Source organism: Sminthopsis crassicaudata, chromosome 6 (assembly GCF_048593235.1).
Source record: "Sminthopsis crassicaudata isolate SCR6 chromosome 6, ASM4859323v1, whole genome shotgun sequence".
In the NCBI taxonomy this organism is placed as follows: domain Eukaryota; kingdom Metazoa; phylum Chordata; class Mammalia; order Dasyuromorphia; family Dasyuridae; genus Sminthopsis; species Sminthopsis crassicaudata.
Genome location: NC_133622.1, coordinates 28,071,732 through 28,360,089, shown reverse-complemented (window position 1 = coordinate 28,360,089; position 288,358 = coordinate 28,071,732). Strand labels below are relative to the sequence as shown.

At 37.2% G+C, this 288,358-nt stretch overlaps 3 protein-coding genes and 1 long non-coding RNA gene across 7 annotated transcripts in view; 2 read left to right on the top strand and 2 right to left on the bottom strand.

The window, feature by feature from the left end:
• The first annotated feature begins 55,939 nt into the window (after nucleotides 1-55,939).
• LOC141546736 (uncharacterized) lies at nucleotides 55,940-66,819 on the top strand. Its single transcript, XR_012483405.1, has 2 exons — nucleotides 55,940-56,066; nucleotides 65,670-66,819. It is a non-coding gene; the product is annotated as an uncharacterized LOC141546736 (long non-coding RNA).
• Nucleotides 66,820-89,569: 22,750 nt separating this feature from the next.
• RELL1 (RELT like 1) lies at nucleotides 89,570-145,403 on the top strand. Of its 2 annotated transcripts, none has more exons than XM_074274735.1 (7): nucleotides 89,570-89,807; nucleotides 114,518-114,715; nucleotides 118,353-118,424; nucleotides 124,484-124,541; nucleotides 126,075-126,311; nucleotides 130,245-130,383; nucleotides 143,457-145,403. In XM_074274735.1, exons 1-6 carry the CDS (start codon nucleotides 89,714-89,716, stop codon nucleotides 130,378-130,380), a joined length of 795 nt encoding a protein of 264 aa, XP_074130836.1. In that variant the 5' UTR covers nucleotides 89,570-89,713; the 3' UTR covers nucleotides 130,381-130,383; nucleotides 143,457-145,403. The 2 variants fall into 2 exon arrangements, with proteins under 2 accessions (XP_074130836.1, XP_074130837.1); XM_074274736.1 differs by lacking the exon at nucleotides 89,570-89,807 and adding an exon at nucleotides 114,278-114,332.
• A 10,002-nt stretch (nucleotides 145,404-155,405) lies between these two features.
• PGCKA1 (PDCD10 and GCKIII kinases associated 1) lies at nucleotides 155,406-242,970 on the bottom strand. 3 transcript variants are annotated; one of them, XM_074274731.1, is made up of 5 exons: nucleotides 242,880-242,970; nucleotides 242,099-242,276; nucleotides 171,740-171,789; nucleotides 157,973-158,026; nucleotides 155,406-156,891 (listed from the first exon to the last, which is right to left on the bottom strand). In XM_074274731.1, exons 4-5 carry the CDS (start codon nucleotides 158,002-158,004, stop codon nucleotides 156,045-156,047), a joined length of 879 nt encoding a protein of 292 aa, XP_074130832.1. In that variant the 5' UTR covers nucleotides 158,005-158,026; nucleotides 171,740-171,789; nucleotides 242,099-242,276; nucleotides 242,880-242,970; the 3' UTR covers nucleotides 155,406-156,044. The 3 variants fall into 3 exon arrangements, with proteins under 3 accessions (XP_074130832.1, XP_074130834.1, XP_074130835.1); XM_074274733.1 differs by lacking the exon at nucleotides 242,880-242,970 and adding an exon at nucleotides 242,508-242,776; XM_074274734.1 differs by lacking the exons at nucleotides 242,099-242,276; nucleotides 242,880-242,970 and adding an exon at nucleotides 200,147-200,566.
• Nucleotides 242,971-251,370: 8,400 nt separating this feature from the next.
• Nucleotides 251,371-288,358, bottom strand: part of NWD2 (NACHT and WD repeat domain containing 2) — a 166,444-nt gene continuing 129,456 nt past the window's right edge. Inside the window, 4 exon segments of the mRNA XM_074272508.1 lie at nucleotides 251,371-257,903; nucleotides 263,984-264,573; nucleotides 267,526-267,670; nucleotides 269,809-270,012. Of these exon segments, the coding sequence (XP_074128609.1) occupies nucleotides 253,974-257,903; nucleotides 263,984-264,573; nucleotides 267,526-267,670; nucleotides 269,809-270,012 (4,869 nt within the window). The 3' untranslated portion in view covers nucleotides 251,371-253,973.

Here is a 288,358-nt window from a genome sequence, read left to right as displayed (position 1 = left end):
TTGAGTGACTCTTTCAACCACATTGTATAAAGGCAGTTCAACTTCTCTTAAAGCCTCTTGCACTTCTTTTGTAAGCTGGCGTGGTGAGTTTAAAGCATTGTCTCCCCTTAAAATGTCATATAGAGGTTGCAATTGACAGGTAGTCAAGCCTAGCATGGGACGCACCCATTGGATATCTCCTATCAATTTATGAAAGTCATTTAAGGTGTTTAGCTTCTCTGTTCTTAAGGAGAGTTTTTGTACTGTAAGCACCTTAGGATATACTTCATATCCTAAATATTGAAAAGGAGCATGTCTTTGAATTTTTTCTGGAGCTATGTGCAATTTATAATTCCTTAGTATTTCCATGGTCTTTTGTAGACCTGCTTCTAACATTTGTTCCTCAGATGCACATCCCAATATATCATCCATGTAATGTAATACCATTACTTTTGGAAATGCTTTTCTTACTGGAGTAAGAGCAGCAGCAACATACATTTGGCACATAGTAGGGCTGTTTTTCATTCCCTGTGGCAAATCTGTCCATTCATATATTTTATAAGGCTCAGCTAGATTTCAATTAAGCTCTCTATTCTTAATTTACTGCTAAATCCTTTTTCATATCTTTGTTTCAATAGGCATTTTGTTGTGTTCTAGAGTAGAAAATGTAGCCCATTACTTCTCCCTCCATATGCTACACCTTGGCCCAATGTTTTTATGATTTCATGATTTTGGTCACTTTTGAACCTTGTAGGGGTGAGCTGACAATGGCTGGGCACTGAAAAGGCAAATCTTTTCATATCCTCCTTATCTAGAGGGATAGAATAGAAACAGTCCTTAATATCTATAACCCAAAGAGGCCATTCTCTAGGCAATTGAGTAGGAGATGGGAGTCCAGTTTGAAGAGTTCCCATAGTTTCCATCTGTTCATTTACCTTTCTTAAATCAGTCACCGTCCTCCATTTTCCAGATTTCTTTTTTACAATAAATACTGGGGAATTCCAAGGACTTTAAAGAGAAGGTTATAAGTGTCCTTGGTTAAGTTGTTCCTGTACTATGTCTAATAAGGCCTAATTTTTTCGCTAGCTAAGGGCCACTGTTCTATCCATGCTGGTGTATCAGTTTTCCATTGGATAGGAACAGGTGAAAGTGGTGGTAGGCCTTCAACAGCTGCCCTGCCTAAAAACTAAAGTACTCATTTTTAAACCTAATTGTTGTAAAATGTCTCTTCCCCACAGATTGATGGGGATTTTTTTCAACTATAAAAGGAGCAAAACCTCCTGTTTCACCTTCAAATGTCCATCTCAGTGGGGTAGCACTAACTTTAGTTGCTATTGATCCTCCTACACCAGACATGTAGGTATCTGCCTTAGTCTTTGGCCAGTGACTGAGCCAATTGGCATCTTGATCTGCACCAGTATCTACCAAGCCTTCTAATGATATGCCATTTATATAGGTAGTGAGCATAGGTCAGTCAGCTGTCACAGCTGCTGTCCAGTATATTCTTGGATTTTGCTGCTTGGAGTCAGAATGTGAGTGACTTATCACCAGGTTGCTTATTAGGAGTCTGTATCTGTAAACCTGATGCTACTACTTCTCCTGGTTGATATGTCACACATTGTCTACCTGTATTAGTGACTGGGATATTATCTACACCTTCCCTAGTTTCCCACATCAGTGTATGAATAGACACTGTTTTGTAAGTACTGTCAGGAGGTGAAATGGTAGGCACAGAATCATGGTTCTCTGACCTCAGAGAGGAGATCTCAAACCCAACCTCCAGGTTCTGAAATGCTGACATTGTTGCTCTAACCAAGGAAACAGGTTCTGGAAGTTAGCCGCTAGTATGGAGAAAAGGGTTGCAAGAGTGGGGATCTTGGATCAGGTCCCTTGTGCAGAATGGGGGACACAGCTCTGTTACTCGCCTTTAGGAGGGAGTTCCAAGCATAGACTGAACAAGACCTCATGACCATTAAAACCATTTGATACTGACTAAGAAATAGAGTAGTTGATTAATGAAATTCACAAGACACAATAGTCAATGATGATAGTAATCTAGTGTTTGATAGACCCAAAGACTCCAGCTTTTGGGATAAGAACTCAATGGGAAAACTGGAAAACAGTATGGTAGAAACTAGGCATTAACTAGCTTAAAATTACACACTCTGTGCCAAGATAAAGTCAAAATGGTTCATGATTTAGACATAAAGAGTGATACTATAAACAAATTAATAGAGCAAGGGGGGATAGTCTATCTGTTAGATCTTTGGAGAAAGGGGCACTTATGGCCAAAGAAGAACTAGAAAACATTATGAAATGCAAACTGGATAATTCTGATTACATTGAATTAAAAAGTTTTGCACAAACAAAACCAATGCAAGCAAAATTAGAAGGGAAGCGGAAAACTGGGAAACTTTGTATAGCCAGTGTTTCTGATAAAGGCTTCATTTGTAAAATCCATAGAGAACTGACTCAGATTTATAAGAATACAAGTCATTCCTTAATTGATAAATGGTCAAAGCATATGAACAGACAATTTTCAGATAAAGAAGTTAGTTTTGTAAAAATGCAAATTAAGACAACTTGTTTCATACCTCTCAGATTATCTAAGATGACAGGAAAAAATAATGATAATGTTGGAGGGGATATGGGAAAACTGGAATATTAAAGCATTATTGGTAGAGTTGTGAAATGATCCAACCGTTGTGGAGAACAATTTGGAACTCTGCCCAAAGGGCTATAAAACTGTATACCCTTCGATCCAACAGAGTCTCTACTGGGCTTATATCAAAATGCTATCTGCATCCAAGGAGAGAATTATAGAGACTGAATGTAGATCAAATCTCATTATTTTTACCTTTGTTTGCTTTTGCTTTCTCATATTTTTTTCTTTTGTTCTGATTTTTTCTTGCACAACATGGCAAATATGGAAATATGTTTTAAAAGATTGCACTATTTCACCAATATCAGATTGCTTGCTGTCAGGGAGAAGGGTGGGTAAGACAGAAAGGGAGAAAAATTTGGAACATAGCCTAATAAAAACGAATGTTGAAAACTATCTTTACATGTATCTAAAAAAATAAAATACTATTGAGGGAAAAAAATGAACAAGACCTCAGTACTTTCCCTTCTGTCCCAGATAAGGGACCATAAATTCAGTCTTGTGGAGAAGAATAGGGTGAGGCAGACAGATCTTTCAGTTAACAGATTGAAGCTGGCACCAGGAAACTGTCTATTAGAGCTCCACCTTGGATTATCCTGAAGCTGGATCTGGCGACTAGAAAACCCAGGCGAAAAACAAATAGCTCATTTTGATCAAGTAATACAGGTTTTGTAAAAATGTGTAGCTCCTGTGAATCTTGAAGATTACAGTATGAATGTGGTGACAAGACACATATGACAGACTGAGACCATACCAGGTCATAAAAAGTCTCGCCAGTAGCATGAAAAACCTGCACCAAACCCAGACTTCTTATTTGGAAAGGATGGCTTGAAGACTTAGTAAACAAACAAAAAATAGTTATTATGAACCCAGGAATTCTGAGAATACAAATCCGGAAGAGGAGAATAGCTCCAAAATACTTATAAACAAAGCCTCAAAGAAAAATTTCTAACAGAAATAAAGCAGGAGGTGAACAGCTAACCCAAAACACCTCAAAATTCCAAGGTGAACTCTCTACTATAATATAATACCTGTTACATAGTTTCCATTCTTTTTTTCTCTACTAAATATTGTTCAGATTTTTCCTTAAATTTAAAAATGAGTAATTCTATCTGTCTGTCTATCTTTCCTAAATTCACTCTGCAGATCTTTAAGTCTCTCTGAAATATAAAATTGTGTACTAACTAGTATGTAAATTTATTCTTATTCTTACTGGGGCTAAAGCATTTTATAAGTTAATGGGTTATAACCTATTCTCATAAAAAGTAAAAAAAAAATTAAATCAATCCCAAACCTTTGTTGATTTATTCATCAATAAACATTTAATTACTAGGTTAAGCCCTGCTAACACAAAGGGAGCAGTCTTTGCCCTCAAAGAGCTAATATTTTATGGGGGACTGAAGCATGTATATACATCAAGAAATATATAGTGGTACCAAGCAATTATATGAGGAAATGAATGCTAATCACTGGGGGGGAACCTGTGAAAGCTGAGGCACTCAGGATGATTCTGCTTCTTATTCAAAGGATAACCTTGCTTCTGAGTAATAATACCATCATGAAGATGTGACTGACTAGACCATAAACAAGACAAGGGAAGAAACGGAGAAATAATGGGATTCTTTGGAGCAGAAGTGAAGAAGGTCAGGACTTTCCTTTTACTCCACTTTTGCTCATAAGGGACCTAGAATGACCTTCCCTTTCTCTCCACTTCCAAATTTTAAATTCTCAAGACCCAATTCAAATCTCACTTCTTTTGCTACCAAATTCACTATGATTTTTTTATCCTTTGAATTTTAAACTATATAATTTGATTACAAGCAGGTTTATTTCTTTTTGGGGGCGGAGGGTTGTGATGTGTATGTAAATCTTGTAATCACTAAATTTTGAGCTTTGGTGGTGGTGGTTGTAGTTGTTCAGTTATTTTTAGAGTTGGGTCCAGTTCTTTCTATTCCAATTTGGTGTTTTGTTGGCAAAGATATTTCAGTGGTTTGCCATTTCCTTCCCCAGCTGATTTTACAGATGAGGAAACTGAGGCAAAGGGTGAAGTGAATTCAACTTAAGAAAAGGACTTTTCCTAACTCCAAGCCATGATATTAAGTGAAGTGAGCGAACCAAGAGAACACTGTACACACCCAGTAACAACAAGATTAGGTGATGATTATTTGATGGACTTGGCTCTTTTCAACAGTGAGGTGATTCAAGGCAATTCCGATAAACTTGAAATGGAAAATGCCATCCACATCCAGAGAGAGAGAGAGTTGTAGAGACTGAATATGGTTCAAAACATTTTTCATCTTTTTGTTACTGTTTGTTTCCTTGGTTTTTTCCCTCTTTTTTATGTCTTTTTCCAATTTTGATTCCATTTTTCTTTTCTTTTTCTTTTTTTTTTCATTTTTCTTGTACAGCATGATAAATCTGGAAATATGTTTGGAAGAACTGCATGTTTACCCTATTGATTGCTTGCAGTCTTAGGGAGGGGGAGAAAATTTTGGAACACAAGGTTTTGCAAAGGTGGATGTGGAAAACTCTCTTTGCATGTATTTGGAAAAATGAAATACTATTAAAAGAAAAAAAAAAGAAGAAGAGGTCTGTAAGAATGACCACACTGTCAGAGGAGTCCATGGCACACAAAAAGTTGATAATCTCTGACCTAAAGGGAGAAGCAAATGAATAGCTAAGGGGTACTTACATTTGTTTCAACATTTGATCAGGAACTCCATGAATAAGGAGATGATGAGTAAAAAATTGGAAAGATTATAGGTACTTTTCTAGAAATATAAATTCCCTAACTTGTCTGAACTTGATAGAGTGAAGTAAGGAGAACCAGAAGGAAAATACGCACCATGACTACCCTAATATATAAACAAAAATAAGACTAAAAATCAGAAGAACTGGAATTCATTGCAATGACCAATCATGATTGATCCCAGAGAACAGACCATGGATGATCTACAATCCCCTCCTTTCTGCAGGGAGGCCAGAAACTATAAAAGCAGAAGGTTGCAGATGATTGATCCATTTGATCAACACAACAACTCTATTAGGTAGGTGCTATTATTATTCCCACTTTATTGATGAAGAAGCTAAGGGACATAGAATCACACAGCTGGAAAAGTATCTGAGGCAAGATCTTTCCTGATAATCAGGTCCAGCGAGTTATTCATTATGTCATGTAGCTTTCCATCAAAAGAGTAAAAATTAAAAATAAAATAAACTAACCTAAAGCTTCTATAATCTATCTAATTGTCTCTTCAAAAAGTTACGCTGCTCCTATAATTTAGTCCAGCAAACATCAAGCATAAAATACTGTGGGATGTGGAGACTGGGGATGAATATCCTATCCTTGAGGAGTTGAGTGAGTTCCAAAGCCAATACAAAGCAATTCAGGTTGGAGAGAGCTCCCAGGGGTGAGGGAGGAAGATTCAGAAAAGGTATTGTGTTGGAAGTATTATTTTTTAGCTTGAGTTTAGGAGGAAGATAAAGGCTCAAAGAGAAGGGGAGAGTTGTACATTCTGGGTATGAGGAAAAACGTATGTGAAGGTAGGAATGGGGCAAGCTATGTGATGCATTTTGGGGTCATGAAGACAAGTTCAAATCCAGCCTCAGACACTAAATAGCTTTGTGACTCTGGGCTAGTCACTTAAACTCTGTTTGCCTCAATTTTCTCATCTGTAAAAAGGGGATAATAAAAGGGTTGTTGTGTGAAATGATCATTATAAAGCATTTAGCACAGTGCCTGGAGCATAGTAAATGCTATAAAAAGTTATTAGCTATTGTGAAAACAAAAAAATGGAATTTTTTATTTAAAAAAAATAGCTGTTAGATCTTTTGGCTAGAACAGAAAGTACCCAGAAAGGGAAGTTAGGGCCAGATGGTGGACCAATTTATATGCCACGTTGAAAAATGTTTTTGTTTTCTATCCTAGGAAGAATCAGGTGATGTTTTTCATCCAGGGAATGCTAGAATCAGAAAGATTATCTAGAAAGATTATTTTGGCAGTTGTGTGGAGAATGCTTTAGAGAAGGGCGAGAGAGGAAGCAATGAGAACAACTAGTGGTCTTTGGCAATAGTTCCGGACAAGATTTAGGGGGTAACTGATAGCATTTATGTTTATGAAGCTATTAAAGCTCAAAACTATAGAAAGACATTTGGAGCACCCTGTATAAACTTTGGAGTTATCTTCAAAGAAATAATAATAAAATCTGAGGGAACAAAGGATCATCGAGATAAGTTAGAGAGAAAAGTCCCTATGAAGGAGCCTTAGTACATTCACACTTAAGGGGGCAGGAACTATAGGGTGATCCAGCACAGGCTGGGTAGTCAGGCAGCTGGGGAAAAAGCCAGGAAAGAACAATATTCATAGAAGTCAAACTTTGTCTTGAGCGCAGGGAGAATGAACTCTAAGAAAAGGTCATGGGATTTAACAAGTAAGAGATTATGGTAACTTTAGGAGAGAGCAATTTTAGTAAAAGGTTGGAATTGGAAGCCAGATTACATGGGATTTAAAAATGCTTCAAAGGTGGGGGATGAGGATAGACTTTTTTTTCCTAGGAATTTGTGTAAGGTTAAAGAGATAGAGGATGGCAGGTTGAGGGATGACAAAGCCAACTGAAGACTTGTTTTAAGGATGAATGGGGACTCTCCTACAGATCATGGAGCTCCCATAATTCATTGTTCTTCCTGAATATCAAGCAAATGAAGGCATTGGCCATCCAAGCATAGCTCATGGTGCTTCACTGATAAAAGCAAATAACAGTATGGAAGATAAATATCATAAAGCTTTCCCCCATGGGCTGTCTCATAGATGATCTTAGGGGAAAGGGACCCATGCAAAGAACCCTTGTGACTAGAGAACATATATAGATGATGTGCCTGGGGTATTTGCCATTTTTATTTTTATTTTTAAATAATAAAATAAAATAATTTTAAATAATAAAAAATAAATATTTTTAAGTATTTCAAGGATTTGTCGATAGGCTCTGCTGGCAATCATAGTTAGCACTCCCTGGAGACATTTAAAACCCAGCCTACTATATTCTTGGCACATAGGCCCATGGCGTGCAAAAACCAAGGGGTCACAAGCAGCCTCCTCAAAAATCTTGCATAGAACGAGGCAGAATAGGTCAATTTTTACAGGACAAAAGGGAAGGTAAAGAAGTAGACGTCAAAAAAAGAATAGCAAAGGGGAAGATCTATATCAGGTAAAATAATGATTACATCAATAAGAGGAGATTTTATCTGGAATTTGTAGACAGACTGAGCAGGTACTAACCAGCTAGCAATAGATCTAAAGTTAGATATCGCAGCTAAAGTAAATAGCGATAATAAAGCCAGAAATTCTTCTATCATTAACCAGAACCAAATTTTGGGGATTTCAGTTAAATTCAAAAGGCTTCAGCTAATTAAATGGTGATACTGTGTAGTGCACTCTGAAAAATTCAAAAATCTCGTCACATTTGGAAAATTGTGACTCCTTCCAAGGCCATGATAGATAAGAGATTGGACTCACACCCAGGCCTCTGGATTCAAAATCCAGAGATTTTTCAACCATATTGGATTGCTGAGGTGTTTAGAGAGAAAATAAAACAAATCAGGGAATTTTTTGGGTCAAATAGCCTTTTGTTTTTCAACAGTGAGAAGAGACACTAAAAATATCAAGGAGCATTTATTGAGAACTTGTTACTTCTAGATGCTGTATTGGTCAGTAAGGATACAAAAGTAGTCCTTACTCTTAAAGGGAATGAATTTTACCAGGGAAGACAAACGTAAGTCTATGTAAAATAAACACATATAAAATGTACAAGAAAAAATCTTTGCATTTATTAATTGGGTCAATTTATTAAATTAATTATTAATAAATTAATTTATTAAATGGCTCTGGAATTAGGAAGATTCTGCTTCAGACACTTTGTTAGTTCAGGAACCCTAAGCATGTCACCTTGACTCAGTTTCCTCCTCTGTAAAATGAGCTGGAGAAGGAAATGGCTCACCACTCCAGTATCTTTGCCAAGAAAACCCCCAATGGGGTGGCGAAGAGTCGGACACGACCGAGCAACAACAAAACATCCAGAGGATTTATAGTCCAGATCAGCGATATAGTCCAGATCCCTTTTCACATTTGTCCAATAAAACGATAAGTTCTCTTTTTAGTAAAACCTTGCCATTTTATAAACATTCATTGGAGCACATCCAGCATTAGAAGTGACTTGCCATGTTTATATGTTTGGGAAACCAGTGAATTAATGGGACCAAAAGAATCTGTGGAAGCCACACATAATTTAGGTGTTTTTATTTCATTGCTTGTTTTTTTAGTGTTGGGTAGATGGATTGTGATTTTTAAAAATGGATTTGGGTGCCCTCTTCAGGCCATATAAATAATACCACATGAAAAGTGAGTGACTTAAAAATCACAATCACACAGATTTATCAACTATTCTGTTCGAGGTAAGATTGGAATTCAGACCATTTTTACTCCAAGTCTGGTCCTCTATCAGCTATGGTGCTCTATTTTTATTTACATCTTATGTTTATTTCTTTTAAACTTATTTTTAATTCATTTTACTTTGCTATGTAACGTTTCAATTTTTACTTTAGAACAATTTATAACTAAGTAGTGCAGAATAATTTACAACTAAGTAGTGCTGTAGATAGAGTACTGGGCCTGGAGTCAAGATTGAATTCAAATGTATTTTCAGATGCTTTCTGTGTGACCCTGACCAACTCACAATCTCTGTTTGCCTGGATTTCCAATTATAAAATGGGATTGATCACAGCCTGTGGCTCCGAGGGTTGTTATAAGGATCAAATGAGATAATATTTGTAAATGTGTTTGGCATTCAATAAATGCTCATTTCCCTCCATTTATGGAATTTTACCATTATTTTTAATTTTAACATTACTCTAAAATAATTTCAAAATGTTCCAGACAATTTGTTCTTTTGATTTCTTTTTATCGACCTTTTAAACTTTGGGTTCTTTTGGAAGAATGTTTCATTCATGAGAAGTTTCCTGTTTTGCAGCAACGTACTTTTGCTTGAGGCAAAAATGGTTTTTTAAAGTATTCTTTTAAAAATAATAAAATAAATCCGTGACCTTATTTTATAGAAAAGAAAAATAATAGTTTGTGGAACATTTTATTTTCAGATAATCCTAAATTCATGGGATGTTAGAGCTAGAAGAGTTCTCTGAGATCATTAGTCCTAGTCCTTTCACTTTGCAAAAAGGGAAACCAAGACTCAAATGACATAGAGATGATAAAGTCAGGACCAAAATTCACATTTTTTTGACTCCTACTACAGGACCTGAGCAACTAAGTGACTCATTAGATCCAGTGTTGGACCTGAAATAAGGAAGGCTTATTTTCCTGAATTCAAATCAGGCTTCAGACACTTATTAGCTGTATGACCCTGGGCATATCACTTAACTCTGCCTCAGTTTCCTCATTTATTGGTTAATTGGAGAAGGAAATGATAATTCATTTCAGTTTATTTATCAGGAAAACCCCAAATGGGGTCATGAAGAGTAGGATCCAACTGAAAAAGACTGAGTTACAACACTAAAACCACAACACTTTCCCCATTATGCTACAACTGTTTCTAATTAAAATACCTAAAAATAGATAGGATTTTGCTGCTTGTTGTGGCACTAATGTGGTTGGTGCATAAAGTTGGCAGGACAATGTTTAGGCTTGGTCCAGAGCTTTTCTATTCCTACTCAAAAATCTGGTCTCTCAGCTTTGTAGATCTGGGACCTTTATGATCAGTGTCTCCAGAGGTAATGTCTAATATGGCTTTGGGAAAGCTGACCCAAATTATCACCTGACTTATGGGATTATTCACCAGCTGTAATGAGCAATTCTTGTCTCTGGAGCAAGCACCATTACATATGTCTTTGGGTAAGCAGCAGGAAAGCACCCTTAATATAATTTAAAAAAAAATTCAGTTGAGGGGTAAAGGGAGAAATCTTGGCAGACATCTCAGAACCCAGGAAAATTTCCCGTATGTTGGGGCTACTCTTGGGGGAAGGAACAAGGCAGGGCTTGCCATCTGGTACTCATTTTAACTAATTATTCTTTCGAAGGGCTAAGCTTAGTTGTTTCTACCAGTTGAAGAAATCTCAGGACTATCAGGATATCTTAATTAGTGCGTCTTCAGTCAAGACACAATCCTTCCACCCTACTCTTCATACTTCCTACATGGAGAATTTAAGTGCTAGAAAAGACTTAAGTTTTAAAAGTCTAGTTTTTATCTACCCAGGTTACTTATACCTTCGGAATCTAATACTTAACGTGCAACAAGAAAATTGGATTTACACACATATATTGTATCTAGGTTATACTGTAACACATGTAAAATGTATGGGATTGCCTGCCATCGGGGGGAGGGAGTGGAGGGAGGGAGGGGATAATTTGGAAAAATGAATACAAGGGATAATGTTATAAAAAATTACTCATGCATATATAATGTCAAAAAATTTTATAAATAAAATTTAAAAAATCTTTAAAAAATAAAAATAAATAAAAATGGACTATTCTATTACATAAAATACAAAAAAAGTCTAGTTTTTAGGATAGGGAATGGATGTGTGATTTTGCTAGTAAAGGGAGCTCTTAAGGGGAGGTTGTCACTAAACTCATAATCTTGAAGAGTTATTTAGAGTATGGAAAGATCATATGACCAATGTCCATTGGGTAAGAGGTAGGACTTGAATCCAGCTCTTCCTATCTCAAGATTTAACCATTAAAACCAGACTGCCAGTCACTAAGGATGGTTTTGTATAAACAACACAAATGGCAAACGTCTCCAGCAGATGAGGTTTTACGCTTCTTAAGGGTAACTCATAAGATATAGGAGAGTCATGAGATTGACTTCTACCGGGTTTGTGGCATGAACTTCATTACAGTCATGTCCGCAGCCTGCAGGATTGTAGTTTTAAGAACTGGGAGGGAGTAGGGGGTCCCTTGTTTTATTTATGAGAAAACAGGACTAGAAGGATCAAGTGGCCAAGCTGGGATTCAGAATGAAGTCTCCTGGCCCCCATCCATTGTCCTGACCACTGCCCCAGGTGTTGTGTGCTCCATTGGTTCTGACACCAATGTAAAAAGAGCTCAAGGAAGGGGCCGCCCATTGGACGGACTCTCCGGGATGTACTTCAGGGAAGAGATGGATAGTCTCATGTGGGACAGGTAGGCATGCATGTATTTGTATCATTGGAAGGAATACCCAATTATAAAAGGGAAGAGATCGGTTTAAATAAAGGGCAGCTCATACTTTGCATTTTCAGATGTCCATCTGTTGAATGGTGATTGAAGCTAAAAGTCTTGCTACTGAGAAAGGATTTTTTCCTTTTTTGCTTCAAACTTCCTAAGTTGGCTACCTATATTATTAACTTTTCTCAATACAAAGAGAAATATTAGATTTAGAATTAGTTATAAGGAGGAATGGAGTTATTATCTAATTAATATCTCTAGGATGTTTGGATAGCAATATGAATTTGAAGCAACTTGAATTTATACTGTATACTTTTTAAGGTAATACATTCTAAATAAGTAAAAAACAAATGGAAAAATATGAATTTTCTAAAAAAGAGGAAAATGGAATCTGCTTGGAATTAATATGCTGGGAGCTAGCTGAAGATAAAATGAGATAGCTCCTTCTTTCAAGGAGTTTACATTTTTGTCAGAGAAAGCGTACACGTGTAAGTATATACAAAATAAAAACAAGGTGATTTTGTAGGAGAAGATCAGGGGAAAAAATCTAATGGTGTCATGTTTTGAAATAAAGTGGGAACGTTAAGAGGTAAAGGGGGGAAGATATTTCAGGGCTGTGTAAAAGACAAAATGTTGTGGGTAAGAAATAGTTATTGTAAGCAAAGTGGTTTCATCTTTTTTGGTTTTTATTTGTTTGCTTGGTTTTTTTTTCCTCGTATTTTTTCCTTTTTTTTTTGTTTAGCTTTACAAATATGGAAACATGTTTAAAAGAATTGCACATTTTAGCCCATATTAACTTGGGGAGAGGAGGAGAGAAGGAAAAAATTTGGAACAAAAGGTTTTGCAAAGGTGAATGCTGAAAACTGTCTCTGCATGTATTTGGAAAAATGAAATACTGTTTTAAAAAGAAAAAAAAAAGAAATAGTTGTTAGACATGTTCAACTCTAGGTGACCTCCTTTGGGGTTTTCTGGGCAAAGATACTGGAAGGGTTGCCATTGCCCTCTCTAGTCTGACAGAGGAGGAAACTGAGGCAGGCAGGGTTAAGTGACTTGCCCAAAGTCACCCAACCAGCAAATGGATGAGCTCTCCTCCAAGCTCCTGAAGGTGAGTCTTCCTGACTCCCAGCCTAGCACCCTGCACCATGGCGCCACCTAGTGTCCTGTTGTATAGTGGACCTTGTCAACATGATTTCATGATTTTTCCCCTGAATAGGAGTCAAGTTAGCAGATGGTGGGAGAGCTTCAAGGTGGGGGCTTCATGAACAATGATAGGGAAGGGGGGCAAAAAGGATAGCACAGAGCTGAGCTCGTTCCTAGGGACCTGGAGTAAGGTAGGGAGGAGAGTAGCCAATATGCTACAAAACTTAAAAATTCAAAAAAGTCGACAAGTGTCCAAATGCAGTGGGCTCCTACAGCTCCAGCCTCCATCCACCAGCCTTTTTGCCCAGAGAAGCCGCTTGTAAAAGTATTAAAAATGAGATGAAGATGCTATTATTGTTTGGAAATGTTTGTCTGGAATGATGTTAAGTGAAAAAAAAACACAATTACATATTTATATATATTTTACAAAAGTTTACTACATATTTATATATGGATAGTATAATACACATTTATAATATAATATATCATAACATAACATGCATGTATAAATATGTAATTCAATAAAACGACACATTCATAATGCATACATAAATCATAACACACGTGTACACATATGTACACAAACACACAAGATAACAAAGTATAGCATATTTATATATGTATATACACACCATATGTAATATATGTATATATAACATGAATGTATGTGTGTATGGTGTATGCATAATATATGTATAATACAATTAAATATTACGTGTTTATCTATATAATATGATAATGCATATTATGCACTATTTAATATTACTTATGAAAATGTAGGTATGCACCTTACCAAGAATTAGGTGAGAATTTAGAACAGTTTTAATATTTACTAAAATCTTTTTTGTTGTTGTCATTGGTATAAAGTTTTTCAAGTTCCTAATAAAATTGTTGGCTCTTAAATGATTGAAAATAATGAACTGTAATAGCACATATTAGATATAAGATGATTATTTTTTAAAAATGACTAAAATACATCTGTTTCATGTTTTGTAATGTACAGGAAAGACTTCACTGATACAGAAACAAACCGAAAGAATTTTTTCCACACAATTTTGACTACTTGAAGTTTATCAGAGAGTTAGGAAGTTTAGGCCTTGTTTCATTTTTTTTATCTCCAGGGCCTACATAGTAGGTTTTTAATAAATGTTGAATCAAAGTGAATTTGTAGTCAAGAGCTGAAGCCTGTGAAATTCCTTTGCTCACCAACTGTGTTCTAAGATGATTTATTCTGAAGTAGCAGCTGTGCTCAAGAATCCCTTCAAATGCAATATTTAAAAAAACAAAAAAACCCAAAAAAAACCAGGAATTTGTATTCTGGAATTTCTTATAACCAGACAAGAAGATATGTTGCATTGGATTGATTAAAGAAATCTTTCTCTCCTACATCTCGTATTTTTGGATAATGTGCCTTAATAAACATAAACATTTTTGCACATGCCCCAAAAGGTGTCCTATTTAGAGACACAACTTTTCATTATGTAGTCAACCACATGACTAGTTGACTTTTTTTTCTGGAGGCACATTTTCTACCATTGCTGTTAGAAAACTAAAAACATCTTCATTTATTCCCACAGAACATTGGACTGTTTTCATTTTGTAATTGAAAATTGAGTGTGAATGAGCTCATTGGAGCCACAGAGAGAAAAAAAAATGGCATTTTAGAAATTAAATTTACATTTATATTTGAAGAATAACACTTCTTTCCTTGATGAGAAAGACAAAGGACTTTTGGATACAGGATTCTAAAGTATGAGAAATTTCTACTTACAAGATATGAGTAGTAGACAAGTTGGTTGGAAAACCTCAAAAATTATATGAAATGAAATCTCCCTGCTAAAGTTTCAGTGAATTTTGAGATAGGCCAGAGTTGATTTTACAGATTGTTGACAAATGTGAAGGGAAAAGCAACATTTTGAAGGAGTGGGGAGATATGGGAGAAAGAATGTGCTTAGTTTTTCTGGTAGATTTTCTAGTTAAAGTTGGGAACAAGATGTTGGATTTGTGTTATGTTGTATATGTTAATGGTAATACTAAAAGTTCTCTAGGATTTGATATCATACTATATTACACTGAATGTAATATGATATACTATATCATTATATATATATATATATATATATATATATATATATATATATATATATATATATATATATATATATATGTATATATATATACACACATACTACACAGAACTGAATGGATATCATAAAATACTCCCAGATACTCTTTAGTACTTTGAATGCTGTTTTAATAAGTACTCTTTAGCATTCTTATAAATAGGCTTCTTGAGAAGCTTACTTATAATATCCATTACTGATCATTAAGACTGCTCGCCTTTTCTTCACTCAGAATACCACCGGAGGTCATGGATCAAGTTTCTGTTCTCTGCTGATACAGTCATGTGAAATTTGGCAAAGCTTATTGAAGAATTTATTCGGGGAAAGTTCCCCCAGAGACAAAACTCCTTCAACTCTCCATGGGCATGTGAGGATTCTATCTGACTCAGCAGAGAGATTATAAATAGTATCTCATAAAAATGTATGACGCACTTAAAAAAAAAAAACCAAGCATTTATTAAGTGTGTGAGTGCCAGGCACTGTGCCGAAATCTTTATCTCGTTTGATCCTCACAATAACCCTTAAAGGCTGGTGCTGTTATTAGCCCCATTTTACAGATGAGTAAACTGAGGCAGCAGTTAAGTGACTTGTTCAATGTCAGTTAGTTAAGGGTCTGAGGCCATAGTTGAACTTAAATCATCTTGACTTAAAATATAAAGCACTATCTACTATAACATCCTTCTTTTGTGTATACACACACACATATAAAATATATTAATATATAACATACTTTTATTTGGAAATTTTTAACTTATCCTATTTATAGCATTATTTTAAGTATTATGGAAGTTACAGAGGATACAAAGCCTGACCTTTAGTACTGGAGTATTTTTCATGTCAGTAATTAAGAGATCCATTGGTAATCGATCTCATAATTATTGACATGAAAAGTTATAGTAAATAATGTCACATAAAAATTATAAATGAGAAATGTCATAATGTAGTATATGATTTTGATCCAAAGGATTATTATAAAAAGTAAGAGCTATGACTTCTGAAGAGGAACATATTAATCTAAGAGAAATGGAGGAATTTTCTTGGAGGTAGAAAGATATCTTGGAAGAAAAGGAAATCTCATGAAAAAGGGTGTCAAAGGATGAATACACATAATACATACCAGTCTAGAGGAAAGCAGTTTCAAACTTCTAATTACAGTTATTAGATAATATGTAATATAATTAAAAATTGTAAAATATTTATATTATATAAACAAGTCTACCATATAATAATAGCTACTAAATGCAAGTAAAAAGAATAAGCATTTATATGGTACCTACAAAGTGCCAGGTACTATACTAAGTACTTTACAAATACTATCTTATTTGATCCTCACAATGCAAACAGTGGTTATGTGATTTTCCCAGGGTCGCACAGTAAGTTGGATTCCTAACTCCAGGCTCAGAGCTCTCTCTACTATGTCACCTGATTGTCCTTATGTTTCTAAAATATTATATAAAGTATATTATACAAATTTGTATAATAAAAATAATGTGATGAGACCAATATGCTAATATTAATCGATTTCGAGACTGAATTGTTTGTATTATATAAATACTTGTATAATCTAGCATGATTATATTTATCAGTAATGATAATAATTCTCTAAATAATGTTTATTTTAATCATCTTATGCAGATGCTTATGCAATAATAACAAAATTCAGTCTCTGACACAGACTGATATGTATTTTTAGTTAAGAGGCTAGATAAAGTCAATGCAATTTCACAATCATGAGCTCAAGAAATATATATATAATATGTATATATACATATATGTGTATATAATGTATGCATGTATACACACACACACACACACACACACACACACACACACACACACACACATATATATATATATATATATATATATATATATATATATATATATATATATATATATATATATATATATATATATATATATATATATATATATATATATATATATATATTGCTCCTGACTTTGGTCTTGGACAAATGTGGATATTTCAAAAGTGAATTCTGGTAGTATTCAAGAGACTTCATACACTGAGAGGAATGGAAGAAGAGAAAAAAAAAATAAATAAATAAAGGAAGGCATTTTAAAAGCCTGGAATCCAAGTGACAAATTCTCAGTTGTAACTGTAATAATGGAAAAGCTGGGATAGCCATCCCAAGCATGACACTGGATGTACTGGGCCATTGGAGCCAGAGCTTGGACATTGTTCCTTTCAAGTTGTCCGGTCTCTATGAGGGTAAACACTTTCTGAGTCCAGCTGGAAACAAACACACATTTTTTCCCATCGTCACCCTCTGACAGTCGATCAACTTCAGACGGAGGATTAAGTTCAGCCCGTTGAAGCAGATGGCCTTTTCTTGGTTCTAAAATATCTCTGCCCTTTTACCTCTACTTGCTGGACGCCATGTGCGTACTCAATAGAATTTATTGGGATACATGACCTTCACTGACTGTCTGGTGGGAGGGAAGCCAGATGATTGGGGTTTCCATATTGAATTAATCCTTTCAACTTTTCTCCTTTCCAATATTGTGAGTACCAGTCTCTTGTTAATTCCTTATAACATCAATTCTTCTATTATCAATCATTTTTGACAATTATCTGTTCCAAATTTAACCTACTATTATTAATTATTAAAATAATATTAGCAATATATAAAAGTTGATAGCTCTTTAAAATTTGCAGTGCTTTGAGAAGATGATGGTTAAATTTCAGAACAAATCTATGAAATAAAGGCCATAATCTCGTTTTACAGAGAAAGAAACTGAGGTTCTGTAGAGCTTCCCGTTTGTTTAGAATCACACTATTGGAGAATCTAGATAGCACAGTGGATAGAATACTGGCTCTGGAGTTAGGAGGACCTGAGTTCAAAAGCAGCCTTGGACCATAGCACTTGCAGGCTGTGTGATCTTGGGCAAGCCACTTAACTGCAATTGCCTAAAAAAAAAATAAAAAGGAATAAAAATCACTATTAATAAGTTAGGTTCTTAGCTTTAGAGATCCTCAAGTTCCTCCATGTGTAAATGAAGAAGTTAAATGACTTGCTTGGGATTACATAGCTAGAAAGTGAAGTGGGATTCTGGCTCCAAATCCAGTTCTCTACTTACTGTGCAAAATTACCTCTAATCATAACTGGCATTTATATAGCACTTTAACAGTCTGCAAAGCGTTTTAAGTCTATTTTCCCATTAAGTAAGATCACGGAGAGAGAGCTGGAAGAGATCTCAACTATTTCTACTCTTTTATTTTGTTGATAAGAAAACTGAGACCAGTCACTTATCCAAAGTCACATAAGTAGTGAGAACTATATCTACTTTTCTCCTTCCCTCCATTTCTTCCCTGACCTATTGAGAAGGCAAGTAATATGATAACCATTATTCATGTGAAGTTTGAGCATATTTCAAAGCAGATTTTAAAAGATTTTAGAGCAGAAAAGAAATCTTAGAAATTTTCTATTTTGGCTCTCATTTTATGCCTAAGAAAACTGTAGCCACAAGAAGCCCAATCAGTGTTTAGACACAGTAGCAAGAGGATTTGAACACAGGTCTGAATTTTGTTCCCTTTTCATCGTTGTATTGTAGTCATCACATATTGTTTTGGGCCTTCTTTCGTCAGTTTGCATCAATCATCTTCCTGTGCTTTTCTTCATATTCATTGTTCCTTACTAATCAAGACCATTTCTCTATTGGCACATCAGATAGATTTCCTGGCCTGTAGTCAGGAAAACCTAAGTTAAAATCTGATCTTAGACAGGTACTAGCTGTGTGACTTTGGGCAGGTCACTTTACCTCTGGGACCCTCAGTTTCTTCAACTGTAAAATTTCAACCCAAAAAACAGGCACTGGGGATAAAAAAAAGAGGTAGATTTTGCCCTCAAGGAGTTTATAATATAAGATTATAAAAATGGAGATAATCACAGCACCTACCTCCTAGGATTGTTGTGAGGATCAGGCAGCGAGGTACAGTGGATAGAGCGCCTGACTTAGAGGCAGGAAGACGTATTCAAATCTGATCTTGGGCACTTAACCTGTTTGCTCAGTGTTCCTGTCTGTAAAATGGGAGTCGTGATGGGACATACCCTCTGTGAGAATCAAATAAGATAATATTTGTCAAGCACAGTGCTTGACACATAGCAAGCAATGTATAAATATTAGTTATTAGTTATTATTATTATCATTGAAAACTTGACCCAAATGACAGAAGCTCTTTGAGAGTTGAGGCTGTTTTAATTGTTGTCTTCTTAATGCCAGTACCTGGTCAAATCCAGCCCTTTTCTACTTCTTAAAAATGTTCGGAAAGGGACAGCTAGATGGGGAAGTGGATAGAGCACTGGCCCTGGAGGACCTGGGTTCAAATCTGGCTTCAGACATTTAACACTTTCTAGTTGTGTGATCCTAGGCAAGTCACTTAACCCTGATTACTTCACAATAATAATAATAATTAATAATAATAATAGAGAAACTGTCAAGTGCAAAGTAAAAGAGTAATGATAAAAAGGGAAAAGTGAATTCTAGCAATGCAGTTATCCCAGGAAGTTAAAAGGAAAAAAACTTTCAAAACCTGCACTATCTGACCCACCCTCCATTTCTACTTGCCTATCCCCTGGCCCTGCTGCATCCCCTCCTGTAAGTCCCTGCCATAGCAGCTACTGAGTCAAAGAAATCTTGAAACTATCTGTAAGCAGGGAAGATAAACACCAGAATCCACCACTCATAGTCCTCATTGGCCAGTCCCAACTCAGGGCCTATGTGGATGGCTACTTGATTGTAATGGGGTCACTGTGACTGTTCTGTAAAAGAAAGCTTTAAATGAGCAGTAAATGAGGTAGAAGAATCACCAGTGGCCTTGGGCTATTGTAGAATCTAACCCACTCTCTAGCCTCTCCTTGGGCCTCAAATGAAAGGTGCCTTCATTATAATGGAGCCCTTACAGTTATTGGAACAAAGAAAACGTACAAGTAATTTAGGGGTAATGAACAATGAACACTTTCACAAGCCACTTCCAGCTCAGTCTGTCCTTTGAAAAGAGACTTTTACCCTTCAACGAGGAAGACATTCAAGCTAGGCCTCTAAGAGAGCAAAGCATCATCAGATAGAAGAAATCATCAAGCAAAAAAAAATTTCTTATATAATCAAGAAATATTATGGGGTAATATTTTTCAGCATAAAACTTCAGAAGAAAATACTCCTATAATAAACCTGGAAGAGAGTTTGAAATAGCTATAAAGACTCCAAGAATGGTTGGTTGTGAGGTATAATTTTGAAACTGAAGGAAGAGATGAGGAAAAAAAAGTGGAATAGACATTGTAGAACAGAATTTAGGAAACAGCATAACAGAATATACCCTGTAAAAAGTATATAGGAAATAGAACTCAAAATCAGCAAAATGAAAAGAGAAATTACAATAACATATGAAATAGCTATAATAGAAAATAAACGACCTATAACAGTTTATAGATACTCTTAAGTATCCTTGAGTTTCCATAAAAGCATAATAAAGCAAAACAAAACAAAAAATCCAAATACCATATTTAATTTAAATAAATCATAAAAGAAATATTGCCCAGAAATAATGGACCTATAAAATAAAAGATTGATACCATAGGTTATTATCTCAGAGAAATTCTGATATAATGTACAATCATGCTTATATTCAATTGTTAAGATGCAGGTCCTATTGATTTTAAAAAATTACAAGTAATTAAGTAGAGCTGGATAATTTAGCATGAGTCTCCAATAATAATTGTTGTACAAGAGGACTATGCATTAATCACAAGGAAGGAAAGAAGAGATTGGATTATGATATATGATTACATTCTAATGTGTTTCTATGATCTTTTGGGAATTCACAGTCTTCTGTCTCTTCAAGTATTGTTTCATTTGCTTTTATCTTGGAATATTTATTCATCAACTCTTAACTGACCTGGAAACCATAATACATTCTCTTATTATTGCTATCTTCCCCTTTGGTTAATTTGCTTGTGCTCACTATCTTTAAGTGACTTTCATAAATGACATAAATGACTTAAAATTTTTTCTTACTCTTGAGATCTTTAGCAATTTTGGACTTTCTGCTCTCTTTGAGATGACACGTTAGGTAATTCATGTTCTATAGACCCCAGCCTCTGCTCCAAGTTACTTCTGTGGGGACAGAACTGGTCCAAGCTTGATGATGGGCTCTATCCCTCAAGCATTTTGTGAAGTTCCACAAGGAGATACATATGTACTCTGTCCAGTTTCTGCCCTTAATTCTTGGGCAGAGCACTTTATGGCACAGAGCACTGTTGGTCTGTTGTACCAGTATGAGCAAGATTCTTCCTTTTGGTTTGTCAATACTGGGGGGGAGGGGAAGGTAAAGTTCTTTTGCAATTCTATGGATGACTTGTACAGTTCTTCTGTAAGGGCATAGTGGACAACTGGGAGAGGAGATGCTAAATGCATGAATCTGGGTTAAAGATTATCCTTTTCTGCTATTAGTTCATTCAATAGTTACCTAATAAAGTTTCTTAGTGACAGATTATTGAAATTATTTGCATAATTTAATTTCTATTTTGCAGACTTAAAAGTTATAAGGATAAGAAAAAATGCATGCTTCAACATTTTGTTGGTCATATGACCCATAAAGTATTTCATTTGATTCTTACAACAATCCTGTAAAGTAAATGCAATTATCATCTCCATAGGAGACTAAATAATTAAATTGAGGACTTGAGGTGTTGACAGTTCCTCAACCGATAAGAATCTAAGGCAAGAATGAAGTTTTGGTCCAAAATAAAAAAGAACTTTAGATTTATTCAACTCCATGACTAACTAACACTCCATTTACTAGGCCAAACTACTTCAGGCAAGGGGAACAAATGACAAACAGAAATTCTTGTAGGAATTCATAAAGGAAAGAAAAAAGGTTAAGTTTATGAAAACACTGAAAGGAAATGAATGAAATTAAATTTCTTTAGAAAGAAAAATAGATATTAGTTGGGCTAAAATGTAATTTGGAGTATGAATCAAGGTCCATGAGTCTCAGACGATATTCTGAAAAGTCAGTGAATTATACTGATTTATGCTCTAACAGACTCTTCATTACTTCGGCACCAAATGGATATTTACTTATCTTATTCCTTATTGTGGCTGGCAAATTTTCCCATTCTCTTTTCATTTATGTTCAGATAAAGGGGGAGGTCTCTCTCTCTCTCTCTCTCTCTCTCTCTCTCTCTCTCTCTCTCTCTCTCTCTCTCTCTCTGTCTCTCTCTCTGTCTCTCTCTCTCTCTCTCTCTCTCTCTCTCTCTCTCTGTCTCTCTCTCTGTCTCTGTCTCTGTCTCTGTCTCTCTCTCTCTCTCTCTCTCTCTCTCTCTTTCTCTCTCTCTCTGTCTCTCTCTCTCTTTCTCTCTCTCTCTCTGTCTCTCTCTTTCTCTCTCTCTCTTTCTCTCTCTCTTTTTCTCTCTCTTTCTCTCTCTCTTTCTCTCTTTCTCTCTCTCTTTCTCTCTCTCTCTCTCTCACACACTCTCTTTTTCTGTCTCTGTCTCTCTCTATTTTCTTCTCTCTGTGTCTCTTCTCTGTGTGTCTTTTGTGTGTATGCGTGTTTGTCTCTTTCTTTGTCTCTGTGTGTGTGTTTGCCTCTCTGTCTCTGTCTCTCTCATCCCGTATTCTCTCTCTATGTGTGTATTTTCTCTTTCTCTTTCTGTTTGTCTGTCTCTGTTTTTGTCTCTATCTCCATCTCTCTGTCTCCCTCTGACTCTCTGTCTCTCTCTTTCTGTTTCTCTATCTCTTCAAAAAGAGCTAAAGCACTAGATATAAGAGACTTACATTCTAATAGGGGAATAGAACCAGATACAAGGGAGATGAAAAACAGGTGTGTGAGGTTGGGGGCAGAAGGCAGAGCCCGGGGCAGATTGCAGAAGGAATTCTGGAAAGCCACAAGCAGAGTTCAAAAAGAAGTAAAGAAGTGAACAGGGTTGTACAGAGCCCTTTCCTTTTTCTTTCTTTTTTTGATGTTTCCTTTATTAGTCAGAAAATACCAGTAGCTCCAAGCAAAGGCATTAAATGGACAGGAATAGTAGGAAGAGGAAAAAGAAACCATTTCCCCCATAACCTGGGCCACAGATACACACACATCCAGAAGACTGGACACATGGAGAGATATGGATGGAGAGGGGCGTGCACAGGAGCCAGGGTGGGCTTGCTGTGGAGTCCTTTCTTAAACGAAGTTCCTGAGGGGAAGAGACTGAGGAAAGGAAGGAGTGTGGGAGTGAGGGAATGAGGGTGAGAAGCCATTGGTCCTGACAGGGCCCTTGGGACTCACACAGTGAGAGGCCCGAGGCCGGTTGTCACCATGCCTTTCACAGGTTGTGGTCCAGCCAGACAATGGCGGCCCAGGCCCAGTGTCAGGGCTTTGCAGCATCTGGAGCTATCAGTGCATCTTAAGTCCCAGAGGGTTGGATGGTCCAGCCCTTTGTTCAAGGCAGCCTTCCCTTTGTTCCTAAGCTTACAGATTCTTGATGTTAAAAAGCCGAGTAAACGAGCAGGAGATATTCATCTAGCGTGAGCTTTCGATGAATCATGCTTTGTGTTTGAGTTTGGAAAAAGGAGAGTGGACGGCTTTTCTCATGTTGTCTGTCATCTCACCAGAACATTATGTGGGTTTCTGTCATTCCTTTGAGGTGAGTGGTCTCTGGCTCAGGCCTGGAATGCATCTCAAAGTTCCAAAACCAGGAAGAACTTCCATAACCCATTGGGAAGCAAAGGGGAAAGAAGGGGTCACTTATTTCTCACTTCCTCCAGTTTTCCCCTTTCTCTTCCCTCATTCCCCTCGCTCCGAGGGCCATCTCCATCATCCCGATCCATATCTGGCCATTGGGCTGGATGGCTCTGGAGGGGAGTGTGAGGCAGGTGACCTTGCCCAGTCCTCCCTCACTTAAATCCAATTCATTTTCATGTCATGGAGCCATCTCCCTGATACCACGGTCTTCTTCCAGAATGAAGGACCAATAATTCACAGAATACGTAAATCTCTGTACAAGAAAAGGAATTATTACTAAATAACTCCCTGTGACAGTGGGGGAAACAGAAGAGCAATCCTCTTAGAAATCTGCTATGAAGTGGGGTAAGGTGAGATTGAAGTTACCTTTTCTCCTTTCAGAGACAAACCCAGGACTGTTGTGGACGTGAGGAAAGCCTGTGATGATGAAATGTTGCTGTGTACACACTAGAAGTCGGAACACTTCACATGTCATTATATTTGAGAACCAGGATTTTAATAAGAAAGTTGCTCAGTGGTTAGAGAGCCAGACTTGGGGGCAAGAAGGTCTTGGTTCAAAATCCTGCCTCTGATCCTCTAGGAGCAGTTTAAGCTTGCAAAAGTCACTATGAGCCTTAGGCAGTTCCCAGGAATTTATTGCTAAGTCCTAGACTCATTAACATGGGGAGTTCACCACACTGAGGAAATTACGAATTTTTTCCTCATTTCTTTACAACAAAATTGACCTTTTAGATTTTCTCCTACTGTTTGCACAGAGCAATCACTTTGTGATAGTCCTTAGACTTCCCTTTAACTGTTCCTGGAAAATGAAAGGACAAATAAGTTCACACTTAACCTGGTGAGATTATGGTTTTGTGTGTCTGATAACAAATGCTCTGAGAGTACAGACAAGAAGGTCATGAACACCAGTAGAGGACTCTGATATAGCTTAAGACACCACGTATGGATCACCTAGAAAAGAGCTGAGAATCTTCCCAGGGAGGTGTGTCTGTAAATGGGCCAGATTCAATGTTTTCCAATGTTTCCTGTTTAGCTCTAATTTTATATTGCTAACACAGTTGGCGGCAGTACTTGCTCGGTTCATCGTTCAAGCTCAGAAAGAATGAATGGCTTTCAGATATTAATGGATTACAAGCTTGATGTCATTGAAGAAGCCTCTGAATGGGAACGGAATCATGTTTCTCTCCAGAAGCGTAAATTTTCGTTATTATTCTGGAGTAATTTTTTTCACATTCAGGGATCATATCGTTTCTAGATGTGACCAACTTGATTATGTAAATTTTTGAGACTTCTGTCTTTGAGTCATCAGGGAGAATGAGGGTTTTTATATGTTTTTATATATTTTTTTACATATTCAAGATGCTATGCTAGAACCTGGGAAGGGTACATTGAAATTTAGAGCTCCTCAGGAAGCTTGAAGTCTATTTAGTGAGAGAAGAGATAGATCTGGATAATTAAAGTTATCAGTTACCCAAAGAGCCATGGAGAGAAATAAGAAGGTACGAGAAGGCTTCATAGAGGAGGTGGGATTTCAGTGCATAGGCAAAAGGCAGTGGAAAGAAGGGTAGGGCGTTATTAGCATGAACCAACGTGCGAAGGGGTAAAGCACAGAATTCACACAATGTGAATGGACCCATTTGACCAGAGAGGAAGGTGAGTGTGAAGGAGGAGTAGATTATTAGTGGCTTCAGAGAGTGCCGGGTCTTGGTTGCAAAGCTAAGGAGTTTTTACTGTATCATATAAGCTCCCCCCTGCCCTTCTAATTTTGAACATGAAAGTAAAAATATCAGAATCATGTTTTAAGAAGATTAATTTTGCAGAAGTTTATGCAGAATAGTTTGGAGTGAAGAAAAACCAATATTCAGAATATTGAAGCACTTATAATCTGTATCAAATTTCTTGCCTTCTCAATGAAGGAAATAGAATTTAGAATTAAAATTTTAAAAATATGAATGTTAAAATTTTGTTTTACATGTAATTGAGAAATACTTAATGAAATTAATCAAATGTATCAGAGGGTAAAGAATATTAGTAGTCTAGGCAAGAAGTAAAAAGGTTTTGAACCTAAGCAGTTTTGATCCCAATACTTAGGAGGAGGAGCTGGTTTGGTGGACATTAGAAATATGGAATATCACCCACATCCCAGTGTGTGATGTGTGAAAAGCTGGAGAGATGTAATTTCCAGATAATTAAGTCACTATTAATTATGGCTAGTGAATAATTAATAAGAGCATGGTCATTTGCTTTCTCTCCTAAGCCAAAGAGCTCTTATAGATGATGCTTATTTACCCTTGGACGAGTGAATATTCAGAAGGTATTATTCAGCTCTGACTGTTTAATAGTTAAGGAGAAAATGAATATTATAATGAATAGTGGGCCTATTATAATGGGCCAGGAGAGAGAGAGACTCATCTCAAACCTTCTATTCCAACAATCTATATAAAAGAATATACCTATTTTACCCAGTCAGTGAATAATCAACAATAGTTGTAAGCTATTGTAATATTGCTATTATCAGTAATAGCAGTAAGAATTCTATCTAGATTAGATTCACCTTGTATGGTCTTCTAGAGGAAACATTTTCCCAGAGGATCACCTCTCAGCGATGTCCTTCACAAGGACTGGCTATATAACCTGCAGGGGTTTATTTCTGAATGAGGAAATAGAAAGAGAAAAATCATAATCTCAATTAATAATTGATTATTAATATAAGAGAAATAATTATTTCTCTTAAGTGGACCATTGGAACTAGAAAAAGCTAATGAGATTTTATTAAGCATTTACTGAACTGAATTCCTGTTTGAAGAGATATATGGGGAGCATGGAGCAGTAGAACTGGGGAGTATGGTGATTTTGCCCAAACATTCCCCAAATTTCAGGCAAAGCCCTGGCACATAAAATATATTTCCCCTGACAAATGAGCTCTAGGGATGAGCAATGCCATGCATATGCTTATGTTCAGCAAATTTGGAAAATCTGGGAAGGGAATTGAAAGAATTATCTTTGTGTTTCAGTAATTCATAATGTACCAGTGTATCTTTTGTCATTGAAAGAGAGTTTTGGATGCTCAGAGGAGGAATCCAAACCTTTTATTTTATAGGTGAGTAAACTCTACCTCAGACTTCCATGTTTACATTGGTAGTAAGTGCCAAAATACAGTTGGTTCTGGCACATATTTTTAGGGGACTGATTTCTAATAGTTAATTTTTAAAAGAAACACAGGGGAATTATAAATATACATATTTCAGTTATTGGGATTTAAATATTCTATTCTTTAAAATATTACAATATAAGTTAAAAGAAAGGGGTAGAAGTTTCCTCACTTTATGTTCTCTATAAGAACTCTCCCTATCTCCCCCAATATACCCAAATACCAAACCCAAAACCCAAAATATGCTACTTTATGCAGAAATAACTATACTGAGGGGTAAAAGAGATATTTTTAAAAATTTTTAAATAGCGGAGATGCACTCTTGAATTTGGTGGTTTAGAAAGCCAAAACTAATACAACTATATTATTTTAATCTTGTTAGTTTAATTAATTAAACAGGAGGCAGAAGAAAGTAACTGGATTGCCTGTGGTGAATTGTGTAGTGTTTCATAATAGTCCAAGCTTAAAGCAAGGTACCATTTAAATCTGGGTTCAGATACTTAACTAGCTATGTGTGCTGAGACACTGTGTGCCTCAGTTTCCTCCTCTGTCAAAGGAGCTGGAGAAAGAAATGGTAAGCTACTCCAGTATCTTTGCCAAGAAAACTCCAATGGCACCATGAAGAGTTGGACACAATTGAAATGATTGAATAACAACAAAGAAACAAAATACCACCATTAACTTTCCCCCTGATCACCACCCCCCAAAAATTTTAACAAGAAAAAACAATACTAATTTCCTTCTGGTCCTGTGTGTGCCTGCAAGTAATCTCTGATGAATTAAAGTCACCAGTTACCCAATGGATATGTGGTGGGTATGAGTCAGCTGCAATATATTACCAATAAACTATTATACAGAAGTAGCACAAAGAACGTCATCGAAGAGCTATATATGATTGGAAAAGGAGATGGGTTGATCATGAAATGGACTCAAGGAATAACCAAGGAGTAGTTCATATGTTTCATTATAATCTATGCAATTCTCCATGCAGTGGCAGGAGATGTCCAACATGTTGGGGAGATTTCTGGTAGAGGGTTTACAGGAGGACATGGCCAAGCATAGAAAGCATTGAAAGCATCAAAGTATAAAATTCAAATATGTAGAGAAGGATCTCCCCCTGATGTGTATATAGCTTTAATAAACCTGAGGCTTGTTTGCTTACAAATTTGACCTTTTTTTGTTTCCAAGTTCATCTATCTCAACTTTCTAATTTGTGAAGGTGATCTAATCATCTAATCATTTAGTCATTTCCAGGAACTTAACTGCAGTTTTCAATGACCTTTCAAAATAACATTTCCTGTTAGTTTACTGAACAGAATGTGTCAATAACAAATTTGAAGGTTATTTTCATACAGTGGCTTTAGAAATATATCATATATAAGCAGCTTTTTGATGATTCACTTAAAATTGAATTTTATGCATGCATAATGGTGACATTTTTCAAGAGAGAACTGAATTAATATCAAAGTGTTTTGTTATGTGCTGATTATTTGCAAAATAAGACTGCATGTGATGAAGCTTAAGACATGAGCTCTGCCTTCAAGGAGCTCCCAATTTGGTTTGACAATAGAACATATATGAAGAGATAATGAATACTATGAGGAGTGCCCCATCAATGATCCAGTGATGGGATGATACAGGCAAGAAGTACAGGGAAGGATGAGAGTAGTTTGGAGTTTAAAGGGCAAGTGAAATTTAGTTCAGCATTAAGGAATGAGTTGGATTTTGTTGGGGGAAGTGCAGGGAGAAAGAAGACTTTTCTAGTGTTGGGGAAAGTGGGATAAATTATGGAGTGAGCAAAGGAAAGGATGGGAGCTCCTGGCTCCCTAGTGGTTAGCGGAGTGCCTGGCACATAGTGGCCATTTAATAAACGTTTATTGACTAGCTGATGTGAAACTTTTTAGAGGGAGGACTTCAGTGAATTGACTCAATTCTCTTGAATTGATTTTATTTGTAAGAAAGTAGTAAAGAATTAAGGTGGGGAAGTTAAGTTAGAGTCTGATCAGGGAAGGCCTTCTATTATATCTATTAAATTATATCTATTAAAATAAAATAAAATTAACACTTTACATTTCTTCTTTAAACAAATGGGAATTTATCAGATTATACTTTAAAAACTATTTCAGGAAGAAATAGAATCATAAAATTTTTGAGCTGGAAGGGACCTTGGCTGCCATTTAGTCTAACTGAATCCCATTTACAACGTACTTGACAAGCAGTCAACCATCCTTTGCTCGAAGGGGAGAAATCCATGACCTCCTGAGGCAGCCCAGTTCACTTTGGGGAAGTTTTTCTATATTATATCAAGCCAAAATTTGCTTCTATAACCTTTTTTTTTTTTTTTTAGTACATTGTTCCTAATTCTGTTTTCTTGGATCAATAAATAAATCGAATCTGTTTTACACATGACAGCCTCAGACAGTTGAAGATATGTGTCTTCTCCAGAGAACAGCCTCATTTCCTTTGATCAGTCTTCATGTCATGGCCTTGAGCCTTATCATGGTTATATTCCTCTGAATACTCTCTAGGTTGCCCATTATAATTATTCTTCTGTTTAACACTATGATTTCATTTGTGTGGCAATGTCCAGTAAGGAAAGTCCCTTTGCTTTTGCAAGCCAGGAATCTGTCTACAATTTATAATATCAGACAGTGCCCTGGGACACTGAGAGGGCAAGTGATTAGGAATGTGAGTGACCACACCCATACTTGGGCATTCTGATTGTCTTTCCCAGGATGCTCTCTGCCTTATCATTTCCTTCCTAAAATGTAGGGGCCTAAGCTGAACACAATACTTCACTTGTAGTCTGACTTGAGCAGAATATAGACTTTTTTTTCTTTCTTTTTTTTTTTTAAAGCTTTTTATTTTCAAAGTATATACAAAGATAGTTTTCAACATTCATCCTTGCAAAATCTTGTGCTCCCCAATTTTTTTCTCCCTCCCTTCCTCCACCCCTCCCTTAGAAAGCAAGTAATCCAAAACAGGTTAAACATATGCAATTTTTCCATATTTTTTTTTCACAATTATCACGCTACACAAGAAAAATTAGATCAAAAAGGAAAAAAATGAGAAAGAAAACAAAAACCTTATGATCCACATTCAGTTTCTACAGAGCTCTTTCTGAGTGCAAAAGCTCTCTCTGTCATAAGATCTTTGGAACTCGTCTGAATCATCTCATTGTTAAGAAGAGCCACGTCCATCACAATTGATCATTGTATAATTTTGCTGTTGCCATGTACCATGATCTCCTGGCTCTGCTCACTTCACTCAGCATCAGTTCCTGTAAGTCTCTCCAGGCCTCTCTGAAATCCTCCTGCTGATCGTTTCTTAAAGAACAATAATACCCCATAACATTCATAAACCATAACTTATTCAGCCATTCCCCCACTGAGGAACTTCCCCTCGGGTTCCAGTTTCTAGCCACTACAGAAAGGGCTGCGGCAAACATTTTTGCACCTGTGGATGCTTTTCCCTTTGTTATGATCTTTTTGGGATACAGGCCGAGTAGAGCCACCGGAATACTGAGTTTCTTACTCCAGAAAGCTATACTTCTTCTTCTTTTCTTTTTCTTCTTCTTTTTATTATTTATATATATATATATATTTTTTTTTTGGTTTGATGAGATCATCAGGATAAACTAAGTCGCCCAGGATCACACAGCTAGTTAGGCTGAATTTGAACTCAGGTCCCCTTAATTCCATGGTGCTCTGTCTCCTGTTCTACCTAGCTTCCCCTTGTGCTTACTCTTTAAAAAAAAATCAATAGTATTTTATTTTTCCAAGAACATGTAAAAATAATTTTCAACATTCATTTTGGGAAGATTTTGAGTTCCAAAGTTTTTTTTCCCCTCCTTCCTTTACCTCCCTCTCTCCAAGACAGCAAGCAAACAGATACAGGCTATACAGATAAAATCATTTTAAATATATTTTCATATAATCCGTTTCTGAAAGGAAAAACCACAAGAAAGAAAAAACAAATGAAAAAATCGTGAAACTAGTATGCTTTGATCCTCATTCAGTTTCCATAGTTCTCTCTCTGGTGCTGATGGCATTTTCCCATCAAGTCTATTGGGATTGTCTTAGCTTAAAACGGCTGAGGTCTCCCATTGCATCCAAGGCCATCTCTAGTCATCCGGATCTATGTCTGCTCACTGGACCCAGACGGCTCACTTGTATGTCACAGCATCAACTCCCTGAAATCACGGTCCATTTTGAGAACCAAGGACAAACAACAACAGCTAAAGACTGAATTAGCTTTTTAATTACCACATCAAACATGGATTCATATGGAACCTGAAGTCCATTTAGACCTACAGATCTCTTCTCAGACAAATTGGTGCTTCATTGTGCCTCCTCCATTTTGGACTTGTGAAATATACATTTTTTACATTCACATTTATTTCTGCAAATTTTCATCTTAAATCTTTCATCTTGACCCAGAGTTTCAGGAACTTTTCAGATTTAAAGTCTGTTATCCAATGTGTTGACTCCCCCACCTCTTCAAGTCATCAGAAAATTAAAAAAGATACTCTCTCTGCCTTTTTTTGAGTCATTAATAAGAATGTTAAAAGCAGAATCTTTCCCTCCCCTCCCCCTGAGGCAGCTGTGGAAATCCTCTTGTGCTTCCAATTTGATCATTCATTGAGTTCAGAATATATAGACATATAGGCTAGAGCTATTAGTACAGTTAAATATGGTGTCCCAAAAGTTTCAGTGCAAGTTTACATCTTACTAATATCTCTAGCCTATATGTCTCCAGGATTTACCAGAAAAATAAACATCAGTTTTTAGAGCTGAAAGGTATCTCAGAAATCAGTTTGTTTGAGAGAGTAGGAAAAGTACCTGCAAGTGGAGAAGAAATCTCTGATTTGTCTGTGATTTTATGTGAATCACACACACACACACACACACACTTTTATCTATGTATGTTCACACACACACACACATATATATATATATATATATATATATATATATATATATATATATATATATATATGAGCCAAACTTCTCAATGTATGGCTGAAGCTGATTTGGAAGACCAACTGAAGATGAAAACAATAATGGGAATCCAAGAACCATCATGTTAATGGCCCCCTTCTCTGCCCCGCAAAGTTATTTTATATTACTTGCTTCTTTGTAGATTCTTTACAGTTTTTTAAATTAGGGAAATAATTGAAACATTATTAATTTAATTTTAATTTAAAATTCTTAAAAATAAAAATTTAAAAATATTATTATACATATATATGAAATAGCTATTGAATTTTTAAAAATAATATTGAAATCGAATATCAAAAACTCAGTTTGCTAAAGGATAGTTCTTCTAAAAGTCATTAAGTGTCATTGGCTTTGTAATTTTGTTAAAATTGGGTAAATTTAAATAAATACATTTTGGGGGTTTATTCATTGATATGTACCCCATGATGATTGTCCCTGATGTATACTCTAGAATGACTTTTAACTTTTTAATGAAAAAAATAGGTTTGAATAAAAGGGAGGATAAAAAGTGGCTAAATGACTTTTTCTTTTTCTTTTTCTTTTTTTTGAGGCTGGGGTTAAATGACTTGCTCAGGGTCACACAGCCAGGAAGTGTTAAGTGTCTGAGACCAGATTTGAACTCCCGTCCTCCTGAATTCAAGGCTGGTGCTCTATCCACTGCGCCACCTACCTGCCCCTAAATGACTTTTTCTAGGAGACAGCAACTTAATGAAAGAATTCTATTTTTCAGAATCTCCTTTAATTCTCAATTTCTTTTGTTGTTGTTGTTGAGTCTGGTCAGTGACTCCATGGACACGACAAACCTTGGTATCTCACGATCTTTAGAAGTGTGTCCAAGTTCATGTTTACTGCCACGATATTATCCATCTTATTCTCTGCCATCCTCTTTCCCTTTTGCCTTCCATCTTTCCCAACATCAGGGTCTTTTCTAAAGAGTTCTATCTTCTCATTATATAGACAAAATGTTTAAGTTACAGCTTCAGAATTTGACTTTCCAATGAAGAGCCTGAATTAATTTCCTTTTACCTTCTTCTCCTTAATGGGCCATGGGAGTATTTTATTGCTAGTATTAAGTAATAAAAAGCTAGTATTTAATTTTGAAGGTGGATGAGTTGGGAATTTGTATTTAAAACAACACAGAACAAACAAGGAAACCTAAATTCTCTTGTTATACATGGGTGGTCCATGATTTTGTTCCAAAGCTCCATAGTTCTTTACAGGGGAAAAAAAAGTTTTTGCATCTCAGCTATAGAACATTTACTGAGTAGCAGGTGGAGTCTCCAAACAGTGAGATGCTGGAGCACCGCCAAACTTCAGGCACTTAAGGCAGGCTTTTTTTGAGCAAGACCCATCATGTGAAGAAAATGGATGGCTTGAATAGAGAGGCTGTATTTAGTAATAGCTGGAGCCATAGCCATAATTAGAATAACTGGAGTTCGTAGTTTATACTTTACAGTGCTTTATGGTTTCAAAGTACGTACATTGCTTCATCTGATCTTCACCCTTAAACAACCCTGTGTGGTTGATGTTTCAATTATTATTCTTTTTTTTTTTTACAGATGAAGAGGGGCTTTGAGATACTTTGTGACTTGCTAAGCTTGCATTTGGAGGGGCTGTATTGAGAAAAGGATGTTTTTATATAGTTTCATATATATTATTATTATTTATATTATAATTATATATAATATACTATATATATTTACTATATGTAATATACTATATATAGTTATGTGTAAATATCATCAAGGTTTTGAAAGTCATCAGCATGTTTAATCTATACTGGATTATTTGTTGTTTAGGAGAGGGAGATGGGAGGAAGGGAGAGAGAAAAAATTCAGAACACAAGGTTTTGCAGGGATGAACGTATGTATTTTGTATGTTTGTATGTATTTTGAAAATAAAAAGCTATTATTGAAAAATAAAAAAAATTTAAAAATCATCAGCAAAGAGTTAACAAGCAACTGTTTATTAACTAGATTTCAAAAGCATATTTTTCAATTCGAAATTCAGATTTTCTGACCCCAAAGATCTAGGTACTTTCCATAATGTCATACATTTCCGTAACAGCTGATGGTTTTATTGGAAAGAATATTGGCCTAGAGTTGAGATGCTGATTTTGACACTAAATTGTTCTATATCCTTGAGTCATTCCAAAATCATTTCAGTTAGAAAGCAAACTGTTGTGAAGTGCTCTCAGCAGGGGGCAGTTAGATGGCACAGTGGATACAGCACTGGCCCTAGAATCAGCAGGACCCCTCGTTCAAGTTTGTTTACAGACACTTAACATCCCACTAGCTGAGTGACTTCAGGCAAGCCACTTAACCCCGTTTACTTCACACTCCCCCAAAATGCTATCAGCAAAGGATTTAGAACTAAAAATTAGAGTTTCATGTTATAGGAAAGACACGATTTCAAGTATCAGTTCTGATGCTTATTGTGTATATTTTTGGGGTTCAGTCTTCTCATCTGTAAAATCAAAGAGGGCAATTGTGTGAACTCTCATAAATCTGTGTTTCCCAAAATATAGCTTTCTAATTAGGGCAGCATGAATTCTTCTTTTATTTGCAAGCAGTAGAATGACCGAATCTTTGAGTTGGAGGAGATTTTTTTTCCCCCCCCTGAGGCTGGGGTTAAGTGACTTGCCCAGGGTCACACAGCTAGGACGTGCTAAGTGTCTGAGACTAGATTTGAACTCAGGCCCTCCTGAATTCAGGGCTGATGCTCTATCCACTGTGCCACCTAGCTGCCCCCTGGAGGAGATTTTTTAAGGTCATTTAGTACAACCTCCCACTCACCCAGGAAATCGATGACATTTCTGACAATTGATCATTCTGCCTCTGCTCAAAGACTTCTCGTGATTGGAAGCTCATTACTTCAGGTCACAGACCTAAAGATTTAGAGCTGGACCAAACTTAAGGGTTAATTAATCTCTTTCATTTTACAGGTGAGGAAAAGAGGCTCCAGGAGGCTCTGATCTCCATAAGGTCAGACAGTAAAAAGCAAATCATTTCACAGTCTAACAGTTCTAATTCCTTTTTTAAAAAGTTCATAAATCAGTATTTACATCATATATGGGAAATAAGTTTCATCCCCACTGTTTTTTTTCCCTTCACTTAATCGTCTTTCATTTTCTCCAATTACATATAGTTCTCAACATTCACATTTATACAATTTTGAGTTCCAATTTTTTTCTCTCTTCCTTTCTTCCCTCCTCAAGACGGCAAGCAATCTGATAGAGGTTAAACATGTACATTCCTATTAAACATTTTTCCCATTGTTTCTGAAAGGATATTTTTGTGCAGTCTTTTGTGTGAGTAAATGAAGAACCTGGGAACCATTCTCTTTCTTATATCATTTGAAAAATTCTGCTTCTGTCTTATGCTCATTAACAAGTCATTTAATCTAGAAATCTCCCGTTTTTGTTTTCTTCAGTGTTTATATTTACAATACTTGCAAAAGGCTGAGAAATCCACTCGCTTTCAGAAGATCCCAATTTTATACAGAGACCTACTTTGGCAGGGCTCTACAACAGACCTCTTTCTGTTTGTGAGAGTGAGTGAGAGAATGTGCATGTGGTAGAAGATGACTGAGAGGAAAATTTCAACAACAAATAGTTGTGATTGTTTATTGTTATTAGTTTAGGGAGCAGCTGACAACATGAACTTGCCACAGAGAATTCAAGTTAGTTAAATAGTTTAGTTTCAATTCAATATAAATGTGTAAGACTTTACATTTTTAAATACTACATTTCCTTTGATTAAGATATAATCTTATGATATTTTCTATTGTTGAGATTAGAGGAAGGAGGAATCTTCATTTGATCATCTATATTTGCCAGTCTTTCCAAGTGTTTTTTGTTTTATTTTTTTGACCACCTGCAATTTTGACCAACATACCATGTATATATTTATCCAATTCATAAATAACATAGGACCAGCTGTGTGACGCTGGGTAAGTCACTTAACCCCAGCCTCAGAGAAAAACAAAAACAAAAACAAACAAACAAACAAACAAAAACATAGGACCCAAGATCCCATTAGGGTATTGATATTGATATGCTAATCTTTCCTTTTAAGGTATGATCATTAAGTTTTATCTTTTCCTTTGGACCTCAAGGATACTGTGAAAGACTTCACTAATTCATATTAACCTGTAACAGAAATATACTGAGTCTTTAAAAATTTTTTTTCAATAGTATTTTATTTTTCCAAATACATGTACAGATAGTTTAAAACATATATTTTTCTAAGACATTGTATTCCAAATTTTCCTCCCTCTCTCCCGTATTTCCCCCATTCCCAAGACAGCAATCTGATATAGGTTATACATGTATGATAATTTTAAACATAGGATGTCTCTGTGCAGACTGTCATGGAAATAAGTATGTTTTGTTTGCATAGTGAACATATATATATATTTTTTTAGAAACTTCTTTTCTATACTGTCTTTCATTTCTGTGTAATTGCTTCCTGATCCATTGTTCTCTCTTTTGTTTTCTTTGGCGAGGCTTGCCATTGAAGATTCTAGTTCTTCTATTCTGCCTATTTTTCTTGTAATGCAGCTTATAAATTCTGCTTTCATGATTCTCATTTCTCTTTTGAACCCCCGGGAAACAGTGTATTGTAGTTCTATGTTCTCCTCAAATTCTACAGGATCCTCCATCTCATCAAATGTTGGACTGTTTTCCAGTATTTATTCCTAGATGCATTAAATTTTTACTAGATCTGGAAACCGCATTTTGCTGTTGTTACCGTTTTTCCTTTTGATCGATCTGTTTATGTCCAAGGTCTTTGAGTTTTCTTTTCCCTGAAATAGTTGGTCATTTTAGCCTTTCCTCTCTCATCCCCTTTGTCTTCCTCTATTATTCACTTTCTGACTTCTTTCCTTTGGTGATGGTTTGCTTGGAGGTGAGATTGCAAAGAGCCTCAGCATCCTGCCACTTTAGGGAATTCATCACGCAGCAGCACAGGTGTCTTGGATGGTAAGAACCAGCTGGATGTTTTGCTCCCCTTCCTTCTGGTGGTAAGTTATTTGCCCCAGGACTGGCACTTCTGAGCTTTGCAGCACTGTTAGGTCAGGGTTGTTTGCCCTGGCACCAGAAGTTTGGAGCTTTGTGGCACTGGGGTTGTGGGGTTATAGCCCTCAGTAAGTGTTTGCTCCTTTGGGGCTATGACCACCTGGCTCTCCGTTTCCACCAAGGCAGCCTAGAACCAGTGTTTCCATGGCATTGGAAAGAGAGCGAGAAAGAATCAGGCCATGGAGGTGGGTTTTGTTGGAAGCCTGTTTCATGTCCTTAGACTTGCTAGTGCATCATTAATGGAGGGGGAAGGTGCTGAGTGATTTCAGGGCTAATGAATGGTTTTTTTTAAACCTTTTTTGGATCCTGGGCAAGCTAAACCATGGAGCCAGCTGAAGTTGCTTTTCTTTGGTGCATAATTTCTATTTAGGAGAAGTTTGAAAGTTCTTAGAGATCAGAGAAAATGTCTCTTCCTCCCTCTTGTTGTTCATGTGACATGGAAATGGTTCTAATGATTTCATCCCAGTAGTACGGGGAATTCCTAGTGTCAAAACCAAAGCAAGTCAGTAATTTCTTTGTAATTACATGTCAGAGAGAGGAATTAGGTCGTTCAGATTGTCTCCCAGACTCAAAGTCTCTTTCATCCTCTCTGCCTCCTGCTTCCCTGCCTTCCTTTAAGTCTCAGTTAAATATTCATTTTCTACAAGAAGCTTAATGCAAGAGCTGCTACTGTGGTCGGTGCGTTTTTTGTTTGCATTTAGCTGCTTGCATCTTGTCTCTCCTTTAAGCTGTGAGCTGCTTGAGACTGTGTACTGCTTTCCCCACCTTTCTTTGTAACTCCAGAGCTTACACAGAGTAGGCAGTTAAAAATTGCTGGCTGATGCTGTTGGATTCAGGTGTTCTCAATTCCAACATCTGCTCTCTAGTCATCATACCCTGATACTTCTCTTAGAAAAAAAAATTAAAGTTGAAAAAGACTTATTGAACGAGCAAAACTTCTCAGGCCCATGTAAGTTGAACAACAAATATGTCTTCAACTTCAGGAGATACACGACAAAATGACATGCAAATATTGTATAAACTTATATGTAAGTTTCTAAATTTCATGTCATTCTTTCCGATAAAGAAAATTCACTTAATCAGATGATTTAATTTGTATAATCTGATCCAGTTTGGCCATGTGAATCAGTAATAGGTAATATTGGAGAGAAGACCACTGGATTTGAAGTCAAAGCCTCTGGGTACAAATTCTGGCCTTACTCATTACTATCTGTGATTTTAAGCAGGTTTCTTAATTATTCTAAACCTCAGGTTCCTTATTTGTAAAACAGAGGAGACTAAATGACTTCTTGGATACTTTTTAGATCTAAATTTCTGATCCTGTGATCTAAAATTGGCAGGGATCACACTTTACTAATGAGAAAACTGATACCTGGGAAGTTGTGACTTCCAAGTAGTATCAAAGGTAGGATTTAAACTAAGGGCTTTTGACTTTTTTATTTTATTGTCCTGTTTTCTTTTCTCCTACACAAATGTACAAACCAGAATAAGTCTTTATAAGATCATAGGTTGTGACTTTTGGTTTGGATAATATGAGCATTGTCTTCACAGACCTTTTACTAGGGGGTACTTATCCCTAGTGTCTGGAAGATGAGTCACATCACATTCATTGATCCTTATAAAATCTCTTTAAATAATGCCTCTTGGGGACAACAGGAAGCAAGGAAGAAGCTGGTGGCCGGATCTAGTGAGTATCTGGCTGAACTAGTAGCTTGGATTTCAGGAACTGTGAGGAATGCCAGATGATATAACTTCCCTTTTTTATTCTCTAGAAATATAGAATATAAAAGAGAAGCTTTGGGGATGGAGGTAAACTGTAATTTAAAAAAATCCCCACTGAACTTCAAAAGACAAAAAGGACCAGAATTCCCCTTTGCAGTCCTAATATAATCTACCGAATCATTATCTGATGCAAAATCTGCTAATGTCAAATGTCTGCAGATCATTGGACCAAAGGAGGAATTTGCCCAGTATGCGCCAATGGCATTCTGAATTTGTGACAATCGCCAGTCCCCAAAGATATGGCAGGCAACATCTGGCATAATTGAATGGAGCAGAATTTTCGATCTCCTTAGGTTTAACAAACTTGAGATGTTTGCCAGATCCCACTTTCTTAACAATGAACAAAAAGAAAAGGACTTGACCTAGAAAATTTCCTGTATAGGATACTGGAAGGCATCCAATAACTTTATTTAAATAATGTAATTCCTGGGAAAAGGGCAGAAGGATTGGGGGAAAAGATTGGAATTTAACATCTATAAAGCTATTTATATATCCAAGGAATTCCTGGTGACTATTTCATGACATTATTTCAAAATGTCTTTCTGTCTCATTTCTGAAGCTATAGTCAAGTGTTTTCTGGTCAATTTTCTTCAGTATATTTTTTTTTTGATGCTTCTTTTAAAAATTATTAATTCTCTTTTTATACGTTCTTGCATCACTTATTTGTTTTCCCAATTTTTTCTCTACCATTTTTCTCTTTCTTTAACTCTTCCAAGAATTGTTGGACTTGGATCCAATTAACATGTTTCTTTGAGGCTTTGTTTATACTTGTTTTCTCCGTCTGAGTTTTGGCCTTGGTCTTTCCTGTCACCAGCTCTCTATGCTCAAGCTCATTTTGTTGTTGTTTGCTCACTTTTCCAGCTTTGAACTTTATGTCAAAGATGGGCTCTGCTCACCTGTGGGTGGGGAGGCTTTGTCCCAAGCTTTCGAATTTTTCATTCTGTTGTTTCCAGAGCCAGTTCTGAGGGTTTTCTGTTTCTGGGTGATCTGAGGAGAGGAATGGCCACCGTTCTCCTGTTTGTACTCTGGATTTTAGCCAGGAAGGGGCCCTGCTCTCTTGGGCCTGAAATTCTGAGCGGGGCCTGGGCTTCCTTGGGACTGACCACAAGTGCTCCTCTCTGCCTGGGAGCTGTGATTCAGAATTACTTATGGGCAATAGAGTTGCCAATCAATATCAACCATATGCCGTTCCCTGTCATCTCTTTTGGACCCTGGGTTTCTGGGTTGAGAGCTCCCAAAGCTGCTGCTGTAGCCACTGTTCCTTCTGCTCTTTGTACACTTTGGACAGGCCTTCAGGAGGGTATTACAGACCTCTCCTATAGACCACCTAAGTTTTCTTAGGCTAGAAAACCGTCTCACTCTGGCCTTCGGTTAGATTTCCCACTCTAAAATTTGACTTGAGGAATTATTTATAAGTTTTGGAGGGGCAAGTTCAGAGGGTTCAGCTGGTGGCTCCCAGAAAAAGTAAATCTTCCTAGATGACTCTGACCCATTAAAACATGAGAAAAAGGATTGTCTTTTGCCCCTTTTTGTCCTTAGTACTTCGTACACTTTTTAAAACACAAGTAGGAGCTTAATAAATAAATGCTGATTGACTGACTGATTTAATTTAGTCATGGAATCCTGCTTAGCTAATTTCTCCATGTATAAAATGATGGAATTGGACTAATTGGCTTCTAAGGTTCCCTTCAAGCTTTAAATCTATGATCATAACAATAAGGTTACTGATAATGAACTTTCATTACTCTCCCTTAGAACAAATGCAAATGTTATGAGAGGACCTTGTATTACCCCTATAAAATGGTGGTTGGCGAAGTTGAGTTTCATTTTAATTAAAAAAAAAATTACCAAAGTAACTATTGCACAAGAGGTGCTATACTATATACTAGAGTTATAAAGACAAAACTGAAATAGTCCATGCCCTCTAAAAGCTTGTATTCTGCTGGCAAAAAGACCTCAGTATGAAAATATTGGTTGTCTGTGTTGGAAAAACCATAACAAATGAAAGACTAAGTCTTGTTTGCCCTTTGGTTCTCAAATTGGACCATGACATCAGGGAGGTAATACCATGATATACAAATGACTTGGATTTGAGTGAGAGAGAACTGTGCAAAGTCACCAGCCTCAGGCTCCCCTCCAGAGCCATGTGTGTCCAGTGGCAAGATGTAGATCAGGATGCTGGAGATGGTCCCTGAGTGCAGTGGGAGACCTTGGCCTTTTTAATTTAAAGTCTTTCCCAGGTCTCAGGGACCTCTCCTAGGGACCACAAGACCCAATTAGTAATTATATAAGAAATGAAGCAGAGGATGGTCTCTTTTACCTAGTCCCCCCAAAATTATCTGGGAGGTGAAGGTCCTCAGGGTTTCCAAAACGGAAACAATTGTTGTTTACGTTTACTCTGAGCCAATCAGGGCCCAAATAATGGTCTACTGGGGCCAATCCATGAGAGCCAGAGAGATTCAAGGCTTGGTCCTTAAGAAATCTAGCCATTAAAATCAAGATATCTTACAAAAAAAAAAAAATTGAAACCTTTCTATTCAGCCATTCTAATGTCCATATGAGCCATTCCTGTTAACAGTCAGAACAATCATCCCATTGATCACTCAACTTGTTGGAACTCTGTGGCTCACTTTGTTTATATTTTACCTCAGTAATTCTATGATTTTCTGTTCTTCCTGTTTTGCCTTTTTTTTTTTTTTTTAATAAGGTTGTGCTGTGTTAGTCTAGTTAGTCACTAGACTATGACTAATCTAACTAGTCAAGTTAGTCATGACTTGAAAATTCTCCTTCTCTCTAAGGCTTATGTGACTATTTGTCTGATTCTGTAACATTTTGGCCATCACCAGATGTCAGGAATGTTTTTCTATCTCAGATAAATCATGCATTTTTCTTCAGTCAGCAAATATAGGACTGGCTATTGCCATCTGTTTATTACTTGCTGAGTTATATCTGGGGGCTTTGGGATAATCATCATCCTCATTTTGTAATGTGTCTGTAAGATTGACTTTCCATATCAAAAAATAGTCCAATTTTTTGCCTGTGAAGTTAAAATGTGTTTTTAAGCAATTTATTTTTGAAACATGCGAAGTCTACTTATGGTAAATCTACCTCTACTGAGAATTGAAATGATGTAGAAATCCATTTCAGTCCATTTACAGGGTAACACCTAGTTATTATCTCTACCAAGATTTTTAGATTTAAGATCTGTGAAATGTTAGCTAAAGCTTTGGCACTCTGCCTAGACTTAGCCCTCTTTTCTCAAACACACCCACAAGATAAAGATTCTCTGCTCCACAAATATCCCCCTGGGTATTTGTATAGTAGATAATTAGCAGAATTTTAAATTAACTAGAAACTTTTGGACTTGGGAACAGAAACTGGTAGAAAAATTTTTAAAAACCTTCAGTCAGTGAAGGTCTTTTAATTGACAGTGGTGGTGATTGTGATGAAATAAATATTTGCCGTGACATCTTAATGGAATGGTTAAATGTAGGGATTATATTATTTTTTTATTTCCAACAATACTATGAATAAAGTGCTTTTGGATCTTCAGATGAATTACCTATATTTTAGACAAGCATGAATCAGAAGGGGCTGGGCTTTGAAAGATTGTCAAAAATGATGTACCAGTAGAATATTCAGAAAGTATGAAAGATGATGAAATTTATGGTAGAAGGGAAGCAGATTAAACAATGGGAGGCTGGAGAGTAGAAGTGATACATACAGATGTATCTTTTCTCCCTCCTACCTGGATCTGCAAAATAAATCTAGGATGCTTGTAGCTCTTGCTAACTTAAACCTGAACTAGGAACTAGGGATACCCAGGGGTACCAAGTGGTTGAACTTGTTTCACTAGGGCTGGGTCAGAAACTAGAGTTGTAACTAAGATTGGTGGCAATGTGCCGGAGAGAATGACTTTCTTTCTGACTTCAGTCTAAGAGTTTATATTGTTTTCAGAACTGCCTATTGGAATAACTTTCTCTTGGATTAATTTAAAAAGTGAGACTTCCAAAAGTGATGTCTTTTAATTTGCCAAGGGAAAAGGGCAGCCATAAAAATACTAATTTTTCTTCCTTTAATTCTGGCTAGAGCTGGGTAGCTTTAAGTTTGAAAGTTTGTTGTGGTCTACAAATACCTAATAAAAGAGAGGAATTGGATCTTGGAGGTTGGATGCTAATGCCTCTTGCCTTCCCTTTTTACCACTTGAATGGCAAAAATTCTTAGGAGGAGGATGTTGAGTGACTCAAGTCAAACTAGCAAGATTTATCTAATATGACTTTTATGAGAACCATTATGTAAAGGCAGTAGAACAAAACTCTGCAGTGGCCTTCAGTGTGGAAGGTATGACTTGTCCCCCTGACCACGGACCTGACTTCTGCATGTTTACTTTGTGTGTGCCTCTTCATGAACATCATCCCTAGGTATGGCTACTCTTTCTACATTTGATCATGCATATTTGTAGGAGAATGTGCTCCAGAAAACATTCTACTGATTTTGTTTTAGTATATATCAAATTAAATGCCTTTGTTTTGAACAGATTGTTTACTATGACTGACTAGTAAAAGTAAATATATGGGTGGGAGCTAATAAACTGTAATTTTTTTAGTAGATGTGGAGAGATAGAATAATTTGAAACAAAGATAACTCCCCCCCCTCAGGAAATTGGGTTAAGTGACTTGCCCAGGGTCACACAGCTAGGAAGTATTAAGTGTCTGAGGTCAGATTTGAACTCAGGTCCTCAAGGATAACTTTCTAATAGGACTCTCCAGTGCTAGAGGGGAATAATAATAATCAGCAAGAATAAGGGAGGGAGGGGAATGGGTAATAAATAGAGCTGGAAAGAAGATTAAATCATATTGTGAAACCATCAGGTATTACACCTTTTAATGTGCTAATAAGCTCCATGATTTAAATGAACAGACTCCCAATCACCTTTTTGCTGTTGTTCAGTCCTTCTGTTCTTTGTGATTGCTTTTGGAGTTTTTTTGACAAAGACACCGGAGTGGTTTGCCATTTTCTTCTTTGGCTAGTTTTATAGATGGAGAAACTGAGGCAAACAGGATTAGGTGATTTGTCCAGGGTCATACAGCTAATAATAATAATAATATTGTCTGAGTCTGGATTTGAACTCAGGACAATGAGTCTTCTTGATTCTAGACCCAGTGCTCTATCCACTGCTTCTCCTTGCTGCAACCTCCTTAAACTGGGTTTATTTATAATACAAAAATTGATTTAATGGATATATTCATACAAGGATAGGAGAAATTTCTCTGTTCTCCTGAATTATCTTAGTTCTTCTGATTGGCTGGAAAAACTGAATCTTGTTGATGGGATAATAAAACAACAACAATAGTTAGCATTTATATGATGCTTACTATAAATACACCAAGCACTGTGCTAAACACTTTATCCCATTTGATGCTCAAAACAACCCTGGGATATAAGTACTATTATTATCCTCATTTTATACAGGGGGAAACTGAGGCAAACTCTGAGTCACAAAGCTAGTAGGTGTATCTGAAACTAATTTGAACCCGGGTTTTCCTGACTCTAGGTCCAGTTCTCTTATCTTCTGTACCACAGAGCTGCTACAAATGATATCAGGAAGAATGGATAAATCCTCTAACTTCTTAAACTGTGATTGCACCTCATGTGGGGTCTCATTGGTGAATGTGAGGATCAGGAAATTAAGGTGAATTATCAGGAAATGTTTGACTTACATGCCTATTTTATATACCTATATACCTGGGGTCATGTAAAAATTTCTCAGGCAAAAGTGGGTTGTCAGTGGCAACAGTTTAAGAAGTCTTGGACTAGGATACACTTGATGAAAAGCTCTCTCTCCCTCTTTCTCTTTTCTCTGTCTCTGTCTCTTTAGAGATCAAGTGGGTGCTGCTACAAAATGGAAATGTTGAGTGATTTCTTGACATACTCTCAAAAATCAATGTTTTAAGTGGTCCAAGTAAACATTTTGACATAAAACTGCACTGAAGTTCTGTATCCTTTATCCGGGTAATATGCTAAATTGTTGTGCAGTCATTTTCAGTTGTGTCCAAGTTTGGGGTTTCCTTGACAAAGATAACTGGAGAATCTTTATGGTTTGAAATTTTCTTTTTCAGCTAGATGAAGAACTGAGGCAGACGTAAGTGGCTTGCCCAGTGCCACAAAGTAAACGTTTGGGACCAGAAATGAACTCAGGAAGTTGAATTTTCTTGACCCCAAGCTTGGTGTCCTACCCACTGTGCTCCCTACCTGTCCTCAACACACTAAATGGTGATCTGTGAATCTGGAGAAGTTAGAGGACTTCCTCAAATTCCTCCTTTACTATTAGAGAATACAGTACAATAGGTGTCCTTAGCTGATGGCAGAATTGCCAAAGCTGGCAAGCAACCCAACTTGGAAAGTCACAACTGGAGCCAGCCCCAGACTAAAACCCTGAAGCATCCTGAGGGTGTCTGGCAGCCTGCCACATTGCACATGGGAGACCCCACCTGAGGTGCAACCACAGTTTAAGAAGCCAGAGCATTTATCCTTTCTTCTTGATCATTTGTAGCAGCTCTGTGGTACAGAAGACAAGAGAACTGGACCTGGAGTCAGGAAAACCCGGGTTCAAATTAGCTAGTTTTGTGACTCAAAGTTGCAGTTTCCCCTATAAAATTCATCTTCCTTCTATACCTCTCTTCCTTTTCCCAGAATGCTAATGTTTAGTCCATTTTTATCACTGGAAATTGTTAACCTCTTATTCCCTTTGAGGTATTAAAAATCTCTATAAATTGACAGCTGATAAAAAGTATGATTCCTCCCAATGATGACATATTTTTGATATAGGAAAGCCTCTGGTGAAATGGAAAGGCAGTTGGATTATCCTGTGACTGGGTTTATTGAAGGAGACCCTGTATGCAGATGATGAGGTACAATCTAAGCTATTGCCTCTCTTGAGGATTTCTATGTTCAGAGGTATTCTCCCATAGTTCTCTCCTGATAGTAGACTCAGACAGACTGCCTCATGCCTCAACAATTTCTCTAAGCAGGGTAGAAGGATGTGGGGGCAAGAAAAATCACTATGGAGCAGCCACTTCCATCAACCTTTGGGGGAGGGGAACAGTGATGGGAGGATCTACCACCTCTCTCCCTATTCCTAAGGGAATGAATAAATGAATAAAGTCTGCCATTCTCTGCAGGAGTTTATAAACATGATCGATGTTAAACATACATTGGATTACTTGCTGTCTAGAGAAGGAGAGTGAGGGGAAGGAAGGCAGAAAAATTGGGAACAAAGGGTGAATGTTGAAAACCATCTTTGCATGTATTTGGAAAACAAAACTCTATAATTTAAATAACTAACTAAATAAAGATAAACATGATTGAACAATATATGAAATTGAGATTTGAAAATCCGAGGCTTAAATCCCAGCCTATAATCTGAACATACCTGGTCTCTTCCCATGCTATATCATTACCTATCCTCATCTATACGTTTCTTTTCTCTGAAGCTCCATGTTGGCTCTCCATCTTTATTCACAGTCTCTCCTTGATTTCATGCCTCTGTTTGCCTTCCTCATTACTCACCCACAGCGTTCTCTGACTTGTAACCGTTACTTCTGTTTTTGTGGGTGTTTTGTCCCACTTCATGTCACAACAGTGTGGATTTGGATAGATTTGGGCCATGTGAATATTTTTTCTCCTACTAGAATCTGGTCTTCAGTGGAGTTGGGTTCACCATTTCTTAAAATTAAAATATCTTTCAGACACGTTCATCACTTTTGAAACAGTCAAAAGCATCATTCTAAGAAGGTAGATTCATACAAGGTTTTATTCAAAAATGCTTTGGAAAAAAAATACCTCATGGAGCCATTGAGAAAAAGTCCAGTGAGAAAAAAGCCAGGCAGAAAAAGTCAGCTGCAGCTATTTTCCTTGTTCTGCCACGGACTTTCGAGTTTCGGTGGCACTGTTACTATGATGTCCCACAAAACTTTCAAGATCAAATCATCTCTTGCTGCTAAGAGTGGTGACACAAATCCCTGCTACTGGGGAAGCTGAGGCTAAGGAATTGCTGAGTTCAGAGTTCTGAGCTGCTACTGCTGCTATTGTTGTTTGTCCTTCCCTTCTCAAAGAGGATCAAGAGAATTGGATAGAAGGGAGGGAGGACTGTGCAAGGTCACCTGCCTCACTTTCTTCTCTGAAGTCCTCTATATCCAGTGGTAAGATACAGAGCAGTGGGAGAGTTTGGTCTTTTTAAGCTAAGGCCTTTAACAGATTTGACTGAGGCAGTAGCTTATCAGGGGTTAAGCCTAGGTAAGAAATGAGGCAAGGTCTGGGTTCTTTTAAGTAGTAAAAAAAATCCAATCTCAGGTTTTTGGACAAAACTGAAACAATTGCTAATTATGTTCACTCTGAGGCAATCTGGGTTCAAAGGATGATCAAGTTGACTTGTCCGGGGACTTTCTATTAGTCAATCAATGAGAGCCAGAGTGATCTGTGTTTAAGGCATGGGCTTATCTCAAGATATCTTGGGAGATTTCAGCCATCAAAACTTACATTCTTATGGGCAAAGCATGGCAAGTGAGAGCTAATGTCAATAATGTGTCTCTAGTAAGTTTGACACCAATATGGTGGGCCTCTGGGCAAGGAGATGTCTCCAGACTGCCCAAACTAACCCAGGTCAAAGCTCCATCAGCAGTAGGATCAGCTTGGAAGTTAATATTGCACTTATAGCCTCATCGAGATAGGGAGACTCAGGCTCAAAAAAGAAAAGAAACAAAAAAAGAGATTCCTTGTCAAGAAGCAGAAGTACCTCCTCCTTGAGTGGATGCACATGAAAACTGGCAATAAAATCAAGTAAGCTCAAAGAGAAGACAATGGAGAATGGCTTGCTTACAGAAAGAATTGGCCATGTGCTACAGACATTGATCTGGTGCCAAGTCCAAACATCTCCCCATGGATCCCTGGATATAAAGTAAAGGTCAGTCCCTCTCATTTGGAAAGATGGTGACTAAGTTTAGAAATAAAGATCTTTGTCACTGAGGAGATTGATTCTGTCATCTTGTATCTGTATTGCGTTGACAGATTAGTTAATAAATATGCACATGATTTTTAAAAAGCTAATTATAATCAGATTTTTTTAGAAGGTCCTGAATATGAGTTAGGTAATGAAAGTTGTTAGGAAATCCCTGAAATTATTTAAAGTGTTTAGAAAGCACTGTAATGCCATGTTGATTAAACATGGATATTTCCAAATATTGGTCATACTCCTAAAATAAATCTCTATGAAAGGAAAAATATCTAGAGATATATACGCTGAAAAAAAATCAATAAAATTATTGTACTTAAAACATTTACTACAAAGGTTTAAAAACATTCATTTTTATTTATTCATATTCTATTCAATAAAAAAAGAATGCTTAACTCTTATAATAGCTTTCCAGTATTCTGAATGGATAGATTCAATTTCTTGAATGACTACACGAGGTAAAGGAAGGTAAAGAAGTGAATAACTAGATCATTGTATTGGACTCAGCTTGCTCAGGGTTGAAATTCAGTCTCAGACCCTTTTTGTCCCTCAGTTTTTTCATCTCGAAAATGAAGGGCTTGGATTTGGGCTCAAAGGTCTCTTCCAGCTCTAAAGCAATGATTCTGTGCTCCTATGATTTATTAAACCAATAGAATCTCTAATTAAAAGCTTTTCTGATGCATTTATTGTACTAATTATTCTTCTGCTGGCCTGAAAGAGTTAATGCAAGTTTCCTAGTGCCCACTTAATTGAGTTAGGGATCATGTATGGTCAAATTTAGATAAGGATGTGGGCAAGTGTATTGTGAATAGACAGATATGGATATCACTTTATTTTATAACTGCAGAGTGCCTCTCTGGCTGAGATGGTATCTTGCACATGCTCTGTCAGTCACAAGGGGGACCTGGAGAGAGGATGTACAATCCCGTCCGGCTGGCTAACACTGCTTCAGAGAAGTAACAGGGACACCTCCCAGAAGAGAACCCAATAAACAACCTTAGCTTTCTGCTCTGTGTCATCCAGTTTTGCCTGGATCTTGCTCCTTTGCCAATTTAAAATGATAATACTTTGAACCTTGTTTCTTTCCCTTGTGAATTTTATGACAATCCTATCCACCGGCGAATTTTCGCTTCTAGCGTTCTATTACACAACAATAATTGGGCTCCTTAACATTTCCCAGGACCAGTTTTATCCTGTACCTCTTTGGGTGTTTTCTCAGTTTGTTTTAAGTTACGTTGTATTTCTTCTACATACAATTTTCATTTGGCATCTCCTTCACACTTCAGTTCATCGGAACCTCTCTCTGCCTTCTCGGCCAGAATACCTTAAAGTCATTTGCACTAACTGTCCTAAGGGTGCCGTTTGGTATTCAAGACCTAGTTTCTTTCCTGGCCTTTATAAATCAGCTATGTGAGGGGCCGAGAGGAAAAATAATATTATTTTGTGACCCAAGAAAAGTTGAAAAAAATAACTCCCAATTTGCTGTAGGAATGGTTAACTTAATAACCTAGAATCCTTTTTTTTAAAGTTTATTTATTTATAATTTTTTGACAGTACATATGCATGAGTAATTTTTTTTAAACATTATCCCTTGTATTCATTTTTCCAAATTATCCCCTCCCTCCCTCCACTCCCTCCCCCCCATGACAGGCAATCCCATACATTTTACATGTGTTACAGTATAACCTAGATACAATATATGTGTGTAAATACCATTTTCTTGTTGCACAATAAGCATTAGATTCCGAAGGTACATGTAACCTGGGTAGATAGACAGTAGTGCTAACAGTTTACATTCACTTCCCAGTGTTCCTTCTCTGGGTGTAGCTACCTCTGTCCATCATGGATCAACTGGAAGTGAGTTGGATCTTCTTTATGTTGAAGATTTCCACTACCATCAGAATATATCTTCATACAGTATTGTTGTTGAAGTGTATAGTGATCTTCTGGTTCTGTTGGTTCACTCAGCATCAGTTGATGTAAGTCTCTCCAATACATGAAAAGATAGTTTTCCACATTAAACCTTTGCAAAGCCTTGTGTTGCATGTTTTTCTCCCACCCTCCTCCCTTCTTCCTCCCCTAGACAGCTAGCAATCCAATATAGTCAAAGTGGACTACAAAGTAAAACTCTCCCACTGAACTCTCTTCTCAACTGAGCAGTTTTTCCTGGAGACCTGGGCTCCGGCTGAGCCCAGACTGCCCCTCCCTCACCATGCCATTGACTAAGTCCTGTATTCCTCCTGCTGGTCATTTCTTACAGAGCAATAATATTCCATAACCTTCATATACCATAATATGACCTAGAATCCTGAGAGTGTTCGATTGATATTTAACAAAGATTATGATGATCATTTTGCAAAAGCAATTGTGGTTTGGGGAGAGGGGGGATCCTCAGAGTTAGGTAGATCAGGATTCAATACTGACTGTGTGACGCAAGACAAATCACTTGATGACTAGAGGGGATTGCCTCAATATCAATGAAAGGTCGGATTACTCCTTCTTTCCCTTAAAAAGTTCATTATAAAGCAAAGATGTGAATAGCGTGTGTGTATTTACTTGCCCTTGGTGTTTAAGGGACAGTAGGTTAGCCCGGGTTGCCATAGTGTTCCCCTGGTACTGTTTGCTGCCAACCTCTCCCTGCATCACTTCCCTTAATTACCTGGGCCCAGGGCCATGTGCTTTATTCCACCACTCAATCAAAACTCACTTGTGTGGAGTTCAAGCCAGGACTTAGTCAATGGCATGGTGAGGGAGGGGCAGTCTGGGCTCAGGCAGAGCCCAGGTCTCCAGGGAAAACTTTCATGTATTTGGGAAATATCTTTTCATGTATTTGGGAAAAAAAGATAAAACAAAATAAAACAAAAAACTTTGTCCTCCACATTTTTCTTCTTCCTTCTCTTCCCTCCCCTTCCCCCAAACAATAAGCAATCTGATATAGATTAAATATGTATAATTCTTTTAAGCATATTTCCATATTTATCATGTACATGTACATGTACATGTATCATGTACAAGAAAAATCAGACCAAAGGGGGGGAAATATGAGAAAGGAAAAAAAAAAGATGAAAATACTATGCTTTTGATCCACATTCAGTCTTTATAGTTCTCTCTTTGGATGAGGGTGACATATTCACCATTTCTTACAGAACAGCAATATTCCATTATATTCATGTACCATAATTTGTTTAGTCATCCCCCAATCAATGGGCATTTAGTTTGCTTCTAATTCTTTGCTATCACCAAAAGTGTTGCTACAAATATTTTGGAGTCTATGGGAATATTTTTCCTATGATCCTGCAGTAGAGGACTAGTTGCAGACTCTTTGGGTCAAAGTGTATAGATATTTTAATCACTTTATTTGTATCTTTCTGAATTGTTTTCCAAAACGCTTCACTAAGAATTCACTAGAACGTATATCATCCTACAATCTTTCCAGCATTGACTATTCCCATCTTTTGTCATCTTCACCAATTTGCGGGATATGAGGTAAAACTTCGGGGTTGTTTTGATTTGAATTTTCATATTATTAGTTATTTGGAACATTCATTTGTATAAAATATTGCAGTTACTATGTACAACGATCACCTGGTTCTGCTCATTTCACTTTAAATCAGTTCTCCCCATATTTTTCTGAGACTGTCCTCCTTATCATTTCTCGTAGTCCAATAGTATAACAATACTTTTTCTAAAAATAATTATTAATGGTATTATTTTTAATGCTCCTTTTTCTACATAAATGCCAATTTCCCCCATTGAGCTTTTATAATTGTGCACAATTCCATACTAATAACATCTTGTACTTCATAATATTTTTTTCTTAAAAGCATGTGTCATTGATTTAGACCCCATATTAATGCTGAGAAGCAGTATTTTTTCACAGTTCTAAATGCTTTACAAGATAAGAGGTGGAAAAGTTGGCAAGTTTTCATCTTATTTTTATTGATCTGGAAAAAGCTCCAAAGAGGCTTAGTCATTCACTGGAGCCACAGATTCTGGGATCAGAACTCAGCTCTCAGATGGTATATAGTTATTGAAATAAATATCAGATGAGCATGTAAATGTTACACGATGATTCCAAAGGATAGAAAAGTTGAACCCTGACTATATATTCTCAGGGTTGTGTATGTAGCAGTTTTATAATAATTTTTACAAATAAATTCCTGGAGGCAAAACACTAATGGATGGAGTTTCCCCAAAAGTACAAGGGGGATGTGTTGCAAAATCCTGTATAACAATTAATAATGATATTAATAATATTTTATTTTATTTATCATTTATAAAGCACTTAAAAGTTTGCAAAGTTCCTCACAAATATGATCTCAGTTTATCCACACAACAAGCAGGGGAGGTAGATGCTATTATTAGTCTCAATTTATAGATGATGAAACTAGGGCAGACACAGATTAAGTAACTTACTTCAGATCCCACAACTAATAAGTATGTGCAAGTATATGTGAGACATTATTTATTCAGTCCAAAGAAAGTACATTTGGCTGTTTATTATTGTGAATCCTTGAACTAGTCGTCAGAGGATGGTAGAATTTCAGAGCTGGGAGGGACCTGTGTAACACACATAGTTCATCTCCCTTTTTTGATAGTTAAGGATACTGAAACCTAGAGAGGCTGAATTGTGTGCTCCAAATCTTATATCTAGTCAGTGGAAATGATTACTAGAACCCACAGCTTCCAATTTCTTGTCTAATATTCTTAGAACACATTTCATGTGGCTTATAGCTAAAGTATTCTGCCTTCAAACTGGGAGGCTTCAAACTGGTTTTCTCCAAAATATGAAGTTTCTGTCCTAGTGAAAAGATGTTTTCAAAAGAAAAGGAGATGCTCACAGCAATTTGTTTTGGAAACTGGAGGGGGGGCTGTTAACAGAAGGAGGGAGGTCAGGCAGTATGCCATAGCAACAATCACTCTCTGGTTTCAGATTGAGTTAAAAAAGATATCAACTACTTTGCTACTAAGCCCAATTTTTAGTAAAGATTAAAAGAGGTAACAGAGCAGTCATTGTGCTCTGATAAAATGCTCTCAGACCTTTCCACCTCTTCCTGGGGATACTTTATGCTTTTCTAAAATTATGGGAAAAAAGATTCCTCCTTTGAATAGTTAACCCGCTCCTGCTCATGGGATTTCATGTATAGCCCTCATCTTTCTGGATGCTAGCATTTCTGAAATGAAATTCTTTCTCTTCTTCCTTTCCTGTGAAATCTTCTGCTTAAAAAAAAAAAAAAAAATCCAGAGGGATGTTCCTTCACTATTGATATTGAACAGCTACATTGTGAGATTTGCATTTTCCTCATTTCAAGAAAAAAGTAATCAGAGCCACACTCAGTTCCCAGGTCATCTTAAGTTGGGGTGGGGGGGAGACAGCAAATGTCTCCTATCCATATGGTTCCTTGCCCCAGATTTTCTGGAGAAGTTTTGACTTCCAGAAAACAAAAATATTTTAAGAAAACTTTGTAAAAGGCAAACTTTTTTCTTTTGCTTTTTTGCTGAGGCAATTGGGGTTAAGTGACTTGCCTAGGGTCATACAGCTAGGAAGTGTTAAGTGTCTGAGGCCGGATTTGAACTCAGGTCCTTCTGACTTCAGGGTTTTGAATATAGTTAGCACACCTATTTGTGAACTATTAATGGACTAGTCTTTCCCATGCTAGGATGGAAAGGGCATATTTTTCTGATATGGTAGCTTTAGCGTTATATTACAATCTCCTGCCTCATAGGGCCCTCCTTTCCAGTGGTGAATGACTTCTCCCCAAGTTTTAGTTAAGGAGTTTCAGACTATAAATATAGTCACTTATGCCTCCTGGGTCTTAAGATTGGCAACTTTACCCCAAACACCCACATTATAGATGGATAAAGCAAATTATTAGCAGGCTTTTTGTAAGGCCTTACTTCAAAGACTCCATGAACTTTTGCCAAAAGCTGGCTCACCATGCTTGGCAAAAGAAAGAGTTCATTACTGTCTGTTACCCTGAATAAGCAATAATAATTGCTCATATATTAAATATGTTTTTATGTAACCCTTATGTCAGAGTCTATCTCCCCACACAAAGGGATAAAGTACATTTGGAGAAACTCTCACTTCTCTGGCCCACTGTGCCCAGATAAGAGGAGCCACTTACACGTTCTCCCTTACAAGCACCTAATTTCACAAGGCTTCAAAACAAAATAGCTTTGTTTACATAGTAAGCCACTCACAAAGCTCTTCCCTCAGAGCCACATGAATAAAGAACTCTCCCTCCAGTGACTCAATCTCACCTCAGGATTTTTATAGCTCTCGTGCAATGGCTGACACTGTCCCAGATGGTGTTCCAGAAAGGGAGAGAGACAGGCGCATTCCTCATTGTCTGTGCTCTGTCCTGAGCTGATCTTTCCCTGCAAGCTTTCCTGTGGTTGATCATAGTGGCAGCTCTCAGAGAAGCCCTGGGGGCCAGCCTCACCCCTGCCACAGTCCACACCTATTTTGGGTACTCTGTGGAACCTCTTCCTAATTGGTCTCCTTGAATCAAGACTCTCACTATCCCAGTCCTTCCTACATCCATGCTGAAGCCAAAGTAATTCTCCTTAAGCATGGATCTGGATCTGGAACTCTCTTACTAAATACATTTACTTGGTTTCCTTTTGCTTCCTTGTCTTTTAAAAGCCCTACACAAACTGACTCCCACTAATTGTACCAGGTATACTGGACATTACTCCTCCCCTCACACATGGCAATCTAGCCCAACAGCTTTCTCATGCTTTCTCCTTGGTTCCACAAGCCCGGAATGCACTTCCTCCTCACTTCTTCCACCTCAATCCCTTCTTTTTTTCTTTTAAAATGCAGCTCAGGGTATCTTTTGTAGAAAGTCTTTCTGCATTCCCCAATAGTCAGGAACTTCTTTCCCAAACTACTTTGGATTTAACTACTTTGTCTACATTCATTTATTTATGCTGAATATATCAGCATGTGTTAGAATGTAAGTGGTTTTGAGTGGAACTGTTTCATTCTTTTTCACTATGTATCTCCAGGGTCTAGCACAGCATTCAGTTTAATATTGACCCACTCATTTGTCCTCCAGAAGGTGGTGCTAATTATTACCTCTTCTTCAGGGACCACAGTTGCTGGTCAGCAGCAGGGGGACTACTCTTTAAAAATACATGTCCAGGGGTCAGAGAAGAAATAGAAAGGCAGATCAGTGGAACAGAATAGATATTATTTACCCCAGCAAATGATGTAACCAATGGACTCAAATCAAAGGCTCTGGGTTTGTGCAGACTGAATTTATTCTTGAGATATTTTCAACAATCATATCCTTTGAAGTTTGGTCTTACTTAGGCTTTCCCCTGGGAATGTCAGCATTTGTTTTGTTTCTATGTGTTCACAAAACAAAATAAAAAACGGCCCTTACATTATTTTATACTCGTGTCCTCCAGAACTACTCTATGTGAAGTCTCCTTAAGTGATTGGGGAAAGGATTCCCAGCTCCTATGCAAGTACCCATATTAACAAAAACCAAAAATGATATGATATATTTAATTAAATAGAAAACATGATATACCAGGGGCCACATCTGAGGTTATGAAGAGTCCAACCAATCTTTTTCTCTAGCTAGTATGCTTTCATCTTTTCCTAAAGACTTAAGTGATTCTTCTAACTTACAGTACTATTCTGGTTGAAAATTGTAAAGAATCTTAGTGAAGAATCCTAGTTTGTTTCAAGCAGGCCTTTGTGTAAATTTGTTTGCTGAGAACATTGGAAATGTGTTCCCAGTTATCTGATAGAATCTCAGAAAGCACACAAGAAGGGTTGGCCACCCTTCTGGTGCTTTATTTAATGAGTATCCTTTATTGTAGGTCTGTGTTTACCCCTAAAAACCTGGCCAGTTCCTGGAGTAAACATAATCCTCCTAAAGCAATAAACAAATATTCTCCTTGGTGGGCCTCTTGTGATGGTACATCCTGTACCTGAGGGGGCTACTCTGTCTCAAGAGTCACGTGTCAAATGAGAATACTTAGCATAGTGCCTTCTTTGTTCTCAGCCTATAAAAACCCTTTAGTAGAAAGGGACTTTGAGGATTCATCTAGTAAGTTCTATACAGCTTGCCTAGCTTTCCAATCAAGACTCTGAATAGCTGGGACCATGCATCCTTCCAGACAAGGAATTCAGATGTTGGCGCTTCCTCGGAGGGGTGATGATGTATGTTATATGTTGTTTGTATCTTTATTATCATGGCAGCCACTGTCTTTGTTAATTGTGTATTGCTTTTATGATTTGAGTTTCCTCTTCCCTTATATCTCATTTAAATCAAGGTTCTGAGCATTAATAAACTTGTGCCCACCCCCTTTAAGACTATACCTATTGAATGTGAAGTGTGAACCTAGATTAAGCTTATAAGCATCCTCTGGGTAGAAGAAAGCACTTGTAAACAGTATTTTCCCCTGGTGAACCCCTTCTCCAAGAAGTCACTTTTTTTAAACCATAGTAATCTAGTGTTTAATAAAGGCAAAGATCCAAGTTTTGGGAATAAGGACTCACTACTTAACAAAAAACTTCTGTGAAAACTGAAAAGCAATTTGGGAGAAACTAGATGTAGAGCAATGTTTCACCCTATATACCAAGATAAGGTCAAAATTCTACATGATTTAGATAATAAAAGATAGGAGATCACAAAATAGTTTTCCCTGTCAAATCTATGGATAAGAGAAGAGTTTAGACCAAACAGAATATAAAATGGATAAATCTGATTATATTGAATGTAAAAGTTTTTGCACAACTAAAACTAATGTAGCCAAAATCAAGTATGTTGATATAACCAATGGACTAAAATTTTCCCTCAATCTTTTCAGGGAGAATAATTAGAGCAAGTATTCCAAATACAGGCTTTATTTCTCTCTTATAAAAGTTTTAATATTTTAATTTTAATTTTAATAATTTAATAATTTATAATAATTTAATATTTTACCCCAGGTACATTGAAACAATTTTTTACATTTATTTTTAAATTTTTTGAGCTCTAGATTCTCTTCCTTATCCCCACTGACAATTAAGAGACCACCTGTGAAGTCGGGCAAAACATTTTCATAAAAGTCAAGTTGTGGAAAAAAAAAACCCTAGATCTCCCACCCTAATGATGATAACCTTCAAGAAAAAAATAAGTTGAAAAAGAGATAGAGAGAGAATGCTCAAGAAGTCACTTTTAAAAAATATTTTTTCGTTAAATAGCATTTTTCCTCAATTACATGCCAAGAACATTTTTACAAGACTTTGAGTTCCAATTTTTTTCTCTCTTTCTCCCTCTCTCCCCTCCCCTCTACCAAAGATGATAGGCAGTTTGATCTAGTTTATATATGTGCTATCATGTAAATATATTCCCGTATCAGTCACAGTTGTGAAAGAAGAAATAGATCAAAAGGGGGAAAAAACTCACAACATTATAAAGAATAAGGTTTTCTTAATGACACATGGTAGGGAAAAGAATATTCAGAGGAACCAAATAATACTTGACTACAGAACTATTGAATATTTCCTATTTACCTTTCTAACTTTAAGGCTTTAGTGTCCTAGGAATTCCAACTAATAAACTCATAAACACTGAGAAATAAGAGAATTGTGATTTTTTTGGAGGGAATGTTAATGTAGCCAGGTGTTATTAATAGCATGTTGATATAACCAATGGACTAAATTTGGGTTTCTGCATATTGAGTTTATTCTTGGGATCTTTTCAACAATCATGTTTTTTGGCACTTGGCTCTACTTGGGTTTTCCCCTGAGAACGTCAGAATTTGGGGCTTTCCCCTGGGAACGTTAGAATTTGTTTTGTTTCTAGATGTTCACAAAACAAAAGACCTTCTGTTATTTTACACTCATGTCCTACAGAACCACCCACAAAAGGTCTCTTTGGGTGACAGGGAAAAGAATTCTCAGCTTCTATGCAAGCACCCAGGCTATCAAAATACCAAAAATGATACAGGATATATTTAATTAAATAGAAAACATGACATACAAAGGTCTCACGCAATGGAAGGCAGAGCAGGGAAGATTCATCGTGAAAGGTTACAAAGATAGTTTGGCCTTTGTATAGTTTATATGTTGGCCTAATCTAAATAGCTATAAACTTGGATGTTAGTTTTGTCATTTACTATTTGTATAACCCTGGATATACAATCAATCTTTCTGGACTTTACCTTTCTTAAATGATATGTTTCACTTCTAGTCTAGTATCTATTATAGTACTCAATAACATATACATACATCCACAATTATTATGTATTATAATTATATATGTATTACATTATATATAATTATATTATCTGTAATATAATATAATTAATTCAATAAATCTAGAAATAACAAATGAACGAATAATTTCAATTAGCAAATGAGAATGACACTGTTCATCTCATCACCTAGACAGCTTTGAGTCAAAAAGTCCTAAGAACTAAGATCTATCTGTTTGGAGGCATAAATGTGTTAGACTGATCTTGGTAATCATTTTCTGTAAAATGTAGCATTAAATGAAGCAAGCAATTAATTGGGAGCTGGAGGGGAGTGGAGAGTGGAAAGATTTCTCAACTTGGAGTCAGGAAGACAGAACCTCATATATGTCCTTACTAGTTGTGTAACCTTGTGAAGTCAATTCAGCTCTGATTCCTCATCTGTGAAATGAGAACACTAAGCAAAAATGTTTTGTGATGGCAAAGAATTGGAAAGTGAGTAGATGCCCATCAATTGGGAAATGGCTGAACAAGATGTGGTATAAGAAGGTAATAGAATATTATTGTTCTATTAAAAAATGACGAATAAACTGATTTTAGAAAAACCTGGAAAGATTTACAAGACGTGATGGGGAGCAAAACAATTATTTCCAAGAATGGACATATTAACAGTAAGACTGTGAGATGATCAACTATGAAAGACTTGTTCTCAGTGGTTCAGTGATTGAAGGTAATTCCAGTAAACTTTGGATAGAAACTGCCATCTGCATCCAAAGAGAGAATTATGGAGCATGAATGTAAATCAACACATGCAACTTTCACTTTTTCTGCTTTTTTCTTCTGTTTTTTTTTCTCTCCTATGGCTTTTCCCTTTTTTTCTCATTTTTCTCTTCCAACATGATTCATAAAGAAATATATATTTTAAAAAATGTAATGTACTTGTATAACCAGAAAACATAAAACAATTAAAAAAAAAAAAGAAATGGGAACACTATTAACATCTACCCACAGGTTGGTTATGGAGATGACAGAAGATAAAATGGAAAGTGCTATATAAATGATAATCAGTATTTTGCTCCTTTCTTCTACTCTGCCCCTCCTCCATGCTGGTAGTTACTGGATCACCCTGTACTTCACGGGGCATCTTATCTCATTTGGCTTGTGTTCTAAGGGAAGAGTGAGGGTAACGTTTGCAAGCTCCAGCAAAGGCTCGGGGGTCATCGGTTTTCCATCTGTCATTGTAGCTCTTTTCACTTCAAGCCCAGCACTAATGGAGTTGTTGAAACAAAGAACTCCACAGTTTCTGCCTGGTGTGGATTCTTCCTCAGGTATCCAGTGCTGACAGCTCACTTGGCAGTGAGTATATTTTGCCTGAGAGATTTAATAGATTTGGAGACAAAGGGGCTCTTTCCAATCATCTCCTTCCCCTGAGTCATTCATTCAATGATACACAAACTGGTGTCTGCCTGAAGGTTGCCAGTCCCAAAGACTGGAGTGTCTCCCATCTCAAAACCTTGGGGCTTCTAGAGCTTTAGAAACCCAAAGAATGCTTTATGTTCCACAGCTCTTTGCAGCTAATTTTCATTTTGGGTGCTTTGGTATACATCACTCCAATATCCTTCTACTCCTGCTTGACTTGTATCTCTAAGGTTATGCTGGAACTGAAGCAGTCATTCTAAAAGTAAGGCTACCATTTTCCTTCCACTTTTAAACAGAAGAGGGGCTTAAGGCCCATAACTGAGTGGCAATGGTTTCCAGTTTCCTGAACCTTCTGGAAAGAAGGAATAGAGAAAATGGAAGCCTGAAAGTCTGAAATCCAGTAAGATCTCCCAATCTCCATTTCCCCCCCCTTTTACTGGGAAAGAGTTTGGGGACTAGGAAATAGAATTGATCAGGAGGTAGAACATTTTTGTTTTGTTTTGGTCCCAATCTCTGCTTTTATTTGTGTTGAATACTTTACTGATACAGACTGGCTACTCATTAGCAACTTAAAGTATTTAAGTTTATTATGGTATTGAGGGAAGTATCATTCTCATGGTCATAGAGCTAACATATGTCAGAAGGAAGATTTGAATCCAAGTATTCCTAATTCTGAAGCTAGCTTACTCTTGTACATTGGCTATCTGGAGAAAATTTGTACATATAATTAACTGAGAAGGATGAGATGTTAGGGAGAAAGGGACTACTAGCTAAACTCCTGGGGCATAACCTTCTCTTCCCATATAATCTGGAAAATGTCATTCAGCTTGTATGAGCCATGGAAACCCACTCAGCAGGAATAGAATCAGTACCAGGTGCTTTGCCACACTGAATAGCTTCAAAACTTCTTCAGGTGGAACTTCAGCTAGGGAGTGATTGATTTCAACTTGAGGTAAAAGGTCAATAGCTTCAGCATTGATTGATGGTGGTCTGTCGAGAACACTGTGGAAGTATTCAGCCCATCTCTCTAGGATCATGTTCTTATTACTGATCAACTTGGTCCCATCAGCACTGAATAGTTGAGATGCACCATACATTTTTGGTCCATAAACAATCTTCAGTGCATCATAAAAAATGCTTTGGATTGTTATAATCATCATAAAACTGAATTTCACCTGCCTTCTTGCTGAGCTAAGAATTCTGCATCTTTAGGAAGATTCTGAAGCTCACCTGGCAGGATAAGATACAAGACTTCTCGAACTAAACTGCCAACTTTACTGCACAACTCCCTTGGGCTGGCCACATTGTTCCAATGCCAAATGTATGCTTGCCAAAAAGATTGTCTTATGGAGAATTCGCAGAGGGCAAGCACTCATAATGTGGTCAGAAAAAGTGATACGAGGACACTCTCAAGGTCTCTTAAGAACTTTAGAATCAATTGTATGGCATGGAGACACCGTCACAGGACTGATGGCGTCCCCTCATCAGAAAAGGGGCTGTGCTCTATGAGCAAAGCAGAAATGAATTACTTCAGAAGAAATGTGAGATGCACAAAATTAGAGAGTCTACCCCAACTGTTCATAAGGGAATATTTGTGTTCAACTGGTGGCAGAGCATCTGACGCAGTATTACTTAAGTCTTCCATAGTGATTCTTTGAGAACAAAGGACAATAACCAGTAACCATTTGAATTAGATTATGGAACATTTTGAAAGCTGACCTAGTTTTTGGAATTATTCCTTCCCTTTTCCAAACCAGAAGGTAATCTAAGTTGAATAATGGTGGCAAAGACATAGAAAAAGCTTCCAAGATCCTGTTGGGTCACATTGTCACATTGCTATTGTCAATATAGACAGAGCTGGAGATGGGAGGAGACGTACCATCAAGTATCATAGTGATTTATTTCCAGGACTGGAAGCAGCACACCGTATCATCTTGGCAAACCAATCAAGCTGGACAATGAAATAGTCCAATAGTTTGGGAAAGAAAATAACTTTAAATGTGGTTTTAATTCTAAAGACTGGCAAACTATTTCTTTTCTTCAATTTCAAGTGCTAGGACTGAAGTCAATATTGGGCCAGTTTCTTGTTGTTTGAACTACATCTAGATTATTGAATGAAGATTAACAGAACTCTGTGGTCGGGAGAAATTGCACATTATAACCACAAACACATTAAAGATAACAATAGGCTTAAAAAATGTTAACATTGGTTAGGATGTTGCTGCTTCCATTCTGCCAAAGCATCATTGTGGTAAATTGTAGAGGTTTTTTAAAAAGCAAAGTTTTGTTGATAAATTTTGCTTTTATATCACATTTCACAATCTCATCCTTTCTCCTACCCTCTCCAAGAAAGTCGTCCCTTTTAGTTTTTTTTTTTTTTTGAAAAGCAGAAAAAAGTTTCACAAAACTATGACTAGTAAAGTATGAGTAAAGTTTGATAATATTTGTATTATTCTATCCATATGGTTCTCATCTCCTTTTTTAAAAAATCAATTTTTTTAATATTAAAAGAAATCTATTTTTTTCTTCCTTTTATCTCATCCCACCCCAAAGAAGGAAAAAAAAAAAAAAAAAAAAAAAAAGAGAAAAAGAAAATCCTTGTAAGACACCCATAACAAAGCAAAACCAAGGAAATCATGCTAAGGTGAGAGAACTTTTGGTATTGGATTGATAATGAACTATTTACCTATTACTCAAGGAGTCTCCAAGCTAAGTCTAGGGAGGATCATTATTAAATTAGCTGTAGATTGATCAGTTTCTGAGTCATAATACCTCATTAAGAGAGCCTTGCAAAGGCCCAGATAGGAGATAATATGCATTAGTAGAGGGAGTAACCCTGCTTACAAAATCATGGATTTGAAGAATCAAGAAATAAAACAACTTATCTGAAGTCAATCTCTTAGCTAAGCAAGCTCAGAATAATCATGGACTCTTTCCTTTCCCTCACTGCCCTACCTAATCAATTGCCAAATCTTGCTGATTCTACCTCCATAATATTTCTTCCATGTGCTGCCTCTTCATTCACACAGCCCCCACCTTATTTCAGACCCTCATCGCTTCACGTATGGACTGTTGTAACAAACCCCTACCTTCATTTTCAGATTTTTCCCTATCCAATCCATTCTCTACACTAGTGATGTCAGATTCAGATAGAAATAGGAGCCATATGTAAAGATCCCCTTGGGTCTCATATCATTATCTGTTGTTGTTCAGTCATTTTTCGATTGTGTCAAACTCTTTGTGACCCCATTTGGAATTTTTTTTGGCAAACATAGTGGAATGGTTTGCTATTTCCTTCTCTAGCTCATTTTATAGAGGAGGAAACTAAGGCAAAGAAGATTAAATGACTTGTCCAGGGTCATATAAGTAGGAAGTATGTGAGGCCAGATTTAAACTCAGCAAGTTGAGTCTGTCTAATTCCAGGTGTGTCACTATCTACTACATTACCTAGTGGCTCGGACATTATTTATATTCTATTGTATTTTTATTTATTTTGTTAAATATTTCCCAATTATATTTTGACCTATTTTAGGTTGTGTGTTTAATAATTCTGCCCCACGTAGCTGCCAAAATAATTTTCCTAAGACAATGATATATCTATGTGATCCTATTTATCAAAAACCTTCAATGGCTCCATAGTGGTCTAAGATAAATTATAAACTCTTTGCCTGATATTCCAGACCCTTTTCAATGTATTTACAATCTGCTTTTCCAGCCTTATATCATATTATCCTGCTTCATGGACTCTAAATTTTGGTCAAACTTGGCCATTAGCTGACTCTTGAATTTGAAATTCCATCATTTCTATTTCATGAAATCACACAGATATTTCTCATGCCTGAAATGCACTTCTCATCTCCCCCTGTCAAAATCCTTAGTTTTTTTTTTTTTTTTAAGATTCCACTTTCGTACCACTTCCTCTAGGAAATCTTTCCCAGCCTCCCTTCTGTCTACAAGTATCTGCTCTTTCTCTCTCTGTCTCTGTCACTGTCTCTCTTCTCTTCTCTCTCTCTCTCTCTCTCTCTTTCTCTCTCTCTCTCTCTCTCTGAGAGAGGAAGCACACAGCATAGCAGAATGAGGATCTGATAATGAATTCTAGTTTTGCTAATTATTATTTGTGTGACTGCAGGTAAGTCATTTAGTCAATTTTTTATTTGTAAGAAATGTGGCTTCATGGCATTTAACATCCATAGGTAAACCCAAGATCCTATATTTTTATCTTATGCCTTGCACACAGTAGGTACTCAATAAATGTTGAATGTGTTACCTAATACATTAAATTCTCCTCCTAATAAATATTTAATTGTTAGAGAGGACACAGAGGTCAGTAAATCATTCTCGATCGATATCATTAAGAAGCAATGAGTATAAGATTGCTTCATACAAAAGCTTGAGAGGTGGATGAATATATGGCTGAGTGAATGTTTATAGCAGGTTGACTACATTGTTTAATTCTGTCAGCAGAAAAGACTGTCTAATTTATTCCTGTATCTACCCTGGAGCATACTACCTGACATAGCTGAGGATGTAAAGTAATTCCATTCCATTTCATTAAATTAACATATACACATTTATTAAGAGCCTAATGTGCATATTTGGAGAGTTGTTAAAGTTCCAACCATGCTGGAGAGCAATTTGGAACTAGGCCCAAAGGGCTATAAGCTGTGCATACTCTTTGATCCAGCAATACCATTACCAGGTCCACATCACAAAGAAAATTCTTAAAAAAGGACCTATTTTTGCAAGAGTATTTATAGCAGCTCTTTTTGGCTAAGAAGTGGAAATTGAGGACACATCCATCAATTGGAGAATGGCTGAACAACTTATGCTATATGATTGTAATGGAATACTATTTGTACCTTATGAAATGACAAAAGGATTATTTCAGAAAAACCAGAAAGACCTACATGAACTTATACAGAGTGAAATGAGCAGATCCAGGAGAACATTATACACAGTAACAGCAATATTTTATGATCAACTATGAATGATATTAGCTATTCTCAGCAATGTAATGATTGAAGACAATCCTAAAAGACTCATGATGAAAAATCCATCTATCTCCAGAGAAAGAACTAAGTGCAGACTAAAACCTATTTCCTTTCCTTTCTTCTCCCCTTTTCTTCTTTCCTTTTTCTTCTCCCCTCCACTCTCCCACCTTTTTCTCCCCTCCCTTTTCCTTCACTCTCCTCCTTTCTTATGTCTTCTTCTTTCCTCTTGTCTTTCCTTCCTTTTCCTTCCTTCCTTTTCCTTCCTTCCTTTTCCTTCCTTCCTTCCTTCCTTCCTTCCTTCCTTCCTTCCTTCCTTCCTTCCTTCCTTCCTTCCTTCCTTCCTTCCTTCCTTCCTTCCTTCCTTCCTTCCTTCCTTCCTTCCTTCCTTCCTTCCTTCCTTCCTTCCTTTTCCTTCCTTCCTTCCTTCCTTTTCTTTCCTTTTACTTCCTTCCTTCTTTTCTTCCTTTCTTATTTTCATTCCTTCCTTTTTAATCTAATGACTAATATGGGAATATATTTTATATGTATAATCATATAAAATTTCTTATCTCAGGAAGGGGAAAGAGAAAAAAGGGAGGAAGAGAATTTGGAACTCAAAGTTTAAAAAAAGAAGAATGTTAAAAATTGTTTTTACATGTAATTGAGAAAAAATATTCCTTTTAAAAATAGCCAATGTGCAGAGTGTACTGTGCTTTAAGTTTTTTGGGTGCTGGGAAAATAAATGAAAAAGTGATGCTCTACCTTGAAAGAACTTAAAAATAGATTTGAAGATAAGATGAATAATAGTAGGAAAATGATAAATTAACAGAGGAAGTCAGACAGAAAAGAATAAGGGGTTGGGAAAAGATAGCTTCTATCTTTGATTGTTCTATGTATTAAACTTGTTCTGTTTAATCCCCCAAAACAGAACTAGGATCTCTTGGTAGAAGTTATAAAAAAGACAATTTAGGTGTGAGGTAAGGAATTCCCAACAATGAGAGCTGACTGAAGGCTGCTTTAGGAAAAAGTGGGTTTCCTTTTAGTCGAGGTCTTCAAGGAAAGATTAAATGTCTAATGGTACCTTTGTTAGCCTACATGAAAGATGACTTTTTTCAACTCTGAAATTCTGATTTGAGACGGTTTTATGGTGAAGTTGTCACCTGAGTTTCTTTCTTTCTTTTTCTTTTTTTCTGCAGAGGCAATTGGGGTTAAGTGACTTGCCCAGGGTCACACGGCTGGGAAGTGTTAAGTCTAAGGTCACATTTGAACCCAGGTCCTCCTGACTTCAGGGCTGGTGCTCTATCCACTGCACCACCTAGCTGCCCCATCACCTGAGTTTTTTGAAGAAAGAGATGAGTTTCAACAAATAATGTGGAGGTGAGAATTTTGTATACATAGCAAACAATGAGAGATGACTTAAACCAATGCATGGAGTCAAAAGATGGCAGGGGGAATAGCCACAGAGGGTGGAAACTACCGCTACCACGGGCCACAAGAACAGCAGAAGACCGAGAGTCTCACTTTCACTAAATCCGAAGAGAAGGCTGAATCTTGCAATAAACTGCATAAAGTATTTACTGTGTATACATTTTGAACCAACCAATACGCATATGTTGTTTCCCCAATGAAATGTGAGTTCCTTGAGAGCAGAGACTATTTCACAGGATGGGAATCAGTGGCTAGTGGTCCACCCTGTACACCCAAAGAATCCCCATTACAACATACTCCAGTCATCCAGTCTCTTCTTGAAGACCTCCAAGGGGAGGAACCTTACCATATCGCAAGTGAGTCCATTTCCCTTTTGGATATCGCCAATTGTTGCTTCCTGACATCAAGCCTAAATTCTGCTCTTGGCCACTTTCACCCACTGCTTCTTGGTCTGGTGTGAGCAGAGCAAGACTGATCCCTTCTTCTCCTGACAGTCCCTCAAATAACTGAAAACAGCTCTCGTCTTCTCTTCTTCAGGCTACATATTACTAATTCCTTCAGAGCATCACTATAGCCCATGTACTCACATTTCTGTAGCATTCTGGTTGTCATTCTCTGGATATTCTCCAAGTTGCTAATGTCTTTCTTAATTTGTAGCGTCCAGAAGATGCTATTTGACCAGGGCAGAGTCCAGAGGATTTCCAACTCGCTTATTTCTCTGATTCTCTAAATAGGATATAAAAACAAAGGCACCAATAAAGCTTTATTTTTTTTTTTGAGACAGTAATAGTCAAAATTAGATTTAGATAATATTTAAATTTAGATAAAATCTAAAAAGCTTTAAAAATCTAACTCAAGTATAAAAATATAAAAATATTAATATTAAATTAATTTTAAGTGAATTTCAGCAAAACTAAATATAATGATTCCTCTTTACTTTTGGTCCTCAGATTCATTAATACTCTCCAGGGGGTAAAATCTCTCAGAGATGATCTTCCTCTGTTGAGATCCTTTTTATGCTAAAGAGAGAACACCCTAAAAACAGAGCCCCTTTGCAGTGTTTCTTTTTGTTGTTGTTGTTGTTGTTGTTGTTGTTGTTGTTGCTGAGGCAATTGGGATTAAGTGACTTGCCCAGGGTCACACAGCTAGGAAGTGTTAAGTGTCTGAGACCAAATTTGAACTCAGGTCCTCCTGAGTTCAGGGCTGGTGCTCTATCCACTTCGCCACTCCACTGCACCACTAGCTGCCCCCAACAGAGCCCCTTTTCAAAGAAAACTCGCTGCTATAAAAATAAAATAAAACAAATAAGCTAGGGGCAGCTAGATGTCATAGCATATAGAGCACCAGTCCTGAAGTCAGGAGGATGGCTTGAGTTGAAATTTGACCTCAGACACTTAACCCTCACTGTATGAAAAGGTATGATCCTAATCAAGTCACTTAATCCCAATCGCCTTGCAATCTCCCTTCTCAAACAAACCGATGGTATACTACTATTTTTTTTTGTATTTAATGGTATTTTTCCCAATTACCCTTAAAGATAGTTTTCAATATTCATTTTTGTAATATTTTGAATTTCAAAATTTTCTCCCTCTCTCCAAGAGAGAAAGCAATCTGACATATGTTATACATGTACAATCACCTTAAACATATTTCTGCATTAATCATGTTGACCACCACAGTTTTTAAAGAAAGATATACTGTCCAGAGGGAGATAAATGACAATCTCCCTGTCTATTTTTTTTCTGTTCGAACCACAATTTGATTTAGCTCTTTCTGGGCACCACGTTTTAGGAAGGACATTGAAAGGATAAGAGATTGTCTAGGAGGAGGGTGAGGCTGTTAATAGGGTCTCAATATTTTACCTAATGAGAATCAAATTAAGAAATTGAAGATGCTTTTCCTGGAGAAAAGAAACTTAGTTGGGACAAGAAGGAACATAAGAACCACCTTCAAGTATTTCATATGAAGAAGGACTTGGTCTTGAAGATTAAAACGAGTTGCTATGGGTAGAAGTTGCCAAGGACTTGGGTTTCATATAAGACAAAACTTCCTAGCAATTAGATCTATCCAAAGTTGGAATCGGCGACCAGATGATAGAGTAGGTGTCCTTTGAATACAGGTCTTCAAGCAAAGACTGGAGAGCCATATGTGGGAAATGAAGGGGAGAGTATTTTCAGCAACAGGTTGGATTGAAGGTCTCTGAAGTCCCTTTTAATGCTGAGATTTTATAAGATCTAGAAAAATCTAGTACTCCAAGGAAGCAGAGGATTTCCAAATTAGAGGAGTCAGAAATACTGTAGTGCAATTACCAAAAGTGGTTTGGTAAAACTGAGGCACAGAAACATTAAATGAATTTGACAAGATCCCAAGGTGAGCATATATAGTCAAGGCTTAGAGCAGGACTTCTGACTTCAACTCCACTGTGTTTTCCTCCTAGGTCATTCAAGTGAGATAATTGTAAAGCACTTAGCATAGAGCCTGGCACATAGTAGGGGCTATGTAAATGTTTATTCTCTTTCCCCCAATTTGGTTGGAATATAAGTTTTTAATGAATGTTTGTTGAATTAATATTTGATTAATTGCAGAAAAGTCAGGTAAATTATTGAATTAGCCAGAAACATTAATTATATTAATCTACTACTACTACTACTACATTAATTACTCTAATCAGATTGGTTTATACCCTTAATTTTACAAAAATATAAACTATTTTTGTATTGTACTTTGTTGATTTTTGAGAATCTTCACATGCTATATAAGAATATTGTGAAATTCTCAATAGTTCTGTATTTTCTAAATAAATATGGTTCTGAATGCTGGAGATTACAGAGAAAGGCAGAACACAATCCCTGCTTTTCAGTTTATTGGGGGACACAAGATGCAAACAACTGCATAGGAACAAGATATAGGCAGAATAAATTGGAAATAATCAACTGAGGGAAGGCATTAAGGGGAATCAAGAGAGGATTCATGTAGGAAGTGGGATTTGAAAGAAGCCAGTATACAGAGAAGAGGAAGAGAACTACAAGAACGGGGGTGAGAGAAAGAAATTGCACTGAGTCACAAGATGGAGCATTTTATTTTGGAGCAGCAAGAGGGCTGGTGTCATTGAATTGAAGAGTACATCATAGTAAGTAGTGGGGGAAGTAAGACAGAAGACTGGAAAAGTGGAAGGGGGGCAGACTTTGAACACCAAACAAAGATAATAAGGATTTCCTGGAACTAAATGTAAGAGGAGGTGACATGGTAAGGCCTGAATTTTAGAAAAATTAATTTGACAGTTGAGAATGGACTGGAATAGGGAGAGACTTGGAGTGGGGAGATCAACCAAATGCTATTGTAATATCTTTCAGTGCTATTACTTTATTATTATTTTAGTGAAGTGAAGAGGATCTGCACTAGTGTCCCAAAGAGAATGGGGTATATGAGAGGTGTTCTGAAGGTAAAATCAGGGGCTTTGGCAAGACATTGAATAGAGGAGAGGGAGAGAGGGTGACTATTTGGGGATGACATCTAGGTTACAAGCCTGGATGACTGGGAGGACAATGGTACTCTTGATACTAATAGGGGAGTTTAGAAGAGGGGAGTTTTGGGGAGAAAGAAGATGAGTTGTTTGAGACATATTGGGTTTAAGATGTCCATAGGAAATCCAATTTAAAATGTACATTAGCAATCTTGAGACCCAAGTCTAGAGGACAAAAGAAAGATTAGAGTTAGGTTTGAGAATCATTAGATCTAATTATAGTGATAGTATTTTAAAGATTAGATAATTTTCAAAGACAAAAGTGGTAAAGGTAAATTAACCTATTCAGTGATAAATTGTTAGATGAACTTGACTTAATATAGAAAAGAATACCAAATTTTTAAAGTGGGCAGAATCTCAAGAACCATGTTTATTTGGAAAATACAGAGCTAATGAGGATTTCAAAATATCCTTCTGTAGGATGTGAAGATGTTCAAAAATCAACAAACAGAATACAAAAATAGTTTATATTTTTGTAAAATTAAGAGTATAAACCAATCTGATTAGAGGATAAACAATGGAAGAAGCCGTGGGAGAATTCCATTATTGCTTTTTCCAGGTCATTTTGACTTGACCAGATTTTTGAGGGAAATCTATTTGGTCCTGTCTTGAATGGATTGGATGTCTATATGGAAAGACAATAATTACACATTTTACTTCCTGCTGGGCAGCTTTTTTTTCGGTATGCATATTTTCCAAAGAATACTATTCAAACACATGCTGCTCCGTATGACTGACAGGAGCAGCATGCGACTTCCTGTACTAACCAAAATGTGGAAAAGAAAAACAGATGGTTTCTGCCCAGTTGGATATAAAGAGCTGATATGTAACAAATATATAAGCTGCCCTGGATGAATAATAAGGATAGTTTTGGCTTCTTTTCTTGTTGGGGATCACTTCCTGGTTACCTTATGTTCATTAACTCTTTCAGGATGCTTTTAATTTAATATATATTTATGATACATAGTGGGTGATTAATAAGTGCTTATTGATTGTATAAGCACTTAGTAATATAAAATGCATTCTTCTAAGTGCTAGGAGAGCACAATAAATAATAATGTTTGCTTTATGTTAATAATATATGTGGTGATATAGTACATATTTTAAAAGCTACATGATATTAGCTTAAGCACCTTGCATGCATTATTTCACTTGCTCCCTACAATAATTTTATAAATGTAATTATCCTATTATCCCCCCTTTGTAGATGAGGAAGCTGAAATTGAGAAAGTGGCTCAGAGTGCCACTGCTCGTAGATATCTGAGACAGAACTGAATCTCAGTTGACTCTATCAAGACAAATGAGATAAACCCTCAAGGAGCTTCCAATTAATTGTATTTACAAATAAATCATCATTATCATAATAGCTAATATTTATACAGAACAATAAAGTTTGCAAAGGGCTTTATATGTTATCTCATTTGATTCTCACAGCAACTCTGAAAATAGGTGCTTATTATTCTCATTTTACAAATGAGGAAACTAAGGCAGAGATTAAGTGACTTAATCTGGGCTCACATAGCTAGTAAGTGTTTGAAGTAGGATTTGAATTAAGGTCATCCAGATACCTAATGGCCTTTTTAAATACAGTCTAGTGTGTAATACAAATTAGACCATCAAAATTCTATGATATCAAAAGGAGTGATGATTGTAGCTGAGAGAGCTTCGTGGAAGAGATGATCTTTGATTTGGGTCTTAAAGAAAGGGATGGATTTTTAATAGAAAGATATAGGAGAAGAGCATCATAGATATGGGACCTGCATGGCTTTGCCTCAGTCAAATTGAGCTAAAGTTAAAGGCCTTAGCTTAAAAAGGCCAAAGTCTCCTATTCATCCTGACCTATGTCTTGCCACTGGATCCAGATGGTCTGGAAGAGAAATTGAGGCTGGCAACTTTGCACATCCCTCTCTCACTTCAATCAAATTCACTTGCAAAACATAATATCATCTTCCTGATATCATGATTCTCTTTGAGAACACAGGACAAACAGTAACAGGAAAGAACTGAGGGGTTTGAGGGACGAATAGTAATTCAATTTCCCTATGGCATAGAGTGTGTAAAAAGTGGTAATATAAGAAAAGTAAGAGCCAGGTAATGAAGGCTCCTGGGATGCCTGGCTATGAAGTTTTGCCTTTATTTGATAAGTGTATAAGAAACCTCTGGTATTTTTTATATTATTAATATTATATAATATATATTAGTAATTTATATTAGTAATATATTATTACTATATAACCAATATATTAACAATATTAATATAATATAATAATTATTAATATATGATTATATAATATATTATATTATTAATGGCTAAAAAGAATAGCCTATATAGCATAAATTGAAGAATGAGAGACTGGTGGAAGAATGACCAAGAAGGAGATACTGGTAGATAAGAAATAGGGAGAAATCATGACTTCAGGGGGCTGAAAAGGAAGCACATCTACTACCTTTTAGCAGAGAGAGTGTGAATTCCAGGCAATGGAGTAAACATTTTAAAATATGAACACTGCTTCATTTTGTTTAGCTATACTTTTCTGGTTGCTAAGGAATATGAGGAGAGTCATCTGAAGTTGACAATGACGGTTTAAAAAAGATTATCCACAAAACATTAAAAAAAGGAATTGAGAACTGAACAAAGATGAGATGGCAAATGATAACATGGAGAAATTGTAATCAACCAAGCAACTAATATGTCAGTAGCACTGCCTACCGAAGGGAAAATAAAACTGCCCTGAATGTTTCTTATGGTCTAGTTAGAGCAATAAGACATATGCATAAGATACAAAGAGATTATACGTGGTATTGGTATGTCCAATGCAATTTCCCTTCTGCATGTTTGTATCACATAATCTCAGAAAAGGAAGCCATCATAAATTTTAAAAAATGAACCAAAATTTATCAGTCTTTTTTTTTCATTTTAGATAGTATATGAATGGATTATTATAATTATCTCTTACATATCATGGAATTTAGGGGTGCAATGCCCTCACTAATCTGGAAAATGTAAGTAAATTTTTGGCCCTTTCTTTGTACCAGATAAGAAGTCTAAATTATCATGGCATTGAAAGATAAAATATGTTGATATACAATACTATACGTATATTCTATGCATTTCTGAGTTTCTCATTTTTTTCCTTTGTTGTCTGCTGGCTTTTGTGGTCATCTGTGGCTTTCACAAAACTCTCCAGAAATTCTTGCAATATATCGAAACCTCAACAGGGAAAGTCACGATGTAGAAGGGATAACTGGATATATAAAAATTAAAGATATCTGTGCTCTGTCCCAATATTAGCATCTGGATAGAACTTCAAGTCAGAAAGTCCTTATTAAGCCCTTCTATGTGTGTGGCACTATTTTGAGCACTGAATACACAAAGAAAGGCAAAAACAAAGTCTTTGCTCTCAAGGAGGAAAGAAAACATGAAAACAACTATTTACGTGTGAGATGTACAGAGGTTAAATTAGAGGTACTTTTAGAGGGAAGACACAAATACTGGGGGACTGGGAAAGGGACAAAACTAGTCATTTTGGTAATGGGTATTATTGAGACTAGGTTGGATGAGTTTCATGTCTACAATATGATTCTAGAAGGTTATATGTAATCCAAAAAAGAATAAAACAGACAAAAAGTCTGGAATTGCATGATGTGTTAGGATTTATTCATTCATGCAAGAAAGTCCAGTTTTCAAAGGGGGAAAGCATGCCAGAGGGCATGTGGTGGAAGAGCAGTGGAAAGAAAAGAGAAGACTTAAGGGTAAATGAAAGTTGTTTTTGAGTGTTTAAAGGACTGTAATTTGGAAGAGGAATTAAACATGTTTACCTTGACACCAGACAGCAAAACTCAGAGGAAAGGATAAAAATTGTGAAACAGATATTTAGGCTTCATGTAAGGAAAAAAAAACTCCTAAACATCTGACTTACCCAAAGTCGAATGATGTGCTTTTTTTGTACAAAGGATGAGTGACCACTTTTTTTTTTTTTTTGGATAAATTCTTTTTTTTTTTTATTAAAGTTTTTTATTTTCAAACCATGCATGGATAATTTTCCAACATTAATCCTTGCAATTTTCCCTCCCCCTCCCCTAGATGGCAAGTAATCCAATATATTTTAACATGATTTTAAACATCAAATATATGCTAAATCCAATATATGCATACATATTTATATAATTATCTTGATGCACAAGAAAAATCAACTCAAACAGGAAAAAAAAGTGAGAAAGAAAATAAAATGCAAGCAAACAACAACAAAAAGAGTGAAAATGCTATGTTGTTGATCCACCCTCAGTTCTCACACTTCTCTCTCTGGGTGTAGATGGCTCTCTTCATCCAAGATCACTGGAACTGGTCTGAATCATCTCATTGTTGAAGAGAGCCATGGAGTGACCACTTCTTGAGAATAGGAGATATAGATTGCAGAAGTTATCTAGTTTAGCTCCCTTATTTTTATTTTTATTTTTTTCTGAGGCTGGGGTTAAGTGACTTGCCCAGAGTCACACAGCTATCAAGTGTTAAGTGTCTGAGATCAGATTTGAACTTGGGTCCTTCTGAATTCAGGGCTGGTGCTCTATCCACTGCACCACCTAGCTGCCTTATGCTTCCTTATTTTTAAAGATGAGTAAAGTTAAATGTAAGAAGTTGTGACTTGTAGAAATTTACATAAGTAGGAAGTGTCAGAACCAGGGTTTTTGTTCAAGTCTTCTAATATCAAATTCAACAACAATTTTGTTGTAGCACACAGCCTTGCTAAGAGCTATAGATTTTGAAAAGGGTATTCTTATATAAGTTGGAATAGCTGTCCTTTGAGGTTCCTGTTATTCTGTGATTCTTTTATTCAGATTAAGGATTTCTAGTTCTTTCAAATGAGTTAACACTAACCTGATCTCTTTCTCTTTTCTGGATTCACTCCAACTTATCTATTCTTGATAAAAAGTGTCACTCAGAAATGAATACAGTATTCCAGAGGTAGTCTGATCAGAGCAGAAGATAGTAAAAGTATGCTTTTCCCCTTTCTAGATGCCATGTCTCTTGATGAAGATTAGGATAAATACAGGGTTTTTTTGGTTGCTGTGTCATATAGCTGACTTCTATTGACTTTGGATTCAGATAAAAGTTCCAGAACCTTACCTTTCTTATTTAAAAAAAATATCTTTTTGCTTTTATACCTCTTCTATTTTCCCCAATATCCTTTTCCTTCCTTCCAACCTGAAAACCATCCCAGATAACAAAGAATTCCAGATTTCTTCACCAAAACCAATTAATTATCTAGCTATGGTTCCCCTACCTTTTAGTTGTGAAGTTGACCTTTTAAAACCCATGGAGGACTTTATATATGTCTAAAATTGTATTCAATTTAATTTGGCTTGCAGAGATTCTGAACTGAAATTCATTGGGTTAACTATTCCTTTCAAGTTGATGCTAGCTGCAGATGTGACAAGCATGCTATCTACATGTTCCCTCCAACTAGTTATCAACACATAAATGACACTAATCTTTGGATCTAGTCAATTGACTCAACTGTACTGTTACCTAGCTTTCACCTCTCCATCTTGTTCACAAGGATAAGCGAGAGACTCTTATTTCTTACAAAATAATTTCAACTACTACCTCTTTCCAAAATGACTCATAACTGTCTTTGTGCATTAATGTACACTATTAACAACCAGTAGGAGAATATTTACATGAAATCCAGATAGAGTATGTCTACAATATTCTCTGATCACTAGTTACCCTACCACAAAAAGTAATAAGATTGATCTGGCATGAGTAGGAGTGAAGTGAAGCTGATTGGTTAAGGCTTTCCTGAAAAAATGGCTTCCGAAAAGCAGAGCTCAGGATCAAGAAATGGGTAAGAAATGGGAAGGATAGAAGTTTTTCTAGGATAATAAGACAGTAGGTTTCTCTTGACTCTTGAATTTACATTTCAAAATTCTCACTGAACTCTGATCTTCCATCAGAAGTTCTATTAGTCTTCTATTCCATAAAGTTCATTTTCCCCCTGTAAGATTAAATTAAAATTAAATCCCCCTATAGTCTTTGCCTTTTGGGATATTATATTCCAAGCTCTCTCCTTCACAGTACAAGGCCTTATCTGATACGATAATGGATCTTTGGTAGCTTCTTTCAGGATGCGTATGGAATTTTTTCTTTGATCTGAAAGCTCTGGCTTTTGGCATTCTAGGATTTTTCTTTTTGGAGTTTCTTTCAAGAGGTGATTGATAGATTGCTTTTTCTATATTCACTTTGACTTTTAGTTCTAATAGACCTGAGCAGTTTTTATTTGTGTTTTCTCAAAATACAGCATCGTCTTTATTTTTAATCATGCCTTTCAGTGAGTTCAATAATTCTTTAATTCCTTTTTATCAACCTTTTTTTTTAGGTAAGTTTTTTTTATATTTTATTCTATTTTTTCATTATTTTGATTTTGTTCTAATTTTTCTGAATGGCCCATAGAGTTACTGATAATGATCACCAGTATTTATTCTCCTTCTAATTCCTTCCTTATGGATTTAAATTTTTTTAAAAAAATCTATTACTTTATTTCTTTGAGATACTCATATATCTTTCAGAAAACCTATTTTTTTCCATTCAGTCTCTTATTGCAGTTTTTATAGAATTAATTTCTTTTTCCAACTTGGATTTTTAGAACTCTCTATGATGTTTTAAAATATTGGCTTTTGTCTTTTTTAGCTTACTCCAGTTTTTATTGGTTTGCCCCCATTTCTGAAAGCTTCAAAGGTCTCCCATCATGGGTTTGTCAATGCCTTGTAAATGGGGATAACTGATCACCCTGAGGTTTCTGACTCCTCTGGGACTTTAATCTTTCTGTCTCAGACACAGAACTTTGGAAGTCTCTGGTTTGACTGGCAGCTTACTGGCTTATTTGGTTATACAGTTGTTATCTCTGCTTTTTCCTCTTATTACCTGTAGGCTTCTGGCTAACTTATTGTGAAGTTCTGGGGGGAAATAAGTCACTTACTATAGTTTCTAATTGGATTTATCCATTCTCATTCAGTCTAGTGTAAATTTCTCAGTGATTTATCTCCATTCAGGCAGCCATCTTGGCTGGGAGGAACTATTTGCATTCTGAAACATCTTTCAAAGATTACCCCCTGGTGACTCACTAATCATATCTGCCAGTTCTTTCAGTGCTCTTGGTTGTAATTAGTCTGGGTTTAGTGACTTGAACTCACCACTTCCTCATTGATTTTCTGTGCTGCCTTTGTCCAAGAGATTTTGTGTCCTTGGTCTATGGTACATTCCTTAGAGATGGGAACTCAGTCTTCTGTAATGACCTTAGATACAATTCTGTCTTCATTTCTGACCTTCAGTCATAAGCAAGCATTCCTTGGGTGTGTTTGGATGCAGCTCTTCCTTTTGTTTCAGTCAAGAGGGTTCATAGATTTGGGCAACAGAAGCAACAATCATAAGCTTCCGGGATAGTGTCCAAACAAAGCAGCTTATTGTCATTGTGACCATCCTCTAAGGCAATAAATTGTGGCAGTCCCAGTGTTTTCTGGGCCTGGTATTTGTAAGGTGTGGTTGTTAAGGTACAGTAGAAACAAAATAAGGAAAATAATGTTCATCACTCGGCTTCTCACTTCAGCAACAGATCTAATCAGGATGGGTTTTAGGAAAAGGAGTACTGCCAAGTGAAGAAGAAAGACCACTGTGGGAATATTCTAGATATTCTTAAAGCTAATACCTGGTGGTAATAGGCATTTATCTATTTAAAAGAAATCCCTATACTTCATTCATTCATTCATTCATTTATTTGTTTGCTTTTTTTGTTGAGGCAATTGGGGTTAAATGACTTGCCCAGGGTCACACAGCTAGGAAGTATTAAGTGTCTGAGACCAGATTTGAACTTAGGTCCTCCTGACTTCAGGGCTGGTGCTCTATACATCGAGCCACCTAGCTGCCCTAGGTAACAGGTATTTATATCAGAAACATGAAGCAGATGCTATAATGTCAGATGTGGGACAGGATGCTGCTTGTTAAGGGAGTACATTAGTGCATGGAGACAGTTATGAGCCATTTTGACCTGGAAAGGGGCAGCATTTGAAATATTTTGGAAGGGATAAGAGGGATTAAGGTTCTGTTGTTTAAATTAAGAAACTGGATAGGTAAATATCTGCTTTGGCTCAGCCATTGATCATCTGGATGAGAAGAGTAAGTGACAAACTCAAGATACTCCAAATGCTGTGGCATTTTCTGAAGAAAATTTACTTGTTTACCTGCTTGGGCATTCTACTCTGAATGTCTCTGACAGAGATCAATAGTTTATGATCATATTTTGGAGAGGATTTCCAAAAATGTTAAGGGTCCAAATACCAATTTATTTTATAAACTATATATCATTCTTAGGCCAGTGGACCATGAAACCAGGGACATCACATAATTATATATTTAGTCACTTAATTCTGCAACAGCATGGTTTTTGATTCCTTCAAAATGACAAGGCTTAGCAAAACTAGATCCTTTTTTAGTTAGTCTGAATGCTCCCCAAATATAGGCCCAGCAATATCTGGAGACTCAACAAATAGGGAATAAAGTCATTTTACAAATATCACGTGCAACTAGAATGAGAAAGACAAAAGGATTTATGAAAAATAAAGGCTCTGTGGTTTGAACTTACTAGATCAGACTAATTTCCCAGATTCTCTTGGCTTTTAAATAATATCCCACTATTTCTCAATACATGAATCCTATATATCAGCAAAAAACTGGGCAATTCTCCTCGCTTTCTCTGCTTCAAATCTCAAACCAGTATGTCGTCTTAAATTTCCATGGCAACAGTATGAATGACCCATTCCTTAGTGGGTTAGATATAGAAATGAGTATAAAATGTAAGAGCTTTTGTATTGCAGTCAGAAGTTATGAGAGAGACTTTATTTAATTCAGAGGGATAGAACTTGAAAAGTTTATGACAAAGCCAATATCTTCTTCCTGGTTAGGAGATTTCACCAGAGGTCTGCACTGAGTCACTGATTAATTTTTCCCAGGGTGTGGGGGTATGGAGGGGAAATGGGGGGGAAGAAAAGGAAGGAGTCACAGGAGAGAGTGATACTGTTTGCATGCTGATAGGGAAACAATGGGATCAGCAAGAGATGAATTGCATTTTAGCTGCCCTTACTTTTCCGAAAAGGCAACAGGGAGTTGGGAAGCTTAGAAAGGAAAACCAGTAGCTTCTGCTGAAAGTGGATGATTAGGCTGGTATAACCTTTTGCATGAATTGGATTTGGGAGCTGAGAAAAAGCACCAGAGCCAGTTAGACTTCTGGGTCTGGGAAAAGGAGCAGCTGCATTATCTTGATTGGCCAAATTGAGTGTTTCTCTGCTGGGGGCTCTGTGCACCTCCATTTGCAAAACGGACCATTTTCTCTTTACAAGTCATGCTAACAGATGAACTGTACCTTCTATGTAGTTTATATGAACACATGTTGTTCTTCAGTTGTGTCCAGCTCATCATGACCCCATATGGGGTTTTCTGGCAGAGACACTGGTGTGGTTTGGCATTTCCTTCTCCAGCTCATTTTACAAGTGAGGAAACTGAGGCAAAAAGGGCTAAGTTGTGTGACTTGCCCAAAGTGTCAGAGGCCAGATTTGAACTCAGGAAGATATCTTCTTAACTCAAAACCCAACATTCTATCTACTGCACTACCCAGCTGCCCTATAAAAATACAGCTGTCCAGTGGACATTGGATTTGTTGACTAGATCGTTTGTGATTTTGGAAAGAGCAAATTAAATCAACAGCTGAAAGGCAAACCCATACGAACGGGATTGAGGGTTTATAAGTAATATCATTCATGTATTTGAAATATTGATGTTAATCTTTTCATTATTTTTTCAACTCAAAGAGTATATCGGTGTTCCTTAGTGAAAAGGGCAACTTTAAGTCATTAGTACTTAACAATTCTATCTAAGAAACATAGCATTCTGATTTTATTCAGATAATTATTAAAATTTATAAAATTAACACTTATCATGGAACAGAATATACTTAGGAATGACAATAGATCTAATTGACTTTTTAAGTTCCAAGACATTACCAACATTTTTCTTTATATCTCTACCACCCAGCACAGTGCCTGGAATATAATAAGCATTTGAAAAGTGCTTATGAATGAATTAAATTGGGCCTTGAAGAAAGAGCAGCATTTTGAGCGAAGAATTTTATGCTGGAGATCAGTTTGAGAAAAGGAGGCAATAATGCAGCTGATGTGTCTGTGGAACAAATATAGTTTTCCCTCCATTCTGGTTTATTTAATTTTTCCATTATTCCATTTCGTTCCTTGATGGTTTGCTCAGGCTTGGAAGGCCTTTTCTCCTCAGCTCCTCCTTTTGGAAACCTTAGCTCTCTTCTATCTCAAGCATGCCATCTCTCAAGTCATTTGCTGATTAGAGCTTCCCTCTAGAATAACTTGGTATTGACTCAGTGTCTGTGAACATGCTGTGTTATTCTGAATGTAAATTCCTTAAGGGCAGGGTGTGTCTCACTTTTGTAGAGACAGAGAGACAGAGAAAAAGAGACAAAGAGACACACACACAGAGAGACACAGAGAGAGAGACAGAGAGACAGACAGAGAAAAAGAGACAGAGAGAGAGATAGAGACAAAGAGAGAGAGGAGAGAAAGAGAGAAAAGAAGAGAGAGAGAGAGAGAGAGAGAGAGAGAGAGAGAGAGAGAGAGAGAGAGAGAGAGAGAGAGAGAAGAGAAGAGAAGAGAAGAGAAGAGAAGAGAAGAGAAGAGAAGAGAAGAGAAGAGAAGAGAAGAGAAGAGAAGAGAAGAGAAGAGAAGAGAAGAGAAGAGAAGAGAAGAGAAGGGAGGGGGAGAGAGAGAGAGAGAGAGAGAGAGAGAGAGAAGAGAGAGAGAGAGAGAGAGAGAGAGAGAGAGAGAGAGAGAGAGAGAGAGAGAGAGAGAGAGAGAGAGAGAGAGAGAGAGAGAGAGAGAAAGAAGGGAGGGAGGGAGGGAGGGGGGAAAGAGAGAGAGAGGCAAATTGGTGTTTCAGGAAGACTAATCCCAAAAGATTGGAGCAGGCTAGATTATAGTCTAAGCCCTCACTGGGAGGCTGTTGCTAAATGAGAACTGCCAAGAATGAAGAACAAACAAGAAATGGTTTCTACTCTGAAGACATTTAACATTTTGTTGTCCGTGATGTAGTTGGAATGATAGGCATTTGTGCATTAAGGCAAAATAAGAAATACCGTTTTTATATCTCTCCTTTACAAGCATTTTTTCTCTTACTCCTTTTAAATCCTCATCAACCAATTCCCCTCCTTTCTGGCACTTTTCATTCCTGTGGCTACAAAGGTTTCTACATACTTTTTATCCATATCTAATAATTCATAAAGATACTAAGGAAAAGAAATGAAATATTTGTTGGTCCAAGAGAGACAAGACATCACAAGGAGACAGTCGTGTAAATGTAGAAATAAAGAAACACAAGAACAAAAATAGGGAATTAGATTTTTGAGAGACTGACAAATTCAGAAAGCTCTAAGGATAGATTAAAGAAGGCTAAATGCAAAGGGAGACAATTTCACCTTATTAACAGTTGCCAACTTAACAATAGGTTGTGACTTAAAAATCCATTTGGGAAGCTGGTTTTTTTTTTTTTTTTTTTTTTTTTTTTTTTTTTTTTTTTTTTTAGTTTAGAATACATTTTCATATAGAAAAAATGTTTAAAGTAATTAGCAAGTTTCTAGGCTAGCCAAAAAATTGTGTTTAAACTCTAGGATCACAGGAGCTCAGTTTTAGAGCTAGCAGGTAATGTAATCCACCTTCTGTTGTAATAGCTGTGGAAACTGAGGCCTAGGGAGAAGGGTTTACACAGTATGAGTGATTAAGGCAAATTTGAACCCAGGTTTTGTGATTCCAAAGTTAACACTTGATATTCTACACTGCTTTCTGTAGTAGAGATGTATTTGCAATGAAAAATAGTGAAATGCAGTTGAAAATATACAATATTTCAGCTATTTTGCGGGTTAAGTGAGTTTCTTTGAGACAACCTGGAAACCTGGACACTCCTTTCTCTCTTCTTCTTTTTTTTTTTTTTTTTTTTTTTTTTTTAATAGTTTTTATTTACCAGATATTTGCATGGGCAATTTTACAACATTGACAATTGCCAAACCTTTTGTTCTAATTTTTCCCCTCTTTCTCCCCCCTCAGATGGCAGGTTGACCAATACATGTTAAATATGTTAAAGTATAAATTAAACACAATATACGTATACATGTCCAAACAGTTGTTTTGCTGTACAAAAAGAATCGGACTTTGAAATAGTGTACAATTAGCCTGTAAAGGAAATAAAAAATGCAGGCGGACAAAAATAGAGGGATTGGGAATTCTATGTAGTGCTGGACACTCCTTTCTGTGGGATGATCTATTCCTTGGTGTGTGGAGAGAAAAGATGTTGGCAGTACTAAAACACACCTAACCCTTGCTCTGCTGCTGAGGGAAAGCAAGAGCTGAGGGAACTTGGCTCTTCTCTCATTGATTTCCCTATCATATCTCAGGAAGCTCACTACTTGGCTAACCTTGTCATCCTGGAAGATCTCATTAGCCAGGATATTCAGGCTCATCACTACCATCTGCTTCTCTGACTGGGGTTGGGACCAGGAACTCCATTAAAGGAGAGACGTCAGTTCAATGACTTCTCATTTCTCACCCCACTGTATTACTTTGGGATTTCTTTGAGGAGCAGTCAGTCCACCATTCCCCCATGCTATCTTCTCTTCCCATCTCCCCCACCTCCTGGTTTTGTTTGTTTGTTTGTTTTTAGTGAAGCAATTGGGGTTAAGTGACTTATTTAGGGTCACAGTCTAGTAAGTGTTAAGTGTCTGAGGCCAGATTTGAATAAAAAGTATTCCCTGATCTAATGGAAGAATAGAACACTCAAAAGGAAGCTTACAAATGGGAGGTAGGGAACAGTTAGATGGTGCAGTGAACAGATTAGGGAATACTTTTTGTTCTGCAGCCCACATTATATTAACTCTGTTTGAAGCTTAGTCCCTTGAGTAGAGGGTTATGTGATAAAGTTTCCCCAAAATAATGCTAATCACAATAACATCTCGCATTTGTGTATATCCTTCAATTTGGAGTGTCTCTCCTCCGAGAGCAAGAGCCCTCAACAATTTCATTTTACATTAGACTCACCTGCTTGCAATTTGGTTTCCTATGCAGCAGCACCATGCTACGCTCCAGATACCAGAGGGAAGTGGTTTCTGTGGTCACTGAAAACTGAAATATTTAAAGATCTGTATCAGTGATACAACAATAAGGTAGAACCGACTCAACTAGATGTGTCATAAATACCAACTCTTTAAAACACCATTTAAATACTCCATTGCTTTGATCCATAGTGATCAGAACAGTATTATTTCTACTCTACAGGATCATCCTGAGTCTTTGTGGGAAATAATCAAATGACAAAAATTGACCCCCACTGCTATTGAAAAAAGTATAATGACCAGTAATAAAGGTATATTGTATATATAATATGAGATACAGTATGATGCACACAAAGTATAATACAGTAATAAAATGATTATAAGTTTATAACTCAATTTGGCATTCAAGGCTCTTCATTCACAAGCTCTTTTTTTTTACTTAATCAACAATTCCTTCCTTCTATCTTTTCATGTTTCACAAATCTTAAATATCCAATTTTCTCACAAATAAGTTTATTTGCTTTACTGGATAAATGTAGTCATCGCTCAGTGAACAATACCATTGTGTACATAGTCATTGAATGTTGAGATAATAGGAATAATAGATAGTATTCTCTACTTAAAAATCAGGAAAACTTAGGTCCAAATTCTACCTTTACAAATTGCATAACCCTGGCCAACTTATGTGAGCTATCTTTAATTTAGGTAACTCTTTTAGACTCACAGAGGGTATGTGAAGGGAATTCCCACAATGTGAGTTTTTCCATGCTGGTGTTTTCATTACAGAATATTCATGTATTGTCTTATATACACACAATATAAAATAAAATAATATTGGAGAACTGAATGTAAATCAACACATGATATGTTCACTTTTTTTCTTTTACTTTTTTTTTTCTCTCATGGTTTTTCCCTTTTGTTCAGATTTTTCTCTCCCAACATGATTCATAAAGAAATGTGACTTTTAAAAAATTTATGTACATGAATAACTAGAAAAAATAATAAAAAGGGGAAAAAAGAGAAAATGCAATATATACATGATATGTTTATGGTACATTTATCTTATGCTATACATTATAAGGGTAGAGGTAAAGATAGGAACTAGACCACTGAAATATTATACACTATTAAAATTTGTTTGTATCATTTCCTCCACCTAGCCTGATGGCTTCCTTCTCACCATCAATCCCAGATCCACACTTCTTTCAAAGGCCTCTTCCTCTTTGAAGCTTCCCCTAGGTTACTTTCGTTGACAATGATCTTTATCTGTGGATTCCTATCCATTTAGATTCTGTTTCACAAATCTCCCACTTGATTAGCTATTAGGACACAGAACTATAGTACAGCTAGACAGACCTTAGACATCAACTAGTCCAACACTTTATATAAGTGAAGAAACCCAGGAAAATGACATCAAATGTAATGTCTGACTTGCCAATAGTCATTTTTTCAACCTAATTAGATTTAAACCCCACTCTAGACAGAGTCAGTATATTCTACTTTGTAGCATCACCTCACTGTATCCAGCACTATGTTTGGCACACCTTGATGAATTGTTTTGACTGTGAAAATTTACTCTAGGTTTTGCAAAATGTTGAAGTAAATTGAAAATTCCATTGCTGATATGTTTTTAGGAATGCTTGTTTCTTAGTAAGTCCATAATAGTAACTTTTAGGCCTTTTTTCCTTCTCTGAAACACAAGAAAGGAGAAAACCAGTAGAGAATCTTTGTGGAAGTATTTTTAACAGTAATTAAAGTAAAGCTCAACCAGCTGAGTCTCACTTAGTTGAAAGATAGCAACGAAAATTAGCACCTAAGCCACCCAATGGAAAATAGGAAGATCTGACACGGAGGGTAATAATTAACCAAATTCCTATGGAAGCTACCTTGAAACAAGGATACTCTTTTTGCTTAAGTCTGTGAAACTATTTGCTATTAATACTTTTGTTCAATTTTTTAAAAAATTGGTTTCCATAAATAAAATGTGCTAGAGAAAGAAAAATTCAAGAGCTACTCTTCATACCGATAAATTATAGAAGTAAAAAAAGGTCAAATTATAAATGGGTTATTTTAGGCATAATAAAATAAGTTTGAAAATAACTATGTTGGAGAAATAGTGATTCATGCATGTTTCTAGGTCTCTGAAGTACCATCTGCAAAATCCACTTAAGAAAGAAATTAAAGAACCAATTTTTTTTTTTGGTTTGTTGGTTTGTTTGTTTTTTTGTGGCATTGTTATTACTTCCTCAGAAGAGAAATACTTTAATGCTATCTAGATTCTAGAATCCCAAAGGGAACTATTAGCTACATTAAAACATTCAAATTTGGGTTTTCTTTTTTTAATAATAGATTTTTATTTTCAAAATTAAATTTAGGTTTTATGATAAAATAATGGCAAACCTTCCATTCAGTTATAATGGCTTTATGGCTTCTGGTTTTGTTTATAGTAAAAATCTTAAAATAAATGGGAATATTCCATTCTTCCAGTAATATGTTATGGAAAAATGGATTTAGAAAATGGGTTCTTTTTTGTAAAAAATGATTTAATATTCGATTTCCCCCCAATTATATGCAAAAACAACCTTTAAAATTTGTTTTTAAAAATTTTTTGAGTTCCAAATTCTCTCTTTCTCTCTACCCCACACTCTTCCCAAATGAAAAGGATGAAATTTTTAACATAGGTTATACATGTATAGTCTTGTAAACATTAGGAATATTGTGAAAGAAAACACAGATTACCTCCCCCCCCCCCCAGAAAGATAAAGTGAAAAAAAAGTATGCTTTGATCTGCATTCAGATGCCATCAGTTCTTTCTCTGGAGGTGGCTAGCCTTTTTCATCTTAAGTCCTTTCGAATGTCTTGGATCATTGTGTTGCTGAGAATAGCTAAGACAGTCACTGTTCTTTGTCCTACAGTGGTTGGCTGATTGCTGTCCTTCATTATAGAAGAGGAACAAATGACATTACTATGTTGCAGTCAACTTACGCTGAGTCCAATTGTGGCTGGTCATTCCAACATGAGCTTGGAATGCTCAGCCACAGGTCGGACACAAATAGTCCCTATGAACATTTCAGGTGCATCTCTAACTTGGCGCATCTCATGTTTCTTCTGAGCTAATTCTGAGCTAATTTGCTCATAGAGAATAGTACCTGATGAGGGCACATCATGCTGGGTGGTCTTGTGCCAGTGTCTCTCATGTCATACAATCAATCAATTCTAAAGTTCTTAAGAGAGATCTTTTATCACTTTTTCTGACCCCCTTGTGAGCACTTGCCTGGTGTAAATTCTCCATAAAATAATCTTTTTGGTAAGAATACATTAGGCATTTGAACAATGTGGCCAGTCCAGTGGAGTTGAGCTCTCTGCAGTAGAGTTGGAATGCTTGCCAATTTAATTGGAAACTGCTATTGCCCTATCTAAGGTTCTCCTGGTTCTGCTCATTTCGTTTTGTATCAGTTTATGTAAGTCTTTCTGAGAGTACCAACTTGAGCAGGTGTTCTTAACTTGGTATCTGGGAACTTGGTTTTGATGACTGCATTTCAGTATAATGTTTCCTTTTGTAATTCGTTGGGTTTTGTTATATGCACTGACAAACATTTTGAGATGACATAAAAATGGTGAAGAACTCCAGAGCTAGAACTAGATGGGGCATCAAGGATCATGTAATCTAACTTTCTCACTTTACAGTAGAAATGAATATACAGAGAGGTTAAACTGTCTTCCCCAAGGTCATATAGGAATATCAGAGGTGGGATTTGAACTCAGGTCTTTCTGCTCAAGAGTAATTGTTCTTTCTACCTTAACTTACTGCCTCCTGGACAAGAATCTCATCATTACATATCATGAACTCTTTCTTCAAGAAAAAGGCATGGAGGCCCTGGCCAGGCCAAGCACCAAGTGACATCATACAAAAAATTGATTATCACCTAGTCTGGAATGAATGCTTACTACAATACCTGCCCCTTACAATCTAACAGGAGACACAAAATATACATAAATCACCACATACAAGATAAATATAGATGGAAGGTGACCTCAGAGAGCATTAGCAACTAGGGGATTGGAAGAGGGATAGAGAACTACTTAAAGAAGGTAGTCCTTGACTTGAGTTCTAACGGAAGTCAGAGTTCGCAATAGGAGAGAACATCCCAGTCATGGGGAGCAGCCAATGTAAAGGTCTAAACTGGCTGGTTTGCTTAGTGAGTGGGTAAGAATCATATGCTAAAAAACTGGAAAGCTAGGAAGAGTCTGGTTAGAAAAAGTTTTAATTGCCAAACAGAAATTTACATCTAGCCTAGCAGTAATAGGGAGCCTAGGGAGTTTGTTGTATAGAGATGGAGAGGAGCAGTTGATAACAGATACTGGATAACTAGTTACTGATACAAAATGATTTCCAAATCAGCTCAAACTGGTTAGTATAAAGACCTTTATGTAGAAATATTTAAGTCCTAGAATGTATTTAAAAAAAAAAAAAAGCAGAGGTAGTAATTACTGATCTCAGACAAAGGTAAAGCTATAATAGATTTAATCAAAAGAAAAAAACTGTGGAAACTACTCTATATGCTAGCCATCTTCATATTGCTTGAGACTATTTAAAATAACTACATAGTATGAGGTAGAATATTGCTGTGGTGTAGAAAATAAGGAGTTGGTGGAGTTAGAAATTTTTGAAAACACTTGAATTTATGTTTCTTCAGAGAAACAGTGAACAAACAGTATAGTCTTAAGGAGATGTATATGAATGTGGATGTGTATGATTATAGTTATCTATGTATATGTATGTGTATGATAATAATATATTTGTATATATTTATATTTGGGCTTAATAGTAGCCTTGGGGAAGAAAGGATAAGAAAGTGCATTGTAGAGAACAAAAGAAATTGTACAAGGAAGCAAAGAAAAGAAGGATACTTCAGAACATGTAATATTTGTTAGACTTTCTAGAAATGGAAATTTATTGTTTCATATTTTTGAATCCTCTCATGTTCTGCTGTGCACATGATGATTTTTTCTATTTTATTTCTTTTCTTTTCCTATTTTATATTTAAGTTTTAAATAAATTAATCATAAAAAAGAAATATTTAAGTCCCAAACCAAAAAGTCTACTATTTCAAAGTCTTTAGACTTTCTGATATAAAGTTTAAGATAATTTGAAAGTTGATCTGCCGTCTGTAGATTAAAGAATTGGCAGAATTAGAGAATAAAGAATGATTATAGAAATCATCAGATTCTACCTATTCATTTTACAGATCTGTCTTCTGCCTTTCTTTGCATCGCTAGTGCTTAGCCCACTGGCTGGCACACATTAGGTGCTTAATAAATGCTTATTGACTGAAGATGAGAAGAGGGAAAAGGCCTCCCTGAGTCTCATTTGCATAGGCAGCACCAAAATTCACATCAGAAACCAGGGCTTTTGATACTGTTGTCTTTTTTTTTTCTTTTCTTTTTTTTTTTTTTTAACAGTTACAGACACTATACTACATTGTATCCTAAACTTGAGTTCCTTCTGGTTTGAATACTGTGTAAACTCAAGTATATGGAATAATGTGTAATTTTCTGAAAATCAACACACATTGGAGCATCAGTCTCATTTCCATAGGGCAGGAGTGTGGGACTCAATATTGGCTGATTATTTAAAAGATGCAGCCTCTTTTCAATGTTAAGGCCAATCCATGGCAGAAGCATTAAAAGTTGTCTCCATTTAAAAATCCAATTTTAATTTTTAAATTCTCTCACAACTCACAAAATTACTCCATTCTAAAAGCTAGGTTTTTTTTGGGGGGTCCCAAGCTCTTTACATCTTAAGAACCCATGTGCAATGCTTTCCTTATTAAAACCTAAATTCAACTCTAGTCTTAGGCATTTATTAGCTGTGTGACTCTGCCTCAGTTTCCTCATCTGTAAAAAGCTGGCGGAAGAAACACATATATGTGTATATATCTATATATGTGTATTATATATAATATTATATATGTGTATGTGCTTGTATATCTATCAATCATCTATCCCATCTATAATCTATCTTTGTATCTATCTGTGTATCTATGTATCAATCTATGTATTTATGTATCTGTGTATCTTTATATCTATCTGTGTATCTATATATCTATTTATGTATCTATGTATCTACCTATGTATCTATCTATGTATCTACTTATTTATCTATCTATGTATCTATCTATGTATTTATCTGTGTATCCATCCATCCATCCATCCATCCATCCATCCATCCATCCATCCATCCATCCATCCATCCATCCATCTATCCCTGTACAGCCCCTTGGCCGGTTTTCTTCGAGGTTTCTCAGTTTCCTCGAAGTGCCTGATCTCGCCAGCCTTTGAACTGTAAGTTCCCAAAGGTCCGGGCCGGGCACTAACATTGATGGGGGTGAACTAGCTCAGTGGGCGACGGTGGCCGCCGTGGGTCACTGCTAGTTGGCACAGGGCCAGCACTGTGCCCCCCGTAGCCGCCGGGACTGCGCACCGTGGGATGCCCAGGCTCCCAGGAGGCGGCGGGCCGGGCGCAGGGGCCAGCGCGCTCCCCCAGTCACTCCAGAGGTTCGCCAGGTCCTTGCGTTTCGCTCGCGCCCACAGGCGGAAGCCGTCTTCTCCGGGCCGGCAGCCAGGGAGGGAACGGCCAGAGTCCCTGGGAAAGCCCGGAGCTCGGCTGCGCGCCGCTTCCTGGGGATCCGCTTCCAGTCCGCTTCCAGTCCTCGGGGCTACTTCCCAGCCCTCTCGCGGCGGGGAAGGAAAGCCTGGGGGAGCCGGGCGGGGTCGAAGGTCACCACGTTCAGCTGGAGTCACTCCGGCTCCCGGGTGGGTCCCGCAGGGCCCGCCCTCTTTGGGAGGGTCCCGGCCGCCCCGGGCCCTCCCCCGCTCCCGCGGGGCGCGCTCCGGCCTCTAGGCTCCCGCGCTGGGCTGGGGTTTGGAGAGGAAGCGGGCGGGCTTGGAGGGGCGGGGCGGAGAGGGCGGGGCGGGGCGGGGCCGCCCGGCCAGGCGGGACTCGGTGCCGGGTGAAAGGCGGAGCGGGGAGGGCTGCCCGCCTGAGCTCCCCACGTCCTAAAGCTGCTGGGACTGGGGACCTGGCTGCCCCGGGCAGGAGCGCGGAGGGGAAGCGCCCATGGCTCCCCTGGGACTGTCCACGACCCCCGGCGCTTTGGGCAGCGCGGATGGCTCCCAACTGTCTCGTGCCTTGGAGGCGGGCTCCGCCCTGGGTGAGTGACTGTCGCTCTGGGCCCCCATTGGGGTGGCTCAGGGGGCTCCCCTACTCCCCCGGGGGAACCCCGCACCGGGTGGCGCACCCGAGAGCTTCGCCTGCCGAGCAGGGGACTGCCCTACCCGGGGCTGCGGGACGGGGGTGAGGGATGAGGGGTGAGGGAGATCGGGGCTGCAGCCTGTGGTGTTCCCGGAGGGGTTGGGGGGTGGGCGGGAGCTGCCCGCCTCCGCTTGGGCTGAGCCCGAGGTTGCGTTTGAGGCTCCGCTCCTGGGGTGGGCTGCGGGCCGCGCGATGGCCCCTCTCCCAGATCCGCCTTCTGCTCCACTTCGCCGTCCCTCCTCTCTGCCCGTCCCCCTCCTCTCGGTCTCGGCCCGGGAGCCCAGATCGCGCGTGGGCAGTCACCCCGTCCTGTCTGCCCGGAGGGACAGGTAGGGGTTCCGGGCCAGGTGACGTTTTGGCCGCCGTGGAAGCTGTAGGGAGCCCGGCGGACGCGCTGCCTGCCTTTGTCCTCCGGGGCCCGGGGAGCGGAAGACGCGGGCGCGGGAGACTCCGGCGCCCCGCCGCCGCCGGCCCGGGCTCCGCCGCGTGCCCCGCCAGCTTCCCCGGGAGGCATTTCTCCTCACTAGAAAGGCGACAACAGGTTTATCCCTTCCCGCGTCCGACTACTTGGGGATCCTTGAAAAGAGAAGCCCTCTGGGATACGCTGCAAGAATCGCTCCACGTTGCCACCTGAGAAAGCCTCAGTGGTCGGGGCAGGAAGGCCAGCTCGTCCCAGATGTCATGTGTGAGTGTCTCTCACTCGGGTCAGATGACCTGGCCGAGCTCGCGCCCCCGTGGCGAGCGCCTTTTTCCAAGGAGAGCTGGAACGTGGGTGCCCAGTCCCGCGCTCCTGTTTGTGTCACCACGAACTCCAGGGAGTCCTTATTACCTTTTTGCCACCTTAATTGTGCCTCTCGCTAGTAAGACAGAAAAACCCCCAGGCTGAACGGCGAACTTCTAGGCCAATTAGGGTTCCCACAGCCTCCTATCTTACGTCAGCATCGGCAGCATTGCTTTGAAGCCTGCCTTCTGGAGCGAACTTCTCGTCGCCTCCGATAAACACCTGGAAGCGGTCCAGCACTTTCCAACCGACACCGCTGGCCGGCCGAGGTGCTGTCCAGCCGCGACCCCCTCGAATCGGACTCGGCCTTGGTTTCCTGGGAGGTTAGCCCTTCGCTTTCCATAGCAAACAGCCGAATTTAGGAAGGGGGTGGGGGCAGGATATGGAGAAAGCCTCTTGAGTCTTTATTAACATACTCACTTTTCCTTTAATCACCCTGGGGGAAATGGCAGCTAGTAACATGTTTCATTGGATAGGGATTTTGATATTCATCTTGCATTACGCTGTCTAAACAAGTTTGCTTGTGGAGGGAATCTTTGGGCTTGGGATGGAAGAAGAAAGGGAGGAAGTGCATTTCTATTCTTCAGTTTCCTAGGAAGGTATCTGACTGGTTTGTAAAACACAATTTTAGGGGATAGAGCAGTGGCCCTGAAGTCTGGAGGACCCCAGTTCAAATGTGGCCTCAGACACTTAACACTTCCTAGCTGGGTGACCCTGAGCAAGTCACTTAACCCCGTTGCCTCAGCAAAGTCACGTTCGCTCGTGGGAACCTGAAAATTTGGACTAAGTTGAGCTTTCTTTTTGACAACATATTTTTCTTAATTATGGATCTGTGATAGTTAAACTTGTACCAACAAGGACATTGCCGTTCTCTGACTATATAATTTCAGCACTCCTTGAAGTGGATGTATAGGAGAATTTTCTAAAATAAGAGGCATAATGATAGCACAAAGGAATTCTAACAGTCTCATTAGGGCTCTTAGATGTGGAGGCCAGAGATTCTCAAAAATTGTTAGAACTAGAAAGATATTTATCTGAAGTTGGGAAATGTAAGGAAATGGAGATCTTTTTAAAATAGGCAATACCTGTCAGAATTGCCTGCAGAAGACTATCATTCTTTTAAAAATTGTAAAGTTTTTATTTTCAAAACATATACAGAGTTCTAAATTTCACCTTTGCAAAACCCTGTGTTCCAAATTTTTTTCTTCCTTCCTTCCCCCGACTCTGCTCCCTAGATGGCATAGAATCCGATATAGGTTAACCATGTGCAATTCTTCCATACATATTTCCACAATTATCATGGTGCACAAGAAAAATCAGATCAAAAAAGGGGAAAAAATGAGAAAGAAAACAAAAAGCAAGCAAACAACAACGAAAAATTGAAAATGCTCTGTCGTGATCCACACTCAATCCCCACAGTCTCTCTCAGGGTGCAGATGGCTCTCTCCATCACAAGACCATTGTAACTGGCCTGAATCACTTTGCTATTGAAAAGTACCATGGGAGACTATCCTTCTTAAGCTTCATTCATTTAGGAAAGTTTGCAACTACATGGATAGTACTAACAACTATTACTTCTTGTCTAGTATCCATTGGCTCCATTTCTCCTTCCTTATCCATTGGGTAAGTATCACATTTGCTCTCCTTAAATCAAGGGAAGAGGAGGTAAAGATCAGAGTTCTAACGAAAATGAGAAATAACATTTTTCACTTGACCCTGAACTATGAGCTCAGTTCTAGTCTCTAAACTCCTCCTGGAGATGCTGGAGATAAGGGTTTTTTAATTAAATTCTGTGACCTGCTTTAGTTTTGGCAAGGTTACTTCGTAGGAGAGTAAATAATGAAAGGTTTCATTTTTTTTCAAAAAATATAGATAGGCTCCTAGTTTTCTTGGACCTTCAGGAAGAGCTGAGTTCAAGTTTCACCTTCCTTAAGACAATTACTATAGTAGCAAGTCACTTAACTTAATCACCGCCTGAGTCTGAGTCTGCAGCTGTAAAATGGAGATAATAGTTCTCTCCCCAAGTCAAATGAGGTAATATTTGTAATGTGCTTAAGCAGAGAGCCTGGTTCAAAGCGTGTGCTAAATAAATTGCTTGGTTTGGGTCCCTTCCATAAGAAAGGATTGTTCTTGGGAAACTAAACATTCTGTTGCTGGAAGAACATCCTAGCATTTTTGCTAGCACGTGTGAAGGATTTTTTTTAATAGAGTGGGGAGAAAAAGACAATAGAGTGACTTAAAAGCCATTACTAGAAGTGATTCCTATAAGTAATTGGCCAACTTTTTTTTTTCCTTCACATAAACCAAAATATTTATTTTTTTAAACAGTAGCTTTTTATTTTCAAAATATATGCAAAGATAACTTTCAACATTCACCCTTGCAAAACCTTGTGTTCCAAATTTTTCTCTCTCCCAAGATATTTTAAACATGTACAGTTCTATATATTTCCACATTTATCATGCTGCACAAGAAAAATCAGATCTTAAAGGAAAAAAAATGGGAGAAAAAGCTAGCAAACAACAACAAAAAAGGTGAAAATAGTATGTTGTGATCCACATTCAGTCCCATAGTCCTCTCTCTGGATGCAGACAGCTCTCTTCATCACAAGTCTATTGAAACTGGCCTAAATCACCTCATTGTTGGAAGAAACATGTACACCAGAGTTGATCATCACATAATCTTCTTGTTGCTGTGTACAATGTTCTCTTGGTTCTCATCACTTCACTCAGCATCAGTTCCTGTAAGTCTCTCCAGGTCTTTCTGAAATCATCCTGCTGATTATTTCTTATAGAACAATAATATTGTATAACATTCATATACCCATTCCCCAACTAATGGGCATCCATTCAGTTTCCGATTCCTTTTGGCCAGTTGTTTTCAGCTAAACTTTTGAATGCATCTGTAAACTAGCCAGTATAGTAAACTAGGTCCAAAACTAGAGTATTGGGGATGCCCAGTGAGTTTCCTGGTATTTATTCCCTTTTCTGATTTAAAATGAGAAAAGCATTTTGCATACTAAGATTTTTAAAAACAATGTTACAGCAAAGAGTCAAATGATCAGCTTTTTGCAGGGTGTTTGAATGTCTCAGTTACTTCATTTCTCCAAATGCCTCCTACATTGTATCTGGGTATTGATCAGTCACTTAAGTGCAGTATTAAGTTGAACTGCTTCTGTTTCTCCTGCAGGATTGTTGAATCATATAGCTTTCCTTCAGATTTTTGGATTTTCTATCTGATGGGTCTCAAATTTAAGGGGTAAATTTTAACATTCTCAAATTGTTATGATTGCTGTGTAGGGGAAAGAAAATGTCTATTTGAAACAAATCTAGTTGTATCAGTGGCAGCAAGTTAAAAAAATTGGGAGAAAGTCATGTTTTTAGTAAAATTAATATTTTTAATACATGAAATTTTCCTATAGATGTCCTTCAGGTTCCTTGGCAGATGGGCATGTGAACCACCGAAATAACATTTTTTTTTAGGATATATCACAACAGTCACTTACTTGGAAATTAGTTGGCACAAAATACATCTGAAATTCCTGGTATTATGTTTAGCTTCCTGCATGTTCCAGGTGCATGTTGCTGGGTGATGTGAAGTGTAGGGGTGCCAGGGACATGGTAGTGCAGCAAAATGGGCACTGACTCTAGAATTTGAGAACCTTAATTCAAATCCTAGCCTTGTTGCTTATTACCCATGTGACCTTGTAAAGTAATTTATTCAGGCTTCACTTTACTCATTTGTAAAATCAGAAAGTTGAACTGGATGGTCTCTGAGGTCTTGCCAATTCTAAAACTGTAACCCTATGGTCTTTGTTCAAATATATGAACTTGTTAATGACACGGGAAGTGTGGGATACAGTCAAGATGATCCTGAGTGGATCTTCTCCAACTGTCCCCATATAACCTCATCTTTGTGTCAAATGCCTCATCTATAAAATGGAGATTATAAGAACTCTTGTTTCACAGGATTGTTTTGAGAATCCAGTGAGATGATGCATGAAAAACCCTTGTCAAACTTGAAATGCTTTGTAAATGCTAGCTATTCTAATTACTACCTTTGTGATCTCAAGCAAATCATTTAAGTTTTCTAAACCTCAATTTCTCCATTCCTAAAATTAAGGGCAACCAGGTGGTATGGTAAAAATTTGGAAAATTCATTTTCCTGAGTTCAAATCTAGACTGGGACACTTACTAGCTGTGTGAACCTGGACAAGCTACTTATTCCTCCTTATCTTAGTTTCCTTATCTGTAAAATGAACTGGAGAAGGAATTGCCAAGAAAATCCCAAATAGGGTCGTGAAAAGTCAGACAAAAATGAGGGTGTTGGACTAATGATCTGGAAGATCAAGTTTGGATCTTGTAGTCCATGCCTTGCTATCTGCGGTTACTTTTTGCTTTGATCCTTGTTGTACAGCACTGCTCTCTTGCTGGAGCAAAGCTCGAGGATAATGTGTTATTGTTGGATGTTAGTGCAGAAGAGAGTCCTTGGAGAGTGTGGAGTGAAGATCAAGTAATGGGGGCCTGGGAAGGAATGCCATAGTTAGCAGTAGATTTGAGGGCCCAGTGGCAATTACGTGACAGTTGTATGATTTCTAAAATGAAATGATTCTCTGTTACCGTGGTTAGGGAAAGTAGCATTTTCTCCTTTATTTGACAGAGAGTTGGAAGGAATGATGCTATGGTGGAACAGTGATTAGACCAAGAGTCAAGAAATGTGGCTCCTAGTGCTACCTCTGTTGGGTAAGAACTGCTACTATGAAGTGCTTTAGGATTTGAAAAGCAAGTTATATACATAGTTTTTCTTTAAGTTTCAGACTTGTGAAGGTGGTACTACCATTATCCCATTTTATAGATGAGGAAACTGAGGGTTAGAGGAAAATAACTTATTTATGGTCTCACAATTAGTGAGGACCTGAAACAGGGCTTCAATTGGTCAGTCAATTAACATTTATTAAGTGCCTACTGTGTCCTAGCTACTGTGCTAAGTATTGCTCTCAAGAAACTCACAGTCTAGGCTCTCTTCAACAATGAGGTGATTCAGGCCAGATCCAATGCTCTTATGCTGGAGAGAGCCATCTACACCCAGAAAGAGGACTATGAGAACTGAATGTGGAGCACAACATAGCATTCTCACTCTTTTTGTTGGGTGCTTGCATTTTATTTCCTTTCTCATTTTTTCCTTTCTGATTTAATTTTTCTTGTGTATAAATATGTATGCATGTATTAGATTTAACATATATTTTTACCATGTTTAATGTATATTGCATTACTTGTCATCTAGGGGAGGGAGTAGGGGAAGGAAGGGGAAAATTGGAACACAAGGTTTTGCAAGGGTCAATGTTGAAAAGTTATCCATGCATATGTTTTGAAATAAAAAAGCTTTTTTAAAAAGGGTTTAAAAAATGGGGAAACCACAAGGAAATAATAAGAAGCTATTTATAGGAAAAATAGGAAAGAATTAAAATTCAAAAAATAGGAAAATTAAAATTAAATAAAATTAAAAATTTAAATTTAAAATTAAAAAAGAGGAATGAATTAAAGAAGGAAGTCACCAGAATTAAGAAGGAATGGGGAGAAAGGTACAAAAGTAGGGACTTAAAGAAAACCTGATAAACAAGTAGGTGGAGGTGAGGAGGAAGAGGAATTCTAGGCATGGGAAACAGCCAGAGGAGGTGCCTGCAGGTGAGAAGTTGGAACCTAGAACTCCATTCATTATACCCCTTAGGTGAATCATTTTACTTTGTTCTATCTGTAATGCTTCCTCATTTATAGACTGGGGAGGTTAGATTGGTTAATATTTAAGTCTCCTTCTGGCCATAAAATTCCAGGGTTTTTACAAGCTTAAGTTAGGTCAGAAACCTCACTTCCGCTCACTGAGTCCGGTGTCCTGAACATTCGACCACAACTGCTTCTCCAGTCAGAGCAGACTAGGCCATTTTGCCACTTGGTGAAAGAGCCTGTGGTTGTTTGTGAGGCTGATGAGATGGTTTAGTTTTAGCTTTGGGGTTCTTTTGTTCTATGATGCAAGATGGAAGATAGAACATAGAACATGGTCTGTCTGGGACCATGAAGGCTGAGTCATAGTTAATATGGCCCTAGCTCCTGAGAATGCAGGAACCTTGCAATTCCTCCCACCTCCCCCCACTTAAATACTTTTTATCCATGCTATCTAGTGTCGGGCAGCATAGTAAGTACACTAGAAAGAAGGAGAGGACCAGAGTTCCTATCCTATCTCTACCTCTTATTACCTCTCTTATCTTCATCTGAAAATGGACAGGTTGGATCAGAGTGTCTCTGGTATCATTTCCAGTTCTAAAATGAAGATCCTGTGAAGGGGCCCTTATTGTTGTGAAGTCATGCCCAAGTCTTTGTGACCACTCTAGACCTGGGTAGTATCCATGGGATTCTCTTGGCAAAGATACTGGAGCTCTTTGTCATTTCTTTCTCCAGTGGATTAAGGCAAATAGGTCACACAGCTAGTAGGTAGGTATGAACTCAGGACTTCCTGACTGCAAAAAAAGCTTATTTAAAATGCTTTGGGGGCAGCTAGGTGGTGCAATGGAGAGAGCTCCAGCCCTAAAGTCAGGAGGTCTGGAGTTCAAATCTAGTCTCAGACACTTAATACTTCCTGGCTGTGTGACCCTGGGCAAGTCACTTAACCCCAGTTGCCTCAGCAAAAAAAAAAAAAAAAAAAAAGTTTTGCATACCCTAGAGTATTTTACATACACACATATCTTCCACACAATTGTGAGCTACTATAGTGATAATGATAATGTGCCTTGCTCATGTAGCTAATTAATAGTTAAATTGGGAATTAGAAGCCAGGTCTTGTAATTTCTGTAGACTGAGGATGGCCTCCTCCAATAAGAAATATAATTAACCTGAAAAAGTGACTTGATAAATAAGAAATTAGAGCAAAAGAAGTTTTGCTTTCCTTTAGTTTCTTTTCCAGCTGTGAGATCTGGTGATCCCTTCTCCCTTGCCAGATACCCTTGCCAAGAGCACCACTCCTATTGGCTCATTAGGGTATTCTTGGACTGGGCTATAGTAACTCTCCATGACTCAGCCATCATGGTCCCAGATAGGGAGAGCTGAAAAACTAGATCTTGCAGCATAGAACTAACTCTCTCTCTCTCTCTCTTTTACTCTCTCTCTCTCTCTCTCTCTCTCTCTCTCTCTCTCTCTCTCTCTCTCTCTCTCTCTCTCTCTGTCTCCTCTCTCTCTCTCTGTCTCTGTCTCATTTAGTCTTTACGTCATCCTTTTCTACTCCGATTCCCAAATATTATGGCAAGTTCCTACTCTTCAAGCCTTTTAATAGAATCTTTAGCAGACAGGAATCATCTTAAGGTTCCCAGAATTCCTGTTTTCAAAGTGTGCTGTTTATTTAGCCCGTCTCTGCCCATTTCCCAATATCCATCCTTCATAGTCTCTGCTTCAGTTAAGTAGTTGTGACTCCCAGTGTTCTATTAGTCCAGGCAAGTGGGAGTGGGTGTAGATAGCAAGGCCAAATTAGAAAAGTGAAGGTGTTATTTTCTCCTAACATTTACTCCTTCTTACAGCACCCTTAACTCTTTTTGTGTCTTGGCTACCTTTGACAGTCTGGTGAAACTAATGGACCCTTGCTCAGAACAATGTTTTTAAATGCATAAAATAAAATGCATAGGATTTCAGAGGAAACCAAAAGTTAATGAAAATAAAGATTTAACTTTTTTTTCTATTCAAATTTCTTAGACCCTCTGAAATCTCTCCATAGAGATCCATGAATCCCTGCCTTGTAGTCTTAGCCATCAAGCCCCTTTCCTCTCCTTATCCAGACACTCACTTTTTTTTTCTTTGCTTTGGTTTTTTCAGCTTATTCCTGACTTGAAAAAATTCAGCTTGGAGGGAAAAATAAGAGTGCTCACAGACACAGGAGTGACATTGAATGCTAGACTTGCATTCAGGAAGTTCTGAGTTCTAATCTCACTTTGGACTTTTATTAGTTGTGCAACTGTAGGCAAGTTACAAACTCTCATTGTCTCAGTTTCTTTATTTGCAAAATGGGAATAATAACACTTCAATGTTGTGAGATCAAATGAGAAAATGCATAGAAAATGCTTGGCGAATTTTAAAGTTTTGCACTAACTGGCTATTATTTTGTGAGATGAATATTTCAATGATTGGTAAGTGTGCAAAGGACTAGGGAAAGTTTTTTCAGGATAATGGTTTTGAAAATTCAGATCTGGCTTCAGAGATGTTCTTGGGAAGAGATTACATGCCATTCTGTTTCTGCATCTAGTGTTTCACCTGTTTGTTTGACAGTGGCAGAATATACCATATTTTTATTTGCTTACTTCCCTTATAAGGAATACTTTCTCTTAGGACAGATTTGAACTCAGGTCCTCCTGACTTCAGCACTGGTGCTCTATCCACTGCACCACCTAACTGGCCCTTACTTAATTCTTAGTTCATGTGAGGCATTTATAATTTTCACTTAATTCTTACAGCATTCGTGTGAAGCATTTATAATTCATTCCTACTTTCTGGAGGAGAAAACTGAGGTACTAAAAAGTTGTAATTTGTTTAATTTCAACACAATAATTCAGAGAGGGATTTATTTAACTTCTGAGTGGAGATGTTACTTCTTCACAAGTGGCACAACATCCTCCCCTCAACATTTCTAGGCTTGCTGGTAAAATAAATATTGGTATTAATCATGCATTAAAATTCATCATTATTAGACACTCTGTTTTTAGAATAACAAAAACAAAAATGTTCACCGGTATGATGTGAACTTTTGGCAACAATAAGATGGGCAAGGCCATTAGAAATTCTTCAGAAATCGTCTCCAGTTTTTTTTGGAGTAACTTTGTATGAATAATTTCATTTGTATGCCAGTAGACTGGCTTCTAATTTTTTTTAAAAAATAAAGTCTTTAATAAGATATTGAATAGGAATTTCATTGGCCAACTGGGAACAGACCAGACCAGGAAGTCCAGATCACCTAGATAATTGTAACTTGAAATGATATTTTATCAAAAAAACCAACCAACCAAGCAAAACCTATGGAGAACATCTCCTATTATATAGTTCAATGGGTGGAGGGTTGGATGGCTCTTTAAACTTCCGGCATGGCCACCATTGCCAAGTCTGGCTCTCTTTCAGCCATACAGAACTATGATGTAGTTTTAGACTCCTGGAAGTGGTTGTTGCTGTTGCTTGAGTAAATGCTAGCTTTCTCTCTTAAGGATCCTTACCTCAAACCCAAACCACTCTAGCTCTCATTGATTGACCAACTATTGGTCCTTGGCCAAGTCCCATTTGACTGTAGTTGTTTGAGTGAATGAAAATTCTTTCCCTGAGGGTCTTCTCTTTGAAAGGGTAACAACTGAGGAAGCCACTAAACTTTCTCTAAGCTATATTCTGGGTGTTTAAAAGTGAAATGAGTATTTCAAACAGTGTTTAGTAGAAGCTGAGTTCCAAACTAGCACAGCCATGAGAATTAATCAACATTCTAAGAAAGTATCCTGGAATGTCCTGGCAATGATAGAGGTGCCAAATGGCTAATGAGTAAACATGTCTTCAGTTTTACTTTGCTTATCACATCTGTCTTTACTGACTGAAAGATTTTGCTGTTTCCTTAGTTCCTCCAGTTCTCCTCCTACTCTGCTAAAGCAAAACATCCATCAACTAAAAATAGGGAAAATTTCTCTGAGAGAAATCAACTTCTTGTATTAAAAAATATATAACGTCTGACAGCTGCGTTGGGAAGGTGAAACTCATTTCAGGTGAATAATTAGAAAACTTGAAATCTGTTACATGTTGCCTGATATTTAGTTGAGAAAGCACTTATTCAGAAAGAAAGGTTTTGTATAAAACATGCTAAGTGTGCAATGTGTTTGTGTACCTTTGCTATATAGACTAGTATATGAAGAGCGCATATGAATGTATTCATTTCTTTTTGGTCCTATTTGTATGTGATACACACACACACACACACACACACACACACACACACACATATATATATATATATATATATATATATATATATATATATATATATATATATATATATAACCCTAACCCTAAATACACACATACACACATATAGTGTCCAGAAACGTTAATAATGAAAAAGTGAGGATTGTAGTATCATATCTATTAATATTAATTCTCAGAAATACACTAGATCTTGTTCTTAGGCTAGATTATATAAGTTTGAACTGCTTGAAGGCTTAGGTAAAATGTAGTTTTGGTATATTATTTTACATTCTTTTAAAGTATACCTAAGCAATATTCTTGATCATCATTATTAGAAACATACAAATTTGTAGGAATTCTGTGTTTTCTGGTTGTTTGGGGGACCAGTGTTACAGGTAACAAGAGATATTCAAAGGCTCCAGCTTCTAAGGACTGTTTCATTAAATAAAACATGCAGATTCTCCACAGAGATAGAGGATTTCTAAAGTATCTCTGGGGGAAGAAAAGGACTGGACAACTATGACCGAGAAGTTAATTCTCTTGTCCCAATCTCTCTTCTTGTCTTGGATTTTTAAACCAGAAGGCCTGATCTTTCTAGAATTGTAGAGGAATAACTACCCTATTCAAAAAGCTTTGAATAAATGTGTCACATGGATGCTGGATAAATAGGTTTGTCGGGTTCTTTTAGCTCCTCGAGGGAGAAGATGAGCACTTTTTAAAAGGAAAAAAGGAAATTTGTTCAACAGGATTAGAATGTTTGCAGTTCTTAGTCTTTGCATGAGCCATATGGCTGAACAGTTGGCCCTTTGCTCCCTGCTCAGAACTTCCCTTTATTACTGCTGCAATTTAAATGTCAGGACTGATTCTTCACTTATGGGGAAGACTTAAGAAAAAGAGTAATGAAAATGAGTGTGGCTTACAAATTTTACTACTGCTGACAGTTATTTTCTCCTGAAGCGTTATTTTTATTTTTTTAATTATACAGGACATTGTACTTCTGCAGAATTTGGTTTAGAAAATAATTGTTAGGCCCTTGCCTTTTGTAGAAGAAAAACTTTGTACTCATTGTGTATTGCTTGTAGTCTGTCAGAGAAAGTTTATTAAGATAGAAGCAGCTTCCCCCTCTGCTCTTTGGAATTCTCTCTCACGTAGGCAGTTTCCAGTTATATTTTATAGCCGACAGGGAACAAAAGACAAAATTCTACACCATAATATCCACCTGGGTGTATAGCTCAAATATAGGGTTTTTGATTGACTTAAACAGAATAGTTGTGTTAATGCTGGCACATCCTCCTTACTCCTACACTGCCTTTTACCACTTCCTTCAAGCATTCCTTTTATGATTGTTCCCCCCCCCTCCCAATTAGGGGAGGGATTTAGAAGCTAACCTTTGTATTGCCAAAAAGAAAAAGAAGAGTGTCATTGAAACTTTTAAAAAAAAAATGCAGATTGATAAATTGAAACTGATTTGAAAATAACATGTTACATTCCTTGTATACTTTTTAGAAAATAAATTATAGGGATTTTCAGTTTTATTCAATAATCTTTTTCTGCTTTTTCTGTATAGAAATATCTTTTGGGTGCTTAAATTCAGAATAAAAGAGGCTCATTAAAACATTTTTTAAAAAAATGCCTAGAGAACAGAAGGAAGAACTGATAAACTGGACAGCTTTGAAAGTAACATGTTCTATTCATTTTATGCTTTTTAAAAAGTAAATTGTTGAGAGAGTTTCAGTTTTATTCAATAATCTTTTTCTTTCTCTATATGGAAATATCTTTTGAGTGCTTCTGTGGGAGAAAAACAATATCCTTTCCCAGTCTGATCAAAAACGAACAAAATAATACCTTTCTTGTAATTGGATTAAACAAGTAATGTAAGAACAAAAAAAATTAAGAAAAATTATTTTCCATTCTTAATTTGGTCACCATAAATAAGACAGAACTCTAAGAGTGTTGTTTGGGGAATCTAAATCTTTCCCTGAGTTTGATTAAGTTTTCTATTCAAGAAAAACTAGTTAGGTTTTTGATTTTGAGAATGAGGACTTTAGACTTAAGAGACGGTTATAATAATAATTCTTAATATTTTATAACACAATTGAGACCTTGGTCTTTTATATACTTCTGTATTATGTATATGTGCGTTGTAGTAGCAAAGTTGTTGTGGGAATAAAGCACTGAGTTATGTTTTGTTTTAATAAAGAAATAAGGTAATTCAATCGATGGTTCTGGGTGTATTTGTTGGTTCTTAGACTTTTGATGGAAAGAAATCCAACCTAGCTAAATTCAGAACAGCTCAATCCTGAGGTTGAGCTCCAGGAGATAATAACATTTTCTGGATGTAGTAACAAATGAAAGAGATGGAAGAGATTGCAATGGGCATTGGCAGAGGGATTATTTATAGTAATGAAGTTACCAATCTCTTGAATTAACTAGATGAGTCCAAAATGTTGAAGAGCATTAGAGATAGCAGTGCATGGTGGATAGGGAAAACCATTGTCAAGAAAAAAGTTGAATAAATAGTATATCAATGGTTATCTGAATGGCTAATTATAATAATAGTGACAACAACTAACAGTTATATGGCATTTACTATTAAATACTGTGAGTTGACCTTTTTCCAGAGTTATGTCTAAGAAAGAGTTAGGTTGTTTCTGGGGGGTAAATGCGTGTATATGTGACTATCTTCTCAGGAGAAATAAACCCATGGACACAACCTGCTTGTCTTTTCTTAGACCGAACTCTGGAAAAAGATTGACATGTGTTAAATGCTTTACAATTATTTTTTGATTTGATCCTCACAACAAGCCCTTGAAGTAGGTACTATTGTGGTTCAGTTGTTTTCAGTCATGTTCAACCCTTGGGGACTCCATTTGAGGACACAAATATTTTAACAGACCATTTCCTTTTGCAGGTCATTTTACAGTTAAGGAAACTGAGGCAAACAGGATTAAATAACCAATCCAGGGTTACTCGTTAATTAAGTGTTTGAAGCAGGCTTTGAATTCAAATCTTCAATGCCAGGTGCTCTATTGTGACTTCTAGTTGCCTTAGATGTTATTGTTGTCTCCTTTTACAGATAAGAAAGCTGTGGCAGACAGAAGTTAAATGATTTGCTCAGGATTACAGAATCAGCCTGAGGCTCTGTTTGAGTTCCAGTTTTACTGACTTCAGGCCCCACTCTGCTATAGCCCCTGTACCTCCTTGCTGCCAAGAGAGGCTGACTTTAGAAAGGTTATGTTCTTGCACTAAATTAGCTGTGTGATTTTGTCCAAGCCACTCTCTATCCTAAGCCTCAGTTTCCATCTTTGCAAAGTGAGAATAATATTACTTTGCCTACCTCATGTTGTTGTGAATATCAAATACAAATCCAGTTAATCAAACACATCCTTTGCCAGTCTTTTTGCTGGGTGCTGCAGCTATAAAAACAACAGTCCCTGCTCTGGAGGAAGGTCTAATGAAAATGAGAGAACATAATGCAAAGTCTAGTCAAAGGAAGAAATCTGATGAGAGCAGGACTTTCTACTGGGGGGAGGAGGGGACTATTTGGCTGGGCCTTGAAAACAGTCCTAACACCTGGACAGGAATGCCCTTTTGGCACAGGGAACTATCTGGGAACATTATGAGGCAATGGCCAGGCCATTCCAACCATTTCATAGAAAACCTTCAGGAGTATTGTACAAAATGAGGCAGGAAAAGTTAGGAGATCACCGACATATTGGGAAGTGCCTAAAAATGCCAGGCTTAAGAAGTTCAATTTTTCCTGGAGGCCTCCATGATTTTTGAGATAAGGGAAGGAAAGCTGTCTTCAATGCACCTTTATAAAAAAGTTTCTAAATTGTCAAGTATTTTAAATCAAAATTAATTATTATACAAATATAAAGTATTAGAATTGCATCTTCTCATTACCAGGAACAGCTCAGTTTTCATTCTTTCTTTTTAAGAGTGGTTCCTTTTACTTTCTTCTCCTCAAGACAGGCTGACATACTTCTGGGGTATGCCAGAAATGCTGGAGTACTGGAGCACGTGTCCCGGTGTTGTCTCTGAAAGAACTGAGGTTTAAATCAAGCATTGGCTTTACTGAGGTGATGCAACCTGTGGGCCTCCTCCTTAAGGGAGAGAGACTCCCCATCAGAGTAAGGTGGGCATTATAAAGAGAAGGAAAAGAAAGAACAGGAGAACTGGGCAAAGCTGGGAAATTGGGCAATCTCAGATAAGATGGGTGTGGGAAAAATCCTTGTGATTAGATATATTTCAGATGGGAGATACATAGCAAAAGTCCTTTTGTTCTAATGGGGCTTCTGAGAGAAAGTTAGGAGATAGCGGCTAGACTTGTATGGAGAAAGGTAAAAGGTGTGTGTGTGTGTGTGTGTGTGTGTGTGTGTGTGTGTGTGTGTGAGAGAGAGAGAGAGAGAGAGAGAGAGAGACAGAGAGAGACAGAGACAGAGACAGAGACACAGAGAGATAGAGGAAGGAGACAAAGAGACAGACTCAGGATATTGGGACTGGGGCCGCCACTAAAATTCCATCGATAATATTGAGGTAAGCAGAACTACTCTATCTTGTTGGAATATGCCAAAAATATTGGGGTACGGAGAATGGGTTGCCCCATCTCTGAAAGAGTTCAGACTCAAACCATCTCCAAACCAAGCCTGGGCATTTATTTGGAGTAAGGGGTGATGCACTCTGGGGGCCTCCTCCTTAAGAGAGCCAGGAGAATGAGGCGAGGGTTTATATAGAGAGGAGAAAGTACGAATTGGGTCAAACAGGAGAATTGAATGATCTCAGAGGAGATCTGGACAATCTCAGAAAAGTTTCTGTGACTGGATTAAAGTTTGCAAGGAAAAAGTTTAAAAATTATAAGTAGAAATTCATACAAATTGAGTTTTAACAAAGGGTGGTTGAGACCCATGTCTGACAATCAACTTTATGCTCCATTTTGCTTCTTCACAGGGAGCCTGTGTAAGGTATTTGGAAAGCTCCCTCCATCTCTGTGGGACTCTTCTGCCTTTCAGTTTCTTATCTGCTTCCTGCCCCTGGGAGATGAGCTCCATGTTGTTCCTCTTGAATTCCTCTAGGAATTCTGTTTGCAGCCAGCCCTTGTCTGGTGTGGGGAGTGGAGGAAGGGGAGCCTGATTTGCCCAATTTCTGCTGTTTCACTTGATTTCTGAACTTGCCAGTGCTTTGAGTTGCTACCACACAATTTAGCACTTACATTCTGTATCGTCCTCTTCTGTGTCATGTGTGAATCTTGGCTCCCCCCCGTTCTCCTTTCCTTCCATTTCTGTTCTGCTCTTCTCAGCCAGGGATGGTTGAGTGCCAGTAGCCGTACTTGGAGACACTATTGGCGTGATCAATAAAAATAGCAGGATGGCCTGAAAAGCCAGACACCCATTCACCAAAGCCATCTTTTGCTGTTCCGGGTCTCTCTGCTGTGAGATTCATGAATTTCTGACTCCGGCAGGAAGGCTTCTCCTGGCCATCTGTACTCTGTATGATCCATTTAGTCAAACTTATTTAAATTCTTTCCTTTTCTCACCCCCAGACATAGTCTCTATCAGTCAAATAATCTCATTTTACCTCTATCCCTTTTTGGTCTCCCAGTGGGAATGGGGGTGAATGTAACATCGACCCTCTAGGGAGATGATGGCCTTTCAGTTAATCTTTTTGATTTTGATTAGGGTGCACTTTATTTACCTACTTATCCATTTGGCAACCTGGAGGGAGAGTGTCGCTATGAAGATTGAGCTAGAAATTTCCCATGATCCTCTTCCCTTTGGAAAAAATAGTTATGAAATATTTTCTTTTGACTGATATTTAGTATTTATATATTCACTTGTAGTTTGGATTTGATATTCACTCCAGAGGAAAGAATTCTGCCATTGGACTCACGGGACCCGTACTCAAGCCCATGCTGGAAGAGTGATATTGGGCAAGCCACTTAACCACTTTTGACCTCTGTTTCCTTAAATGAGAAATTAGATGTGGCCTCTCAAGCCTTTTCTAGATTTAAATCTGTGATCCTATGATCTTTTAAAGGAGAACCCTTGTTTTAAATTTAATTTTTTATTGGGCTTTTCCCATTTGGGAAGGTTCTGTTTTCCACTTTAGTGACTTTGTAGCTTTGCCAGTTGTCTGTCAACCTTTAAGGAAGAAAGTACTTTCATTTTCTCTCTTTGAAACCACTGCTCTTTGAAACTGGGAATCTGTAGGCTTTCAGTTGTTTTTCTTTGAAAAGTATGGTTCTATATGAAGTTATAAAAAAGCATTTCTGCAAAATTGCTTCTCTTTGATATAGAGAAGGCAGATCATAAGATTCAAGATCTGGTTGTATTTTAAAGGTAAATGGAAGGAAATGTTTTCAAGGATGCTTTAAATAGAGCTTTTCCTGAGTCCTCTTCAGTCTTTCTCCAGAGACCCATTTATATTTCCTAATGCATCTACCTCTCTGGCAGCATGGAAATGTCCCTGGATTCTCAAGGGCTAAGTGAGCAGAGCTCGAGCTCTGGGAGGGTCCTCCACTGTGGAAGGGTTTCCAGTATGGCTATCTACATATCTACTGTCTGAGGTCTTCTTCAGTTGGAAGAGGCTCACCACCAGAAGGATGGTTAACAGGAAGTGATAAATCATTTTGGCCAAACTAACTCATGAAACCATCTACTGGGTGACTGAGGAGAGATGAACAAGAAAATGATGAGATCTCAGATACTGTCAAGTATGAACATCACACGACTGAGACTTGAAAGGAAACTAATTCATCCTGGTTCTGTCTCTTAAAACAAACATACAAAGAAACCATATTGTTATACTTTTAAGTAGGTCTTGTCCATAGGTCTCCAGCAGATAGAATAATATGGAGAGTTAGACGAGATCCAAGGCAGTAGCAGTATAGAAAAAAAACACAAGGAATCATGAGATGTAGGTTTAATCCTGGCTTTGTTATGACCTTTGCCTATATGATTTTCTGATCAACTCATTGAGAACACTCTGGGTCTCAGTTTGCTTATTTGTAAAGTAAAGATAATGTTTACCCTGCCTGCTTCACAGGATTTTGCAATGATCAAATGGAACAGTGGGAAGTGAAAAGGCTCACATTTTATATTCTGTGTATTAAGATTACCCTCGATGGAGAGGTTGCATCTTTGTGTATATAGACTGGATGCTGACAGAACTCAAAGATATCTGCTTGACTTGGTAATATTTTTCAGGAAGACTGCTATGTACCTCAAACTAGAATTTGTCTCTGCAAAAGGTAGTGCTTTACTTGTGACTACATGGTTGTACGTGTGTCAAAATGTTCGTGTTTGAATAAGGAGTTTGAAAATAACAAAATCAGATTAGAGCATTTTAGGTGCAGTACAAGAAAACCCATAGGTGGATGAGTTTCCCCATCTCCAAATTAATTTACCCATGCAATATATATATATATATATATATATATATATATTTTTTTTTTTTTCTTTTTTTGGTATAGGCCATAAATGTTGGTGTGGAATTCTCTGATCCATAAAGGAAGATGGTTGTTGAATCTTTTAAGTGTTTCTTAGTGGCTCCATTTGAGGTTTTCTTGACAAAGATACTGGACTGCTTTGCCATTTCCTTCTCCAGTTCATTTTACAGATGGGGAAACTGAGGCAAACAAGATTAAGTGACTTGCCCAGGATCACACAGCTAATAAGTGCCTCACTTCAGATTCGAAGTCAAGAAGTGCTCCAGCACTTTATCCCCTATGCTACCTAGCTACCCAGGGGAGGACATTTTGGAATAAAAGAGAGTAAATGAAATTTTTGTTATAAAAAATTATTACTAATTAAAAAAAATTATTTTAAGTGATAATATTTTAAGTGAATATATAATCAATATAAAATTACATTGAAATGTATAAATTATATACATATAATAAATACATGAATATACATATAATGCTTATATTTATCTTTTTAATAGGGAAAAAAAACTGAGCTAGAATCAGCATTTTCTTATATATTTGATGAACTGCTATTGAAACAGCAAAGTTTTCCACAATATCATTAGGGAAATTCTGGAATAGAATCCGATCTTAGCGTTGAAAAATACTTATCCAGGATATCTTTTCACAATGATTTTATTTTTTTAATACCTCAAAAATTTCTATTGGAAGTTCCTATCTGTTGTTGGTCTACCAAGTCTAAGCCAGGAAAAATGCTTTCTCTGGCAGGGATAAGTCTTCAGGTGATTTATAGATTTATTTTTTTTCAATTTTAGTTCATAAATATTTTAACCATTGTTATAAAACTGGAGAACCAGCATGATGAAGTAGAAAGGTTTACTTACTGCAAGTCAGAAGACTAAGAGCACAATCAATCACTTTTTATATAATCTGTATATACAATATAAATATATATGTGTGTGTGTGTGTGTGTGTGTGTGTGTGTGTGTGTGTGTATACATATATTATATTTGCCTCCTTCATTAGAATGCAAGATCATTGTAGCCAGGAACTGGTTCACTTTTGTCTTTGTATCACTAGCATTTAATACAGTGTCTGGCGCATGGTACGTTTACGAATTGATGTTGATTTATTAATGTATGTCTTTGGGCAAGTAATTTTAATCTTTCTGGACCTAGATTTCCAGATCTTTAAATACACAAGAGAATCAAAGCCTCTGAAGCTCCTGGGTAGACATAGGGGGAAAAAAATGACATTATCTCCAACTTTAAAATACAGTGTTCCTTACTACTTTTCACCTCTGAAAGCTCTGATTTGTACATTATCTATAGGCTGGGTTTATGTGGTCCCTCCTTCCCAAAAGGTCTAGGTGTTCTTCAGCAAAGTTAAAGTTCTCAATTGAAATGAAATAAAGAATGAGGAAGAGAAGAGGGAGAATAATATTAGGTCCGTCCTCCTTGAGGTGATGATTTTTGTTAATCTGGTGGAGGAGAGCCAGGACTCACTGCCAGAATAATTACTGAGATCAATGATGATTTTCAGTAACCTTCCAAGGAGGGGCAGGTGACACTTCTGGGATTTCCAGATGGCACCACCCTTCCCAGTCACACCTCTCCTGTGCTAAGTTTCACTTCTATGAACACTCCCTCTGTGAGTTTCCAGGCATTTGTCATGTAGCTCACACCTCCTGCAGATGTGGTTTGAGAAGGCCAGGTGAGTAGATAGCTCTTTATTGACTGCCCAGTAAAGGCAAGGGACAACTGGGAGGCAAAGTGCATAGAGTGCCCGGTCTCAGATCAGGCCTCTCACATTTACGAGCAGTGTAAACCTGGGCACTTTGCTTCAGTTTTCTCATAAATGTGCCCGAGAAGGAAATGGCAAACTCCTCCAATATTTTTATTAAGAAAACCCCAAATGGAGTCAAGAATCGGATGTGAATGAAATGACTAAGCAATAACTACTAAAACCAAAGCATTGTGTCCAGGGAAGTGAGACTATATGAAAGATTCTGTTAAGAAATACCCCTTTGATATTCTAGCCCCGTTTTCTAGACACTAGCTAAATCAGCTACTGGCTGATTTCACGTTGTTGAATTCTGAGAATCTTCTCTAATGAGAAGGCCTTAGTTGCTTTTTAACTTTGAGCCTAAAATGGTATTTAGTATAGTTAAACAGATGCACATTAGTCATGGAAATTACTCGGTCATTGTAGATCTCTAAAGAATGTATACACATAATTTTTTTTAAAACTTGGAGTTAATTTAGGATGAAAATTGTCTGTGTTCAGAAAACCAAGAAATAGTTTTACTTTTTTTGCCTTCACTTACTAGGATTGTTATTTTTAGAGACTAAATAAATGGTATTGTGTCTAGAGTTCAGGACCTGGAACTGAGTTCAAATCCTGCCCTAGAAACTTAGTAGCTATGTGATTCTGGGTACATCACTCAAATTGTCTCACAGCCTCAGTTCCCTCATCTGTAAAATGGGGATAATCATAGCACCTACATTCCAGGATTGTTCTTCTAGATCAAATAATCTAGACTATGCAAACCTTAAAGCAATATATAAATGCTGCTTATTGTTATTGTTATTAGACATAGTATAGAATGTATAGCAATTAGAATCTGGAAGGTTTAGATTTGAGATCAATTTCTTTTCATCTCCCTAATGAGGATAATAATATCTGAGTACCTACTTCACAGAGTTGTTGCAGGGACAAAATCAACATAATGACTCTAAAGCATTTTATAAATTTTAAAGCATTCTATAAAATCAGTTATTCTTTTTAAGGAATAGCTAACATTTATTTAGCACTTCAAGGTTTGCAATATATTTGACATATGTTAAATCATTTAATTTGTCTTAGTAATTCTGTAAGGTAAGTTATTTTCCCCTTTACAAATGGGGCTAAAATTGGTCAGCTGAGTTTCCCACACAGCAAGGAATCATTGGAATCAGAATTTGAACTCGGATTTTTTTTCTGATGCCAAGTTCAATATTCACACTGTACCTCCTTGCTATCTAGAGGGGCAGCTTTTGGGGGTTCCACGTCCATTAAGATTTCCCTCACTATTCTGCTCGCTTCCCTCTCTAAACTTCTAGAGCCTGTAGGTGGTTGTGTGTTTAGAGATTTCTATGATCTGTGCCTCAGCAGATGGTCCACATGAATTGTTATGGCCAAAAATAGTCATTACCTGGTGGCTTACTTCTGATAATGAATCTCTTCACACTTATCCAGACAGACCTTCCGACTACACACACACAGTCTGTCATTGGCCATTTCTTGAGGTATTTCCAGTTTTGCAGGGTATGCCAGAGCTTGTGCTTCGTTCTGCTCGAAGGCACCGACCCAGCGGCCCCCATCGTTTCATGATGGAACATTGGAGTAGAACTCTCATTACAGCCTGTCATAGTTTCTGATTGTTTGATAAATATTAATCTGGTCTACTCAACTAAACTGTAAGTTGTTTGAGGGCAAGGATCATTTCAGTTGAACATTTATTAACTACTTTTTAGGTTCAAGACCCTGTGCTAGGTAGGCTTTGGGGATTTAAAGCTTAAACATGATAGATAGTCCTGTCCTCAAGGAGTTTATGATGTACTACTCCGAGACCACAGTGTAAAATTGTCTTGATAGCCCTCCTAATGGATCCAGCAAATGTGTTGAATGATTGACTGTGTTCTCAGCCCAAGTAAACATTTCTCTCACAGTGTATTTGTATTTCAGAGACAAATGTAAATTACTTTTGTTTAATGTACTGATTTGTAACATTTCATTAATGAATCATTAAAATTATCAAAAGACAGTCTCTTTCATATCAGTTGCAATAATATGTATAAACTTAAATTATCCAGCCAAATGGAGGTAATATAGGAAAAACTCTTTTACTGATAATTTTTTTTTTCTTTTCTTGTTACTTTTGTTTGTTTTTTCTGAAGATCCATTCCATTGATCTGTTTGGCCATCTAAACCCTGGAGAGTATGTGTAATGATTTGAACATGGTTTCTAACTTATTTGTCCCAGGTGTTCCCAGGCAAAGTTTTTTTTTTTTTTTTTGAATGTTGAAACTATCTTTATTTGTATTTGGAAAAATGAAATACTGTTAAAATGCCAACAGTTTAATTATAGATAGTCCTTTGTCTTTTCTTATTCATGTTTACTTTTTTGTTCTTCTCTTTTATTACAAGTTTGAAGCATTTTCTATTCAGCTCTGGTCTTTTTTATTAGGAATGCCAGGCAAAGTTTTAATGAGCATTTCCTGGTTCCTGAATGAATCCTTTTCATATTCAGATTAAGTAACATTAAACCATCTATCTCTAGATGATTTGTATGTATGCCCTCTTTCACTGAAAGTTGGAAGGGAGGGAAGTTATTAGAGGACTTTCAATTTGGAACAATATAAGAATCTATCTGGTATCTCTAAGATTATAACTGTTTACCGTATTTAATTGTCGCATGTGTGCCATTTTCTATCAGCTTATCTAATTATCAGGGCCAATAGGAACGCCTGGTCTCTCCAACATATTACTTGCTTTCGTGTATCTTTTGATCCAAATGAACTTTCTTTTTTAAGTTCCTCACACATGTGATACCAAATCTCATTCCCATGTCTTTACATTCTAACTATTCTTGGAATATATTCCCTCTTCACCACTTCCTCTTAAACATCTAGCTTTGTTCAAGATTCAGCCCAAGTGCATTATGTGAAACATCTTCTGGTCCAGCTAGCCACTAGTATTGGCTTTCCATAAAATTAACTTGTATCTGTTTTGTGTTTACATGTTTCCTGCTACAGTGTAAGGTTCTTGAGCCCAAAGATTGTCTTGATATGTCCAAAATATAATTTGTGCTTAATAAATACTTCTGGGTGGATTGATCTTGCTAGCCATACACTGATTTTTCCCCCCATTCCTGATACTTTTTATTTTCACCTGTGGGTAGATATATATGCGTGCATATACATATTCACATATAGTTACCTACATATTTTCTTAATTTTTTCTCTCTTTGAATCCACCTTTTGAATCCATCTACCTCTCAGCAATATTGCCTCCCTTTTCAGTCCCAAAGTAAATGCATGCTTTTTTGGTCTTTTCTCTGGGATTACTCTCCAGTGAGGGAATAGAGAGCTTTTTATTAAAAGTTAAGTTTAATTGATCATTCTATTTCCAGTTTCTCCTTTCTCTAATTAGCCTTCAAATAGCTGACAGTAATCTTCCTAAAGAACAGGTTATTAAAAAAAAAAAAAAAAAAACAGGTTACATTACTTACATTCTTACAGTATGGGTTACTGTTACTCTCCTGATAAATAATTTTCAGTGACTTTGTTCTGCCTCTAGGAAAAAAAAATAAGCTCATCTTAACAGTTGAATCCCTTTGCTATCTATTTTTCCTACTTTTTTCAACATCAGTTGCTTTCCTTAGTAATAATTAAGAGGGGGAAAATGTAGCATCTTGATACTGAAATTCCTCCTTAATTTTCCTTTCTTCCCTATACTTTCCATCTCCCTAAGTGGGGAGAGAGGAGAAGAAAGAATATTCAAATCACTCTAGTCCTCTCTTCTCTTTTATTCCTTATATCTTTACCCTTAATGTTGGGGCACTCATCATTCATCTCTTTTCAATGAGAGCAAGACAGAAAACTAACTAATCAAATAACCAATCTTGTTATCAAACAACCTCTCATTATTTTCATCTGGATGAGAGGATGGTAAGTGGGGAGAGAGAGAAGAAAGAGAATCAAAAGGATATATAGTAGAGATGCTGTGAAAAGTGTTCCTCTCCTCCCCACCTCAGATGGTTTTTATCATCCTCTTCTGTCTTCTTTCTTTCATATCTCAATTTTATTGGTAAATTGGTATGATGAATGGAGCACTGGAGTAAGAATGAAGGGACTTAAAAATATTTCCCCATTTATATGTAAAGACAATTTAAAATGTTCATTTAAAAAATTTTTTTGAGTCCCAAATTTGCTTCCACCCATCCTACTTCCATCCTCCCTGAGACAATAAGCAATATTTTTGGAGAACAACCTCTTTGTAAATTGAAAACTGCCTGAGAAATAATATGGTTTAGAGGAAGTCCAGATGGTTCTGGTGTTTAAACTCACCCCAGGTGATATAGATTTGTGGTCTTCTCAACCTGATCCCCCTGCTGGATGCTTTCTGTCTTGTCGATGTCCTCATGGGATATGGTCAGGGTGGATCAAGTACAATGGAAGCAGACCTTTCCTCATTCTGTTTGTTGTACTTTTGTAAGATGAAGCTTCAGATTGTATTCCCATTTTTGGTCAATGCATGCACCCCAGAGTCCATTTAAGACTTTCTGGTCATTTCCATATAGCCTGCTTTCTATTTGCTACCCTTGTGAGATTGATTAAAAAACAACAACAAAACTCAGGATTTCATGTTTATTCCTATTCCACTTAATCTTTTTTAGCTTCTTCAAGTGGAGGGACGACACCATCTCCTACGAACAGTGGGAATGGTCACCCAGAATATGTCGCCATCGTACTAGTTCCAGTTTTCTTTATCATGGGACTTTTGGGAGTCTTTATATGCCATCTACTTAAGAAGAAGGGCTATCGGTGTACAACAGAAGCTGAACAAGAGGCTGAGGAAAAGGTTGAAAAGATAGGTAAGTAACTGGTTTTTTACAAGGAGGAATTCTTCCTCACCGTCACCCCCTACACTAATAACATCCTTATTCCTTGGTCACTTACTAATTTTTAGAGGGATAAATGAAATCTGCTTGTGTAACTTCCACTCCATTGTTCCCAGCTCTGCCACCTGGGGCTAAGGGAACAAGTTTCTTTTCTTTTCTCTTCCATGTGACAGCTATAAATATTTGAAAACAACTGTTATATCCTTTCTGTGTCTTCTCTGTTCTGGGCTAACCATCCCCAGTTCTTCAATCAATACTCATGTGAATTCCCATCCTTTTTGACCTGTTAGAAAGACAATCTTGGGCCAGGAGTATTTAGAACAGGAGTTCTTAATTGTGAGTGTGTGTGTGTGTGTGTGTGTGTGTGTGTGTGTGTGTGTGTGTGTGTGTGTGTGTGATGGACTCCTTTGGAGGAAACCTGGGTCCCTTACTCAGATTAGATACCTAAAGCAAAATATATTGGGATATTAAAGAAAGCCAAATTCATATTGAAATACAGATATAAATTTTTTTTTAAAGTTTACTAACAAGGTTAAAAAATCTTGGGGCAGCTAGGTGGCGCAGTGGATAGAGCACCAGCCTTGAATTCAGGAGGACCTGAGTTCAAATCTGGTCTCAGACACTTAACACTTCCTAGCTGTGAGACTCTGGCAAGTCACTTAACCCCAGCCTCAGAAAAGGAAAAAAAAGGTTAAGAAATCTTGATTTAGAGACTTATAAAAAAAAAAATCACTCTCACCTATATCTTAATTTCTCACTTGCTTCATGTGAGTATTTCATATATTTCAATGCAGAAATGTACTTTTTAATGAATATCCGTATTAGTCAAAAGATCAAGGATGATATTTATAGACCTCAACTCCATGGTTGTCTTTTTTTTTTTTTTTTTTGCTGTGAAATGATCTCAATTACAGATTCTTAAAAAGAAGCAAACTTGGATGTCTACAGTATTTGTATACAAGATAAGATTGTGAAATAATGAAAACCAGTGGAGATCCATATATCTATAGAAATCTGGTGAATGAATAACCCCTTTAAATGTCTTATTTTTTTCCTCCTTTTTTATTTAGCAGAAAGGCTAAAACTTTAGGGGAAGAATGTATCTTCCTGTAGCTCAGAATAGATATTGAAATCTGACTTTGAGGGTAAACAGAGACAGTCCCTTTCCTTGTTTTGGCAGAAGGAGCCCCTTGGCAGAAGTCATGGGTGAGCCAGTCGTTGGGAGGGGGCAGGCTAGCTCTTTCTTGGTCAGCTGACTGAGTTGTTATTTTTTCCCACCCCCACTGCCCTTTAAAGGCTCACTGCATAATGAGTCATATGAAAACTTATGAGCAAACCTCAGATAGTGTTTGTAAACAGAAAACCGCACTTCCTCTTAGCGAGCGAGCATCCTCTCTGCTGCTTAGCTGTGTGAGGATTTCTGTCCTGAAGTCTCTTTTCTATGAAGGCTAATTTGTGCCTTTCCCCAGAAGGAGACAGCAGATGCACTCATTCATTCTTGGCAGATCCGAGGCAAAGAGGGTTTTGAGGTTTCTAAGATGCTGTCATTTGTTACGTGGGTCACTATTACAAATGAGTGATTTACAGGAGAGAGAAGCTCTTATTTTTGAAGGTAGAACAGAGCTGACTGCCAGCCGTTTCTCTCACCTACTGTAGCTCTGTGCATTGAATAGAAGTCATACTTCCTTTAGTTAGCTCCGAAAATGGACAGATACGTTTAAAAAGAACATGGGAAATGATTTTGAGAATGGTGGCCAAATGAAAATTACAGTCATTTGGGCTGTTTGGAGATGCTTTCAAATGGCTCCAAGAGTTTTTTGAGAACACAGTAGTCCAGAAATGATTGTTGTCCAATTAGAAAACAAAAGAGTAACATTTGAATTGGAATGGCAAGCCCGGAATTGGAGTACAAAGCTAGGGGATTATTTAATTAGCTTCCTTCCTTCCTTCCTTTCCCCTAAAGTCTTATGTGGAAATGGGGAGAATGATGCAACTTTTTAAAAAAATTGCTTAGAATAAATTCATGAAGGTATTGTTTTAAAAAGCCATTAGGCCAGTCATTCTAAAAACATTTATTGAGTATCTCTGAAGTGCCAAGCACTGGGTTTCAGCCCTGGGGAAACAAAAGGACTTGTTCCCACTCCCAACAGCTGGAAGTCTCTGACTGGAAGGACTGAAATGTCCATTGACTTTCTTGGACCTTTGGCCATTCCAAGTCAGAAGGTAGCTCTGAAACCATCAGCCTCTCATTTCATATGGGGCATGTCTGAGGGCCTAGGAGGCTAGAGTGGAGATATGGGAGAAGATCTCGAGAAGAGATAAGGCCCTCTTGGGAGGAGCTAACCTTGATGGAAAAGACTGATCCCTTATTTGGGAATAAGTAGGGAGCCAAGAGGAGGCTGACAGAGCCATGGAGAGGTAAGGACTTTGACAACTGAAAAGACAGAGGAGATGCTCAGTGGAAGCAGGATTCAGGGGCATTAGCTCCAGTCCAGTGGCCGTGAGGGGATTTTGGGGAAGAACCAAGAAACAAGAGGACATTTCATGGTCATAGAGCTTCAGCTGTTGGAGACGGGGACAAGGTCCTTGCACTTTGCTCTGGGGACCCCCTCATCCAGGGTGACCCCCATCTCTGCCACAAAATGCAGAAAAACTGTACAGTAAGACTGGAGCTTACTGAGGTGTGTGTGGACGATCAGATGCATGGCTTAGGAAGTTTACTTTGACAGCCAAGGCAAGGATGGAGTGGAGTAGGGAGAGAGCTTTGGCAGCAGACTCACCAGCAGGCTGGTTGTTCAGGTGTGGGGAGGTGAAGGCAGTGTCAGGGGAAAGAGGGGGTTACAAGGGAGACATATTACTAAGGCCCTGGCAACAGATGGGCTATGGCGGGGGGAGAGTGTACAAGTGAAGGGTTTTCAATGACATATCTTAGGTGATTGGGATCTAGGTGGTTCATTGGCTAGAGCGCTGTACCCAGAGGAAGATGAGTTCCAATTCAAGCTATAGTGGCTTTGTAATTCTGGTTGAGTTACTTAAGTTTGCCTCAGTTTCCTCATCTGTAAAGTGATTTTAATAATAGCACATATATCCTAAGGTCATTGTGAGGATAAATGAAATAGTAATCATAAAGTGCTTAGGATAGCATCTGGTACATAATTTGTACCGTAGATTTGTTGTTTTGTTGTTATTATTATTGAGTGGATAGTGGTACCTTTAGTATCAATAGGGAAGGCAAAAGAGGAGTTTGGGTAGAAAGATAATGAATTTAGTTTAGGACATGTTGAGTTCTCAAGGCAAAATTTTTTTCAATAGGGCACATTTTAAAATATGGATAAGCAGTTAAGGAGAAATTCAGAAACAAATAGTGATAATTATTTTATTTTATCACAGAATAATCTGAGGAACTATCTGAATACCACATTGCTGACAAATCCAAGACAAATTTAAAAACTCAGATTTCCTCACTACTTTACTTACTCCATTGGGTATCTCCTTGACTTTTTTCAATGGATCTTTTTTAATCCTTTAATTTAAGAGTGAATTTAAGAAATTTCAGAATTGTAGAGAGTGCAGGTAATTTGCTAAAATGTTGTTTCCTTTTTTCTTTCAGAATTGAATGACAGCATAAATGAGAATAGTGATACTGTTGGACAGATTGTCCATTACATCATGAAAAATGAAGGTATGCTAATTTTGATAACATAACATATTTGGTAATATGCTAGTAGTATTTAAAACCTCTGAGAGTATAAAAAAATCTTCAGAACAAATTTTTTATAAGGCCTAAACTTGTGAATACCTTTGGTAATATTAATACCAATTGAAGTAGCAACTGCGTAGTCAGCCTTTTTTCTTTTTTTCTGGGTAAAGATAACAATTGAGTTAATTTACTTTATGCAGGAATGAACCATTTCACCTAAAGAAATATTCAGTTAACCAAAGCTTCTGTTTATAAGCACCAAAAGTTCTGGGAGGGAAATGTGAGCATTTTGGATTGAAATATTTTTAAATGGATCTTACCTTTCCCCTACCTTCCTAAGCTTATATTATAATAAAACTTAGATAACATGGTTACTAAACAATAATTTGCATAATAGAACAAAAAAGTATATGGAACTTATAATAGAATAAAAAAGCAAAAATGCTTGTTTCAACACTGCCATTATTATTATTTTTACTTGAGAGGGAGTGTAGTATAGTGGAAGGATGTTGGGAGCATTAATGATATGAGTCTGTAATAATAATAGTCCATAGTATTCATGGTTAGAAATTGTTTTAACTTGTTGCTGTGTTATTATCACACTAACCTGTTGGGTAGGTTATTCTTCACATTTTATAGATTGGGATTCTCAGGCTCAGAGAAATTGTCTTGCCCAAAATATTACTTTATGGGTGTTACCTATTATGTGCCAGGCACTGTGCTAGGTGCTGGGAATATAAAGACTGATCCCAAGTTGAGTGTTTTTTCTACTCTAGCAGGCTGGGACAATCGGATGTGGGATAGTGTGCTAGCCCTGTACTCAGGAGGAGCTGAGTTCAAATATCATCTCAGACTGTGGGAACTGAGTGTGGAACACAACATAGCATTCTCACTCTCTCTGTTGTTATTTGCTTGCATGATGCTTTCTTTCTCTTCCTTTTTGATCTGATTTTTCTTGTTCAACAAGCTAACTGTATAAACATGTGTACATATACTGAATCTAACATGTATTTCAACATATTTAACATGTATTGGACTACCTGCCAGCTAGGGGAGGGGAAATTTTGGAACAAAAGGTTTGGTAGGGGTCAGTGTTGGGAAAATTACCCATGCATGTGCTTTGTAAATAAAAAGCTTTAATAATAAAAAAACAAAACCAAATATCACCTCAGACACTTACTAGCTTTTTGACATTAGGCAAGGCACTTAACCCTTATTTACCTCAGTTTCCTAAAATGAACCAGAGAAGGAAAAGGCAAACCACTCCAGTATCTTCGTCAAGAAAACCCCAAATGAAATCATGAAGAATGAAAAACAAGTGAATCAAAAAACAAAGTCTGTCTTAACCATCACATATAAATCCTGGCTTAATCTTTTCTTGTTTATATAGGGATTAAATGCATTATGTACATCAGTGATGCTCTTAGGGGCTCCTGCTCTCTTGGTACTGAAACAGTCTTAGAATACTGTGCTTTTAGGGTTCTTGGGTTTACTTTTGATAATTTTTTTTCTATCTCTTCTTTTGCTGTCACTTCTTGTGGCTATAACTGGGTCATTCTTTAGCTGATATCCTTCCCCAGTTTCATTCTATTTGACTTTTTCCAAGCCACCTTACCTTGCCATCCTAAGCCTTGTCATCACCAAATATTGCTGCTGTGTACAAATATATAGATATTGAGGAAGGATTCACTTGATATTGGAAAAAGTTCATTTTTCTATTGTCTGAAAGTCCACTCAATAAATCCCATGCAATTTACACATAGGAAATATCCACCACTGTCCAAACACCCTCATTTTATAGAAAATTCCCACACGATGCTTATCTGCTTATCTTTAGCCCACAGTAGCTTTGATTTTGAAGTCAAGATCCTTTCTGACTTCATGGAAAAATATCTTTTGTGTGTGTGCTTTTTTTTTTTTTTTTAAATCACGTGTTCAATTTGATTTCTTTTCAAACCTTATTTTATTTTTTTTCCAATTACATAATTTTCAGCATTCATTTTTGTAAGATTGGATTTCCAAATTTTTCTCTCCCTCCCTTCCTTTCCTCTTCCCAAGATAGACAGTAATCAATCAAGTATAAGCTATACAAGTGTAATCATACTAAACATATTTCTGCATTAGTCATGTTGTGAAAGAATCAGAAAAGGGAAAAACCACAAGAAAGAAAAAAAAAATCAAATAAATAAAAGTGAAAATAGTATGCTTTGGTCTGCATTTCGACTCTGTAGTTCTTTTTCTGGATGTACATAGTGTTTTCCATCACTAGTCTTTTGGAATTGTCTTGGATCATTGTATTTCTGAGAAGAGCTGAGTCTATCTTGGTTGATCACTGCGCAACAACAATACTGTTGAGAGAATTCTCTTGGTTCTGTTCACTTCACTGAACATCAGTTCTTGTAAGTCTTGCCAGGTTTTTCTGGAATCCACTTGCTCATCATTTTGTTGAGAACAATAGTAGGGAAAATATCTTTATCTTACAGCCAACTCTACTGACCTAACTGATGGTAATTTTTTTTTAGTTGATATTCGTCTTTGTTCTTTTCCCTGAAATCCTTTTTGTATCACTGGTGGAATGAAGGTTAAGTTTTGATACTAATGTACTTTTAATGATGTTCTTATTCATATATTAATCACCTCCTGGCTGTTGCAACTTAATTTTGATTTGTCTGGGCAAGCTGTCTTTTATGGGATAGACTTTTAGCAGCTGCTCCACAAATTATTAATCTATAATTCCTTGGATTTGACTAAACAGAATACCACCTCACTCCCCAGTTATTAGAATTGTTGTCTCTTGGGTTCTGCTGCTAATTTCCTTTTCTGGTAGGGAGATCAGGAAATGGCTGTTGCTGCTGGAGTTTGGGTATGCTAAGGGACTTGGATTGTCTGCCAAGGTAGAAGGTGCCAAGGTAGAGATGCAAATACTCAGCTGGCAGGCCGTGATTATTTACAAAAGGAAAGGGACTTTCTAGGCAGCTTCTGCTTTGGGGTTCAGAATTTTAAATTCAGGCTACAAATTAGTAGAGTGAAAAGAGAGCCAGACTTGGGGCCAAGAAGGCCTGACTCAGGTCTAATCCAGTCTCTGATTCATGGTGACTGTATGACCCTGGGAAAATTATTTAACTTCTCAGTGCTTGAGGCACTTTTTTTAAGATCATGAATTGCAGATAATATACATGCTTATTTGCATTAGTAGAGGGATTTTTCTCTCTTAGACATTTCCTATCCTAATGAAATTATTGGATTAAACTCTGTCACAAAGGAAAACTTTCTAAATAGTTATGTAATTGGGTAACTCTTTCCAAAAGTTATCAAGATGATTGTTTCTAATAATGTAACTAAGGTTCCCATGACTCATTCTGCACAGGTATGTAGAGACGTGAGTAACTAGACTTTTGAGGAAAGGCTATCAAAGATGATAGAAATTTTGCCTCTTCAATGAATGACCTGGGGGAAAAGTACTGGTGATAACTTCAGTTTTCTCCCTCAGATACAGATGAGTGTTGTTCAGGGAAAAGTAGACGGAAGTCGGGGGAGGAAGGACATATTTTCCTGGAAATTTCTTCTAATTGAAGCTTTTTTCAGGCCTCCAAATTCCATTCTTTCATCCATTTCCTGTATGCTCCAGTTAGCAAGGGAATAATGATTTAAAGGAAGTCAGTTACAGATGATCATCAGCTATAAGTAAGTTCTTTGGGAGATGAAGGAAATGTAGTAAATAGGAATGTCAAAGCAGATTAATTAGTGTGTTGTTTAAGATATTGATGTTTATGATAGTAAACAAAGCATTTATGTTGAATTTTTCTCATCCAAGGTAACCGGTGCAACTTTCTGAAGGTTTCCCATGTTAGATTTAGCAAAGGCATTTCTAGAAGCTTTGGGTATTTTGTTTTATTGCATATTAGCTTTTGCATATCATGGACCTCTTTGGTAGTCTGACCCTTCTCAGTATAATGGTTTTCAATGTATAAAATAAAATCCATAAGATCACAAAGAAAATTATTGAAAAATTATCAAAATATATTTTTAAATGTTTTTGAATCATTTCAAGAGCTCTGGTATAGAGACCCTAGCTGTAGGACTGATGGACATTTGGATTCTAAGGTAGAGAGTACCTTGTTTGCTTTCCTGAGAAGAGTAATAACTGCCTTCGATAGCATGTAGGGACCTCTCCTTTTTTGGAACTGCTTTTAGGACAAACAAGTAGAATATTTAGCAGGAATTTCTGGCAAATCATGGGAAGTCAGACCACTATAATATATAAAAACTAATAGATTCACAAAAGTATAAATTATAAATGTGAAAAAATTTTAGAGGGAGTATGGTGTAGTGGATGAAATTTTAAACTTGAAAACTGGAAAGTTTAGGTTCAAATTCTACCTTCTCTATGTATAAGCTGTGTGACTGGTTTTTTGACCCTTGGTTTTCTCATCAGTAAAAGGGAATTGATATAGCTTTATCATTAACATGGTAATGCAAGGAAATAATCTTCCTTAAATTAAAAACAAACACACATAATTTTACTTTATTTCCTTTTCTTCATTCTCTCCTCATTTTCTCTCCCCCTACCTCTTAGTGTTGAGGAGGCAAGAAAAATAAAATCCATTACAAATAGGTAAAATTAGGCAAAATCAATTCCAATTTAGTCATGTCCAAGAAAGGAAAGGAAGGAAGAAAAATATGCTTCAATCTGTACTCTTGAGCCCACCAGCTATCTATTTTTAGAGAAAACATTTTTTATGAGTTTTTTGGAATTATGATTTGTCATTGTGGATCAAGGTATTTAATGTGGTCTTAATTTATATACAATGAAATATCAATAAATATGACTCACATAGATAAATGCTTTTTGGGAGTTCTCAGAAAATTTTAAGAGTACAAAGGAATCTTGACTCCAACAAGTTTGAGAAGCTTTCTGTGTTCTAGAAGCAAAGGAGTTGCTGAAGCTTCTTGAGTCGTAGAGTGACATGATCAGATCTCTATATTTGGAAGGTTTATTTAGCAGTAGTATGGAGTATTTATTAGAGAAGGAAAAATTGGAAGCAGAGAGACTATTAAAAAGGTTGTATTTCAGTACTCTAGAGTAGAAATGATAAAGAGTTGAACTAAGATGGTGGCTATAGACATGTAGAGAAGAAAAGAGATTTGAGACATGTTAGAAGATAAAATTGGTAAGTATTTGACAACTGATTAGATATGGGGAAGTGAGAAAGTAAAGAGATGAAGATCTTTGTAAACTTGTAAACAATTCAAGTTTAATTCAAGTTTACACACTTGAATGACTGGACTTTAACCATGCCTAGGGAGTAAGACATGGTTGGTGATCCATCAAAGTGGATGAGAAGGAGGGCTCAGACAGGCAAAACAATGAAAAGGTGTCATGGAATTCAAAGAGGAGAACATGTATAGAAAATGGAGTGGGCAACAGTGTCGGGACCTCAAGAATGAGGATTCAGGAAAGGCTATTGGACTTAAACATTAGCTTTGGGCATAACAGTTTCAATTGAATATTGAATGTAGAAGTCAAATTACAAGGGATTTAGAAATGAGTGAGATGTGAGGGATTGGAGGCAATAAATGCAGACAACTTCTAGGCAGGGAGATAGAAAGCGAGATGGAGGAAGATAGCTGGAGGAGAGGGCAGAGGGTCAAAAGTAGCAAGAAATTATATATATATATATTTATATATATATATAGGCAGTGGGGAAGAATATCCATCTGTTAAAATGAGTATTAATCCTTGAACATGAAGGACAAATATTGATGTGTTTTTTTTTTTTTAAATTAACGGGAAATGTATTTCTCTTTAGGCTAGATGCTCTTTGCTTGCTATTAACTTCTCATGTAATTTTTGAAGGCTTTGTTGGTCAAATCTGCTAATTACTTGCTTTGTAACCTTTTGAAAATCAGAGTTTAATCTTTTCATCTGTAAGACTAGGAGGCTAGATCAGAACATCCGTAAAATACTCTCTAGATCTAAAATTTTATGATTGTGCATTTCATATGGTTAAATATAATTACCATTCTACTTTTTTTTGTAGCAAATGCTGATGTTTTAAAGGCCATGGTGGCAGATAACAGTGTATGTGATCCTGAAAGGTGAGACTTTTTTTTTTTGCTTTAAAAGAAGTCTTTTCATTTAATTACTCAAATGTAATGAGTCAAAGTTTGCTACTTTTCTTTTGTAATGGTCTTTATCTTAAGTATTGTTCATAGCAGGTATAAAGATAGTCCTTAATATGCCTATTTAGGAGATATTTATTACATGTGAAACATTACTTCAATAACATTCATTTTAGACTGTGGCTCTTGAATATTATATCTCTGAATAAATTTTTACAGAAATTGCTAAAAATCTATGTGTGATATTTTTACTATCATTTTCCCCAGAAGAAGGCTATTAAAAACATCTCTTTAAAGAAAATAGCACTTGAAATTCAAATGGGCAGTAAAAATATAACTCAGATAAAAGTCATATAGCAAGTTTTCCTATGTGTGTGTGTGTGAGAGAGAGAGAGAGAAAGAGACAGAGACAGAGAAAAGTGTGTGTGTGTGTGTGTGTGTGTGTGTGTGCGTGTATGCACACATACATACACATATATTTCTCTCTCTCTCTCCCAAGCAGATAGACATGTGTTTGTCCCCATTATGATCCTTCTTTCCTTAAGACTTAAGTGAAATGCTGTAACAACTCTTTCCCCCAATCTCCTTCCATCCTTCCTAGTAAGAGTTAACAGATAAGTGGCAACCTCCTTTGTTTGTGAGGGTTGGCTCATGGTAATGTGTTTAATGACAATTAACCCAGAAGAAAATGGCACACCAATTAGATTGCCAAATCCTTCTAATTTACTTTTGTTGGGAGGTATGGGAGAGGATAACAAACTGGCAAGATTTCCATGAAGTCGGGATGAATAACTTCCTTCTCCCTCTTGTTACACATTTATTGCTACAGGGATTTGGATGCTTAATTTTGGAACTTTATTTTTTCTCAGAAAAAAAAATAAGGAAGAAAGGAATATGAAAGGGAAGAAAAGAGGAAGGAAGGGAGGAAGGAAGGAAGGAAAGGAATGAGAAAGAGGGAGGAAGGGAGGAAGGAATGAATGAATGAAGAAAAGGATCCAGTCCTCTCTTAAGACATGTCAAATGAGGATTTGGTTTTATCTAGCCACAAGGGCATATGTTTTTAGGTATCTATGCTCAAGTTAAGGCAAAAACTCAACAGTTATTACAAAATAGTATCCTATAGGTTCCACCAGTGAGTGTATTAAAAATGAAGAAAATTACCCTTTCAAGTCAAACAGAATATCATCTAGTGAGCCAATTTTTAAATTTTCAGATGATTTCATGATAACATGTTAGATTCCATGAGGGAGAAAAAGGCTTGTGTTTTTTAGAGAAAGCAAAATGTGAACAAATGTGTATTGAAACCTCTGTGAGGGAGAAAAAGCCTTATGTTTTTTAGGGAAAGTGAAATGTAATGAATGTGTACTGAAACCCTTGTGCTCCAAGTACAATTTACAAAGCAAGTTTAGATCACTGAGGTAGGTTTTTGGTTTTTTTTTTCTCATTTGTGTGTAAATCTGCTCCTGAACTGACATGAGATTTTTCCCAATTTGATTCCCCCTCCGCCAGTCCTCTGACTCCCAGCACTCCGGGCAGCCCTCCAGTGAGTCCGGGCCCCTTGTCCCCAGGCGGTACTCCAGGAAAGCATATGTGTGGCCACCATCTCCATACCGTTGGAGGGGCAGTGGAAAGAGATGTATGTCAGCGTTGCAGACATAAGCGGTGGCACTTCATAAAACCAAGCAGCAAATCTAAAGAAGGAAGAAGCCGACGACAAGGAGAAGTGACCGTTCTTTCTGTTGGCAGGCAAGAAGCGTCTCCTATATTTTACTTCTGATTTTGATCATTTGGAATTGGCCTGTATTCATGAATCTGTTACATTCCTTCATCATCCATACTCTGTGCTCATCCATGCTTTTGACGATTTCTTTTTTCCCCCTCGCCAACCTCTTACAATAATGAAAAACTCCATCTTGGCAGTAAATAGGCTGGTAGAAGATAGCCACAAAAGGACTCCCCTCTAGGACAAGCTTGAGGCTCTGGGTTGGGACTTCTGGGTGGGAATTTTACATTTCACTAGAGCAGATAGCGCAATACTGTCATCGTCAGCCCATGTGAATTCATTGCTTACTTTTCCATCCTGTAAGATTAAAATTCCTTATGTTCAGTGATATTTGGCTCTGATGTTAGCCTGCTGCTAGAAAAGAGAGAGATATTTGAATAGCATTTATGGACTTTTTTCACCTCCTTGCAATTCAACAAAGAAAAGGCAATGAAGGGTGCTCTGAAATGGTGAGCCCTTCAAGTTCTCAATAAGATGTATTATAAAAGGGCTTTTTCACTGATTTTGAGAGAAGCAAAGGAGGTTAAAGTTTCTGTATTTGATGGCAAAATTTAACGTCAACTAGATAGCCGTCCATTTCCGATCTGAGCATTTCTGGTTCAAGGCAATTGTACAATTCATGGTTCCTATTTGTTGGCTTCAGTGTTGATAATAAAAGCCAACTCATGACCTAAAGGCCCCTGAACATCTGTCAGAAAGATGAAAACTGAACTGAATTCTCAAATCTTCATGAAATATAAAGAAGAAAGTTCAAAGGACTCTGGGATGGGAAGCCAGATCAAGGTCACTTTGGTACTGTAACACCCTGGGTAGCACTCAAAGGCATAGGAAGCTTGAAAGGTGTTTAAAAATAATTCGAGGTGAGGGATATTCAAACCTGTCAGGGAGACAGATTCTTGAGTGTTTAACACAAAATGCTTAAATTTATTTCAGCTTTGATTTTAAAAACGTGTTATTGTAGAATTTGATATTTTACCAGGATAAGGTGATTATGATATATGATATCACATGATAATCATATTAGGTGTGAAAGGAAATGTCATTATTAATGAGGACACCATTAAGGAGATGGTGTTTGATGGGTAGAAATTCAGTAGACTGAAGTTGGATAGGATGTTTGTAAACAAAAATACAGATGTGAGTATAGCAATTATCTTCCTGTACTGCCCAGCAAATTATTGTACAAATTACTACATATAATCAGGCACTTGTAAAAGAAGCATTTACGATGATGAGGGAAAGGAGATTCTCACTAGGCAACAGCTTGCATTTGGCCACTCCCATTAACCTGTGTGTGGTAAGGACATGAAGTGTAATGGGAAGTACTTTGAGTTGTGTTTCAAGAGGTGGAAAAAGGAAAATCAGCCCCAAACTGATTGATGGAAGAGAATGGGACCAATGAAATATGAATGGGGTTTAAATATGGAAAATGGTTTTATTTAAGTGTTTACCAGTTTCAGGTAGCTTATATAAACCCCTTTATTTTCCCTGGGGATTTCTTTTATAAGATTTCTAAATTCTATTTTTTTTAAAAATTCCCATCCTCTCTTTTTCCTCTGTCTTGTTCTCTTTCCCTCTCTCCTTCTCTTTCTTCCATAAGACATATTTTTGAATATTAAAATGCTTACTAGTCCAAAATTGTTAATAACAGTCATCTTGTTAATTTTGTTGTTATTCAATTGTTTTTCAGTTGTGTCCAAGTCTTCTTGACCCCATTTGGGGTTTTCTTGGCAAAGATACGGACTGGTTTGCCATTTCCTTTTCCACATCATTTTACAGATGGGGAAACTGAGGCAAACAGGGTTAAGTAACTTGTTCAAGATAATCCTCTGAGGCTAGATTTGAACTCAGGGAAATGAGTGTTCTTCCCTCCAAGTCTGGCACTCTGTGCACTGTCCTGCCCTTGTTGCTCTGGTAGTTTTATGCAGGAGCTCTCTTCCTAAGGTTCTCTTCATCTCATTGGGCTTTACTCTTTGTGGCCACAGGAGAGACGATTTTAGAGCTGCAGAGGTGCAGTAGCTTTTGCTAAACCCTCCTATTCATGAACATGTTAGAAGTGGTAGAAACCTGTAGCTTTGCAGAGACAATGCCTTTTATTTACTTAAAAAAAATAATCTTAGGATATGATGAAAGGTAAAGCTTCTATATACTAGAGAGGCCACATTCTTTCAAATGGCCCAGCTCAGAGCTGGGGGGACCTTCTGATGTTGGTGACTGAGCTTTTAAGTTTTGTTACTTTGTGGTGCTCTTGCGGTTAGCCACACACAAAAAGCCAATCATTTGACCCACAGAGAAAATTGCAACAGCTTTTTCTCATTCTTCCTGAAAGCCGTCTTCCGTATAAGTGATAATTTCATTTTGGATGGAGAGAGTTCAGGTCAAAGAATATTTTAGAAAGGTAGAAGTACAATTAGTTTGGGAATATGAAAGAGCTGTTAGGGAAGACTTTATGTACTTTACATTATAGATTATTTTATATAAGATATATAATTATACTATATAATTATAAATTATATTACTTTAATACACATTAATATTACATGTATTTTTACTTCACAAAATACTAATACATATTTTCATGTTAAAATTATATGAAGTAATATGATTATATTCATGTACATGATTAAAATGATATATTAATATTAATATACAATAGCATTTGGGCAGCTAGGTGGCACAGTAAGTAGAGTGCTGGATCTTGATTGAGGAAGACATCTTTCTGAATTCAAATCTGGCCTCAGACACTTCCTAGGTGTGTGAACCTGCGCAAGTCACTTAACCTCGTTTGCCTCTATAAAAGGAGCAGGAGAAGGAAATGGCAACTCACTTTAGTTTTCTTTGACAAGAAAACCCAAGTCAGGTAACAAAAAGTCAGAAAGGATTGAAAAAAAAACTGAGCAATGACAAATATAGCATATGTCATAGCAATATTAATAATATAGTAATGTACTAGCATAAATGATGTTACATATTTAAACTCCTTCCTTAATCTTTTGTTATTCTCCCTTAAAGAATATTGACCTAATTCAGTATCCTTCCATAATTTAAAACAACCGTTACCACCACACACTTTTGACTAAAATTGAGGTTTGGATGTATATCAGCCTTACCACTTTCTCTAGAATCCAGTTAGTAGGCAACCAGCGTTTTATTAAGCACTTATTACAAATAAAAACAAAAAAGGTTCTTTCCCTAAAAGAGCTTGTGTTCTAATGAGGGAAGACTCATCAAAGGGAAATGGGGGATAGGAATGGAGAAGATACCCTCATGGATCATGATGGCAAAGTCTGGAGAATCCCAAAGCATAGCTAGACAGAGAGTGAAATATGACTGGCCTGGGCCTGTCCCCCAAATGGTGGCCCTGATGAAGAAGTCCCTGAAGAAGAGGGCTGACATGGTGGAGAGAAGTTCCTGGTTAACAAGAACCCTGGCACTGAGGCACATCCCAGGGAGAGAAGGCAGCTGGGTTGGGGTGTTAAAGTCTAGAATAGGAAATATGACTGGGAGGGGAAGGAAGATTGGGAATGTCTTAAGTACAGTATTGCTCCAGCAAACACTTATCAGTTTGGTTTCATACTTAAAGACTCAGTACTTAAGTACTAAATTAAGTACTTAAAAAACAAGTCGTCTGCAAACTTGTTGCTTATTAATATGTGAATGCCCACAGTGGAGAATATTCACAAAAAATAATGTGGTCTCTGCAGGATTCAGGCTGGGAAGTTTCAGGGACTGATGGGTGACCGAGTTTACCCTCTTGTGTTTTTCCACTTTGGAGAATTTCCAGTGGCTATTTAACTTTTAATTTCTTTTGGACGCACTCTCTTGTGTTTCTGAGGTATTGACACCTTTGTGTTTTAGGAAAACCAAACCAACCAGAGCTCCTCTTCCCTCCTCAGGTTTAGAGTTACGAAAGTAGAGCACAAGGCGAATGCCAAGGAGCGGAGAAGTCTGATGTCCATGAGCGGCACAGAAAGTGTCAACGGCGAGGTCCCCGTGACTCCTGTGAAAAGGGAGCGAAGCGGCACGGAATAGGAGGTGGGTTTGGTCACGGCCAGCCGACGGGTGCGTGGGGGGCACATGTGAGCACACCGCCAGGAGTATCTTCTTGTATAACAACATGAGCGCTTAACATGCTTGGGTTTATTTTGTGTAAATTTATTTCTGTGTGTGTTTTCTCTCCTGGTAAATGGGGGAGAATACAAATGAATTATTAGTGCAAAGCTACTTGATGACAGACCACATGAACTGCTGATCTATTGAGAATCTTTTGAGAAGTCTCTCAAAGTCTATTGAGAAATCTTGTAAAATGTTTTGTCAGGGAAATGTGGAAGGAGTGACGTGGATGTGGTAATTGGTCAAGATGTCATTTGTCCACAACTTTCCCTCTTGACATCTAGTATATTTTTTAAAAAGGAAGAGTGAAAGATGCCGTATAATAGAATTTGAAACAATTAAAACTTCATCAACCTTCCAGAGATATAAAGAGAATTGATCATTTCTTAGTCTAGGAATAGATTGATGTTTTATGTATCTGTTCTTATAGGAGTGGAGAAAACTGAACATTGATGATTTAATTCACTTCATTATTAATTGTCTGTTACATGAAAGGCCCTTGTGATATAAAGATGAAAATAAAACAGTCCCTGTCTTTAGGGATTGTCCATTCTACTGGAAATGAGAGGTGGACATACAACATGTGTGCCAGTAAATGTAGGAAATATTGAGGAAGGAGAGAGAAAATTGGGCTGGCATCTCCAGGGAAGGCTTGACAAAGGGGACTTGAGATGATCTAGGGGCCTATTATTTCATCTGTGGCCTAGAATGGTGAGGAGAATACCGTAACTTAGAGGAGCAAGGGGATAAACCAGCCCATTCTACCTTATCAATCTTTTTTTTTCCCCTGAGGCAATTGGGGTTAAGTGACTTGCCCAGGGTCACACAGCCAGGCAGTGTTAAATGTCTGAGGTCAGATTTGAACTCAGGTCCTCCTGACTTCAGGGCTGGTGCTCTATCCACTGCGCCACCTGGCTGCCCCTATCTTACCAGTCTTACATCTTAATTCTGCAATCCAGTGAAATACCAGTCTCCTCAATGTTCCACAAATGAGATTTTCCATCTCTCAACTTCAAAATTATTTTCTCTTTCTGCCCCCATGCCTGCCATGTTCTCCCTCCTCATTTCTACTTAATACCTTCCCTGGCTTCCATCAAATCCCTAATCCTGCATCCTATAGGAAGCTTTTTTTTTTTTTTTTTTTTCTTAATTCTAGCATTTCCCTTTCTTAAGTATTGCTCATTTTTTCCTGAACGTAGCTGGTGTGTATATGTTTTTGTGGATGTTTGTGTGTATAAACATACACAGAAATACACACACACACACATTTAGTTTTTTTGTTGTCTCCCTCATTAGATTGTAAACTCCTTGAAGGAAAGAACTGTCTTTTGCTTCTTTTTGTATCTAAACTATTCCAGATTAACTAGTAATAAGCATTAATTAAGCACCTACTATGTGTGAGGCACTCTGTTAAGTTCTAGGTACACAAAAGTGGACTAAGTTTAGAAAGCTAAATTGAGGATTTTGTATTTGATCTTGAAGGTGATGGAGTGCCATGGAGTTTATTCAGGAGGGGATGACATGGTGGAATCTGTACTTTGGAAAAATTACTGTGATGGTGGAATTGAAGGAGGATTCAAGTGGAGACAGATTTGTGTCAGGCAAGCCCACCAGAAGGCTATTTAAGATTTCTCTAAGAAAATTTATGAAAACAGAGACAAATTTGGCTTTTGCCCACTGTCTTGAAAAGGGCTTTGTGCATAGTTTGTACTAGAACAGGAACCGACTTCCAAGCTCATGTAGTTCAGTTCTCAAACTTTGATTCTCAGTTTCTTTATACTGTTTAATGTTATCGAGGATCTGTCCAAAAGGTTTTTGCTTATGTGGGTAATATTTATAGATTAGAAATAAAGATTAGAATTATAATTATAGAGTAGAAAAAAGATTAGAAATAAAAAACTAATTTTGAATTTGTAAACTCTCTGAAAGGATCAGGGACCACTCCCCCCTCCCTGATTCTTTGGAACACACAGATCTAGTCTAGCTCTTTCATTTTATAGATGAGGAAACTGAGAGTTAAGGAGATCAAATTAATTATTTGCATAATAAGTATCCAAGGAAGTACTGGGACCCACGTCCTTTGAATAGGGATCCAAAGCTTTCCATTGTATGATACGATAGATATTTAGCTTAAATGTTTGTTCTTGAAGTGAGAAATCAATGCTTAGTCTTTGGTTCCTTTTTGAATACACACATATATACACATATACACCCACATATGTGTATGTAATATTTTAAATAAGCTACCCAAATCAAGTTTAATGTTAATAATAATTTAATATTAATTTAATATTTAATAATAATGGTTGATAGAACCAGGATTCTGCAAAGGATTTATTTTTGTGTCCCTCTTGGCTGTGGTTCCTTTTTGTAGCCACATCTAAGTTGCTATCTACCTCATTTATTTTGTCAGTGAAACTAAGATTTCTTTAATCCTTTGGAAATGTTTTTTGATTCTTTCATGAAGACTAAGCTTTTGTCCTTCCACATTGAATTGAATTCCTTTTATCCATTAAGTAACTTAGTTGTCTTCCAATTAAAAAAAAAATTAGGAACATATATCATTGTTTAGAAACATGTCACAGATTCCTTCGGTATTTCCCATTTTATAATAGTACTTATATTAATAAAATCAAAGCTCTTTAAATGCATGTTAAATTAATCTTGTTGAATTTTTTAATGATTTTCTGTAGCACTTTAATAGATGGATAGCCTGTCAGGATCTCCTAGTGCAGAATCCAGTATATCCCACCTTTTCTTCTTGATTAGTTCTTGTTTGTGTTCTGCTAGCAAGTCTCTCTAGTGGATCGCCCACAACATTGCAAACCTTCTTGCTGATCTTTTGAATGAAAACCCCTGGATCACCTATCTCAGGGAATGATTAGCCTACCTTCTTATTTATTTTTTGCGAAGGTGAATGTGCCCGATGAGTTCTTTTGCATTAGGTCTTGTGAGTGAAGTCGGAACTATGTTGCAATTGGCTTACATCCACTATGCGTTTCTCAGAGAAGAATCCTTAGCAAATTACCTTTTGCTAAGATCCCGGATCTTGACCATGCTGAGGTACCTTTGGCCAAAGTTTAATGAATTAGGTATTAATTGATATCATTCACTTTATGCTGTTTGTGTCCTTGAGAAAATTATATGTGTGTGTGTAAGATTCTTGTATTTATTTAGGAAACTATGTTCACGTAACTCTTTGGGGGAAAGACTAGACTTTTGAGAAACGAAGATAACTTATGAAACTGTATCCTTCTATTCTTGAATCATACCCCTTTTCTGGATTTGCTTTTTGTGTCTTAATTCCCTGCTTGTAGAATAAGGAAAGTCATTCTCCTTTCTTTTAAACCTGTGGCAGGTTTTTCAGTCTCTCTTTGCTGTGACATTCTGCTTCTGGTTTTCCTTTCTCTTCCTTCTTGCCACTGTTCATTACTCTTTGCAGCATGTTTGTGCTTCTTTGTGTTCAGGTGTTTTTAAGTTTTAATTTTCATACTTTCTGTTTATCTGTCTCTTCCCCACTCTGTCTGTCTCTGTCTCTCTTTGTGGATTTCTGTCTCTGTTTGTCTGTCTTTGTCTCTATCTGTCTGTCTCTGTTTCTTTCTCTGTGTCTTTGTCTCCCTGTCTCTGTGTTTCTCTGTTTTTTTTGGTCTGTCTGTCTGTGTCTGCCCCTTCTCTGTCTCTGTCTCTCTCTGTAACATTAGTAGATTAGGGAGATCCTTAAGGAAACACTTTAATCATTGGAAACAAAAGCTTGTTTCCTGCTAACTTGTTCTTATTATGATAATTGCATGTAAGGCTAGGTGAAGGGGAGGTCCTTCAGAGAAGCCCCTGGTAAGGGTAAGGCCTTTCCTGACTTTCTCCTCCTCTGTGTCCTTCTCCCTGCTGGAATCACTTCCTTAATTTTCATGTCCCTTGTGTGATTTTGGGATGTATTTTGTAATTGGAAATGGAAATGGTGAATGCTTGTCCAGGAGCACTCACTCAGCGGTGTGGCTAAGACTTGCATGAGTGCAAAGACAATAGATTGTGACATGACAAAATCCAGGGAAAAGCCTGATTTGTGGGATTTTGTTTTTGTTTTTCTGGCCCAGGGTCACATAGCTAGTGTCTAGTGTCTGTGACTGGATTTGAACTCCTCCTTTCTCTAGGACTGATGCTTTATCCACTGTGCCACTTAACTGCCCCTGATTTTTAAAGCAATGAGATTCATTAAAAACAACAATAAGTTCCACAATCATTTTTAGCAAAATAAAAAATAAATTAAAAAATAATTACATAAAAAGATATAAAATAAGTTTTTTTTTAAAAAATGATAATTATCATCTCATTTATCATCTTCCTTCCCCCACCCCCACCCCACCCCATCATTTAATTATTTTAGAAGATTTGGTTGTCATTTTTTTCTTGAGCAGCTCCCAAATGCCAAGGGAAGGTAAACTATTTAGCTTTATATTAGTTTTTACATGTTGATTTTCATAGTGCCAGCTCTCCTTTATATAAATTTATTTCTATATATGAATGCCATATTTTAGCTAAACTAAAACATCCTTTTAAAATAAAACTCATTTTCTTCTCAACCAAAAATGAGACATAAGACCTGTACCCAGTGGAGAGAGAGACAGACCTTCAGGGGTAAAGGTGTGGACTCTGGGAACCAGCTTTGGGCGTGGGGATAAAGAAGAAAATGAATGGGATGCCCCAGATCTGAAGTTGACAGTAATTACTCCTGAAGAAATATTTAATTTTCTCACTTGGCAGTTTGTTTCCCCCATCCCTTCAAAAGTCCTTTCCTGTTTTGGGGAGATGAGGTTGTACATGAGTTTCTAACATGTGGCAGCTTTCCATTCTCTTCCTCCCCAATCCAGTCTTTTGATTTAAATTAACTTTTTCCCAGTTAACGGCATCCCCCCCCTCTCTCCCCACCCACCCACATAGACAAAAGAAAAGCAAAACCCTTGTATCTAATTTGCGTGGGCAAGCAGAACAAATTCCCACATTGGCCACGTCCAAAATTTTTGACTAGAATCGGACTTCTTATTCTTCTGCTCAGAACTCTACAGTATACAGTTCCCATTGGCCCACTTAGTAAAATTCAAGCTTATTCTGGCATTCAAAGACCCTACAATCTGGTGGCATACTACCATTTCCACCTACTTGCATGTGCTCGGTGCTCCAGGCTGTTAGATACGCTCTTGAGCTCAGTGCTTTGTCTGCTTATGTTCACGCTCTTCATGTTCAAAGCCTTGAATGCACTTTCTGCCATTGAATTCCTACCTACCCCTTGATGCCCAACTTAATTGGGTCTCAAGTTTCTCTTCTGTAAAATGAGACCTCGATTAAATGATTTCTAACTTCTTTTCCAGCCTTAATGTTTTGTGAAATTTCTTTTTAATCCTCTGAACCATTTTTCCTTGTTTATATTATGATATAAATCTTCACAATTCTTTTAAGAAGTGCCAGTTCATGGAAGATAAGTGAATGGAGTCCCTTGGGTCCAGTGAGTCATTAAGTTATTCTTAGTCATAGGTTCACCCAGGCTATTCAATATGTTCAAAAAAATCTTACTAGTTGAACTTACTAATGGAACTGAACCTAAAGTAGGCTAGAAAGTACCACAAACAAGCAGGACTAATTTGCAAAGTTACATGGTAAATTGATTATATATTTCAAAATAAAAGCAAGCTGTAAATAATACATATAGTTTTATGTGTGATTCTCTTTTTCTTGTTCTATTATGTTTATGAAAATGTCCAATTTGTTTAGTATTTAAGTTCAGGAAATAGAAAATCTCCCAGCTGTTTATAATCACAAACTTAGCTGGAAGGAACCAACTAAGATGTTGGATAATTTAGTCATGTAAATTTTAAACAGATTACTTGAAATTCTCCAAACCTTGAAACTCAAGAAGTTTTATTTGTTGAACAATTAGGATTTTTAATATATTTTATGCTTAATTATCTTATCAGTTGTTGTCCTTCATTCTCAAAGAGGACCAAAACAACATCACTATGTTAGAGTTGAGTTCCAGTGTGTCCAACTGTGGCTGATCAGACCAATATGAGCTCAGAGTGCTCTGCCACAAGTAGGACACAAATAGTCCCTACGAACATTTGGGGTGGACTCTCTAACTTTGCGCATCTTTCCGCAAGTAATTCAATTCTGCTTAGCTCATGGGTACAGCACCTTTTCTGATGGGGGACCTTCACGTTGGGCGGTCCTGGGCCAGTGTCTTCCAGTGTCTCTTAAATAACTAAGGAGAATTGAAAGTGCTACTTTCTTTTTTTCAATGAGCTTAATTCAACAAATTATAGATATTACCCAGAGCTCACCCCCCCCCCCCAACACACACACATTAGAATCCTGTACTTGGGATCAGGAAGAGAATTGGGATCAAGTTCCATTTCTAAGCTCTGTGACCAAGTCACTGAACCTTAGTTTCCCTTTTTTGTAACTTGGGGATAAAAATATTTATCAGTCCAGGGTTATTGGGAGGATGAAGGAAGAGAATACTCATGAAGCAATTTGTAAACTTTAAAGCACCTCTATAAAACCTAGTAATTATTGCCTATTTATAGGGCAAGTGAATGTAAACTTATGAGCAGTTATTGCCTTTCATTTTCTCTTTGTGTCTTTAGTGCATCATATGGTGCTTTGTTTATTGCAGATGTTTAACCATCCTTATTTTTGTTTTTATTTTGTTCTAGAGATAGAAATTATTTGTTATTATTAAGTTAAAGAGGCAATAAAGTATAATAAAAATTATCACCAGGAATGGAAGAAACTGGGTGTGAGGCCTGTTTCTGGTATTAATTTAGTGCCTGATCTTAGACAAGTCACATAAACTCTGGACTCACTGCACAGTGAGAAAATTGGATTGGATCTGACTCCATTCTAGCTCTAAGAGCTGATCTGTAGCCCTTATTCTTCTCTGAATAATTTACTGCCTTTCTATAGCCACAGGGAAGATATTAGATCAATACCAAATCTGTCTTTAAAAAGATTTCATCCAAGTTAGCATTTCTAGATCTTGAGAGGTCAAGAGTATTTTGTTCCACAGCAGGGTTGTTATTTAAAAAGCACAACTGTCCAAAAGAAAACAAAGAAACACACCCTATTTTTGCTTCCACATATCTTCCAAGCCCAGGGGACTCTTCTTTGGACCACTCCCTCTCTGTTGACTGATTTTTGACATTGTGAGCACTTTTTTGCATTTATCTCTTTTTTTCCTCTGTTAGCCTTTTCTTAGATTAAATGAAAGGGGTTTTTATTTTACTCACTTTGACTTTTTTTTTAAATATAAAAATAAGGCAGTGTTTAGTGGGTATTATAAAAGATTGACTTAAAAATATATTTTCAGTCTTTTTCCCTCTATCATTCTTCCACCCACTGAGAAAGCTAGCAATAATCTATCTGTTATATATATGAAGTCATGTGACATATTTCTATATTAGGAAAAAACAAGAAAAAAATAAAGTGTCAAGAATGTACTTCAGTTTCTATATTCTGAGTCTATCAGTTCTCTCTGGAGTTGGATAACATTTTTCATTATGGATCCCTTGGAATTGTCTTGATCAGAGTGGCTAAGTCTTTCGCATTTTATAGTATTGCTATTATTGTGTACAATATTCTCCTGCTTCTGCTTATTTCACTTTGTGCCAGTTCATCTAAGTCTTCCCAAGTTTTTCTGAAACTCTTCACATTTCTCAGAGCATCACATGTGACAACTTATTTAGCCATTCCTCAATTGATTACCATTCCCATAATTTCCAATTCTTTGCCACTATAAAAAGAGCTACTAAGATGTTTTTTTTAACATATAGATCTTTTCCAATTCTCTTTGATCCCTTTGGGATAGAGACCTAATAGTATTATTGAGTCAAAAGTTATGTGCAGTTTTATAGCCCTTTGGGTATTGTTTTAAATTGTTCTACAGAATGATTGGACCAGTTCACAACTCTACCAACAGCGCATTTGTATATCTGTTTTTCTACATCCCCTCTTGCATTTGTCTTTCCCTTTTTTTGTCATGGTAGCCAATAGGTATGAAATATCACCAGAGTTGTTTTAATTTGCATTTTCTTGAACTACTAGTGATTTATAGCATTTTTCTCTATGATTATTGATAGTTTTGATTTCTTCTTCCTATTCTTATCATCCTCAAAACCTTATAATAAGGTTGCAAAGTGAGGTTTAAAAAACACTTAATTTATTTTTTAGCCTTTCAGTTGAAAATGGAAAAACCTGTAATTGTTTAAGGCCTTATTTTTTCTTTTGTACTTAAAATTTAATCTTGATGTTTATTTGTTATTGCTCACAGAAAAGTGATCTCAATATAATAACACATAGATTCTATAATTAAATCAGTCAAATCTAACTTTAATACTTGTGCTGAAGAAAAGTGAAAAGAATAAATATTTCAAAAAGATGTTTTCATTCTACCCTCAAAATATGTGCAGTTGGGAATCTGTGTCTTCTGATGGTATTTTATTTAATAGCTTGTGTACCACTACAAACTCTCTAAGCTATCAAATTATAATTGAGAAAAGACGTTGCGTTCTGAGTACGAGTCCTGCTTATAACTGAATAGATACATTTTGGAACAAAGATTTTTAAAAGAGCTTTGGGGAAGGATTTAAAGAAAATGGCCTCATAAGCTCTTTTGTCCAGTCTATTCATGAATTAGAATTCCTTGATAACAAAAATGCCCACTGACATTTATATTGTACATTTACATACACAGACACACATTTTATCTGTCTATATATATGTGTGTGTGTGTGTGTATATATATATATATATATATATATATATATATAGATAGATAGATAGATAGATAGATATAGATATATTGGTGAGGCAGTTGGGGTTAAGTGATTTGCCCAAGGTCACACAGCTAAGCCAGATTTGAACTCAGGTCCTCCTGACTTTAGGACTGAAACTCTATCCACTGCACCACCTAGCTGCCCTTGTGCATTTATAATTTGTAAGGTTTGCTGAGTTTTTGTATATATCATCTCATTTAATCTATCATTTTATTTCCCAACCCCCAAAGAAATGGTCAGCCAGTCTTTACTTGGAGACTCCTAGGGAAGGGAGAAGCTGGTCTTTCCTAAGGTTATCCATTATTTTTTTGGACAACTCTAATTGTTGGGGAATCTCTCCCTACTCCCTGACCTTATTTTAAACCTTTCCACTCCTTTCCACTCACTGTTTCCAGTTCTGTCTGCTGTCTGGGGCCAAGCAGAACAAAGGAAAACCTCTGCTATACACTAGCTCTTCAAATATTTAAAAACCATTATCCTGTCCATAGAGTCTCCTATTGTCCCAGCTAGATACCCTCAGCGCCTTTGATCCTAATAGGACCTGATAATGGAGTCCTTTCACTGTCCCAGTCACCTCGTTCAGGGCTCTCTGTTTTGATGTAATTGGTACAATGCATGGAGCCAGGAGTCAGAAAGATTTGACTTCAAATCCAGATCAGATACTTGCTGTGTGGTCTTGGGCATGTCACTTAACTCTTCTCACCTCAGTTTCCTTTTCTGTCAATGAGATGGAGAGGGGAAAATGGCAAACCTCTGCCAAGAAAACCCAATGAGATTACAAACGAATCAAACATGACTGAATAGCAAAACAATTACAAGATCACATCAGCTGTTTTGGTGGTTGTGAGGATAAAATGAGATGATATTTGTAGAAGCATGTTGCAAGCTTAAAGCACTATATGTTAGCATTATTATTATTTTACCTAGGTCGACAATTTACAAAGGAAAAACTTTCCTTGGATACGTCTGTGTGATCTTTTCCCCAACTTTACAGGGTTGAAGTTACAAAGTTAGCTCTTCAGACACTGCTTCCTACCCTTTGATTAGGGTAGTTGCCACCATGCTGGCTTTTTGTTGACTGCATTGTTTTGTCACCAAAATGGGTAGACTTTTCACAGGAATAGAGAATAGACTGGATAGGATTGAGTCAACTCATTCTTTTCTACAAAAGCAGAATTCTTTATTAAAACCATAACTGTTAACAATGTGCTTAGCACACTGACTGGCACAGAGTAAGTGTTTAATTCCTATTTGCTGACTCATGTCCAACTCTTCATGACTCCATTTGGGATTTTCTTGGCAAAAATACTGGAGGGGGGTGCCATTTTCTTCTCCAACTCATTTTACAGATGAGGAAACTGAGGCAAACAGAATTGTGACTTGTCTGAGATGGGATTTGAACTAAAAAAGACTAACTCCACTGCACTATGGTACTACCTAGCTGCAATTTGTAAATTATTGATATGTAATTTGCAGCAACATTTGCCAAAATACAAATAAGACATCCTTCTTTATAATCTATAATCTATAACAACATATTTTAGTAAGAACATGTCTGGCGTTAGGGTCTAGAGGATCTTGTTTTCAACCCAGTCTCTGACACTTAATGTGTACGGGTCCCTGCACTTAACCTATCTCAACCTCAGTTTCTTTATCTATACTTTTTTATAATAATGGCATTTACCTCCTAGGGTGTTTGTGAGGATCTAATGAAATGTAAAGTATTTTACAAACTTCAAAGCTCTATATAAATTTAATATTGTTATCACTGCTACTGTGTATTGCCATTAAAATGTGGAACTGGGCTTAGAAGCATCTGGCTAAGAGGAGTGTGGATGGTAGGGTTGGAAGGGATGATTTAGATTTAATTTGTTTTCACTGTCAATAGTGTTTTATTTTAATTATTCATTCATTCGTTTGTTTGTTTGTTTAGCTGAGGCAATTGGGGTTAAGTGACTTGCCCAGGGTCACACAGCTAGGAAGTGTTAAGTATCTGAGGTCGGATTTGAACTCAGGTCCTCCTGACTTCAGGGCTGGTGCTCTATCCACTTCGCCATTGTCAATAGTAGTTGAATTTTCCACATACACATAAAGATAGTTTTCAACATTGATTTTGGTTAGACTTTGTGTTCCAGATTTTTCTTCTTTCTTCCTCTCCAAGAAAGCAAACAATCTGATATAGGTTAAATTGCACTTCTTTTAAACATATTTCCTTATTTGTCATGTTGTGCAAGAAAATAGCCTTAATCCTTAAAGTATTTTTTAGCCCTCAATATTATGTCTCTTTGTCAACCTGAAAAGCCAGTTAATTTGAGTGTATACAGTAGAGTATGTTACAGTATTCTGACATCATATTTAGACATTTTGAAAACCTTCTTATGCGCTTCCTTTTCTACTACCCCATCATATTAAATAATCTCTTAAGTTTGTGTCCCCAAGATTTTTTAAAATTTTCTTTTCTTCTCTTTTTAGCAGCATTTGACATTCTCCCAGCATCCATCAGGTGCTGCCTACATTTTTTCCTAGTCCTGTGCAACTGTGGCCTGCATGAGAACAAGGACTGTTAGGTTTTTCTTTTTGTAGTCTTGGGTTCTTAGCACAGGGCTTTGCACATCATTAGTGCTTAGTAATTGCTTTCTCATTCATTTATTCAACTATAACTTTATAAATATGACTTCTAATCAAGTCCAAGTGCTGTGTTAATAACTGTGTGATACAAGCTTCTACTAGGCACAGACAATTTAAATAGTTCTTTTTCATTGTGGAAGGATCACAAGATTTCAGGCTTAGAGATCAAGTCCATTATCCCCTTGTCACATCCACTTCCAGCCAAGAAACCTAGTTCTAGAGTGAAATCACTGTATCAAAACATATGTCGTTTCTAGAAGGATATGAGCTCTTTGTAAGTAGAGGTACTTTTATTGTTTCATTTTTTAAAAATACTAGCACTTAACACAGTGCCTTACATATACTAAGTACTCAACAAATTCTTCCTGACTTGAGTTGATCAGTTAAACAGTTTTATGTGTTTAATTCAGAATTGGGATCACAGGATTTTTTTTTTTGGTCCCCTTTTTATGATTAAAACATTGTCAATAAATGTTTAAAAAGTCCCCTTCCCTGAGGTGAGTGATTACCATTGTGAGCTCCCTCTTCTTACTTCATAGACTTGCCTGTTTTAGTACCCATACATTTGCTTTTTAGCAGCCTCATTACATTGGATGTGTAATAAAAAGTAAACATCTAGACTGGTGCCCGACTTAAGCATTTTCCATGTAAGGAAGCTTCGGTTTAATTTTTCCAACTTGGGCATTAGTTGGGAGTGGGCTGATGAACAGTAAATTATCCTCAAGAGACAGCAGGTATGTACACTGGCATGGCAACAAACCCAACTACACGCCATGTGGAAAGATAATATGAAAGCGAATATATCTGAAAACAATAGTCAACAAGTATTCATTAAACACTTATTCCACTATAGTTTATAAATATAACTTCCAACTGAGTCCAATTGTTACGTTAATATACTGTATTATACAAGGTTCTATTGGAAACATATAAATTAAATGGTGACCATGTGCTCCATGTAAACATAAGGGATACAAAGAGAGCTTCAAATGGGGTCCCTGCCCTCAAGGAGATTATTTTTTTCTTTTTTTTAAAAAAAAGCTTTTTATTTTCAAAACACATGCATGGATAATTTTTCAACATTGACCCTTGCATAGTCTTGTGTTCCAAATTTTCCCCTCCTTCCTCCCACCTCTTCCCCTAGACGGCAGGTAATCCAGTATGTTAAATCCACTATGTGTAAACATTTACACAAGAGATAACTTTCTAATGGAGGAAACAATAAGCCAACAACTATATGTTCAACTACGTGAGGCTTGCTAAACCTCACTAGACCGCCAAAGAGATCCATGGGAAAAAAAAAAGTCTGTTTTAGGTGAACCCGCCTTGATGAGGTCCATGTAGGATGTAAGCAGGGAGCTTGATATGGAAGCAAGGAAACATTGCTCTCTGTCAGAGAAGGGGGGGTGTGATTGTGGGGGTCGTTGGTTGTGGTCATGGGGAGTGTTTAAATGTGGAAAGATGGTTGATATGTCATACTACTTACTTTGGTCACTGGCCAGACAACGACGTTGCGTTTGAAGTCATATTCTTTTTCTCTTTCAGGAGGAGTTTTATTCAAAGAAATTTCAAAGAGACTGAAAACTTAAGTGATGTGCAAAGCCATTTGCTCAAGGAAATATTTTCTTAAACCTTTTGTACCATTTCTGCCCTGGCTGTGTGTCTAAAACTAAAACAGAACACCGTTGCCGTACTAAATGCCAGGTTCTGTGTGTGTGTCAGTTCTGTAACCGGTTTTGTCCCTCACGTCTTATGGAAAGTGGGTTTCGAGAAAGGCAAGAGTTGATTGTATTTTAACTTAATTGTCTCTTCCTTTGCTTTTGTGTACATAACTCGAGTTTTCTTGTTTCGGTAACATGTATGTACAGTGGGGATATTAATGTACAGTTGGAAATTATGCTTTTTTGTCTCTCCATTTTTTCATCTTTTATTTTCTGTCTGGGGGGGAGGGACAGTGCAAGCTACCAGTTTCATGGCACAGAAATGATAGGCGGTGATGTCGTTCTCTCCTCCCACCTTCATTGTAATCATGTCTCATCCCTAGATTACCAGTGACTTCTTTTTAGGAATGACATCAATTTGACAATAATCCCGTTTTAATGATTACAAAATGGCTTCGAGTCCATTGAAGAAAATGTTATTGTTTTGATGGTCTAAAGCCCAAACAAACCTCCAGTGCAAGATGGACTGGAACTTCTTCCCAGCTCTCTTCATGGTGTAGATAATGGCCATTGGGTGTTAATGAGCATTCATGGGATGCTGCTTTTAAAACCTTGCAAATGTGTTTGATGGCAGGCAAGGGCAAGACAGTGTGAGAAGAACAGTGATGGAATACACCAGACAAAACCTTTCATTATTTTGAGTTTTGTCATTTAGGCTCAATGTTTTCAGATCTCTATCACCCTCCTTAAAATAATTTTAAAAGAAAACAAATCTATCAATCGTCCCAAAAGAACATTTCTGTGTCAAAGGGCTCTTAAGTATTACTGTAAATATCATTTTTTCCCTAGACTTAGCCATAAAGATGACTGGTAGCTTTAATTTTGCCTCCATTTTTTTTTCTTCTTATTCAAGGCAGTATGGTGCAGTGGATAAAGAGCTGGTTTTGGCCTTAGGAAGGCCTTGTTCGAGTTTTACCCTCTTGTACATATTAGCTCTTTGATCAAAAGAGGCATTTTATCTCTTAGTGCTCCCACTCACTCTCTTAAGACTATAAGTTGTAGAAGACATACAGATCTGCATTGATATAGGGAGTTTCCTATTTCAGTAAACCAAGTTCCATCCAAAATTTGTCAATTTTCTAATAAATCTGAAAGTTAAATCTGTATGTGAGTACATATTCTCAGAGGATTAATAAATCTTCCTGAGTTCCAGAAAATTAAAGGATTTTTTTTGATAGTGTAAATATTTTTTTAGGTTCAGATTTTAAAGTATTAGTTTTGTTAAGTTAAAAATCATCATTAATTATTAATGGTTTAAAATATTACATTCCAGTATGGAGAAGAATCAAAATGTAAGGCATTTCAAAAGCTTTAAGAATTTTATTCAGTTCAGAGTACTTTTTAGCAATACAGTGGAGAAGAAAATAGACTATTATCTAAAATTATATTCCAATGAAAAGCACGTTTTAAAGTTTTCTAACATGAGCGTTTTTTGTTTTGGGTTTGATTATTTTACAATTATGCCAAAAGTTTTGCATCCCATACATCAATCATGTAAACATTTGTGTTGGTTTCTTGTATCCAATGAGAATTCTCAAGTGTTCCGAAGCAACGGATGTTTACAGGAGCTTTTATTTGCCTTCCTCCTGGAGGGGAAGGAATTCCCGACGCAAGCTTATAGAATGACACTAACTATTGTTATCCTGTGTAAAGTTTGTAAAGGCAATTTTTCATCATTTTGTGTGTCAAATCTATTTTTAACTGTATGGTTTGTACCTTAAGACTTTTGTACTACCAAAGCAGAGTTAAAAATAAAAGAATAATTAAAGTCTTTTTGGTTTGCTTTTCTGAATTATTTCAGTTTAAGGTCCTCAAATGCCCCATCATGGCATTCTTCAAGACTGCCTGCAGAGCAGAGCCCCAGGCTCTGAGTGGTCCCACCATGCTTGAAAGGGCCTCGGAATGGCCTATGTCTGTCACTGTGTATGTGTGTGTGTGTATCAGGCTATCCTGACTAGGAGGCCTCCTGAGTGACCCCCAGGTGGGCTTAGGATGTCTAACTGCACCAATGAAATTATAGATCAGGTAGCCTATTTCTTAAACTGCTCCAGAATAATTTCGACTGCTTTTTCTGACTTCGTTTTAGTTTTAAATTTGTATTTATTTCACCTTTGGAACATGACTTGGAATCACACGGAGTCCTTAAAAACAGGGTTAGTAACAGCTTGTACTGAACTAGTTAGTAAAAGCTGACTTCATCCTGGATCGAAGGAATTGATTTTTTTTTTTCTGAATTGTACTTTTTTTAAAAATTTATTTACTCTTAAGACTGAGTACTTGAAGGTAAAGCTTCTGAATCATTGATAGATGAGTATTTTTATAACTATTTTTTATGACAATCTCACCTGAACCTTAAAACAGCCCTACATTAATGTCCCCATTGTACAGATGAGGAAATTGAGGTGAACAACTTAAGTGACCCACCATGATAATGTTGAGTTGTTTTCAGTAGTGTCTGACTCTTGACAAAGTAGTTTGCTTGGGAAAGCCCATCTTGATCTGTTGTCCCATCTATAATGGGAGGCAGAACTGCTCCAAGGCTGGCCTCCAATGCTCTATGACTTGAAAGGGGAAACCCCTCAAAGCTCAGAAAAAGTAAAACCTAAATATCTTAGCTAGAATTAAAGGGAGCTACCTTTCACCAGTGGATGCATGACACATGTTCCCTATAGGGATCACATTCTGTCTGGTAGTTCAGAGCTATGAAGTTACCTCCAGCATGTGGTGGATTTGTCCATTCATGAGTTTCCTTGTTAGATTTTAAATCTGTGTCCTTTATGGACATAGTGTGGCTTGGTGGGAGGCCGTGAACCATGTTCATGGCTGGACCATTATGTTTTGATCATTCCTGCCTTTGTCTTCTGTTTATTAAATGTTATGATTATTTTTGCTTTTTCCCTTCTCATTTAATAAATGTTTAATATCTGAGGTAATTTCATGAAGATTGGTTTAAATAAATGGGTAGTAAACTAGTGAGAACTCAGGAATGATGGTGAATGTTTATTTTCTCCTTTGCACCCCCCTAAGACTCCAAGAACAATTGGTCACCACGTGGCTGCTGCTCTGGGGAGTCAACATGATCTGCTAACATGAGTGCAGGTTGGGCACAAATGAGTCAGCCGCAATCCAGGATGAAAGAGCCTGGAAAAGGGTTAAAAGGTGGTTGTCACACTCTTTTTGGGACTTCCTGATCATGGCCAAGGAGAGGAAATGTAAGAAGAAAGGGAAAAAGAAAAGGAAGAGAACTCTTTGCTGGAGAGAAGAGTTTTAATCACCTGACAAAGAAGATGGACTTCTTGAGAAGTGGCTTTTATTGGCATCCTGAGTGAACTGAAAGGTTGGGCCATTGTTCCAGAAGTGATGATAAATTATCCACAACTTCTTGGTTGTAACATTCAGCTGATAGCATTGACTGAGCTTTCTCACACTGAAAACACTACACTTATTTGTTGTATTGTACTGTATATTCAGAAACTTTGATGCTTCTTTAAGTCTAGGAGATTAGGGGTTTTGATAGAAAGATGTGAACAACTGCTTATGGAAGAAGAAGTTGCTTTAGTTTATCAGATAAGTAATTTTTGATGAATTGAAGAAGACTCAGAGATAATTGATAACTTCATGAGAGTAATTACAATTTTAACAATAAGGAAATATCTAACCATACTCCTGGGTCAGGAGGATGATAATGGATGTGGTAAAAACTCTTGAGGAGTGATCAATTATTCTTACAAGAATATATTACCTAAACTAGAAGGTCTCAGCTTGAGGTCTGTCAACTTAATCTTAAAAATGATTTTATGAGTTCTTTCAGCATAATTGATCTTGTTTATAATCTTTTGTGTTTTCTTTTATGCATTTAAATACATTATTTGGAGAAGAGGTCCATGACATAAATAAAAATATTAATAACTCAGGTTATAGAAAAACAGTATCATTGCCCTAAAATATAAATGTTTTTATGGCTAATGACAAAGACTTTATCCTCCACTTAAATTGCCTGTTATTCAGATATTCTCCACATAAGATACATATGGAAAATAATTTTTTATTTCATCAAATGATTTATTAAGGACTTTTTTTCTTTTAGCACATGCAGCCCAATGCATGACACACCAAAGGTCTTCTTCCATTAGTTTATTGATTATCTGAAGATATCTTTCTTATATTAAACATATTTGCTATCCCTTACATGCATTTCTTTGTAGAGGAAATTCTAAGAATTTGTTTTGACCAATAAGAAGTAAAATAAGGCTTACGCTTAGTGTATCAAGGAATTTCAAGAACTATACCTACCAATAATAATGATGATAAATAGGAGTCATAGAAACATATAATTATTCATGATTGGTTAAATTTTCATCTTCATTGTTCGATTCATTAATTAGTATTAAAAAGACTCATTAAAATAAGTAGTAATATGTTTTCCTCCTGATCATTGAAAAAAAACCCTTTGTTTTTCCTTAAAAGAATCCTTTAGGTATCACTAAATAAAGTGATATTTATGTGTTTGCTCCCTATTTGGCTGCTAATAATGTGATAATCCTAATGTCACGTCACTACATCCCAAGTTGGTAGATGAAACCTTTGACTCCCTATTCAAGGGACCACCACACCAAACAAATGGACAGTCATTTCAAATACAAGTGGCAACATCATGTAAGATACAAATCAATACCTAGGGTTACCTGGCTAAGTACTCTTCTATTCCAAGTCGGCCATGTTTTACTCTCATCTTTTCTGACTTCTCCTTGTCAGTTGGGTTGCTGACCATTCTGAACTTCTATGAATTCTTTCCTCCCTTGATTTCTGTTGCATTGCCCTCACTTGATTTTCTTCCAGATTCTATGTATGTCTCTGTCCTTTGATTTTCTTTCTCCCAGTGCCTCATTTCTTCACCTTTCAGACCTACACAGCAAGACTCACTAACCTCCCATTTTCCCAGCATGCTCTGTTCTTTCCTGACTTTTTGCTTCTGCTTTTGCCCTTTTCTTCCCCTAAAATTCTTCTCTCAAGTTTTTACCTATCCAATTCCTGTTCTACCAATGTTTAACCTAAACACCATGTATTTTGTGAAGTGTTAACTATTCTCTCATCAATAAGTGATAACTCTGTCCTTGAACTCCCTTACTATTTTGTAAACCTGTTAGAACACTTTAAAAATAAAGTGACTTTGTCCAAAATCACCCACCTACTAAGTTTTAAAGCTGGGATTTGAATGGAAACTCCTTTCCTTTAACTATAGACCTCTTTCTATCATTCTACACTGCCTTCTTTTAATAGCTGATGTTTAAATAGTGCTGGGTTTTCCAAAGTGGTGTAAACAACATATTATCTCATATGATCCTCATAACAATCCTAGCTATTCATTATCTCCGTTGTACAGATGAGGCAACTGAAATAAGAGAGGTTGGGGATTTGCCCATTGTCACGCAATTATAAAAAAGGCTCCATGTTTCCTGCAGCATATCCAATGCTCCATTATCCCCGCTGCTTCTCAATTAATGGTTATTGAATCAATGAAGTTCTATTCCAAACCCCATACTTGCCCCCACTAAGCTATTCTTTCTTACTTCAGTATCAATAATTTTGTCAATGTGGGATATTCCTTCCACTTACATTGATCACAACCCCTTATACTTTAGTAGATGGTCTTTGAGGGCTGCCATGGCTAAAAAAATTCGTTCCCTGTAGCCAATCAGGTCATTGAATTGACCAGGACTGATCATCACCAGGATCATTCCTGGAACCTTTTAAAAATAGTTGTAATTTGGCATTCAGGTTTAACAGAATTACCCAAATTATAACCTAGTGCCTCCCCTATTCTTCCCTATGTCCTTTACATATCTTTAGAACTATATGAAAGCTAAATGGACCCCCTTGGGAAGTAGTGGGTTCCCTTTCGATAGAAGTCCTTGGGCTCAGGGCGGTAATACCTACTTGGTAAAAGCTGTCAGAGATTGGACTCTGCTGGTACAGCTTTTTTGAGCCAAGAGTAATTTTCATTTTACAATGAGGTATCAGGACTTTAGTGAAGGCTCCCATTTCCCCCCACTTTTTTTGTTCAAATTTGTGACCTTGACAATAAAAGGGAACAACCAGTATGGAACCTCCCTTCATAGAATCCTGTGAACTCCTATCATATCATGGAGCTTTTGAGGCCCTTTGAGGTTAAGTGGCTTGCCCTTGGTCATCCAGCCAGTATGCAACAGAGGCAAGGTTGGAAGCCAGAACTTTTTGACTTTAAGGCTTTTTTTTTATTTTTGTCCCCCACTTTACATTACTTTCTCGAGCTAAAAGCTAAATTGGTTTTATGGACATTTTAAAAAGCAGAGAATCTATAGAAAAAGAACCTTATTGTTTAACTTTAAAGGTTACAAGGTACAAATTGGGCAAAATATTCCTATCGTTATGGATTTGTCTCTCTAATGCAAGCTTGAGATGAATAATTTAATAACTTGGACCAAAACTCAGTGGCTGCATGCTGATCGCTAGGTCAGATTTTAACTTAGATTATTCCAAACTGTATGCTTCTGAGAAAATGTCACGTACGTCCCAAAGGCACACACTTGAATCCACAGCATGGTATATAAACATCTGTAAGTTAAGTAGTGTCAGGATGGGTATTTTGATGCTTTGTTCTTTTTTTAAAGACATGTTATTGGAACAAAAACCGATTCATAGTAACAGAGATTAAAGCGTTTTTATCACTGGTTTGGGAAAAGATCCCGATGAAGGTCAGTCTCCATCTATTTTTATCAGCATGGCCATCATTGATCTCTAGATGGCTTAGAAACCAAAGACCAGGCTGTTTTTGTATCTCTCGTTCATGATATTTTATGCCATGCTATTCTAAGCAAGACACCTCTAATTCCTATTGCCTGCATTCAACCTTGGAGCTTTGGTTACCATGGTGCTGGAAAGTTTCAACAAAGATGCTGAAAACGCATGAATGTAGTTTTACAATGCCCAGTATCGTCCATTCTATATGAACTGGGAGTGATGAGCTGGAGTCAAGAAATATTGCCCCATGTAGTTTGTTTTTGCCTCTGGAAGCTGGGAAAATAAAATAACACAAAGTATCTTATAAATATATAAAGTAAAATAAAATAACACAAAGTATCTTATAAATATATAAAGCATTCTTTATATATTAAATATAAAAATATTATGAAAATATAAATATTTTTATAATAGAGAAACTTGAGTTCAGGGTGATTAAAAAAATCAGTCAAACTCAGTTCAAGTTAACGAACATTTATTAAGTGCCAACTGTCTGTAAGGCACTAGAAATACAAAGATAAAAAGGGACTTGAAATACAGAGATGAAAAATGAGGTATCCTTGTAATCAAGGAGCTTACATATAGAGCTTCTTCAATGAACCTTCGAACACTAGTTTCCCTAAGAACTTAGTGGACCAGACTGTTTTTTGTCTCCTGATCCAAGTTGTTTGTTGTCAATATATAAACAGTCTTATTTTATAGACAGACTCAATCTCTCCCGGTTCCTCATTACCTGAATGGTTTTACCTGGATATAGTAAAATCTCCTCATTCAATAAACCAACTGATTATGTTAAAATTATAAATTATGGTGTTTTTAAAGCAAGGCCACACAATTATTTTCCAGTACATACAGAAGCTTGAACTATGTAAACAAAGTTGCTTACTAGAAACCTTCAGGGTACCTATTTTAATGAACAGGTAAGAATAAATTGTATATAAATGGCTAAAATGTTTCTTCTGTAATAGGATCATAGCAAGTCAGGGATGAAAGAGGAGCTTTTCTGAGATCAACATCATTATTCTAATAATTCCTTCATTTGAGAGATAAGAAACTGAAAGTCAAAGAGGACTTGCCCATAGTCAAACAGCTAATGCATCCATCTATCTGATTGAAAAGTACGTTGCTCCTAGGTCTTGTTTGCATAAGGAAATTGCATTATTTACAAAGTAAGGACTTGAGAAGCCAAGGGAAATTCTATTCCAGTCATGGCATATGTCGTCATGACTGGAGCCCAACTGAATGAGGTTCCAAGGTAGCTGAAAGAGTAGCAAAGGAGTTCCACATTTTTATCATGTCAACTCATTGCTGTACAAACAGGAATCATTGTTTATTAAGAATAAAACCAGGGTAAAGGGTTCAGTCTGTGCAAGATAGGTGAACTCAAGTCATGGGACCATAAATCAGAGCAGGGCTGCTAGAAGGCATCAGGTTCCTTCCCATTATTTACAGGTGAGAAAACAGAGGCAGGGAGTGGATAAGTGATTTACCGAAAATCCCTAATTACTAAGTGTGTAAAGCAGGATTAAAAACAGGTCATCCTAATCCCAAATCCCATATGCTACATCACGTACCTAGAATGTGGAAATTAGGACTATGGTGGGGAGTGAATATATGTTTCACTCTTTCAGCTATCGCCTGATGTTGGGATAACTAGGGAGGAAAAGGAAGAAACCCTTCCTCATGGAATCGCTTTGGAGAATATTTTAGTTTTTGATGCCCATAGCTCTGTTAATGACTAAAGAATGCGATAATATGATTTTTTTTTTAAGATGGAGAGAGTGGCAGGGAGGAGCAAAAACAAAAAATTAAACAAGTTATCCTAACAATTTATTATCTGCAATGTTATGTGCTCCATTAAAAAATAGCCACTCAGATTGTCGTTGTCTCAGAACACTTGTTTTATCTTGCTCTGGATATGCCCTGGAACTTTTCCTGGGTGCTTCTGCTAGCAATAAACACTTTGTCTAAGTGACCCAGAAACACAATCATCCCTTCCCCATCCCTGTGATCAGGGGTGCAGCACCCTCATGATCTGGAAAATGTGCATAAGATTTTTTGGCCCTCTCTTTGTACCAGAGAAGAATTTTTTCTTTTCTGCTGTAGGGTGTTTGCAGTATCCTATTTTAAAATTTGGATTACATATTTGGTCATAATTCAGAGCTGTTTGCTGGGCTTTGCATGGCTTCTGCAAAACTTTCCCCAAACTCCCATTTAATTTCTTATGCCAGCCTGCAATATATCAAAACTGCAGCGGGAAAGTTGTAATGCTGAAGAGATAACTGTGTTTTTATATTCACCCGATAAATGAACTTCTTTATATAAAGAAATTGCAAATATCTAGCCCAGTTTACTTATGTACAATGCACAGACCATTATATATCAAAAATTAAGTGTGAAGATAATTGTACTTGAATATGTACATTCAAATGGTGTAATTTGCCAAGTAACCATCTCTGGGAACTCTACTACTTTTTTTTTTTTGCTGAGGCCATTGGGGTTAAGTGACTTGCCCAGGGTCACACAGCTAGGAAGTATTAAGTGTCTGAGGTCAAGTTTGAACTCAGGTCCTCCTGACATCAGGGCTGGTGCTCTCTCCACTGCACCACCTTGCTGCCCTGAATGCTACTTCTTTTAATGTGTTCTCACCAAATCTTTACTCAGAGTATGGGGATGATTTCAAAGACCTGAAAACATCTTGCAAACATAAATACGTTCATTGGCACGTGCATCCAGCTGCTGCAAAATCATGTATGACAGAGTGCCAACTTTTCTGCCATCCTGAGTTCCATGCAAAGATATTAGAGCGAGGGACTGAAACATGGTAGAGTATCCTGAAGTCCCTGTTTTGAATTCTCAGCCATCTTAGTCTTTCTTTAGTAGTGATTGGTATGAAAATCTATAAAATATTACCAAGCTACTCTCATGTGGACTTCAGAATTCAGTTCTCTTCCCCTGAAGCATTCTGGAGATAGGAAAAATATGCCATTATTGTGTTTTCCTCTGTATTCTTTTCCTTCTTCACGAATTAAGGAGACATATTAAAAAGAATTTTTTTTGGATTTCTCCTCTCCATCTCTCCCCTACTTGGCTTAGAAATAGCCATCCTCCTATCGGTGTGGAGGAGGCTGCTTGAAGGCACCACAGACAAAGGGTTACATTAATGGAGCCTGGCCACCGGCCACCTGGGCCAAGGAGAGTCAGTCAGCATGATTTCTCCTCTCTCTCCTTTCTTTGGGTTTCCCTTTTACCTCACTGGGATCATGTAGGACCCTCGAGAGCCTGAGGGAGGGGTCTGCAGTAGCCTCTGAACCCTCTCTCTATTCAACCCAAACTAAAAACTTGAAAGGAAATTCAGAATGTCAATGGGATCTTCTGAACACTCGTGTGTCATCTCCCCCTTCTCTCTCCAAAACAGCCAAGCAGTGAGGAGTTTTGCAAGGGATAACTTTGGGGGTAATGCGAATTTATTACTGGCTGTTCAGATATTAAGCCTCTTAAATCTACTAAAGGATGTGATCCGTAACAGTGATCCAGTCACAAGATTGTAAACGGCTCCAAAGCAAGCGCTGCTCATTTTTTCATCTTCCACGGCCTGCTCCCAGCACAATGCTGTGCCCCTACAGTGGTCCGCAAACTTTTTAAATAGGGGCCAGTTCACTGTCCCTCAGACTGTTGGAGGGCCGGACTAGAGTAAGAACAAAAGCTCACACTCTGTCCCTATTTGCCATACATAACCTGGCAGTTGGCATAAACGTCCTCAGCGGGCCCTGCTCTAGGAAGTATAGGATCCCTGAGTGTCTACCCCAGAGCTCAGTCTATTTTTTATACACAGAACTGCCCTAAGCATTATGCTACATGGCAGGTTAGTAGGAAAATACACATGCACCCATTTTGGGGGAGCACTGCTTGGAAAGTTAATGTTACAGCTCGCCCTGTGCACAGACAGCCTGAGATGCACATGTGAACATGGATCTTCTCCACAGCAGGACTTGGGAGGGAGTACATGGCTCTTTTTAAGGTTTTATATTTTTATTGAACACAAATTTCCCCAACTCTGCTTACTATCCTAAATGCTTGTGAGGTATATCAGGGTCTCTGGAGGTTTATAAAGTAGGCTGCTCATGCAATCACAGGTTCTTTAAAAGGGCTGGCAAGGGGTCAGTGGCAAAGAAAGAAATTCAAGGACTCCTTCCCAGGGCTGGTATGAACAGATTCACTTGGTCTGCCTTCCCTTTAGGGCTTTTTCTAGAGCAACTTTTCTATAATTTAGTTACCGAGGTACATTTCTTAATACTTTCCAGTAATGTCAATACTTAGATAGCTAGGGGAAAATGACCTGTATCCTCCCACTTAAAATAGAACCACAAACTCTAACAGATGCACACACACACACACACACACACACACACACACACACACACATTTTCTCTCTCTCTCTCTCTCTCTTCCCTTCTTCTGTCTCCTCCTCACTCTCTGAATCCTTCCTCCCTTCTCCTTTTCTCTATCTTTTTCTTTCTTTCTCTCTGTCCCCTTTTCTTTGTATCTTCTTTCTCTCTTTCTGCTTCCCTTCCCCTCTCTGTCTGTCTGTCTCTGTTTCTGTCACACACACACACACACACACACACACACACACACACACACACACACACACACACACACACACTCCCCCAGCCTTAGAAGACTATCTGGTCCAACCTCACCTTAACAACAATCCCCTCTGCTAACAAGGGATCACTTTTGCGTGGACATCCAGTGACAGATCCTATTCTCTCCCAAAGCGGCCCCTTCCAGTTTTTGATTATAGCTCTCTTCAGACTCTTCCTCACATCAAGTCTTCTGCTATTTTGCAACTCTACCCCCTACACTGGGTTCTGGCCTCTGGGGCCTCCCCTTGGGGGGCAACAACATACAACACTATTATTTTGAATGCCCCTCCCCAATTTTTAAAAGCGAGAGGTATAGCAATGTGAAAAAAGTTAAGGTCAAGGTGTCCGAGACATCCCAACTGGGACCTAATCATTTATTCAAGAATTGATTCTGCTTTACCTTCCAGACCAGACAATTTTTACAAGTTCAACAGTCAGTGATTATATATGGGCCCGTTCCCACCAGAAAGTAAGCCACACTCTGGACAGACGTGAGATACTCCCAAGGAATGCATTAGCCCTCGGACCATGAGGGGGTGATTTAGAAGAGGCCAGCCCGGCCTTGGTCAGATAAAAACCAGGTGAGGAGTTGGCCATTGGAGAGACTTTGCCGTGTTTTTTGTGGGAGGGAGAGAAGGTGCTGAGATTTTGTTTTTTTAAGAGTGTGTTTACCACAGATCCTTTTCATTTTACTGGAAATGTGAGGGATTTGGGGATTGGTCAATAACTCCATTATTAAGCACCTACTGAGTACCAAGCACTGGGCGAAGTGCTGAGGTAAGTCTGGTGATTCTCCTCAAGCACTCACTGTCACCAGAAGCTTCCGGCGGGCCCAGTCTGACGGACCGCCTTATCGTCTGAATGACCTGAGTGCCGAAGGGACTAATACATCTCCCGGATGTCCACTTTCCGTCCAGGCAGCGGCTCACTTACCTGTGGGATCTGGCCCCCTCCTCCCCAGAGGACACAGTAAGCCGTCCTCCCTAGTACCCCTCCTCTCCATCCTCTCCCGCGGTGGCAGCTTCTAGGGCTGCAAGGGCTTCTGCCACGGCAGCATCCTCCTGCTCAGAGCTCCAGTCAGGGTCACGCTTCATCACATCCTTGTTAAAATTAACAGTTAAGGCTTCAGTTTTAATGGCTTCATGCAACGAATCCCAGCTTCTCCCTTTAGAAAAGGCCAGCTCTGCCGGCTGGTCTCCATCTGCAAAATCTGCTCTGTCCATGGGCTTGGGTTGGATGTGATTGCTCAGAAAATGGCCACTTTCCTCAGCATTCTGGCTGACCACTTGCACCTCCACTTGAGGGTAGTCGGGGACTGGGAGCTGGAGGATGTGGTCTTGGCCTTCCAGCGTGTGGTGACCTCCGGGGGAGCAGGCGCTTTCTCCCGAAGTGTGGGAGTCTCCATTCAAGATGACCCGAGTCTCCTCTGCGGCTCGTTCCTCCGGGTCACCTTCTGTAGCAGAGTGTCCGTCAGAGTCCCCATCGCTCACGGCACTGGCCAAAGACCCACCACCACTCTCCTGAGGAGGGGTTTCGTGTCCCTGGCTCAGTCTGGGCCTGACGCCAGGGGACGGAGCCGTGCCTGAACCGACACCGTTGAGTGTGGGGTCGGCCTTCATGATGGCGGGAGGATCCCCCGGGGTGGGGGGACCGCGATGGTGCCAGAAAGGCTCCTGCGCACTGTTCAGTCTGTTTTTGGCTTCTGTCCTTGCGAGGATTTCCTGGCTCTCTTTGCTCTGGGATTTGATTCCATCTTCTTCCTCTAGCTTGTAACTGTTGACTTCATTGACATAACCAGCAGGTGGAGCATGAACTGGCTCAAAGAGATAGCTGGGGGGAAGGTTGGAAAAAACCAGTGGCTTAGATGCTTAATACGATTAACAGTTGTTAATAATACTAACAATTAATTAATTAATAATATTAACAATTAATTGTTAATAATTAATAATATTAACAATTAATTGACAATTAATTATTAATAATACCAACAAAAAACTTTATTGATAAATTTGGTTTTTATATGACAATATTTATGCATCCTTCCTACTTCGTGAGAAGTCTCTGGCAACAAATCAAAACAACTGAGTAAAACTAATGGTATAAGTGATCTCCTCTGAAAGTATTTACAACATTAATAACTATTTTCCTTAACGCTAATCTAACCTTCCACGATTAGTAAGTCTTTCAACCCAGAATAAACTTCTCTTTGAACCCATTAATGTAATTTATATAAATATGGCATATTTATAAATAAATTCATTTTTAGTTTGAATCCATCTATTTTGGACTAATGAAAGCGTGCAGATAACAGCTATGGAAAAACCCAGATTTTTTTTCTTTATTGTGTAGGAATTACTTGGGAAATGCCAAATTTAGTTATGTTCTCCTTCAATAGAATGATATTCTTGATCATTCTGGTTAGATAATTGAAAGGATGATCACTTTCCCTCTCCACCCTTATCCCATTAAAGAGCCACATATGATGATCAAAATATACTTTTTTTTTTCTTTCTTTTTTTTTTTTTTTTTTTTTTTTTTTTTTGGTGAGGCAATGCCCAGGGTCACACAGCTAGAAAGTAGCAAGTGTCAAGTGTTGGAGGCCACATTTGAACTCACGCCCCCCTGACTTTAGGGCTGATGCTTAGCACAGCTAGCTCCCTGAAAGGCTCAGAATCAGCCAGAGTCAGGATAAGCAAAAGTCCTTGCCCCATGTTGGGCGCCAAAGCTTTTGAAATATAGGCTGAACCTTGTTAACTGATGTCACATCTACAGAAACTCCTAGCTCATCTTCAATACTCAGTACCTTCAGAACTTGAAAAGTAAGTGTTTATGAATGGGACACTAAATTAAGAAACGTAGCTTTCTTGTGACCCCAAATTGTTGTGTTTTTTTTTTTTTTGTTCTACTTTACCTTTGTATCATTTTACAGCACCTGCACCCCATCTGGATTATTTTTTGTTACCATCTGGAAAAGAAAACATAAAGGAGAGAGGAAAAAATGAATGATATATCAATGTGAACTAAAAGGCTCTGAAGTAGTGATTAGATTGTATTTTTCTTCCAAAGACCCAAAGTTGAAGAGTCAAAAAATTATTTCTAAAATATTAGACACTCAATGATCAACTATGATATGTAACTCTTCTAAGTAATTCAGTGATCTGTGGCAATTCCAATAAATTGTGGGTGGAAAATGCCATCTGCATCCAGAGAGAGAACTGTGGAAACTGAATGTGGATCGAAGCATACTCTTTTCTCCTTTTCTTTTTTTTTTTTTTCTTTCTCATGGTTTTTTTCCCCTTTTGTTCTGATTTTTCTTTCCCAATATGACTCATGGAAATATGTTAATGTGAATGTACACATATAACCTATATCAGATTTCTTGCTAATAAGGGAGGGAGAAAAAAAAATGGAACTTAAAATCTTACAAAAATGAAAGTTGGAAACCACATTTACATGTAATTGGAAAAATAACACACCACCAAAATAAAATTAGAAAAAAATAAAATAGTAGACACTTAATAGTACCATAAGGATTTCTTCCACTGCTTTTAGATCTATGGGCAAGTAAATATTTAAGAACTAGCTTTCTGAAATGTATGCTGGACATACTTTTAAAATTAATCTCTTAATTGTAGAAATGTTTACACATATTGGATTTAACATGTATTTTAAGAAGTATAACATATACTGGATTGTTTCCCATCTGGGGAGGGGGAAGGAGGGGAAAATCTGAAACACAAGGCTATGCAAGGGTCAATGTTGAAAAAAGTTATTCGTGCATATGTTTTTGAAAACAAACAGCTTTAACAAAAAAATTAATCTTTTATTAACATTTTTTCATCATTTAAATTTAGACAGTCAATGAAACAATCAATCAAGCCTTAATTTGTAGTATTTGCTGATTTCTATGGTATAAATGCTCACCCTAAAAATCGAACAGTTAACTGATCAAAAAAAAAAAAAAAAAACCTTGTTACAAGACAGTTCATTATAGGGATATCTTATACAGGCCTTAAGACTATAGATCTCCAGGGGTTTACTGCCAATTTCTGTAAGTCACTGCTATAATTATTCAGTTATATCATTCTCATTTCTTCCATGAAGGTGACCCTGGGTTTCCAAAGTTAAGTGTAGGACCTACTAGACTTTATTAAATAGGAAAGAATGAAAATGGGCTCAACAATAAGCTAAGTCTTCTTGTTTGTCCTTTGTTCTTGAAGAGAAATCAGGGAAATGATGTCATGACATGCAAGTGAAGTGGATTTAAATAACGGAAGGTTGTGCTTCACTTTCTCCTCCAGAGCCATCTGGGTCCTGTGGCCAGATATAAATCAGGACAATTGGAGATAATATGTTTATCCTCTGAGGACCAACCTGATAAAAATTCAAGAGGGTCATCACAAGATGACTGTTTACTAAACAATGGAATTTTTTTTTTCTCTCTCTCTTTTTATTAAAGTTTTTATTTTCAAAATATATGGATGGATAATTTTTCAACATTGAACTTTGCATGCCTTGTGTTCCAAATTTTCCCCTCCTTTCCCCCATGACCTCCCCTAGATGGCAAATAATCCAATCTGTTATATGTGTAAAAATATATGTTAAATCCAATATGTCTAAACATATTTAAGCAATTCTCTTGCTGCATAAAAAAATTAGATCAAAAAGGAAAGAAAATGAATAAGAAAACAAAATGCAAGCAAACAACAACAAAAAGAGTGAGAATGCTATGTTGTGATCTATACTCAGTTCCCACAGTCCTCTCTCTGGGGGTAGATGGCTCTCTTCATCACAAGGTCATTGGAACTGGCCTGAATTATCTCACTGTTGGAAAGAGTCACGGCCACGACGAAAATTTTCAGTTACAGGAACTGGAAGATCTACTTTGCTACCAATGGACAGATTTTTTTTGTTTTTGAAAAGATTGTGAAGATGGATTTGGATCCATCTCATCCTTTCCCCCCAAGCCACTTTCCTCATTTCCTCTATACCTATTTTCCTCTGGACCAAATGCTATTCTTATTAACATGTACCTGAATTTTATAATAGTGAATCAGTGAAAGGAACTGTCAGCAATTAGGAAAATTTTTAAATTAGCATGGTATATTTTTTGGAACTACTCTCAAAAAAGTTTTTAAAATTCTTCCTTACCCCTGTGAAACTTTTGTACAAACTATGCTAATTACAGTGTGAGGAATTCATGACTTATATAGGTATGATGCCGACTTTGATTTTGGTAATTTCTGGCTATATACTTTTCCAATTATTTTCAATTTCTCTTCCTAGTTTAGTTTTCCAAAATCAATGCCATCTCATTCAGTACTCTACAGGGCTGGAAAGGAGAGGTCTTCTCTGTCTAGAGGGGTTGATTTCAAAAATCAACCCTTTAATTCCAGATCCAAACTTCTGGTCTCAAAGCATCTCTAATTTAGTAGTTTTCTTGAATCTACTTATAGAATTACTTTCAACTTAGCATTCTATTTTCTGGACACACATTCTTTTAGTCAACTTTCTTTAGTGGAAAACCTCTATAGCAGAAAGAAAAGAGGATTAAGTTGAGATTCAGAACACCTGGGTGTAAATTGTGACTTTGACACTATCTACCCATGTGATCTTGAAGAAATTATTTGACTTCCTTGGGCTTTAGCTTGCTGTTCTATAAAATGAGGAAGTCGTATTTTCAGGTTCTTCTTAACTGGAAAGCTATGAATCTTTGGTCCTAAGGCCCAGCTACACTATTCTTAAAGTCTTCTCTCCCATATCCCAAGGTCATAGTCATATTTCCCAGAATGATCCACAACTCCATCCATAAAAAAAGGAACTGGAGGCTTTTCTTTTCTTTTCTTTTTGCACTATTCTTAAATTCTTCACTCCCATCTCCCAAGATCACAGTCATATTTCCCAGAATGATCCACCACTCCATAAAGAAAGGGACTGGAGGCTTTTCTTTTCTTTTTTTGCTGAAGCAATTGGGGTTAAGTGACTTGCCCAGGGTCACACAGCCAGGAAGTATTAAGTATCTACAGCTAGATTTAAACTCAGGTCCTCCTGACTTCACGGCTGGTCCTCTATCATTCTATAAATTAGCTGCCCTGGGACTGGAGATTTTAAAAACAAAGCATATTGTTTATGTTTATAAAGGAAAAGGTTATTTATTCGTGAATAAATAAAATCCCGGGATAATCCCCAAACCACACATTAGCCATTAATTTAAACCCTTTCAGGTGGAGAAAGGTACTGGTTTTATGTCCTCTCTTTGCCCCCAATTCATTCTTTGGAAGAGTTATTATCATAAAATATCCAAATCAAGGAAACAGAAGAAAGAGAATCCAGTGGTTTGGCTAATCCGCAATTCAACATTTATGCCTTAAGAATTATAATTCCATGTAATAAGACCTCTGTTTTGCTAATCAATTACTTTATCAACTTTTTTTTTTTTTAATGAAGTAAGTGTCAATTTGAATAAGGTTCTGAGCCAGATGTGGTGATGGTTGAGAGAGGTGGGAGAGATGGGGAAGGTGGCAAAGTATAAAATCAAGTGCGTGCTTTTAAGTATGTCCTTCAAGAGTTGGTACACACACATACATAACTGTACAAAGTCACAATTTATAGCCTAGACAATAAGAAGGATGGGAACCCAAGGTAGGGGGACATTATTGTTGGAATAGGCTTTACATTTGCTTAAAGCACTTTCACATACATTACCTCATTTCTAAATTAATTTCCTCCTAGCCCCTGCTTCCCACCTTTTGGCCATCTGCTCCTACTTATTCACACATCACTTGCTGGATAATTGTGGTGGAGATGAAATACTGTGGAAAATCTCTTCTCGATCCCAGTCTGGCTCCTTTCCATTCCGGCTTTGCCCTTCTTTTTCCCTAGCTATATCCATACTTTCAGAACACTCATGGTAACTACAAGCAGTGGGGTAGCTTTACTTGGTAGATGAGAAATAAAGAAAAAAGAAGAAACGAAAAGAAAGAGTCCGACATCCTTATTTGAAGACAGTTTCCAATAGCTTCAAAGAAAAGGAGACCAAGAACAGTTTGGCTCTGAGAGGCAGTATAAACTCACAACCCTCTCTGCTCGTGAGTCATGGCCAAGGGTCAGAATCTTCTCGGAGATGAAATAGCAAAGGGTTATCCACCTCTGGGGACTCCCAGAATTCTTTCTTGTGGTTGAATTTTCATGTCCTCCTCTTCTCTTTTTTCTCAGAGGAGACAAGAAATATGGTTTTCCTCCAAAATTATACTCCTGAAAAGCTAATTAGGCTGGTTTGGTGCCTTCTGCACTATGTCTCTGGTATGATTTATTTTTCTGTTCACTTTTCTTTTTACTCAACTCAAGTTTGTTTCTTTACTTAAAGATTTGGCTCTCTACCTTATGGAGGATGTTGCAGTGCATCGCCAGACACTTGGGAGGTGAAGCTCTGTTCTGGTTTTCAGCTTGCCTGATTTTGTTTGTTTGTTTGTTTGTTTCTCTCCAGACCTCCTTTATTCCCTCCTCCACCTACATTCCATCTCAATAAAACTGGCTCTAATGTCCAAGGTTGTGTGGCCTGCTCCTGAACAGGTAATGACTCATGTATTTATATTTAGCCTCTGAAGGGCTAGTATCTACATTAATTTTTACTTGGTCACTACTTCCTGAGAGAATTTTGTCTTCAGATCACACAAATTCAAACCTACTTCTGTTCTATTTTCATTAGATAGTGATTTCGTTTCTAAAACCAAAGGAAAAAAAGCATGTTTAGCCATAGAGAGTTATACACAGGGACAGCTTTTATATGGTCGACGCTAAAGTCTCCTCATGGAAATACACCATATGTGGTAGGTGCTAAATATATTTGTGCCAAATTAATATTATTGGATACCCAAAATATGGCCTGAAAACAAGAAGTCTACACCTGATAGTTTTTGAACTTAGGAAAATAAAATGTACTTGGAAAGAGTAAAATGTGTAGTTTCTGATTTCTTTTCGTAGCTAGTTGAACGGGGACAATCTAGAGTGGAGCTCCCTGAATTTCCTTTCCCTTTGGATTATTTAGAGCAACAAGGAGAGAAGCAAAAAGCAAATCCCTCTCAATCATCATCTGGTTACACAAGAGAAAAGCAAATAGCATCCAAATGAATGTGTTCATCTATTTCTGGCTCTCTCTGCTTTATTCTTGTTTTTGATGGATGAAATCTGCTCTGGGTTACGTGTGGAGGCTAAATGGTGGTATGAATTTACTCATTGTCATTTACTCAAAGTAGAAGAAAAACCTGTTTTGTGGCACTGAAGATGATTGTGGGAATCTGTGGGTGTAAGTATGAGGAAGGCGCTTAGTAGGGACTTTAACATTTGTTCAATTCAACTGAGCTGCATGTGGCTGACCACACACCGAGAAGATAGAATGGAAAGCAACTTACAAGACATTTCTAGCCAGCTTTTGAAATGGGTCTGATTTTCAATTGTATAATTCCAAGTTCTACTGCTCTTCTTTTAGGAAGAATTTTTTAAATGCTGGTTTGTGGGATAAGTTTTTCAGACAATAGAATACTAAAGTTCAAATGCTTTGTTTTAAAGAAGTCAGTCTGCTAACGACTGAAAGACAGACCATAGGATTTAATAATATATTAGAAGATCAAAGAGAGGAAAAGCATTCAATGAGTACCTTTTATCTACTAAGCCCAAAGATTCCTTGGAATCTATTAATAAAATCAGACACAATTAATTAGTTACCTTAATTTTAAAGTCTTCCTTAGTATTTAAAGATCTTTAGAATTAAGATTTTCTTCCTCCCTAGAGAATTCACTGGTTCTTAAGCCCAGTGATCCTGTGAAGTGGAAAGAAGAGAGTTCAGAGAGCAAGGACAGGGCTGGAACTTGGACCTCAGGGCTACTGTTCAGTCCATTCAATTTTATAATGATTTGCTCAATTTCAGTCAGGGGTTAGAGGTAAGACTTGAATCCAGAACCTTTGATTTGAAAACCAATGCTCTGTTCATTACAGATTTTTTTCTTTTTTGAAATTAAGTGACTTTTGCAGAGTCATACTGTTAGTCAGATTCAAATGTCTCCTGAGGCTGGATTTGAATCCAGGTCCTCCGGACTCCAGTGTGCTATCTTGGGCACTTCCTACAGCTGCCCTGTGACGACAGTGTTCTTAAGCCACCAGGTATTCTATCCATGACAATACTTCTTTGTAGTTTTTTTTCCTTAGTGTTTCTGATACTAACGTGATTCAGTTCACTTTAATATTTGAGATCAAAGAAATAGGAGAACTCCATTACTGTTGACAAATAATGCATATTAAGGGCCTTGATAATGTGGGCCTATGGTTGAACAGGAGGAGTGGGCTTTGACTGATTGGGAGAATTACGCCTTGTTGTTAATGACCCCCCCCACACACACACAAAGCTTCTCGAAACAAAGGCCCATCTTTTTAAAACAACAATATTCCTTCTGTGGCTCTATGGCTGAGAATCACAAAATGCCACAATCTTGCTAGAGTCATCCAAAGGGCGATGGAGAGGTGCATGGTGGGTGTGAGCTGGCTGCTGCTGCCCCTTACAAATGAGGGATTGTGTAAAGGAAGGGGCAGAAAGGCTGTAATCAGGGAGATGGGGGGGCAGAGATGGCTGGCTATGTGATGGAAAGTGTTAGCTGGGCTCTCTATCAAGATCCTGGACTCTCCCAGAACACTGGGTGGAGACCCTGTAGAAGGTGATGGACGGCGTGATAACCCGGGAGCCCCACAATGCTGGCAGACCTGGGCTCCCCAGCAGGGGGACCACTGCCGAGGTCCCAGGTCCATAGAAATAAGTCTGCTATCTGCTATGGCTAGTCATTATGAAGGGGGTTCTTGCCTCTTTTACCATATGACACCTACAGGGACAAAATTTGCCATGATGCGGTCCTGCTGGTGAAGCAGGAGATTCTTATTTCAGTCTTTTCTCACTTCCCCTGGCACATCATTCTTTGTCCCGGGCCCTTAAGGTCTGTTTTTCCTTTGGCTGTGACAATAGATGGGTTCACAGGAGCACGGATTTAGAGCTAGAAAGGTCATGTAATTCAAATTTATTATACAAAAAAGGAAACAGACCTGAAGAGATGAACTTGTCCAAGGTAGTGCCAATAGTAAAAGACAGAGCCCCAATTTAAACCTGATTTTTAAAAAATTCTTAAACCAGCCTATATTATATTTTCCCCCAATATTTTAATAATAATGACATATACTTATCTGGCTCTTTAAGGTTTGCAAATCACTTTATGGACATTACTCTGTGTATGTTGATGGGACAAAAGGAGCTACTTTCTATTCCCCTTAAATGTGGGGGCAAGGGATGTTGCTGATAGTAAAGTCCTTGAAACTTGGCAAGTGGATGGTCTTTGTAGGGATTCCTTTTATGGAATAAAAGCAATTGAAGTTCACCTTCACTGATATAAACCTGACAAACTTGCCAAGGAGGTAGACTGGAATTGTGGGAGAAACAAGCCCAGGTAATACTCTGAAAGATCAAAGAAAGAGGAAGGGAGCCCATTTGTACAAAAATATATATATATAATATCTCTCTTTGAAGTAGCAAAGAACTACAGACTGATTTGGGGAAGAACTGAACAACAATATGAATATAAAAGGAATACGATTGTGCCATAAGAAATAAGAACTATAGACTGATTTGGGGAAGAGCTGAACAATATGAATATAAAAGGAATACGATTGTGCCATAAGAAATAAGAACTATAGACTGATTTGGGGAAGAACTGAACAACAATATGAATATAAAAGGAATACGATTGTGCCATAAGAAATAAGAACTATAGACTGATTTGGGGAAGAGCTGAACAATATGAATATAAAAGGAATACGATTGTGCCATAAGAAATAAGAACTATAGACTGATTTGGGGAAGAACTGAACAACAATATGAATATAAAAGGAATACGATTGTGCCATAAGAAATAAGAACTATAGACTGATTTGGGGAAGAACTGAACAACAATATGAATATAAAAGGAATACGATTGTGCCATAAGAAATAAGAACTATAGACTGATTTGGGGAAGAGCTGAACAATATGAATATAAAAGGAATACGATTGTGCCATAAGAAATAAGAACTATAGACTGATTTGGGGAAGAGCTGAACAACAATATGAATATAAAAGGAATAGTATTGTGCCCTAAGAAATGATGAAAGGAATCAGTTGGGAGAAACTTGGGAAGATTTGAATGATCTGATGCACATGAAGTGAGAAGAATCAGGAAGACAATTTGTGTAATAACAACCAAACTTTAACAAGAAAACAACTTTAAAAGACCTTTAATCAAAGCAATGACTCAGCTGGATTCCAGAGGACACATGATTATCTTTGCTGTTTGCCTCCTGACACAGAGGTAATGGATTGAAGATGTAGCATGAGACATTTTGGGGCATGGTCAATGTGAGAACTTGTTTTATTTTATTGTGCATATTTGTTGTAAGAGATTTATTTTATTTTACTTTTTTAATGGATGTGGTATGGAAAAGAAAGAAAATAAATGCTTTTAAATTTAAAAAAATAAAACTACCAACATAAGGCTTCAAGATGTACTAGTAGGAAATCTCCTGCCTAGGGTACAACCCCTCCTAATGACATTTTCATTTTCATGGAAGATATTGAAAAGCCTCAAAGAGCTGGGAGAACAAATCTTCAACACGACAGAGGTGGGTTTTTTTGGTGGGGGGGCACTGGGAGGAATAGAGAATGAGGAGCATAATCCTCAAACTCCACACACACTACATATGTGGGTCTCTTGCTCATAAAGTTGTCTTCAAAATCTGAGTCAATACTTTGTTTTATCCACCAGATGGCAGCACAGTTAATTTCTTTGTAAAGACCTTGGGAGGGAAACTAGAATTAACTGAAAAATGGCAGGATGCCATGGAGAGAATACCATTTCTAAAAAGGGGAAGGAGGAGGCAATTGGACATCTCTACCAGAAAGCTTTTGCCATTGCAAAGTTTCCCAGACTTTCTGGTCCACAGCCCCATCTCCATATTTCTCTTCCCAGGCTTCCTTTCCCTATCATCTGATGACCAGTTGTGGCTCTTGAGGGAAGAGTTTAATCTGGGATGAAGGATCTTGGGGATGTACCCTTGGGCCTTGAGATAGACGGACACATCAGGACTCTGTAAATGGGGAGCAGGGTGTGGTTGGGTGAGGAAGCGAATAGCTGCTCTTAGCTGGAAGTTTCCCATTTAAATTATTTATTTGCGCCAAGTTCAGTGACTTTTACATTTCAGCATTTTCAGCAGCTCACCTTGTGTCCAGCTTTGCCTCTTTCCCTTTCTAGTCCTGGTGAATGGCTCAGGAAGGTACTGCCGGACCTTACCAAGACCCATGGATACGGTTCTGGGGCCTGATCCAAAGGGACCAGTGATCTTTTAAATGCCAAATCTAATTACTTTTTTAAAAAATTCCTCATTCTTCTTAACTTATCTGCAGTTTTTGATACTTCTCTTCTCTTTGGAAATATTTTCTCTCTATTTCCATGAAATTACTTTGTCTTGGTTCTTCTACCAAGGAGCTGATGGAGTTGAGAAGATAAATAATCAGAAGGAGAAGCAGAGGGCTCTGAATGGAACCCCCTCTTTCTGGGGGAGATCCATCTTTACTGAGTATGATTCAGATGGAAATCTAACAAACAAGACCGAGAAGGGACAATCTTGTACAGAAAAGGGGTTCCCTCTCCCTGCCACCCCCCACCAGCTGCCACTTACTGGCAGATGAGATCAAGGAAGGGGGTAGAGGAGGGCACAATGTCCCTCACTTCTGCTTCATTAGCTCAGACTGTTGTACAGAAGGGGCCTTCTCCACCAAGAGCAGACCCATGGCCACCTGGGGTAGACAAGGTGGCCTAGCTGAAGCAGCGTAATACCCCCACGGAGAGAAAGAAGGTGTTTGTGCTCCATGAGCCCTAAGGACAACAGTGCCCTCAAATGCCTAGCCTGACTTCCCGGAGAGAAGCTGTGAGAAAAGCCATTGCTTTGAGAAGTCTTCCTCACTGTGACCACAGCCGACCAACTGCTCCTGATGAGCAGGTGAACTCAACAGCCACAGGAATACAGTTCTGAGGACCCACTTCTCACTCTCCCAGCCCCTTACCCTTATTCCCCACACACAGCTACTAAAAGTCTGGAAAGGAAAGTTCTGGCCATCCGAGTCCTTAGTTAGCATTCCCCAACGCTTAAATCACTGGAGAGGAGCATGATTCTATCAGGTAAAAATGACATTAAAGAAGAGGCAGGGCTATTTGCTGCTGCCACAGCACCTTAAGGACTTTTAGAACTTAAGTGACTTGCGACTGAAACCTTCCATGTATGTTGCCTTGTCCCTTAGAAAGTGAGTCTCTCAGAGAAGGGGCTGTCTTATTAGTCTGTTTGTATTCCTAGAGTTTAGCTCAGTATTTTGTACATAATTAACACTTAATATTTTTTCCATTCATTCATCCAAAGATCAAAATTTTCAAAAGCCACAAATGGCATCAGGGAACCTTTCAGGAATCTGTCAGTAGTATTCAATCTATCCCATAGACTTTGTACAGGAGAATTAAATAGCTTATATTATCTAATATAATATACTTAGATATAATAATATCTAATTTACCTAATATCTAGATTATCTAAGATCTAATAGATCTAATAATCTAATAATAGATATAAGCTATTATGAAGAATACAGGGGAGATAGCAATTAGATGATGAAGATGAGAAGTTTGGAAGTAGCCACTTTGACTAAATCCCATGAAGGTAAAAAATGGCGGAGTTAGTGGATTTCCTGGAGGTTTGAATACAGATAGTTTTGCCTTTGGAGATTATTCTTCACCAACTTTATATCTTCCATGCAGTTTTTCCCCATACTATTTCCTCCAATAGATTGTGAGCTCTTTGAGACTAGGGAAAGTGTTATTGCCTTTCTTTGTATTCCCAGAATTTAGCTTAGAATCTGGTATGTAGAAAGTGCTCAATAAATGCTTATTATATAGTATGACCAACTGACCAACCACCCTATAATATAATCCAGTAGGGCACAGCCAGATTTTAGAATCTACTTTCCTGTCTATTTTTAAGGATAGAATAATTTTGCCAGGACCTGTCACTCAATCTCTTAGGGCCTCAAATCTCTGCTTCTAGAAATAAGGTGAGGGGATCATGTCGGGGTATCTTGAGTTTTCTCCACTCGTGCAGAGAAATTGTTATGTGGCTCGGGTATATGGATATATAAAGTAACACAAACGAAACATTTAATAATAGTAAACTATAATTTCACGACCCCCACATTCAGTTACAAGACTCCATATGCAGTTATGACCCACAGTTTAAGAAACTGGGCATTAGATGACTTCTAAAACAACAAAAACAAAAAGAAACAAAAAAAAGCTATTTGTTAATCTCTGATCCAGAAGCAGGAAAGCTGAATTCAAGGCTATCTTATGGGCAGAACCATGGGAAGCTACTAAATCAGAGCAGCTTTGAAGAAATATTTTGCTCTGGAATTGGAAGGTGGGCTTTGGGCCAAGGAAGAGAAGACTTCCTCTCCTTTTCTCTTCCCTTACAGCACATACTGTAATTTAGAAGGGTGCCCTGGGAAATGAAACAGGAAACGGTGGTACAAGGAGGTAATAATAAATTATAAGTCCTTAGCTCAAATTTTTGCAGAGAGTAAAATGTAATCAATCTCCTTGAAGAAATTTTTTTTTGGTCTTTGCAGTCACAGTGCCTAGCATATTGCTTTGAACTTTGTTATCGTTCAATAAAGGAGATTGATCTTAATGTTCTTCACACATGACACTCTTATCTCCCAACATCAAGCATTTTCATCATTCTTCTCCATGTCTGAAACGAACTTCCTGTTCATTTCTACCTCTTAGTTTCCTTCAAGTCTCAGATGAAGTCTTACTTTCTGCCAGAAACCTTTCCCAGTCCTCCCTCCCTAATTTTAATTCCCTTCCTTCTGAGATCATCTTCAATTTATCCCGTATATACCTTCTCTAGTTGTTTGCATGTTGTCTTCCATGTTAAACTGTGAACTTCTTGAGAGCAAGGGCTATTTTTTTTGTAACCCTGGGGATTAGCATAATGTCTGACACTTCGTTGGTAACTTAATAAAAGCTAGCTGACTTGACCTGCTGCAATTCAACAATATTTAAGATATTTGTTGAATAGATAACCGTATAAATATATTGGATTTAACATATACTTTAACATATTTAACATGTATTGGGCTACCTGCCATCTAGGGGAGGGAGTGGGAGGGAAGAAGGGGGAAAGTTGGAACAGAAGGTTTCGCAAGGGCCAATGTTGAAAAATTATCCAGGCATATGTTTTATAAATAAAAAAGCTTTAATAAAAAAAAATACATCTTTGTTGAATTGGGTGACTTGTATTGTTTATAACTCATGACTTCCTCCACTTTAATTGTCCGAGCGTGTTTCAACACCATCTGGACATATTTATTGACTTCTTACCATGGATATGGCACAATGCTAGATACTGTGGAGGGTGTAAAGAAAGACGAAATGTGAAGGATTGTATATAGCAACTGTGTACTTGTGATTTCAGAAACAGAGGCGATGTAGAAATGTAAATAATCAGGAAAGGGAAGTGCCCATTTAGGGCGTGGGTACTAAATGGGGTGAGAGTGATCCTGCCTCTGGGAACTCCCTCTCTGCCCTTAAGGGACTCCAATTTCAGTTGGAACTATGTGGAATGGATGGCCCAAGAAAAAAGCGTTATGTGCTCATGCACTCATTCAAAGAAAAGTTCCTGATCCCTTGGGTATTGCCAAGGAAGTAGTCGAGTGGTGACGAAATTTTGGCCGGGATGTGTTTTGTCACATCTGTTTGAGAAAGTTTTGACAAAACCACAGCAACTACAGGAGAATGTTATTCTAAAATCCAAAGGGCATCTAGGTGGCTAGAGCTCTAAGCCTGGAGTCAGGAGACCCAAGTTCAAATCCAGCCTCAGATACTTACTAACATGTAACCCTGGGCAAGTCCCTTAACCCTGTTTGCCTCAGTTTCCTCTTCTATAAAATGAACTGGGGAAGAAAATGGCAAACCCCTTCAATACCAGAAAATAGGATCATGAAGAGTTGAATAGGATTTAACTCAATAAGAAGTAAAAATCCAAGTAAAAAAGAAAGAGACTTCCAGGACTGCCCTGTATAATGTGATCATTGAAGATAATAAATTCTGCATACAGTGTAGTGGAATAAACACAGAATTCCTATTCCAAAGAACTCGGTTTGGAGTCAGAGCACCTGAATTCAAAGCTGGGCTCTGCCTCTTCCAGCTGTGATTTGGAGCACATCACTTAAGCTCTTTGAGCCTCAGTTGCCTGCTTTGCAAAATTAGGAGGGACTAGATGATCTCTCATGTCTCTTTCAGATCTAAATCTATAATCCTACAACCTTAGTTCTAATCTCCGCAACTAACTTTATTTTAAGGTTAACCTGCTCTCCCTTGGATCTCAACTTTTGCACCTATAAAATGAACAGCTTGGATTAAATGATCTCAAAGGTTCCTTTCAGCTTTAATCTTATATTGATATAATGATATGATAGGATGTGATAGGATATAATATAACATATGGTAAACTGAAAGTGGGAATTCTCTTTCAAAACATACAAAAAGAAAATGAAATGGCTTACCTGTAGGGGGATTGTCCATTAGTTTATCTTGTAAAATTTAATTTTCCTTCCTGTTTAAAAAAAAAAAAAAAGGTTAAATATCACGTTTTGTAAGTTACTATCTTTTTACACTTCAGTCTGTGCCTAAGAACATGAAAAATCAGAAGCCTGGGGAAAGAGGCGATTTGTTTTTCACAGCCCTGCTCCTACTGAAATTATGCAAGGTCTAGGGATGGCCATGGAAGGAAACACGTGAGGATAGGTAATAAGTATCCAAAGCAATCATAAAACTCTTGTACTGTCTAAGGATGATGTCAGGACACCTGACTTCCTCAGAGGTCACATTCTACAGTCTTAATCATCTGGAACACATCCTCAAAACAGCTTCTTCAAATTTAGTCAGAATGGTCTTTGGCTCACACATGGTTTGTCACTAAGTCTGCTCTCAGACTTTTCGGGGTCTGACACGACTTAGGATGTGATAGGTAGGATGCACTGAAGTGGAGAGAAAGACCATGGATCCCAGGTAATGAGGTCCTAACTTTTTTAATGGAAACAGAAATGAAAATAGATGAGGGCACAGAAGGTAGAGAGAGAGACCTGAGTCATCAAGAAAAGCTTCCATTGGGTTAAGAGGCAGTATGTTTTTTTCTGGACAGAGAGCTGGCCTGGGAGCCAGGAAGACTGTGTCTCTGACGCGTACTGGCCACATAATCCTAGTCAAATTCCTAAATCCCTCTTTCCCCCAGGTTCTAGGCAATTCATATCTCAAGAACAAGAACAGGGGAATCTCGATGGATAATTGATCTGTATTGGTAGAAGAAATTCCTTAAAAGGAGCCTCCTCTATCAAATGAAATTAGATGTCCAGTCTATTCCCGTCTACTCTGACCTTTTGGGACAATGTCAGCATATGAAAAAGTAAGTTTTAATTATTTGGAAAATTTCAATAGTGTGGAGTATCCTCATGATATCAAATAAATGGGATGACTGGATTTTTTTCTCTGCTGCTCAATCTTGTTCCACTCTCCATAGACCACAAAGATAATAGGGTGGTGTTGCCATTTCTTTCTCTAGTGGATCTTTTTGTCAGGATCACACAGATAGGAACTGTCGGAGGCTGGACTTGAATTCAGATCCTCCTGCTTCTAGGCCTCTACCCCGAGTCACCAGCTGTCTCTGTAGCTTTCTGTTGCTTGCAGTAATGAGACGCCTTTCTGGTGGCTTTACTGTATTTATTGTCCAAAAATACTTCCCTGGTTACTTTTCATGGGTATATCTCAAGACATTTGATGGTACCTAGCCTGACTCATCTATCGCCAATGCCAGAAAGTAAGGATGGATAAATGGCCATGTATTTCATTTATTTAATACACTGTCATATCTGCTCATACAAATGACAAGACACCTGGATGTTCCTGCTAGGGCAAAGTATCTGAATTCTTAGGACACTCCTTCCTCTCGACATGCTACATGCAATGACCAAAGCCAATGACGGTGTTATCATAAGAAACAGGAAAGCCGGGAGATGGAACGACTTGGGAGAGATATGGTGCCTTCAGTTTTGTACACAGAGTTTGAATTACTAATGGAAAATACAGGTAGGGCTGAGGTTTAGGAGAGAGTGTAGGGTGGTAGACATTTGTCAGGAAATAATAATAGAAGTTATTTCACTGGATGAGATTGTATAGAGAAAGAAAATTAAAAAGAGAGAATTTCTTTTTTTCTTAAAAGAAAGGAGAAAGAATCTAAGAGGGAAGAAGTCCCAAGACTATCATTTACCTTCAAATGCTGAATGTTATCCCTGAACTAATAATTCAGCTATATTGCCAGTTCAGGGGTGACAAGGTTATATAATGTCTTAGGAACATACCGTCTTGTTGGTAATCTCAAGATCATTAAGTTCAACTTCCTCATAGTGTAGAAGAAGAGGAGGCCCACACATTCAATTAGTGAATGAAAGGGGATGATAGCTCCTGGACTTAGTATGTTTGCTTAACAAGGTATTTGTTTCTTTAATAAATGTCTGCCGATCTGTATCCCTAGTGTCTCACATGGCGTCTTACGTGTAATAAATGTTAAAAAATGTTGAGTTGATTTGAGTTTGTTGAAGTTGTCCCCTCACTGCAGAAGAGAAAATGAAATCATGAAAACAAGCAGGGACTTAGGGACATGCATAGACTCAATGTGGAGTCAATGTGACATCAAGTGATAAGGTAGTTGTTAAGGGAAAGACTTTGATTTGGGGAAAACTCAGCTCAAAGGTTTACTTGTGTAACTTTGGCCCATGTCATTTTAATTCCCTCAATCTATTAAATAATTAAAGATCTTTCAATCCCAACGAGAAGCACTGCTCTCATTCCATATTTCCATGATTTAGGAATTTATGATTTCATTGATCCAATCTTTCCAGTGACATCATTTGGAAACCCTCTGGCATTTAGGAGATGGTGTTCAAGGCTAATGGGGCTAACTCAGCCAATCTAATGAACCACTTCCAATTTAACTGATCCTTGGAAATCGGGTATACAGCCCATCAAAGCCACACATGAAACAATCAGAAAATCAATCAATAGGTAGAGGGTATTTCAATAAAATATGTAATATATATTCTATATTCCAGTAATTTCCAACAAATATCCACTCCCTCCACTATTATAACTCATTATTACTTCCTCATCTTACACAATTTTAAATTCAAGTTCTTCCATAGACTGTTTTCTCACAGAGTATCTATCTAAAGTGCTGGAGATACTCTGCTAGGACAGTAAAGTACTCCTTGGGCTGTCCATCCATCTATTATCCTTTACTCATTCTCATGCCACAGAATCAGTCCCATTTCCTTTTTCTGATAGTATATTTCCTGAATGACACATACATGTACATTTAGGAAATGTATACATTTTAGTAAATGATAAATTCATGATGAAATCATGATGTTAGTTATAGCATATAGCTTAAAAAAAATAGATGTTCAAAATATTTACCATCTACTTCCATGTTTTTCAAGGGTGCTGTAATAAAAGTAGATATTTTGATATCACCTTTCTATAGTTTACCCCGTCTTCTGGACAAATGAATCTCCAGATTTATCAGGGAATCTTAAAATAGTTGAATCTATTTTTGGTCCAGTTTTTAATTTCTCTGCATTTGGGCAATTTTTTTGCTTCCAATAACCCTTTAAATAGGTTTCCATTACTTGAAAGGAAGATGCAATTTTACCTTTTTTTATTCTTCTTAGAATTAATGCAAGGAATAAAACATGAAGCCAGGTAGTATTATTATCTTAAAATGCCCATCTCCTGGTTAAATGGGCATCCAGACTTATCAGGAAACCTTAAAATGGTGAAATACATTTTTTGGCTCAGGTTTTTAATTTCTCTCTAAAATCCCTGCATTGGGGCAATATTTTTTGCTTCCAATAACCCTTTAAATAGGTTTCCATTACTTGAAAATAAGATGCAGTTTTACCTTTTTATATTTAGAATCAGGGCAAGGGACAAAACATTAAGTTCTATTATCTCAAAATATTTTAAACCAAAAGATCACATTCTAATCTCCATTTCTATGGTCTTATCTGCATTCAAACTATGTGCTCCAGTTTACAACAAAGGCCTCATTAGCAGAGTATTTGTATAAAGGTAAGAGGTAGCTGGGAGTCTTAAGGTTAGGGAGCTAACCTTTAAGCCAGTCAGGAAGAAGACTTAAATCTAAGTCCCACCTTTGATACTATTGACATGGCCCTGGGCGAGTTGTGACCTTAGGGAACATTAGGCAGTCGTCTAAGACTTCAAGTTATGAAGGAGGCTCTCCTCAGTTGTGTAGGACTTTTCCTTATTTGGGAATTCTTTACACAAAGGAAATCACAGGCCTAGCCTCTATTCCTAAAGGTAGAAAGAGGCCATATGGGGAATAGCTTGAGGACGGACAATAAAATGAGAAAAAATATGTATATACATATGTGTATATACACATATAAGTATATACATATATAATTGTCTATATGAACTTGTATAAAGCACAGTGAGGAATTCCACTTACTGGTAATGGAAAAATGTAGGAGAATTTTAGAGGAACTCGATTTAGCAGGCAATGTAGAACAAATTGTTCTTTGAGCAGGAAGAATGATACAATGAAAAAAAGGCTTAAAAATGATTAATTTGGCAGTCATGGATGGGATGGATTGGGGACGGAAAGGGCCAATAGCAGGGAGAATACTGTGAGATTGTTACAGGTCTCTTGGTGCGGGGTGATGCTCATGTGGGCCAATATCAGAGCAGTGAGGATGGAGGGACTGGGGATGAATTCAAGAGTATTTACTTCAACAACAAAAAGGGACAAGACAAAGTAAAAGATTGGGATCTGTGAGATTAAATACAGATAAAGGTCAAAGATGATTCTGATGTTTGACCTAGGAAGGCAAAATTGTGATAAACTTTAGAAAAGGAGGGTAATTAGGGAGAGGAAGAGTAGAATTTGAGGATGAATTTGGCTTTGGGCAAGTTGAGTTTCCGGTGATGGAGGAGAATCCTAGTGAGAGATCAGGGCTATTGAGAGAGAGTTTTAAAAGCTATCATGGCAGAGGTGATATTTGAAGTCCTGATGGAATAAAGTCACTGAAGGAATGAATATAGACAGAGAAAACTCAGAAGGCAGGTTTCTATCTATCAATAGTATTTCTGCCCTTGGAGAAATTGCCAGGAAACCAGCAAAGATGGTGGAGTAGGAGGAAGCAGCCCAGTTCTCTTTCACAACTATCCCAATAGTTGTCCAAGAATACTAGGTAGCATAATAACCGGGAAAGCCGAGGAAAGAGTTCGGTAAGTCATTCTTCCAGCTCAAGATTGTATAGTCAACCCATAGCTAATGACTAAGGCAGGTGCTCTGGAGCTGGGGAGGTCTGAAGAGCCATTGTTCTGACCTAGGAAAAGGATCACAGTTGCAGAGAAGGGGCATTGTTGATTCAGAACTCAGTGCCTGGAAACTGCAGTGACAGGTCCTCAGATAATATAACAGGACCATAAAAGGCCTCAACATTTTATGTTAGAAATATACAGAGCCTAGCCCTAACATAAAGTCAAAATGTAGGAAATAAAGCAGGAAGAGTGAGGAAATACAAAGGGATCCTTCCAAGGCATAAACCCTGAAGAAAAGAATAACTTCAAAACATCTACAAGCAACATATGAAAGGAAAATATTGGTCCCAATTTGGGAGTGGTTTTTATTATGCTTTGATGATCTTAAAGGCAGAAAGTAAAGGGAGAGGAAACAAAGAAAGAAAAGTGAGAGCACTTAACAACAAAATCAGGGTGTATAAGTAAAAACCTATACAAATAAGGAGACAGAGGTTAGTAAGCAAGTGTCATTTGTACTTTTTTTTTTTTTCCCCCCCAACAACCATTTCAATTTATTGAGAATCCATCAGCTCCAGGTTGGCTTGGAAACAGTAGGTAGCTTCTTCTTGAGCAATGGCCCTTTTTGAGTGATCTATGAAAGTTTTCTTCTTCATGGTCTGGAACCAGCCATGGCCAAATGTGGAGGCAGTGGTGAATTTCAAATTAAATTCCCCCAAGGCCCAATATTGAATGTGTCCCCAACATCACAGCCTTTCAGCACAATGAAGTCATCCGTCCCTCTACCACAGTGGACAATTCCTTCTAAGAGTTTCTTGTTGGACAGATAGTGGATACGTTGTTTTTGATCAGTTTTCCATCTTTGATCTGGTAAACCTGATTTATAGATCATTTTATTAATCTTGGTGCAGTCATAGGAGCCCTTCTGACCAGTCTGAGTGACAGAGATTGCCATGAAGGCAGGGGGTTAACCTTTACTACAAGCCATCTTATATACACCTTAGTGTTTGGGGTTCCCCCCCCCACCCCGGGCCGTTTCTTAATGTGCCAGCAGCTGGTGATATCAACCAACTATTCTCTCAGGCCAGTCTAGTTCCTCAGTCCCGCTCCCTGCATTCACCTGGATCTCCATCAGGTGAGACTTCTGCCTCAGAGGGAGCAGGTGCACCTGAGGCTAGGAAATGACTTGAATCACCCGGAAGCACTTTTTCATGTTGCTGAAGTCTTCCTCCAAACTTTCTTCCATCATCATCAAGCCATTTCTTGCAATATTTGGGGAAAATCTTCTTCCTGGACTTGTGTCAGTTCTTCTCAAATTGCCTCTTACAGACATCATTCCTGTGGTCAGAAAAGATTGTTTTGAAGGTCAAGAGGAGTTTGCAGGTAGCCCAGGATGTCTACCTTGACCAGGAGAGTGGTATCTCCGCAATGGTAAGCAATTTGACTACTTCATTCTTGTTCATCTTTCAGCCACATTTGTCCATTTCCTGAATGGTGTAGATTATGACCACTTCATGGTTCAGAAAGGCTGTGAAATGATGGATTTGGTAGGCTCTTCTTTGGGGAAGATCTTCCCCTTCTCCTGGTGTCTGCTGAATTGCTTTGAAGGCAGGAAGCCCAGAGATCCATACCTGGAAACAAAGAATTTCCAGTGGGACATGCACAACTGCCACTGATGTAAGATGAGAGACCTGGCCATTACTTTCAATTCAACTCATCAAAGGAGGGCAGCACACAAACAGTCTCACTCTCTTTCTCTCCCCTTTTTCCCTCCCTCTTCCTCTTCCTTTCTCCCTCCTTTTCTCTTTCTCTCCTTCTCTTCCCTTCCTCCCTTTCTCCTTCCCACCCTCTCTCTGTCTCTGTCTCTGTCTCTCCCTCCCTTCCTTTCTCTCTCTCTGTCTCTGTCTGTGTCTTTCAAAGAGTTTGGTAGAAAGAAAAACTGGAAGGAACAAGGAGGGTTAAAAGTGGAATAAATGAGAATGAGAATGCAAAATAGACCAACTTTTAGAGGGTATGTTGGGTAGAGAGGCATAAAAGGAAAGAAAGATAAAAGCTGTGATTGGAGTTTGTTGCTTCACACATAAAGCACTGGTGTTGAGCACACTTCTTTCTATAATCCTTTTCTTATTTTTATATAAGGGACAGATGGCAAAAAGGGAAGAAGATACAAAAGAGCAAGATAAAGAATTAATAATCATAACTGTGAAAGCAAAAGGCATGAAATCACTCATAAAGTGGAAGAGGAAGGCAGAGCAGATTAAAAAGCAGAATCCAATAATGTGCGTTTAAAAGAAAAACACTGGAAAGAAAGATTTACACAGAATTAAAGTTAAAGGCCAGAAAAAGTCTGTTAAGCTTTTATTGAACTAAAAAAATGCTGATGGATCATGCTAAGAATCATGATTTCAGGCAAAGTGACAGCAAAAATAGATTTGACAAAAAGGGAAACTGCATTAAGCTGAAAAGTACCATAGATAATGAATCACTCGGTATGTATACAGTAGATATTTACAAAAATACTAAATGCTAAGATTAGCAGAATATAAAATAGGAATTTAAATAATTAATCTGTAAAAGAAATTCAAAGAAAAAGAAGTGGAAGGACCAGATATCTTTACAAGCCAATTCTCTCAAATATTCAAAGAATAATTAATTTCATTACTACACATATCATTTGAAAAAACAGCAAAAGGATTCTATCATATTGCTTTTATGACACAAACATGGCTTTAACATATAAACTAGGTAGAGCCAAAATGGAAAAAAAAAGTAGGGACCAATATCACTAATGAATATTGATGAATAAATTTAAATAAAACATTAGTAAAGAGTTTATAGCAACATATCAAAAATATCATATACTATATCCAAGTTGGATTTATACAAGGAATATAAGGTTGGTTTAACATTAAGCAAATACATATAGAGCATATTAATAAGATGAACCATTTAAAAAAATAATAGGATTATATAAACTGATGTGGAAAAAGCTTTTTGAAAAAATTTAAATCAATTTTTGTTAAAAACATTTAAAAATGGAATAAATGGACCTTTATTTAATATGGTAAATAGTGGCAATCTAAAACTAAGAACCAAAATTATATATAGTGAAAGCAAACTAGAGGCTTTTCCAATAAGATCTGGATAAAATAAGGATGCTTTAATCACTACTACTACTACTTGATACAGTGCTATAAAATGTTGAGAATCTAAAAGAAGAGCACTCAGTGCTCGGGATAAATCAGGTATAAAGGATGGTGAAATGACAAGATCAAAATTGTAGAAGGTCTCAGAGAGAGGAGACTCTTCTTTCTGTCCTTGGATTCTGAATGCCTGTCACACGAGCCTTGCTTGGAGTAGATACTTAATGGATTGATCAGAAGTAACCTTAGAGTAGATTCCCCAAATTGATATGACTAAAGTGGGATAAACCTAATGATCCACTTTATCACTTAAATTTTTTGTGCTCTGAAAATATAGGACCACTTTGGAATATCACTGGCACTGAATTAGTGTATTATCCAGCAACCACATCAGAGATCTTCCACCTTCTGACTTTTTTTTTTTTCAATGCCATTCCCTAAATTGTCTGGAAATCCCTCCCTGCTTGTGGAGGAATAAATAAAAAAAAAAAAGCATTTATTTAACACTTTGGCAAACTGATGGGCTAATTGCTGGGAATACAAATAGAAAAGCAAGACAATCCCTCCTCTGGAGGAACTGACATTCTAAAAGGTGAAGATATCATTTATAGGAAATTTCAGCTACAAGTCAAATAGAAGTCCCTATTGTCCTTAGAAGACAGAAACAACAGAGATGATAATTTATTTTATGTTGTTTCCATCAATAAAACCATACTGAGTTCTGATTTTGAGCCATTTAGTAACATTGAGGATTTGGCCAACAAGAACTTATCTTTCCCAGGTTTTTAGTAGATATGACTGCTGAGGAGACATATAGATTTTATTTCTCCAAAGGTTTTTCCCTTTGTTGGTGACTGTGAGATCCAGGTTGGAAGAAAGACTGATGGTCTGATGGTCTTAGGGTCACACTAATTCCTAGTGGGAAACCCATCAGAGTTCAAAGGAGCAGTTGCCCTTGATTGGACCAGCCTGACTTAGGCTGCCTCCAATCTCATCTCCCTTGTTAAAAGTCTACATTAGGTGCTGCTGAGTTTATCGAAGAGCAGGGGATATGATTATACCTTCACTTTAGGAAGACCAATCTGCTGGCTGAGTAAATGACTAAATGAAATAGGGAAGAGCCTTGGAGGTGGAGAGCCAGACTGTTGCATTCATTAGTCTAAGCCTGAGGCGATGAAGACCAGGATGGTGTCAGAGTGTCAGAGGAGAGATGGGGATGTTGAGAGATGTTAAAAAAGTAGAATCTACAGAACTTAGCAACAGATTGGATAGAGAAGATGAGAAAGTGAGGAATTGGGCATGACACCTGGGTTAGGAGCCTTGGTGAAAGGGATGATGGTACTTTTGACTATAATAAGGAAGTTGAGAAGATGGGAGGGCTTGGGACAGAGGAAGAGGGTGAATTCAAATCTTATCTTGGCTTGCTACCACTATCAATGTATGGCAAATTACTTAGGTTCTTTGAGCCTCACTTTCCTCAAAGGTAAAATATAAAACTGGACCAGGTGACTTTTAAGATTCTTTCCAGATCCAAAGGATCCTGACTTTCTTAAAAACAAAACAAAACAAAAGAAAAAATAAAACAAACAAAACAAAACAAAACAAACAAACAAAAACCAAGAAAAAAATTACCAACATTACAAAAATGTGAGACATGCAGCACCTTTTGAACTTCGTTTTTCTGGATTTGAAATCATACTGAACTACTTGAACTTCCTTCTACCCCACCTTCATTTCTCAGAAACAAAATATTTCCTTATACCTTCATTTACCTTTCATCTGGACTATGGCCAATAAAATGGTTTCATTCAAAAGTCAGTTTCTATTCTGAAAACTGTACTACAATGAAGTTTCTCATATGAGTGTGTGTTTTTTTTTTAAACTATAAATAGTAATACTACAAGCTAGCCTTGTGCATGCTTTAATAGTGTTAAGATTTTATATTTACTGCTAATTGCTTCCATGGCATTTTGGCCAGGCTTTCCTGTCCATGATGTGTCCCAATAAGCTATCAATGTTATTTTTATAAGGAGTGAGTTTTAATCAATAGAGACTGCAAGCGGAAACACCAACTATCTTGGACTCTTTATTTTCAACTGGACACATTTTTATATTATGAACTTTTACCTAAGCTACTGTATTCAAGATTTATAGGATTTTATAGCTGGCAGGGAATCCCGGGGAAATCCTCTAGTCCCATGTGCAATTAGTTTTTGTTAATCAAACAGAATGGAAAAAAAAATAATTGCCCTTAGTTTAAACATCAACCTTCTAAGAGAGAATATTTTCCTTTATGACCTGCATCTAAACTCCAGTGGAAAGACTACTGGGGCACAGAAAACATTTTGGACTCATCAAACAAATTCCAGGCAGTATTGGTCTGTTTGCAGAGCCATTGGACTAGGAGGCAGAATTCTTTAGTTCCTATCTTGCCACTTGAGCTAAATGACCTTGGGCAAATTATTTTAACTCTCTGCTTGCCAGTTTCCTGATTTGTGAAAAAAGAGGGGCCTGGGCTACTTGAGCTTTAAGGATGCTGACATCTCTTTGCTGTGTAACTTAAAAAGATAAATGCAGAAAATTCTTAAATGTAAACCAGATATAAGAGAGTAAGAAGGCAAAAGCACTGTTGATACAGTAAAAATGAATATTAACACAGCACTTAAAGGTTTAAGCTTCATAGCAAGGCTGTGGGGGAGAAATGACAGATTTTATCATACCCATTTCATGGATGAGGAAACTGAAGCTCAGAGGAAGTAAAATTTGTACATAAACCTAATAACTGGTAGAAGAATAATTTAAACCTAGATTTTTCTGAGTCCTTATCAATTATTTCCCATTGCCTTTAATTACTGAAGAATTTTTTTTTTCTTGAAAAATTAGAAAAGTCTCTGCAAGTCTCTAACAATAAGGGGTTGAGAATTTTATTAGCATTGGGAGATTTCTCCAAGGGGACTGTTTGTTCCTCTGAACTACAAATCCCAAGATGACAGTCAGTTCTCAACCCCTATTATGAATGTAGCTGTTAAATACAATATGTTTAGAGAATAAAGGAGAGATGTAGATAATTAGAACCACAGGAGATCGAAAGTTTAATTAAACAAACCCTGTTATATTTATAGACGAGGAAGCACAAAAAGGTTAATAAACGCCTTACCCACAGTCCCACAGCTAACAAGGAGGAGTCATAATTCACACTCACAATTTCTGGATCACAGAACAAGCATCTTCCACTCTGCCACATGGCCTTTCTCTAAAGACAGCTCCCTTCTAAGTTCCTTCAAGCACAGAACTGATCTATTGTTTTGCCTCCTCCCCTTCCCCCACACTAGAAGCTCAATAAATTCTTGTTTAATTGAAAATAGAAAAAAATAGGGAACTGTAAATAATTTATAAGATAGACTGAACTATAAATAATCAACAGGAAGAAATGGGAATATTGAATTCAAATCCATCTGGTATGGATGTTAAAAAAAAAAAAAAAAAAACCCAGCAACGATAGATCAGTGAATTAAAAGTTCTCAGTTCAAATACTGGCTTGGCTACTCACTACCTTTGGCAAATCCATTAAACTCTGTGAGAACCAAGTTCTTCATCTGTAAAATGAGAAACTGGGTTAAATTATCCCCGAAGTCCCTTTCAATTCTGCAGCTATGATCCCAGGATTTTGGGTATGGCTCTGTGATTTTATTGGTACTGGGAAATGATACACCTTCTATCAATGAGAATGTTCTAAAATTTCTACTTCTATTGAATTAAAAGGTGAGATGGGGGGAATATACTGAGGTACACAGAAGTTCCTGACTTGCCTAAAGTCATACGGCTAGTTGATATGTCACTTTTTCCTGAATTCAAGATTGACTTGGTGCTCTATTTACCAAGTCAACCTGCTTTTAATGATTGCATGAGTTCATCCAGAATTAGAACCAAAGCCATATAATAGACAAGTGTTTAATATATCCAAGTTGAGAAAATGCTGAGGAAAAGAATCACTATTTATTTAAAAAACGTTAAGAAAATTGGATAATTTATGATAGAAAATGGCATTAGGGTACTATCTCATGTGCCAATAAATTCAAATTACATGAATAATGCAAATATTGACTTAGATTCCAGAAGATCTGAGTTCAAATCCTGCCTTAGACCTTACTACCTGATCCATGGCAAGTCAATCACTCAGCCTCGGTTTCTTTATTTGCAAAATGGAAATAATAGGCTCTTACAGGGTTGTTGCAAGGATGAAATGAGATAATATATGCTTTGTAGTTTGAAAGCGCTATATGAATATTAGGTACAATATAAGAAATTGTGTAGGAAATTATAAAAAAATATAAAAATTATAAAAGAAAAAATAAAATTTATATATAAAAACAACACAAGAAATTGAGATAGAGGAAAGAATTGAATATACACATACACATATGTACATATTATACATGACACCAAAATTATATATAACCAGATCAAGAAAAATATTTTGGCATAAATACTTCTTATTAGAATCTGTCAGATAAATCTATAAGAATTTTATGCAAATTTTCTGAATGATTCTCTAGGAGATAATTGTTCTGATCTAATCAAATCCAGTCCATCCCAACCCAATATAACTGAGCAGGAATTTTTTAGATACTTGCTTAATATGAGGCATTGTCCTTGGTACTAGAAATAAAATGGAAAACAGTTTTTATTCATAATTGGATTCAAGATTACACCACTTCAATGGGCAGAGCTAATTAAAAACAATAAAATTCAATGGAAGAGCAGTGCTGGAGAAATAGGTACCTTACTCTAGCTCTGGTAGCACTGTGAATGGGCCCAATCTCTTTGAATTTAATTTCTTATAATATACTTAGAGCTACAAAACTGTATATACCTCTGATTCAGTGATCCCCCAATTAGAACTATATCTCTAATGGTGCTTTTGACAGGGCACAAAGACCAACTTGTAAAAAATTATTCATAGCAACATTATTTATAATAGCAACAAAGTAAGTGTGGAGAGACTGGGAAGCTGCTGAACAAACTATGATAGGAAGATGATTACCCCATAAAATTTATAAATACAAAGACTTCCAAGTTATATGAAAAAGTCTGTCAACCCCTAGTTGCTTTTCCTATTGCTTTCTAATATTTTCAATTTAGGTAGAATGGTGTAGTTTTTTAAAGTGAAAGATGAAACATTAACTTGTCAACATATTAAAGATTCTTGTGTGTTGTGTAAATGCATCAACTTAACCTATTCCAGAAAGACAGTAGAGTTTATGAATGGGGAATATATGATTCATATTTAAAAGATGAAATTATTTTATAATAAGAATTTAGATCGAATTATGGCTTGACTCTATACTTAAGTCAGGGAAGAAGTAATAATGACCTTTCTGAAGTGGAAAAATGTTAGACATGGATTTTGGAAGACCGGATTTGAATCTCTCTTTCCATGACTCTAGACATAACACTTGATCTTGAACTAGTTTCCCCATTTGCAAAATGTACTATAACACATTTTGCTATAAGGTTCTTAATTTTATATATATATAAGGTTCCCATAATTAAGGTTCTTGTATATAAGGTTATTATAATATAATAAGGTTCTTATGTTAAGAACCTTAAAGGGATACAGTGCAGTGTTTGGTCAACCTTTTGGTGATAAAGTGTTTTTTTTTTTTTTTCGTTGCTTATCTGTGATTATTCTCAGGTAGTTGGATTTCTCATGAGTGTAGTTAGTGGAAAGACCGCTGGCTTTGAAGTCCGAAGGAAGAGAACTCTGACATTTTCTGAGAGGCTTTGAAGAAATGAATGACTTCCTCTTTTTAAGCCTCAGTTTCCTCACCTATAAGATCAAGCTTACTGTCTTATTTCCGATCTCACAGCATTGTTGGAAGGAAAATGTTTTTTAAACCTTAAAGTGTTATGGAAAGTTGGACCATGATTATTATTAATTTTGGAGAGAATGCTTTCCAAGACACATGATTAAATTCTAAATAAACTAGGCTTAGCCTATTTTGGCAGGGAACACTCAGAACTTCCTTGGGTAGCTCTTGAATGAATCTTTGCATCATCATTTGCAGTTGTGCTTATATTTGCTTTGTTTGGTTTTGTTCTCTGCCAGTTGGGCCCACAGTTGAATTCCACATGTCTACACTGGGTTGTTTTCTGAGCAAGCCTTGTGGGCTCAAGTCCACCTTTCATGGGAGTCCACTTTTCAAGGAGTCTTCCCTGAAATCCTGTGGAAACTTCTATGCCTTCCAGGGCTGCCTTCCTTTGAAAGGTTCCAGGAAGTTAATCAGCACTTTGCACAAGAAAATATCTGCTTCTTATGGGAAGCACCTAAATGGCTAAAGAGTGTTGGGATTTGTGCTGAAATGAAACAAAGCTGAGATGTACTTCTTCAGCCTTTTTTGAAAACTAAAGATTAAATTAGAAAAATACAGTGCTTTAGGGTCTCAACCATTGGTAGAAGTTTTAGATTTGGATCCTTAGTTTAGGTTCAGGTCAGGGCAATATATATATATATATATATATATATATATATATATATTCTTTTTAAATGCAAGTATGAACTTTTATTTCATTTTTTCCCTCTCTGATTTGCAAATCTTAATTTACTATATAATTGTGAGCTATTATATATATATATATATATATATACATATATATATAATGTCTAACAATTGAAAGTGTTAATTAAATGTTTTTAAGGTAGCAACATTTTCTTTTCTTTTCTCCCTTCCTTCCTTCCTCCCTCCCTCTCTTCCTTCCTCCCTCCCTCTCTTCCTTCCTTCCTTCCCCTTCCATCCTTTCCTTCCCTTTCTTCCTTCCTTTCTTTCCTTCCTTTTCAATAATCCGATCTTTAATCAACCAACAAGCAATTGTGTATTTATCTAAGCTTCTCCAATATGCTAGACACTGTCCTAAGCACTAAAGATACCAAGACATAAGTGAACAGGGAGCTTACCTTCTAATAAGAGACAACATACACACAGATACAGAACTTCATATAATCCATATGTAGAATATATACCGTATATGACATGTAAATTTGCTATTTCCTGGCAACTAAGAACAGTCGCAAACCAGGAAGTGCCTCATGCTATAAAGACATGAAGGTTTTCCAGAAGTCCAAAGATCTGCTAGTTTATCTAAGCCTGAGAACAGGACAGGGAAGAATATGATTTGGCAATGTAGGTTACTCATGAATCTGGTCAGCAGGTTGTCGTCCAGTCAGCATCACCACTTCCAGGAAGGCTACACTCATTGGACACCCTATCTGCCACAGGCTGGGGAATATCAAGGGGAGGAAGGATGCTCTGGGGAGGGTAAAGCCTGGTGTATGGACCAGACCAAGTGGTGTGAGTTTCCCCCCTCTCATCCCATTTCAGTCAGGCAGAAAATGTTGTTACCCATAGCGGGTTGGTATTTGGGGTCTTTTTCTGGAGTTCTCCACAACCATTACTGAAAGGATTCTCAGATACAACCAGGGACTGGCCTCCTGCTTCTGGTCTCTGTCCTGCTGAGGAAAGGGATCCTCAGTTACAGCTGAATGACTTTTGCTCTTAATGACAATTTTCTGGCCACTGAGAGACTTCTCTGGCTAAGGAAAATTCAACCAGTGTTTCAATGTTTCCGTTTCTTCTACTATATACTGAGACTTATAAAGTGCTTTGGAATCCTGGGATGAGGTAATAAGTTGCAGTAAATATATGTTCATATACACATATCACCTTTTACTGAATTTTTGAGGAAAAAAATGTGTTAGTCAAGATGGAATAAAAAAACCTTATGGATATATTTCTTTTTAAAAAGGCATCAAGGGGGGTAGTGTGCTGTAAAGTTTGCTGTCTGCTTATAACTGATCTCATCTTTGTGCATTATCTAAATGAATTTTAAAAATTAATATTATCCATAACATCATGCTTAATTTTTCCCCTCTGGTTACTTAAACGACACACCATGAAATGATATTGTTCTTTGCACATTCTGAAGTAGAACGGAGATTCTCCCAGAGAGAAGAGGGCCATCCTTATCCTCTCTGCTCTCTGTGAGATATCTCAGCAGAAAAGAAGGATACTATTATGTCCTGTTGCTAGGTGCCAGGCCTGTCACATTTGCAAAGAGCCTGGTATAGAAAAGAGCACAGGAGAAGCCAGATTTGAACTATGTAGTCCCAGCTCTGACACATTTAACACTTCTGAGAATCAGTTTTCTCTTCTGTACAATGGGTTTAAAAAGATCTGCTTGAGATAAACACAGGTAATCATAAAATAGAAATCAGAAGAAAGTTTATATTGTTCAAAGAGTCTCACAGTTGGAAGGGACCTCAGGGCATCTAGTCTAATCCATACTAGAACAAGAATGACCTAAGCCAAGGATTTAGATAGCCTTCACTTAGAGACCTTCAGGGAAGGGTAATCCAATACCCTTTTCCCCTAGGCAGACCACTTGATTTTTTTTGGCAGCTCTAATTAATCAGTAAGAACTTTCTTTCCCCTTTGCATCAAGGCTAAATCTGCCTTGTAGTTATTTTCACCCAGATGTAATTCTGCCTACTGGGGACAAGAAGAAAAAAAACTTCTACTCCCTCTTTTATATGACAGCTCTTCAAATATTTGAAGATATTGATCACATATCTTATGCCTTTTTTTTTTTTTTTTTTTCTGGGCGGACATCTTCAGTTCCTTCATGTCATCTCCGTGTGGCCTTCAGCCACTTGGCCTTTTAATTAATTTTAAATATCTTCTGAATACTCAGATTACTTAGCTCAATACTCTAGAAGGAGCATCTCCTTCATTTTGAATAATAATGCTGCCTTCGATCACAATAATTTTTTTCCCTTTTCCTAAGAGTTTATCCTTCCCTCAGTGAAGATCAGCAACTCATCTCTAAAATCTCCTCATAGAAAATTGCCTGTGGAACTGAAGAGTTTAAGGGACTGGTCCATGATGACACAGTCAGTATGATAGAGGTAGAATGCAAACCCAGTCCTTCCTGGTTGACTCCAAAGGAGGCATCCTATCCACTTTGTCATACTGTCTCACTTTACCATTGTGAACCAATTAAAAAAAAAATTATTAGAATAATTCATTGTTTATTTATCTTTGACATTATCATTTGACTTTTCTTTTTAAATTTTGAGTTCCAAATTTTTTTCCTCCCTGCATCTTACATTCATACCCACATCCAATGAGAAGGCAAGCAAAATTATATTAATTTTACACATGAAATCACCCAAAACACTTTCCCAAATTGTAAGAAATGAAATGCCTTCCCAAGAACTCCATTGATTTACTGACTAATCCAGGAAAAGATTTTAATTTACATTCTTGCAAGAGTGGTATCTACACTAGTCGACATGTCCTTGAAATGCAATAAGTACACCTCTATTGTCTATGTACTTCAGAGACACAGGCTATCCTAAGCGCCTGATTCCATCTGTGAGTATGAGTCTGTTGAGGTAACTTCATTAATGCTAATAGCAAAAATGAAGGGTTATAGGTCAAGGATATGAATAATTAGAAAAAGACACTGACCTATTATATCAAAAGAGAAGAAAATCTGAGTGGCCAACAAACAACCTTGTGATAATAAAAGAACCTAATTAAAGAAGTGGGTTCTCTTTAAAAGACTTAGGGGAAAATATGGACAAAAACCACACAGGGCAGATAGAAATGTCCATGGCTTTATGGTTCTTTCACAACAAAAGCCAATTATGTCCTGTGGCAATAAAACACTGGAAACAAAGTAGGTGTCCATCTATTTGACTGAACAAGTTGTAGTTATTTAAACATATCACTATTGTATGGTATAAAAGTGATGAATGTGAAAAAATTAGAGAGAATGGGAAGATATCTGGACGGGTGCAGTTAATTAAATGAAAGCAGAAAAATGATATGCATAATGAATACGACAATGAAATGGAAAGAATAATACATGAAACTAAGTGATGTGTAATTATAATGACCAAATTTGGTCTTGGAGAAAAGTTGAGAATATATCTCTCTTCCCTCATTGCAAAGGTTAGAAAATACATGTGTGGAATATTGTATCCATTTTCAGATATAATTGATACTTTGGATATTTCTTTTTTAATCTTTGTTACAGATGAAGGCCTTTGTTTTTGTTTTTTTTTTTTAAAGATTGACTCATTTTAAAATATCATTTAGGTTTCTCCTCCCTCCCTCCCTCCATTCCTTCCTCCCTTCCTTCCTCCCTCCCTCCCTCCCTCCTTTCCTTCTTTCCTTCCTTCCTTCCTTCCTTCCTCCCTTCCTCCCTTCCTCCCTTCCTCCCTTCCTCCCTTCCTTCCTTCCTTCCTTCCTTCCTTCCTTCCTTCCTTCCTTCCTTCCTTCCTTCCTTTTATCTGTCTGTCTTTCTTTTTCTTCTTTTAGCCCAACTAGGGAGGGTCCAGCAGGTTACTAGATAACAGCTTGACATCGTAGTGTCAAGAAGTCTTGGAATTAGGAAGACTTGTCTTTAAGCCTTGATTGTGACACATAGAAGTTGCATCACCCTGGGCAAGTTATTTGGCTTCCAAACGCCCTCCAATAATTCTCTAGGACTAAGAATTATGGTTGCAGGTCAGAATTCATGAAGGAAAATTCTAAACCTGGAGTTTTCAACACTGACAAAAACATCTGAACAAATCCAAAACAAAGGGTGTATTGGAATTGGCTTCCAAAGAGCTGAGTCACCACATTGATATCTGGGTAGAAGACTACATTAGACTTGGATGCACCCCAGAGGGTCATCATTTTTATAGAAGAAGAATATGAACTTCAGACAAAGTGATTTGCCCAAGTTACTAACACATCTAATGAGCTTCAGAACAAAGTCTTCTTCTAGCTCCCAGTCCAGTACGTCAGACTGAGGTAATGGGTCTCTAGAGGATCCTAGTGCTTTTTGTTCATCTCTGTATTCACTGAGAATAGTAACAATCTTGGTTAAAAAAAAAAAAAATTCTCATATATACGCAAATAAATACCTATCGCAGCACTTCTTGCACATTCCGAATGGCCCGTGGCTCATTGATTAGGAAATGACTGGACACATTGTGGCATGGATAAACATGTGGGAATAGGGTTTGGAAATGGAGTTGTGATTTCCTTGGTAAAGTAATAAGTTCTTGGGTGAGAAAATCCCCTCTCCCATGCAGTACTCAGCACCTCTGCAGCTGGGTGTCACAATGAATAGTGATGGGTCAGGACTAAGAAGACTCATCTTCATGAGTTCAAATCTGGCCTTTGGCACTTAATAGCTATGTGATATGGGCAAGTAACATGATGACTGTCTGACTCAGTGGCCTTATCTGTAAATTGCAAAGGAGGAAAGAATAAGAATTTATATAGACTACTAAGTACTAGGCACTGTGTTAAAGTGTCTTACAAATGTTATCTCATTTGATCTTTACAATAACTTCATGCAATGGGCATGATTATTATCCCCATTTTATTATAATGTCCATTACTTATTATCCAAATTTAAGTGATAATAACACCTATTTCCCATAGTTGCCTTGAGGATAAAATCAGATAATATTTGCAAACTTTAATGTTATATAAATGTTAGTTATAGTTAGTTTTTTTTTTTTGTTACTAGAGCCCATTGGGGTAGGGGCTATAGCTGGAAATTGCTGTGATATTAAAACAAAATGGAAATAACACAACCTAGAATTTTAAAGACTATATAAACGATCTAGAAGGAGCTAAGAAATCTCATCAAATTTGACAAGCAAACTCCCATGAATGGTTACAGTCTCTTCCCAAGCAAAATGAATATGAATTATGTGAGTGACTGCATAAGTGCTGAAGTGGACTTGGCTTTTCTTTTGATTTTGTACAAGAAAATGAATAGAATTAACTCTTGGACTCACTTTATAAAGAAACAGTAAAGCCCTCTCTCCCTGTGACTTCTTATTTCCCCCAGATGTTATAAACACACAAATGTTATTGTGTATGTACCCTTTAAAGCTTGCCAAAACCAATGTGTTGGATGGAGCTGAATGCTTCAAGCAGGTGGCGAGCCAGCCACTGTGACCGACCTCTTGTTCTCTGAAATCAAGTGAAACACAGCCAGGGGAGCACAGGCCTTTGTGGAAGAAATGTCACACTAGTGACTGAGAGAGTGCCGGAGTTCAGACATCCGCCTGATTCAAATCCCTTCCTTTTGTTGACACGTGGAAACTAAAGTGTAGAGAAGGGAAATGACTGATCCAAGTGCAGAACCGACATCCTCTGATCTCTCACCCCATGGACCCTGAGCTTCCCCACTTCTTTTGTATAAATTGCACAAAGGATTTCTCAGATGGATGCAAGAGAGTCTCATATACAAACATGAGAGAAAGAGAGAGAGAGACAGAGAGACAGAGAGAGACCCAGAGAGATAGACACACAGAGAGACAAAAACATGGAGAGAGAGACAGAAAGAGGAAGAGGGAAAGAGAGAGGATATAGACAGAGAAAGATTGAGAGAGAGAGACAGAGACAGATACACACAGAGATACAGAGAGAGAGAGAGAGAGGGAGAGAGAGAGAGAGAGAAATAGAGAGAAACCGAGAGAGAAAAAGAGAGAAGAGAGACAAAGAGACAGTGAGATACAGAGAGAGACTGAGACAGAGAGAGATACACACATATACAGAGACACATACAGAGATACATAGACAGAGGGAGAGGGCGAAGAAAAGAGAGGGGGCAACAGAGACACATAGAGATAGAAAGAGACACACATATAGACATACAGAGACAGTGAGATACACAGAGAGACAGAGGCACACATATAGACACACAGACAGAGACACACACACAGAGAGAGAGAGAGAGAGGAGAGAGAGGGAGAGGCAGGGGGGGGGGTAGAAGAAGGGGGAGAGACACACAGAGAGGCAGGGAGAAAAGCAGAGATTCACAGAGAGAAAGAGAGGGAGAGATGGAGGGGGAGAGAAAGAGACACATAGACACAGAAGCACATAGACAGACAGGTAAAGACAGAGAAAAAGACAAAGATCCAAGTTCTGCACTTTACAGAGGAGGAAATCTCAGCCCAGATTGCTTCTGACCTCTTCAAGATCACACAGATACTAAGTGGTAGAAACAGACATTAAATAACATTTTCTGCCTCCAAATCCAGTGTTCTTTCTACTGCACCACACTGTCCTATGCCAGTCAGTCTTTGCAAAAATGGTATTAGGCTTTTCTAATGGCTCCCTGGGTCTTTGAACAATGAAGGCATGTTGCATCATCATCCTACTTCTTCACCCCAACCTGTGTCCCCCTACGAGGAAGAAGTCAGGCTCTCAAAGGAGCTGGCCATCTCTTGCTAAAAGAGGAATTGCAATGGCTAAGTGGAGAGAGATCACAGAGGTGGATGTTGGGGGAGGCAGGAAGGACAGGGAGGGAGAGGGAAAACCTGTGAAGTGGGAGGAAATTGCCCTCCAAGCCATTTATTTCTCCCACTCAGAGGTTTATCCCTGTAGGATTAAAAGCAAAATACAACAATTGGCACTGCCCAGGCTTTGCCAACAACTGGGATGTTTCCTTTTTGTCTCCCTAGCACCTAGGCCAGTGCCCGGGAAGGGGCCGGCTAAAGGCTGATTGCTGTTTCGGGGTTTTTCTTGAATTGCAGCTTTGAGTGGCAATGGTGCATTTGTAGGGTGTTTGTTTCCTTTGTTTTCAAACAATCCCTTATTGATGTTTTTAGCCTTCTTTTTTAATGTCTAGTTGTACACAGTATAATTATGCCCTTAATAAGGGCAAATTAACTCATTTTGTTTCATCCCAAGTCTGAGAAAAATGATTAATGAGTGGATAATTGTTACTTGTCTTTGGAAAAAGCCCACAACAAAACAAAACTGGTTTTTTTTCTTTCGATAGGATTGTAGAGGGAATGACATTATAATTTTAGATAGTGTAGTCATTAAGAAATTACTCTGAACACTTAGCATGAGCATCTCCACCTTATCTAGCCTTCATTTTTTTTTCTTTTCTGGAAGTCTTATCTCTGGGTTTTCCATGTTCAGAAGTGGTAATAGATGGGAGTAGAGGCAAGAGTGAAGTAATAATACTCAGGCAGGGCCCAGAGCCCAGAGCCCAAAGCTGGAGTTAGGAGAGCTAAACTCTCTACTCAGTTCTGCACCAACTGGTTGGGAATGATTATGAAAGTTACTTTTGCCCTGTAATGGTTTCCTGATCTATAAAACTAGCATGATAATAACAATAACAGCAATAATAACAATAATAATAATAATAACAATACTTCTATCAACATATCAAAAATTCATCATGATTGGCTGCAAGGCATCTGTGCCTTGGCCTTGGTATTTATTTGGACTTTACGAGTTGTGGCCAAATGAATTCATTACCCAGTAACCAACGCTCTGATAATGAGTCTCTGTACACATGGCTTGGGGTCTTTGAAGGGTGGACGTTCAAGTCTACCTGTTGACCAGGACATGAATGAAATCTCTTTACCTGAAGTAGGAACTAGCAGGCCTGAGGATAAGTGGTGCAGTGGGTAGATTGCTAGGTCTGGAACCAGTGAGACTCAACTTTGTGAGTTCACGTGTGACCTTAGGCAAGTCATACAATTTTTGTCTGTTTCTTTAACTGTAATATAAGCTGGAGAAGGAAATGGCACACTACTCCAATTTTTGTGAAGAAAATCCCAAATGGGCTCATAAAGAGTCAGACGTGACCGAACAATAACAGAAAACACCTACCAATAGCCCACATTTGATGACATAGGAAACTTTTGAGAATCAGAGTCCCCTCCATATCATGAGTAGAATTTTAATCTCCCTAAGGTTATTGCAACAGCTTGGGACACATTCAAAGAAAATAAACAGAATAGTACCTGCCCTCACAGAACTTACAGTCTAATGAGGAAGACAACATGCAAACAACTATGTACATGTAAGACAGAGAGAGTATAAATGGGAGATAATCCCAGAGGGAAAGGACTGTCAGTCAGAAGGGGAGACCATGAAAAGAATCTGTAGGATTTGTAAGTGTGCACTTATACATATAATATATGTAAAATCTATATAATTTGATATTTCAAAAAATAGATGATTTTATATATATATATACACATATACATACATATATATACACACACACACACATATATATAAATATGTGTGTGTGTATGTGTGTGTATGTATGTATTCTGCAAAGCAGTGTGCTCCTGTCTAATTTTTCAGTGTATTTAGGAGGAGCCTTATCCCTCATTTTAGATCTATCATTCAAATTCTAAATCCCTATTAAATTTCTTGTTCTTGAGGGTGCTGAATTCCCTCTCTCTTTTTCACTCTATTAAAACCTGGATTTCTTTTTCTATACAAATGTTCTCCGAAATTTAATCAGCAAAACAGTTTTGAGCACATACCTACAATGTATGTATGTGTGGGTGTATGTATAGACACATATATTTACTTGTACATTATATTAATGCACTACAGAACATATTATATATCTTCTTAAACATATATGCAATAGACATTAAAAGTTGTAATAAAAATGAAGTAAGGGATATTAAAATATTTTATAGGGATTAAATATTTTGTTCTCATGCATTAATGTTAATACAAAAACTGACAATGAGTGAGAACAATGTATTTGAATGTGTTCCATTATTTTTAAAATTTGATTTAACACTATGTAATATAGTGATTTGAAATTTAGATTCTTTCAGAGTTTGATTTTAATGGGAAGAGTTGAAATCTACAGTCTCTGCTTTATTACTATTATTATTTTATTACTATCAAACAATTAAGTAGACAATGTATAGAATGCTATAGTAGCTTCTGGGAAGATTTTTTTTTAATTGATCAATTTTTAACATTCATTTTTGTAAAGATTTTGAGTTCCATTTTTTTTTCTCCCTCCCTCCCTTGTCCTCCCTTTCCCCAAGACAGCAAGCAATTTGATATAGCCTATAATTTCTTAAGATATTTCACCATGGTAAATGAATTGCCATGATTTGAGTGGAGGTTCCAGTATCTCTCCATATGTTAAGAATTAGCAAAACAATTTATTTTTAATTTCTTCTTAAAATTATTTTTCTACCTGTTTTTATTTTATTCTATTTTTATTATTCTTTTATTTTTTACAAATCTTAAATTGAAAGGGACTTTCGAGATCATCAAGTCCAATCCTCTGATTATACAGATGAAGAAATTGAAGCTGAATTGACTTGATCAATTCTGATTTTTTTGGCTTTGAATATAACTCTAAACAAAATATTACAATTAGTACAGATTATAATACTCTTTCCACACCCCAATTTTCCCTAGTAAAATCCAAGTTTCATTGATTTGAACATAGCGCCTATTTATCTTAAATTGTTTTTTCTTTAATCAAAAGGTTAAAGTGCTTTATGTCTTATACTTTGGGGGGGTGGGTGATTTATCAGGGCCCTTTAGTAGTTGCTCAAATTACCTTGACTTTAGGTGATTCCCACAAGAATAAGGTAGAGAGGTGGGCACCCAGCATAATTTTTTTTTTTTTTTTTTTTTTTTTTTTGCATGTCCAGGGAGGTTTGCTTATTTATCAGCTAAAATCAACAGAACCACCACACCTTTGCTTCCTGGAATGTAATGCGGAAACATGTTTTGCAAAAAACTCAGACTAAATTGAAATAGACTTGAGTGACAGAGTGACTGAAAATGTTCCTGACAAACTTTACATTCTGTTGTTCGTGGAAAGAGGCAAGGTGCGGAAGTTATTCTGGAGGAATAGAAGGAAATAAGTTCGGAAAATGAAGCTCTTTGCTTAGTCAAGTGAACTAAAATGAGCTAACCACATTCTTACTCAGCTTGAAATGCTAATGATTTCAGATGTAAAGTGTGCTCCTCACGAAGATCTGGAGAAAATCCCCCTTGGTCAGGCCATAGCAGGCCAAGTGGAAAGCTTAACTGGCTTCTCTTGCTAACTATTTAGTGATTTAACTGTGGAGAGTCCCAGAAATGGAACTTAGTGCCCCATTAGCCGTGGGAGGTCATGTTGGCACACTGCAGCAGAATGACTTCTATTAGCTGTGACTCCCTGCCACTGTTGTATGTGGAGGTTGGAGAGTTTCCTGGTTCTTTTGGATTACAAACAATGCCTTTGGATCACAGGAGCATAGCTTTAGGACTGCAAGGAAACTTAGAAGTCAATTATTCCAATCTCTCAGTTTCACAGTAAAGAAAAATGAGATCCAGAGAACTTGAATGATGTATCCAATCACAGAGAGAGCAGCAGTATGGGATTCCAGAAAGCTCCTCTTTCTCCAACTCCACATCGTTGACCATTAAAACTGAAAACTCTTCCTCACAAGCATTTATGAGGTCTTTAACTTCTACACCTTTTTTTTTTTTAAAATGTTAAAGCTAAGACAATATACATTTGGTGGCTGAATTGGCAGAAAAATACGTAAACATTCAGTATGTTAAAAAAAAAAAATCTCTCTTTTGCAGGGAGAAGGATACAAGTTGTTCATCCTCACATTTAGAGACTGGAATTTTGATGATAATTGGCTGCATTGACAGAATAACATTTAATATTCATCTGTGCTTAAAAAATCTCCTTTTTGGGAAGGAAGAAGGATACAACTTAGTCATCCTCATATTTAGAGACTGGAATTTTGATGGCAATTGGCTTTTTGGGGAGCTGTTGTTAGGGTTTTTGAGGATGCTATAGGACTATTTGTTACTACTAACCTCCAATTACTGTCAGAAAGGCTAGGCCCTCAATAATCCTAGGAAATGCCAATCCCCCTTTCCTCATTTTCTCCAAGGCCCTGGGTTACTACATCACTAGAAGACTTCTTATAAGAGTTTCTAGGTTACAAATGCTATCCTATTCACATGATGATAATCCAAAGAAGGTTAGTGGGCTTCTTACCTACACTAAATATAGAAGACATGCTCAGAGTTACTGACATGGAACATTTCTAAGCAGCCCAATATCTGGAAGGTTTCTAAGAAATAGTGGAGGAATGAACTATTTCTCATATTTCAAAGAAGAAAATAACAAAAATAAGCTAGATGCAGTCAGATAGGTTATTATTATTACATCATATTTTATATAAATAGTAATCATTAGATCATCATATATACAAATTATCACATATACATTAGATCATATATATATATAAATATATAATTATGATTAGATCATATTCATCAGAAGTAATTACTTCCTAACATGGAATCTAGTAAACTACAGGTCTCTAGCAGTAGGAAGGCAGGTTGGCGCTTTCTATTTTGGCCTTTTTTCCTGTTTTTTAGTTGTCCCCCCCCCCCACCTAAAATCAAAGGACAAATAATAATAGTGGTGAGGGATGGCTGACAGAAAAAACAGAAAAACAAAAACCAAAACCAAAACCACACTTGGTTAACAATTTTAAAAAATCTGCAAACAGAGGTACTAAAGATAGCAAACATTTTCTTTTACAGTTGTGTTATTTCCATCAAAGACTTCATGATAACATTATGAAACAGCCAGCACTCACCAAACGTGCAATAACGAGTTTATTTTATTTTTTTGTGGCTGTCACATTTATTGTTACCCTTCTTTCTTTCTAATTAATTTCAGTGTAACAGGAGAGGGGGGCAGAAACAAGGGTTGTCATATTTCTTCCAAAAAGAGATGGTAGAGGAATGGGTCAGTTCATTCTAGTCTTCCCAGTGATGAAAATTAGGAGGCTGGAATTATAATTCCTTTTAAGGATTATAAAATCTTGGAGTTTTTAAAGTATCTTCTGCTTTGAATACTACAAGGAACGAACACTTACTATCTCAAGGTTTCTACAAATAATAGATGTCGAAGAAGGACTACTTTGAATTTACTGGATATTTTGTATAAAACACCATCTCCACTAGATTTTCATTGATTCCAGGGAGGGATGCAAAAATAGCATTAAATCAGTAGCATAAAGAGAGAGATAAAAACCCAATGAGAAGTAAATACATATGTGGACCACTAGGTGGCGCAGTGGATAGAGTGCTGGGCTTAGAATTTGGAAGATGCATTTTTTTAGTTTCAAATCTGGCTTCAGACACTAGCTGTATGCTCTTGGGCAAGTCACTTAACCCCTGTTTGCCCTAGTTTCCTTATCTACATAATGAGCTGGAGAAGGAAATGGCAAACCACTGTCGGTATCTTTGCCAAGAAAACCTCAAGCAGGAGCAACAGTAACATTTACATTTATAGCATCAACAATAATGTATCTCACTTTTTAAAGGGTGAAAGAATACATTGTGACCCTTCAGATAAAAATAATAACATGTTATTTTATGCTGCCTCAAAGTTTGCAAAGCAGTTGATGGGATCTCCTTTGATCCTCAGGACAGTCCAATCAAGAACTGCTTTACTTTATTACTTTACTACTAAGAGGAGATTGAGGCAGGGTAAAGATAAGAGATTTGACCAAGTTTAAACAGATAACAAAAGCCTAAGGGAAGATTTGAACTCAGATTTTCCTTGCTCCCAATCCAGCTCTCTCCAGTTGCCTTCGGAAGAATCCATTATAAGGCAGTTAACAGAATGGCTCAAGGGATTGCTTTAATGTTTAAATATGTCAAAGCTTTTTGAGACTGTCTTTTCATTTGTAAAATGAAGGGATTAGATTGGATTACCTCTAAAATACCTACAGCTGGTTTTAAATCCTAGATCTTATAGTATAATTCTATACATTTAAGGAAACATAATTTAGAATGTAAAAACACTTTTTAGAATATCCAAAGTTAATGATATAATTTTTACATGCACATAATTTATGGAAAATTGAAATGGGTAAAGCATTTTTTTTCAATATCATTGTGTCAATTTTTAAGCACCTTAAAAGTAAAAAATATCTTTTTTGATGACACATCATCTGGTTCAGACTCAGATTTGAGATCTGGCATTTTATATCATTGCATTTGACTAAAATTCAAGCAATTTGGATTAAAAGCAACTACATGTAGTAAATAAAGTTATTTCTTGACTTAGTTCATTTTGCAAATTTATCAAATGTTAATTTCCTTTTAAAATGACAAAGAAGCCCCTGGAGATCAAAATCTCTTAGTGTTCCAGAAAAGCAGGTGATGATTCTTAGATCATTCTTAGCTCTCAAGCTAAGGTGATTTTTGATACTTTTTTCAAGATCTCAAAATTTTCTATATTTTTTCACATTTCATTTGGGAAAGTTCAAAAACTAGCTCTCCAGCACAGAACCATTATGCTTGCTCAGAAAACATGGAAGTTTTTTTTCTTTTAAAATGATACGTAAATATCCTAACAACCTGAAAAGATATTTGTGGTGGGGTTTTAAATATTGAAATTTGAGATTCTTAGCAGACATAATGCAAAATCAGTCTGGGACTGAAACTTCTCTTCTCCAGCCAGTCATGGAATCTGCCTGAGATACACATTTATCTTTTTGAAATTTCTTGATTTGGGGCAGGTTTTCTGGGAAAGGCTTACCTCCTCAAGGGAACCTCAGCAGAGCTTCTGCCTGGCCTCCTTCCTGGGAGAGCCTGGGATGGGGTGGGGGCTCTCTTACATCCCAGGTAGAAGGAGGCTCCCAAGGTGCTGCAAACTGCGTGCAAGGGAGGAAACTGGTCTGTAGCTGGCCTCTCTTGGGTGGGGTCCTGCCTGTAGGATGTGTGGCCAGCTGCTGAAGGCTTGAACACACCTAGCCCTCAATAAATCAGACCTGCCCCAGAGGTGCCAAGATTACACAGTGAAAGCCAGAGAAACAACAAGTTCTTTTCTCTCCAGGTGAGGACATGCGTAAGAAGCTGAGAGATGCTTTCAGGGATGGGCTGAGAATAGCAAGGCTCACGTGGATGCTGAGGAGCTCCGTGAAGTCAAGTTAGGTTTTTGAGGACTGTGTGAGAGACCTTGAGCTTTCTGAAATTGGTAAAGGAAGCAAGGCAAGTGGCAAAAAAAGCTAAAGAGAAACCAACTGGAACCAAGTCAATCAATGGCACAAATGGTATTTGTATTCTCTGACTCATTAAACAATCTATAACTTAGAAGAAAAGAAAAAAAAAAAAAATATAACTTAGAAGATAATTTGGGGTGGGGGTGGATATCAGTGTATGGCCAGTCAGCTAATTGTTGTAGTAGTTCATGTCCTATTTTTCATGACCCAAAGTGAGGTTTTCTTGGCAAAGATATTGGAATGGCTTTGCCATTTCCTTCTTCAGTAGATTAAGGTGAATGGGTTACACGTGATTTGTTTAGGGTCACAAAGCTAGTAAGTGCCTGAGGCTGGATTTGAACTCAGGAAGATGAGCCTTCCTGACTGTGACATCTAAGTTAACTCTATGTCTTCATTTCTCTCCCAGCAGAGTGCTGGATTTGGAGTGAGGGAGCCCTGGGTTTGAATCCTGCCTTAGATGCTTATGTGAAACTGGGCAAATCAGTTTCCTTATTTGTAAAATGGGGTGCATTATAGAAGTCTTCCAGTACAGGGTTGCTTTGTGAATCAATCAGTACCATTTATTAAACACACTAAGTCCTAGGGATAAAAAAAAAAGGGGGGGGGGAAGTTATTGCCCTCATGCAGCTTACAATCTAATGGATCAGATGACATAATTTATGTAAAATACTTTGTAAATCAACACCTAATAATTGGGAATTATTATTATCATTCTTTATTTCAAGCCCTTTATGCAAGCTCTCATAACCTCCTAGCTGAACTCTCAAAGATTTAATTATCATCCCTTGCTGAACTCTCAAAGATTTAATTATCATCCCTATTGATAAATGACCCCAGGTTTACATATCCAACTCTCATCTCCTTCCAGGTTCTAAAGCAACATTACTAGCTTCTTGTTAACTCAGATTGGAATTCTTATCTTTCTCTTAAACTTGTTCCTCTTCTGAACTTTCCATTTTCCATTAATGGTTTTATTGAACCATCTTTCCAGCTATTCAGGTTTTCAAACTCTTGTTATCCTTTACTTCTTACCCTATGAGTTGCCAATGAGTTGCCAATCTTGTTTTAATTTCTTTACCACGGCTCACATCCATTCACTCTCCCCACAAATAAAATCTGTTGACAGTTCAGAATCTCATCACCTAGACCATTATCAGGCATTATCTTGCCTGAACTATTCCAATAGACTTTCTAATCTTTTCCCAATCTAGTCTACTATCTACACAACAGATTGGGCTTTCCCCTATTCCCTTTCAATAAACTGTATTACTTCCTTTAGCTGTTTCCCATCTAGACCAATGTTTATATTCCCATCATTATTAGATATTCCTACCCCCCTAGTACTCTATGGTCCAAATGAACAGATCTTGCAATCCCTCATAAGCAATACTCTATCTGTCATCTCTAGGCCTTTCAATATCTGGAGTACATACTGGATCCCCTCTCATCTGAATACTCAGCATCCCTGGTTTCATTAAAGATTCAGCTCAATTACCAGCTTCTGCATGAGACCTTCTGATTTTTGGTCAACCTAGGAAGGTCTGGTTCTAATCACAGGAGATAAAGGACAAATCAAGGTGTTAAACTACTCACAGAGGTGAAATGTGGATACAATTTCTTTGATTGAATAGGAAGGAGCCCACTGACAGAGAAATGATTTGCTGTATCTCTGACGGCCCCTGAAAAGTCTGAAACTTTCTAGTTCTGCAGAAAGTCTATGGCAGGAACCAAAAATGGAGGAAGAACTCATGGGCTGCTTAGAGTTGGGAAGCAAGGGCAATCACTGGAATATATTAGGTGCATAATATGCAGAAGCAAATGAGCAAAAGATTGTTTCTTCCCAAGGATAGAAGCTTGGATATTTAGCCCAATCATAGATCATACTAGAGGAGGTAAAAATGAGATGACAAATTGCCATCACTATAGGACCTTTACCTATCTGGTACTTTTCAAATAAAGTCCTGGACAAGGTCTTAAAGCCCACATCATAACCAATATCCTCAAATGAATCAAATAAAATGTGATATTATTATAATCGCTATTTCTACTACTAGTACTTAGAAGCCAGGTGGCTCAGTGAACAGAGTGCTGGGCCTGAAATGAGGGAGACCTGAATTCAAATCTGGCTTTAGCCACTTACTAGCCATGTAATACTGGGCAAGTCACTTAACCCTATCTGCCTCAGTTTCCTCATCTGTAAAATGAGAGAAGGAAATGATAAACAGCTCCAAAATCTTTACCAGGAAAATCCCCAATGGGGGTCATGACTGAAACAACTGAAAAACACATGAATATTTCTATACAACAAAATAGCAACTACTCTCATCTACTAAGCAGTGAGCTTTAAAACCCTTCTCTTCTCCTTTTTCTTTCCTTTCCTTTTTTCCCTCTGTCTCTTTGTCTCAGGTAGAAGTCACTACTGATGTAGTTGTGCATGCTATTAAATATGTATGTATTAATAGAGTTTGTACTTCTTAATTCTTATTAAAGGAAGCACAAGAACATTTCCTCCTTAGAGTCTATATATGTCATTTTCTAGTCTCCATGCAGTCTTTAGTTACAAATGCCCCTGGGAACACTTCAGCCCAGTAGCTGTGAAGAATTTTTAAGGAATAAAAATTTAATTGCTCCTGAGACAATCTAATAAGTATTTGCTTTCCTTGAAAGAACGTGATTTATAATGCATTAAAGATCTGGAAACTGTTTTAGCAGAACATGGATCACAGATGCTAACACTGATGAGCATATTATTCTCTGACATTTGTAAACATGCCTTTGACTTGCTTGACTGTGCATAATGCAATGACAAGGGACTTGGAAGAGTAAGTGATGGGGTGAACTCCTTAGTATGTAGATTTAACATTTTTCTTACTGTCTTTTGGTTTTTGCACCAGTGATTTTCCCTTACCACACCCTAAACTCCATCAACGATTTTGTCCTTGAAATAAAAACCCCCAAAGCAAACATTTCAGCAAAGTCAAATAACATAGCTATTCCATCTGACAAGACTTACGGCATTCCACATTTGTGGCTCCCGTGATGGAGGGGAAAGTGTTTCATTATCAATTCTCCAGGACTGAGATTGCTTATTACAGTTCAACAGAGTCTCCACTCTTTTTAGTGTGATCATTTACATTAGTGTAGTGATGGCTATTGTTACTATAGTAACTATATATATTCTCTTGGCTATGCTTGCTTTTCTCTGTGTCATTCCATCTCAATGACTTTAAGGTACTTTTTAAATCTACCTATAAGGCAGCTAGGTAGCATAGTGGATAGAGCCCTGGAGCTGAAGTCAGGAAAATATGAGTTCAAATCCAGCCTCCTCAACTTACTAGTTCTGTGATCCTAGGCAAAGTTCCTTAATCTCTACCGCAATTTTCTCAACTAAAAAGGGGATAATACCACCAAGTTGTTCTGAGGATCAAATGAAATGATTATGTGAAAAGCACTTGACCCAGCACCTAGAACATAATGAAAAGTGCTCAATAACTGTTTGTTTCCCCACTATGTTCCTAAATTTCCTTACATATTTCTCTGAACTCCTCATATTCATCATTTTTAGTGGAACAACAATTTCATTCTAGTCACCTACCATAATTTAGTCATTTCTCAATCAACAAGTTCTTCTTTCCCCTCCAAGTTTCCATTATCATGAAGAGTGCTTCTATGACTATTTCATTTTATATATGGGATTTTTATTCTGTCGTTAGTCTCTTAAATTCATAAAGTGCCTTGCAAACTTCAATTCACTAAATAAATACTATTACGTTGTCATCATCACCATCATCATCAATCAGGTATATTTCTAGTAATAGATTTGTGGGGCCAAAGGATATAAACAGTAACTTATTTTATGATCATAGATTGAATTAGAAGGTACCTCTGTAGCCATTTATTCCAACCTTCTTATTTTATATATGAAAGAAGATAAAGTGAATTGCTTAATTCCCAGAGTAGTAGGATAATTTATAGTTCTCCCAATGTTGCATGTGTTCTTGATGTTTCACAGCTCTCTCTATGATAAGTATTTTTGTTGTTTTCATTCCACTTTGATGGATACATGGTAAAATCTCAGAGTTGCTTTAATTTGCATTTCTCTTATTTAAATTTATTAACATTGAAATTGCATCATGATTTGTCTAACCAGACATGGGGCAAAATATCAGGAATTTAAATCCTGTTTGGGACTTTACTATTCATGTAGAATTTGGTCTTAGTTTGGTTGTAAAATTAGGCTAGTAAACCATTTGGATCACTATTATCTGGACTTATTCATTTGAGAGAAAAATTTTCTTACTTATTTGAAATGATGGGTAAATGATGGCTCTTTTTAAAAAAAGTTTTTCCGTTGAAATTCAAACATATTATATTATGCTAAATAATATTTATAAGTGGTGAGTGAATAATATCTTTATTATATGGATAAATATCATCTAATATCTAGCTAGGATTACAAGGAAAGAATGTAGCAGAAATGTCCCCAAATCTACTTACCTCCTCAACTTCTGGTCTAATACTTTATTTGCTCTTATACATTGTGTACTTGATTACTTTGAATGATTAAGCATATGATAGTGAATAAGATGTTTTAATTGCTAGAGAGTTCTCTTAAATGCTATACATACATATATACACACACCTAAAAGCAATATCTAAGAGAAATATTTAAATTGAATAAACTCCAACCTTTCTTTGATTGTTCAAAAGACACTTCTTACAGACTTTCAAGGAAATCCTCCATAATATGGCTTCATCAATTATCCCGCTCTCTCTTCTGCCTTCAATCTCTTTCCTTTGTCTAACAATATACTTTTGCCTACACACTTGCCCAAATTATCAATTGACAAGCATTTATTAAGCACCTATATGCCTAATGTTGTGTTAAGCACTAACAACATCCCTTCACTCTGATTATTTTGTGAGTACAATTCTTTTTCCCTCTTTCCTTTGGCCATAAAATTTTTCAAAAGATGCAACTCCCATACTTAGCTCATCATTCTACTGAAATTGCTCCATCAAAGATCCCTAATGAGTTCTTAACTGCTTAATCTAATTTACTTTGTACTCATCTTTCTTGATTGTATTGAGAGGCCGGATCCTCTTTATCATCTACCTCTCCTTGAATCTCCTGCCTTCGCTTCCATGACTTCATACTAACTGGCTTCTAGGTTTCATTATTTACTCTTCTTCTTTGTGCTTAGGAATTCACAAAATTCTCCATCTCCTAATGCTCTCTATCTCTTGTTTGATCCTAGATTCTTTCCTTATCCACAGATCTAAGAGGTAAACTATCCCATGCTGCCCAAATTTGCTTATGATGTCACCTGTTATGTCTAAATCATGTACCTATTTTGACCTTATCTTGGTGTATAGTGTGAGATATTGGTCTATACCTAATTTCTGCCAGTTTCCCAGTCCTCCAATTCACTAAATGTTGGGAATGACCTAAGGTTCTGTCCTTGCCCTTCTGTTATCTTGCTAATGATTTTGTTTCCTTTCATAGATTCATCTATTATCTTCATGCAGATTATTCCTAAATAGATATTATTGTTGGTCTTAAATGGATATTATTGTTGGTCCTAAATGGATATTATTGTTGGAATAATTCCAGGAGCAAAGGCAGAATGATGAATACAGGGGCAGAGTAGCAGATGGTTAAAACTGGAAGGGGCCTTAAGGGGACTTCTCATTTTACAAATGAGGAACCTGAAGCTCAGGGAATTTAAATGATTTGATCAGGTAGTAAGTGCCAGAGTCACAATTCAAAGCCAGGTCCTCTGATTATGTTGATTATTCAGGGATCTTTTTAAAATATAATTTTGAATTATATTTTATTATATATATATATATGATATATATCATTATATTATATTAATATAAATTATTACATTATATATTATAATATATTAACATATATTGTATATAAATATAAATTAAATTCATGGGGTGTGTTCATTAAATTAATTCAGAACTTTAAAATTATATTTTAAAATTCTGAATTAATTTAATGAATACACCCCATGAATATTTTAATATACAAAGTAGAACAGAAACAATATTTCTATATAAGTATTTTTAAAATACAATAAATTTAACATTACTTTCAGTTATCCTGTTTAACTGTGCTTCAATGATCTTTTCCTTTTCTTATGTTTTTGATCCCTCTCACCTCCAATCCTCAATATAATGAAAATAAAAAAAACCCCACAATTCTTATGACAAATGAGCATTGTCAAGCAAAAAAATTTTGCACATCCAAAAATTTATGTTTCATTCTTGGTTCCTCACCCAGTTAGGAAGTTCTCCACAGTTTCTTTCCATTGTACTTACTATTGAGATTATCATATCTTTCTATATTTCTCTTCAATCCTTCAAATCTGCATCTTCTCAACAGTGTAGTACAGTCTACCCATCCGAATCACATCTCTCCTACTGCTTATTAGGTGGTTATCAAGAACTGATAAGGACCAAAATAATCAATTGCCCTTTGGGATAACTTGGTGATAACCTCAGAACTTTGCTAAGGAGCTCTATAGTCAGACAACAGACAACAGAGGCTTTTGAAGCCTTTCCAGTTTGGTTTGTACAGCCAGACCTTGACAAATGAAGTTAGTAGTAGAAGAAATTATATATTTAAAATTAATTTAGGAGAGATAGTTACTAGAAAAAAGCCCACTCAGAGTAACAGCTGTGTGTTTGTTTACATTGCTTTATCTCTCTTGGATTCATTTTTATTCAGCTAAAAATGAGGAAATAGGATTCCTTGATCCCTAAGTTTTTTTGTAGTTCTGAAAATTTTTTATTCTTTGTTTACCCCCTAATTATTGTATCATATTATACTATTATAACAGCTTATATTATATTATTGTACTATATTACATCATTATAATCTTTATATTGTTCTATTATAATAGCTTATATGATTAAAATATTATTATATATTATACTACTATAATGGCTTATTTCCATACAAATAAAGAGACTCATTCATTTTGTAGGGCTCAGCTACAGAACATCCCTAATTAATTTGATCTACTATGTATTTCTTCATACATATACAAAATATACTTAACACTAGTTAGTGTTCTCCACACTCACTATAAGTTGTTAGAGATATAAGCTAATGATTTTTGGGGGAAAAAAAAGAAAGAGAAATGGTACACAACCCCCTGAAAAGTTGTCCAAACTCTGTAAACATCTACTATCTATTACATGCAAACTAAAATGACTCTGAAATAGCATCGTATAGCTACCAAATTATCAGATATTAAAAATACATGTAGGTGTCAAAGCTGCTGGAACTATGGAGAAACAGATTTCCTTTTACTTTGCCAGTGAAAGTTTATGTGAATTGGTGTGATTGGGTTATAAAATACTGATATAAACTTCTTCAGGGACTATTTTCTAAGGATGTTACAATCAAGGGGAAAAAAAAACCCTAACTGTACAAAATTATTCTTTCATTTTTATTTTTGTGATAGTAAAAATCTGGCAACAACTCACTTGCTCAGTGACTGGTAAGTGGCTGGACAAGTTGTGGCTTATGAATACTAATTCTATATCTATAATATGTGTATTACAGACAATTAGATGATACAATGGATAGAACTTTGGACTTGGGAGTCAGGAAAAGCTGACTTTGAATTCTGCCTCAGACACTTGCCAGTTCTGTGACTCTTGGCAAATCACTTAACTTCTGAGATTTACTTTATCTGTAAAATGACACCTACCTCAAGCAATTCTGTGAAGATTACGTGAGGTAATATATGGAAATGCTCTGTAAATAACTGTAAATGTTGGCTATTATTATATGAAAAAAATATGCAGTGATAGAGTAAAAAATAAGTTACAAAATGATATAAAAACTGAAAAGGGTATAAAGAACAACAATAATAGCAGCAGCAAAAAAAATACAGGAAACTTCAAACAGAAAAAGAGTTTGGAGAAGGATATGGAAACTGAACCTTTTGTTATCATCTTATTAAAATCAACAGATCCCTTTTTTTTTTTTCCCCAAACAAACTGCATATAATGAGGCTTTGTGTTTCAAGTAGGACCATTTATTATTCTGGTTTATGTATTTGAAATGTTTTTGGTTCACAGCTACCGAATTGCTTGGAACAAAAAGTAAAATAAAATGTTCTCCCACTAATAGCAGTTACTATTTTGGATTCCATATGAAATAGAATTTTAAAACATAAACATTTGTCAGAAAGACATTAGTTTAAGTTTTTCTACCCTCCCCCACACAAGGTTGGCTGTGATCTGGTTAGGGGATTAAAGTTCAGCAAAGTTCCTGCCAGTTTAGACTCTGGCCTGTGATGTACAGCCTATTGAAAAGTTAATATTTATCTTATCTCAGAGAGTTCAGCTCAGCTTGAAATCACAGTGAAAAGAAGAGAAAATGCTAAAGAGTTCTGTGGGAAGGGGTAAATGTTAAATGTGTTGCAATAGCAGTGTGTTTGAGGCTTCTTTACAGAAGTAGGGGGAAAATGTTCTTCTATAAGCTTTAAAATTCACAGCAACTTTAGAGATTATCTCATCTAATTTTAAATGTTTTTAATTTAAATTTTTAATTTTTCTCAATCTCACAGTTTTTACAGATAAAGAAACAGAGGCCCCAAGTGAAATGACTTGCTTATTTCCTGTTATAAAGCCAGGATTCAAATCTTCTGATTTCAAATACAGTTTTTTCCTTTTTTTTTTCCCCTAGCAAAAAATTCACTATAATGAAATTTGAAGTGAGGTAGTTTCCCCCAAGTCTAGCATTACCCTTTTAAGTGAAAAAGCAGTCAAAAAAATCTTGCAAAATAAGTTTCACAATCTGTTTTGTAACCTTGGTCTTATCCTCAACGTCTCACTCTTATTCCTCCATATATACAATTAATGACCAAATCTTGTGTTTAGACTTCTGCAATGTCTTCTGCATCTTCCATGTTTTTCTCTCCTCCCACTTTCACCATTCTAGTTTCAGAGGCCCTCAATGGGGCTCTAGCCAGGGCAATTGTACTAACTTTTGACTCCCTCCACTTCAATCTATTTTCCCCACAGCTGTCAAAGTGATTTCCTAAAGCTTAGGTTTGAGACGTCTGACCTTCATAAGCATCAGTGCTTCCTTTTTACCTCTAGGATTAAAAAAAAATACTCTTTGTTTTGTTTTTATAACCTTATTCTCTTTGGCCCCAATCTATCTTTCCATTTTCATTCATAACTCCATCCATGCACTGTATGATCTAGTCAAACTGGCTTTATTTTGCCTCGTGGTTGTCTCTGTCCACGGAGGTAGGACCTCTGTGCCTTTGCATTGGGTGACCTTTTTGCTAAGAGCACCTTCCCTCTACATTTGTGCTTCTTATCCATCACTAGTTTTCTTTAGGGCTCAGTTCAAGTGTCATATTTTAATGAAGTCTTTACTGACCTCCTAATGCTTTTCTCTATTTAATAATCCAACTCTAAATCTAGATATGTTGATCCCTCAAATTATTGTTTCTTGCTTATTTATTTTGTTATGCCTATATATGTACATATCACTTCCCCCATAGAACTGAAACTTCAAACAGGGACTGTTTGACTTTTGTCTTTTTCATTTCTACCGATTTATAAAATACTTGGCATTCACTAGGTGCCTAATAAATGTTGACTGATTGAGAGAAAAACATCCAAGAAGAGAGAATTTTGAAAGGGTGTTGGAAGACTCTGGGATTCTGGGAACACACTAATCTAATGTGAACTTGGACACAGTTATTTCTCTAAAATGGCTTTAATTCATGTTGGTAAAAAGATAATAATTTATTCTAAATCAATATGGATCAATTCGCTTCAAACACTATTGGCAGCAATTTCAGAGACAGGTATAGTTAAAGTATTATCCCCATTTTACAGATGAGAAAATGGAACTTTTAGAAAAGTTTTCTTGTATATAACTTTGTTATGCAGTTGTTTATTACACAGGGTAGATGATACTGAACTTTTCATGCTATTTTTATCATATTTTGACCACTGTGGATTTTGACACAGATCTGGGATTCTTGTACCAATGCTCCCCATATCATTGACAACTCTTCTGCCATCATACAAGAGGAAAAAGTCTTAAAGAAAATGAGAAAAAAAAATGAATAGGGAAGAGGAAGTCATAAATTTAGTATATATATATATATATATATATATAAAACTCTTAGAATAGTATTATTCCCCCTAAACTATCAAATATTTTCTATTTAGCTATCTTGTATATATTGATTAATGTTCATGTTTTCTCTCTTATTTGAAATATAAAAGCTTCTTGAAGGCAAGATTTATTTATTTATTTTTTATTTTCAATTTGTATCCTCAGAATTTTATACAGGGCCTAACCCCATAGAAAATGCTTAATAAATGCTTACTGGTTAAGTTATTGATAGAAGAATCAGAGACCATGACTATAAGTCATATGAATAAATTTATGATTTTCACCTTTAATAAAAAGAATACTTTAGAACAAATGTTAAAATGGCAAGTTACTGAGAAGAATTAACATTTTTGTGACTGGGGGCAATATTATTATATTCAGCAATCTATTATCACTTTTTTCTATTTTTAAAAAAAAGTTTTCAACATTTATTTCGATAAGGTTTTTCTTTTTTCTTTTTCCTCTTTCCTTCCTTCCTTCCTTTTTTACTTTTTCTATTTAAAGGTAAACTCCAAATTGTCATTTAGTCTTACAATCAGCTGTAAGGATACTGGTGTGTCATTCAACCTCTATGACCTTCAGTTTTCTTGTCTATAAAAAAGGGAAACAAATTTCCCTACTTAATAATGTATTGTAAGAAGACCCAAGATGGACTTTGGAAGTGTGTGTGCATGGGAAGATTTCGACAACTGCATCAGGGTTTGTGGAATAAGTAGAGCAATTCTTTGTAGCAATGAAGCAATAAGGCTGAAAAAGTGATGAAAAAGCCAGCCTGGAGAGCTTTGTATGCCAGGGATACAGTATATTCAAATATAACATGTATTTGAAAGCATTAAATTATGTAACAAATATACATTAAAAGCCTCTACTAATAGCAGTATATGTAAAAGGTTTTCTAGAATCGAATCCTGTCCTGAGAGAACCGGTCAGTTTTGTCACTGAGTCTTCTTGAATACATAAATACTCTGTTTCTTTTGGACAACTAGAAGTGGATATACAGGAGGACTTTTTGTTTCCTTTCTGAGAGACTTAATTTTGCTTTGTGAGAAGAAATCACACAAAAACAAGTATAATGTGTGGCTCTTGCCATGCTTTGCTAAGGATCCCAGTGTCATACATATTCCATCCATTTCAATTAAGGAAAAAAAGATTTATATACATAAAATTTCATATATTTTATATATATATATATATATATATATATATACATATACATATATATGTATATAATCTTAGAATTTTACTTCACTATACACACAGGTGTGTATGTGTGTGATGTGTATGTAGTTAAGTAAAAATCTAAAAAAAGATTCACACTGAAGACATCCCTTCAAGTCTCACAATGATTAGAATCCATTATGACTTTTTAAAAGTTAACATCAAGTTTCATGTTATCCTGGTATCCAGGCAAAGGTCATCTGACAAAGGTTGTCCAGCTCAGAGCAGTAAGCAGAAATATTTTTTCGCCTGGGACGAGTGGCACAAAATGTGCCCAGGAAACATGGCACAAAACATATATTTAAATGCTTTGAGGCAGCCTGAGAGGGCTTGGGGGAAGGGTGGTGGCAAGGACAGATGGACCAGAGAGAAGTTTACCTGTGGGTAGCTGCTAGAGGTGGGAGGAGAAAGAAATGGCAACAGCCCAGCTTAGTATTCTAAATAATTATTCTTGCTAACTAGACACACAGCTCAGTTACTTCTAGGCTGGGCTGGATTGCAAAGGCTTGCCTTTGCATTTGACTGCTTTAAAGCTTAGGAAATCATGTCTAGATATAACTCGTGACATCTTTGTGGCCACAGGCCACATATAGCTCTGATGCTCCCTCCGCTACTTGATTCAAGATAAAATAATTGGCCCACAGTCATCACAGCTGGACAGTGTCAGAATCAGATTTCGGATGACCAGGGCTTTGCCCCAAGGTGCTAATTTCTCACAAAATCTAACCAATTTCAGACTTGCCACCAGCAGTCTTTAAAGCAATTTTGTGGAAAAAGTTTTACTGAAACCATCCATTTACAACTTTCAGAGGCACTGAATCATTATAATGTCAAGGACAAAAGCATTTACACCAAAATAAGAAAGGCCCATGTTGCAAACAATATTCCTCAAGAAGCACTTGTAAGAAAAAATACTTTGTAAATCTTAAAGGATTATGGAAATACAGAATATTGTTTGCAACATTGGCCTTATGGGGAAAAAAAAAAAAAAAAACACCTGCTTTAAAGAATACTTGGTAGCATGTCTGAGAATGGTTACGTTTTGTATGAAATTACTAAGTGATCAGTGTTAACAACATTTGTTGAGTATGATACAGAGGAGGCAAGAAAGGATAAAAGCTTTCTGTTCTATATTTTAATTACACAAGCTATAGTGCCAAGCCTTCCTAGCCATAGCAAGTAAACCTGGAGTGTACAAAGACTATGAAAAAATGATAAGGCAGACTTGAACAAAGAAATCTCGGTCTCTGATTCAAGTTATTTTGTATTATGAATAGAGCCCACAATGAAAGAGTGTTTAATGAGAAAGAACTTATTGGTACCAGCTTCAGAACAGACACGTGCTGCAAATTAGTTGTTGGGTTAATTATTCGATCCTATGTTGAACAAGTTCAACGAAGCTTACTTTCATCACTACGATATGACTTGTCGTGTTGTTAATTTAGATGTGAGCATCGGTGGTATTGGGCAGTCAATTAACTTCTCAGGCAGGATTCTGATTTTGTCAAATGCAATTTAACGTTCATTTCATGTCATTCTGAACAATGCGGTGAACACACTTAATAAAACATGCAGAATTAATAATACTCAAATTCTAAATGCAACAGAATTTAAAGCTTAATAGAATTTATTTTTGTTTTGGTGGAAAAAATTCTTAGGAATGATACAGCAAATAAATAGCTTGTTTCCATAAGTTTGATTCATTTGGCACTCAAATAGACACTAATAAAGTTTAAACAGTGACATTTACAAGCTTGGCTAAAGCTAGAAAATATAGGATGCATGGGAAAATTTCCATTTGATTATGGGAAACTTAAATAGTACAAAATGGCATTAAAAAATCTTCCATTTGGGGAAGGAATTACACTCTTTAAAATCCAATCCAGCTCAACAAATATTTATTAAGTGCTTATTACATGTAGCACACTATTCTAAATGCTACAGATCCAAAAAGAGAACAAAAAGCGATTCCATCTGTCAAGGAACTTATATTCTCCTGGAAAGATGTAACATACAAGCAGAGAAAAATGTCCATTTGATGTTTTGAGTGGCAGAGAACATGAATAACATGTTTTTTGGTAGGAGCTATATGAGATGGCTTTTGAGCTTCCAGCTCCTACTTAAGATCCTATGAAAATTATTCCACCTCAGATTCTCTGATCCTACATAGAACCATGGAACAAGAATCAGCCTCTGGCTTTTGCCTCTGTGATCTGATACTACATGTTGGGAATAAAGGAAAAAGCAATCTTGAGTAACTCAAAGGGGACTTAGCCACATATCCTTAGATATCCAGCTATCTAACTCCCTACCTGCCCATGATTGTCAGCAGGCTTCCCGCCCAGATGATTTTTGGAGATGAAGAGGTGAAGGAAATTTGGAAAAGTCAAGGAAAGGTGGAATGAAAGTAGACTTGAGTAAAAGCAAGTGGGTATCAATTTGAGAAAAAAATATCCTTCTGATCAAAGGTGAAATTCTTTTATTACCCACCTTGAAAGGAAAACTCGATACCTCCCCCTATCCAGCATGGCTATTGAGGATCTTTAAAAAAGGCACAATGGTACACAGCTAAAACACAGGATAGATAGCTTTTATTTCTTCCTTTCTCTGTATCAGGCTCAACACCTGTTGTCAATCAACAAGTTCCATAAAAAACCTAATCAATCTCAGTCATTCAATCAAGTGGTCTTTAAAGCATTTTTTCCCTAAAAATTTTTACTAAAACCAAGCTGTTTCTTGCATTTTCTTATCCTGGTTGGTATTTTATAAGGATTACCAATAAGAAATCTGATTAAATAACACAAAACTTGCTGTAGCTTAGTGCTTAGCCTTGACCTATTATGATATCTGGGGCCTCTTTAGGTTGATTCCTTCCTTTATAGAATAACATGATTTGATAATATGGAATCCCAATCATTACTGTATATATCCTAAGAATGTTCAAATAATTTTTGGAATTTTAGGCCTATCCTTGATCTCATGTCTACTCCCAAGCTATTGATTTGCAAAGGCTAACTTATTAAAATAGAAGAAAAACGGAGAAGCTATCAGTAAGCTCAGTGTTGTAGCTGAACTTTTATGATGAAAAAATAGAAGAGGGCAAGAGAGAAATGGATTTTTCCATTAGTGGCATATAAAAGTGATAAAAGCACATTAATATAATGCTTTATGATTTATAAGGTGCTTTTCTCCCAACAGTTGGCAGAATATGTATTATTATCCTGTTACAGAGGAGGAAACGTCAGCTTTGAGAGGTTAAAATATATATATTTTTTTAATTGAAACAGAAATCACATTTTTAGTTAACCACAATTTACCAAAACATATTGAAGAAATCATCTCGGAGGAAAAATCACAATTGACAAATAATGTAATCTTAATTAATTGATGTACGTAGAGCAAGTTGTAGACAATAGAAAACTTCATTAAATGAAAAAACAATGAGAATAATTGCTACATTATTTAGGCTAATGTTAAAGCAGTGAGAAGTCAGAGAATTTCTCTAACCAAAGTCATTTAGATTGTTAATGTAAGAATTGGGATATAAGCCTGGCTTTCTTGATTTCAATTTCAGTGCTCTTTTTAGGATGCGGTCTAAGAAAATGAGTGACTGAAATTTAGGCAGTACCTTCCAATTGGTATCCAGTTGCTTTAATTGATGTGCTGTCCAATGAGTATAGGAAAACTAGCTTACAGATAATGATATGCCCAACAATTGATCAGTATTACAATTTTTCTTTCAAAAGAGTTTGTAAGTTGGATTATTTATTGTTGTTTTCTTTTGGGGGGTAGACATTCTAGATCCTATTTTTCCCTTGCACAGACATTTGAACAAGCAATTAGCAAGCCAGATTCAGAAGGATCACACAGGAAGCAGGGAAGGGCCCTCAGGTTTGCCTCTCTGCATTTTCTGGGAGCAGGATCAGCAAGCATACTTCATGCACTGGCAGAAGGAAGGGCACTCTGTGCGTGCTCTGAGAAGGAACCTCACTTTGATCAATTCCTTATTCCACTTATATAGGTAACACATCATCATAGGAAGGAAAACTAGTCCTGGCTGGAAAAACTTAGTAAATAAGTCAACAAATATTTACATACAAGACACTTCTATGAACAATGGAAGATGGAACTGAGAAATCTAAACTATGGTTGTGGCCCTAAAAAATCTTGCAGTCTCATTGGAATAATAAACTGGAGAGATCTGTGAAGAATTGCATAGACTACTCTCTGAAAGGGACTTTAGATATTATTAAGTCTAAAACCTACTCTGCATTTTGCAGTTCAAGAATTGAGGTCCACAGTTCCAATGATCTTGTGATGGAGAGAGCCATCTGCACCCAGAGAGAGGACTATGGGAACTGACTGTGGGTCACACCATAGTATTTTCACTTTTTTTGGCTGTTGTGTGCTTGCACTTTGTTTTCTTTCTCATTTTTTCCCTCTTTGATGTGATTTTTCTTGTGAGCAGGGTAATTGTGGAAATATTCATAGAAAATTTGCACATGTTTAACCTATATTGGATTACTTGCTATCTAGGGGAGGGGAGAAGGAGAAAAATTTGGGACATAAAGTTTTGCAAGAGGGAATGTTGAAAGTTATGCATAAGTTTTGAAATAAAAATCTTTACATAAGTAATTGAAGCCCTGAGGAGTTAGGTGACCTTTTCAGGATTATACACAGCTTATAAATGTATGACTTGGAACTGGAACTTCAATTTTTTTGACTTCAAAGACAAAGCTCTATTGGCTATACTATGGTTCCTCTTGCTCTGGCTATTTCCGGCGTGAGATGATTCCCAATTCAATATATACTCTAGGTAGCAAAAGAAAGGCACAAAAAATGAGTCCTGGGAGATGTCAACACAGGAGGAAATTACAGTGGGCTGAAGTGCTTTACAGAAGAGGTGAGATTCTAATATGCTCTACTTGGTAAAGATGGTGTATTCTAGTACACAGATAACCCCCCTTTAACCCCCCCCACTAATACCATAACCTTCCATTTGGATGCTATCTGATGCTGTCTCATAGTGGTAAATTAGTTCCCAGTGGATAGGCAAAAAGAAAGCAAACTGTGGCAGGTCTTGATCAAACTGGGAAAGCTCAGATATGGACTTGGAAAGAGACAGTGTCCATCAGCAAAGGACCCACCTAAGTATAGGGAAGTTTCTCATGATGTCGACTACAATGGCTGTATTTTTTGGCCATGACAACTCTCAAAACTCACATTGTAGAACAGTGGAAGCACTGCCTTGAGGGAGGGAGCACCCAGAGCTGGGAAATCACAAACTTAAAGTACTGAACTGAGAGCATAGCGTGGAACAATGGTTTTTATAGGGTGTATTACAAAAAAAAAATGTCTTTTTATCACGAACAAACTGAAGTGTAAAGAAGCTGATTACTTATCTAAGTTATATTTACGATTATTTTAGTTCCTTTCTGGAAAAATACTCCAAAGTTTTACGAAGTATTTGTTCCTTTAAGGGCCAGCCTTTTTTTGATGGACTTCAGCCAAATAATTAATCCATTTTTTCCCATAAAGAAGAATAGTCTCAGTCTGTTCACCCAACTTATCAAGCAAGGTTGCACAATAAAATATGACTCGTGGAGTCTGTTATTATAGTAAAGTAGCTCACAAGGCTGGATATAAGGAGAACATGTCAACATTCCCATTATAAGCCATTATTTTCAGAGGTTTATATCTTGGCTATAGAAATTTGCTCCAGGCTCATGATTTGTATGCAAGATCACGTCCTAGAAACAAATGCTATTAATAAGTTAGAAAGAAAACAAAATGCTGGTAATGGTGGAAAGACCAGTTTAAACAACTCAAAATAAATGGTGCTTTGTTTTTTAAAATGGTGCCTGGATATCGTTGCTTTGGGGCTGTACTTGTCCAGGATGTATGTCAGTTTCAATAGCTTTTACCCCTGAAAGAAACAGAATATTGGCTCCAACTTATCGGGTTAAACTCATGTTTTGCTCACAAATGTTTCCTCAAAAAAAAGTTTATTTGTATGTTTGGGGCTAGAAATGTCTTTCCCAATTTTTTTTTTTTTTCTTGAGAAACTTGTTGAACTTGTGAGTAAAATTATCCACTAAAATCTGCTAAGTCACATTCTGTGAATTTAGGGGGCGTGGGCAACTAGTTAAGTGACAGCTCATGCAATTCAGCCATAGAATTTTAAGCTCAAGGGGTCTTTACAGATCAACAATAATGTGAGGTAGTGGGAAAGCACAGAATTTGTAATCAGAAGACCTGAACTGAAATCTTAGGTTTCCATTAGCTCCCTAAGTGACTAGAATCTTATCTCCAGGAATCTCATTTCCCTTATTCCTAATTCAAAAGGGTTTGACAAATGCCTCTAAGGAACCTTTCAGCTCAATGACTGTCCAGTTCAGCTGTTTCATTTTACAAAGGAGGAAATTGAGTTTAACCATATTGTTGAGTAATTTAGTTAAAAGGTACTTTTCACATGGTATGTGATTTATATACATGATTTACCAGTGTTTGGTACCTATCTTATTTTAGACAGATTATTCTGAATATGCATAGGAGTTTCTTTAACCTTCAAAGAAGAATCATTTCTGAGAGATTATTCTGCAGTCTTCAATATGTATCTTGAACAAATGAAATGTAGAAAAAATTTAAAAGAAAGTGCATTTATCATATTCAGATGGTTCTGGAAGGACTTTTCTTGTGGAAATAAGACATTTTTATTCAAAATTTACTTTTGTATCACCTTTCATCCCAAGTTGAATGCACATCTTGGGTAAACATAATTTCCCCATGCAGAATGTTAGATCTGCAAGGCGTTTTGGAGATCATGTAGTACAACCCTGTCATTTTATAGATGTGAAAGTTGAGAACCACTGGCAAAAAGAGATTTTTCAGGTTCACCTAGGAAGCATGCTCTTGCCAAAGATATACCAAGCCTAAAGAGATCAGCTAATATTCAGTGTCAGGCCTCTTGATAAAGACTGATAAAATTTCACATTATATATTTTAAGAGTGTTTTTCTTAGTGGATCATAAGGCTCAATTAGGATTGAACTTCATTCTGCTCTTGATAGACCTTTAGTCACCTTGAGTAACTGAAGATTTTGTTGCTTAATTAACACATTTGAAAAATCAGCACATTAATCTTTCTAGAGGATTATTGTGGAAAAGTAACACAGAATTTATTCATCACTAGACTTCCATACGTATATGCACATTCACATGTGTACACACAAAAGTGTAACATATAGGTTTGAGCATATAAATATGTGTGTATATGTATACACACATACACGTATACATATATGTGTCAGAATGGATTGGCCAATAGGAGTACGGTCCTTGGAACACGCACAGAGTGTCTTTTCTGCTGCTATTCTATGAAAGAATATTTGATGATTCTGTTAGATGAACTTGATGGAAAGAATGTTTTATAGTAATCAAGCACTTTAAGCTCAAGCTCCTCTGCCCAGGGACCAAAGGGAAGAGCAAAGAGTTGCCCAGATTCAGGGGAACACTGCTGTACATGAGTTCTCCCTATATCTTTTCAACAAATACTTGTTTGTGGAAGCTAGTTGCTAATTGCTCATCCATGTTATCAAGATCAAAATGAGAAAAATGATATTGGAGCACTAACCATTGGCTAGATAATATGGAAGAGACAACTGATCAATTGGTATTTGGGGAAAATATACTAAATGATAGCATTTGGGTCTTCCCTGTCTGTCAAGGCAGAACCTTTATAGATAGAAAGATGTAGCCAGAGAGTTTTTGCAGACCTATCTTCATGGTGCACATTTGGATTGAGAGAAGAAACCCAGAGCTTATATGCACTTCATATGTTTATGGGTTTGCTTATCCAATTTCAGAACTGGGAAATATGAATATAGATAAGAAATGATTTCTGTTGCTTTTATTTTGTAGTGATTTCATATATTTTTAAATTTTATTTTCTCTACTTTGGGGTTGAAAATCAGTTTAGGAACAATGAGAAATATTTTGAATCTTACAACCTCCGTCTAAAATGAACAAAATCATCCTGGGAATCAACATTAGTATTTTGTTAATTTTAGTTAAACATGGAGCCAGTGAAGTAGCATAATTGGATAGAGATTTGGAGTCAGTGCAATGGAAGTTCAAATACTGCCTCACACACTTATCTTCATGAGGGGGAGGAAATTCATCTCTCTTAGTCTCTCTCCGCTTCTTCATTTGAAACATCAGGATAATAATAGCATCTATTTCACCAGAGCATTTGAGATAAAATGAGATAATTCAGAGAAACTATTTTGCAAATCTTAAAATCCTTAATAAATATTAGTTACTTATAATGGAAAAAAACCTCCCTCTATCACCTAAAGTCCCTTCCTAGAAATATATTCCAGTGACCTTGGAGATCTTGTTCCTGCATCTTCATCCAACCTGGCCTCAGACACCAGCTATATAACCCTAAGCAAGTCACTTAACCTGTTTGCCTCAGTTTCCTATTTGTAAAATGAGCAGGAGAAGGAAATGGCAAACCACTCCAGTATTTTTGCCAAGAAAAGCCCAAATGGGGTCGTGAAGAGTTGGCCACAATTGAAATGACTGAACAACCATCATAAATTCCTTTGTGTGTATTTGTCTGCATGTTGTCTATTCCATTGGATTGTAAACTCTTTGGTGGCAAGGGTTATCTTTTGCCCCCTTTTGTATCACAATTTTCCCATAGTGCCTGGCACATGGGTAGTGCTTAATAAATGTTTACTGATTGATTCATAATCATATGCCATCATTTTCTCTCAGCTGTGATGGGGACACTTCCTGCATGTCATGACGTAAGGAGATGGCTCCTTCAGTGACTAGGTGAGGGAAGAACTGCTTTATAGAAACCACTTGAAGTTTGAGCTCTCCCCAGTAACCAAGATGGCACTGGGATAATACATCCCTGGTTCAGGGGGTTATTATTGTACTTCTGTGTTTGCTACAACTTTTCAGTAAACATCCTTGCATAAAGGCTATTGTTGGGGTAGTACAGTGGTAGTTGATACTGAGGAGAACACCTCCAGCCTTAATTTGTCAGCCTTAGTGACAATTGCCTTCCACCTCCAGAATCCCAAAGCAGATTAGGAGATAGAGATATACTTTCTAGAGACCTGACTTGCTTGTGTGAGTGGGAATGTGAATAAGGACACTCCATAGTTCATATCACTACATGAAATGCCACAAGAAAAATACTGGGCCTTCACATTTTGGAAGACTTTATTGAATTCCCTAGTTTGGGGATTCTCAGGGAAAAATTTGGTATTTTTTCTTCTCTTTCGCTGTAAATTATAATTGTACAGACTAATTTTCTTCCCCTCTATAGCATTTTTTTTCTATTTACATATAAAAATAGTTTTCATTATTCACTTTTATAAGATTTTGAGTACTAAATTATTTCCCTTCTTTCATCTCCTCCCTCCTCAAGGTGGCAAGTAATCTGATACAGGTTATACATGTACAATTATATTAAATATTCAGACTAATTCTTTTGAGATAGCTTTTCTAAAGTTGCTTGATTAGGTAATGATATCTGCTGGATTACGGAATCCTTTAATCCTAATATGAGATAGTTTTGCCCTAAAATGCTGGTATTTAGCTAATTCATGTTTATATTTTTATTCTACTTTTAAATCAGTCAAGTCTACTTGGTGTTTAACCTACTAGCCAGGAATTCTGAGTTATTAACCCTATGAGTAAAATCCCTTTACTTGGGAGGTTGTTTGGAGGTTATCTGAACCCCTTTCTTGTTGTCCCTAAGGTGTAAGGATGATTTTTTTTTTTTCTTGACTCCAGAAGAACTTACTCTTTCTTCCTTACTTCCCTGCCTTCCACACTGGGTTACCCTTGGGTCCATGGGATCTTAAACAAGACAGTGCTGTATATCTATCTCTATCTAAATCTGATCTCTATCTATAATATAAATTATAATATAATAACATAATATAATATATAAATAATCTTCTTTTCTTTGGTCCAGGGCCTTGCGAAACTTTAAAAGGTTGAAGAAACAGACATCTAGAGATAGGAATCCATCAGGGTTTGCTGGCTTTTAAGCTAAGTATACCAGCAAAGTCATGAAGAGTGATCTTTCTGATATAGCCCTGTGGTGAATCTACAAGGCCCTGGGACACTGTGGCCAGCAGAAAAGAAAGAGGGTGAGTGAGTGTCTCTGCTGGCAGCTTCTGTTTGCCTTTTTGTTTCTGGTTCAGCTGTCAACCAAAAGAGTTTTTTCCTACTGAGTAGTAAGGAGATGGGTGAGAGTCTGTGAATATCTGTAAGTGCTCTGAAGTGGAGAGCTCAGTCCCTTTATTCTGTGTCATCATGAACCTTCAGAAGCAGGGTCACTAAACATCCATGTGGGTCCTTTGTGCACAGGCCCAAGACTAGATCAATCCTCTGTTACACTCCCCTCCCTTTTAAACATTTGTCATCCTTGGCTAATCAAATGGATGCATTTTGAACACATTGTCTGTGTCCTCAATCCAGAATGGTTCTGGGGTTCTGGGGACTGGGTAAGCCTTGTCTTTTTATTTTCTTCCCCAGTGCTATTAAAAAAAAAAAATCTGACAGTAGTCAACATGGCACAGATCTTATATTTTATCACAAGTACAGATGAAAATCATAATTGCCCCAAATACAGAGTTATGCAGACTTAATAAACAAAGAACACTTTATGAAGTTTATCAGAGATTACTTCTAGCTTAGAATTTATAAAGGTTCTTTCGGTGCTGAAATGGCCTTTCCCAATTCTAAAATACTAAAGAAAAGAAAAACTGGAAAATCAAGCTTTTCATCTCAGAAGGAAATTTGGTCCCTACCAAGGATCCATGTGGAGCTCTCTCTGAGAGGATTTAGGACTTGGGGTCAACTGAATGTCAACCCCCTTTCTCTCATGCATGAAACCAGTTTGGCTTGGGGCTTACAAACCAGCTCTGGGTTTTAGAATCTGGGGTACTAACCTCCCTTTTCTGAGAGGACTCCAGCTTCCTTTCTCAACTCTGGATCCATACTCAGAGAGAAGGTTTAATTATATAAAATTCTTTTAAGTCCCTACAATAATATAGGATATCCATACTTTACCGTGGGGACCTCTGGAACACAAATTGGAGGCATGAAGTATCTATAGATATCTTTTTTTTTTTTTTTAATACAATGCACAACAAATTCTGCCATGGAGCCATAACAGGGGTGATCCTAATGGAATTTCAGACTCACCCCACAATAGGGCAGGTCTCTCCTTGAAATTCACTTTTCTAAAAACCTGCTACTCCCTGTCCTGAACTTGATTCAATATCTTAAGATCTATTCTCTATTACATCCATCCCTCAAGGTTTTTCTTCTCCCCCAGATCCTGAGGAGGTGGGACTTGACTTTCTGATGAATGGATTGCTTCCTTGTCCAATATACATATTTACCCAGCAGCCCCAGAGATGTCTCTCTTCCTTCCCACTCTGGAATATGGTCTATGCCATTCCAGTTAGATATCCTTTCTCACCTCCAACCCACCCCTAATTTTACTGTATTTGTTTTGGGGAAAGTATATTTCTAGTTAAAACTCTTGTTTCAGTTAGTGATCCAAAAGACAAGGAAGGTCTAAAATAAATTAAAAAATATTAGAAGTGGAAAAATATTAGAGGTTATTTTAATAAGCTTGCTTTATAAATGTGAAAACTAAAATTCAGAGATTTTCAGTCCCCCGAATTATATAGCCAACTTGCAGCAAAGTTTGGGGTAGAGAACCAGTCACCTAGTTTGTTGGCTAGTACTACTTTGGAAAAATAAACTGATGCCTTATCATGGTTAGAATACCACTCTAACAGGACAAAGCCAAGTTTGAAAGGATATGAATATAGACTCAACGATAGGATAGTCTCTCTATTGTGCAAAAACCAATATGAGTACTTTTGGGGAGCACAACACCTGACTGAATGATCACATTTTCTGCCACAGCAATTCTCTAAGTCTATCTACTGAACCACAGACATGTGTTTGTTCTGATTATGAAATTACATATTCTTGAAGTATTTATTAAAATAAAAGTCATCTCATGCTGTATAATGTTCTTTCCAAGTATTTCATGGACTGTTTGTGAAAAAATAATTGCTTTTCACCTGTTTAAATTTAAATTTTCTTAATAATAAAAGATATATCTAGAATGAATAGAATACTTTCCCCAAGAGCAATATAATAATTTGAAGACATTAAGCAAATCCAGTCTAGAATTTATTAAGGTTTATAAAGCTAGCTTTTTCATATGGATTTTTTTCAAATAGTTAAATACATTAGGGTTTTCCAATATTTTGTGGATAATTTATTTCGAAAGAAAATATAGCTCACATAACTTAGGTAAGTTTCTAGGACTTTGCTAGAGGGCATATTGAACTGTTAAACCACATATTTAGTTCCTAGAATTTTTTGCTAAGAATCACTCATTATTTACTAGAAGAAATCCTCAGTTTTAGTCAACTTGCCAGTTTTAAATGAAGATGTTCACACACTCTTAACTGGTCTCAATTAAAAATAAAATCTGGCCACACGGTAGAAGCAATGAGAAGGAGTTGAAGTTCTATATTGTACCTATCTGGCTCTGGGATTGCCTATCTGTGTGACATTGGGCAAATTACATATGCTCTATGGGTCATAATTTTATTTGTACAATGAGGTGTTAAAGTAGGTGATTGCGTGCACTTTTCCCCCCAGTTCCAAATCTATAATTCCATGAACTTGGGTCTTTGGATCAGTTATAAACTTTCTGGGCCTCAGTTTCCACAACTGTAAAATGAGAATGGACTAAAATACTCTTTAGTAAGATCATTTCCATTTCTAAAATGGTGTCCATCAACAAACAGGAAAAGGCAGTTTTGGAACAGATATAGTAAGTAGGCAAATATTTTTTTCCATGGCACACCCAATGCAGACAAACAGAGAAATTTCAAGCAAGATTCAAATTTAAAGATACATTGCCTTTTTCCCTTGTAAAAGGGAAAGTTTAATAGCCAAACACCTACCTTCTTTAACTCTGAAGAGAAGATTTCTAGCAAATTGTATGTTTAGCTCGGAATTTTAAAAAATCTTTATTTTCTCTAGTTTCTTCACTTGGAAACCTCAATCGTCGGGGGTTGTTGGAGAAAATTAGCTATGTAGGATCAGGATGTGGTCTTTTCTTAGTCTAGACCTCTTTTTAAAAAATCCAAACAAAAATTAAATAGTGGATAGAACAACAGTCTTAGAATCAGGAAGACAACTATAAATTTGACTTCAGGCACTTGAAACTTATTAACTATGTGACCCTGGGTGAGTCATTTAATTCTGATTGCCTTGATGCTTTCCCATACTCCCCCCCACCCATCTCCAAAAAAAAATTAAACTCCATCTACCTTAAAGTGATCACTAACTGTGTGCAGTCAAAACCCCTTTTCTCTTTACTACAATGCCATTTGCAACATTCAGAAGAAACACCAGAAAAGATAGCATAATCTTAATAACATATCTAGAATTCACCAAATCCTTCCTTGTGTGAAAATTGTAATCTGCCCTAGATATCTTGATGTCAGTATGATGTAATTTCATTGATTTTTCCATGAGCAGTGGAAGCTAGATCATCAGTGGGTCATTCTTTTGCTGCTTTCCTCCTTCCCCAATGGGAAGGGAAGGAAATAAATATTTTTTAGCACCCACTAAGTGCCATACAGTGTGCTAAAGGCTTTATAAATACTTCATCCTCACAAGAGTCAGGTAAGGTGAGTGCTATTATGATGCTTATTTCACATCTGAGGAAGCAGTTTAAATGACTTGCCTAGGGTCATACAGCTAGTAAATGTTAGAGGTATGAACTCAGGGTTTTTGATCCAAGGCCAGTGCTCTATCCACTGTACTGCCCAGCTGATCTTAGCCCTCTCTTCTTTAGGACAAAGTATTTGTGAATTTTTGGGCAATTCGATATGTAGCTCTTTTGCATTCGAGATAGCTTACTCTGAGTTAGTTAAGAAAGGAATTCTAATTTGTGACTTATCATTTTCAAAGTCTATTCAGATATTAGTTTGTTCCTTATATAAGAGAAGGATCTTAAACTTATGAAGCTTCAGAATGAAGATGAAATATTAATTTTAGTGACATTAGCAGAGTTTCTGGAGATATTGAAAACTTAATTTGAATCATAGATAAAGAAATATGAACTTCATTTTGATTATAGTTTGAGAATAACAAAGTGGATTAAAAGTTAAAGTAATCAAAGGATACATTCCCATGTGTCCAGGGACTAAAAGAAATCAGGGAAATAGTAAAAAAAAAAAAAAATCATCAGATTAAAAAAATTAATGATTGCAATGGAAATATTGTATATAAGTTCTGGAGGCTTTCTTGGTAATAGGAAACAATAGTATAGGAACAATAGAATAATTTTCAAAAGGTGGTGACTCATTTAGGTGACAGAACACCAGATGGCAAGTGTGGTTTGTGGCAGATAATTTTATCAACCCTTTGGGGCTAGGAGGAAAAGAGAAGCATGGAGCCAAATTAGAGCATACTGGTTACTAACCCATGGCTAGACTTGAACAGCATCTGGCTGAGGAATGGATTGGGGAGGGAATGAGTCTGTTGCTCAGGACTCAACTGAGAGAGGGGATGCAGAAAAGGGTCAGAGGTCTACTTCTGAGGACTATGGCAACAGTTCTTAACCTGGGAGCTATGGACAGATTTTAGAGGGCTGATGAAATTATCTTCACTATCTCTATCTCTATCTTCACTAACCACTAACTGAATTTTAGCATTTCCTTCAGGTATTTAAAGACCTTCTGAGATGGGATCTCCAGGTATTACCAGACTGCCAAAGGGGTCTATGACACAGAGATTTAAGAAATCTTGTTCTCTTCAGTCTAGTCATGGGCCCTTATCTTTCTAGTTTGGGAAAACTTGCCAGAAAGTTTGCTGGCTTAAGTCTGCTGATAAGTCTGCGGACTTATCTTGGAGAAGCTGCCATCATGATCACGCAGCACGATAAGGCACTAGAGCTGGATTTTAATGGTTATTCCTTTCTTTTTTCCTGAATGGTTTGAAGTCTCCCTACTCAATAACTGTCCTACAAATCCTTTCTTTTATAAAATGATAGTACTTAGGACTTAGTACATCTGACCACTGTCAGAAACAGTTTGACATCTTGATCACCTCGTCATTCCATAGTGATACAAACGTGTAACTGAGATTACCTTTGCACAAGGACTGATTTTCATTTTTTCTCCCATACCTCAGAGGTGAATTATGACAGTTTTGTGTACGTGCCCAGGGTTCCAAAGCATGTAAGCACTGGAGCCTGGATTTAGACCAAAGTGGCCCCATTTTCCTAGCTCGCTTGTCTTCTAAAACCGTTTCTCTTTGTTTTCCATTGTATTACTTGATAAACTGTCACTCCCCTTCCAGTATCTATCTTTTTCTACCTATAACATAGCAACTATCCTAGTTCATGCTACTACCCATAGTAATTCTCACCCAGATTATTTTAATAGCCTACAAATGGATTTCGCTGATTTAATTGTTTCCCTTTTATCCAAATCTATTCTCTACTTAGCTACCAAAACAATCTTCCTAAAGCACCTGTCTGACCATGCTTTCTACCTCTTGTTATCATTGCCTGTAGAATAACTCTTTAGTTATTCTTTAATAACTCTTTAGCTTAAAAACCAAGGCTTATAATTCCGTTATTAGATGCCATCCCTTCACACATCCTACACTGGTGTCTTTCCTCAAGGCTCCACTCAGCTGCTACTTGTTCCAAGAAGCAAGCCTCTCCTCATCTCTTAAGTGACAAACCATTTCTTCCTCTTCACTTTGCCTTCTGATGACTTATTTAGGTTTATATTATGCGCTTTCAGGACACTGAAGGTATGTGAGCTTCTTAAGGGCAAGACTCACATCATCTACAAAATATGTAAATAATGAACACTTAGTGAGTTAAGTTGACTCTTGAGTCCTATGAAAAGCAAATATAAAATGGAGATTCATTCAAAGGAATGAAACATTTTTCAGAATAAAAAATCCTGAAAAGCACAATGAATTTTTTTACTTAGCATTTTACCTGGCCATAGAAGTTGGGCAGAAGATGGAGATTGGAGTGGATGGCATTTCAAGCGGAAACAACAATGTAAAGACAAGCAAACTTGGGGTGTAACAGGGGAGCAATGAGGAAGAGCTAGAGATGACGTTTGAAAGGGAGGTGGTGGCCAGAGAAGGAAGGGCCTTAAGAAGCAGGCTCAGGTGCTTAACTTATCATGACAGGCAATGCGGAGTTACAGAAGGTTAGATAGACTTCAAAGTGAAGTACAATATAGGCCACTCTTAGAGTCAGGAGACTAAGAACTTAATAGCTGTGTGATCATGTGAGAGCCGCTCAAATTTTAGACTTTTTTTTTTTTTTTTTTTTTACAGGATTGTAATTTTCTCATCTGTAAAGTGAGCAAACCTGGAAAAATGTAGCATCGATTTCCTAAGAAAGATTCTTAAGTAATCCTTAGAGTGTTATGGAAATTATGAATTATTTTTATTATTCTTTTTAATTTAAATAAGTCATTATTTTGGAAGGAGGACCTGAGATTTCATAGGTGAGCAGCCTTCCTCGATCTTGATCAATACAAAATGGGCAATGGTTCTAAAATTTCCAGGCTTTGAGAATTGTTGTAAGGTTAAGTATTATCAGTATTACATGATCAGTATACAACAGAGCTGTCATACCTAGAACCTGGACTGCCATGCTTGGAGCTTGGAACAGTTGAGATTCAAATTATGTCTCAGATAGTCACTCCCTGAACCTCAGGCTCTTCATTTGAAAATGGGATTCATAATATTCACACTTATCTCTAAGGGTTGTCTCAACTATCACATGAAAGAATGATGTTAGGAAAGTAATATGCAATCCTTAAAACACTAGATCAGTGTTAGCTATTATTATTACTATTGTTTTATTAGTTTGCAAGCCACATCTCTTTGGGGAATGAAAGACCCAAATCTAGATGTCAGAAACAGGTGGGACACACCGGCCCTGTTCAAGGTACTTCAGGGAACTTTAAGGAGCACAAGGTAGAGGTATTAAAATTGTCCAACCTACAATAAGAGACTGAGGCAGAGCTCTGAGCCAATGAGGATTCATGGTTCCCTCTAATGAAGTGAATTTCACATCTTCCTCATGATCTGAGATGCCTTCTTCTTCCAGAGTCTTGTATTTATAAAGTTTGATACCAAAATATGCAAATGAGATATGGTAAAATACAGAATGTCATTGCTAGTCCTTGCTCTTAAGGGCCAAAAAACGACATGGCAGGGGAGTCAAAGCATGGGGCATTACTCTGATTCAACGATCATAAGATGGTTACTTGTTAGACAAGACAGAGTGGTCCAGAAGTACAAAAATGAAGTGGAGGATTTCCCATGGAGTTGAATCATCTCTATAATATTAGGCTTGGGTACCAAACAAGGAAAAACAAGCTGAAGGGCCTCTAGTTAGTTTCCCATGGATACACACACATAAACTTACAATCTGTAGCTCCAGCTCTGCAACTTACTAAATAGAACATATAATCATTATTCCTACAGAATCACATCATAATGATTAATACTGATTGGGATACAGTAGGAACCCAAGTGTATTATTTCTCACAAAAGAACTCTAAGAAATAAAAAGGACCCTAGAAATCAGTATTGAGAGCTACCTGCATGCCATTAGATAAATCACTGTAAGACTGAAGTGTAGGAATATTCAATATTTGCCTTTAAAGTCGTTGACTAGGAAGACAACCAGCCCAAATGATGGGGGTCTTATACAGGTGTTTGTCAGATCTCTACTTCCTGTTCTAGAGGCTCAATATTTTAAAAATATTTCTTGTGTCCACTTGGGCTCCTTCTAAAAACTAAGCCCCAGTGCAGATCATTTCTGTCCAATAATATGCCTAGTCAAGTTGAGTTAAAGGGAGAGAACAGATAAATTTTAGTCTAGAAATTGATTCTTTGATGACTTTCCAACTAGCTCAGTTATAGGACTATGACCAAGAAGCTCTTAGCTAGAAACCAATGTTATTGTGTTCCAGAATTTGGTTTTGAAAAATTATTTCAATTTTGACTAGAAGCTGATGATCATAGAACTTTGGATCATCAATTTAGAGCTGGAAAAGAACTGAGAAAATTCAGAAGAAGGTATAGATAAGCAGAACAGTTTGGAAAGTTAGTTGGATTTATTATGTTTTTTAAAAACAAAAAATTAGTATGGATCAATAGTTTCGTATATAATATTTTTGGGTTTTACTTTGTAAATTGGAAATATTCACTTTGAGGTGATTGATAAGTTAAAAATAAAAAATAAAATAAGGCATATTCAAAAAATAAACACCTTAGAAAAGCTCTCAAGCAGGGATTCTTAGTTTGATGTCCATGGACCCACCAGGGTAATATGTGTAGATTTCAGTGTCTGTGAATCTAGATGAGAAACATCACATTTTAAAAATATAGTGCGTTTTTTTGGGTAATCTTATGTATTTTATTGTATGCATTCAAAATGACTATCCTGAGAAGGAATTAGACTTTCCCAGACTATCAAAGGGATTAAGATCCACAAAAAGGTTAAAAATCCCTGCTTCCTAATTAATGCAGTATAATGCACCATTTTGGAGACAGAGGATTTGAGTTCACATCTCCATTCTGCCACTTACTATGTGTGTCACCTTGGACAAGTAGCAATCTCCCTGGACATCATTTTCTCTTCCGTAAAACAATGGGGAAGGACTAGATGTCCTTCTGCCTATAAAACTGATTCTTCATTTTTGCACAAGGGAAATGGGATACAGACAAGTTAAGCATGGAGAGGATCACACAGAGAGTAAGTCTCAAAGTCAGAATTTAAATTCAGGGTCTTTTATTCTAAAACCAACACTCTTTCCATACCTGGAAACTTCCAGAGCTAATTAAAGATCTCTCAAATAATGTTTTTAAGAATTGAGCTGTGGCTATCAATGTTATATAGCTTTGATAAGAAGTTTCAGTTCAAGAAAAGTTGCATTGAATCAGGAAACAATACACATTCCCCCCCCCTCCCCCCCAAGCTGATTTTGAATCAGGAATCCTGGTTCTGCTAACTTATATTGTCATAACCTTAAACAAGGTACTTAACTTCTGCCTCAGTTTCCCCATTTGTAAAATGAAGGAGTGGGACCAAATGACTGCTAAGATCCTTCCTGAACTTAATATTCCTTTAAGTTATGACTTGATTCTCAGCTTTTCCATTTTCCTTATCACTCAGGTTTAAAACTTGGCTATTATTTTTGGTTGCCTTTCCTTCCTTATCTCCACCCCACAGCTAATCCATTCCCAAGTACTATAGCTCTTATGCCTCTCCCCACTTTTATCTTAAACATTTTATTTATTAAAAATGTAATATTGCAATCAATATGGCTCATTTGAAGTGCTTAGTGAGTAAGAATTCAAATGCATAAAATAGCATGATTTCCTCACTCATGGGGTTTTTTAGGAGAAAGCTTTGTCTAGTCATTCTTATTCACTTTTCCTCTTATATGGTTATAGCTCGACTTCTTTATTGTGCTGCCTTTTTTTTGTTTTGAATTATTTCATCAATTTATTTCTACATTTTGTTATAAACTTCATGTTTATTGACTATTTCATTAAATTGACATTCCTTTTAAAATTTTTATTTTATTTTTCATTATTTTATTACTTATTATTTTATATTATTACATTATCATGTAATCAATATTATATTATATATAATAAATATCATTAATTTATTATGTATAATGTATATTATATTATTCTTTTAATTTGTCTATTTTATTATTGGAAATTGAGACTTTCCAGTTTTTTTTTTTTTTCAGTGACATAAAATGCTACTATGTAAATCTTTAACAATTCAATTTTGTTTCTTTTTAATTAACACTTTCAGGGTATATTCCCAACAACAGAATTGTCAAAGTCATTTTTGATATGTTTAATATGACTGTACACATATAATCTATATCAGGCTGCTTGCTATCTTGGGGAATTGGAAGGGAGGAGCAAAAATTGGAGGGAGCTCCAAATTTTTTTTTAATTTGTTGTTTTAAAAGATTTAAAACAATCTTTACATGTAATTGGAAAAAATAAGACACTATTAAGCAAAGTCATTTTCCATTTGACCTACATGCCTCCCATCTCTTCCTCTTCTAATTCTTTCTACATTCCTATTGCCTGAGAAATCTTTTAAAGCACATTTCTGATTGCATCACTTTTTTTTGTCATAAACCCTCAGTGGCTCCCCAATAAACTCTAAACTTCTTAATGCATCACTCAGTTATATAATGTTAACATTCCTTTTAGGTCTTATCTCACACTAATCCCTGACATTTGATCTGTCCCCCAACCAAACTGGATTACTTAACATTCTTCCAACCTGCCTCATCTTTTTCTACCTGTGTCTTTTGTTCCCATTGTCCCCTTGTCCTGCAATGCACTCTCCCCATCAATCAGCCTGTTGAAATCCTGAACCTTTCAAGGCCCTGTCCAGATGCTGACTTCCCTAAGAGTCTTCTTTTCCTCTGGCCAGAAATAACTCATTTCTCTTCAGATTTCTCATAGAAATTTACAGCTCTTTCACATTCATCTTATTCAAATAATATTATAATTGTGTTTATGTCTTATCTTTTAGATAAGCAAAGACCAAAAGCAAGACTGCCTAGTCATCTTGCTAAGTGTCTTATATATAGAAAGTCCTTAGTAAATATTTTTTTGAAGTGAATCCAATTGAAAGCAGGCTTCTGAAATTTGGGAGTGTGGCCAATACACAGGATGGGAATCTTTTTGCTGCTTAAGTTGGGAGGCAATGTGGCATAATAGGGAATAGAGAACTGGTCTTGGAACCAAGAAACTGTATTCTTGGAACCAAGAAACTCTATATTCAATTTCTGTCTCTAAAACATATTGCCCTTGGTGAGCCAATTAACCTGCTCAGTGCTGTAAGCCCAACTTCTTAAACTGTAGTTTGTCACCCCATATTAGGTCTCATAACTGAAGTGAGAGTTGTGAAATTATGATTTAGTAATAGTAAATGCTTGATTTGTATATCTATTTTATATACCTAGTCATGTAAAAATTTCTTGAGTGAAAAGGGGTCATGAATAGAATTAATTTAAGAAATCCTGGTCTAAACAATTTCTTAAGTGAAGACATTGTGGAGAAGTTATTGATCTGCGGTGGTGAATTAGTTCTCTCTCCCAAGACAATAACAGATCTAGTTTCTATCCCTCCAATTTGGAGGTAGGGGATACAAACAGAGTAATAATGGGAGACACTAGAATTCTAAGAAAAATGTGTCCAGTGCTCTAACCGAAACCTTTCTAATAAGGTGACATCTTGTTCTCCACTAGTATCAGCTTTTGAGAACATTAAGGTACCTCTATACCTTGTTGGGGTATTGGAATAGGATTTTAATAATGAAAGGTAGGACTTTGGTGGAGGTGATTAAGAAAAGATTAAAAGCCCACAATGCATTGGCTGGTTTTCTTTTCTTTTTTCTTTTTTTTTTTTTCATATTATTTTTATGAGCTTGGGGTATTCACACATCAATATACTTGATAATATCATGGAAACCAAAGAGGCAGGTTTTCTACAGGTGATTTTCTTTAATAGACCACATCTTTATGGTCATTCAGGTGGCTAAACATTATTGATAACATAAGATCTGACTGGGCTTTTCCACTTATTGATTTTGAGAAAAGCATTTGAAGCAGTCTAGCCAAAAGGAATCTCGAAAGGTTTCCACTGTGCAGGGCAGATCTCCCATGTGTAAATCCCAAACTGTAAGACTATGTAGTTTAACCTGTAAATTAATTCACTTGTTTGCTTTTTTTTTTTTTTTTTTTTTTTTTTTTTTTTTGAGATTTTGAGGAAAAAGAAAGAACACAGGGCTACACTAAAATTACAAGGAAAGGTATTAAGCAGAGATCAAATTTACTGAGATGAGAAACCTAAATATAATGCACTTAGTCCTTTACATATGGTACTAACAGAGCATGTCCCAAAAGTTTTGGTATAGTTTTAAAGCTTAATAACTTCAGAAATATAGATGCTACATATTCACAAAAACAATGTTTGAAAGACTAATTATTTAAATTTTAAAAATAACAATTTTTAAATTAAATCCAACATAACCACCATATTTTGCTCTGAAGGATTTTAGCTGATTTTCCAACTTTGTAAAAATTCTCAGCTGCTCTTCAGTGACCAAAAGGACTGCATTTGCAATACTAGCTTCAAGATCATCCAAAGAATGAGGTTTTCACTGACACATGACAGTTCGGGTGGAGTTTATGAACTTCTTTTCAGAAAAACACTTTTAAATGAATAAAGTGCAATACATAGGGTTCCAAAAGAAGTCAATTATAATTATCAAAACATTATTTTTAAAAGTTTCCCAGGTACCTGGGTATGAACTTCTGCTCTAGTTCTTGATATTGTGTGGGCATAAGAGAGAAGCAGGCAAAGTACCAAGAGAGAACATGGGGAAGGAGAGATCACTTCAAGCTGGATGAGTTAGGGAAACTTAATAGAGAAATAGACACCTGAGCTGGGCCTTTAAGGAAAAGAAATGTCTGAAAATGGAAATTTGGAGGGACTGTGTTCTAGACACGGAAGGTGATTTATGAGAATGAGCACAAAAGCAAGAAAGCATATGCTGAGATGAGAAAATTAGTTCATTTTCATTGAAACATTAAATATGAAGGGACCACTAAAGTTATGCTAGAAAGGTGAGTTGGAATTGGGTTGTGAAGCACTTTAAACACTAGTCTAAGGAATGGGTGATTTTTTTTTTTTCCTACAGGCAATGAAGACCCAATGAGGGATTTTGAGCAGGGCAGTGAAATAGTTGGACCTGGGTATTAAGAAAATTATATTGATAGCAATGTGAAGTGCTGATTAAATAGGGAAGAGATTCGAGGAAGGAAGATTCTGTAAATCTCTTGTGATTCCTTTGCTTAAGATAATAAGAGCCTGAACCAGAATAGGGAAAAGGGGATTGGAAAAGAAAGCATGGATATGAAATATTGTAGCTGTAGAATTGACAGTACTGTAATATTTGGTCCCTATTTGGAAATTGGTGGGAAGAACCAAAGATTAATTTTGGATTTTATACCAAGTGATTGGAAGATTTTGCTATCCATAGAAATAGAAAGGGAAATTGAGATAAAGGCAGCTTTAGTGAGAGGGGAGACTGTAGGGAAGATTTTGATGAGTTTAACTCTAGATATATTTTGGCAATCGTAAGATTATGGATTTAGAACGAGAAGGGACCTTCTTAGAAGCTATACAGGCTAACTCCTTTATTTTCTAGATAAAAACATTGAGGAACAAAGAGGTTGGGTCTTCATCTAGGATCATATATCTAGTAAGTCTCTGAAGCAGGATTTGAACCCAGCTTTTTACCCCCCACATGATTTCCAACAAGTATTTGGAGATGTAGACAGCAACTGGAAGGAAGGGTGGAAATCTGGAAATCATCTACAGAAGGATAATGATTAAAGCCATGAGTGTGCACAGTATGATCAAGGAAAAGAGTATGGAGAAAGAGGAGCAGATTGAGTGAAAAGTATTGAGAGAATTTCAACTTAGAAAGTGGGAGGAGGGAGATGAAACAATAAGGAGTGATCTAGACAGGAGAACCAAGAAAGAAGAGATGCACATGACAGGCACCTAATAAATGATTATTGATTGATTGTTGATGGAACCAAGAAGACCATGTGGTATATGATTTCAAATCCCCATACCCCAGCCACAGCTATGAGATGTTTCAGAAGAGTGATGTGAAAACTGAGGCTGAGGAATGACTTTCTAGCACATGAGTGCTAGGACAAGGGGTAGAAGGTGGTCTTTATGCAAATGCCAGATTTTAGGATCAAAATTCTAAAGTTAAGGAAATATTGGAACATAGACCTCAGAAACTAGAGAGGGATTGGGTATAACAAGAGCACTTTTAGATAGAGGGAGAAACGGAAGAACAGGAGATCATGATCTGAAAGAGGCAAATTCAGAAATTATCTTGGAGATAATTAAGATTAAGGGGATGGCGAAGAAATTTTTTTAAAAGAGGAAAAAACAAAGACGGCTGCCTTAAGGAATGCATACTTATATACATACATAATATACATATATATATGTATGTTTATACACATATACATGAATAGCAATATCAGGAAAAAGAGTCTGTGACAAAGACATTTTTTGGGAACATCCACAGTTATCACCCCTCTATCCCAACCTACATCTCCACTCCTTCAATCAGTATCCAAGTTCTGCTGAGTGTTTCTACTACATTGCTCAAAGCTTTCTCCCAATTTTCATTTCATCTTAGACTAGGTTGTTACAAACGATTACTTGGATTTATTCTAACAGATCTCTAACTGGAATTGCTTCTTTATACTACGAAGTTTTTAGATTATGAGGGAAAGAGATGTTTAATTTCTTTTTCCAGAGTTTCCATTCATGTCAGAAGTAGAAAGCAGGTGAATAATGTTGACAAACTGACTAGTTCCTCAGCTCCTATATCTGATGACAAGTCAAATGGTGGACTAGATGAACTCTATTATTAAAATTTTCACATTTAATTAGCTAGGAAGACAAATACTAAGAGGTCTTATCCAGAAATAGAAAATGCAGCGAATAACTGGCTAAATTGCGGTTTTGTGCCACTATTTGAAGATTATTATTTTTTCTTTATTTTGTAGCCCACTTGCACAAAAACTGATTGGAACTGAGTCAGTTGGGTGTGTGGTGCCTTTAAAGATATGCTATCTATCATTTTTACCTTATGTAGACAACACTAATTGAAACTCAGGAGTGGCTTTTCTGAGATGCATCAGAAAATCTATGAGTCAGTATTTTGGGTCTTTTTAATGATCTGCTTTGGGATAGATATTCATCTAGTGAGGATGTCTATTCATCTGTTTCTTGTTTTAAGAAACAAACTGCCTTGATGTTTTATGGGGGATATTTTTAAAGGTTCTAGCTTCTATAAGCCCAAGGGAATTATCTAGTGAAAATGGAGACAGTTGCTGAAAGGTGTTCATTTTATCACAGCCATGACTAAGTGGCTAATAGGATGGGCCAGACTAGGGATAATTGACATGTACCCCAGGGTTGGGTGGAGCCAGGATATCACGACTGGGGAATACGGCCAGAGGCTTATTTTCAGTCCAATGAGGGGAACTGGTTAAGGAAAATGACAGTTGGAATGCAGACATTTGTCAAAACCCAAAGGCAGTCAAAGATCTCCTATCTTCTATGTGTACAAGGTGTGAGGTAGTAATTGGCAGAGGATCAAAAGGAAGGCAATTGCAGAAAGTGGGACGATTTTATAGCAGCTATCAGAGATTCAGTAGTAGCCATAGTGGGTACATAGCATGAAATCCAATTCCTGGGGAAAGGCTGCAATGTAAGGTAGAGAACTCCATCACTGGGATATAAGGCAAGGAACAAAGTCATTATTTATCAGTCCTTTGGATGTATTGCGCTAATAATAGACATACGACTTACATAACATATGGTCTGTATCTTCTTACAAATTACAATAGAGGAGATGGTTCATAAATGGCTAACTATAATGCAAAATAATCTACAATACAGACATTACAGAAGCACAAAATAAAACTTTTTTTTTTCTCCCTGTCCTATTCAAGAGAAGAAAAAGACTAATATTTGGAGGCTCTATATCTGGTAGTAGTAGTAGTATCTCTAAGTACTCAGGGAGTAGCATATGTACTTTGGTGAAATAAAGGAAGATAAAGGCTGAAAAAATGACTTGGCCATGTTGATCTGGAGATCATTGTTGACTTTTTGACAAAGTAGTTTCAGTAAAATGGTGCAGGTATAAGTTATTCTGTAAGGATAAAAGAAGATGGATGGTAAAGAAATAGAAGATTCAGTGTAATTAAGTTTTTTCAAGAGTATGGCTGAGAAAGGCAGCTAGATGGTACAATGGATAGAGCACCTGCCCTGGAGTCAGGAAAACCTGAATTTGAATGTTATTTCTTAACTTAAAAGCAGTTGGACCCTGGGCAAATCACTTAACTCTGATTGCTTTGCTAAAAAGAAGGAAGAGGAGGAGGAAGAGGAAGAGGAGGAGGAGGAGGAAAAAAAAAAGCCAGTTTGGCTGTAAAGAGGAAGAAAGATAGGAAGAAAGCTGGATGGGATATAATCAAGCTTGTTCTTTTCTAGAGGTTGGGTCTTGGCTATATTTATAGGTCAATGTAGCCAGGAAGCAAAATGGAAAAGATTGAAGAAGTCGGAAGGAATAATTGCTGAAGTGAGTTCTTAAAGAAAGAAGAAGATCCAGCACAGAGATAAATCTTAGAAAAGAATACAGGGACCTCTTCCACCATGCCTGGAGGGCATGGAGGAATATGCAATGATGCTAAAAAGTTTTAAGAATGGACAAAGGAACTGCTAACATATGGTCTCATTCTCAATAAAGTGGGACACTAGTTATCTCATTACTGTGAAGTGTGAGAGTAGCATTTTTTAAAATCAAAATCTGAGTAGAAGCTTCAATAAGAATAATTCAGTGCTGAACTAAGAAGCTACTATTATTTTCTACTAATAATAAGCTAACTACTTCCTATTTTCCCTTTATAGAACCAGGCCCCAAATCCCTGGAGGTGGGCCTCCAGAATAGGGGTGAAATACATCAAACTGTCAGGATTAGAAGACTTCCAGGTGATTGTTCCCCATAGAGGATGCTTGCAGGTGCATTACTGAGTTGGATGCATTATTAGATTATTAGATAAAAAAATTAAATAATTAGATTTTTAAAAATCCAGGTGTGCTTACATTTTGAGGCTACTGCTTTATCTGTGTGGGAAGTATTCATATTTAGTGATGTCAGGTATTTGTGGTAACCAGCCTTTGAGGATCAAGTTAGTCAAAAAGCATTCATTAAAAGCCTACTATGTGCCAAGCATTTTGAGTGCTGGGGATAGAAAGAAAGGTAAAAATAGTACCTCCTTCAAGAAGCTTACCTTTTAACTAGGAAAAACAACCTCTAAATAACTAAATATATTTATATGTATACACATATACACAAATATATGTATAATATTAATATATACACGTATAAATATGTTTATGGGTTTATATGTATGTATTGACAGACATACACTCAGAGAAATTAGATAGATGGAAGGTAACCTGAGAGGTAAAGGCACTAGCAGTTGTGAGGTTGGGGGACCAGGAACAGCCTGGTGTAGAAGATGGATTTTTCAGATGAATTCTGAAGCAAGCCAAGGAAGCTAAGAAAGTACTAAGTAATTAGGTCCCAGGTAGTGTGCAGAAAATAAAAATAAAACTAATAAGAATGAGAAAACTCCCTACTCCACTTCTTTTCTCATTCTCTCTTCTGCCAATCTTCTTTGTCCTCTTCCAGTGATCCAGAAAGTTGTATTTGACACTGTACAGATTCAAACTTCAGTCTCTCTAGGAGAAATCATATGATAATAGTGCTTCTGCTTCTCAAAATGTAGTCTAGGGAACCCTGGGTCTCCTGGAAACAGGGAGTACTACTCTTTTCATAATAATACTACAGTTTTAACATTTTTACAATAGTAAATATCTGTCTACCCATCCATAACCTACATAAATACATGCTCTTGGGGGAATCCTCAATCATTTTTCATTTTGAAAATCAAAAAGCTTGATAATTCTATTCTAGTTGATAGAATATTAGCTTTGGAATCATAAAGACCTGATTCCAAATAATACCTCAGATCCTAGCTTTTTGATCCTGCCTAAATTATTTGAGCTCTCATGCCCTCAGTTCCTCATCTGTCAAATGAGGGAGGTTGGAATAAATGGCCTCTAAAGACTCTTGCCAATCTTGAAGATCAAAGACAACTTGAAATCATTAATCGTAAATGTCTCTCTGAAATGAGGAGATTGAGTATATGACTTTGAAGATCTCTTCTAATTTTAAATCCCATGGTTTCTATCTCCTGAATAGCTGAAAAAATGAGGCTGTAGCAACTGTGCCCAATTCCGGGCTTCTCTTGGATTTTCCAAAGAAAGTGATTGTTTGAAGTTTAACTTCAAAAACCATTTAACTAAGTACCTACTCTGAAGATCGAACTCTTATTAATTAGGCAGATAAAAAGATGAAATAAAAACATAATCCTAACCCTTCTCCCCCTATTCTCCCCACCAGCAACTAGAGTCAAGTTACTGAATCTCTCTGAACCTCAGTTTCTAAATCTGTAAAATGGAGATAACAATGCCATCACCCCCTATTCCACAAGGATGCTGTGAGGGGAAAGTTGTGATTTGTTGTTTTCTTCATATGAATTCTTATAATCATTTCTGCTGGTCTCCCCCTTGTTCCTTCTAGACTTTTTCCAAGACTGGTCCTGGTTCATGGTTAATTCTGCTTTTTAAGAGACAAAATATGGGATTTAAAAGGGATAGGTAGGGGCAGCTAGGTGGCGCAGTGGACAGAGCACCAGCCCTGAATTCAGGAGGACCCGAGTTCAAATGTGATCTCAGACACTTAACACTTCCTAGCTGTGTGCCCCTGGGCAAGTCACTTAACCCCAGCCTCAGGAAAAAAAAAAAAAAAGGAGAGAGAGATAAGTAGATGTTTCAGTGGACAGAGCATGGGGCCTGGACTTAGGAAGACCTTACTTCCCATGTGATCTCAGACACTTAACTAGCTATGTGCTCCTGTTTGCTTCAGTTCCCTCATCTATAAAATGAGCTGGAGAAGGAAATGGCAAGCTACTCCAGTACATTTGACAAGAAAATCCCAAATGGGGTCAGAAGAATCAGATGCCATAGAAAAAAAAAAGATTGAACAGCAACAAACTATATTCCTTTGGCATTCAAAATCTTTAAACGTCTCTTTTCTTTTCAAAAAGAGCCAACCTTCCTAAAATGAGGGTGACTGAGGATTAAGCCTCAGGATGTGGAAAAACTTCCTCCATCAGCCTTCCCATAAGAATTAGATCCACTAGCCCCATACTCTTTAACTTTGGGATCCTCCCAGAACCGGGAAAAGAACTCATCGCAGGGGAGTGGAAATTGAAATGTAGTAATATGCCAAGTTAAAAAGCTTGAAAACTGCACGAAGACTTTCACTTTATATATGGTATACGCGAATGATGTAAGCAGATACATTGTTCCAGGTCGGCGGGATCAGATACACTTGTCTAGGTGAGTATGGCCAAGCATTGCCTGACTTATTCAGTATCTAGCGAACGATTTGCGCCCTAGTCACCCATTCCATTTGGCCCTCCCATCAGCTCCAGAAGTTCGATTTCTCTTCTCCCAACTCCCCCTTCGCCTCCACTCCCAGCTCCACGGCTCAGGCTCCATCCAGGCAAGGTAGCTGAGCTACATTCCCCCGGCTAGGAAGGGAAACTGCCTTTCACGTGGGGTTAAAAGGAGCAGCTGCATTCCTGATTTTTTTTTTTTTTTTAAATTAACAATATTCCCAAGCCTGTCATGGGGATGGAGGGGCGGCGAGAAGGAGCCAGAAAAATCCCACTGGCAATTTGTTTTGCTTGACTCCACACATTTGTTTACAGGGGTTTGGTTAATTCTGTTTTTTGTTTTTTTTTTTTTTTTTTTTTTTTCCATGGGAAAGAAGGAGGAGGGAGAGAATATAAATTTTTTGTTGTCAAAATTTGTTTTTTAAACTCATTTTTTTTTCTCAATAAATGTAATTTTAAACCAGCTGATATTACATGGAGAAACTAACCGAGTGCTCAGGGTCAGGACCTTGGAGATGCTCCTTTCCTCAGGAGCCTGCCTTTCGCCTGGGATTTTGTGGCTTTCCCTGAAAGAGGCGAGTTCGGAGTTCCCTCTCGACATTTTTAGGAAAGAAAGTACAGGGAGTAGCTGGAGGAAGCTCCGAGTGAACCACACGGAGTCCCGACAGAAAGTAACCCATGCTAGAAGCTCCGACCCCCCAACGCTCTTCCTGCTCCCCCTCCCCCGCGCCAGCGCCCCCCTGTCCCCCGTGGCGCGGGGGAGGACTGGGCTGGAAGTCCCCGAGGCTGCGGCCGCTCTCAGCCTACCTTGGTAGCGCCGGCAGTGGAACGGGCGGCGGGCTCGGCCGATCGTCTCCCATGGCTCCGCGTGCCTCCGGCGTGCGAATGGAACAAATGCGGGGCTGCCCGGTTTAGCCCCGGAGTTTGCCTGACCTCTGGATGAGCCGCTGGAGTCAGTGTCATTGGGTATTAAGGGATCATGTGACTGCAGATGAAAATAAAATCCTTCAAAGTTTGCATTTAATACTTCCGAGAATCTGTAACCCTTTACCTGCGTGGAGCCGGCCGCCGAGGAGCCTGCCAAGGCAGAGCCACTTTCTAGGCGGCCTTGGAGGGGGGAGGGCGGGGGAAGGGGAAGAAAGAAGTCATTGAGCCCGAAGCTGGGGGTCCCTCGAGTGCTCCAGGAAGAATGCCACGGAGCTGGCAGAGCTGGTACCTGCAGCTCTTTTAAGAAAGCGCACCGAGCCGGGGCGGGCAGGGCTGGCGCAGGGCGGAAATCTCTGACTCCCGGCGTGGTCCCCCGAGCCCCGCGAGCTGGCCCGTGGCCCCCCCTCGGAGCGAGAGAGCTCGGGGCTGCTCCTGGGACAGTCACACCTGCGCGGCTCCTCCCGGGACCCCGGAGGGGGGGAAGGGAGGGGGGAAGGGGGCCCGCCTTGTTCCTTCCCTTTCGGAGAGATAAGGGAGAGCGGCCGCTCAGGTTGGCTTTCCTAGCGAAGGGATACAGGGTACCGAGCACACGGGACGGGTACCGAGCACACGGGACGGGTACCGAGAGGCTTAGAATGAGAGAGTTGGCGCGGCCCTGCACCTTCTGCTGCGGAGAAGTTAACAGGGACTAAACTTCAGGGAAACCTGGGTCCAAGCCAGCTTCACACACGTTCCTAGAATCCAGAGCTGCGCCCTCTCCTTCTCCCTCTCCCTCTTCCTCTCCCTCTCCCTCTCCCTCTCCCTTCTCTCCCCCTTCACTCTCCTTTTCCCTTTCCCTCTCCCTCTCCTTATTCCCCCTATTTCTCCCCCTCTCCCTTCCCCCCTCTCTCTCCTCCTATCTCTTCCTCTGTCTGTCTGTCCTTTTCTCTCCTTCCCTCCCCTCTCTCTCCCTCCCCTCTCTCTCCCCCTCTTTCTTTCCCTGTCCCTCCCTTTCCCTCTTCCTCTCCTCTCTCTCTTATCTCTCTCCTCTCTTTGTCTCTGTTTGTCTCTATCTCTCTGTTGCTGTCTGTCTCTGTTGGTCTCTCTGCCTCTCTCAGTGTCTTTCTTTACTTCTGTCTTTGTCTCTGTTTCTTTCTGTGTTTGTCCGTCTCTCTCTACTTCTGTCTCTCTTCCTCCCCCCCTCCCCCCGCCCACCTGGCCCCCTCTTTCTTCCCGTCTCTGCCTCTGCCTTTTTGTCTGACTCTCTCTTTCTGCCTGCCACACTACTTCTCCCCCTTCTCCCATTTACAGGTGAGGAAACTGAGGTCTAGGTGATATGCCTAAGGTCATATTGGTAGTGGGTGTAAGAGGCTGAATTTGCAGCCAGGTCCTCTTGACTTCCTGAGGCAGCTCTTTCCCCAAAGAACTTTGCCTTACTTAGCCTTCTTTCTTTCTTCGTAGCATTTAACTTTCAAAGGCTTTGAGCAGGTAAAATAATGTACTTCATAAAATTAATTAAAATATTTGTAAATATAAAATTAAGAACTTTTCAAATCTTAAAACGCCAGATAGATGACAGTTATTGCCATTTTAGGACTGTGGGCTCTTAGACACACAAACCTTTTCTCATGGCCACTGAGAAGCAAGTCATTGGTCTTTTTGTTGGGAACTTCTGCAAATGGGATTAAATTGCTGATAGTCCCCTCTGGCCCCAGAGACATGGATTATGTCAAAATCCTAATTATGGTGAGGTTGAATCGGGACGGGGAGAGTGGGAGGAACATTGCCTTGACTTTTAAAACTTTTTACTCAAATTCAGTAAACTCAACTGACTGGGAGGAAAAAGACCTCCCTGACAAAGTGTGTTGGACAATAGCGCCACCTAGCGTCCGTGTCCTCCATATTCACTTCAGGAAGGGACCAAGGACAGGCATTTAGCTGCTTCTAAGAAAATGTTAATTAAAGATGGAAATAGCCTGTTCCTGGGATTTGCAGATTTAGGGCTGGGAAGGATTTTTAGGAGTCATCTATAGTCTTAACCTCTAATTTTATAGATGAGTATCCTGAGATCCAGAGAGGTTAAATACCTTGATAACAAATGGAGTTGAACCCAGATCCTAGCCCAGCTTCTTAAACACAATTTCACAATCCCATATGGGGTCTTTGAACAGAATTTGGCAATCGTGAAATTATGATTTATTGTCAGTAAAATCTTGAATCGTATACCCATATCCAGGATCCTGTCAAACAGTTTTTGGCCAAAAGGGGTCCCAAATGGAAGAAATTTAAGAAGCCCTGCTCTAGAGATCTAGTACTTCCCCTCCTACTTTAGTGTCCTTTTTAATATCCCTGTCAGTGTTAGTGATGTTGTTTTTGTTTTTGATTTTTTTCCCCGAAGTCCATCTTTGAACTTTTTTTTTTTTTTTTTTTTTTTTTTTGGCTGGGCCAATTGGGGTTAAGTGACTTGCCCCAGGTCACACAGCTAAGAAGTGTTAAGTGTCTCAGACCACATTTGAACTCAGATCCTCCTGACTTCAGGACTGAACATTCCATCTAAGCCATGTTTTGAGATGTAAATCTCTGAGTAACTTTAAAATGATAAACTTTAGAGGAAATTTTGGAAATGTAATGATGTTATGTTTTTAATGGTCTCATTTGATTAGAACCTGTTTCAGCAAATCAGCCCTCAATGAACTTTGAATTCTATAATGAGATGGGCAACTTTTAAAATATTCATTCCTATTCATTTACTTGGGAACATTTAACTACAAATCATAGGTTAAGCTAGACGAGATCAATTCCTATGATCTATTAGCCATTTCAATCCAATATGTTATTTGGTAGTTATTTGGACTTAGAATAAATAAGACATAAACTGGACAGAATTCCATTTGGTTTAAAATTTTACTTTCAGCCATTTCAACCCAACTTATTATTTGGTACTATATCTGAGCTAAGAATAAATAAGATATAAGCTGGCTAAAGTTCCAGTTGGTTTAAAATTCTACCTATAGGGTATTTCTGATCTATCAGCTATTTCAACCCAAATTATTATTTGGGCTAAGAATAAATAAGATATAAGCTGGCTATAATTCCAGTTGGTTTAAAATTCTGCTTATAGGGTATTTCTGATCTATTAGCCATTTCAAATTAAAGCATTCTTTGGTACTGTATTTGGGCTAAGAGTAAATAAGACATAAATGGAACATAATTCCGGTTGGTTTAAGATTCTGCCTTATAAGGTATTTCTGAGTTATAGTTAAGCCAAATTGCATTTTAATTTAACCTCTATTCTAGCAATCCACCTACTCACTAGTCTTTAAATACATGGGATGTGATCCTGTTCCTATGTCTTGATTTATATGCATCTCTACCCCTGGAATGCCCTGTTCTTATCTCAATCTCTTGCCCCAAGCCTGGAATGTCTTCCCTTTATCTCCATTGTCTTTCCAAGCACTCTCAAATGCCACTTGTACAGTTCTATGAAGTTAGAAGAAGGCTCCCTGATATCTGATCTCTTATAGCATTTTATACCTTTTATGGACTTAGAGAACTGCAAATTTATATGATTTATAGCAGGAAGGGACCTTAGAGAACAGAGGAGCATTGCGGTCAAGTAGAAAGTGTTCTGGAGTCAGAGGGCATGAAGTCAAAATCTGACTGTTGATCAAACAACCTCTCTGGAATATGTCCTCTTCTCTCCTCACTGCTATCACTCTAGTACTGGCATTCATCACCTGATATTTGACTTCTTGCAATAGGTGGGCTTACCTGCCTGTAGTCTCTCCCCCACTCCAAGCCATCCTCCATTCAGTCCCTAAAGTTATTTTCCTATTGTATCTGATTATAACACCACCTTTCCCCACCTCTATCCTTCTCTCCCTCCATTCTCCAGCTCAGTATACTTTAGTGGCTCTTAATTGTCTTCAGGAGCAAATGCAAAATGTTCTGTTTGGCAATCCAAGAACTAAGACCTAGCCCTTTTCTGCCTTTCTGGTTTTTGTACATCCTATTCTCTGCCCCTCTCTTTAGTCCATTAACACAGGCTTCCTGGAGGTTCTGTGATCAAAATACTCCACCTCCCCTCCCCCCACCCAGTTAGGGACATTTTCTCTGGCTTTCTTCTGTGCCTGGAATACTCTTGCTCTTCAGCTTCATCTATTGACTTCCCTCCTGCTCCAGGAAGCCTTCTCCAAAACCTCTTAATTCCACTGCCATCCCTCTTCTAATTATTTTCTATTTATCTTGATCTCTTTCCCACTAATGGCTCTTCTATAATGTAATTCATTTGCAAGCCATGGTGCTATCTCTCTAATGTTATAGTTCTCTGAGAAAGAAGGACAAACCACACTTTATCCTGTATGTAGCTTGCTTTGTATATATTTATTTTGTTCTTTTGGTTTTTTGTCTCTCCCATTAGATTGTGAGCTGCTTGAGGTTAGGAAATGTATTTTGCCTCTTTTTGTTTTTTATTAATTTATTTTTAATACATGTTGTTTTATAAATCATGTTGGGAGAGAAAAATCAGAACAAAAGGGAAAAACCATAAGAGAAAAAAAACCCCAAAGAAGTGAACATATCCTTTGTTGATTTACATTCAATCTCCATAGTTCTCTTTTTGGATGGCATTTTCCAAACAAAATCTATAGGGATTACCTTGGATCACTGAACCATGAGAAGATCAAGTTTTTCATAGCTGATCATCACACATTCTTGCTGTTACTGTATACAATGTATTCCTGGTTCTGCTTGTTTCCCTCAGCATCAGTTCATGTAAATCTTTCCAGGCCTTTCTAAAATCAGCTTGTTTGTCATTTTTTTTTTTTATTGAAAAATAATATTCCATTATCTTCATGTACCACAGCTTGTTCAGCCATTTTTCCTCTTCATACCCCCAAAACTTAGCACAGTGCCTAGCACATAGTAGGTGCTTAAAGCTTATTGACTGATCAGCTTTGTCATTTACTACTTGTTCTACTTGGGCAAGTCACTCAACTTCAGGTTCTTCATCTGTAATACAAGAGGACTAATCTAGTGACATCCACCTCTAAATCTGTGATATGAACCATTCATCTTATTTCATACATGACATGAAAAACAGGGATGTGAACTATCTTGCCCAGAGTCTTCCTAGCAGTAAGAAAGTCAGGATTTGAACCCTGGACAACAAATCCAGTGCTCTTTCTCCTTTTTTTTATTTTATTTATTTATTTATTTATTTATTTATTTATTTATTTATTTATTTATTTATTTATTTATTTATTTATTTATTTATTTATGTTGCCTTTCTTGTGTGTGTGTGTGTGTGTGTGTGTGTGTGTGTGTGTGTATACATCTTATGTCTGACTAGATTGTAAACTGCTTGAGGACAGTCCTCTATGCACAGATTTGGTCCCCTTTCCCTCCAATGGGACCCTTACTTTGTGTTCTATCTCTAATCATTCCCCTCAGGGCAAATTTGCTCTAATTAAACTGGAGAACTTTCTGCTTCCTATCCACAATCTTCACTGCCCTGCCTTATCTCCCTGATTATACTTGGCTGAAGTTTGCATTGATTTTTGGTCATAATTTCATATTTGGTCTCATTCATCTTTTAAAGCTCAAATGAGAGATGGACTCTAAACAACTGTTTTCTAAGTTCCTCGTGACACCTATTTACTTTATTGCTAATAACCTTTCACTTCCTGTTTCTTACAGGGCATGATTTTGTACTTCTCTTAGGTCTTCTCTTAGATGTTTTATTTGGGTGTGTATTTTGCTATCCTACAAGATAAGATTCTTGATGGTAGGACACACACGTGATATTTTAGATACACAGGTGTATAGCCTAGTCCCTAGCTATGTGTCCTATGGTATAAAGGGTGATCTTAAACATGGTGACTAACATAATACACTTCACATATTAAGTGCTTAATAATCATTTAAATCTACGAAGAGAAATTTAGCTTGTAAAGAGAGAAGGAAAATATAACATTTTGGAATTGGTAACTAGGAAATTGAAAAATCTTTTCTTAATGTTTTTAAATATGTATTTTAAAAATAAATGAAAAAAGCATTCATTAGGGGTTTGCTAGTGTCAAGCACAGTGCTAAACATTGGGGATGCAATGCAGGAGCATGGATAGTCAGTCTCTGACTATAAGAAGCTTACTTTCTAATAGGGGACCAGCAAATATAGGGAAATGATAGCCAGAGAGGGGCCCTTTGGTCAGAAAAATTACAAAATTGGTGAATGAGACCAGGGGATTATGTTGACACATCCCATCAATGAACAATGACAGAGTTTATTTGATCATGGTTCATGGTGAAAGAACTTGACATTTTATTGGAAATATTTACTAGATTTGTGACTGTATTGGTGTTGAGAATTTTTGGTCAAGGACTTCCCTCTACCAGTGTAAATCTATTATTACCTTGCAATTTGTATTCTTAGTTGTTTGGTGGTATTGAGAAATTGTGATTTGCTCAAGGCCATATAGCTAGGGTATGTGAAAAGCAGGACATAAAATGGGACTTAAACCTTTCTTGGTTCTGAGGCTGCTCTCTATTCATTATATCAGTGCTTCTAATTCATCTTATGAAGGAGAAAAAGATAATTTGGGGACAATTGTTATTGTTTAGTCATTTTTCAGTTGGGTATGATTCTTCATGACCCCATTTGGGGTTTTCTTGGCAAATGTAATCATATAATTAGTGAGTGTCTGACCTCAGATTTGAATTCAGGTCTTCTTGAGTCCAGTCCTGGTACTCTATCTACTGTGCCATCTAGCTACCCTCTTATAAATAATCAAATTATGATAATTAATACATGATTACTAGTATAATATTTCTCTTTAATTTCCCACTATTGGATGTAATAATAAAAACTAGTTTTATATTTTATATCTAAGAGATGGAAAAGAGAAGGATAAGGTTTTTACCTATTGGTCTTACTGCTGCTCTTGGGGCATCCAGTGAATAGGAGGATTTAGTGAATTCTGTTTTGTTCATCTGAAATTATCTGGGAGATCTCATGACTTCCTACAGATTCTAGGAGTGGAGTAGCTAGTGGAAAGTTCTGTAAGGCTGGAGGTAGCAACTTGTGGAATGTTTTCCTCTTCAAGACTGATCTTTAAGCCACAGTTTTCTAGAGTTTTAGGACAATTACTTTGGAGCTGGAAGGGATCTTAGAATTCATTGACTCTAATGCTCTCAGTTTATAGAGAAAGAAACACTGGGGTCCAGAAAGCATAAGTGACTAAGGTTATACAAGTCAGTGTCAGAGGATGGATTTGAACTTGGATCCTTTAAATTTAAATCTAGGACTTTGCTCATTATACCATGGTTGAAAAACACTTTATTATTTATCATTGTCAATACGGAGGATTATGCTTCTATAAAAGATGCTTAGATGGGTTAAATTCTTTTTTTCCCTAGTTCTTTCTTTTTCTTCTTTCCTTCCTTTTTTCTTCCTTCCCTCCTTCCTTTTTCCTTTCCTTTCTTCCCTTTCTCTCTCCCTCCCTCTTTCCTCCCTTCCTCCCTCTCTTTTTCTTTGTTTCTTTCATCAAATCTTCTCCCTTTGCCCCAATGGAAGTGTCCTATTCTGCATGAAAGCTTTAGCCTCTTCTTTTTCTGATTCCTGCTTGTTTACCATTCCTTAGGCTATCTGGTGGCCTTTTGCTTCTGGGAGATCACCATATTGGGGTCTAATTTAGTGGACATCAGATTGACTTTAATTCAAAATACACCTCAGAACTCAAGATACCAACCAACCTCCTTAGTAGCAGGAACTACAGGTATGTGCCATTATATGCTGCTACTTTCCTCCATCTTTCCTCTATTTTGATTCATTGTTTCTCTCTCTTTCCTTCCTTCCTTCCTTCCTTCCTTCCTTCCTTCCTTCCTTCCTTCCTTCCTTCCTTCCTTCCTTCCTTCCTTCCTTCCTTCCTTCCTTCCTTCCTTCCTTCCTTCCTTCCTTCCTCCCTCCCTCCCTCCCTCCCTCCCTCCCTCCCTCTTCTTCCTTCCTTCCCTTCCTTCCTTTCTCTTTCTCCCTCCCTCCTTCTCTTCCTTCCTGCCTGCCTTCATCTTTCTCTTTCTTTTTTCTCTCTTTTCTTCCTTCCTTCCTTTCCTTCCTTTCTTCCTTCCTCCCTCCCTCCCTCCCTTTCTTTCTTCCTTCCTTCCTCCCTTTCTTTCTCCCTTTCTTTCTTCCTTCCTTCTTCTTTCTTTCTTTCTTTCTTTCTTTCTTTCTTTCTTTCTTTCTTTCTTTCTTTCTTTCTTTCTTTCTTTCTTTCTTTCTTTCTTTCTTTCTTTCTCTTTCTTTCTTTCTTTCTTTCTTTCTTTCTTTCTTTCTTTCTTTCTTTCTTTCTTTCTTTCTTTCTTTCTTTCTTTCTTTCTTTCTTTCTTTCTTTCTTTCTTTCTTTCTTTCTTTCTTTCTTTCTTTCTTTCTCTCTTCTTTCTTTTTTCTTTCTTTTTCTTTCTCTTTCTCCCTCCCTCCTTCCCTTCCTTCCTGCCTGCCTTCATCTTTTTTTTCTCTTTTCTTCCTTCCTCCCTCCCTCCCTCCCTTTCTCTTTTTTCTTTTTCTTTCTTTCCTTCCTTCCTTCCTTCCTTCTTTCCTTCCTTCCTTCCTTCCTTCCTTCCTTCCTTCCTTCCTTCCTTCCTTCCTTCCTTCCTTCCTTCCTTCCTTCCTTCCTTCCTTCCTTCCTTCCTTCCTCCCTCCCTCCCTCCCTCCCTCCCTCCCTTCCTTCCTTTCCTTTCTTCCTCCCTCCTTCCCTTTCTTCCTCCCTCCCTCCCTTTTTCTTTCTTTTCTTTCTTTCTTTCTTTCTTTCTTTCTTTTTCTTTCTTTCTTTCTTTCTCTTTCTTTTCTTTTCTTTCTCTTTCTTTCTTTTTCTTTCTTTCCTTCTTTTTCTTTCTTTTTCTTTTTTTCTTTCTTTTTCTTCTTTCTTCCTCCCTCCCTCCCTCCTTTCCTTCCTTCCTTCCTTCCTTCCTTCCTAAATCCCTCTTTTTTTTAACCTCAAAGATCGCAAAGCCATAGAACATTAGAGCAGAAGGAGCTTCCCTTCCTTTCTATTATAATCCCTTTATTTAAAAGAGAGGACGAGAAGATGCAGAGATGTGGGACCACTTGCCTAGGTCACACAGCTGATTAATGGTACAATCTTCAGCTGCATCATCAAAACGTGGAAAATACTCCAAAAAACTCCAAAGCAAATTAGTTTATCTTTTATTCATACAAACAATGCATACACAAGACTGTATATTGTTTGAAGACTGCCATAATATTCTAGTTTACCAACTCTGTAACAAAATGTAACTAAATGTAACATTTAAGAAAATATAAATCTCTGGTTGGGTTATTTCCCCCAACAATACAAAGTTTACATAAAAACATTCAGTATGATCTAGGAGTTGCAAACAAGTTAAGAAAATCATTCAGATCACTCAAGACTAGATTGGCGTTTACATAGAACATTCATACACTACGTGTAATTCATCGTGGCATTTGACTTGTAGAAATTTAGTGGCACAGAGGTCCAACTCAGACAATTAATAGCAACACCTTGAATGAACTTGCTCTGTCTGATGAGCATTTTCATATACAATCAACTATAGATTATACATCTATGTACACAAGGACCTGGATCTGCCTCTTGGCTATATTTCCTGACTTGGGCTAAGGCCAAAAGGACCACAGAAGATCCAGTCTTGGCTTGGAGGAGGAGAATAATTTGTATCTGAGTCATATCTTGGGGTGTTAGTGTCTCAGACTACATTTCAAGGTTCAATACCCCAAAAAAGCATGAGTGATATGCCGTTCAATTTTTCTCCATTAGTACCAATAATCCAGAGTTGACTATATTTCACATTACATAATCTCACAATATTCTGATAGGGGATATAGGGGAAACTACCATTAACCTTGTTTTATGTTTGAGAAAGTGAGAAAAAGAGAGGTTAGATGATTGACTCACGGACCCACAGCAAGTCAGCGGCAGAACGAGAAACTAAAACTCCTACCTGTTCAGTACCCCACTTGCTAGAGGATCTGTTTCCTCTTTTAAAAAACTGGTTAAAAATTAGCCAAGGACAAACCATGTGTACGTTGTAGCAGGGGAAAACCAAAATCGCTTTTAGTTTTTAGGATGTAACCACTTTTCTTGAATTGGATGGAATAGTTAAAAAATATTTAATATTTCACAGCTCCTGCTTTGAAACTGATCACACTATATAAAAGGCTCAGAACAGTCCAAAAGCAGGAAGTAAAACAGATCATAAGCCTACATACATATATAGAAGTAAGAAATTTATTACAAACAGGAACAGTAAAGAACCTTTGGACAGCCTTAAGATTTTATGGAATATTTTAGCACAAATACAGGCATATTCTGTTAGTCCCAGAGTATTTGGTCATCTCTGCGGTCAACACAGGACAGAAGAGGAATGATAGTAAGGCAAATGTTATCAGTAGATCGTACATGGCATATCAGGAAAGCTTTCTTTCTGTTGAAATTCAGTGTAGGAATTTAGGAGATAATTCATACTTTCCTATAAGAGAGTGAAAAGTAACCTTGGAGTACAATAATCGAGTTGAACAGTTTAACTGCATTTAATGCCCTTATGTGAGTATTTGTTACATCTAGCAACATATGCACTTTGAAAGAGATATTAAAAAAGAATGATTTTGAGTTTTAGACATGTTCTTTCATAACTCGGGAAATAGATTTTTAAGAAATGGTTTCGTCCTTTGCATGCAACTTTTGCAAGAATGATTTTCTGCATCTCTGTTGCCCTTTTTAGCTGCCAATTGACTCTTGTCCCATCCAGCTTCATATCTTCCCATCTTTTAAAAGAAACTTTTCCTTTATGTTGGGACTTAGTCCTTGGAGACTTTCATATGGTTGGGATTGTTAAATTCCTTTTGCCCTTTTCACTTTCTTTCTTTTATCCCCAGATACAAATCTGGATGGTAAAAGGTAAAATGAGGTTAAGGCTGTATTTAGATAATATTAACAACCAAATGTTGCCAAACAAGAATTAGTTGGCATCCTGAAGACAAAGTAATGGTTGTTTGAATTGAACTTAAAAGAAAAAAAAAAAACACGACATGATTTTGGTCAAACTGCTGTGTGTATCTGTGTGTATGTGTGTGTGTGTGTGTGTGTGTGTGTGTGTAGACACGGTATCTGAATAAACTGAAGAGGTTCTATTTCTGGTAGATACAGAGTTAGAGTCACTATTTTCTAACTTCTAGATAGAGCAGCAATGTAAAAAGTATTGCTAGAAATGCCCAGGTAAGATTTCCTATTTGAATTAACTCCATTCTTCCAAGGAGTTAGGATTCTATCTGTACGGATGTCCTCATCATGAAAGTGGATCGCACTCTTTCCATACTTTAGTCTGTAATTTAAAGCATTGCTGTGACTAGAAAAAAAAATCACATGGTAATCAAATCTCCCAAGATGAGTTTCTCTGGACTTAGGGTAGTGCTTGGGCAAGCTAAGCCATCTATTGCAGGATCCATTCTCCAAGGCCTTTTGCCCTATCAGACTTGGATTCTGCCTTTGAGAGTACAGGCTCACTCCATATAACGAGGAGCCGTTGGAAGAGGATTTTTATGCTTTAATCTCAAGGAAAAAACTATAGCCCAAACATGCTTCCATCTCTATAGTTTTTTCACATAAACAACGAGCAGTCGCAAGAATTCCATTTTGCCTAAGAAATGCACCACTTCTCCCTCCCCTAGAGAACACAATCTTCAAACCCTGCGTCCTGAACTGTAGTAAACCTGTCTAAAGACGTCATTAGTTGTCAGCGGCAAAACTGTGGCCTCTGCCGTCCAGGGCCGAGCATCCGCGCTCGTAGGGATTGTGTTTTTTGGTGGGCGTGGCTTCTGCCGTTTCCGCCGGATCGGTGACCGTGATGGGGCTGTCCCTGGCAAACACCTCGGTGGATTCTCTCCAGATGCAATCGGCGGTTGCCTTAAAGCAGTAGCTGTTAGATTTGGGCCTGGAGGCTTGCGTGGCGCTGTTGAAAATCTGCCGGCTGTTGGAAGTGGCGATTTTGATTTTCAAGGCGGCGTCGACCCGGTCCACGACGGTGTAAATCCCTATGCTTCCGTCGTCAAAACCGACGATGATGTTCAGGTGCCTCTGCGACAGAGCGAGATACGTCGGGGTCTTGTAGAGGGAGCAAGCCCCGATGTTTTTACCGTCTGCAAGTCTCATGACGATTAAGCTGGACACCGCGCCGTTGTCATCTTCCTCTTCCCCGTTCTGGAAGCAAATGTAGACCAGGTAGCGGCCGTCTCGCGACAGCCTCTGCCTCCAGATGATTCCGGCCGCGTGGACCACGCGGAGCTTCCCGCTGTACAGATCGAGCACGTTGATGTTTTCGTCTCCGCGGGAGAGAATGCCTAGCTTCCCGTTGGGCGAGATCTCGAAGTCCTCCAGGTTTTTGAGGAAGTTGTTGGGAAGCTGCACGCGGCGGCAGATGACTTCGTCCGTCAGGCTCCAGATGTTCACGGTCTCCGTGGACGTGATGAACACGATGATGTCGGGGCAGTCGGGGATCAGCTTGAAGTTGACGATCATGGTCCCGTCCTCGCAGCAGAACTTCTTGGTGATGCTTCCGGTCCACAGGCTGACGGCCAGGACTTTGTTTTTGGTGATCCCCACCACGAAGGTGTTGGCGGAGGTTATGAAAGCGTTCTGTAAGGGAGTGAGGATGTTGCAGACCCTGTGGCCCGTGGCCAGGCGCCACACCCGGGAGGCGTTTTCCTCACAGAGCGAAACCACAAACTGGTCGTTGTGCGTAATCAGCAGCTGCGAGATTCTCTGCCCATTGATCCGGAAGAGGTTTTCGCCGCTGTTGGTGTGCCACACGTACTGGCTGCATTTATCGTCCGACGTCACCATCACGTCCCCAGAGGACGTGAGCACGCAGTGCTCCACGATGCCTTCGTGCTTGAATTCTGCCTCAATGAAGCCGTTGCTAAAGTTCCACTTGTGGACCGATTCCGAGCCGTCCAGGGAATAAATGATCTCTCCCCTGGCGGGTAACACCAGTCTCTGGATGGGTTTGCCAGTCTTGTCTATGTTGGACATGGCCGTGATGATGTCGATGTCCCAGATAGAAAGGACGCCGCTGGTCGAGAGAGACAGCAGCATGTTGTGGTGATTGGACTTGACCAGCTTGACTATGGTTCCGGAGATCTCCTGCAAGCTTGCCATGCACTGGCCCGTGTCCCTCCTCCAGAAGAACACGGCCGAGGTGTTTTCCATAGTAGCGATGATGCAGTCGCCGTTTTTGGACAGCACCGCCGAAACGAAGCGCTCGTTGTGTTTGGCTCTGAACTTCTCCGTCACCTTCCACAGGGTGGTGTCCAGGAGTTCGAGGCCGAGGGCTTTGCAGATGAGAATGGCGCTTTGGTCCTCGGAGAGCTCGATGCTGACCACCTCGCTGTCTTCCCTTCGGCAGTCGAAATCGTCGGTCAGCTGGGGATTGGTGATCTCCTCGGTGTTCCAAACGGAAAGGCTGCCCTCACTGTCCACCATGACCATCTCCTGCGCCGTGTCTAAGATCAGCAGAAACTTGACAAAGCCCCCCGAGAATTCCGACGTGACGGTGGAGAGCTTTTCTCCGCTGCCCAAGTGAAAGATGGTGGTGGTGTTGAGGGACTGGCCGCAGAAGGCGTACACACCGTCCAGGGAGCACTGCACGCATGTGACCTCGTACCAGCAGTGGAACTGGTAGAGGGGCCATCCGTAGAGCAGGTCGATGACGGTGACGTCTTTGCTGGCCTCCAACCAGGCCAGGGCGTGGGTAATGGACAGGGTGAACCCGTTGATGAAATTCGAGCCGCTGCCGTGTTTGACTCCCTTGATTTCCACCTCGGACAGCAGGCAGGAGTTGATGTTGTCGTAAATCAGCAAGGTGTTGTTGGTGGTGGCCACCACGAGGTACTTTTCGTCGGCGGTGAGCTTCATGCCCAGAATGACGGACTGGGCTGTGGTGATCTGCCTGAGGAGCTGCCGACTCTCCACATCCCACGTGCTAATGGAGCCGTTTTCCAGAGCCGTGAGCACGGTGCTCGGGTTACACGTGGGCAGAATCTCGGTGACGTGGAGGTGGCTGGACGACAAGGGCAGCCTTTCGGGGCTGTAAGTCACGTCCATGGAGGAGTGCAAGGGCACGATGGAGCAGTACTTGGGCCCATCCTTGTCGCACTCCAGAAGGAGGTGCCGCAGCTTGGGCAGCGAGCTGACCACCGGGAGCAGCCGCTGCTGGAGCTCGGCCGAGAGGGAGCCGGGGAACGTGACGACCTTGCTCTTGATGCCCCGGAGGGTGCTGGCCAGAAACTTCAGTTCCTTCTCCTGGGAGTAGTTGTAAGCCACCTCGATGTCCGCCAGGGCCTTGTCGAATTGGCCGATCTTCACCATGGTGTACAGCCAGCTGAAGTTCATGATGACTCCGTAGAGCAGGTCGTCTGTTTTCCCGCATCTCGTCAAGTGGTGTAAGAGCTCCGACATCTTGCGGTGATTGACAAAAAAGATGTCGGGCTCCAGCGGATTGCACTGAAACACCCACGGCTGATCTGGGGCCTGCCTGTCGAAAGATGCCTGCTCCAGGAAGTGCTTCTCTTCGTCCAGTAGACTTCTGCTTTCTAGATCCAGGCAGCCGTTCAAATACGGGTCCTCCAGACAGAAAGCTTTCCTCCTGCCCCCGGACCAGACCCCCAGGAAGTAATCAGCCAGGATGGTGTGCATTTCTCGCAAGTCGCCGTCGTTTTGGAGGTAAAGCTTCTGGGCTATCAGCTGGAGGTGCCTGTTGGCCCACACCAAAAGGGTGACGTTTTTCACGTGCCGTTCTATCAGGTACCCGCTCAGGCCCTCCTTCAGCCTCGCGATGTACACGTAAGGCACCCGCAGGGGGTTACTCGGTCGCACGTTCTCATTGAGCTCGTTCATGACGCTGTTGTCCAGCGCTAGAACATCTTCCAGTTCCATCTCGCTCAAGCCCATCTTGGCCATGGTGATGTACCCCAGAGCTCGCGACACTAGTTTCTGCCCGCATTTCTTCTCCAGGGCCCAAAATAGCTGCTCTATGCTGTCGTGGACCGTGACGCAGAGCGAGGATTCATCCACATCTTTGTGGGACCGCCAGGTCCTCACCTCCCTGAAGGTCAAGTTCACAAACATGGGCAGCGTGCACTTGGAGAAGGCTTCGTTGACGTAGATCTGCTGCCCCGACGTCACCTTCCTCTTGACGCGCAGCAGCTGGTGTTTGAGCACCTGACTGCACATCTTTCTGTCCCTGGGCACCAGCTCGATGTAGTTGTCTTCCTCGTGGATAAGGCACCTCAGTTTCTGCAGGATCCCGTGTTTGTTGGGCAGCGTGGAGAGTACTATTCGTACAAAACGGGGGAGGTGAACGGGGAGCCACCAAAGTTTTCTGGCATCATCCATTTCAGAGAGCTGCTCTAGAGCATCGAATATTATGACCAAGGGCCTCTGAAACGAAGACTCGTTCAGAAGGTTTATAAACAAGTCCCGAAGATCGTGGATCTTCTTGGGATAGCTTTGCATCAGACACCGGTAGTTAATTGCCAGTTGTTCACAGATGCTTAGAAGTAGATTCTTAAGATCGGTGCTCATGTCTGTGGTTCCCAGAAATCTTACAATTACCACTGGGTCAGATTCGGGGCCCATTTCTTCATGTAGCCAACCGTAAGCCTAAAACATAGAAGTGTAGTTTAGAAGGATAATTGAACAACTAAAAGGGAAATTTTTAGCATCCTATTATTTTGAGGTTGGACTTCTGGAAACTTAAAACCATCTGGAATGTAACTAAGAACTAGGAAAGCAAAAAAAAAAAAAAAAAAAAAAAAAAAAAAAAGTGCATTAAAATGTGAACTCAAAACCCATGAATGCAGAGCCAGTCATTTTATTCTGTAAGAGGACCTTGAGGCTTCACTCAAAATTTAATGACTTTGAAAGAACACATTATTCTAAATAAGTTAGTTATCTAATTTCTCAGCCCACAGAAGTAGCAAATTTGAAGAGCTCATTTATATGTTTGTGGACAGAGGTTGGAAAAAGGCAGGCCGATGCATAGCATTAAGGAGTGACAACTGATCATTCGACATTGAGGAAAGAAAGAGAAAAACTATAAAAAGCAGAAAGAAATAACAAAGTACAAAACATTTATGAAGACATTCTGTCAAAATTGTGCCCCATGAAAAATCCTGTTTAGAGTTAGCTTTAACAAAATGTACTAAACATTAGAGCACGCACATAAGAAGTGAAGAGAATAGTGATTTTGGAGATAAATAGCCTAGCTTTGAATCCTAGTTCAAAATTCCTTATTACCGTTGGCTTCTTTCTTAGGATTGCTATTAAAAATGAAGGTTCCTAAAAACTGAAGACCTGCTTCCTAGTATAGATTCTACTGTTCATTAGTAGATCTTTTAACATCACTGGGCCCATGCTTCTTCACCTGCCCTTTAATGATTTGGGTTTTGTCTAATCTGATACAGTTGCTATGAGAAAGCACTTTAAATTGTTATAGAAATGTGGATTACTATCACCCCAAACACTGTGAGGTGTTTCAGACATCACAGAATGGAAGGATAATTGAGAAAGTAGATAAGTGGGATGGGATAGTTAGAGAAATGTCATGGAGAGGCATTGTGGTACAGGGAAAAGATAGACTTCAAGTAAGGAGATCTGAGCTCAATTCATTTCACTTTCCAAGAGAAAGCTATTTTCTTATCTATAAAATGGAAATGGGGGAATTTACATTGAGACATGAATTTCATAGAAATTGGAAATGTGGCTCAAGGAGGACCAAAACATTATACATACACATATATTCACACATAAACATATACATATAAATATACAATATATGTTTGTATTTGTATGTATACATATATATTTATATACACATGTGTAGTATAGTATAAAATATGTTAGACCTGTGGTTTCTAAACTCAGGAAATACTTGTTTAATTGTTTTAGTCATGTACAACTCTTAATAATGCCATCTGCAGTTTTCTTGGCAAAGATACTGGTTTGCCATTTCCTTTCTCCAGTTCATTTTACAGATGAGGAAACTGAGGTAACCAGGGCTAAGTGACTTGCTCAGAATTCTGTAATTAGTATGTATCTGAGGCTAGACTTGAATCCAGGTGTTCCTGATTCTAAGCCCAATACTGTGTCACCAACCTACCACTTATTATTTGGATAACCGTGAGCAAATTGCTTAATTTCTGTCTGCCTCATTTTTTTTTCATCTGTAAAATGGGAATAATAATAGCAATTACACTTGTAATTATTATGTATTAAGGATTGCTTGTGGACAAAATGAAGCAAGATTACTGTTGCAAAATTTAAAGCATTATATATGTTGGCTTCTGCTGCTGCTGCTAACTACTACTACTACTGCTACTATTACTACTACTACTGCTACTACTACTACTACTACTACTACTACTACTACTACTACTACTACTACTAGTTTTATTACTAAGACTAGAATTTAAAACCTCAAAAGACTAAGAAAATTTTTGCATAAATTAATATTTCTTGTTCAAATAACTGAAGAATTGTCGAACAAATTAGGGCTTATAAATACAATGGAATATTATATTATTGCAATCTAAGAAAAAATGACTAAGAAATTCAGAGAACTATGGGAAAACTCCTATGAATTAACAGTAAAATAAATCATATTAAGAGAAAAATATGTTATAATTATAATTTATTTGCATTGTAAAAATATAAATAGAGCAAAGTCAACATCAAAAGTTAAATAAACTGAATCCTTTTAATGATCAATTTCAGTCCTAGAGAACAAATGATAAAACGTAATTCCTTCCTTTCTGTAAAGAGGTAAAGGGCTATGTGTATGGAATATTGCAAATAATTTGATGTAAGTTTATTACATTCTGAGGGAGAGTTGGGCAAGTTCATTTAATAGATGACAAAATGAGAAGTGAGGCTCAGGGTGGGTAAGTGACTTGTTTAACTTAGGGACAAAGAATGGATCATGAGGAGAATTAGATTTGATTCCCATTCCAATGTTCTTTTCAATTTGTTGAATCTCTTGGTAATATTAAAAACCTGCATAATATCTAATTACAAGTATGTTAATAGATACACTAGGAGAAAATCACCCTGTAATCTCATTTCATAAATATAATTTAGAACCTTAAAAAAGCACCTCAATATATTTAAATGACTACTTTAAATTCATTTAAAAAACTAATTATATAATTATAGTTTAAGTAGTGTAACTGAAATAATCAAGGAGATGGGAGAACAGAATATAAATATAAAACCAGACTAAAAGGATTACATTCTTCTATCTGGAAAAACAAAAGCTAAGAGAGAATATGCTCCAAAGCTTTTAAAACTGTGAGGGACTCAGCATGGGTAAAGATAGAATAGTTCAATAAAACCTGTTATAATAGGACTAAAGGATACTCCTTAAAGATTGAAGGAGATACATTTGGAATAATGAAATTAAATATTAATATACATAATAAATAGTAAACTTGTGAAACTAATTTCAAGAGGTACTACAGGCTGGTCACATACATAAGTTTAAGAAGAGCTTCAATAAAATTGTTTGAAAATAGATCCATACACCCAGATCTACACCCAGAGAGAGGACTGTGAGAACCGAGTATGGACAATAATAAAAGCATTTTCACTCTATTTGTTGTTGTTTGCTTGTATTTTATTTTCTTTTTCATATTTTCCTTTTTGATTTGACTTTTCTTGTGCAGCAAAATAATTGTATAAATATGTATGCATATATTGGATTTAACACATATTTTTACCATGTTTAACATATATTGAATTACTTGCCATTTAGGGGAGGGAGTGAGGGAGGAAGGGGGAGAAAATTGGAACACAAGGTTTTGAAAGGGTTAATATTGAAAAATTATCCATGCATATGTTTTGAAAATAAAAAGTTTCTATAAAAAATTTTTAAAAAGTATAATAGATCCATAATGGGTTATGGAGGAATTTAACATTAGAGAGGAGATAAGTGTGGTTTAGATAGTTTCCTAACCTTCTCCTAGTCTTTTAAAATGCTTGATTGATGTTCCTCCTTCCTTCCTTCCTTCCTTCCTTCCTTCCTTCCTTCCTTCCTTCCTTCCTTCCTTCCTTCCTTCCTTCCTTCCTTCCTTCCTTCCTTCCTTCCTTCCTTCCTTCCTTCCTTCCTTCCTTCCTTCCTTCCTTCCTTCCTTCCTTCCTTCCTTCCTTCCTCCCTCCCTCCCTCCCTTCCTTCCTTCTCTCCCTCCCTCCCTCCCTCCCTCCCTCCCTCCCTCCTTTCTTTCTTTCTTTCTTTCTTTCTTTCTTTCTTTCTTTCTTTCTTTCTTTCTTTCTTTCTTTCTTTCTTTCTTTCTTTCTTTCTTTCTTTCTTTCTTCTTTCTTTCTTTCTTTCTTTCTTTCTTTCTTTCTTTCTTTCTTTCTTTCTTTCTTTCTTTCTTTCTTTCTTTCTTTCTTCTTCTCTCTCTCTCTCTCTCTCTCTCTCTCTCTCTCTCTCTCTCTCTCTCTCTCTCTCTCTTTCTCTCTCTCTTTTTCACTACCTTCCTTTCTTTCTCCCTCTCTTATTATATACACTAAAATCACACAGCTAGTCCACATCTGTATTGCATCTCTAAGACTCCTTCCTTCCAGTATACCATTATGTTTGTAAGAATGCAGCTTAACAAAATCAAAATATTGATCATTCCTAATAATGAAAGCATTATTCTGCCTTATCCTTTGAAGCAGATTTAGAAGAAAACCGTATGTCCCTTCAAAGACTCTCCCAAAGTTTCTTACTGCCATGAAAGAGACAGAATTGGGAGGGATGGACCATGGACCATCTGGTCCATCACAGGTATCCTTATAGTTTTATGTTAATTTAAGCTATCAATTAGCAATTGTTTTCTAGGATTATGAGAATGGCACTCCTTATATGCATATGTATCTAATCAGCTAATCCCTATATAATGGTCACTTGAGAGAAATCTTTCTGGATCTCCAAACTAAACCATTTGGCTATAAATCTAAAAGAACAAGAGTTGAACTTCATTTGGTAATTCAATTATTTTAGAGGAACAGAACTTAAAAACCATGGAGCCACTTCCCAGGTAAGATAACTCATATTCTTATAGCTTTTGACAATTCTCAAAGTACTTTCTTCACAATTATCTTGTAAGTTAATAGATATTAATATTATTGTGGCCAGGAAAACAAGACTGAGAATAGTGAAATGTTGTCCTAAGTTCACACAGCAATTAAATTTTAAAATGAGGTTAAAACTCAAGATTTTCCATATTCCAAGCCCATTCATAAAATCTCTGTCTCAAATTAATCTGGTTTGGAAGAAAATTGGAACTAAAACAATCTATCTATCTATCTATCTATCTATCTATCTATCTATCTATCTATTTATCTATCTATCTATCTATATCTTGGAGGACGTAGGTCTCTAAACTATAAATAAATTAAACCCAGGTATTTAGATAGGAATATGAAGGATTTTAGGAAGCTAAATTAGGTTAGCTAAATTGGTCAAAATTATATTCTGTAATATAGTCTACATTCATGTGATTTTCTACTCGATATACTGTTTGAATTCTATATTATTTATATCCAAGTATATTTCCCCCCCTAACATTCAGGATAACTGGATTATTTCATGAAAGATTTACAATTGAGAGGTTCAACATATAAGGTAATGACTGTGTTCTCAAGTTCACCATAAAAAAGGAGCTCAAACTCTAGCACAGTAGCAATGAAAATGGTGGCCTATCATCCACTGTTGGAGACATATCATGTTTGTTATTGATTGACTTTATACCTCCCGTCTGCTTCAAACACTTATACTTTGGGCCATTTTCATTTCATCTGTAGGCATAGCCATGTCTCAGATTCTAAAAGCAGTTCTAGAGTTAGACAGTGGGCTATAAAGAGTCCACAACCAGATTCTTTGTGGCTTAGCTTCATCAACTTTCTCTTGATCTTATAAACCAAACTACAACTTTGTATTGCATTTCTTGTAGCAGGGTCTTTGTTTTTTTCTCCTTTGATTGAATACCTAGTAATCTAGTTTATGTTTCTGGACTGTGATCCTGCCTTACAAAGTCCTACTCCTCTCAGGGATTAAAGTCCTTCCTTTGAACTATAATTCCTGTGCCATGGTCCCAGCTATTTGCAGGGAGGAAAGTAGGTGGCAGAGAGCATAGAATCCTAGATTTGAAGTCATGAAGACCTGGGTTCAAAGACTGCTTTAGTGACCTACTAGCTATGTGACCTTAGGCACCTCTGTCAGCCTCAGTTTCCTTAATTGAGGGGGATATTAATAGCACCTATCTCTCTGTATATATATATATATATATATATATATATATATATATGTATATATAGATCAGTATCTATAAAGCATATAGCATAGTGCCTGGCACCTAGTAGGCACTTAATAAATGCTTCTTCCCTTCTTCCTTGATCTCATTTTCCAGATTGCTATAACTTTATGTTCCATCAGCCTTCCTGATCCTTCTCTTATTTCATGCTGCTTGGATATCCTTTGATTCACTGCCCTGTCTCTGAAGTCCTGTCTGATCTCTGGATCTTAGCCATCCTCTGCCTTACCCATTCTGTTGAGGAGCAAGCCCTGGTTATGATATCAAACAAAAAAAATAAATGCCAGAGCAATAAACAGATAAACAAAGTTGAAATAAATTAAATTTACTTTTTAAATATACAAAATGCAACTTTTACAAAAACACTTAAAATGAATCAACATTTACCTTCTTGGCTACTTCAGCTAACAGAAGAGTTTTTCCAGTGCAAGGTCCTCCATAGGTGATGAGAGGGTTAATGTGCCCTGCTTTGCTGGGAAGAAGGTATTTATGCACTATATTTAGAGATTCACATTTGTACTCGTAGAAGGAGGCATATGTTTTACATAGTGATGAGTGCTGAAGAATTTCATCATACAGTGTATCAGTTTCTGTGTCAAAATTCTGCTGTACGGTTGCCTGAATGATGTCAATCATATCCTCATAAAACTGTTTACCAAGTCCTTCTATGTAATGGTTCTCTACTTCTTGGGAATAACCTAGTTTCATGTCACAATGTGTAATGGAAGTGTAGACTCTCAGATTAGATGATGCAACAATGGTAGGAATAAATTCATCCCTGAGTTTTATCAGTTTCTCGTGGGCTTCTGGGTCTCGGATAATCCTTGGTTCTGTCCCAGTTATGTCCATGTATTTACCCATTGCTGGAATTTTCACAAAACGCTCAATGTTTGCAATTTTTCTAATGTAGCAAACACATTTCTTTAGGAATGCTGGTGTTTGTTTTCCCAAAGCAAAGTCAAACTCATCTTCAATGGCTGAAAAAACAAACAAAAGAAATCTAGTGCTAACTTCTCCATTCAATAGCAGAAACAACTTCAAATCTCTAACTCTATTGCTTTGCTCCTGTTGGGGAGTTCTAAGCAGCATAGCTCTCTGCATGGGTGACAAGATATCATCAATGGCATTGGATAGAGGTGGGAAGATGCTTCACTCCAGAACTGATTCCTAAGTAACCAGAAGTATCTATAAAACTGCTGAAAATTTACTATCTGATCACCTAACCAGTGGAGTATGATTGATCTCACTCTGTGTCTAAACATATTACAAATCAGAAAAAAAAAAATGGTGGTCAATGACTTAGTAGTCCAGATGTGTAGGTTATTCACTCATTTTCAACTTTGACTGAGACTCATATTTCTTCTTGTGATTATAGTATCACTGGATATTTTAGCCAGGATTTCCCACTGGTCATAACTTTATATTTCTGGTCCAAATATCCTCATTTATAAAACAAAGGGGTTGGGTCAGAGGAGCTGTTCTCAAAGTGTGGTCCTGAAAATCTTTGGCGGTCTTTGAAGTCACCATTTTGATAATAACACTAATACAATATTTACTTATTAAAATGCTTCTGTTTTCAATTATATATCTGTATGAGGTCATATTTTCTCCCTCTGCTTTGACAAAAATAACATATCATAAGAGATTGAATGCAGAAGCAGCTTTGAGAATCCAACTGTCTTCTATTAAGCCATGATAGTTGCAAAAATATGTAAAACAATGCCTTTCTTCTCATTAATTTTTAAAAGGGGGTTATTTTTTCATTAGCATGTTATTTGTGTTAGCATTTAACAGATTTATTATAGTTATTTTAAAGTGAATTTAAAATGTTTGAAAACTCTATCAGTCCTAATTTATAATATGGGAAATATTATTACATATAACCCATATATACAAAAACACTTTGGGCTTTTTCATCTTTTGTCAAGGAAAAAAGTGGTAATAGCGATTTCAAAAGGTAAAGATCAATTGTAAAATCCTCCAGATTGTCTTAGAAAACTAAACTGTCAAACATTTCTTTTTGCTCTAGTTTTGGCTAATATGCCTCCTATTGGATTGGCTAGTGACCTGAAACATCATGGACAGATTTAGCGATACAAATGCTTTAAATAGAATCGATGACCATGGAAATAAAATGTTTCAGTCTTATTTACTTAATATTAAGCCCTTTAAAGATATGCAATTTATTCTGAGTCCTGGGGGAAAATTATTAAATTAATAAAAAATGAGACGTGAGGTTCATCTCTAGATCTTTTTCCCTCTGATTTTGAAGAATTATTATTAATGGGAAGATTATCTCTCCCTCCCATTTTTGACCAAAAGTCTTTGAGCCTGTAGTGCTCAATAGTTAGGGTCAGCCTTACCACATTCAGACTTCAGATGAGATTCATGACCAAAAGACTAATTCCTTGGAGACTTGATCCAGTGGTTTCACCTACTAGGTTTTCCTCAACACAAACATTGCCTACTTGGTTAGGAATTGGAAGGGATGGAGGAGAATGGAGAAAGGAGGAAACAAAGATTTTAGAATGCTTGAAAATTTCCCAAACAGGTTTTGAGGCTATGATCAAGGGTGTATAAAAAAGACAGACAAGTGAGGTCTGAAACTTTATAGGAATGCAAATATAATTGATAATATGGCACATAAAGCCAGAGCTATTCCTCTTAGGACATCATAAAAATTATATGATTTGCTTAAGATCACACAGATGATGAAGGTCAGAGCCAGGACTCTATTTCCTATGAAATAATAATTTTCACAGAGATATAAAGTTATGTGGGATTATTCTGTGGGGATAAATCCATAGAAATACTATTTCTCTGTATGAAAATATTACAAAGTTTGAATAGGTTAAAATGAGATAAAATTTTTAAAAAGGTCAGCATTTTCATATCCAGTAGGACAAGCATCATAGACTATGACAGAAAGTGTCTCAGTGGTAATTTGGGTCAATCCCCATTTTAAATATGAATCTCCTTTACAATATCCCCTGATAGGCCATAATTTGGTTTCTCCTTGGAGATCTTTAGGAACAGGAAACTCAAGTGAAGTATTTCAAAACTGATTCTCAAAAGTTTTATGATTAAAGTGAATTATATCATTAAATAATCAATTGAAATGATATCTTCCTCCAAATCTGGTTTTTAAGCAATATCCTAGAAAATTGGTGTGGTTTTGATTCAGTAATAGAAAGAACCAGGAGCATCCCCTGAAAATAGGCTAAGTGCCCCCACAAAATTCTAAAGAGAATAACCTGAGAGTGAAACAATCAATTTTAGTCTCTTATGATCTTTATCTTTATTTTAACAAGTTCTGGTATCTCAAGAGACATCAACAATGTGAAATTGAATTATCATTTCTGATAGATACAAGGAAGATGATTCACAATTAACCTTCATATTTTTGAAATTTCTGTTACCACTTTATTGCTTGACAAAATTTGAAGTAGCCCTAGCCACAGAATCATATTCCAGAATATCAATTTTCAATAAGGAGGGAATAAGAATTGGACAAGAGACGCCCTATCTGCCATTTTCTTTCAAATCTCTACATGTCCTATTTCTTCACCTGATTTTTTCTTTTCTTTCTGGGTATCTTCTCCTACCCTCACTGAAATCTAGGACATTTCCTTAGAGATTACTAGCCCTCTGTATTACTTCTAATAATGAAGTCTCCTTTTTCATTGCTAATTGTGAGCAATATTGGCTGAATGTGGTTTATCATATTCATCTTTCTTTTGAAGTTACATTTTTCATCAAGAAATCTTGTAAGTTAAAAAGGATTTGACCTGAAGGCAAGGGTTGAATAATATCCTCTTCTAGATTGAGGTACTTAAAATAATATCTTTTGATACGAATTGCATTTATTTATTCATAAGAAATTTGGTGTATGGCCTCCTTTTGGCCTTTGCTGGCAGTATAAAAGTTACCTGAAAAGAGATATCTTTTGGCTTGGCTGTGTTTCATTTTCCCCTTTTCATGTAGCAATTTCACAGCTGTCTTAAAAATCGTCTTTATCTCCTCTGATATCTCTTGCCATTTTTTTTCACTTTCAGCATTGGCAGAAGACTGCATCTATCAAAAACATTCAAAGAAAAAGACACTTATTTCAGATCCTTAACAAAAGACAGCACTGATGTTGAGGTGTGTGATACAGTACCATACAGTGGAGAGAACCCCGTGTTTGTAGTCTTAAGAGCCTATATCAATCACTGACTCCCTTTTTGAGTCTTGCCCAATTCAAATAATGTGTCTGGGATTCACTTCCCTCATTTGTAAACAAGGAGATTGGATTGGGCGGAGTTTTGGATTTCTTCCAATTCTAACTTCATGATTACTAATGATCTCCCTTTTCCTAAGAACAAACAAGACCTAATGCAATAATAATGTACCTTTGTGACAATCTAGTTGAGTGAAAAAGGAAATGAAGGGGAAAGGAAGCACCAAATATTAATAGCCAAGCCATGGTGACATCTCCAGTGAAAATATTGAATGATGTCACTAATGTAGAAAGAAATTTAAGAGATGAGAGGGTAATTTTCTCAAGCAATTTAATGAGGTTAGTTTTACTTCCTGAAGTAAGGATGTAGACATATTAAACTCTTTTGGACAGCCATTATTGGGTTATGTAGTGAGGGTAGAAGAAGAAGGTGAAGTTATTCTATTCTATGCACAAATAGAATAATTTTGTGTAAAGTCTCCCAGATAATACTTTCTGGAAAAACTGCCCCTTCCTAGTTTAGCTGATATGGCTAAGGATAAAATAAATAGGTGAATGGCAAAATATAAACATAAAAATTTCTAACATACACACACACATATATACATATACATAATACACACAGACACAAGTGATTTTTTTTCCCTGTTCTATATGGTAGATGAGAGGCTTTTTAGTTCCCCTAGAGAAATTTCAAATATGAGTAATGTCAATCCTCTTTCCCTTTCTTTTGGGTAGAGTGAGGAGGTGGGCAATGTGGGTTAGACAACTGATGGAAGGCAGAGTTGGGAAGCTTTCATGACTGGTGATTCTTCCACAGTATACTTTGATGCCTTTATTATTACTAATATGATTTTTTCCAATGAGAGTTCTAGCTCATAGAAAAGATTGCTTATTTTCTTTTAACTATGATTTTGAATTATATTATGAAAACAAATTGGAAAATGACAGAGTGTTGAACTTGTAGGCAGGAGACTTGGGTTTAAGGCTTGTGAGATTTTGGGCAAGTCCCATATATTTACTGACCCTCAGTTATCTTCAAGATGAAATAATAATACTCTTATAAATGTTTTTGTTTTATTTTATTTTACTTTTTGAGAGGGAATTGGGATTGTGACTTGCCCCGAATCACACAGCTAGTAAGTGTTCAGTGTCTCAGGCTGGATTTGAACTGAGGTCCTCCTGACTCCAAGGCCGGTGCACTATCCACTGTGCCATCTAAGCTGCCCCGACACTATTATAAATGTGAATGATCATTTTTATAGAGAGCATTTGAGAAGGCTCATTATACATGAGCACACTACATATAGGTTTTAAATAAAAATATATGGTATATTAGATAGAGTTCTAGACTTAGAGAGTTGGGAGGAATCTGGATTCAAATCCCTACATTTACATACTTCTATAGTATGGGGAAATCACTTGATATTTCTACCTCACTTTCCTAAAATGGAAAATGGAGTTAATAATAGCATCTATCTCAAAGGGCTGTTTATGATGGTCAAATGAGATGCTTTGTGAACTCCAAAAAATAAAATCAATGTGTTTCTGGTAGAAATTTGTCACTCAATCAATAAGCATTTAGAAAACACCTGCCGTGTGCCAGTCGGACTAAGCCCTGGGGATAGATATCAAAATAATAAACAAATATATGTTATGCATTGGAAACAACACTGACTTGAAGTCAGGTGATCCCTGTTCAATTCTTGCCTCTGATACTTACTACCTGTGTGACTCTGGCCAAATCCTTTAGGCTCTGAGACCTCAGTCTCCTCATCTATAAAATGTGGTGAGAAGGTTTGATTAAATGTCATCCTTTCTACTCTAAATCCACGAGCCTAAGATGTGATAGTTCTGAGGTCCAAGAGAAGTTCTATTTATACACTGTAGCATAGAGAGGAATGCCATCCTGCTGTGTTGTCAGTGAATTCAGAAAGACTTTCCCTGAATTAAGGCTTAAGAACATGGCAGACTCTGCTGAGACACAACTTACTGAGTTCTTATTGCTCTTCAGCATTTCGTGTTTGGGTCTGAGGTAATATGCTGCTGGGACGGAGTTCTCATCTCGGCAATACCATTCGTCAAGCACCTTGGTTTCCAGTTTTGCTTCTATGGCAGCGTCCAAAATCATCTCAAATTCGGATGCTTCAACTTCCCCAGGAATTCGGATGTTTCCATACTTTTCACCTAACAGTCCCTGTGTATGAACAAGAAAATGAAGTTTAGCATTCTGTAGGACATTTCATACAATACCAGCCGGGCTTTAATTAATGAGACTATTCAGGATTTCTGCCGAGAAAACCCCAAGTGGGGTCATGAAGAATCAGACTTGACCGAACAACAATCGTTCTTAAGTTCTATACTATGCTGCTTAGTTTGTGGAGAAAACATATAGATGATTGAGCAAATTCTAAAATTTTCATCTGAGTCATTTAGTGTTGCTCAGAATGACAGATCTTAGGATGACTTATTAATCCTACACCTTGAATTGATGAATAGTATCCATTTAATATTTATCTACTTCACCATATGATAATATTTGGATGTGAATTCTGTGTAATACAAATCTTTACATAATTATAATTAAAATTTTTGTTCCTATTTTAGAACTATATCCATTTTATCTTAAGTATGTGTTAAGTTCATGTCTGAGTTTCATTGCTATTATGTTTTCTTAGCTATGAAAGACTCGTTTTTCCTTTTTTGAAATTTTGCTATCTCCGTAGATCCCACAGTGCAGCTTTGTTAATGTATGTGTCACCAACTTGGAATTTTGGGTAATTTAGAGAAGGTAAATGTAACGTGCCCTCCTGGCAGTTACAATTACTAGTCTGCCCTAGGCCCAACAGAGTACCTTTGACCACTGACCTTTGCAGTGTCAACTCTACCCAGCTCGCCTCCTCTGAGGCCTTCAAAGGTCTCTGGCCATGATCTCTTGAATCTATAGCTTAATAACCAGTAGCACACTCAAGAACAGCCATGTGTAATCTTAAAAGCCTTTATTGTACCTACTCACATAATGCCCTGACTTAATGCCCTGACTTGTGGTTCCCAAGTGAACACCTGGTCAGAAGACCCATGTGTTCACTACCAAAATCCTTACCTCTTTCAGTTATCCATCTCGGCTTGGCCACCCAGGCTAGGGAGCCAGGTTAAAGAGAGCGACTGCTGCCTGCAGTGGGCTTATAAAGGGCCTGTGACGTCACACAGCCAATCAGTGAGAGAGTCATCCATTACGAAGCTATCTCAATGTGGCCAAGATCCCACCTGCAAGGCAGTCCTAATATCCACAGAAATTACTTCCTGGGGGACTCAAATCTCCCGATGCACTGTGGCGCCGCCCATTTAAAGGGCTCTTACAATTCCCTTCTCTTGTTTTGCGGGAACCGCACATCTCATCAAGCTAAACTTTTAGCACCAGCTATAGTTCACTTGATCCAGGAGATGACAGAGTGTTATGCCCAAGGAGGTACAAAGCAACAGATCAGCAAACAGAAGTATGACAATGAGAATTAGGCTTAACAGTGGCCCAAGTGTTCAACCCATTCATCAAAGTCATACTCGAGATAATAAGGCAAAGAGGTTGGATGCCAATGAGGTAGGATGTCAACACTGAGGTGGGAAGTCAACAAGGTAAAACATCACAATTCTAGTTAACAATTAAATATCAGTGAGGTAGGTTGTCACAATTCTAGTTACATTTATCACAATTCTAGACCAATTCTAGTTTCTCACAATTCTCTACTGCACTTTTCACAATCCTAGAGCAATTCTAGTTTCACAGGTGCACATAAGCAAAGTCATGTCCAGAAACGTTGTCTCAATAACAACGGCAGGTGGGTGCTTTGGTTTTTTCACCCACTAATTTAAAAGCATAGTCCTTCAATAGAAAGCACAGGGCAAAGCCTCTCCCCAGGCCATCATATGGCAAGTAGCCACGGGAGGAGCAAGCAGGCCCATTGTCTATTCACAGTCTTTATATTGCATATCACCCAAGACAGTCCATTTTAGCTGCAACACTAAAACTGTGTCTGCTGTCTCTGGTGTCATGGTCAGGAGGACATTGCTGTCATCAGCGTCTGAAGGGTTGCGGACATCTGGCTGGTCTCTCTGGGCTGTTGTCTGGTCCTTCTCTTTGTGATGCTTTTCCAAGCTCAGATTCCTTCCTGTTCTATGTATATGATCCTACGTCTGCAGTTCATGGTTAGAATCAGTCTATTCTAGGTGGCTCATGCCAGGAAGCACCTAATATAGATAATATTTCCTATATCATGAAGCATTTTTTGACCAATAATGCTCCCAATACAAAAGAAAGAGCTGTTGCCAGATGTTGATGAAAGAATGAAGTATATATCATACATTTTATCCCTAACTGCCCCACCAACTTTTATCCAGCTACTTTTTTACCATATTTCATTTAATCATGGACCAGAGAATCAACAATAATTTAAAAATATTTATCTTAATTTGGCAACTGGCCCTCAACATTTTTATTACTTGATCAACATAATGTATTTGACAATAAGATATGTTTCTTATGCTACAGTTTGTCATTTAAGGAAGGAAGATAAAAATATACTAATATAACTTAAGCAAAGACAATTGTTGAGTTGCTGCCATGGGCCAAATAAAGCCCCCCCCCCCAAAAAAAAGACTACATCTTTCTAGAGACCTAGACTTAGATGGTCTCAATGAAACACAGAGAGAATAAAACCAGTTCTGTTTCAACATTTAATTCAGTGGCTCTTTATCAAGGATCTAATATATGAAAGGGACTGTGTCAATAGCTGGGGATATAAAGACAAAAGTGAAAGAAGATGACTTAGAAAAGAAATACTTTTTGGGAAACCATTTGATTTGAGACATAAGCTTTTAAGAAAAGAAAATTTTCACTTTTGATACTTATTTGGGTATTGCATAGGCAAGTAACTACTATTGTGACTACAAGGTCCACTCTATAGAAATTTAGATTTATTCCCTTCTACCATTGATTTAAAATTTTAAAACCCTATAATTCAATGCTAAAAACAATTATTCTTTATAGACTAAATAGCACTTGATGCATTCTTTTTGTACTGGAAATTTCTTTAATTTTAAATGTATTCAAACAAATGTTTGAATATATTTAAGAATTTTTTTAAAATTAAGGATGGAAAGTGAAATTTAAAAAAATGAATGAGATCACTGAAACAAAAATAATTAAGAAATTAACATGACAACTTTTATGAACTTTTGGGTTTTTCTTGATAATTGGACCCTGCATGAATCTGAATTTTAATGGACTCTCCACTTTCTATTCCCTCGCATTATAAATTGATAGATATACATATATTGATCTGGGGGAAATTACTTTTAAAGGTCAAGAACATTATTTTTAATTGATTTCATAGACAAAAGTCTAATTTTCCTCCCTCTTTCATGCTTCAAGTGCTGCCAGTTCTCTTTGCACTTGAATTAGAGAATTAACATGGTTGATTGATTAGTTCCAGGGACAGCAACTAAATTTCAAAAATTGAAGTAAACTGCCCCATGGAATTAGGGAATGCCTGAAGATCTTTGTGAGCCGAGTTTTTAGTTCCATAAAATTACCCTGATTCTGTTTCTGGATGTTAGGAAGGTCATGTATGGGCAAGATTATCCATATTAAATCCATATTAAATAAATCAGTGAGGGGGAGACTGATTTGTTCCCACTGATATATAAGCTAAGGGCTGGTTCAAGAATTTATGGTTTCTGAGAAAAGTCCCATTTAGGGGATTTATATTATTCTGATGTTTCTGCAGATATAATTATAACAGCCTCCCACTTTTGACATGTTATTTTCTTTGATTTTTTGAAAGGTCAAGAAATAATTTCATGATTTAATTCTTTTACACACACACACACACACACACACAAACACATATATACTCCACAATCTTTTTCCATTTGAAATGGGTGAGTCTGAGAGATACTGTTCTCCAGTTTCCTTTGCCAGAAGTATTAGGAAGAGTTTATCCTCTTTGGGTAATAGGTATTGGGAGGTTTTTTCTTCATACTTGCATTAGTGCTTTAGAGCTAGCATCCTCCTTTTTTGTCTTGTCTGCTAGTTCAGATGATTTTAGAACTTCCCAGCTGAGTTTGGATTGGGATTCAAGCCAATTGAGCTATAGTTCCTTCCAAAATTAGTCTAAATTGAACCTGGTAGTTTGTGTAAGTTCACAGCTGAGTGAAAAGTAGTCTACAGTTTTATCACTTGGTTGGAAATATTCCTATTTGTGAACAGAAATAGCTGTCATCTTTCATAGCAGAGTGGAAAGAACAATGGACTAAAGCTTTGGGTTTTGATTTTCATGTATGATTTTGGGCAGCTTATTTCACCTCTTTGTGTCTCAATCTTTGTATTTATAAAATAGCAAAATTAATACTTGCACTACTACCCTATTAAGAAATTGTTGTGAGGAAGAAGCTTTGTAAATCCTAAAGATCTATGGGATTGCTAATTATTATGATTATCCACATTTCTGAGTTAATGATCTATAAAATATATGCAAATATGCAAATGCACATTTTTGTTTTGATCCATGTATTCTGTGATCTAGTCATGCTAGTCAAATTCAAAATCCATCTTTCAAATCTGCTTTTTTACTGTTCTCCATTTCCAGAAGCTCTAGCTCCTTACTACTACTTCTAGCTTCCTTCAAGATGGAGCTCACATCTTGTCTACTGGCCTTTCTTGTTGTTCTTTCCACTCTCTTTCACCCTACTCCACCCTTCCCCCTGCCCCACTCTGTGCTTTTAGTGCTCGCCTTTTGAAGTTACCTTCTATTTATGCTACAAATATCTTGTATGTACAATTATTTCTATCTTGCCAATATGAGCTTCTTCTGAGGGTAAGGCTTTTTTTTTAACCTTTGAATCATCAGTGCTTAGCAAATATTAAGAGCTTAAAAAATGCTTGTTGATTGACTAACAAACATAGATAATAATAGCTGACTTCTATATAGAGTTTTAAGTACTACTTTACAATACAAATAATAATAATGATAATAACTAGCATTTCTATAGTGTCTACTATTCTAAACATTTTACAAGTATTACCTCTTTTAAGCCTGGTAAATAGAAACTATTATTATCTCCATTTTATAGTTGAGGAATGTGACTTAGACAGAGATGATGTGATTTGTCCAAAGCCTCACAAAATCAGGAAGTATTTGTATCTAGATTTGAACTTTTATTTCCTGATTCCAGGTCCAGTGATCTATAGCTGGTGATACCCAGCTTTCTATATTCATGATATCATTAGATCTTTGCCACTATCTTCAGAAGAAGGAATTATTATTATTATTATTATTACCATTTTGAAGATGAGGAAACTGAGTGTTAGACTAGATTAGGTGACTTAAACATAGTTATCTAATTATTAAATAGCAAAAGTGGGGCACAAATACAAATATCTCCTGAACCCAAGTATAAGATTCTTCTATATCACAGAGATGAAGAAATCCTTTTATCAATCCAGATTATGGAACTGAGGCACAGATTGGTTAAGAGACTCAACCAAGATCACAAAGGTCCTAAGTGGAGATGTCATTTGATCCCCAAATTTCTGTTTCTAAATCCTATGCCATTTCCATTGTGCCATGCTGTCTCTCACAGCAATATAATTATCTATCAATATGCCCTCAGAAACATATGTGGATACTCCAAGGTGTCGTACAGAGATACATAAAAGAGGGCGATGAAACTTGATGAGTAGAAAAGAGAGTGGGTCAATGGAAATTCATACAGAGGGCAATCAGGAAAGAATGGGCACAAGGCAAAAACTAGTTAGATGGGTAGGTATAGGATATGGTGAGCATCTTCAGTGAGGAAGAAAGAATCAAATGGAATAATTATCATGTAGACATCTTAAATCAAAAAGGGAAGGCACATAGGATGATCTTTTTTTAAGTTTGAGTTTTAGGTGCGATGTGTTGAGTAGAGAAGGTGGGACTGCCAGTTATACATAAGGCAGAGAGGTGTCAACCTCTTAGAGATGAAAAGAAGACAAAAAAACTGTCTCCTAAATGGAATCGAGTAGAAAATGGAATAAATGGAATGGGTATTGATATGTCCACAGTTAGTTATCAGAAGAATCTGAAGTGATTTTGATTATTATTCTCCAAAAACAAAATGCCAGCATACAAAACTAATCTAGGAGAAAATTTTCCCTTTTCAAAATATAAGGAAGCTCTAGTGTCTATTTCAATGTACCCGAAAATGGAATACAGGCTCAGAATAAATTTCTTTCCATTTTTACTTAATATGTAACAGAGTAACTCAAAGTTGATATGTAGATTAGGTTTCCTTGAGAGCTATCAAATCACACCCACCTCTTATCTTTCTGTTGCTCTCTTTGTATCTTATTTTTAAATGGAATTTGTGGCTCACCCATGTTCTTTTATTACTATGATCAAAAACACAGTCAAACTGCTTATAGCAATAACTCTTTTTGTTTTTCTACTTACTACAAAGTATTCCTGTATCCAGGAAAGTTTCATTTCTAAGGGGAAAAAACCCTGAACACATTCCTTATTCTTTTAGAATAATGGTCTATAACCTGTCAGAAGAAAAGGAAGTAACTTTTGGCACAATTGTATTATTTGATCATGGTGTGGGCCAGTTAACTTTGTTCTATCCCAACAGGCACAGCCCCTAGCCCCGGCAGGTCATCCGGCATACATGTATGTGTGCCTTTGATCCCAAGGAGAGATCACATGAGATAATAAAAAAAATCTTCCCCCACCATTATCCAAAGAATTCAAAGCATATGCCCTACTGATGGTGAGTCAGTACTGTCTGCTCTAAAAAAGGTTACTTTGCCAAAGATAGTAATAATCAAGACTTAGTCCTAAAGAGGATGACCTAATTACTGAAATTTCATTAAAGTGTTGTTAAAAGCAAAAACAAGAATCTGGAACACGCTGAAACTTTGTATTAGTGCTGAATCATATAACAAAGAATCTCTGAGTAGTTTATGCACACTATATTCATTGAGTTAAATTCAGTGGACTCAAGTTTACAGTTCTCCCTATGGGCAAGTAAAAGCCTAGATGGAACAATTTAATGGGAGGTAAAGCTCTAGGCTCCCTGAGTAACTTTTCAGTCTGACAGGAGTTCAGGTCATATGTATACCATAGATGTTCCTAAACAGAAGATAAAGACCGAATTGCTTATGATAAGCTGAACCTCTATATTCATTATTGTATATTTATTTCCTGCATTTCTGAAGAAGCCATATACATAAACATACACACACACATATATAATACATACATATATATAACAAAAAGTTACGAGTATAGAATAAACATACGTCTTTGTTTTCTTCACCCTCTTCCTGTAATAATTTTTTAAGGCTAACAGCAAACCCACTAGTACTGTTATCCCTCTTGAATGAATGTAGTCTCAAAAGACCCTCAGGGATACATATAGAAACAAAGACAAGAAAACTAATACTGCTATCTCACCAATTCAAAAACTGGAAAGTATATGGTGGAGTTTGAGAAGCAGAAATGTATAAAGAAACAAAGACTAAGTCAATATATATTTCATCTTTCACCATAAGTATCTGATATTTCACATTTATGTCGGGCTCCATGGACTCAGAGAAAGTGTCTCTTTGGGGAAAATCAAAAATGTGTATATCAGAAGGTAAAACATGTTGACTACATCTTACACTAACTTAAGACTGGTCAATTGTGTTTCTGCTTAATGTGTTTCTGAAATAAAATAAATATAGAATGTGTTAAGAGGATGTGCATGTGGAAATATGTATAGAAGAATTGTACGTGTCTAATGTATATTGGATTACTTGCTGTCTAAAGGAGAGAGTTGGGGGAAGTCAGGGGGAAAATTTGGGACACAAAGTTTTGCAAAGGTGAATATTAAAAACTGTCTTTGCATATATGTTAAAAATAAAAAGCTATTAAAAAGAGTATGTGCATGAGGGGTAGAGTGGATAGACCATTGGCCCTGCAGTCAGGAGGATTTGAGTTCAAATTTGGCTTCAGGCACTTAACATTTTTTAGTTATATGACACTAGGTGATTCACTTAACCCCAATCGCTTCTTGCAAAAAACAAAAACAAAACAAACAGAGCATGTACATGTTATTTTTGTCTCTATGTTTGAAGTACTTTCTCCTGGAGTATAGAGTTCTGAAGTGGGAGAGACTGATTACTCATTTTGATAATCAGTAAATACTCATTGTAGTAAAATAACTTCTCACTAGCCCAGTTCATTTTCTCCTCTAGTTTTTTTAATTGCACACTAAATTCATTGGTCTGTTTCTTCCCTCTTTTATTAATTTACACATCTAGAGATACAAATTTCCCCCTAAATATTGCTTTGGCTGTGGTATGTTGTCTCACTGCTCTTGGACCCACTCATTCTTTAAGACTTTAGCTCCAAATTAAATTCTAGTCTATGTTTTCATAGTCCTTTATTGAATGTATTATTGGTTACATTCTAGTCCAAAGAATGCATTTACTATTTTCCTTTTCTATATTTGTGAAATTTTTAATGTCCTAACACATGATTGATTTTTGTGGATGTACCATATGTAGCTGAGAAAAGTATACTCCTTTTTATAACCATCCAATTTTCTCCAAAGATCTATTATATCTAACTTTTCTAAAATTCTATTCTAATTAAGTTTATTTTTACTTTTGCTTGGGTTTAGATCATAACTGATACTTCTGTTTTTGTTTTTTTTTTAAACTTCAGCTGAAGCATAATAGGTTCTTCTTCAGCCCCTTACCATTTACTCTGTGTCTCTCTGACTGAAGTATGTTTCTTGTAAATAGCATATTATTGGATTCTGTTCTCTAATCCATTTGCTATTGCAATGGTTTTATGGGTAAGTTCATCACATTTGTGGTTATATTTACTGTATATTCCCTCCATTTTATTTTCTTCTATTTATCCTCATCTCTGATACTATATTCAACACTGGTCTATCTCCTAGTTATTTTTCACTGTACATTAGCAAATTTCTCCTGTCAAGATGCCTTCCCTCAATACTTTCTGTTTACAAGTGATTCTCACAGTTGCTATCAAGATCTTTCTCTACCATGTTTTTTGCCCACATTTCTCAAGACTTCTCACAGTTTTAAATATCAGGACCCAGGAGCTTTGTTTTGTTCTTTCAAAGTCTTGATCAGGTGCTGTATAGCATTTTATTTGCTGTATCCAAAATGAGACCTAAAGTCATTGAAAAGAGAGGATCTAGTTAACGCACTAAAAACCCAAAATGGATTAAAAATTTATATTGTCTAGACTGTAACATGCATTTGAATGGGCGGCACAATGTGTTAGTCCTCCAATCAATCTGCATTTCATGTGTTTATTATGTGCCAGATACTGTACTAAGCATTAGGGATATAAAGATAAATATAAAACATTTTCTGCCCTCTGGATATTTATTTTTCATTGAAAGAAGGCAACATGTGTATATATAAAACCTATGCAAACTTAATACAGGTAAAAGTTTTTTTGAAGGGAGACACTAGCAACTAAGAAAACTGGCAAAAAGTCATTGGAGGAGTTGATCTTTAAATAAAGTTAAGGTTTCTCAGAAATAAATGAGGCAGGAGTATATTCATGGCATGCAGAGTCTAGCCTGTGAAAAAGCATGAAAATAGGAAATGGAGGGTTTCTTTGTTAAGCATAGCAAAAGGGCTAGTTTGTGAAATAAAGCACATACACATACACACACACACACACACACACACACACACACACACATATTAAGATTACAACAAAATGGCTGTTGAAGCCAGATTGGGAAGAGCTTTAAATACCAAATAGAGAAATTTGTCTTTGATCCATGATGTTAAAAGGGAACCACTAGATTTTATTGAATAAGGTACTAACATAGTCAGTCCTTTGCATTAGAATTTATATCCTGGATAGATGTTATAGGTAGATGTAGAACTGGGGACCAGCATAAGGTCAAGTTGTACCAAATATAGGCAATTTTTGCAGGACTCTCAGTGATCCCAAGCTGCTCACTCTTATTTACTGAATGCTTTAAAATGATGAATCATGGAAAACAAAGATCCCAGACAAATGAAAAACATGGATGACTCACTGAGCAATGAAAAGATGCAAGGCAGGTGAAACAACCTATAGCAGCTTATGTAGGATGACTTAAATGGAAGAAGGAGGCATGAAAAAACCATCAAATCCATTTATTATTGCAAAAAGAGGTGAGTGTAGAGAGATTAAAGGATAAAATGAGACCAACCCTAAAGCTTCTCTAGTATGCACAAATTGCTCAATCAGAAGAAAGATTCCACTTGGGAGGATCCTTTATGATAACTGTATGGACACGTTTAGGTAGGGATCATACTGAAAGAGAAGGGGTGATTCCCTACAATCGTAGTGGTGGATGAGAGCCATTCTGATGACGTCACAGTTTATTAATTTCTTGAATTATTTTTACCTACTCTTCTCCTTCACCCAGAGATCTCACTCAGTGCTTCCAGTTATTCTATTCTAATCTTGATATCTCTTCCCATAAGCTTAGAAATCTCTCCTAGCATAAAGTCCAGGAGTAATGAACGGATAATTCTTCTGAACTTTGTTTTGGGTCAGATCCCATCAATAATATTCCATTCAGTTCTGAATATCACATTTTAGAAAGATATTAGTAAACTGGAAAGTGTCCAAAGGAGGGTGGTAAAGGGCTTCAAGATCAGGATATATGAGCATCCATTCAAGGAAATAAGGATGTGTAGCTTTCAGCAGGAAAGCCTTGGACTGGGGTAGTGGTAGAGGGGAATGCTTTTCTTCAAATATTTGAAAGTCTATTGTGTGGCTGAAGAATCAGGATTATTTTGTTTGGTCTTAGAGAGCAGAAAAGCAGATTAATCCTTAAGAAAAATTAGTTATTCAAAAGTTGAATAAGCTGTGCTGCAAGGTAGTGGTTTCCCACTTTGAGAAATCTTCAAGTGAAAAAAGTGGAAAAGATATGAGCAACAGAATCTAAACGGAATGCTGCAAAGTGTAATGCTTAAGTTTGTCCCCAAAGGAGAGCTTACATTTTACCTGAAGAAAGTAGTTACATAGAGAAGTAAATGTTAGGTGAAACATAAAGACGGGAATCAGGGAACAATTCACAAAGGGGAATGATACCTAAAACAACTAAGGATTTTGAGAGGCAGAGGTGAGAGAAGTATATTTCAGACACGAGGGAAGGTGATGTGAATGAAAAGGGATGGGGGATGGAATCCGGGTTTAGGAAATAATCAACAGGACTGGAATGGACAAAAGGGAATAGAATAAAATGTTATGAAAGGCAGACTGGAATAAGACTATAGGGGACTTTGCTTGGGTGAGGAGTTTTGTTTTTTTCTCCTCAAGATAATAAGGAACTGTTGATGATTTTGAATCTGTGGAGTGATATTCAAATTTAATTCTATTCAACAAGCATTTATAAATATTTCCTATGTTCTGCAGACTGTGCTAAGTGTTGGACACATTAAGAAAAAAAAAGTCTCTATTCACTAAATAATGTTTATATTTTATGCCAGGGGAAATGGGAAGTCACAAACTTATACATTACCTAAGGCTAGTAAGTTTAGAGATTCTATGGATAATCACATTCACACTAGTTCTCCAAGAAAAAAAAAATTACACATGATCCAGTTTTAAGTTTAACATGCATTATTAACATTTTCTTCATCACTTTCTAAAATCTAGACAATTAGCAAAACAATAAAGTGAGATCAAATTTAACATTTGACTTTTGTGAGTCTGTTGGAACTGGCTCCATCCCAACCTAGCTTATCCTAACATTAGAAAAGAACCATCTCTAAGAAGCAACTGTGAAATTTTTTTTAGGTCTATTATGAATAAATCAAACTCAACATTTTTAAAAAAAGCATATTTATATTTGTTTTATATATGTCATGTACATTTATGTATAAATATTATATATTATAAATTACATATGAATTATAAGTATTTCTATATAAGTATATATATATATTTGAGAGTTTTAATTTCAAGTTCATCACATAGTAATGAAGAATTGAAGCATTGTGAAATAATGTTCATAAGCTGTAAATGGAAAATAAGCACATATTCTGATCTAGCATTTGTTGTTCTATGCCAAATCTTCTTGCCTCATCTAATAGTAAAGAATTACATTTGAACTTGGATACAGTCTAAGTCATTTTACAGATGAGGAAATAGAGGCCCAGGAAAACCAAATGATTTGCTCAAAATCATCCAGATAGTAACTGGCTTAGGTAGGATCTAAACTCAGATTCTTTGATGACAGATTCAGTGCTTTTCCTACTTTGCCTTCTGAGATCATTGTGGTTCCTAGTGGTTCCAGCTCCATTGTGAATAAAGAAAATAAAAAACATAGCCTTTCTTTTTGTATTGCATTGAAAAGTAATACAAGAGTCACCTGCCATATTTTGCCATATCATTATTATTCTGTATCTGACATTTAAAATAAAAATCATTAAGAATGCTGTTTAGTCTTCTCTTGAATAGACTAATGAAATTTTGATTATGCTAGAATTCCTCTAACTGGGTTTTTAACTTAATAAAAGAAAAAGAAATAACAAAAGGTATGTAAAAATCGTTCTTTTTTCTTTTATGCTACATGGATTTCCCAATGTGAGGCCCTTAGAATAAAACAATTTTCCAATTCCAATACCTCGTGCTGCTCTTACAGCCAAAAACTAAAAGGATTTTAATTGATTTACCACTTGTTTCCTTTTGAAAAAGGAGAATCAATTTTTCTTTTTCACTTAAGCCCCATTGGCCGTTATGGCTATTGCAAGTTTTGGTCAATTCAATTCTCCCCTGAAGACGAAAGAACAAATTATGAGAAACCTGTTAAAATAGGCAATATGATGTGATAGAAAGAAGCACAGCCTAAAACCAGAAGGCCAAGATTCTAGTCCCCGCTCTGCCAATTATTAGCTGTAGGAACATGGCTGGTCAGCTTAGGTTTCCTCATCTATAACATGAATCACTTTCCACTTTAGAGGTACTAATGTGTTTTGATACTTGGTATTAGTGGAGGATGTCAGGAAAACCTGAATGTATTCAAGGGAGATAGCAGAAAAAAGTCATGAAATCTTTAAGTACTAAATTTCCAATCACAACCAAATTGTAAAGGAAAATCCTGTGCTAAGCACCTTACAATTGTTATCTCATTTGATTCTCACAACAACCCTGGGATGTGGGAGCTATTATTAATTTTTATTGTTGAGAAAACTGAGGCAGACAGTTTAATTGACTCAAAGTCACACAATAGAACGTGAACTCAGGTCTTCCTGACACTAGATCTAGCACTCTAGCCACTGCATTGGCTTGCTGCCTCGGAAAATGCTAAGCAGTGGTTAATTAGAGAAAAAAATAAAACCGAGAAAGCAGAATGTCTATACTCAGAATCATAATGGGGTTAGCTGGGGACTGTGCACATGTCACTTTCCAGATGAGTTGTTGGATTTATGGGCTTTAAAAAATGGGGATCTTAAAAGATTCACAGTTCCATAAATCCTGACCTTGACACTAGACACCTGTCTTAAAGTAGTTAGTGAAAAACTGTTGCCAATACATTTTTAAGATTTTGAATTCAAAACAGAAAAATAGGGGAACTATAGCATATGTCAACTATGTCAATGTTGTATTAGATTATTTAAAACAGCTAGTCAAAATAAGGTGGATTATTGCTGTGACAAAGGAAATGCTGAGTTGGTAAATTTAGAAAAATATGGAAAGATCTGGACTTTTGAAGGAAGACGTTATCCATGTTTGGAGAAACAGAAGGACAAACTAGTGTATTACAGTATTTCATAGATGTACATATGTATATATGTGTGTGATTGTATTTATATATATGTACATGTATGTGTTTGTACAAGTGTATGTATAGATGTGTGTGTGTGTGTGTGTGTATCTGTGCTTAATTGTAGCCTTCTTGGAGAAAAGGAGGGGAGAAAAGTGGGAAAAAGAATGAAGTAAAAGTGCACAGCAGAAACTGGAAAAAAATTATAAGGAAGCAAATAAAAGATGGATGACTCTGATCACAATGTGTAGTATATATATGTGTATATATATATATATATATGTCTCTCTCTCTCTCTCTATATATATATATATATATATGTATATATATATATATATATATAATTTCCACAATGTGTGGAAATTTATTGTTTTAAATTCTGAATTCTCTCATGTTCTGATGTACACATGGCTCTTTTCCTATTTTGTACTTAGATTTTAAATAAATCATTTAAGAAAAAAAAGATTTGGGGTTGAAAAGAATCAACTACCACATTTTTTTTCAGATGAGGAAATGACCTAGGAGGGGGAATGTGATATAAGGCAGGTAAGAAGTAGCAGAGCCAGTATTTGAAATTAGGTCTTAGCTGCTGAGGAACGTTGCAAGAAATCCTTTCCTTTGGTAGGGACAATAGGCACCAAAGACAGCTTTTTCCTTCTCTGGGAGGGCCCTTTGCTCATATTCCAAAATACTCAAAGGGGGAAAGCTGGCTCATTATGTGGTAATTATTTTAAAAATGTATTAGTACGTGGAAGATATTCATTACCAAGAGCTAAGTTCAGTAAGTGATGCTACATTTTGTGTCTTGCTGCTGTTATCTTGATTAAGTGTGCGCTTAATCCCTAATTAGAATTTTCTCTCTTTTTGGTCCCTCTTGTGTCATCTTCACAGTCCCCTTTCTTTTGGGGAGCTAGGTATTATTAAATTAAGCTTGATTTGAATATGCATATAACTGATAACCTTAAAAGAAAAGTAACTATGCCATAAGATTACTGATTTGGTGCTTGTGCAAGGAACTTTTCAGGGAGCTTTTGTAAGGAGAAGGAATATTCTTGAGAAGGCATTTGGGAGTTTCTCTGGTTATATCATGGGATTTTTGTTAGAATCATCTAATTCTTGCTTGGAAAAACTCTTAGGTTTTATCTATTACGTGCTTTACTTGAAGTGGGAAATCCCTGACGAATGGTCATCTGGTTTCTGCTTGAACACCTCTTGAGGGGGGCTTGCTGCTCAGTAAGGTTACACGTGCCATTTTTAAAGATGGTACCATGTGACACAGTGGAAAGACAGCTGAATTCAGAGGACAGGACCGTGGCTCCATCTCTTGTTACTGGTGACCTTGGCCAGATTGTTTCACCTTTAGAAGACTCGTGTCCTCACTTGTAAAATGGTAGGGATGAAGTTGATGCTCTACACTTTCTTCGAACTCTGGATCTCTGGGAACGTTGGGAGCCACAAGGCAGAGCACAACAATCACTATTAGACTTGGACTAGAGGTTCAGTTATTCAACAGATAATTACTATGTACCTGCTGCTTGTAAATCATGGCAGATACAAAGATGGAAAAATGGGGCAGTCCCTGACCTCAGGGAGTTTCTCTCTAAGTGGGAAGGGGATATCACATGTGCACAAACAAGTATAGTATAACATAGGGTGCAATGAAACAAGGGAGAAGTCCAGGCAAGGAGGGCTGCAAATATCTGAGGAAAACATTCCTGTCAGAGGAAATCAGGGAGGGCTTTGTGGAAGAGGGAAGACCTGAGCTGAGCGACCAAGTGAGAGAAGGATTTTGAAAGGGGAAGTTGAGCTTGTTAGACTAGGAACAAACATAACCTGTGTGATCCATCTTCCCTAGCAGACTCAGGCCCTGGGGATTGACCTATGTGAATTCATAATAGCAAATCCAACATTAGGTCACTTTTCAGAAACTTTAACAGAGTTCCCCACTGCTCTGACTTGATGTTTAAGATTTTCAGAATTAGCTCCAATCTCCCTTTTAAATCTTATTTTACATGATGATGCTTTACACATCCTAAGCTTGAGTGGAATGGCTTATTGAGCCACCCTGACTCCCAAATCTTTCCTTTTCATTAATTATTTATTAAGGCCTCTTTCAAATGTTACATCCTTTCATAAAGCAATTCCTGGTTATCTTCATTGGAAGTGATCTCTTCCTTCTATGAACTTTCAAGGAACTAACTTTATATATAGCATTTTTTTCTAATATATAGTTACTTCAGTCTGCTTCTTATCTCCCCTATTAAATTATAAGCTCTTGCAAGACAGACTGAATCTTTTATCTTTATATCTCCCTTAATGTCCCGCTCAGTGATTTACATAAAAAGATGCTTAAACATATTTTTGAATGAATGCTGAATGAAAGGGATAATGGACTTTAGTATCATATGTTACCCAGGGAAAGAAGATTGGTTTATCCTAGGCATTCTCACAGAAGGAATAATGGTGGCTCCAAAGGTCTTAAACATGTCTCATTACTAGAACTAGCTGCTTTGTAATTCTCTTATTTTTTTATTCTGAAAATGAACATGAAAATTGGGATGGGGATAGGGACTGGACTTGTGATTACACTGCTTTTAGGAACTCCAGCATGAGAAAACTCCTTTCAATTCAGGTCAAGTACTATTTAAATTCTAGCCACTAGTACTATAAGTTGTAACAGTACTTCCGGGTCTCCACAGAACTTTATCGATGCTACCTCATTTAATTCTCATGAAACTTTTGGTTATTATTTTCCCCATTTTACAGATGAGGAAACTAAGGTTGAGAGAGTTGCCAGATCACTTACAAGTTAAATGAGCATAGGCAGGACGTGAATACAGACCTTCCTACTTCCACCATCAGCTCTCTATCTGCTGTACCAAGTTAGCTCTAGAACATGAGCATATTTGTATTTTATTCTATAGAAACTCACCTCCTAATGAATGATAGACTTCTCAAAGATTCACCGATATTTGCATTTATCTATGAAAGCTCCAGTTTGCAGGGCAGGTCATTTTTACCTGTTTCAATTCAATTCATGGGATTAGAAATCATCGAGTCCATTTTCCTTGTTTGCATACATGGGGAAACTGAGGCAGAGAAAGATGAAGTGATTATGATGTCCAGAGTCACAGGTATATTGAGTAATATAGTCTGAATTTGAACTCAGATCCCTAGACACTAAATCTGGTTTTCTTGCCAATGACTACATGGTCTGGCAATGGGTGAAGGCTAATAAGGTAAGGAGCAAGGGACAACACAGGATGGAGAAACCACTGTTTGTGTTTTTAAGGTAAGAGACTTCTAAGAAGGCAACAAAATAAGATTTAAATTGGGGGATTCTGCCACTTGGCTACACGTTGAAAAGCTCAGCTGTCAGAGGGAGGATCTTTATAAGAACCATCCCTTAATTCTGAGTGTTTCTCTAAGTGCAGTTCACATAAAGACTACTCCCTTGTTTCAAACAATCATTTTCCTACCAATGCGATGAAAATTTGAGAACCATGGAGTTTGGCTCCTTAGACCTGAGACCTGACAGCAAATCCATAAGTCTGAAGCATCGCTACATGACTCCTTGATATCTGCAGTGAAAGCAGGAGTGGTTCAAGTGTGTGTACTGTGCCTCGATGACTTGCCCAGCAGGCAGTCACTGTTTGGAGAAACACAACTAAACAAAGGCTCAAAACCAAATCAAGCATCATCTTCCCACTTGCTTTTTTGGCTACAACAATTCACAAAAATTTTTTGGAATGAAAAAGGAAAAATTTCCTTGGAAATTAGTCTATTTCCTATAGGGATTGCTTAAAATAATGTCTTCAAATAACAATATTTTAAGTCTGTAGGCCTTTTCTCAGCTCTGATTCGCTGTCATAATGAACATTTCAGTCATTGCTCCCTACTTTATTACCCCTCATCCTTTACAAAAAAAATCCAATTCTACTTTTCTAACAGGGGAATGATTTGCCCCCTTTTTTAGGGCTGTCTACTGAAGTCTTTGCTCTCTTTGCATCTAAATACAACTGCATAAGTCCCTAAAACTATTCCTCTATTTGCTGAACAAATAGCATTTCTCATTTATATTTATCACTAAGTATATTTGGGACTTAGGACTTGTTTTTGGAAAAAAATCTCAACCTTTCAACGTCTTGGTCAGAATGGAAGACAAATTTTAATAAGACCCTATTTTTAGAACCTAAAGGAGGGATTAAATTCTATGGATTAATCCAATGAGTCATCCACTGAGCATTTGCTTTAATTAAACAATCAATCATTCATCCATCAAGTACCTCTAATACACTAGGCACTGAATTTAGAATATTGCATCATTAAATAGTCCAATTTTTTTTTTTCATAAAAGTTGGAACATGATGCTTGTCAAGTTTCCACAGAAAGCTCTTTCATATGTATATTTGATATTCAGTCATTCAGCATGATATTCAGTCATTAAAGCCTTTGTTAGGATCTTACTATATGTCACACTTGTACTGGTTTTATTTCCATCACAGTCAGTAGATCATGTTCTTTTGTCCACTTCAGTGAAATTTGTTCATGTTTCTTTCACAGCCATCTGCTGTTATGATGCTAGCAGGGTTCTTATTGGTAACAGTCAGTGAGCTTGATGTTCCCATACACATCAGAGCGTGTGAATTCTCCAAGGGCAGAGAGGATGGGAGGCTCCTTGGTACCCCCTCTCACTTGGTTTCAGA

Coding starts and splice junctions, on each gene's coding strand:
- RELL1 (XM_074274735.1), top strand. CDS start 89,714: ATGGCTCCCCTGGGACTGTCCACGACCCCCGGCGCTTTGGGCAGCGCG. Junction 118,425..124,483: donor TTACATCATGAAAAATGAAG/GTATGCTAATTT, acceptor TTTTTTTTGTAG/CAAATGCTGATGTTTTAAAG. Junction 126,312..130,244: donor ACCGTTCTTTCTGTTGGCAG/GCAAGAAGCGTC, acceptor TTCCCTCCTCAG/GTTTAGAGTTACGAAAGTAG.
- PGCKA1 (XM_074274731.1), bottom strand. CDS start 158,004: ATGGGGTGCAGGTGCTGTAAAATGATACAAAG. Junction 156,892..157,972: donor TGCTGTAAAATGATACAAAG/GTAAAGTAGAAC, acceptor CCTTCCCCCCAG/CTATCTCTTTGAGCCAGTTC.